Source organism: Callospermophilus lateralis, chromosome 10 (genome assembly GCF_048772815.1).
Source record: "Callospermophilus lateralis isolate mCalLat2 chromosome 10, mCalLat2.hap1, whole genome shotgun sequence".
NCBI classification, from domain to species: domain Eukaryota; kingdom Metazoa; phylum Chordata; class Mammalia; order Rodentia; family Sciuridae; genus Callospermophilus; species Callospermophilus lateralis.
In genome coordinates, this window is record NC_135314.1 from 64,380,670 (window position 1) to 64,669,027 (window position 288,358).

General features: G+C 39.9%; 2 protein-coding genes across 7 annotated transcripts; one reads left to right on the forward strand and one right to left on the reverse strand.

The window, feature by feature from the left end:
* Nucleotides 1–8,292: 8,292 nt before the first annotated feature.
* On the forward strand, nt 8,293–101,746 carry Cfap44 (cilia and flagella associated protein 44). The gene is made up of 34 exons (XM_076867016.2): nt 8,293–8,383; nt 11,480–11,617; nt 12,155–12,308; nt 16,824–16,986; nt 20,430–20,532; nt 21,430–21,646; nt 23,796–23,910; nt 26,981–27,145; nt 33,014–33,169; nt 33,483–33,530; nt 34,214–34,313; nt 34,875–34,969; nt 40,564–40,773; nt 41,474–41,584; nt 49,630–49,791; nt 50,825–51,055; nt 56,354–56,499; nt 57,418–57,688; nt 60,327–60,382; nt 60,575–60,737; nt 62,405–62,535; nt 70,687–70,883; nt 72,974–73,148; nt 75,298–75,475; nt 79,514–80,011; nt 82,405–82,608; nt 83,546–83,741; nt 87,002–87,112; nt 89,769–89,899; nt 91,139–91,255; nt 92,211–92,412; nt 95,358–95,518; nt 98,080–98,214; nt 101,573–101,746. Exons 1-34 carry the CDS (start codon nt 8,293–8,295, stop codon nt 101,744–101,746), a joined length of 5,505 nt encoding a protein of 1,834 aa, XP_076723131.2.
* A 4,736-nt stretch (nt 101,747–106,482) lies between these two features.
* On the reverse strand, nt 106,483–185,019 carry Boc (BOC cell adhesion associated, oncogene regulated). Of its 6 annotated transcripts, none has more exons than XM_076868219.2 (20): nt 184,570–185,019; nt 180,333–180,420; nt 143,324–143,497; nt 142,218–142,496; nt 124,829–124,975; nt 123,018–123,161; nt 121,181–121,474; nt 120,555–120,827; nt 118,853–119,160; nt 115,419–115,581; nt 114,916–115,026; nt 114,235–114,441; nt 113,706–113,887; nt 112,978–113,083; nt 112,512–112,634; nt 110,188–110,409; nt 109,226–109,461; nt 108,959–109,035; nt 108,264–108,457; nt 106,483–107,205 (listed from the first exon to the last, which is right to left on the reverse strand). In XM_076868219.2, the coding sequence occupies exons 3-20, from the start codon at nt 143,418–143,420 to the stop codon at nt 107,018–107,020; spliced, it is 3,351 nt and encodes a 1,116-aa protein (XP_076724334.1). In that variant the 5' UTR covers nt 143,421–143,497; nt 180,333–180,420; nt 184,570–185,019; the 3' UTR covers nt 106,483–107,017. The 6 variants fall into 6 exon arrangements, with proteins under 6 accessions (XP_076724334.1, XP_076724338.1, XP_076724337.1 ...); XM_076868223.2 differs by having other exon boundaries at nt 108,264–108,454; nt 115,419–115,578; nt 180,329–180,420; XM_076868222.2 differs by having other exon boundaries at nt 115,419–115,578; nt 180,329–180,420.
* Between the last annotated feature and the right edge of the window lie 103,339 nt (nt 185,020–288,358).

Sequence of the window (288,358 nt, forward strand, 5' to 3'; positions counted from 1 at the left end):
AATAATTGTCTAGGACCCTTAAATTCGAAATTAAAACTTACCAACAGAGACCGCTGTTCAATCGAGGCCCCTTTAGGCCAATTTGGAATAGGGGGCAGTTATTTTCGAACGTTTCAAAAGTCATTGGTCAACATGATACCCTTTAGGAGTTAATTGGTAGAATGCCGGGCTTATCTGTCTTGCTTTGAGCCAACCTGCGGCGAAAACACTTTCCTTCACTGAACTGGGCTGCCTACAGCAGCGCGCGGAAACTCGCCCTAAGCCTGTCACTGGACAGCGCATGCACCTTTAGGTCGGCCGGGGGGCGGGGCGGGGGCATTGCCATAGTAACCACAGTAAACGAAGGCCTTGTGTGGGTCCTAGGGAGAAAACAGCGGCAGCGGTGGGGACCTCGGGTGGTAAGTTTGTACGACAGCAGCCTGGCTGCTCCCAGGACTTTTCCCTAAAATTATTTAGCGACCTGCAATGCAGAAGTCCAAGCCCCACTTGGACTTCTTTTACGCTGAACAAGTGTTTTCCAGGTTTTGCTGAAACACGTTCCTTCGTTCTTCCTGCGGTAGGTCAACAAACATTTGACTCCCCGTGGGCACCTATCCTGCCAGGAAGGAGCTCGCAATCTGGCCATGAGGAAGCCTAGCAGGCTACAGCAGTAAGGGTTAGACTAGGCTAAGCCAGAAGCATGGAATCTGGTGAAATGTAAGGACTCTGGGATCCAAGCAAAGTCATCTCTCCCCATACACATCTGTGTGTGATACTTGGCAAATTGACCCCTCTGCCCTTCACTTTTCTCCTCTGTATAGAGAAAGATGGTAATGCTTACCTCATGGGCTTCTTGTTATAAATAGGATAATGCAGGCTAAGTGCTTAGCACCAGCCCAGTACATAGTGGGTGCACCACAGACACTTGCTGAATAAATACAAAAAGACATAGTAGCAGTGTGTTCAGTCATGAGTTGTTCTGGATGCTTACTGACTGAAACTTTATGTTTAACCATATTTTATTCTTTCTATTCTCCCTTCTTGCTTTTTTCGTTCTTATTAAAACACCTACTCAATTTGAGTGCATAAATATTTAAGCCATGGTGACATCTACTAAATACTGGAATTTATATATGTAGTCTATAGGACTATTTTGCCATATTTCCTTTATGCACTAGCATTTTTCACTTCATATTTTATTTTATTTATTCTTTTGCAGTACTGGGGGATCAAACTACATCCCCATTCTTTTATTTTTTTCAAATTTTAATACAGGATTCCACTGAATTGCTGAGGCTATCCTCAACTTGCAAATCCTCCTGCCTCAGCCTCCCAATTAGTTGTGATTACAGGTGTGCATCAGTGGCTCATTTTTTAAAACCTTTGAGAAGCCAGCAAGAGATGAGGGAAAGAGAAAGCAAGGGGAGAGGAACCACCTATAGACCCTATGTGGAAGGACGTTTAAGTCATGCCAAGTAATCTGAATTCTTATTTTATGACAATGAAGAGCCATTAAAGATTTTAAACAAGAAGAGTGGCACATTAAAAGCTGTGTGTCAGAAATTCAAGAGGCAGTATAGAAAGTGGATTAGAGAACAGAGAGTCAAAGAGATGTAGCGGTGATAAATGGTAATGGTCAGACACAATGCATATCAACTGTAGCAGTGACAGTGGGACTAGAAGGGAGTGGATGAATTCAAAGGACTTACCAACCAGACCCTTGGTAAATCAACTGCATAAGTTGGGCAAAAGGCAAGGGTAACTACTCTGAAATCAGAGTGATGTCACCTTGTGGAGCACTTAGCAACACACTTCTCTGCACCATTGAGTATTGTTATTTCTTTTTTTTTCTTTACTCTTTCTTGGGTTGACTCAAAACTGGGTGGTCTAATGAGGTGGTAATAAGAATGGTCTGTGGGCTGAAAACCAATAAACCTGAATCTAATGAAAAAAATTGATGGTCGTTCTGCAAATAGACTCTCAAACCTTGCTAGTAGAGTTGAATAAGATAGGACATAGTGTAGAACACACAAATAAAGTTTTATTTATTCTAGTTACAAACTGATTTTGATGAGTTAGTATATGATAATCCTGTCTCCTGTCCCCATCCGCGATTAATATAATTTTAGATGCCTTGAAGTAATACAATCGGCGTTCTTAGCAGATGAGATGATTAGATAAGGGATAGTTCCTCTCTTCTGGAAAGTGTCCAGAATTTATAAAAGTAAGATACAAAATTGGGGGGGGGGGATATATATGCATCGGGAATGTACTTGAGATTATATAGTGAGAAAAGTTAGAATCATGTCATCGAGGAATAATTGAAAGAATTGGGATGTTCAGCTGAGAAAGGGGATCTAGGGAGAAATGAGATCACCTAGAATTATTTGAATGGCTCTAGCATCTACAAAGACTTGTTTTTTTATATTTACAGAAAAAAAACAAGGTCCAAATGGATCCAAGCTGTAGGGAGGCAGATTTCAGCTTAATTTAAAATTAAAAAAAAAATTGGTACCAGGGATCGAATCCAGGGTCACTCTACCACTGAGCAACATCCCTAGCCCTTTTTATTTTTTATTTTGAGGCACAGGTTCTTGCTAAGTTGTCAAAACTGGCCTCGAACTTGTGATCCTCTTTCCTCAGTCTCCTGAATAACTGGAATTACAGACATGCACCATTGTGCCAGGAAAATTTTAGCTTAATTTAAAATATACTAGGAACTAGAGCTGAGTGTCAATAGAATGTGCTCACCCTCTTACCTGAAATATTTAAATATTAAATATTTAAATTGAAGCCAACTGACTGCTGCTTAAAATGTTCCTTCATTTGTTCATTTATTCAGGAAGATATTAATACATTCATTCCCTCAACCATTTTACATATGAGTGCTTATGTGCCACTTAAAGTTTCACTCTGTTGACAACCTGAGATGTCAAAACAGTCTTATGAAGTAGGTACTGCATTTTATGAAATTCTGAGACAAAGAGAGGTTAAATATTTGTTTAACAACCAGGATTTAAACTTAACCAGGATTTAAACTTCACCAGACTGATTGTAGCCAATATTCCCAACCTGCTGCTTAAAATGTTCCTTCATTTGTTCATTTATTCAGGAAGATATTAATACATTCATTCCCTCAACAATTTTATATACTGAGTGCTTATGTGCCACTTAAAGTTTTACTCTGTTGACAACCTGAGATGTCAAAACAGTCTTATGAAGTAGATACTGCTTTATATAAAAGGAGCCTAAAGTGTTGGCTCCTTTTATAATGGTGCTGGGCTAGATTTTTTAATGGTGTTGTGAACATGTGGCCTGCATTGGATGGGAGGCTGGCCTAGATATAACTTCTTTTGACTCTGAAGATTATATGACACATAGATTGAGTTTGATTGATTGATTGATTCATTCATTCAAGACAGTGTCTCACTATTTGCCCAGGCTAGTCTCTCACTCCTGCCTTAGCCTCCCAAGTAGCTGGGACTTCAGGTGCCCAACTTATGTTCATATTTAATTAAAGCCCACTTGAATTAAATAGACTATATAGTAGTAACAGTAAAAATACCTTTCATTTCTGGGCACCTAGTAGGTGTTTTATATAAACCCATAGTTCTTAAGATTGGTTCTTATCTCTGGCTGCATGAAAGAATTGCCATGGGGAGTAAGATCCTGTTAATGGTATTTTGCTTTTAATGTTTTTTCACGTGATTCTGAACTGTAGTCAGAGTTGGGAATTACAGATACAAAATCTCATTTAATTTTTTTTAAAAAATATATAGGTTTATTTTGTTTGTTTGTTTATTTATTTGTTCATTTATTTTTATGTGGTGCTGGGGATCTAACTCAGTACCTCATGCCTGCTAGGCAAGCCCTCTACCACCCATTGCAACAACTCTACTAGACCACAGTATTAACCCCACTTTACATAAAAAAGGACTAAGACAAAGAGAGGTTAAATATTTGTTTAACAACCAGGATTTAAACTTAACCAGGATTTAAACTTCACCAGACTGATTGTAGCCAATATTCCCAATCTGCGTGGTTAGTGTTAGTTAGGAATAAGTTAAGGAACTTATTCCTTGGCCAACCTGGAATGTGAACCCACATCTCTTTGGCACTAAAGCATCAAATTCCCGATCTTTTTGATCTAAAAACAAAGAAACATTTTATTTCATCTCACCAATTATGCTGCTAATCTCCAGGAGTCCAGTAGCCTTTGGTACATGACTTGCTCAACTGCTTTATTTTTTAAAATTGTAGTTGCACACAGTACCTTTATTATTTATTTATTTATTTATTTATTTTAATGTGGTGCTGAGGATGGAACCCAGAGCCTTGCACGTGCTAGGCAAGCACTCTACTGCTGAGCTACAACCCCAGCCCTCAACTGCTTTTTACAGATTATTTTGTCACCCTGTAGAGCCTAGAAAAAAACTAAGAATAGATCACAATATTTATCATCCAGTATTGCAAATTAAGAACAGTGGGTCCAGTATTTTCTTTCACACTATATACAACCTTTTTTGTGATATTAAAAAGTACTGCATGGTAGTGTTAGCCATTTGACAAACTTATTGTTTATGTTAGCATAGAATAAAGTGTAGTGCTTTTGTCTTGACACCAAGTTATCTTTTGTTGTAGTTCAGCATCTTTGTTTACTGTAATTGTTCATTACCCACTTTACAAATAAATTAATTAGATCTTACAGCCTATTTTTATTAGAATCTATATCCAGGATATAGTCAGTTACAGTATGTTAAAAATAAATGTGTTCAGGGAAAAAAAGGCTAAAAGGTAGAAGATGATCTCAAGATGATGTTGATTGGTGGGAAGCAGGAAAGAAAACTATGAGATGCAAATCATTGAAATGTATTTGGTGAATCCCATTTCTGGCTTTAAAGGGGACCAAAAACCAGTGAACACAGGTGGCCTCTGAAGGCTTAGAATGACTGTTAGATGACAACCAGGCAAGATGAAAACAGGGGTCTAGGTCCTACAACCACATGGAATGAAATTTTGCTGGCAACCTAAATGAACCCAGAAATAGATTCCTCCTCAGAGCCTCCAGAAATGAAGATAGCACTGTCAACACCTTGATTCTAATCTTGTGAGACGAGGCAGAGGGCAGCTGAGTGACATTAGACCTGGCTGGACTTTTGATCTACAAAACTATAAGATAACCCATGAATGTCACTTCAACTGCTGAACATAATTTTTATGACAGCAATAGAAAAATTAAAACAATGGGGAACTCTCAGACTAAAAGCTTTCATTTATTTCTCAATTGATCAGCAGCAATAGAATATCAGTTCAGTTTTGTGGGCAAACCCAGCAGCCACCTTGCCTTTACTTACTGGGGCCTGCATCATGTAGTTTAGTTTCTTTCCAGTATTTTAAATGTTGATTTTTATCAAATAAATGATTGCCTATTAATGTTTCATGACAGCTAGATTGTTATTATCCTCAAATAAGAAGTGCTGTCAAGGATTCAGGGGGAAAGAAACTCTTAACACTGGAGTGGGAATGTAAATTAGAATAGCCATTATGAAGAGCAGTATGGAGATTCCTCAAAAAAAACTAAAACTAGAACTACCACATGATCTAACTATTCCACTCCTGGGTAGATATCCAGGAGCAATTAAATCAGCATACCAAAGAGATACCTGCACACCCATGTTTACTGTGTCACTGTTCACATTATTCAGAAAGCTAAGATATAGAATCTGCATAGGTGCTTACCAACAGATGAATAGATAAAGAAACTATAGTATTATTTTCTTATATTATTATTCAGTCATAAAGAAGAATGAAATCCTGTCATTTGCAACAAAATGAATGGTACTGTTAAACGAAATAAGCCAGACACAGAAAGACAAGTACTGCTTATTTTCTCTCATATGTAGAAGCTAAAAATAAATAAATAAATAAATAAATAGAAAAATGTCGAATATAGAATAGTGGTTAAAGAGTTTTGGAAAGGTGGGATGTGGAAAGGGAAAGTTGGATTTGATCAGTGCTATATGTACATGTTGAAACATCATACTTAATTCCATTAATATGTACAACTTATAAATAAAAAATAAAATGATTTAAAAAATCATTATAACCACCACTTTCATCTTGACTATCAAACCACACAGTTCTCCTCAAATTCAGATGGATCTGAATCAGTTACTTAGAAGAGAAGTTTATTCTCAGAGTATATTGAAAGAAAATTGTTGATTTCTTCTTCTTGAATTATAAATTAAGGCTAGGGGATATAGATTGCTCATTGTTGTGTCTTCTGCTGTGCCAAGCATAATACAGTTTATAAACATGTTTAATAGTTTTAATAATTGAATTCACTTGAATTATGAAGAATCTTGAAAGCAAGGGAGAAAATAGCACTTAGATATTTTTATAGCCTATCTGAACAGTTTTATGTACTGTATGTGGTAATTTGCAACCAAGCTCTGCAAAAATTGGCATTGCCTTGCACAGTTCTTTTTTTAGTCAGTTACTTGCTATAAGCATAAAAAAACTATGTGTCTAAAAATACACTGAATGATAGAATGTGGATTTTCAAGGATCTTGCTACTTAAAAATTTTCTATCATTCAGTTCCTACCCCAACTCCTAAACCCCAAGGGGCATATATCCTACAACGAGATGGAAGGAAGGAAGGTAGTAGGTAGGTAGGTAGGAATGGAGGGAGAGAAGAAAGGAAGAAAGGATTAAGAAAAGAAAAGTAAAACCACACAAATGTTTTTTAAAAGTAAAGCATTATCTTAGACATGAGTATCATGCTAAGGCCTATCATTTTTGCTAAAAGTTATAGCAAAAACATTTGGTTAAGGCACTATTGTCCCCCAAATAAAGAGAGGACATCATTATAATGCAAGAAAACAAGGAAAGAGCCCTAACGGCCAGTTGATGAGAAATAGTCATACACTATTCATTAATCAGTGATCATATAGTTCACATCATATCTGCTTATGGCACACTAGTCTATCTTCAGACACCAGGAAAGTATAATAATGTAATAGTTCAATTAATCCTCATTTCAGCCTTGTGAGTAGTTTCTCTTCATTCTCATTACAGTTGAGGAATTGATGTAAATTGATTTAATTTATTGCTTGTTACGTGGCAATTCTGAGATTCAAACCTGAATATAACCACAAATCTGGTCCCAATAGAACTCTTATTCTATTATGTGTTCCAGTTAGGCCATGAAATAATGTGGAGGAAACATGGGATGTTTAATGTAGAGAAGTGAAGACTTGGAGGTACCAGAGTTCTTTTCAAAGAGCTGCAAGAAGACAGAGAAAGCTGTTATGTCACTCCCTCTTTAAAACCATTCAGTGGCTTTTAATTGTCATAGAAACAAGACCTAAACTTCTTAGGGAAGTTTAGAGACTATTTCTAAATTTGCCACCTGCCGTCTCTTCACATTCCTTTGTCTCCCACTCTAGGGCACAGGCTGCCTTCTGCCTTTCTCTGAAGTTCCCTGTGTCTAACGTACTTTTCCCTATTCTATGGCTGGCCAGCTCTTCATCATCACTTGGGTCTCAAACACCTCTTCTTTAAACCCCAAGCATGGTTTAAGCTTCTTGCTGTTTATGTTTACAGCATCCCATTGCTTCATTTTTGTAGCACTCATTATATTTCAGTTGCTTGTTTAACATCTATATTTTTAAACAAGTTCTATAAAGTTAGGTACCATGTTTCTCTTGCACAGTATAGTAATGTAGTGCCTAATGTAAGACTTGGTGCATACTAGGTGTGCTTGACAAATATATTTAAATGGAGTTTGATTAGTAACACCAGGGGAATTTGATAATGGATAAAGAAAGAGGGAGAGACAATTAAAGGAAGGATGGTGAAGGGATAATTTTAGTGGTGAATCACTACTTAAAAGATGGACTTTGGTGTCAAGATTCACTGTGGACCTTTGGAAATTCACAGTGCTAAGTTAGCATGGAGAAAGGGAATCTGTGATTATAATTTGCTGTTTTGTTGAGTTGTGTGATGGTGACCACACCCCGCTGGTGTGTCATATTGGATACCCTGCAAACATGACATGTTTTTAAAAAAAATTTTTTAGTTGTAGATGAACCCAATACCTTTATTTTATGTTTTTTATTTTTATGTGGTGCTGAGGATTGAATCCAGTGCTTCACACATGCTAGGCAAGTGCTCTACCAATGAAACACAACCCTATCCGAAACATGGAATTTTCAACACATGGGAAAATTCATCAGGGGAAAAAAATCTATTAATTTCTATTTTATAGCATTGTCCTTTTATCTATCTCAATTTTGCATTTACAGGAGACATGAAGGAACCAAATGATCAGGATACTGATGGGGGGAAATCAGATAGATCAAAAAGTAGTGATAAACGGTCTAGTAAATCAGAATCAAAATGTAAGTAAAGATAATATACATGCTTTTATTATTAAATTTAGGTAAAATAACTTTAATATTAGTAAATAAATAATAAATTTTAAATTAAAAATTTAAAAAATTTTAAATAGTACATATCTATATTTATAGAATAGAAATTGTTTACTTGGTTAATTTCCTTACAAACTTTAAGTTCTTTAAGGGCAGAATACGTGTTTTAATCCTTTATCTTCTGCTTCTGGCACAAAGAAGTTACTGTCATCTCATTACAAACAACCTGTCCTATACATCTGGTCTGGAATTCACCTGTGAGTTCCAATTAAATCTTTAATGACTTCTCTGATATAGTGTAGTGGAAAGGGCTAGACTTTGGTTTTGAGCCCTGGGTCTACCACTTAAAGATGTTTGATCTTGGAGGAATTACTGTAGCTTTCTGAACCTCAATTTTCTTGCCCAGTTAACTAATAATTGTTATCTTTCATTTCTACTTTTCTCCCTAGTTTTCTGACCCAAATTGTCTACTTTTTGGCAGAGATTTCCTAGATGTTACTTTCAGCTTTTCATGGATGGATTTAATGATAATGATCCTGTGTCTATCACTGCCTCAGGACCTTGCTTTCTTATGTCTGACCCTCTTAGGGGAAGGCTTTATCAAGTGGGGCCTAGCCCTATGCTTAGCACATTAATTAGCACATCCATCATGAGTAGTAGAGCCCCAAATGATAATGTGAAATAATTTTCCTCAACATCCTCTAATGCAGTGTGAAGAGATTTGCCATGCAGACAGTAAGCGTAAGAAGACTGCAGTGGCTATATTAAAGGATCAATTTATTAGGAAGACATAACAGTCATAAATATATGTATGCACCTAATAACAACATAAAAATACATGGAGCAAAAATAGAATTGAGGAGAAAATAAATTCCACAATCATAGTAGAGAGTGATCAAGTACCTGCTACCTCATAATGGCCAAAGGGGAAGTTTCTACTATAATCATTTCTTTTTTCTTTCTTTCTTTCTTTCTCTTTGTTTCTTTCTTTCTCTCTCTTTCTTTCTTTCTTTTCTTTCTTTTTTTTGTAAAATGAAATAATATACTTTTTAAAATTATAATAAATTGTGGATAGTTCACATGGATTTTCTATGGGCACAATCATATCACTTATAGTCTTCCTCATTGTATCCCCAATATCGTAGAGAACATAGAAGAAAACCAAGAAATCGTAGAGGTAAACTATTTATAGAAAGTAGTATATCTCTGTGGTAGCCCCTGAAAAAAAGTCGTACGGCTTCCTGTTTTCATTGGCTAAAGAGAAGAAAAATATTGAAGAAAATTACACATAAAATCCTGAGCCATATAAAACAAAAATTCCAGCCAGTCCTTTTTATATCTATTGTTGTGGAATGCTTTCTCCTTCATCACCTCTCTCTCCTTCCTCCTGTGCCTGTTCTTCTTCAGTATGCATTAATTTTACCAGCTTTCTTTTTTTTTTTTTTTTTTGCTTTCCCCAATATCCACTTTTGACTTGGAGTGTAAAGTGCTTCTAGTTCCAACAACAACAACAAAAAATGGAGTTTGTGTTTTTTCCTTCTTGATGTTGATTTAGATTATTTCCAAGACTAGAAAGGCAAATACTTATTGATTTATACTTAAAATCTGAGAGTCATTCACCAGTCTATTTGGGAATTATCAAAAATTATAAGATATTTCTAGGAATTACCAAATTGCTTAGATCTGCTGCTTTGCTAATTTTTGCAAATTTAGTGTTGTTTCCAAACTTTACTTTTTCTTCAGTGACAGCATCCTTTCCTTAGCCTTGAACTGTCTATTATGATTATTATTGTTATTATTATCTGCTCTCCACCTATATTTACTCCTTCTTCCTATACCAGTAATTACCTCATTACTTACATGGCAGCTTTAAGTCACCTACTGGCAGTTGGAACTCCTTTAGTTGGGGTGATTCTGAGTATTGATTTTTCCAGGCATGGTGGTGCATGTTTGTAATCACAGCTACTTGGGAGGCTGAGGCAGGAGGATCACAACTTTGTGGTCAGCCTGGTTGAGACTATGTTTTAAAATATAGTAAAATAAGATAAAATAAAATAAAATGGGCTGGGGAGGTAGTTCAGATACTCCTGGGCTCAGTCCCCAATTCCACCACCACCACCGGAAAAAAAAAAAGAGTGTTACACTTCTTTTAACACCCTAATCTTAAAATGAAGAAATAGTATTTGGTTGCTATAGTCCCCCCCAAAAGAGGTCAGGTAATCTTTGGAGAGTAGTTTCCCAGGGCCCACTTTTGGGGAAGCCATTCGGTGCTTAGCCTATTCAGGTACCCAGGACTACTTTCTTTCCATCCAAATGTACATTCCTCCAGATGGTGTCCTATTATCTAACTAATTAGCTTGACCCAGCTTTTCTGTCTCATTCATATTAGTTTCAGGCCTTGTCCTTAGTCTCTTAGCCTCATCTTAGATAGATCTACTAGGAAATTCTGGTGAACTTACCATTTCTTATTCTGAAAGTACCCCTAGTCCTACCTTTCAAGTTGTGAAAGTATCTAAAAGATATACATTGTATATTTTAACCATGCCCATGGTTGGACTTGATCTGAATGTTGGTTTATCTCTGGGACCATTTCTACTCCCATTCCAATTCTCTTTCCCTATTAGCTTGTCCTGAAGCCAATATTCTTAGTCCTGGTATATAATTTCCAAGATAAATAATCAAACTCAGATAGGTCATTCTTGAATAGCATTGTCTTTGTCTTAACAGATCCTTCATAAATGTTGGTAAAATCCAATTGAATTGAAATTATGGTAACAGTATATTAATCTCTTTTTTCTCTATCATTTACTTTTTTGGTAAATATACAGTGATAGAAAATATACTGGAAATAAAGTGAAAATGGAAATGAACTTACAGAAAAGAGCTTCATATTTTTTTAAAGTTAAAAGACTGATCAAATGAAACGATTCTTCTAGGAATTTTTGAATATGAAAACTACTTATACTTAGAGCATGAGCAAATTGGAAGTTTTAGCTACCTTTGAAATAAGAGAGTATTTAATTCGAAATTTAGAAATTATCAAAACATTATTTTTAATACCTCCAGCAAAAGATGGTTTTGAAGAAACCACAGATGACACATTGACTGAAGGGGAAGAATCATATTTTGAGGAAGATTCAGATTTGGAAGACTTGGAAGGAAGTTCAAGTTCATTTCCATATGATGATACAGAAAGTGGCCCAGGTAAATATTTTTAGTTTTCTATTGGTAATTGCTACTGTTTTAAGGATAAATTTCTGAGTCACATTGCACAGTTATAAATCCAGAGAAAGAAAAATTTGCAGGTAGGGATATGTGTGCAGATAATAAAAGGAAAAGTATTGTGTACGGTCAGGTAAGGTAGTTTTAAGAGCTTGGAGTTGAATATTCCATTTCTGAGGCTCACAAATAGAGCTCTCATATTTAGTCTTCTGGGAATTGAGGTGATCTAAGGAGTGTTCTACTCTAGATCAGAGTTCACCAACTTTCCCTTGAAATTGATGGGAAATCATTCTTTGAAACTGTTGAAACTATGACCAGAGCTCAACATCCACCCCTAATTCCCATAAGCATGTTCACTCTTCCTCCATTGCTCAGTAGTAGGTAGTATCTTGTGTTCAGGCCAGTGTGGGACTTACTGCCAGTATACTGCCAGTATATGTATGTTCCTCCTGTGTTTAGGAAATGTAATTTTAGGATTCACCAGACACCTTTCTTAGTTAAAATATTTTAATGTTTTAGCATCTCGGGAACCCCCTGGTCAACCTGCAGAAGAAGCAGAGGAAGAGCCTAAGAAGAAAATATCAGAGAGCTTCTTTTATGATTACAATGAACTTGCCTCAATGCCTTTTGTGACTCCAAATTCGAACATACCACTGGATTTTCTTGTACTTGTGTATCCACTCTAGCTACATATGCATAATTTGGGGATTTAATTTTTTGAGTCAGGGGTTGGCAAACTTATAGCCTGTGGAGCAAATTTAGCCTCTACCCTGATTTAGTAAATAAAATTTTATTGCAGCATAGTCACACTCATACATTTACATCTTATCTATAACTGTCATAATAGTATAGGAGTTAAGTTGTTGTAACAGAGACCATCTGGCCCCTACAACCTAAAATGCATACTATCTTCCCCTTTATAGAAACAATTTACTAACTTCTTCTTCTTCTTTTTTTTTTAAAGAGAAAAAGAGAGAGAGAATTTTTTAATATTTATTTTTTAGTTTCTGGTGGACACAACATCTTTATTTTATTTGTATGTGGTGCTGAGGATCGAACCCAGCACCTTGCGAGTGTGCTACCACCTGAGCTACATCCCCAACTCCCAATTTACTAACTTCTGTCTTAGATAATTCTAAGAATCTTGGCCCTTAGAGCATTTGATCTTAATTTGAACTAAACTTTTATTTGATGCCAGATAACTATAAAGAGAAATGATGTTTTTCTTTGTACAGGTGAAAAAGACTGGAGTTCGTGAGATGTGATTTGAAGGAGAGCAGGGGGCCTCTTATTCTCACTTCCCTCTTCTACCAGCCTGGCCTGCCTTTGCTAAAACCTTTCAAGCTAAATCTTTGATCTCTCTTCTTAAAACACTGATGTGGCCATCTTCAAGCTTTAATACTTTATTAGGTATCAGATGAGTCACTGGAGAAGATGATCCCGAGGAAATAGGGAACAAAATAGCAAGTTTTCATTGGTCTGAAGAATAAGAGTCTGTGAAAGTGGGGATAACTGACTGGAAGATTTAATGTTTGTCATTTATGATATTAGTTTATGAGGCAGATGGTTAAAAGATAATTTCAACTGTGGTCCTCAGCTAGCAATTGAGTATGCTTCCAACTTCAGATAGGCAGTGGTTATTGCCACATGGCCTGACCACCTTCTTATTAAAGGTGTGCTTTCAGAAAGGGGGTATATTCCCTGATTCAGTTGTGCCTTTGCATAAAAATAGAATACATTGTTAATGTAGCTTCTAACTCTGGTTCAATTCCAGACATGACTAAATTCACTCATTCCAAATCATCTTGTAGCTGTAATTTTCTTTCTTTAGGGTTGTTCTTTTTTGTCTTTGGACAAGTTTATGACAGCAGTCAGGCTGTTTGCTTTCCTCTAGCCTGATATTTTAAAATGGAATAGGACTGATATATCATAGTTCTCCAGAAGCTTTTCCTGAAGTACACAATGATCTGATGACTTCGTAGATTTAGTGTGCTATTTCTGTGTGGAGAAGTTGGGCATTTGTATGCTGAAAAAGCCTCCCAGGTGGTTTTTCACATGTGCCTTCTCCGGGGCCCCAATACTGGGAACTCACAACAAGGATAAGTGAGTCTTAATTAGAGAATGTGTTCATATTCTACATATTAGTAAGAAGGACCTCAACTTTTTCTTGGAGCAGGATATTGGGGATTGAACTCAGGAGCACTTGATACTAAGCCACATCCCCAGCCCTATTTTGTATTTTATTTATAGACAGGGTCTCACTGAGTTGCTCAGCACCTCACTTTTGATGAGGCTGGCTTTGAATTCATGATCCTCCTGCTTCAGCCTCCTGAGCTGCTGGGATTACAGGCAAGAGGGAGTTTTGAAGGTGCAGCAATATTAAAATACATTTAATATTTTCAAAACTCTGATGAGGGACTGCCAATTACCTCTGGGTTAAAAAGAAAAGATCAGGCTCTAGTTATGCATTCATTAATTTGGCAAATATGAAATAGCTAATTGGCTCAAGACACTGTGCTAGGCATTCTGGGAAATAGAGATGATGAGAAGCAGTTTCTGGTCTTAATATAATTTAGAGGAGGAGAATTTGGGGAGGTATAATCCCATGCATTCTGGCCTTTTGGATTTTTTAAAATTTATTTTTAACTGATACATAAAAACCCAAACCATACAGATTTATGGGGTAGCATGCAATGTTTTGATACATGTATACATCATGAAATGCTTAAATCAGGTTAAGCATGTCTATCTTCTCAAACATATATCATTTCTTTATGGTGAAAGTATTAAAAGTCTTTCCTTCTAGCTTTTAAAATGCAGTGTATTATCATTACCTATAGTCACCCTGCTATGCAATAGCACACCAAAATTTCTCGCTCCTTTATAACTATAACTTAGTGCTCATTGGTTACCTTTCCACATTTCTCTTTCCCTCCTTTCCCCAGTGTTTGGTAACCACCATTCTACTCTTTCTGTGAGAATTTTTAGATTCTACGTATGAGTGAGATCATGCAGTATTTGACTTTCTGTGCCTGGTTTATTTCACCTAACATCATGATCTTCTGTTTCATCCATGCTGTTGCAAATGACAGAATCTCATTCTTTTTTATAGCTCAATAATATTCCATTGTGCTTATGTTTCTCATTTTCTTGATTTGTCCCTCAGTTGGTAGATTATTGCTTCCATTACTTGGTCATTATGAATAGTACTACAATTAAATGAGAATGTAGATGTCTCTTTGACATAGTAATTTAGTTTCTTTGGTTTCATAGTAGTGCCAATCTGGAATTGAAAAATCCTTTGATCAGAGGAGCAACATGAAAGAAGGAGTCTTCCCACCATCCCCTGTGAAATTAAAGATTTAAATAAATGATAATATCTTTGCTAATATTGACTCAAGTTAGTGAAGAGATGGTAATCCACTTCTAATCTCATGTATTGACATGTTTAGCCCTCTACAGTATTATATTGGCACCTGGAAAGAGAAAAAGAAAGGAAAAAAAAAAGAAGGAAGTAGGAATGGTGAGAGCAGTAGTTCAGGGAAATGCAAGAAGACAGTAGGCAAAACTTACTGCCCTATACCAAGTTCTATAAAGGTCAGAAAATCTTAATTTAGCTCCAACTCTCTATTTGCACTATGGCTAATGAGGTCCCAGGTTTTGAGGTCTGAATAGCGTCCTTCAGATCTCTGAATCACATATTCATTCACATTTCTATATAAGATTAAATTTTAGGCATTTATGTCTTCAATAAATTTATATAATTCTTTATTCTTGAATAGAGCAAACGTTCTGAAATGTTTTATCCTCTCTTTCTATGTATCTATTAGATGATAAGTAACAAAATTGGTTATAAATTGTTTATACATCATTATTCAAATTATATTAAACAATTCTTTATTACAATGTATATTTTCTTCTCTTGTTAAAGGTTTCACATAATTTCTTTCTCTGAATTTTTTTCTAAGAAAAACTCCTGTAATCCTCTAAAATCATAATTTGTTTTTAAGCAAGAGCTCAAGAACTATTCTTTCATTGATCTTTCAACTTTGGTATTCAGAAATGAATTCTTATAAATTAGGAATCTATCTACTTAGCATATGTTGTATAATATTTCTTCTGCTAACTCTAATTTTTTCATAGATCCATCTCATTTAGTTTACTTATTATATTTATATCTTGGGTTATTTTAATTTGACTTGTGTATTAACAATGTACCCTAAAGGATATTTATGTAACTCAGATTTTTTAAAATTCATTTTTTGAAGTATAGTATAATTTTACTCTATAATATAAACATGTATATAATTGCCCCCACACCAATGCACATACTAACAAGGGTGGAAAGAAGGAGTTAACTTATTAATTATATATTTATATACTATTAGTGATTTTCATTATTTAAATGAATTAAATTTCAATTACATTTATGTTAGTTTATTACAGCACTTGTGTTCTAAAATATTGTATTAGAATTTTATAGAACTGTGAGAATTTTAAATATCTTGTCTTTCAACATCAGGGAAAAAGGCCTATATGTTATTTTTTACTATGATTAGTCAATACATCTGTCAGACATCAAGTACAAAGATTTTGAAGACATGGACTATGTCCCATGTTATATGGCGAGATTTAGTTTTAATGAGAGAAGGGAAAATGAAATGATTTAGGTGACAGTTTTCCCTGTGTATGATACCTAAGCAGAAGGTTCAACATCTTTTTGGGTGTGTGTGGTACTGGGGATTGAACCCAGGAATACTTTATCACTGAGCTACAGTTCTACCTTTTTTATTTTTTAATTTTGAGACACGGTCATGCTAAATTTTCCAGGCTGACCTTGAACTTATGATCCTCCTGCTTCAGATTCCCAAATCACTGGGATTATAGGCAGATGCCACCATTCCTGGCTTGGTTTAACATCTACTATTACAAAAAAAATTAATGTGCTTTTAGTATTCCTTTAGGAAAATTAAAATAGTAACTAAATCAGTGTATGAGAATTTTTACTAAATTTAAAAATAGAATTGCGTTAGTAATACATAAAAAAATTATGAGTTTCAGGGAAAAAAATCAATTACTTTAGCCTTGAATCTTTACTTAAGACTATGGATTTTTAAAATATTTCATCAATCTTCTATCTTAGGATGGTCATTTGTTTCACTTTTTTTCCTTAGCAACTTTCTCTCAGACATTCTTTTGGTTATGACTGCAGAAAGCGAGCCAACCTACAGCTTCTAGACAGCGATACCATGTTGTACATCGCTGGGAACCAACTGATTCTTCTTAATTTTAAAACCAAAGAACAGATCTACCTGAGAAGTAGCAGTGGTCAAGGAATTGGTGTCATTGGGGTATGCCTTTAGTATCTTAGAAGAAAACAACATATTTCCTTGTTCTGTGGACCCACTAACAGAAGCTGTTGGGTGCCAACACTATGCATGGTATTGAGGGATCACACAAGAGGCACGGCCATCTTTATTCTAAGGTGCTTTCAAGTTGATTACAATTACTATATTCACTGACCCTGCCTCCACCAATATGATAATAATAATTTCATTATATTCTTATTCCATTTTGTGGAGAAACTGTGGCTTTAGAGGTTAAGTGACTTTCACACAGCTGTGCAGGTTTTTTCCACACTTAGATTTGAAGTGGAATTGAGTGAGGAGGTGTTTGAGCTTCTTGATCTGGGTTCCAAAGCAGGAAATGAAGAACAGGAAGAGAATGTGAGACCCACAGATATGATATATAGATTGACTATGGAAATAGGATATCGTGAGATGTTCGAAGTGAAAGAATTTCATGTTTCTTTTTTTCCTTGATCATCATCTATTATATATGGCATATGCAGATGATAAAAGTCCCTGTCTTCAGGGACTTTAAGACTAGTTAATAATAAATTCAGTAAGAATTTATTATATAGTACCAAGTATCCAATTCTACATATAACATACAGTGAAAGATTTAAAGAAAGAAAAATCTATGCCTCTATGAATTCAAAGGGTTTAAAAGTTATCTAACAAAGTACATGATAGTGTGACTATAGTTCTGTGCAAATAATATGAACCCAATGTGAAGGTCATAGGTTTTGTGGAGGGAGATCTATCAAAACCATAAAGTAAAAAAAAAATAAATAAAAAACCAAAACAAAACAAAACAAAAAAACCATAAAGTATCATGAGCCTGAGACACTATTTGCAGAGGACTAAAAAACTTCTAATTATTATGAATTTATTTATCATTTTATGGTCATTAGTCATCTTTATATTTTCTATTTTGTTATTAAATAATTTGATTTGAGGACAAGTAGTCAGAGATGTGGTGTGGGCAGTGATGCTAATTTTAATTTTCATCTACCTGGATGTGAGCAGTTTTATGTCCACAAGGTTTTCATAATGTGTACAAGAGCTAGATAGCGATGGAGGCCTTTCCTCCACTATATGTCACCTGGTATGTCCTATTCAGTTGAGGATGAGAAATACTTTGGCAAGGCTATGAGAAACCTGTGAGAAATGTGTTTAGTGCCTATAAATGACCTTCCAGAAAAGGCAGAGTGAATTCATATGTTGAGTGTTAATTTACTAATTCCAGGTCTCTGCTGAAAGCAAAACGCCCAAAACTCAAACCCACAGCAGCTTCCAATCTAAGGGGTAAAAACGTTTTTACTTACTTTGGACAAGATCTAAACAGGTGAAGGAATCTCCATTCAGGTATCTGAATCTCCAGGTGTCTGTGGTCACATATCCTACATACAATTTCCTTGTCACTGAGTATTTAGACAGGTGTAGTGCTACTGCTTATCCCTGCCTCCTGGGATCTTTGATTTCTTAGTCCCATTCCCTTTTTCATTTGTTTCTTGGGTCAGTGAGCAGCAAGTCCCAAAGAATAACACATTAGTAGGAGAGTTAAATTATCAATTATTTCTAGAATAAAGGACAATCTAGATTCAAGTCTAGGTTCGACCTTTTAAAAAAGCTTCTAGAAATAGGTCTGGAAAGGTTCAATTGTTTCTCCTGTAACTTAGTTGAATTCACAATATGGGGTTGAATCCTCTCACATTTACCACACTGCAGCCTGGATGACTGCAGACAATTACTTAATTTTTCTGATCCTCAATTTGCTTATCAATAAGATGGGAATGATAATACTGTGATTGATGTGAAATTTATAGAATTAATGCATGTTAAACTTAGACCAGTGTCTGGTACATAGTAAGCACTCAATAAATGCTGGTTGTATTCGGTGTTACCATTATCTCATTGAGTGTCCCTCCTCTCAACCTGAGCCTATTTTTAGATAAAGTGAGAAGTATTTACTTCAGTCACAGGATAAGAGCTTGCCAGTAGGAAATTGACTGATCATAGATCTTATCCTGAGAGTGGAAGAAAAAAAGCTACTACATTGTTTTGGGTAACAGGACTTGCCATCTGTGTCTGAGAACCAAGCTCCTTGTCTTTAGATATGTAATCAGGAGTTGCAAAACAGTAATTGAAGATAGAATTTTATAAATACAATACATTTAAAATAGCTTATTCTTATAACACCCTACTTTTATTTCTATTTTTTACTATTTTGTTCTTCCTGCATTTTGACTGATCAGTGAACAAAAATAACAAAATGAATATATAATTCTATCTAATTAATATGTGTTTATTATTTAAAACATTGAAGCAAATAGTTTATCCAGGCTGTTTATTATGTTTTCCTGTGTCTGGCTTATAAATATTGTATCTTTCTCACTTCTGTTACGTTTACAGTCATTTTAGGTAAGTTTGTCCAAGGTAAATATTTAAAAATTGGGATATAATCTACTCTGGAAACAATGAGTTTCATACTGCTAACCTTTGAATGTGTCCTCCGAAGTTCATGCATTAGAAACTTAATTTCCAATGCAACAGTGTTGAGAAATATGCCTAATAAGGAATGAGTAGGGCTTGAATGGATTATTTAATTAATTAATTTATTTTTTTGGCCTGGAGAATTTGTTACAACCCAGAATTCTGGGTTTTTTTTTTTTTTTTTAAAGATAGAGGGTTATTATAGAAGTGAATCTGGCCTGCTCTTGCTTTCTTGCTCTTACCCTCTCTTGCCCTCTGACCTTTTACCATGGGATGATGCTACCTGAAAGACTAGATGTAGTTCCTTAATCTTGGATTTTTTTACTCTCCAGAACAAATTTCCATTCGTTATTCAGCCTCAGGTATTTTGCCATAGTAGCAGAAAACAGACCCAGACATATACATTCCATGAAATTTCCTATACAAAATTTAGATTGGCATGTATCTAAATTTTGTGTAGAAAATTTGCAAGGAAAACAATTTATCCAATTTAGTGGTTCTTAAGGCATAGTCCCCAGATCAGCAGCATAGACATCACACTTGAACTTGTTAGAAATGTGAATATAAATTCTCAAGTTTCAGCCCTGACCCATTGAATCAGAAACACTAGTGTAAGGGCTTCCAGACTGTGTTTTAATAAGCTTTTCAAATGATTTTGATGTACGTTAAGGATTGAGAGCCATTGTTCTAGTTTCTTTAATGACAGTTAAAAAATTATAAAGTTAAAAATGACTGTCTTAATGAAAGTAAAACTTAAAGTTTCATCTTTACTTTCTTCTGATTTTCAATTCAAATTCTATCCCTCTGGTGATTATCAGATGCCCAGTTTTAGTTTTCTATGGGAGTAGATCCTAATTAATAAGTTATAAAAGAATGGTCACTGAGTACTATATTAATAGAATTATGTATATGAAAATCTTCCTTTTAATATTTTAGTAAGATTCTCTTTTTCATAGGTTCATCCACATAAAACTTACTTCACAGTAGCTGAAAAAGGGAGTTTTCCAAAGATTATCATCTATGAATATCCTTCTCTGAGGCCCTACAGAATCCTTCAAGGTAAGTCTAGTAAAATCTTTTAAATATTCCATGTTCAAGGTTAACAACATTCTGCATATATGAGATTATTGAATTAATCAGGGTGTTCCAGAGAAATCAAATTAGTAGGAAATGGAAAAGAGATGTATTAATGGAATTGGCTTACACAATTGTGGAGGGTAGTAAGTATGAAATTTGTAGATCAAGCCTGCTGGCTGAAAACTCTGGGGAAGGAATTAATGGTAGCAGTCAGCTAGAATTTCTTCTTCGGGGAATTCTCAGTTTTAATTCCAGGGCTTTTCAACTTGTTGGCCAGGGGCCCAATGAGATTATCAAGGACAATCATTACTTAGAGTCAACTAATGATGGTTATTAGCTACATGTGCAAGATCCCTTTACAGTAACATCTAGATTATTATTTAATTGAATAACTAGAACATTGATGAATAACTAGAGGATTGAATTTTCTCTGTGGCCATACTTATAACTTGTTAATTAGGTTCTACTCCAGTAGAAAATTAATCATCAAATTATTTTATACTTACCTTTTTCATATAATTCATTTCAGCAGCCAATTTTTGTTTTTGGTGTTGTTGTTTGACAAATTTTAAATCATAGATTGATTTTTCTCTATTATGTAATATACTTTTGTGTTTCCCTTCCTCCAGAAGATGAACATGCTCACAAAATTTTTCTCATACAAAATATGAATATGACTTCTCCACCCTCCCCTTTGTATTATGTAATCTATTCTAAAAACCCAGGGTGATAGATGATTTTGGAATTGCTCCTTCAAGGGAATTCTTGGCATTCTTACATTAATATATATCACAAGATCTCTCTTTCTCTCTTTAATACACTTTTTGATGATGAAATAATTATTGCCCTTATTTACTAGATTCCTATTCATCTTTCCAGATGGAACTGAAAAGGCATATGCCTATGTGGACTTTAACTACAATGGTACCTTGTTGGCCTCTGTTGGTAGCTCCCCTGATTACACACTGACCATTTGGGATTGGAAAGAAGAACAACCCATACTGCGGAAAAAAGCTTTTTCTCTGGACGTTTTTAAGGTTACTTTCAATCCTGAAGATGATGAGCAGCTTACTACAGCAGGATCAGGCCACATCAAGTAGGTCGGGGGATGAATAGAAATGCTGACACATATTACAAAGGTATTTTCTAAGGAGATCTAAGGCCCTGAGACATTTTTTATATTGTTAAGAAAGTTAGGATAATTTCCAAATGTATATTTTTAAAATTAACTAGTGGTGTACCTTTTCTAATTAGATGTGTGGAATTTTACTTCTGAGGAGAGCAGAGATGAAAGGAAGGCTTTAACGTTAGCCTATTGTCTTCTCATAGCATCACCTCCTAAAAATTTGAATAGCACTTTTTAAAGTTGTTGATGAACATTTATTTCATCCATATATTTACACGCAGTGCTGAGATTTGAACCTAGTACCTCACATATGTGAGGCAAGTACTCTACCACTGAGCCACACCCCCATCCCTGAATAGAGTTTTAATAACTAAATTTGGTATGATGTTTTTAACTTCACATTGAGTTCTCACAACACTATTAAATTTCTTATTTGGAGCAACTCAGTTTTCACAATTTCTATTATTCCTGACGGGGGACCCTCAGTACTGAATGTAGCAGAACCTAATTTTTTTTTGTGTGTGTGTGTGTGTGTGTTTTATTTGTAGATAGACACAATGCCTTTATTTATTTATTTTTATGTGGTGCTGAGGATTGAACCCAGTGCCTTACATGTGCTAGTCAAGCGCTCTACCACTGAGCCACAACCCCAGCCCAGAACCTTATCTTGATCTCAGGTTACTGGCTCCAATTCCATGCTCGTTTCACTGTGTCATGCCCTTGTCTGTTTCCAGGATGGAATGATTTTATCCTTCTCTATTTTTTTCCCATCCTGTCCCATGCATTTATTTAACACCCTTCTATCATTACCCCAGAGCTGCCCATAATCTGATTCTCAGTGTCTCTTTTTTGGGAGGTGGGTAACCAGGAATTTAACCCAGAGGTGCTTAACCACTGAGCCATATCCCCAGTCCTTTTTTTTTGTGTGTGTGTGTGTGTGGGGGGGGTATTTTATTTAGAGACAGGGTCTTGCTGGGTTGCTGAGGCTGGCTTTGAACTCATATTCCTCCTTTCTCAGCTTCCCGAACCCCTGGGATTGCAGTGTGCCACTGCGACCCACCCCAGTGTCTCTTTAAGAGAAAGACATTTTTCTATCTCAAATTCCTCTTGTCCCAATTTATATTTGGTCTTATATTATTAACCAGTTAGAAATACAGAAAAACCAAACAGATTTTTAAATGTAATCTTGGAGGAAATTCTAAAGAAACTCTCTGCTAGCTATAGGCTAAATTTTTCTTCTCATTTTATATTTTGTGTGCATTGAATCTTTTGGGAAAGACAAACATTGAATAATTAACTTCATATGTGAAGTGATATGAAAGAAAGAGAATACATGGAATTATATGATTGGGGATCTACAATACCTTTGGAGATGTTGGTAATCTGGACTTTTGGCTTTGTATTACTGGCTTATTGATGCTTTCCATTTTCTGTTTTATATCTAGTTGGTTAGCCAGATTATTTTTGCTAATCTTTAGCATTCTGATTGTCTATGTGTTTAAATTATTAATAAGAAAATGTTAGTATTAACTAACATGTACTGATTGCACTAAGAGTTTTTCAATAGTTTTATAAGATAGATATTACTAATATTCTCATTTTATATATGAGAAAATAAAAGCATGCTATCTTCAATAAAATCACTCAGAGGCACACAGCTAGTAAGTTAAAACGTTGGGGGTAAACTTTTATATCCCCTAGCACAGTACAGTCCACTAGAACTTTCTTCCAGGCCTAAATGTTCTTTGTTGTCTCATATAGGAGTCACCAGCCATATGCAGTTATTGAGCACTTAAAATTGACTGAACTGGCTGAAACACGAATTCTTAATTTTATTTGATGCTGATTACTTTAAATTCAAATGGTTAGTTGTGGCTGGTGGCTGCTGAATCAAACAGCACAATAATACAAAATATTTTTTTCTCTGTTTTTCTTATTGCTAAATTCATATTGCATAGAGCTTTGCCTGACAGGTAGTAGATACTTCCTACATATTGATCAGATGAATAAATGAAATAATGTATGTGATCATGAAATATGTAAGTATTTGGATCATACAAAATAAAAATGAGTAAAACTTACTCAAAGTAGATTTGATCTCTTTCTTGTTTGTGTGCAGGTTCTGGGAAATGGCTTATACATTCACTGGGCTCAAGTTGCAGGGATCACTAGGTCGATTTGGCAAAACAACTACTACTGATATTGAAGGCTACATGGAACTCCCAGATGGGAAGGTCAGTATAGCCGCTGTTGTACAATAATAAAATTATTTTCAAGTACACATAGGAAAGCACACATATATAAAAACACATAATATATTCTAAGAAGTTCTGCCAATAAGAACAACAGATATTATACTTGTCAATGTAATGAACATTTAGTGTTACTTTTTCAGGTTATCTGTCGTAATTAAAATATATTCTGAAAATATCATAATCCAAATTATGATAGATATTTGCTAAATATTATATATAAAGTAACTAAGCATTTTCATGTATTAATACAGTGCCATAATTATATCACAGAATAGCAGAATTACTTAACCTTTTTCCTGTTTTTTCTTTCCTATAATGCTCTAAGAGGAAATACTGGGTCAGAGATTATGTACACTCTTATGACTTTTGTTTTTATTGTCAGATTATTAATCAGGAAGATCAAGCTGCTTTGTAGGGACATCTGTAGTGCTGTAATTAAATCTGTTATTTTATTCTTTAATATTGTTAGTTCATTTCCTCTCTTCCTTTTATAAAACTTATGGGCTTATTTCATGAAATGATAGCTAATTAGGACCAGTTCTCCATTAATATTTTATTTGATTTCTGAGTAGAATGAGTTATATAGTACTACTGTGATTATTTCAGTTATAATATTACTGTAACCTCAAGAAACCAAATGGTCTAGGTATCTACCAAATGGAATAGTCTCAATTCAAAACACATTGTGTATAAAATAAAATAAAATTCTTGGATGCCAATTGAAGTGTATATCCAAACTTATAAGATGATCTTAAATCATTCTAGCTTCAAATTGTAAATATTTTAAGAATTAAGATTAGTACAACCCTTGTAAAGAACATCGTACAAAATACATTTTGGAAAAGGTTCGGTAGAGTTTGTGTAGATGTAAGGGAGAAAGAAATTATTTTGAATGATAAAGTCACAAAACGAAATATTTAGGGCTAGGAATAAATGTTGGATATTTATAGAGCAGAAAGGAATAAGACATTAATACTGGGAAAGAGTGCAAATGCTGAGTTGAGAAGTATGATTGGATCTTAATGCACTGGGAGTTTAACAGCAAGGCAGAATTTCATACATTGGCAAAGTAGTGTTACAAATGAAAGAAGAAGTGGACAAATTTGTTAATAAAATGCCAGATGGATTAGAGGAAGGGAAATTGTGAGTCAAAGAGTTAAGCTAGGAAGGGAGATGTTACCATCATCTGAAAAGAGATGATGAAGGCCTTAACTTCTCAGGACCAATAGAAAGGGAAGCTGGGTAGAGTGACACTTCTGAAACAAATGCCTCATAGGTTTTGGTCACCTCTGGTGGCTTTAGATATGGAGCAGTTAATTTAAGTAAATGGAAGTAAAATAGTGGTCACTAGAGGCTAGGAAAAAGAAGGGGAGCAGGGAGTAGAGAGTAGTTGGACAATGGGCAACAAAACACAATTATAAAAAAGAAATAAGTTCTAAGTCCTATGGCACAAGAAATTATTATGTGTTTTATAAAGAACTAAAAAAGAAGAGTTCAAAGCTTCCCAGCACAGAGAAAGGACAAATTATTTAGGATAATGAAATGCTAAATACCCTGATATGCTCATTACTCATCATGTGTGTATCATGTACATATATTGAATTATCACCCTGTACCCGATAAATATGTAGAATTATTTTGTGGCAATTTAAAAATACTGTAGAAAAAAAAAAGAAGAAAACAAGTCTAAAGATACCACTACAAGTGACCAAGGCTTAATAATTAATAGGCAATAGAGGCAGGGTAGGTAAAAATCCTTTGTACAGTCATCAGTTCCTCCAGTGGAGGGGTGGTGGGAGTAGAGAACCCTTGAGCTGGCAGGCAAAAATAAGGCCAAAGCCTCCTCCACCAGAGGGCATCATGGGGAACATCAGTCTTCACACAAGCTCTATGAAAATATGACCTTTCTAGTCAAAGTTCTCTGCATCCAGAAATTCTTCGGGGTGATTCTCAACAAATACTTTTGGATTAAAAGTTGCCAGGGGTCCTAGAGAAAAGCAAACTCATATGACACTTTACTATAGGATTTCCCTTCTGACGCAGTGTAGTTAGGAGGGTTGAGTCATGTGCTTAGACCGGGATCCTAACTCCTCTGAGTAATTTTGGGCAAGTTACTTAACTGTTTTGTGCTTCAGGTCTCTCCTCTGTAAAATAGGGATAATAATGGGTTAGCATTGGCCCATATCATTCTTTTGGTGGGTATAAAAAAGAGTTGTTTCTTTTGAGAAAAATAAAGTATCCACCATGCACAACTGTATATGGTATAGATTATAAATGTACCTAATTCATGCTTTTTTAAAAATATTTTTTAGTTATCAATGGACATTTATTTTATTTATTTATATATGGTGCTGAGAACTGAACCCAATGCCTCATACATGCTAGGCAAGCGCTCTACCACTGAGCCACAATCCCAACCCCTAGTTCATGTTTTTTAGCATTAAATAACTTAATAAATGTTAAGTGTACAAGCAGTGGGAATGCTGATTTAATAAATTAATTTGAAGTGGTTCCAGATATTATCCTTATTTGAAATCAGATACTGTTATGCTATAATCTTCTCAGTTCAGTAACAGCCTCACAACTTATCTAACATCTTATAAAATTTGATAGTATTGTACTTAAAATGCAGAATCTCACCTATCAAGGACTTTAACCACATCTCTAATTTTTGATCAAGTAATTTTACTCTTGGATTAGACCTTTAAGAAATGTACAAAGAAATCTACATATATACATATTGAAAAATTGCCAATAACATGTATCCTAATCACAGTGATGCAAAACTATTCGTAATGCTAGAAAGATATACATCAAAATGGGTTTTTCTGGAGTTATGAGGTTATGTCTGGGGTAGTGGGTTTTTATTTCTGCATTTTCTTATTTTCCCATATTCAAACATTTTACATAATCAAAGCAAATCACCTGTAAAAGTAACTCTCACCTACTATTTGAGACAAATATCACCTACTATTTGAGACATAAATATATATATATGTATATAGTCATCTGCTTTAGTGACGTCTCTTTCCTTCTGCACACTTGCCAGGTGCTCTCAGGGTCAGAATGGGGCAACCTACTGCTTTGGGAAGCCAGTCTCATCAAAGTGGAGCTCTGTAGATCTGGAATGAAGCCTTGTCACCATGGTCCCATTAACCAGATAATGCTGGATGAGGGAGAAGTTATCACTGCTGGGTCAGATGGGTGTATTAGGGTAAGTTTTCTTGATGCTTGGACAGTTACACCCATGTGTAAGACTTGCAGATCATTCAAATAATTTCTTCAGGGTGGTGTTGAAGGCATAGTAGCACAGCTGCCTTTTCAGGTGGTTTCGTCAGATTTTCATTTCTCATAAAGTTCACGTGGTAAAGGAAATCAGTTGTCATTTATTCCCAAGATCAGCCCTTTCTAAACAATGCTTCTCATGTGGGGAACATTTGCATTCTTGTCAAGATTAATTTCTGTGTCTTAGCACTGAAACTTTCTGAGGGGACCTCTTGTTCTTTTGGGGTTCAGTTGATGAAATAATAGTTTCAGAAAAGGAAAGGCTGTGTTATTCCAAAATGCCCAGTATGAATGGGTCATTTTCTGAAAACAAAAGTGATAAAATTTTGCTATCTCTTACTGAGAATAACAATTAGAAATATATTTGGTGAGCTGATACAAATATATTTGGTGGGTCTGCCCTTGGGTGCTTATTCTCCTTGCTCCTAACACCAAAGGAACTAGCCTGCTTTCACTTGTGGATGCTATTCTGCTTAAAGCCTGTGTTAAGCTGATACATTGTTTCTGCATCTAAGTCCCATGGTTGCTGTTCTGTTGCAGATCTCCTACCCACCCAGCACCTTCTGTGAATATGTACCTCCCTCTTGATAGCCAATGTGTACTTTTGTGATTTGCATTTGTTACATGTTCTTTCTGGGACCTTTCATAAGAAAATGATAATATTCTCTTGACATCCTTTAAGAAATATTATCAGAAATAATATTACAATTTAAGAAATAGTACTGGGAAGCAGTGTGGAAATTTCTCAAAAAACTATGAATGGAGCCACCACATGACCCAGCTATTCTACTCCTCAGTCTTTATCCAAAAAACAAAAATAAGCATTCTACAGTGATAAAGCCACCTCAGTGTTTATAGCAGCATAATTCACAACAGCCAAATTATGGAATCAACTGGATGCTCATAAGTAGATGCATGGATTAAGAAAATGTGGTATGTATATATGTATAATAGAGTTTTACTCAGCCACAAAGAAAAATGAAATATGGCATTCGCTGGTAAATAGAAAGAAATGGAGAAAATCATGCTAAGTGACATAAGCCAGACTCAGAAAATCAAAGTCCAAATGTTTTCTCTCATATATGGAAGCTAGAGCAGAATAAGGGAAAGAACACAGTGGGGGAAGGGATCAAATATCATAAAGATACAGGAAATATGAGTGGAGTAGATGTGGGAGAATGAGAGGGAGGAAAGAAAGGAAAGGGGAAAATAAATGGAATGAATTTAGCAAAATCATGCTATATTCATACATAAAGATGCAAAAAGGAATTTCACTTTTATGTTTATATAGAAGAAAGGAAGATTAATAGAATAGAGGAAAGAGAATAGTGGGATAAAAGAGGGGAGGAAAAGGTGATAAATGGGCTTGCAATCAAATTCCTTCCATGTATGATTTTGATTTTGTCAAAATGAACCCAAGTCCTACATAGAATTATAATGCTCTAATAATTTTTTTTAAATACAATCATCTGATCCTTGATAAAGGCACCAAAAGCATAGAGGAAAGACTGTCTTTTTCACAAATGGTGCTGGGAAAACTGGATATTCATATGTGAAAGAATGAAACTAGCTCTCTATATTTCATCCTGCAAAAAAATCAACTCAAAATGGATCAAGGACCTAAGAATTAGACCAGAGACCCTGCACCTAATAGAAAAAAAAAAGTACTCCAAATCTTCGTCATGTTGGATTAGGCCTCTACTTCCTTAATAAGACCTCTAAAACTTAAGAAATAAAATCAAGAATCAATAAGTGGGATGATTTCAAACTGAAAATCTTCTTCTCAGTGAAATAAACAATCAGTGAGGTGAACAGAGAGCCTACAGAATGGGAGCAAATTTTTAATTGCTAGGATATATAAAGAGCTCAAAAATTTAACACCAAAAAAAACCCAAATAACCCAATCAACAAATGGGCCAAGGAATTGAATACTTCTCAGATATATAATCCATCAACAAATATATAAAAAATGTTCAATATCTCTAGTAATTAGACAAATGCAAATCAAAACTACACTAAGATTTCATCTCACTCCAGTCAGAATGGCAGTTATCAAAAATACAAGCAAAAAGTAAGTGTTGGTGAGGATGTGGGGATATAAGCATACTCTTATATTTCTTGTGGGACTGAAAAGTGGTGCAGCCAATCTGGAAAGCAGTATGCAGATTTATTAGAAAACTTGGAATGGAAACACCATTTGACCTAGCTATCCCATTTCTTGGTTTATACCCAAAGGACTTAAAAACAGCATACTACAGGGACATAGCCACATCAATGTTTATAATAGCACAATTCACAATAGCTAAATTGTGGAACCAATAGATGTATGGATAAAGAAACTGTGGTATATATACATAATGGAATATTACTCAGCATTAAAAGAAAATAAAATCATGGCATTTGTAGGTAAATGGATGGAGTTGGAGAATATCATGCTAAGTGAAGTAAGCTAATCTCAAAAAACTAAAGGCTGAATGTTTTCTCTGAGAAGTTGGTGCTAATCCATAATGGGGGTGGAGGTGGGGCCGGGGAGCATGGGCAGAATGGAGGAACTTTGGATAGGGCAAAAGGGAGGCAGGGTAGAGAGCGGGCATGGGGGTAGGAAAGATGGTGGGATGAGATGGACATCATCACCCTAGATACCTGTATGAAGACATGAATGGTGTGAGTCTATTTTGTGTACAACCAGAGAAATAAAAAATTGTGTTCCGTTTGTGTACTATGAACTGAAATGAATTTTCCTGTCATGTGTAACAAATTAGAATAAATAAATAAATTTTTTAAAATGCTAGAAATGAGGAAAGAAATAAAAACACATTTAAATATGTATAAATGTCCATGAACCATTAAGGTCACAATTAAACAGAGAAAAGAACAAAGAAAAAAAAAAAAGGTCTCCATGAAAAGTGAAAGAATTGTTTCCATTTGTTCAAAAGATGCTCAGTTTTCCTTCTTGGCTGTTAGATGGGGTTGTCTGAAGTATGATGCTTCCCCTCCGGGCAGGGTTGCTAGGGTGAGAGAAGTAATTCCAGTAGGTGGAACTCCTGGAGGGAGGGTTAGGCTTTAGGTAGGCTCTTCACTGGATGTCAAATGGTTTTGAGATTTTAAGTCAGAGCGCCTCTAGGATCCAGCAATTACCAATCCACTCTGGAACACTGCACCCCAGGCTCTCCCCTGGATTCCACTTGCATAGTGGAGGAGCCAATTCTTAGTCCATGTTATCAGCTGCAGACCCCAAGTTTCCTGGTCTGAGGTTCAGTCTCCACCCTTACCCTTTTGAATTCTCAGCCAAGCATGTCTCTCCCAGAGGGTCCTGTAAGCAGCTGGATTAGAGGGATGAGAAGAGAGCCAGGGGGGTTTCCATGACCAGTTGTCCCTTGTGTAAACTTCTCTCCACATTTGATAATCTCCTAGTCACTTAGGCACATTCTATATAGTAAAGGGTGGGTTTGCCAGGCCTGTATTTTGGCTAGATTCAGGTTTGCCTGGTCTCAACTCCCTCAGCTGCTGGTCTCTGTACTGTGATTACAAAATGGTTTCTTCCTCTGTCCTTTGCACACCACTGGGGGAGATGCGGTTTCTTTTCTGTTTAAGGCTAGTGTGCCATGTGTTTTTCAGTTTAGTAGGTCAATGTCTTTGATCTCTAAACTCTCTGTACCCAGACATGCCTCAGTCCTCTTAAAAATGTCAGTTTCTTTAATTTCCTCATCCCTCCACTGTGCTCATATAGGGACTTGCATTGGCTGGTGCCCCCAGCTGTAGGAACAGCTGTAGTGCTGGAGATTTTGTGGTTATCTTATTATTAATATCTAACCTCTTGAGTTCCTGATTTACTTTTGAATGTCCAGTATTAAATTTCAGAAGTCCCTCCCCACCATTTTTTGTTACCAGAGATTAAAACCAGGAACAATTACCACTGAGCCACATCCCCTGCCCTTTTAAAATATTTTATTTGAGACAGGGTCTTGCTGAGTTGCTAAGTGCCTCGCTAAGTTGCTGAGGCTGGCTTTGAACTCGAAATTCTCCTGCTTCAATCCTCACCCTCCTCCCATTTTGCTGAGAAGCTGCCTGTCTGCTTTCTTATTTTCACTCCATGGAATGGCCAGAAAAGCAACCTGCTCTATTCCACCATCTTGAAAACCCTCATTTCTAAATTTGTTTCACTTTTCAAAGCCTACCCTCATGTCTTCATTCCTCAGACTGTAAATCTCTACCCTTTACCTTCAAGGGAAAACCTACCCCAATTGCCATGGATTTGTCTGCTCCTAGAATCTGGCCTTTTCCACCCAACCAGGCTAATCCATGGGACAATAACAATCTTCCAGAAGTTACTTGCTTATAGTTTGGGTCTAGGATAACATGGCAGGCAGGGTATGTGAACAGATCTATCTGGGGCAAGAGTTGGCATTTAACGGAAGTCCTTCTGAGTCTCTGCCATCCATGGTGAAGTGAGACAGTGCTCCTTCAGCCTCCTATGGTATTCTGGACTCTCCTCCCAAGGAGCAACTATCCTTATCTGAGATAGTAGAGTATAAATTGGTATTAAGGAAGAGAAGCATTTTCTTTAAATAATTTTTTTATTGGCTCATAATAATTTTAGAGAATAATGGATTTCATTGTGGCATATTCTTACATGCACATCACATAATTTGATCAATTTCATTCCCCAGTACCTCCTATTGGCCTTTTATCCTTCATCCCCTTGATCACATTCATCTACCCTACTGGTCTCACTTGTATTTTCATGAGACTTTCCCCTCTCCTTTCCCCCCGCCACCCCCGTCTTCTCTTTAGCATTCACATGTGAGAGAAAATATGTGACCCTTGACTTTCTGAGTCTAACTTATTTCATTTATCATGATGCTTTCCAGTTCCATTATTTTCCTGCTGATAGCATAATTTTGTTCTTTTTTATGTTTGAATGAAACTCTATTGTGTATACGTACACCACATTTTCTTTAAGGAACAGAAACTTTTATTTTTTTATGAAGCCATCATCTACATGTGTTTTCTCAACTTACAATTAAGATAATACTTGAATCACTACACAAGAGTATATTTCCCCTTCCAGAGGCATTCTGGTGTATGTAAAACAAGGCTCACTATAATGTCTTGCTGAACAACTGAATTATTTACTTTTTATGGACACTTTTTATAAACAAAAAACCTTCCAATAAAGCTCCTTTCAGGCAAATTAAAATTATTATGTAAGATAGTACTTTCTCACTGAGCTTGGTGGTGCATGCCTTTAATCCCAGCGGCTTGGGAGGCTGAGATAGGAGGATCGCAAATTCCAAGCCGGCCTTCAGCGAAGGTGAGGTGCAAAGCAACTTAGTGAGACCCTCTCTCTAAATAAAACAAAATAGGCCTGGGGATGTGGCTCGTGGTCAAGTGCCCCTAAGATCAATCCCTGGTACCATCCCACCCAAAATATAGTACTTTATCATTAATCTCTTCACATATAAAGGATACTAAAATGATTTTTTAAAAAATATTTATTTTGTTGTCAACAGATCTTTGTTATTTATTTATTTGTATGTGGTTTTGAGAATCGAATCCAATACTTCACACGTGCTAAGCAAGTGCTCTGCCACTGAGCCACACCCCCAGCCCTTAGAATGATTTTTTATACCTCAGTTCAGAATAAGATTTCAGAGGTCAGGTTTAGTGGTATTGTAATTACTCCTACTCATTGTTAATTTTCATGTAACAAGTATGACTTTTGCAAAAAGTTGTAACTTCTGGCTTAGAAATAAATGAAACTACTGATTGACTATTTTCTTATTAATTTTACAAGATATGGGACTTTGAGACAATAGACACTGCTGATACTGTAGATGATACTGGATTATTGGAGATTGAGCCTATTAATGAACTTCAAGTAGATAAGAATGTCAAACTATTTTCTCTGATAAAAATAAATGCACCTGGATATAACTTGTGGTTGGCTCAGGTAAGTTGCATTGTTCTCTCTGGGCTTTTGAAAATCAACAAGATATAAAATTAAAAGAGTAGTATAATTGATTGTCTGGATTGGATGTCCTTTTAACTATAAGTATTATAAGATTGCTTTGCTTATTGGGTGGTTGTATTCTAAAGTATATACAAGTTGCTTTTATTAAATGCCAATTACACTTTATAATATATGTAAGCTTTTGATATTATTGTTTGTTTTTACTTTAACTAAAAAATAGAAGGAAATATTTTTAATTTGATGAAAATTCAAAATGAAAAAATTTAACACATTTAAGTGTTTAATTTTTTAGGATGCCAATGGAGCCATATGGAAGCTTGACCTTAGTTTTTCAAATATCGTAAGTTATCCTTTTCCCTTACCTTATATAGTAAAAAATTCATTGAAAGATACTTTATATTTCTTCAATTTGGTCATTATTCCAATAAAAAATCTACTAAACATGCAATACTCTTGGACTCTCTTGTTATGATTTTTACATAAAAAGTATGTCTCATAGCCAAATTTGTCCAGAAAGTAGCAATGGCAAAGCCTAGCATTACACAATGCACTTTTTGTAAATATGTGGGATTTTCATTTATATTATGTCATGAGATGCTCAAGCTATCTTCTTTAGTAGGCAGGTAGTGGTCATCATTTTATTTTATGGCATTTGAAATAACTTGCATAAAATCACACAGTCATTTGTACAAAACCAACACTCCATCTGGTTTTCTTAATTTCAAAGTACAGTGCTTTTTCTAACTGGTTATTCTTTTTCTTATTTCTTTTTTTTTAATTTATTTTAGTTGTCAATGGACCTTATTTTTATGTATTTATATGTGATACTGAGAATCGAACCCAGTGCCTCATATACACTAGACAAGCATTCCACCACTGAGCCACAACCCCAGCCCGCTTCTTATTATTTCTATTCAAATACAAATCAGATGTGGGTAAAAGGGTTCTCTTTGTACTGCTATAAACTTGACCTTAATTATACATCACCTTGTCTTTGGCATTAACTAAGTTGTTTGTTCTCAGACCCAGGATCCAGAATGTCTCTTTTCCTTTCATTCTGAAGCTATTGAAGCCATGGCTACTTCTCCTCTCACTTATCTCATGGCCACAACTGCCCTGGACTGTAAGTGGGAACTCCTAGTGAAAATATATCTGGCCTTATTTTGTTTTCAATGTAACTTTTTATATGTGTTAATTAAAAACATATGAGAATTTGCCTTTGGGAAAAAAATTTTCCCTTTGGGAGTGCAGGTGAGGTAGGTTGCTGTGGAGTGGAGAGGGTGGAAAAGCATCAAGGTTATTGTGAGAAATTAAAATGAAGACTCAAGCTCTTTAAGTTGCTCATGAAAATTCATTTTGATATTATCTATGTTCATGCTCTTCCTAGTTTTTCCATCATCTTTTTTCTTTTTTGATTTATGGCAAATCAGTGTAGCTTGTCCAAGGTGAAACCAATCTACCAGAGAGTCATCAGTTGTCTTCTTCATTATTCATTTTTATGAATTATCTGTATGAGGATGGACTAGGAAAATTTTTAATAATGAATGAAGGGTTGTTGAATTGCCAGCTGATTTGGTTATTTATGAAATCTCTTTTTTATAATACTCAACATAAAAGTGAGTCAAGATCATTTAAAGAAATATTATGTATATAATTTGTTTTTTTTTAAACCATCTCTCTGTAGGTTCTGTTCGAATCTATGATTTTGCTAGCAAAAATCCTTTGACTCAGATGAAATTCAAACAAGGAGGTACTGCCCTCACCTGGGTACCCCGAATAGTAAGTTTTATATTATAATGAACTTCTACCAGATTCTGTTTACTACTAAATATATCATTGCTATTTTATGGGAAGACAGATATTTCTGACTCAGAATTTTAGAAAAGAATAAAAATTTTGTTAGTTTATTTCACTCAGAACATAATAGAAATAATATAATGATTTCACTAATGTTGTGGGGTTGGTCCTATTTTGAATGAAAATGGTATTTTTTAATGCCAACTACAGACTAGTAATAGTTCAATGTGGCAAAGTCATTACCCAGGAGGTCTTTGTGTATCTACCTGCTTCTGATTTCATTCATCCTGTTAATATTTCTAGAGTGTCTATGGTGTGCTGGGTTTTGTTCTAGGTTCTAGGAATACAGCAGTGAACCAAAAGGTAGAAATACTTGCCTTCCTGGACTTTAGTCTTTAGTGGGAGGGAGGCAGAGACAGATGATACACCAAATAAATAAATTTAGTACATGCTCTGATATATATTGACAATAACTATTGTGAAAACATCGCCAGGGATAGGGAGTTTTTAATGGTTTTCTACTACTGTGGGATATACTACCCCAAAATGTGGGGTTATAAAATGATAGTTATTTAGTTTGCTCACATGCTGTTTGGATTGGAAATTCACACAGGTGATAGCAGGGATGTATTGTCTTTGGTTCAGAGTCTGAGGCCTCATCTGGGAAGACTTGAATGGGGCCTGGAATAATCCACAGGCTTCTTGATCACAAGGCTGGCACCTGGGTTGGATGACTTGAAGGCTGGACTAAGCTGGGATTATCACAGGAGGATTTCCCTAATGGCTTCTCCATGTGACTTATACTTCATCACAGCATGCAAGCCTCAGGGGAGGCTTTTATTTATTTATTCATTGGCATGGGGATTAACTTGGGGCACTTTACACTGAGCTATATCCCTAGCCCTTTTTATCTTCTATTTTAAGAAAGGTCTTTCTAAATTGACAAGGTATCACCCACATCCCGAGTGGGTGATGGAATCAGGGTCACTCCACATGGATTGGTCTGGCAACAAAAACACCACACAAACACACAAATACCTTTTGTGGGGTCAGGAATGGCTCTGAGACCTCGGGTGTCAGCTCCCATGCTGGAGGGCAAGAGGAGCAAGGGAGGCAAGAGAGAGAGTGAGCACCTCGAACCCCTATATTTATTAGGGAAAAAACATTCATAGAATATTCCACCCAAACAAGGCAAGGGATTGTGTTACCAGAAACAGGGGTGGATGCACAAAAGTTAACTCAAAATGGATCAAGGAGTTTGATATCAAATCCGAGACACTGCGTCTGATAGAAGAAAAAGTTGGCTCCGATCTACATATTGTGGGGTTGGGCTCCAAATTCCTCAATAGGACACCCATAGCACAAGAGTTAATAACTAGAATCAACAAATGGGACTTACTCAAACTAAAAAGTTTTTTCTCAGCAAGAGAAACAATAAGAGAGGTAAATAGGGAGCCTACATCATGGGAACAAATCTTTACTCCTCACACTTCAGATAGAGCCCTAATAACCAGAGTATACAAAGAACTCAAAAAATTAGACAATAAGAAAACAAATAACCCAATCAACAAATGGGCCAAGGATCTGAACAGACATTTCTCAGAGAAGGACATACAATCAATCAACAAGTACATGAAAAAATGCTCACCATCTCTAGCAGTCAGAGAAATGCAAATCAAAACCACCCTAAGATACCATCTCACTCCAGTAAGATTGGCAGCCATTATGAAGTCAAACAACAAGTGCTGGCGAGGATGTGGGGAAAAGGGTACACTCTACATTGCTGGTGGGACTGCAAATTGGTGCGGCCAATTTGGAAAGCAGTATGGAGATTTCTTGGAAAGCTGGGAATGGAACCACCATTTGACCCAGCTATTCCCCTTCTCGGTCTATTCCCTAAAGACCTAAAAAGAGCATACTACAGGGACACTGCTACATGCATGTTCATAGCAGCACAATTCACAATAGCTAGACTGTGGAACCAACCTAGATGCCCTTCAATAGATGAATGGATAAAAAAAAAATGTGGCATTTATACACAATGGAGTATTACTCTGCATTAAAAAATGATGAAATCATGGAATTTGCAGGGAAATGGATGGCATTAGAGCAGATTATGCTAAGTGAAGCTAGCCAATCCCTAAAAAACAAATGCCAAATGTCTTCTTTGATATAAGGAGAGCAACTAAGAACAGAGTAGGGAGGAAGAGCATGAGAAGAAGATTAACATTAAACAGGGACGAGAGGTGGGAGGGAAAGGGAGAGAAAAGGGAAATTGCATGGAAATGGAAGGAGACCCTCATTGTTATACAAAATTACATACAAGAGGAAGTGAGGGGAAAGGGAAAAAAACAAGGAGGAGAAATGAATTACATTAGATGGGGTAGAGAGAGAAGATGGGAGGGGAGGGGAGGGGAGGGAAGGGGGTATAGTAGAGGATAGGAAAGGCAGCAGAATACAACAGACACTAGTATGGCAATATGTAAAACAGTGGATGTGTAACCGATGTGATTCTGCAATCTGTATACCGGGTAAAAATGGGAGTTCATAACCCACTTGAATCAAAGTGTGAAATATGATATGTCAAGAACTATGTAATGTTTTGAACAACCAACAGTAAAAATTAAAAAAAAAAAAAAAGAAAAAAGAAACAGGGGCGGGAGTAGCCCAGTCCCATTGAGTGACACCCAAGCCCAGAGCTGCACTTCCTTGCCTAGTAAAGGTAAGGCCCACTTGCTTTGCACAACGTGCCATGCCAGTTCAATACCCTCATTACTCATTACTCAAGGCTGAGGGGGTGTGCTTATCTCTTGTGCAGGGTGGCCCCCTGACAACAAAGGTCTTACTAATTTTCTGAAACTGTTCTCAAACTTGTAATCTTCTGTCTCAACCTCCCAAATTAAAGGGATTATAAGTATGCACCACCACACCCACCGTAACACACCCTTCTTACACGGTGACTCAGGGCTCCAAGAGATAGTTTTCCAACAAACAAGGCAGAAACTGATGGTCTTTTATGATCTAGTCTCAGAAGTCAAATTATTTCTACTATGCTCACTTGGCTAAGTGGTCACATAGTCACAAACCCCATCCAGATTAAAGAGAGGGGGGCTTTCAACCTCATCTCTCCATAGGAGGCATGTCAGAGTATTCTCAGCCTTGCTTTAAAATGCCATGAAAATATTTTGGGGAGCTGGGCATGGTGGTGCATGTCTGTAATTCCTGTGACTTGGGAGACTAAGGTAGGAGGATCACAATTTTGAGGCCAGCCTCAGCAACTTAGTGAGGTCTTAAGCAATTTACCAAGACCCTTCTTCGGCAATAAAAATTAAAAAGGGCTGGGGATGTGGCTCAGTGTTACAGCACCCCTGAGTTAAATCCCTGTTGTGTGTGTGTATATGTATGTGTATGTGTATATATATATATATATATATATGTATATACACATACACATACATATATATGTGTATATATATATATATATGGGGAGTGTTTAATCCTTACTCTTTTGGGTTAAAATCAAAGAGAAAATGTTCAATCCCAAAAATAGATAGGGAGACTGGACTGGAATGGAGGAGAATGTTATAATTGGATCAACACCAGAAAAAGAACTTAGACCATAAAAAGAACTTATGAATTTCATCTTGAACATTTTGAATTTGAGGTCTCCTTAAGACCTTATAACGGTGAGGTTAGAATAAGTACAAGTGACAAAGCACTTGGATTGGTAGGCCTAGTCTTTAAATATAGCCTATGCCCTTTATTAATTTATTCAGAGAGTTGTGTGATGTTCATACAATGTTTCCTTTTTAACTTTATATACAAGTAATGATCATATAGATGTTATGCTTGAACTGAAATATCTTTTCTGCATACCCAACTCCTTGCCTTCTGGAAGACTCCACATTATTCTTGATGACTTGGCTCAGGTCAAACATCATCTCCTCATGGCTTTCTGTGAACACATCTTCAAGTAGACTTAGGTCTTCCTTCCTCAGTGTGTTCTCCTCTAAAGATTATGTGCATTTCTCTGACAGCATTTATTACAACATACTAAAATTGTTTGCTTTATTGTCTATCTTTTCTATTAGACTTTTACTGTGACAGCCATATCTTATTCTTCTTTATCTCCTGTGCGTCTACAATTACTAGTACATTTAGACACTTAGTAAATCTTTGTTGAATGGAGTGCAATTTTCTTATTCCTAATATTCTTATAATTGCCTGGCCTCAGGGATGGTCATTCTTCTTTAAAGGATGCCTGGGCTTTTGCACTTCTCCCCACTGCCCTCCAAGACAGGATATTTAGTGCATACAGACATTACTGGATTTATATCTCTTGCTCAAAATTTTCTTCTAAGCTGCAGATTAAATGTCCTCTCCATTTTGAGATTTTAAGAGGACCTCAATTTCAAAATGTTCAAGATGAAATTTATGATCATCTGCTCAATCCCAGTCATCCCTCCCTCTAAAACAACAATGGGAAAAACAACCCCCAACACACACACCTAGCTCTCTTCCAATATTTTCTGTTTCAATAAATTCTACTATCAGTCATCCCTGACACATTCCTCTACCTTATTCCCCATATCCAGTCATCACAAATAGGGCTATCGTACTGCTTTCTAAAATATATCCACATCCCTCTTCTCTACTACAATACCTCAGACCAAGTGGCCACCACTGATCTCCTGCAGTACAGTAGCCATCTCTTAGAATGCCTTCCAAAAGGTTTCCTTACACCCTATCTAGACCAACTTACATCTGTTTTGCATACTGCAACTTGGATGAAAGTTTTGAAACAGTCTGACCAATGTCACCTCCCTTTCTCCTATAATCCCTAACTACAAACTTTTTGACAATTTCCTATTACTATTTAGACATAGGCTACCTATGTGTCATGTAAAGCAATTTCACAACCATGTGCCTGCCTAACTTCCACTCCAGCCTCTTGTGGAAGCTCGGCTTCCTCACTCTAGTCTGCTATAGTGGAACTATGACTTCCCTGAGTTATGTTCTTTTTTGACCAGAACGTTTGCACAAATTATATCCTCTTTCAGGAGTTCATGTCCCACCTCCCTGTATCTAGTTAATCTCTTGAGTATCCTTCTAATCTCAGATCTACTATCTCTTCCTTATGGAAGCCTTCAATCTAGGTCAGTTTTCTTTTTTGTATGTTCTCAGAGAATATGTTTCTCTTGTTCATCACTTGCTTCAGTTCATATTTCACACAAATTTGTGTGATGATAGGGGACTTTAAATTCTGAAACCAAGGATTGAGTCTATTTATGTTCACTGTTGATTCACTGGTGATAGTATCCTAGGATGCTGCAGCAGCCACTCTGCTATGTTTGCTCATTAAAGCTTGCATTGCCATTGTTTGCCCTTCTTGTAGCCCTTAGTGATTAAAAAACATTGTCCTAGAATGATAGAGGTTACCTGAAAATGGTATGAGAAATTACCAGTGGGCAGCCAATGTAAATTACCCAAATTGAGATAAAACAACTTATTTGTCCTGTAGTACACATTTCTTAACTAAATTTAGGTCCTGCACATTCAATTTTTTTTTTTTTCAGGTGAGCTACTCTGGAGCACAAATTGCTGTAGGATTTGAAGATGGGGTTGTTCGAATTCTTGAACTTTATGATCCGAAAGGGCTCACAATTTTTGCAGGACGGAAAAAAGTTCCCGATGTCGATGTATTTTTGAAACACGTTTTCAAACCCCATACTGCTCAAGTCACTGCTTTAGCATATGAACGTGATGCAGAAGTTCTAGCCACAGGGGTAAGCTGAAGATTCCCCTCCTGGTTCCTATTGCAATATGATGGTTAACCTTACCTTATAAGTCCACCTACTTAATTGTGCTTTACTGAAATTAATTATCTAAGAATATATTAATATTTTGCTTTCACTGTATTCATATTCTTTCAGTGTACTCTGTTCACAACATTTAAGATATTCTTACCAATTTGTAAACATTACTCAATTTAGTTTTTATTTATTTTAAATACATAGAAAATTTCAACTGCTAGATATATTATTTATAAATCAGCATTTTATAGTGTGGGTACATTCTTAAGTAGAATTACCATAGCTGAGTGTGTAGCTTAGTGGTAGAACACTTGCCTAATATTCACAAGGCCCTAGGTTGAATCTCCAGGACTGCAATAGCAACAAAGTTGAACTGGCATAAATGAAGAGAATAACTGAAAAATTTTCATGCATTAAGATGTGAGCATATGCATCATAGAACTTTTTGTGAATTGATTTATGTATAAGAATGATAATCAAAATTTCAGAACCACATACTAGAACACATGGGGAGATAAAGCAAATATTTGAAGAATTACTTCAGAATAATCTGAGATATATGACCATTGTATGTATAAGTATTCAGTGTATATGTTATATACCATTAAATGTTATTCATGTTCTAAAACTAGATTTCATAGTAATGTAAATTTGTTGGGTGTACCTCTTTTAGAGTAAAGATCAAACCGTCTTTTTCTTTGAAGTGGAAAAGAATTATAAGCCAATTGGTTACATTAACACTCCTGGACCTGTTTGCCAACTAATATGGTCTTCAATCTTACATGTGAGTCATTATTACTTTTCCTCAAGCTTCAATCTCAATTACTATGTATGTTTTAGTCAGCTTTTTTGTTGCCGTGACCAAAAGAACTGACAAGAACAATTTGAGGAGGAAAAGTTCATTTTGGGGCCCATACTTTCAGAGGTCTCAGTTCATAGAAGGCTGGCTCCATTCCTCAGGGCTCAAGGTGAGGCAGAACATCATGGTAGAAAGGTGTGGCAGAGGAAAGCAGCTGGGAACATTGCACCAGGAAGCAGAGAGAGCCTAAGATCAGCTCACAACATATACACCAAATGAACATATATACATATATACAACATATATACAACATATACCCCAATGACCCACCTCCTCCAGTCATACCCTACCTGCCCACAGTCACCACTCAGTTAATCCCACCTACTCAGTTCATCAGTTAACATACTGATTAGGTTAAGGTTTTCATAACCCAATCATTTCACCTCTAAACTTTCTTGTCTTGTCTTGCACATGAGCTTTTGGCATACATCTCACATCTAAACCCTAGCAACATGGTGAAGTGATCCTGTGGCTAGAGAATAGTGGGTGGAATTATTAGCCCCAACCTTTGGTTATCAGGTGGCTTGGTCAGTTGAGCATCATTCAGGACCTCTCTGCTCTCCTCACCACCTTCCTTCTCTTCTATACTCTTAATTAGGTGGCCATGAACATCTCTCAAAAAACAGGGTTGTATCAGGCTTTTCTTCAACAATGATGACTTGGGCCATTGTCAGAGTACACACAGAATACAGTTGTTGGGTACACATGTCAGATTGCTCTGACTTGGATCAGTCAATTGGTCTCTCTGACAATCAGAAGTTCATTTCTAAGATCTAAGTGTACTTGTCCTTATCTTTACATGTAGACAATGTATGTTGTGAATTTAGAGCAGGGAACTATGAGGAGAAAAGTTACAAATTATTATTATTAATATTTTCTATTATTGTACCTTAATTTTGAGGACTCATGACATGTGGAGAGGTGACAGGTGCAGGGGGTTCAAAAGAAGGGAGTGATAATTGCACAGGAATCTCTGTATGAAACGTGTAAATGTTACGTCGCAGCATACAACATAAATGCATCCTTTAGTCATTTCCCTTGGCACAAAGTTAAAAATCAAAGCAATATTTGCCAGTGGTTAGGAATGGTGAGCAGGAAGGGAGTGGGTATTCCTACAAAGGGGCATCTTAAGGGAGATTTTTGTGGTAATGAGAGAGTTTGTATCTTGATTTCCATGATGATTACATGAATCCGCACATGTGATAAAATGACATAGACTTATACCTGTTCTATACTGATGTTGATTTCCTGCTTTTGGTAGTGAAGGGTACATGATACCCTTCTGTACTAATTTTTCAATGTCCTTTGAATCTATTCTTGTTTCCAAAAAAAGTTAATTTTTAAAAAATAGACATAAAAGATTTTTAAAACAGCACAATTTTAAAGTCATTTCAAGAAGTGTTGTCTGTCAAGTGTTTGTGTTTCTAATATTATTTGAGGATTACTAATGTCAAAGTAAATTATCTATGTACTCTACATATACTGAACACCTCATTTTTTCAAAAGCAATAGGTCTTTGCTTCTAATACCTTGTCATATCTTGTACCTGCCTGAAAATATTAAGTTTCTGCCTGTTGTTTCTGGGTATTTCTAATGAAGTTACATTACGTATGCAGACACAAGCATTTGCCAGTGGGGTGATAACATTACAAGGGAGACAGTTCATAGGCAGTGTGTCTATTGAACAGCTGTGTTCCAGACAAGCTGTGACCAGGACATGAAAGACTGGACAGAGATATGTAGAAAACAGAATTTGGTGATCTTTAGATTTTTCTGAGGATTATTTGAAGTGTTTAAATAGAATTCATTCCTGTTTCTCTAAGACATGTTCTTTCTCCTGTATTTCTCTGGGTCTACCATTCACCAAAGTCAGAATCTTAAAAGTGATTCTAGTTTATATCTCTTCAGTGTTTTACCAAGTGCTATTGATTACACATCTGAAACATCTCTTGAATCTCTCCCCTCCTCTATCTCATTTTTGTTTCTTACTGTTTAATGTTTCATGCTTTGGATCTTGATCTTTTCCACCTACAATGGCCTACCTCCTTGTCATATTGGCACACATAAACTAGCTTTTAACACACATACACAGACTCCATTTGCTAATATTTTATTCAGGATTTTTGCATCCATATTCACGAAAGTGTGGTAGATCATTTCCACCTTTTAAAATGGCCTTGCCAGGTTTTGAATCAAGGTATTTTTGGCTCCTATAAAGAGAATAGACCCAAGTTATTTTTTTGTAGGAGGATTTTTTAAAAATATATTCAGTTTCTTTAGTAGATATAGGACTATAAAGAGCTAAAAGAAAATAATTTTTGAACCACACTTTTATACCCAGGAGTAGCATCTTTCATAATTGATTGTGGAATAAAAGATAATGTAAACATTGGGATGAAATGAACAAATCATGTTCCCATATGGCATAGGGCTATGTAAGTACTTCAAATGCCAAGGCCCAGCAGAGTATCAGGCTCACTTTTCTGCATTTTCTTTCTTTCTGGGATCTTGTTGCCTTACTTTCTTATAGTTTTGGCCTTCCAACTTTTTCTCCTCATTTCTGAGATAATGCCTAAAGCTCTAGGACACAGCATTCTACTTGGCTTCTAGGTTCTGTGCTGTAATTGACAAATGTACTCAGGAGAAAAATGTACAGAGAATGTCCAGCTCACCTCACTGTGTTTCTCTTCCCTCTGGCTTCTTGACCCCTGAGCCCTGGCTTTGCTGCTTCTTCTCTGATTAGCTGTTGTAGAAAACTTTTTTATGCTATTGAATTCAGGTTGTTAATATTAGAATTTTTCATCTATGTTCATAAGCAACATTGCATTATTTTCTGTCCTCATATTTCATTATCAGACTTGTTATTAAGACTATTCTACACCCTGAGAAAAATTGAGAACTAATTCCTCTTTTTCTGTTCTCTTGAAGATTTTTTATTATATTAGAATTTTGAATGTTTGACAGATTTGGTACCAGAGTCATCTTAGCTGGGTTTTTTTTTTTCCTGTATGATATAATTTTAAAGTTTGAATTCAGTGTCTTCAATGATTATAGTGATATTAAGATTAACTATTCTTGACTCAATTTTGGGAAGTACATGTTTTTTCCTAGGAAACTGTCTTTTGAATTTTAAAATGTATTACTTGTAATTTTGATAATATCCTTAATATCACAGAATCTGTAGTGATATGCCTTTTTCATATTTTATAGTGGTTATTTATATTCTCTGTCTTCCTCCCACCCTTTCCTTAATTAGTCTTGGTAGAAGTTGATCAATTTTATTAGTGTTTTCAAGAAGCATTTGGCTTTATGATTTTTTATTTCATTAAATTATGCTCTTTTATCATTTGTGTACATTTACTTTCTTATGGTTTATTTTATTATATGTTGCCCTACTTTCATGAAATGGCTATTTATACTTTATTATTCGTCTTCTTTATAGGCATCATTCTGAAACTATGTAGGTTTTTGCTATATCCCACAAGTTTTGATGACATAGTATTTTCTTTTTTTTAGAATTTTTTTTTAATATTTATTTATTTTTTTTTAGTTTTCGGCGGACACAACATCTTTGTATGTGGTGCTGAGGATCAAACCCAGGCCACACGCATGCCAGGCGAGCGCGCTACCGCTTGAGCCACATCCCCAGCTCAACATAGTATTTTCATTATCATTCAGTACAAAATATTTTCTCAGTTTCCTTTTGATTTTTTTTTGACATACTGGCTATTTAGAAGAATGTTCTTAATTTCCAAACATAAGGAATTTCTAATTATCTTTTTATTATTGATATCTACAGCAATTGCATTTTAGCAAAAGAATAAATCCTATATTATTTTAATACTCTGAAATTTATTGATGAGAAGTTTATAAATGCTCATCTTATGCTTGAAAAGAATATATATTCTTAAAACTATGTGCATTCTACTTTGTATTTTTATAGCTCAAGTTTTAAAATTGTATAGTTAAATTATCCATATTATTTGAATTTTTCACTTGGTTGTTGCTGCTAGAGATATTTTATAAATCTTTTTGTTTCATTGAATATTCTCCCTTCTGAGTTTGATGCTTTTTAAAAAATATTGTGAAGCCATACTATTATTGTTTGTAATTATAAATTAGTAATTTTCTGGTGAATTGAGCCTTTTATTATTATGAAATAACCTTTTATATTTAGTGATGTATATCTTTTACATAATATAGTTTAATCTTAAAAAGTATCCAAATTGATAATCTTTGTATATTAATTTGAGCACTTATTTTAAAGTAATGTTATTACTGTTATATTTTAGATTAAATCAGGTATCTTATTTTGTTTACTCTTTGTCCCATACTTTCTTATTTTAAATGAAGAATTTTTCTTCCTTTATGTGCCTTCTTTTGCACTGACTTAAAATCATTCCAATTTCCCTTCTATCCGTTTGGAAGTTTTACATCTATTTCTATTCTTTTAATGATTATCTTTCATTTTAATATGTATTTTTAACTCATGGAAGTTTAATATTATATCAGTACTTTCCTGCTGGAAAATACAGATATCTTAGTAGCATCTCTCTACCTTCCTTCTGGAATGTTATCCAATTGTTGTGTGTTTTAAAATTTAAACTATCTGTGACATTTAAAAAATAGAAATGGGGCTGGGGCTATAGCTCAGTTGGTAGTGTGCTTGCCTTGCAGGCACAAAGCCCTTGGGTTCAATCCCCAGCACCACGCACACACAAAAAAATCAGTTAGGGTTCACTAAGAATTTCCTATGTGTTTACCATTTTATTTGCTCCTCATTTTTTTCTGTTCTTGCTACCTGAATTACTTTCTTCAGATCAGGTCAACTGTTAACAAACTCTCTTAGTTCTTATTTTTCTTTAATTTTTTCTTTCATTATTGAAGCTTTTTCATTTATTTATTTATTTTTGGCATACAATTCTAGATAGTAGTCCATCTGCCTAACAAAATAGAAATGGTGCTTTGAATGGGTAGATGCCAGAACTTTTACCCCAGGTTCAGCACAGAGATATCATACAAAAATGAGAACTTCCTGCTTTTCCCTGGGAGGGAAAGAGTTGATAGAGGTTCTAAGGATCTCTGGCTATGTCCATTGGTGGAGGTATTCTCCTATATAAGGCCCATATATGAAGACTGAGAGAAGTATCTGCTTTGTCTAATGCACAGACAGTAACACCAGAGACTCACAGAAAGTGAAGAATGAGATAAGATGTTCCAAACAAAGGAACAAGAGAAGTCCCCTAAGACTGACTTTAATGAAATGGAAACATGATTAATTTGATAGGGAATTCAGAATAAGAGTCATAAAGATGCTCACTGAAGTGAACTAAGTGAACATTTCAACAAAGTTATAGAAAACATTTAAAAGTACCAACTAGAAATCATGGAGTTGAAGAAAATACCAACTAAATTAAAAATTTGACTAGAGGGGTTCAACAGCATACTAACACTAGATCAAACAGAAGAAAAGATAAGTGACCTGAAGACAAATATCTAGATCCAAAATAGATATCCAGATCCAAGAAGTCCAAAGAACACCAAATAAGATGAACCCAAGGAAATACACACTGAGAAACATTCTATTTACCTCTGTATCTACTAGTTCTTCTTCCAGCTTTCACAAAAGAAGAGTTCTCTCTATTCCTAAGTATTGGCAATTCTGTCTCTTGTCCTTTGGATTCTACTCCCTCCCACTTTTTTTCAGTTTTTTACTTTATTTTTTTTCTAATCATATAAATCTTACCTCACCTATTTACTGGATAATTTCCATCAATACTTAAAGACGTTTTAGCATCTCCCACTTACAAACAATAAATTCCTTTGTCTTGTATTGTCCTCCAGCTACTGCCCATCTCTCTTCTTAGCCAACTCTCTCAAAAGGATTGATCTAGATATTCAATTTCCTTACTTACCATTCCCTCCTTATGTGTTCTTACCTGGCTTCTAGTTTTATCATTTCACCAATCAACTCTTCTACAGCCACCACCAATAGCCATTTAATATTTAATTCTTACCTACCTTGACTTCTTAGCATCATTTGACCTTGTTGACATTTTCTTCCTCTTTAAAGTAACTTTTTCTTTGATTTTTATGATGGTTTTCTTCCTTGGTTTCCTCTCTCACATCTTGCCATTCCTTCTCGGTCTCCTTCAACCAGTCAGTGAATGTTAAGTTTTCCTAATGCTCCATCCCAGTCTCTTTTCTCTTCTGTTCCATTGCTCTTGGTGTTGCCATCCAACCCCACGTTTTTCTTATAAGCCCAAATGTGCCAAAAGCCTCTTTCACATAGTGCTTTCTTTATATAGCATGCTCCTTAAAACCTTCCCCTAATTCATTATGTTTTATTCAACCTTTACCTTGAAGCTTTGGTACCACATTCTCAGGAAGCTTTGCATAGTCTATTTGTTCTGTGTTACCTATGCACGCTTTTACAATTATGGTTTACATTAATATTTTTGAATTTCCAAATGTCAGACTGTCCCTTTGGAGGTAAGATCTATAATGGTAGGAACTATACCTATTTTCTTTTTATTATTTTAATTCTAGTATTTAACAAAATGCTGAGTTCATGGTAGATACACAATAAGTATAGAACGGAATTACTGAATGAATAAACATTTCAAATAATGTGTCTACGTAATATCAAGATGAGGATTTCTCAAACATAGTTTTGGAACAAGAAATAAATCTGTGCTAGTGGGATTAATTTGGAATATGTTTACATACTAGTGAAAATCAGGGAATAAGATTTCTCAGAGAATACTTTTGGAGAGGGATGAGAAGAGGGAAGACGACAAAACCCTGGAAACATCCTCATTTAAATAAACTCAGGCAGATAGAGGAAGAGCTGTCAAAGTAGTCTAAGATTTAATATGCCATCTACATACTGCAGATTATTTTTGGTACTTCTAATTATAATATTCTTCCCTTTGGGCTAATAGGTAATTTACTTAGAAAATATGTTATGGCCTCTGTACCAAATCTAAATCTAATTTTAACTATTAGTTTACTATTTAGTAATCACATAATAGTTAATAATTAGCTATTACATAATAATTAATAATTAGTTACATAATAAGTATTAAGAACTAGACTTATTACCAATAACTACAAAAGGAAGGAATAAAGAATATTTTAAGTGTTGTTTATATAAGTATGAATTATATTTTTTGGTGTATAATATTTTTTGAATGATGTTTTAAGAAATTTGCCTAAATGCACAATAAAATTTATTAAAATTTCCATTTTACTAAAATTCTAGGAAAAGCAAAGTAATCTACTGACAAAAAAAGATCAGTTGTTTTCTGAAGAAGTTCAAAGTAGGAGTCTGGGAGGGCAGGAAAGACAGGGTGGGATACCAAATGGAAACAAAGAAACATTTGGAGGTAATGGATGGTCTTGTGATATACGCTTATGTTAAAGCTGATCAAATTGTACGCCTTAAACATGTGTAATTTATTAAATGTTATGAGATGTCCCCAAGAGCTCATGTGTGAGATAATGTAAGCATGGTCAGTGGTGAAATGATTAGATTAGGAGAGTTGTAACCTAAGATTGATCCACTGATATGGATTAGCTGGGTGTTAATTGTAGGCGGGTAGGTTGTGGCTAGAGGAGATAGGTCACTGGGGTGCTTTTGGGGTGTATATTTTGTCCCCAATAAGTGGATCTCTCTGCTTCTTGATTGCTTCATCCTGAGCTGCTTCCCTCTGCCACACCCTTCTGTCATGATTGATGTTTTGCCTCACTTGGACCCAGAGCTATGGAATCTGCAGACCAGGGACTGAACCTCAGAAACCATGAGCCAAAACTAAACTTTTCCTCTTCTAATTTTTCTTGTAGTCTTTTGGTCACAGGGACAAAAATCTGATTAAAATATTGTATGTCAATCATACTTATATAAAGCTGCTTTAAAAAGAAAAGAAATTTCCTAAATGTAAATGGCATGTTTAATCTTTCTTTTTTAGCCTGACAGTACTTTATTGATTTTCTGTGAGAATGGTTATGTTCTTGAAGCTCCATGTCCAACCATTAAGGAAGAAGAGAAAGATCGTGATGTAGTTTCCTATGAAATCCATGACATGTGCTTAAAATGTTTCCATTTCACAAGTGTCAAATCTAAGATTCTGGTATGTGATATTGTTAAGGCATTATCTCCTAATATTTTTTCTCTCTCTTTAGGATATAAACTATCCTGTAAGAAATGCTGGGGGGAATACCAAGAAAAACAATAAACAAAAAACAAAAAACAACAGAAACACCCTGACCTTAAGGAGCTTATAATCTGGTAGGAAAGCAGCTATTAGAATGTAGTAGTGAATAAACACTAAAATTCAAGTAGTGTCTTCTAGAAGGATCAAGGAAGAAGTTTTAAGGATAGAAGATGCTGATGTCAGAGTGGGAGGAATGGGAGGAGGTCAAAGATGGTTGCATGGAAGTGACCTTTAATACTTAGAAGATTGGAAGGATTCTGAAAAATTGAAATGGAGAGAATGACATTCAAGATTTAGTGGTCGAAAATCTTGATGGAAGGCACAGTTGTGAGTGTTTTCAGGAGATGAAGAAAGGACTGGTAAAATGGAGGAATGCAGTTTGTGGAAGGATATAGTAGAAGTCTGTGACCAGAAAGCCTGGAGCCCGTTAAATGCCAGCCAAGACATTTCAATTTAGACCACTGGGATCGTTGGGAGTGTTTGAGGAGAATATTGAAGTGATGAGATCCTATGAATTAGGAAGGTAATACAGCAGAATGAACAAAAGAAAGAGGTAAAAGACAGGAAAAGGAGGGACAGTAGTGTTGGGGTATTTTTCAATGACTAGTTGATAGACAACGAGAACCTAAATCACAGAGTTATTAAAGCTGGAAACCAACTTTCCCCAGGGACTGTTTCAATCCATCTAGGTCCTGCATAGATAGTAACAGGCTCTGAGAGAAAACTATGTTTGAACCCTCAGTTAGGAGGAAATTACAAAATAATTTCTATAAACCAACAATAGGGGTTAAAACAGAAATCCCACAATGATTATTATTTTTAAATGTTATTGTTTGTTACATCAGAGCCATGGGTTTTTCTAGAACCCTATCTTCCTTCTACTTTCTTCTCAATAGTATAAAGGAATGTTATAGTTGTTTTGATATCTACTTCATGTCTCTTTTAAAAGAGATTAATAGAAATTGAAAAGAGAGAAAAGCAAAAGGAGTTGAAGGCAAAGGAAAGGGAAGAAAGGATAAAGAAGCTAATAGAAGAGATGGGAGAAGATGCAGAAAAAGAATTCCAGGAAGAGGAGGAAGAAGAGGAAGAGGAGCCACTGCCTGAAATCTTCATTCCACCCAACCCCTCTCCCATCCTTTGTGGCTTCTACTCTGGGCCAGGGAAGTTCTGGGTTTCCTTGGTGAGTAACAATGTAATAATTTTTACCCCCGCCATACTCCAATCTAGTTTATAGTTAATATCACCAAAATTCTTACTTTCTTTTTCATATGTTAAGGTTTTATTTATTAATTGCTATTCAAGTTGTGAGATTTGACAAATGGATGTTAGCTACTTTTTAAATATCATCTTAACATCTCTTTTGTATGTCTGCTTTTAATATCTGCTATTTTCTGTGACAGGCATACATGTTTAAAGCAGGTCAAAGGGAAGAAGGATCAAGGATAGAAGGGCAAAGGGTTAAGGGGTTTTCTAGCTGAGTCTGTTGTTTCTTAGTTTTGCAAATAATAGGTTTCATGGCAGCACCAGCCAAGACTTTTGTTGACATCATATCACTTAGAAATATAGCTGTATGGCATATGGAACTGTAGGAATATGAACTTTTTCTATCTTTTTAAAATTTGTTGTAATCAGTTATACAGCACTTTGACAAATCATACATAAATGGAGTATAATTTCTCATTTTTTCTGGTTGTACAAGATATAGAATCATACCAGTTTTGTAGTCATATGTGCACAGAGGGTAGTAATATCCATTTCATTCTATTGTTCTTCCTACTTCTATACCTACTCCCCTCCTTTCACTCCCCTCTACCTAATCCAAAGTAACTGTTTTTCTCTAAACCATACCCCCCTCCATTGTGAATTAGCATTCACATGTCAGAGAAAATATTGGGCCTTTGTTTTTTGGATTGGATTATTTCACTTTGCATGATATTCTCCAGCTCCATCCATTTATCTGAAAATGCCATAATTTCATTCTTCTTTAAGGCTGAGTAATATTCCATTGTGTATATAAAGAAAACATGCCACATTTTCTTTATCCATTTATCTGTTGAAGGGCACCTAAGATGGTTCCATAATTTAGCTTTTGTTAGTAAAGCTGCTATAAACACTGATGTGGCTGTACTGTAGTATGCTGATTTTAAGTCCAATGGGTATAAACCGAGGAGTGGGATAATGGAGTCAAATGGTGGTTCCATTTCAAGTTTTCTGAGGAATCCATACTGCTTTCCATATAGGCTGCGCCAATTTGCAGATCCTCCAGCAATGTATGAGTGTGCTTTTTTCTCCCACATCCTTGCCAACATTTATTGTTGCTTGTATTCTTGATAATTGCCATTCTGACTGGAGTAAGATGAAATTTTAGAGTAGTTTTGATTTACATTTCTCTAATTACTAGAGATGTTGAACATTTTTTTATATATTTTTTGATCGAATGTATTTCTTCTTCTGTGAGGTGTCTGATCAGTTCCTTAGCCCATTTATTGATTGGGTTATTTGTTTTTTCAGTGTTCAGTTTTTTGAGTTCTTTATATATCCTGAAGACTAATGTTCTGTCTGAGGTGAGTGTGGTGACCAGTGGGCCGCAGGTTAGCAGTGGATGGTTGCCTCGCAGAGAAATAGTATTTCCACTGCTTGAATGCCCAGTCATGGAGTGACAGGGAATGCATCCTCTCTCTAGTCCACCGTCTTCTATCAGATCTTTCTATCATGCCCAGTCTTTTGAGGAAACTCGATATTGATTTCCATAGTGGTCGTACTAATTTACAATCCCACTAACGGTGTAAAAATGTTCCTTTTTCTCTATATCCTCTCCAGTGTTTATTATTGTTTGTGTTCTTGATGGCTGCCTTTTTGACTGATATGAGATTGATTTACATTTCCTTAATTGCTAATGATGTTGAACATTTTTTTCATATGTTTATTGACCATTTATATTTCTCCTTTGAGAAGTATCTGTTTAATTCATTTGCATATTTATTAATTGAGTTTTCTTTCTTTGGGGGGGTGTTTTTTGATTTCTTTATATATTCTAGATATTAATCCTCTGTCAGAAGAATAACTAGCAAAGATTTTCTCCCATTTTGTAGGTCCTTTCTTTACATTCTCAATTGTTTCCTTTGCTATGCAGAAGCTTTTTAATTTGATGACATCCCACTTTATTAACTTGACATTATTTCCTGAGTTTTAGGGGTCCTATTAAGAAAGTCATTGCCTGTGTCTCTACTCTGGGGTATTTGGACTATACATTTTCTTTTAGGAGTTGCCTAGTTTCTGGTCTAATTCCTGGGTCTTTGCTCCTTTTTGAGTTGATTTTTATATAGGATGAGAGATAAGGGTCTAGTTTTATTCTTCTACAGATGAATAACCAGTTTTTTCAGTACCATTTGTTTAAAAGACAGTCTATTCTTCAATGTACATTTATAGCACCTTTGTCAAGGATCAGATGACTGTAGATGCATGGGTTTGTCTCTGTGTCTCCTATTCTGTACTAAGACTATTAGTCTTAGTTTTCTTCTTTAAGGCTATTTTAAATGGAATTGTTTTTCTGATTTATTTTCAGTAGATTCATTGTTGGTACATAGGAAAAGCTATTGATTTTTGTATGTTGATTTTGTAACCTACCACTTTGCTGAATTTGTTTATTAGCTCTGTCTCTTGATAGAGGTTTTTGTGTCTTTTATGTGTAGGATCATATCATCTGCAGTGATAATCTGATGTCTTTTCTATTTTATCTCTTTTAATTTTCTTCTCTTCCCTAGGTACTCTGGCTAGAATTTCTGGTACTATATTAAATGTGGGTGGTAAGAGTGAACATCCTTGTCTTGTTCCAGATTTTTAAAAGAAATGTTTTCAGGTTTTCTCCATTTACTGTATGGTTGGTTTTGGATTTTTCATATATAGTTTTTATGATTTTGAGGTATATTCCTTCTATCCCTATTTTAATTTTTAGTGTTTTCATCATGAATGGGTGCTGAATTTTGTCAAATGCTTTCTCTGCATCTATTGAGATGACTAAGTGATTTTTGTCCTTTATTCTATTTATATGATGAATTACATTTATTGATTTACATATGTTAAACCATACTTGCATCCCTGGGATAAAACTACCTTGGTCGTCATGATGTAAAATCTTCTTAGTATGCTATTGTGTATCATTTGCTAATGTTTTATTAAGGATTTTTATATCTAAGTTCGTCAGGGATATTGTTCTGTAGTTGTCTTTCCTTAATGTGTCCTTATCTTATTTTAATACGATTGTGATACTAGCTTCATAAAATGAATTTGGAAGTGTTCTGTCCATTTTTATTTCATGAAATAATTTGAGGAGCATTGGGATTATTTCTTCTTTAAGGATCTGGTAGAATTCAGTGGAGAATCCATCTGATCCTGGGTTTTCCTTTATTGGAAGACTTTTTATTACTGCTTCTATCTCATTGCTAGTTATTGGTCTCTTTAGGTTTTCTATGTCCTCTTGCTTCAATTTTGCAGGTCATATGTGTCTAGAAATGTATTCATTTCTTCCAGGTTTTCCAATTTATTGGAGTATAAGTTTTCTAAATAGCCTCTAAAGATCCTCTGGATTTCCATGATGTCTGTGCTGATTTCTCATTTTTTCATTTCTAATTTTATTAATTTGTCTTCTCTCTTTTTCTATGGGTTAGTTTGGCTAAGGGCTCATCAATTTTGTTTATGTTTTCAAAGAACCAACTCATTTATTTCATTGATTCTTTGTATTGATTTTTATTTCTCAATTTTATTGATTTCAGCTCTGATCTTAATTATTTCCTTCCTTTTACTGGGTTTGAAGTTGGTTTGTTCTTTTGCAAGGACATTGAAATGCATCATTAGGTTGTTTATTTGGGATATTTCTGATTTTCTTACATAAGCACCCATAACTATAAACCTTCTTCTTGGAACTGCGTCATAGTGTCCCAGAGGTTCTAATATGTCGAATCACTATTTGCTTTGACCTGCACGTCTGAACTTGGGAAACCAGCAAGGGGTGATGGGGGATTGAAGAAATCACACACACGCAGATATTGAGAAGACAGCTAGGATCAGGTAGAAGCCTGCACTCGTTGGGGAAACAGTGATTAAAGTGCTGTTCCAGCAAGTATATTTATATGTGGTCTCATAATCAAGACTATAGAGGAATTATAATCATGACTAGAGAGGCATTATTCTTTGTGCACACGAAAGTTACAGGACTAGAACATTTATGCAGCTTTTCCACTGTTGCAATGTGCTATGCTGGGAGCTTTGTCCAGTACTCAGGAAGCCCATTGTCTCAAATTCAGTGGCAGGCCCAGGAGCAGCAGCACTGGTGAAACATTGTAATTATTTTGCTATGTTCAGAATCCTCTGTTCTTGATTCTGTCCCTGGGAGCTGGTCTTTGAATTCAAAGCTATGAACTAAAGAATTCCATGGCAGGCACAGAATTCTCCCTATTCCAGATGCCACCATCAACTGGGCAGTTTTCAATTGGAGGATTCCACTGAGAAATTTCTAGGAGCAGCGTCAAGTCTGTCCAGGGATCAGTTAAAGCAATGATTCATTCTCTGCTCCTGACAACTATTCTCATTTGAATCTAAAAATTTTGTAAATTTCTCTCCTGATTTCTTCTATCACCTTATTTGTCATTCAAAAGTATATTGTTCAGTCTCCATGTGTATACATATTTTCTGTGTGGTTTTGTCATGTTGATTTCTAATTTCATTCCATTATGGTCTGATAAAATGTAAGGAATTACATTATTTTTAAAAATATTACTAAGAGTTGTTTTGTGGTCTAAAATAGAGTCCCTTTTGGAGAATTTTTGTTGTTGTTGTTTTTGTTTTTATTATTCTTGGCTGAAGCAATCCAATCTGCCATTGCAAAAGTGAAAACTTAATTTGATTTTTAGTGGTCATATTTTGTTACCATTTATTTCTCATGCATTTATTTTTTATAAAGATTTTCTGGCCATTAATTTACTTCTTTTGGTATGGAATCTTTGGTTCATATAGAAAAAGAAAGCAAATTAGAGTCAGAGCAATATAATCCTATGTCCAGATGATCACTTGTCTTTTTATTATATGGATAGATTTTTCCTAAATAGCCCTTCCTGAAAAAATAAATGTTTGAAATCACCCCAGACTGAATGCTAGCTATGAAAACAATGACCTGCAAAACCTGTTACAAAATATTACCTATTCCAAATAACACTTGAAGAAATAAAATGGAATTTAGTAGCTAGTCAGAGGTGAAATCTCTCTTGTATTGACTTCTAAGTGGGAATACATTACCATAAAGTATTTATTATTATAATTATATAGTTATATATAAATGGACAATAAAGACATTTTATAGTAAATAAAACTACTCTGTAATCAAATATAGAAGTAGATGTTTAAAAATATCTATATTGCTTTTTAAATTTTGAAATATCTGTTGTATCCAAATACCACCATCTATGTTATTTACCTTTCCCAGGGTGGCTATGATGCTGGTTTTCTATATCACTGTGAATTTCCCTTATGTGACAAAAGCAGCAATTTTGAAGAACAGAGAGATGAACCTTTTGATTTCCGTTTTCTTGAGGATACAGAAGAAAATCCCATCCAAACTATCATTTTCAGGTGAATAGAATGTCAAAAAGCTTTGAAAAATAATATCCTATTAGGGGGTCTATATTTTTGTATATCATGGATATTGTCAATTTTAAATATCCATCCAAATAAAGAGATGCTCAAACAATGTGCAGTTAAATAAATCAAGTGAATCAAAGCTAGTCCTGAAATTATATTAAAATTTTCCCTGTAGATATTCTGTCAGAATTTCTACTTATGACAATTAAGTGCATGACAATTGAGTTACTTAGGAGAATGCTATAAACTGCATGGTCAGATAATTAAGGGTCAGAGTTTCAGTGATTCTGGAGAAATTACAAAATGAATCATTAGCTCTTTAGTAATTTAGAACTGAGGATATATCCCTATCATTTTTCTGAAAAACAGATGGACTAGCTCCAATTTTCAATTGACCTTTCCCCACTTTCTCTTTGTATTAATTTATTAGGGCTCTGTAACAAAATGTCACATACTTGGTAGCCTGAACAACAGAAATTTATTTTTTTCATAGTCTGGATACTAGAGTTCTAAGATCAAAGTATTAGCTGATTTGTTGGTTTCTCTTGAAGTCTCTTTTCTTGGTTTGCAAATATCTGCCTTTTGCTGTGTCTTCACTTGATATTGTGCACAATATCTCTAGTCTCTCTGTCTTAACCTTTTTTTCTTATAAGTTTATCAGTCAGACTGGAATAGGATCCATCCAAATGTTCTCATTTAACTTAATTACCTCTTTAAATGCCCCATCTCACAATATAGTTACATTCTGAGGTATCTGGGGCTGGGGCTTAAATATATGAATTTTAGTGATACACAATTCAGTTCATAACACCTTTGTTATTCAAATATAGACATTTGTCAATTAATTTAAAATTAAATATTACTTTTAGACTAATAGGAAAAACAATTTACTTTCCTTTTGACTCATAGCTTTAGCCAAACAATGATGTTTTGTGGAATGAGAAATGGAGCCATTAGAGTGTATATCCTAAATCAGAATGAGCCTTTACTAAGCAGTTTGGAAGACTACTGGCACTTCAATATTCATGACAATGATTATGGATGTGTTAAAAGCATGGTAACTAGCTTTGATGATCGTTTCTTGATAACTGCTGGAGCAGATAATAATATCTTTGTTTTCACTATTTTTTCTGAACTTGAATTCCTGAAAATTGTCAAGGCCAAAGTGCCATCTCCCAAGGTATGTAACTAATTAAACAATGAACTAATTAATAACAACAAACTTTATTCTAAGATAGTGATGTGAAATTGCTCATGTGCTTAAAAAATGAGAACAATTTAGACATATTAACTTTATTATCTAAACTTCCTACCATATTATAATTTTGACTTTCTGATGCTTCTATATTTACATTAATGGTGTTGAATTCCCCTTATTATAAAGTTATGTAGTGCTCAAAATTTAAAAAGAATATGTTGATTTTTCTGTATCAATGACTTTTAAAATCACAGCTTCTTCTTTTTCAAAAATACACAATATTTTTCAGATATATATTTTGTTTTTCATTTATTCATTCACTCATCACATGGGTCTGTACAGGATGTACCCCATAAAGTACGTTTTTTAAAGAGGTTGAAAAATATTAATATCTTTCATTTTGGAATGTAATAATGTAGGTCTTGTTCAAAGATTCGCAACAAATTATTCTGTTCATAGGCAAAATAGATTGTTTGCTTTGTGATGAATTTTGAGGGTACACATCTCCAAATTATATCCTTTGTCATGTCACAGAACCAGAATCTTTTGTTGTCAAAGTGGTGCCTTTGGATAAAGTCATTTAGGGACCATTAGAATTGTTCCTAAAGACTAAGGAGTTTGGCTGGGGATGTGGCTCAAGCGGTAGCACGCTCGCCTGGCATGCGTGTGGCCTGGGTTCGATCCTCAGCACCACATGCAAACAAAGATGTTGTGTCCGCCGAAAACTAAAAAAAATAATAATAATAAAATAAATATTAAAAAAAAGACTAAGGAGTTGTATCAGAAACACCACAGTTAAAATTCTTAAGAAAATGTTAACTTTCCATTTAACAGCCTATTTCAAAACAACACACAAAGAATGTAGGGAAGATAAGAGCAGTTAATTTTCATTTCTTTTAATAGCAGCAAAATTTGGAGTATGGGCCAATGTTTAAATAGGGTCCAGCTTCGAAAGAGGAATTACGCAGGGAAAGCATATAAACAAGAAGAAACATTTTTATTTTTGTACCTAATGTGAGCTCTCTCTATAGAAACCTATATTTTTTGGATAGAAATAAAAATTATTCCACAATTTAATAATAGTGTCCTCTTATTTGTGGATACAGTCAATATTTTTTACATCATTGAAGTTGACTCTGCTTTTAAGAAGGCAAAAATCAGGAAAAAATTGAAATAATTTTTTAAAAACCCACAATAACCAATTAAGCTCTGCAGAAGTTCTGAGGTTCTTACTTCAGGGCACTGAGAGTCCTTAAAAGTACAGATGCCTGAACCCCACCCAAGAAAAATTAAATTAACATCTCTGAAGGTGACCTAGGCATCAGTGTTTTATAAAATATCCTCCACTTCATTCGAATGTGCAGTCGAGTTTGAGAGCCTGTGGCATATATTTTGTAACTCTTGGAAACATCTTTGTTTAACTCAACTGTATTGTAAACTACTGTGACTAGGATACAGTTATTTGGCTGAGCATCAGGGTTAAATCTTGGCACATGGATGTTAGAGAACCAAGGGACTTAGCTCTTGGAGATAAAAAAATAAAAAATAAATTCAATATATTTATGTTATTTTTAAATGAGTAAGTAATGATTGATTTGCCACCACTGGCTCTTATATTAGTCAAGTATATAACTTCACTTTTACTAAAGTCATAAACCTTGACTTCCATAGAAATATATAGGTGTATGTTTCGTATATATAACTATTTTATGTTTACGTTTCATATATATGAAGATTATAATAAAACAATTTGATCAAAATTTATTTCTTTACAAAGAGCAACAGGAAAACAGACCATCTTCTATAAAAGAGAATAGAGAAAAAGTTCAGCTTTACTGAAGAACTGATAGCAAATTAAGACTCTGTTTTGTTTGCTGGGTTGTAATTCTTCTTTCTTAACATCGCAGACATTTTACAACACAGCACCTGAATACACAAATTTTAAGTAATTTACTTCTCGGTTCCTCTTAAATCAATTTCCTTTCTAAACAGAGATTTGTATTTCTTTTTTCATATCTTTTTCTTTGAAGAAGGGGGATTATGTTTGCATTTTCCACCTTATATCTTCTTTTGATTAGGGTCACATCAAATTTTACTTAAAACTAAAATATATATATATATATATATATATATATATATATATATATATATATACGCACACATATATATATTTAAAATATATATTTAAAAATCTAGGGTATCATGAAGTATTTTGGGGAATTATGCATATAATAAAGTGATATACAGGAAAATAATGTTTTGAAATATATTACCTAGAAACTTTTAGTGTGTATTTTCTATTTTGCTATTAATAACATGTATTAATAGCTCACATGAATCAGTAATTGACATTTTGGAGGAGGCAACTGTGATGATATTAACATTTTGTAAAAATATGATTGTATCTCAACCTTTTAATCTTTTTCTACCTACCCCTATAAATGATGCAGAAACAAATAAATTTAGTCAACACAATTTTTTCCATAGTTTGTTCTGTGTAAAACTACTTTTCAGACCTATACTTGTTAAAAATTAGCAGGTAAAAGACCTTCAATTTTCTTAGATATTTTGAGGGAAATATACAATTTTAAAGGACTAACTTTTCCTCTTTTGCCAACAGTTTGGAATTGAAACACAGCCACCCACAGAAGATATTGAAGATCCCAAAGCCTACAGGTATGGGAATTTTTAATAAGTATTGCTTAGATAAGTGGTTTTTCTTTCTTTCTTTCTTTCTTTTTTACAAAACAGACCAAGATTGTACAGAAGTTGAGCAAGCTGAGTAAATTTCCAAATTACTGAATACTGATTTTCTCTTCTGCTGTTTCTGTAGCCTAACATGCTATCTTTTTAAATTTCTATTCTCAGTATTGAGAATGCTAGGAAGAAAAGAGAACATGACAAGTTAATGAAAGAAATGGAAGAATTAAAAGCTGGGAAGAGAGAACAAATCCAAGCTTTGAGGAATACATTTTGGAAGTTAATAGAAATGAACAAAGAATTACCAGAGCATATGCAATTTAAAAGGACAGTAAGTCTAAGTAAAATTTTAATAACATGCAATTTCTGAATCGAGATTACTATTTTGCCAACCAGCTGGAACATAAAAATAATCATTATGCTTTCCTTTATCTGGCTGGTCAGTGTATTTGCAGCAACTCAACTATTGTAAAACTTGTTTGGTTTGGAAGCAGATAAGTCTCTTTATGTAATGCAAAGTTTCTACTGAATATAGGTTCCTCACACATGTTTTATTTGTTTATTGATGGGTAACAAAATAAAATATAAATTCGGGTTTTGATTTGGCTATCAACCCTTATTGTACTTAGTCAAAATCTGTTGGGTAGGTACATGCATATTTTGACTCTTTGTTGTTCCATTTCTATATATTTATCAGATATGTTGAGAAGATAGTACCTAGTTGACCCACAAAATTTCTAAAAGTTGTCTTAGTATAGTTGTAGCTTAGTATAGTTGTAGCTATTAGTGTTTATTTTTCCTTTTGTGACTTACTGCAAGCCCCATGTGCCTGTTAGTGATTAAGTATTTTTTTTTTTTTTTGAGAGAGAGAGAGAGAGAGAGAGAGAGAGAGAGAGAGAGATTGAGATTTAATATTATTTTTTTCAGTTTTCGGTTGACACAACATCTTTATTTTTTTATTTTTATGTGGTGCTGAGGATCAAACCCAGGGCCCCCACGCATGCCAGGCGAGCGCATTACTGCTTGAGCCACATCCCTAGCCTGATTAAGTATTTTTTAAAAATATCTATTTTGTATTTCTTCCTAAACAGAATTACCGTTAAGAGTCTATTCAAGTTAAAAGCCAGAATTTATCTTCTTGAATATATCTGTGGATTATCCAATTCTGTAATTCTAGAAGTACTTTGTGTATTTCACATGAAAAATGCTGTGATGTCATGATGATTAGCTCATTATATTGACTAAAAAAAGCCAATTCATAATAGTCAAAAGACCTTTATACTGTTTTATTAAGAAAGAGGCTGATACTCCAGAGTGTGAGCAATAAAGACAAAAAAATAATTGAGGCAAGATATAAAAATAAAGAACAACTGTACCAAGTACTGTGGCAAAGCATTTTACAATTATCACTACTGAAAACACAAACACCTCTGGAAAGAATAATTACTACTCACAGTTTAGTGTGAATGCAGGCTCTGATATTTTTCTGGGAGTGAAGGTAAGAAACATGATGCCCATAGGTATCCTTATGGGAGAAAGGCAACCGCTCAGTGAGCAACATCCAACAAGAATGTCAAGAAGACATCCATATGTGAGGGAATATTCAGCTGCCACCAGCTTCTACCCTGTGCAAAGCAGGTTATGCAACAGTACTTTCTTTGGGATGGTGAGAGTATTGTTTTAAACTTTGTATACTCTCCAAATATTATTAGCATTTATCACTTTTATTGTGGGGAAATATTTTAAGTATGTAATGTTGTTTCCATATTATTAATGATTTCTTCATACATTATGAAATCTACGCCCCACCAAGAACAAAAGATCAAAAATAAACTATTTCTGTTCTGGAATAAGAGTTTAGGATATTCTGGAGTTATGATGCAGTGTGAAATTGAAGACAAGACTAAAAATACGTAATTGTATAAAAGACAGAGGACTGATAAAATACATTGATTTAAAAAAAAAAACCTTTGTATAAACAAATCTACGTATTTGCAGGACTTTGATCTTGATTCCAAAATTCGGGCTGAAATTGACAGAAAAACTGTTCATAAAATTCACCAACTAGAAAAGGAATTAGCTTGGGAAAAGGAGAAGTATTATCTTGGCCTGAAGAAGGTACAGAATAGGTAAGATCCATATTTCCTATAAATTAAGATGTTTTAGTGCATAAGTTTGAATAGTTTACAGTAGTGTTAGTGAAGTAGCAAGATAAAAGGTTTTCTGAAGTACCCGCTGAGTTCAATCTTAAGGACTACTCTTGTCACTAATATTGATAATCTCCCTGAGCTTTCTGCTTACTCCTTTCTAGTTAAATATGAGTTATTTGGTTAACAGTTGTACTTTAAAAAATTATATAAATACATATTTACTTTCGGTTTGTGATAAATTATTTATTTTATGCCACATTAGCATAAGAGCACATATGCATTAAAAATTTTAAAATCAAATAGAATCAAAGGACTTTTAATAAAAGACAACAACCTCCTGCATAGTCTCATGCATCAATTCAACTTTCCAGAGGAAATTACTTTTTTGCCTTTTATTTTGATGTAATTTATACAAAGTATATAAATCTTAATCAAGTGGCTTAATATTTTTTTAAAAAATATGAACACATGTATCCACTACTCAGATTAAGAAATAGAACATTTATACCAGTTTAGGAAGTTTCCTGGTGGCATACTCTTTATAAATACCTACTTTCCAAATTTAAATTTTTATTGCCATAGATTAGTTTTATCTGAGAACTTTATATAAATTAAATGTTGAACATGAACTCTTTTGCATCGGGTTTCTTTTATTCATATACTAAGATTATTCATATGTCTAAGATTATCCATGTTGTTGCATGTCACCATAGTTTATTCTTTTTCATTTTCTTGCAATATTCCATTATTTCAATTAATTCAAATAATTGAGGCTATGCCACAATTTAACCATTTATCATTGATAGCTTTTGGCTACTATAAATAATGCTGCTAAGAACATTTTGATGCATGTTTTTTGGTGGACATGAGCACTTACTACTGTTGGTAATATATCCAGTTATAGAACTGCTAGGCCATGGTTTTTATGAATATTGAGTTTTTATTAAATACTGCCAATTTCCCAATATAATTGAATCACTTTATACCTCCCAAGTGTAAAATATTCCAATTGATCCTCATTGTGTCAGTTTCTTAGAGCTTCCAAAAAAGTATCATAAAATGGTTGCTTTAAATAAGTAACATTTATTGTTATGGTTCTGGAGGCCAGAAGTTGAAAATCAAGGTGTCTAGCAAGTTAGTTCTTTTTGAGGACAGGAAAGGAGGATCTGTTCCATGACTCTCTTTGAGGGTCTGGTGGTTTGCCAGCAGTTTTTGTTGTTCTTGACTTGAGGTACATCACTCCAAGTCCTCTTCTTTCACATAATGTTATCTCTTTGTCTTGTAATATAGCCTTACCTCTACACATGTCTCTGTGTCCAAATTTCCCTTTCTAATAAGGACATCAGTCATGCTGAAATAAGGTCCATGCTAATGGTCTCATTTTAAATGAATAACCTCTGTTAAGACCTTATTTTCAGATAAGGTAACATTCTCAGGTACTAGGAGTTAGGACTTGAGCTTACCTTTTTAGGGATTCAGTTAAATTTCTAACATGCATGCTTGTCATCAGTGGGGATTGTCAGATGTTTAAATTCCAGCCATTCTTTAGTAGTATCTCATGTGATTTAAGTTTGCATTTATTTCCCGGGTAAATGATAATTTTCACCCTCTTTTCATATATTTACTAATCATTGGTATATTCTGTATGTTAGGTTTTTGTTCAAGTCTTTCGTTCATTTTAAAAATTAGATGTAGGAGCTATTTATATATTATGGATTTGGTCTCTGGTTATCTCTATCTATTTGTATTTATATATGAGCAATAAGTATGTGTATGTATGTATATATATATTTATATACTTATATAATTATATATGTAATACATATGATACATATGTGTGTGCTTATGTAAAATATTTTGATCTAGTCTGTGGCATGTTTCTTTACTCCTAATGGAGTCTTTTGTTGAATGAAAGTTTTTAAATTAAGTTTAGTTTATTGGTCTTTTTCTTTCTTTTTGTTTCAAGGTTAATGCTTTTGCGTTGTGTATAAGAAAACTTTGCCTATTCCCAATTCATGAAATAATGCTCCTGTGTTTTCTGCTATAAGCTCTATTGTTTGACATTACTCATCTTGAATAATTTTTGTAGGTATTATGAGATATGATCCAATGTTGTTTGTTTCTCTGTCAATGTCCAATTAACTTAGTATTATTTGCTGAAAGACCACACTTTCCTCACAGGATTGTGGTGATGCTTTTTCATAAACATGGGTCTGTTTCTGCATTCTTCATTATATTTCACTGGCCTCTCTATCTTTGTGCTGGTATTACCCTGTTTTAAATCTTCATGTCTAGTATGGTGAATCTTTCAGCCTTGCTCTTCATCTCCAAGATTGTTTACATTCATTGCTTGTTAATAACTTGCCAACTTTCACAAAAACCCTTCTAAGATTTTGATTGGAATTACATGAAATCTACAGATGTATGTAGGAATAACAGACATTTAAAAACAAATATTGATAGAGGACACAGAGACAAACCCACACAACTACAGTTATCTTATATTAGACAAAGGCACCAAAAACATACAATGGGGAAAAGATAGTCTCTTCAACAAATGGTGCTAGGAAAACCCGAGATCCATATGCAACAAAATGAAATTAAATCCCTATCTCTCACCATGCACAAAACTCAACTCAAAAGGGATCAAGGACCTAGGCATTAAGCCAGAGACCCTGCGCCTAATAGAAGAAAAAGTAGGCCCAAATCTCTGACATGCTGAATTAGGCCCCAACTTTCTTAATAAGACTCCTTTAGCACAAGAATTAAAATCAAGAATCAATAAATGAAATGTATTCAAACCAAAAAGCTTCTTCTCAGCAAAAGAAACAATCAGTGAAGTGAATAGAGAGCCTACATTTTGGGAGCAAATCTTTACCACACGCACATTAGATAGAGCACTAATCTCTAGGATATATAAAGAACTCAAAAATATTAACACCAAAAAAACAAATAACCCAATCAATAAATGGGCCAAGGAAATGAATAGACACTTCTCAGAAGAGGATATACAATCAATCAACAAATATATGAAAAACGTCGCTAGCTATTAGAGAAATGCAAATCAAAACTACTCTAAGATTTCATCTCACTCCAGTCAGAATGGCAGCTATCGAGAATACAAACAACAATAAGTGCCGGCGAGGATGTAGGGGAAAAGGCACACTCATACACTGCTGGTGGGACTGCAAATTGGTGCAGCCAATATGGAAAGCAGTATCGAGATTCCTTGGAAAACTTGGAATGGAACCACCACTTGACCCAGCTATCCCATTCCTTGGTTTATATCCCAAAGACTTAAAAACAGCATACTGCAATGACACAGCCATATCAATGTTTATAGCTTCACAATTCGCAATAGCTAAACTATGGAACCAACCTAGATGCTCTTCAGTGGATTAATGGATAAAGAAAATGTGATATATATAGGAAAGATGGTGGAATGAGATGGAAATTATTACCCTAAGTACATGGTGTGACTCTATTTTGTGTATAACCAGAGATATGAAAATTTGTGCTCTATAGGTGTAATATGAATTGTAATGTATTCTGCTGGTATACATAACAAATTAGAATAAAAAAAGAAAAAAAAACAAAATATTGATTTTTTTCAGCTCATAAACATGATATATCTTGAAAAGAGCCACTTTTAATATTTCCTCTAGTTCTTCTATTTCATCTTTTATATAATTTCTTACATCAATTATATCATTATGACTATCTTATAGTCATTCTTATTGATTTCCTGGTATAATAAGTGAAATTTTTGTTCACTTTAACATCTCCATTCTTTTTTCTGCCTTCATGATTATATAGAGTATATCATAATAATTGATTCAGTGTCCTAATCTGTTAGATCATTGGTGTCATTACTGGGGCTATTTCTGCTAACTAATACATTTCTGTTCATTTTGAGTCAGTTTTTTCTGCTTTTTTGCTTGCCTGATAAGTTTTGGTTAGATGCTAGACACTGTGAATTGTACTTTGTGGGTGCTAGATATTTTTACATAATTTTAAGTATTCTTGAGCTTAATTCTAGGACTCAGTTAAATTACTTGAAAATAGCTGGATTTTTAAAAAAGCCTTCTTTTAATCTTGATTTGGTGGGATCAGGGCAGTGGGCTAATTCTTCCCGACTACTCTTCTGAGTACTCCACCCTAGGACCCATGTAGTATCAAGATTGTGAGGACCCAAGCTGTTTCAACCTGTGTGGAGTCTGGGGATTATTCTGCCTGTTCCTTTTTTGGTGTTTCTCTCGCTGGCTTCAGGTAGATGCCTTCTCATCTTTAGGTAAATACTCACCAGCACTTACCTAAAGAGGGGAAGGGAGTCCTCAGATCTTCAGAGCTCTCTCAGATGTGCATCTATTTCCTTTCTGGTACATTGTCCAGTGAATTATAACACTCATTGCCTGACATTAAATCCTTGAATATTTGAATTTCTGGATAATATTTGAATCCCCAAATTATAATCAGATTGCTGTCTGCTTAGAAATGAATATGGATAAAAAGTTTCTCTCAGAAAGAACCTCAACATTGTAGCATGTTTATTCTTAGTAAATATTTACCATATATTTATAAAAATGTGTATGGGGGTGGGTAAGTATGAATCTTAACCCACAATTTAGGTATGTAAGTAGTGGAGCTATTCTTTATTTTATTTATATTAATTTAAATTTGACTCTGGGCTCTTATTCTACCAAGAAGGCAGGAAAGTCAGTCTTGATACTCCTGAGGGTCCTGTACCAGCCTGCTTACTTCTTTGTGTTCTTTGATTCTATGTCGGCTGGAGCGGACTATCTTTGTTGGGGCCAGAATCCCCCCAGCTTGCATCAAACACACATACAGCACATACAGCCACCATTGTGAGGCCTTGGCATCTCTCCAGATGCTGTCTGAAGGAGGGCACAAGTATCCACAGTGCCAAGATACAAGTTGCCCATTCTCCTAATCAGAAGGAGCCTCGTCCTCTTTGCCATACTTGTTCTCAAATACTTTTTTAGCTATTTTCCCTCCCTGGTCTATGTACTCTCCATTCACCATAGCATCATGTTTTTGGTGGACATATGGAAGGAAGGAAATAATAAATACCTAACTCTTTAATTAGAATGTGGGGAGGGGATAAAATTTGCCACCACATAACTCTGGGTATTATCAGTGTTTTTACCTTTACCAATCTAATAGGCCAAACATGGTAACTCTTGTTTGAATAACTTGAAGTTGTTTTTTTTTTTTATTATTGGTAATGCTCACATTTCTTTTCATGTTTATAGTTCATTTATACTTATTCCTTTGAGAATTAACTGCTTAGATTCCTTGTTCATTTTTCTTTGGGTTCTGTTTATTTTCTATACTGTATTGTAGGTATTTGACTTTTATCATTCATATGGTAAATGCTTTCTCCTACTCTGCCGTTTGCTTTGAAATTTGTCCATATTTTTCTGTGAAGAAGTTTTCATTTTGATATATTCAAAATTATATATATTTTCCTTCATGTTATCTGAGTCTCATAGGAAAGCCAAATTTAAAAAGTAAAACTCCAATAGGTGAAAGTTAAAGGGAATATGTCTTAAAGAGATGAGAAAGATACTATGCTATGAAAAGAGAGAGAATTAAAGAGAAAAGAAAGTAGTTTAAAAGGGAGAAATAGAATTAAAAGGATTGAGTCATAAAAATAGTTAAGAAAAGCAAACAAACTAAGACTAATAAATTCTAAAATTAAAAATGTGTGAGGGTACAGGGGTGATAGTGAACCAGTGCCCCAAAATAATTTAACTGATGAGAAATTATTTGAAATTTTTTTTAAAAAAATTGACAGTTGAAGGATAAATCTCAAATCTCTGTGGGCTATAAGAGAAGGGTGAACTAGAAAGTAGTATGAATTTCTAAGTGTGATTTTTTTTTTGGTGGGGAGAAAATAGGGATTGAACCCAGGGTCACTTATAACCACTGAGCCACATCCCCACCCTTTTTAATTTTTTATTTTGAAACAGGGTCTTGCTAAGTTGCTTAAGGCCTGGCTAAGTTGCTGAGCCTGGCTTTGAACTTGTGGTCCTTCTGACTTAGCCTTCTAAGTTGCTGGGATTACAGGTGTACACCACCTCACCCAGCACTTGATGATTTTTATAGAGGCAAGAGTGGAATCTGATAGTTTGGGGGTTTCATGAAACGCCCTTGAAATGGAAAGCTGATGGACAAAGTAAGAGTGGGGAGGCTTACCCTTGTATTCGGTTTCCTAAAATCTGCTCCCCTCATAGTTAGTACATACAAATAAATTACATTATCACAAGTATATGAACATATACATATCCATATATCATATAATTTAAGACAACAAAATATGTTTAGATGCCTTAGTAAGGTGGACTTTCTTAACTCTCTTGAAAATGAGTGTTAAAAAATTATTTGGATTCAGGAGCCCCCCCACATATTTGTATATTTTATATAACTTACATATTTATATTTATTTATATATCCATATAAATACATATGAAAACAACATGTATCTATTATATTTAATAACCTATTTTATGTAATACATAGGGAGGTAGATTACATTTCCTCAGAGTTTGATATGATCTATTATCCATTAAACTGCAGTCTGCTTACAAAATTTTCATTTTTCCACATATTAGCAAAACAGCGACATTATATTAATAATGACTTGTTTAATATTTTCATTAGAAATAATTCCCCCTTCCTTCCCTTCCTTTATTCCCTCCTTTTTTGGCAGGGAGTGGGGGTGATGGGGATTGAGGCCAGGATCTTACTTAGGCTAAGTAAATACTCTATTACTGAGCTATACTCCTAGTTCTCTACTTGCTCTTTATGAAGTCCAATCCAATTTCCATTACATCTTGATAGTAAATGCATGGTTAAAGTTTGAGTCTAACCCAGATAGTTTGCAACTGCTAAAAGAAAACAAGGTTAACACTCTAATATATAATTGGAGGTGACGACTTTCTTAGTAGGACTCCTAAAGTTCAGGAACTAAAACCAATAATTAATAAGTGAGAAGGTATCAAATTAAAATGCTTCTGCACAACAAAGGAAATAATAGTATGAAGATAAAGTACAGATTAGCAGCTATATTCTGACAGAGGACTAATATCCAGAACACATGAAGAAATTAAAACAACTTACCACTAAAAATCCAAATAACCCAGTCAATAAATGGGAAAATGGACTAACCAAACACTTCTCAAAAGAAATACAAATGCCCCCCCCCAAAAAAAAAGAAAAAAGAAAAGGAAAAAATGTTCACTATCTTACCAATGAAGGAAATGCAAATCAAAACTACCCTGAGATTTTTATCTCATTGCAGTTAGAATGGTAGTCATCAAGAATACAAATAAGAAATTTAGTGAGGATGTGGGGAAAAAAATGGAACTTACATTCTATTGTTGGAATTGTAAATTGGTACAACCATTATGGAAATCAATATGGAGATTCCTCAAAAGACTAGGAATGGAACCTATTGGATCCAGCTAGCTGCCACTCTTTGGTATTTATCCAAAAGAATTAAAGTCAGCATACCAGGAGGATGCATGCATACCTATGTTTACAGAGGCATAATTTAAAATAGTCAAGTTATAGAACCAGCCTAGGTCCTCATCAACAGATGGATCAATAAAGAAAATGTGGTATATATACACAATAGAGTTTTATGCAGCTACAAAGAAAAATGAAAGTCATTTGGAGAAAAAGGGATGGAACTTGAAAGCATTATGTTAAGTGAAGTAAGCCAGACTCCGAAAGATTATATGCTTCTCCCGTATGTGGAAAGTAGAGAAAATAAAGGAAAAGATAAAGCGGGGGAGGTCTCATGAAAATAGAAGAGAGACCAGTAGAGTAGAAGAAGGATCCAGGAAGAGAGGGTGGATGTTGAGGAAAAGGAAGGTATTGGAGAATGAAATCGACCAAGTTATGTTATATGCATGTACAAATATGTCACAGTGAATTCCACTATTATGTATAATTATAATGTACCAATAAAATTCATTAAAATTTTTTTAGTCCAGCACAATACAATGGATTATAAGAATAGTATTTTGTGATCTTCTTTTATTACTTAATCATGCAGAATGATTAAAATGGTCTCTGTTGCAAACACTTGTTTTGTTCTTTCAGATTTCGTGATCCACTGGAAAATGACACTATTGTGGTTTATGCTATACAAACTGACCACAAGATATCCTCCTATAGGCTGGTAAAGCCCTCTAAGTATTCCAAACACAAACGAGCAAGTCAATCAGACAGAAGAATGAGTAAACTGGACAGATTTGAAAAAGAGGGATCTGGAAAAAGGGATAGCCAGAGAGATACAGGTAGCCTAAATGACAAGAAGGCTTTTAAATCATTATTTATTAAAATTTGAAAAGTGAATTATCTTTTCATGAGAAGAAACTTTAAACCTTCTTTGGTGGCTTGAACTCAATTTGTTATCCGCCCCCTTCTCTCAGGATAATTTCTTTAGGAATAAGTTGTCAAGGGAGAGAGAGTTGTGTGGTATGATTGAGAATGAGATGTCATAGTTTTCCAACAATGCTCCATGCTTACCTTCTTTTTTGATGCAGTCTCTAAAGAAAACTCACCCTGATCATGTGACTGACAGGGTGTGAGACTACTGGATGCTACAGAACTATTCTCCAATCTAGAATTTTCCCAGATGGCTAGTTTTTAGACAGTGTCTTTTTCCGTATTCCTTGGCCCCATTTTTCTTCACTGAATAATCTATAATCTTCTTTCTTGCCCAGGATGAATTCTGAAACCATTATCCTGGTATTTTAATCTTTTTTTTTTTCTATTACTATATAGTTTCCCATAGTACCTTATCATGCTGTTCAACTTACCTGTTTAACTCCGACCCCTCTTCTGTCTGAATTCTACCAGTTCTTGGGGATCTAGCTAGACTTAACATATTTGTTATAAAGCCTTTCCACAATCACCCAGGCCACATTAAACCTTTCTTTTTCCCTATTACCATATATTTGAGATATGAAATATAAAGTAGTAACTAATCATATTTTTTATTTTTGTATAAAGCATATTTTTATCTAACTTAAACACAATAATTTTCAAGAAACATTTGTTAAAGTTGATCATGTTTAACTTCCAGATTTGGTTCTCTTTTCTGACTAGTTTTTAAATTGACTTTCCCAGCCCCCACCATTATATCACCAACACTCCTTCCAAGCTTCTAAACATCTGTCAGTGGCCCATCATTACTCATTTTTCTAATTGCTTGATTTGTGTTTTATCTTGCCAAATTTTAAATAAAGTCCTTAAGAGCAATAATTGTGTCTTTTATCTCTTTACATCAGTATTTCACAGTAAAGACAGTATCTAACTTATGATGGTTCCACTTCTAATTTTTCAACTCTATGATTGTGTGAAAGTGTACCTATACAACCATTTTTTTTTTCACCTTCAGTGTAGTGGTTAATAAATTACAAAAGATATTCAACACCTTATTATAAGATAGACTTTTTGTTGGGTAATTTGTGTCTGACTGCATGCTAATATAAGTGTTCTCAGTCTGTTGAATGTAGGTAGACTTGTCTAAGTTGTGATGTTGTGTAAGAAAGGTGTATTAAATGTATTTTTGACTTAACAATTTTCAGTTTACAGTTGGATAATCAGGATATATATCATCATAGGTCAAAGAGCATTTGTGCTTATGGAGTTAAATTCATGGTATTTGCTCAATAAATATTTTGATTTAAAAAGTCAGTATATTCTCTAAATTTTTAATTTTTTTGGTACTTATAAATGTTTATTTGATGAATGAATAGAAAGATAGATGACTCCTATCAAGTCAGCTTGAAGAGACATTTATTGCAACTGCTTATGCACATATCAGTGGTTTGCTGATGTCTCACTCTAGCTGAAATCACCTAGACCAGGTGTGAAGGAACTCACACACAGCAATGGCTACCATAGTGGCTAATAATGGCAGGCCATTGGAAGACCAGGAAAACAGTAAAGCTCATGTACTTCACCAGCTGAAATATTCAGAGTGAAAGTCAACAGGCTCTGTCTTCAGGAGATTGCTTGACTTTCAAAGCATGATGCTTATACTACCTTATACACTACCAACAGCTCTGATGTGGGAAAGAAAGGAACCTGAACTAGAATTCTTTAGGGTTCCTCTGCTATTCTGAATTGTTCCTTTCATCTTGGGAAAGAGAAAACTGTACCTGAAGACCACAATAGGGATGAAATGTGCCTTCCTATATTGAAGTAGTAGTTTTAGTCTTTAGACAGAAATTTTATTTTTGTTTATGTACCAGGAGAAAAACTAAAGAAGCAGGAAACAGAAGCCACTTCCCTCACTAAACATATATAAAGGTCTATCTTTGAAAGTTTCGTTTTTCTGTTTCAAAAAGACTGAAAAAAATGTTGATTATTTGTATAGGTGGAAGTATTAGCATGCAAGAAGAATCAATGATAGAAAAAGGGAAGAAATTTCGACCTAAAACCCTAAGTGAAATTATGATACAAAATCAAATTGAGAAAACTAGAAAACTCATACAACAAGCAGAAAGAGCCCAACAAAAGATCCAACAGCGGAAAAAAGAATGGGAGGAACTGTGAGTTTTTACCTAAGCTCTTATCCTTTTAATATGTAAGCCCCAAAATATAGCTTAAAAGATCTTTATACTTATTGACATTGCCATTATTTAAATTAAGAAATGAAAAAAATAAAACTAGAGGAGATAGTAAAGACAGGTCAACTAGATCTTTTAAAGTAGTGATACTTCTTGTTGGAACTTCCATGATCCTTAGAGTTTCAGTCCCAGGGATTCCATTTTGCTGATATAGTGATTGATTTGAATATTTGTGATCTTCTATAGTTACATATGAAACAGGAAATTTTTTTCTATTTCAGTAAAAAAAAATGCCATCAAAGGAATTATATTGAATATAATATATATTGAATTATATTGAATCTGTAAATCACTTTTGGTAATAAGGATTTTTAATTTTTGGTAACAAGGACATTTATTAAGTTTTCTGATTTGTGAACACAGGATATCTTTCCATTTGTATTTGTTTTATAGCTTCCCAATAATTTTACATTTCCAACTACCTGTTCCGTGCCCAGCTACATGGTGTTTCACATTACCCATGTACTATGTAGATAAATATCCATCCAAAAACTTAAGGGAGCCTTGTATTGATTTCTGAAGATATTCCTTTATATAACTCTGATACTCTTTTCCATGAGTTCTAATCCTTGGGTCTTTTGATCTCTGTCTCCTCAATTAGTGAGGTCAATAGGTTATATTTGGGTCAGTAGGATCCTGACCCTACTCCACAGTCTAGTAATTTCCTCCATGCAGAAAAAAAAAAAAAGTGATAGTATTACTTCACTTCTCCTCTCTAGGAATTGTAGTTTTATATTATCTGTATTCAATGTCTCCTGCCTATGTTGAACATAGTTGTTCCATGTATTTTTTTGTTCAATTCTCTAATTTTTTTAGATCATGAAGATAATTATGGGCCTGTTTTCTAACATAGCTAGAAGCAGAAGTACCTCTTTTTTTCCTCTTCTCTCCTTCCCTCTATTTCTTTATCCTTTCCTTCATTACAAATAATAATTCTTCCTTTTATTTCAGATATACACAATGAATGATTGTCGATTGATACAAAAGGCAGTATAGATTTCCTTTGCTATTTTTTGTTTTTGTTTTCCTAAAAGGCTTTCTCCTAAAGCAAATTTCTGACTACAAACTGTACATTTTTGTGTTAACTGATACACTTCAATTTAAAGAATTGGAGTCTCCTAATTAAGGGTCTTCCAAGGGAATGTTACCTGTACCCATAGATGTCTTAAAACTTCCCTGAGAGTTTGATTCCTATAGGGAGCAATTCTTCAATTTTTGTGTTGGTATAAATGTTGCTTGTATGTGGGAAAGTTGGGAGGGCCCAGCTGGTTCAGGAACCCCTTTTCAAATCTTTAATTGATTTTGCTAAATATATCTACCATTCCATTCTACTCTTCACACCTGCTTTCTTTGTTCTTGGGGTCTCTTAGGTACTCTACAAAGAAAATCATATTCAATTATTTTATAGCCTTCTCCTGCAGGTATTCTGAGCTATATTTTGTGCTGGTCTGATTTATTCACTAATACAATTTCATCTTCTTTCTGTCTTACAGAAATATATCAATATCACTGATTTGTCCATTTTTTTCTAAATCCCATTCTCAGCTTTCATAATGATTCACTACTTTTTATACTGTCATTTCCATGGGATTTGGGGAGAGAAGAAGAGGCAAATATATATGCTCATGTTATCATCTTGAACTAGATGACTTTTGTTGAAATTTTTGTGACAATCATTTGTGTAATAAAAAAATTTCATTGACTTTTTTGGTGATTTAAAAAAACTACCCAATTTCCAAAGCTTAATTTATATTAAGAGAATATATGGCAATTTTAAGTGTGAATTACTTAGAAGTGAACCAAAGCCTGATGGTGATTTGTATTATTTCAATACACTGTAGTGATTGGTTTTTATTTATTTAATTGTGTATTATTTTTTTCTTGGAGTTCTTAAAAAATAGTCATTAGTTTAAAAATATACTTGGGACCTATACACAAATGTGACAATACAGGCTCAAATTTGTTCTTTTGTTTCATGATTGACTTTAAAAATGTACTTTGTTAAAAGTAGATAAATTAGAGTTTACTATTGTATTTGTGTCTGGGTTTGGGTTACCTTTTTTCCTAATAGATATAAGAGTAAACCTGATGATGACTATGAAGATCCCAAAGATGTTCAAGCCATTAAAGAAGCCCAAGTGTATATGGGAGATTTCAATCTGAAGACAGCTGCAGACTACAAGATACCTGAACACATGAGAATAAATGCTGCCAAAAAGGAAGAGGAATTGGGACAACTTGTTTCTATGGTACTTACCCACAAATAAAGCACTCTGTGTTTTTAATTGAATTCTGATAAAAACCACCCATTTTTTTCACATGGTCCATAAGGAAATATAACCATAGAAATTTAAAACTAGAAAATACTTTCATGGATATCTAGAATGCCCTCTTTTCATAAATGAGTCCCAGAGAGGACAACAGATTTTGGCTATCATCATTATTGTCAGTTAATATGGCAGAACCAGTCTTCACATCAATTATATATCTCAATACCAGTTTCATGGGTGAAAGCACTTTACTACTTTGTAGACTTTGAACTTCCAACATTCAAACAAATCTTTATTGGATTTAGTTTTTGACTGCCATAGAACTACAAAGGACTTGGGGAAAAAGTCATTGTTCAGTCTTTCTCTACATGACTTCCACCCTTTTATAGGCAACTCAAACTAACCAATGAATGTATTTCTTTCTTTGTCTGCATTCTTCTGAACCTCTTCTAATCATCCTTCATAGTTTAGATCTGAAATGTCCCCCTAAAGCTCATATGCTGAAGGCTTAATCTTCAAATGGTGATACTACTGGGAAGTGAAGCTGGTCACTGGAGGGATGCCTTCAAAGGGTGTATTTTGTCTCTGTCCTTTACTTCTCTCTGCCATGAGGTGAGCACCTTTGCTCTATCACATTGTAATGCCAGATTCGTGGCACCCCAATAGACCTCCAGGAGCTGAATCCGATGCAATCACACAAGAGTCTTTATTGCAAGCTTGAGCCTGGACTCACAACGGTTTCTGACGCAGCGGTCCCAGGGAGTGAGTCCTGGTTCTTTGTTCAGTGAGATTTTATAGGTTTTTTGGGGGATACTCTATGCATCACAACATCACACAGCAAATCATTTCACACTGCAGGAAAATCAAACAACTTAACAACTCTTAACATTGATTAATACATTTACTGGCGGGAACAAGTTGGGTAGGAGTGATTGGTTAGAACAAGAGTGGGATTTGTTTGAAATGATTGGTTTAATCCATGAGGGGTGTATGTGCTATACTATGGTTTCCTAACATGTTATCAACCCCTGAGACTACTGGGGGGTCTTCTGGCATCCCAGGTATTTTCCCTGTCTCATGCTGATTTGGGTCCTCACCTAGCCTGACTGAGTCAGGGACACCTGGCACAGCAGATCTCTCCTGTTATTTGCAGACAAATAACTCAGCAGGGAGGGATTGTGCCTAGGCTTGCTCTGTGGGTTTTTTCAAGGACAAGGGTCATGCCCCTTCCCTCTGGACAGGCCTTGAGGTAGAAGCTATTTTCAAAAATGGAGTCACAACAGTTTCTCAACATGCTCCCTGTCATGATGTTTTACCTCATCATAGGCTTAGAAACAATGGATCCAGCCAACCAGCTGACCTTGTACTGAAACCTCTAAAACTGTAAGCAAAAATAAATATTTGGGGCTGGGGATGTGGCTCAAGAGGTAACGGGCTCACCTGGCATGCGCGGGGTGCTGGGTTCGATCCTCAGCACCACATAAAATAAAATAAAGATGTTGTGTCTGCCAAAAACTGAAAAATAAATATTAAAAAGTTCTCTCTCTCCTTTAAAATAAATAAATAGATAGATAGATAGATAGATAGATAAATAAATATTTATCCTTTAAGTTGTTTTTATCAGGCATTTTGTCACAGCAACATTCCTGATTCTTGTTTTTCTTACTAAAGTTTCCTCTTCCTGGAAAACCACATAGTTATACGAAATCACATATATGAGGTTGTGAGGGGAAAGGGTGGGGGGAGGGAGAGAATGGAACAACAACAGATGAGGTAGAGAGGGAAGATGGGAGGGGAGAGGAGGGGGGATAGTAGGGGATAGGAAAGACAGCAGAATACAACAGTCACTAATATGGCATTATGTAAACATTGTGAATGTATAACTGATGTGATTCTGCAATTTGTATTTGGGGTAAAAATGGAAAAGCATAACTCACATGAATCAAATGTATGAAAGATGAAAAAAATAAAAAAAAATTAAAAAAAAAATTAAAAAAAAAAAGTTTCCTCTTCCTGAAGTATTTATTCCCCACTCACTATTCAAACTGATAAGTGACTTTTCACTTTTAGAGATTTAGAAAGTGTCCAAGCTATCATTTATAGGAGAAATTGATACTTGGCCACCTGATGTGATTGTGTAGTTTTCACAGATCAAAGCATCACATCAGAGAGAATATTGATAGTCATATCACATAAACAGTATCTTTGAATATTTTATAATTGTCTGACAAATGGGAATGAAGTATCCATCTGTTTAGAGTTGCTAACTAGCTAACTGCCTATATATGTGTATCTCAAATTACAGATTTCATGTGACCATAATTTATCAGTCATTCAGCCTGAAATTTCCTTCTCTCCTTCCCTTCCTCTCTTCTTCTTCCCCACCCCTTTTTTCCCTTCTTTCCTCTCACCTTCCGTTCCCCTCTCTTCCTTCCTTCCTGGTGCTGGGGATCAAACCCAGGGCTTCAGGCAAATAAAGAAACACTCCACTACTGAGCTGCATGCACCCTCAGCCCATGCAACTTGAAATTTCATAGTCTTGCTAGAGGAGATGGGCAGATGTAGTGTTTTGAATGAACTTAAATGCATTACATGGAAATCTACTTCAGTAAATGGTAGTGTAAAATATTATAGAACATATTATTCTATTCTACAGGTCAGAAAACTTCTCTTTCCATCTCTGGCACTAGCCATGTGAACTTTGCCAACTCATGTAAATCTCCCTAACCTTCAATTATCTTATCTGTGAAAAGATATTAATGCCAATTAATACAATAAGGCATGTTCACCTCATAAGGTTAATGTAATGGTCAAAATCAATAAATGGTAATCATTGTTATGATCAAATTCAAAAATATTTGAAAAGTATTAAGAATTTAAAAAATACTATATTATCCTGTTTTCCATTGGCCAGTGTTTAGGCTCATGTGTCATTTGTAAAACTAGAAAGAAAGAGTTGGTATGTAAGGAATGTTTCTCAAAGAAGTGGGCTATGTAGCCACTAGAGTGGTTTGGGTTTTTTTCTTATATATGTAATCCTCAATCCTTCAGGTACTTTAAAGGTGGTTCCCCATTCACCCAAGTGCTAGCTTAATGCTTTAAAAGCTTATTATCAGTTATGTAAAACATCTCCTCTATCTTTGTTACAGTATTTTTGCTTCATAGAAAATGTATAGATAAAGTTTGAAATGCATGAAGAAGTGCCTTTTGATCTTTTTAATTGTATTTTATTTTATTTTTTGCAAAATAACTCTTAATCTAGTAGTAGCTTAATTGTATACAGGAGGAAGGATTGTATCTGCCCTTAGGCTGTGATAAGAGTATTTAGGAAACTCAGACCAGAGAGAGAGCTGGTAGTGAGGGATGTGTACAGACCCTTTGCTGAAGGCAGAGGCACACTTTGGCTTAGATAAATGGAGAAGGAACCAAGGAAAAGAAGTTCCCTTGTTGTGATGTGATACTACTGAAATTCAGGATCATGACTTTGCTTACATGAGAAATAAGTAACAGTACCATGTGGCCAAAATACAGAATGAAACAGGTAAACTTTTGCTGGTCTCTAAGTGGGCCACTGAGGTAAGTCTAAGCTAAAGTGATTCAAGATCCAAAGCAGGGAAAGGCACAGGTGCCCATTTTATCAGTTATCCAACCTGAATTTTTATAATGGATAATTGGTTTTTCCCTTCCCTGGTCAGGTATCCCCAGATGAGCACAGGATTCAGGAAGAACTTTCATGGGGAGGTGAAGGAGCACAGGGGAACCCAGCCCTACAAACCAACTAAAAGAAAACAGGGCTACCGTAGGTCACATTCAAATTGTCTTCCCATCTTACAGGGGCTAAATAGGAAAAGCCTAAAAACAAGAGAAAAGAGTAATTTAATGCTGAACAGAGATGCTCAGATACATTTTTATCTTAAATAGGCCTACTAGTCAAAGGATAAGAGTAAATGCTGTTTCAAATTGTCATTTGTGAGAAGGTTGTTCTTTTCCTTTCTTTTCTTCTTCTATTTTTTTCAGGTCCATGGGAAAAAAATGCACATGAACAAGTGTATCCTCTCTCTTCGAGACCTTAAGGTAGCTGTTATTGAGGAAATACAGTGCCTGGTACAAGAACTGAAGAACATTCAATCGACCCTCGACATATCCAAACACATTCCTATTCCCCAAGTCCCTCAGATACACCCAGAAGAAGTTCCAGAAAAGAGATTTCACTACGATGAGGAAACTCTCAGAAAGTTTAAGCGACGTCACATGAAAATTCAGGAGAAAAAGCTCAGCCATGTAGAACATGGGTCTATTGGCTCAGGCAGAGGATTCCTCAAACTCTCTTCTGGAAAGGATGGAGATGTGACAACACGAGACTCGTTGTCTAGGTCATCCAGGGCATCGACCTTCAGCCTGGATCTTCCAAAGCTGGTTGAGTTTGAAAAAGCAGAGCCAACTGAGGTGGAGTTGGAGATCATGAAGAGGGACGAGATCAAACACTTGTACATGCAAGAGTACTTGACCAACAGGGTATGGGTTGAAACTGTCCCTATTTAGAGCTCAAATAAAGGAGAGCATTTGAAGAATTAGATTTAGTGTACTATTTATCTATTTTAAATTTCTCTACATTAAACTTTCTCTATCTTGGCCCAGCTCATCTTTCTCTAATGGCTTTGGCTCCCTCCCTATCCCTGGCCCTTCACAAATCTTTGTGCACTGCCCAGAACTTTTGTGCTGTGTAATTATTTATTTTTTCTTTTTGGAAAACTGAATTAGAATGAAGGACATACCCACCATGTTTCAGTTAGTTGCAATCTAAGTGAAATGTTGGTAAAGTACTGGACATAGAGAGCAGCTCTCAAATGATAGATTGAACATAATTAAAAATCTTCTGAGAAATGGGGCACCTGTGCTTTTTACACATCCTCTTTCTCTAACAAGTGATTTGCTCCAGCAGGTGGGAGTGTTTATGGTGATGACTCAATTCAAAATTGTTCTGGAGCTATAATGGCAAATATTGTTTTTTTCTAGGAAAATAAGGACCAGTTTGGGGCCAGATGTGTAGGATATGTTCTAAATATGAAAGGAAAGGAAGCTTTCTTAGATAACTAGCTCCCTGCTCCCAGCTATATAGAAAGAGCCCTATTCCTTATTGTCTTTTCAACTTCACCCTTTCCTGGTACACCTGTAGCTTCCCAATATTATTCTTCTTCCATCATCTCTGCTTTATCCACCCTGTTTCGGGATGTCCCTACCTCCCCCATTCTCCCTTTACCTCCATCTTATTATGTATGCTTTCCCCTTTGTTATTTTCTACTACGTACAATAACTTCCTTCTAGAGTTGAACCATCATTCAAAGCACAACTTAGTTCCAAACCTTCTTGTCAGCTTCTGCCCACAAATGTGCTCTTTCCTTATTCCTAAACTCTAAGTGTGCTTTATGTTTCACACTGGTTTTTCTTACTGTTCCATGTGTGTTATAGTTCATTAGATTATACAATTCATGAGGGAAGGGCCACATGTACTTCCAATTCTCCTACATTGTTTAGGACAATGACAGATATAAAGTGATATTCAGTCATAAGCTTGAGTTCTATTATAGCTAAATTATTAATGTAAGGAGTATTTATTGGACATTCTCTGTGCAGAAACAGTTCTAGCAAAGTGTAGGGATACAATATTCAAGAAAGACACCTTCTGTATCCTTACAAAACTTTCAGGCACTTGGATTAGAGAGGAAAAAAAAAAAAAAAAATATATATATATATATATATATATATATATATATATATGTGTGTGTGTGTGTGTGTGTGTGTGTGTGTGTGTGTGTGTGTATATATATATATATATATATATATATATATATATATATCCTTTACAAACTTGGAGACCTGTGTAGTTTAGTTTCAGAATGGCCTTGCATTGAAGAAAATGTAGTCCTGTCTCCAAAGAAATGTAGTAAAGATTTGTGTTTGTTGAACAAGTGTTAAAAAGGAGCCCAAACACACAATCTGTAACCATACTTATGGAAAAGCTTTTCTTTTTCTTCTCCTTGGGCTTTTGTTTGTTTGCTTCTTTTAGCTCTCTAAAATTCTCTAGTAATTTCTCTGCTCCAAATCCAGAGATCTCTTCCTCTTCCTCAGCCCCTAGTCTGGGACCTCATATACGACAGGTGTTTGTCAGTTGAGGCTCCCTATCATGTATATGTGCAACCTAATGAAAAACAGAATGCTTTGCCTCTTCCTGTTTTACTGGTTTCCTCAGGAGAATCAGCCCTGGGGCTTTCTCTTGATCTCTTAATGTACTTTGGGATGAGGGGAAGAAAGCTATGCCAAAATCAGAGCAAGACTGAGAACTTACAGTCACCTGGACCACAATGGAATAAGGTCCCTATCAGGACTTAGAATACTTGAGTTCTTCTCCCATCTCTGAAATATAGTAACTTTGATCTCAGGAAAGTCACCTTTGGTCTCATTTGTAAAATAAGAAGATTAAATTGTTTATTATGGCTCTGTGATTCTAGTACCTATTTAAAAATATTTACCATTGTATGTAGAGTAAAAATTTTTCAAAATAGGAAGTTGGGGAAATGTTTATGTTTCCTATAAGAAATGCAGTTCAGTGATGTTGTAGGGGAACAAAGAGGAGAGAAATATAGATACCTTATAAAGAGCTCATTTTCCACACAGTGTAGCAAGAAGGGGATTGTTGATCCACAGCTTAATCAATGTGAAGAAATAGCTTTATGCAAATATATGCAAATTTAATGCCATTAATGAACTAATTTATATGCCCATACATATAAAAGGAGCCTAATGAAAAAAATACTTTTAGATAAATCAGAGCTACTCAACAGTGTAAAAAATACATCTCCTCATTCCTTTTAATTTCTAATATATCTTCACATCTTTTTCTACCTCAGATCAAAGAACTGATTGTCACTTTTGATGCAGAACTTCGTCTCCTGAGACATCAGAAACTGAAATTAGACACTCAGATGAAATTATCTGACCTACACCATGTCACATTATTTCAAGAAATTCTTCTTCTCAAGAATTTTGAAAAACAGGAGAACATACTTCAAGAACGAGTTAATGAATGTGACAAAGAGGAACAGGATATGCAGGTGACAGCAGCAAGAACCCTGGCTGTCTGCTCTGTTAGTTATGGAGGAAGCTTGGTTCCTTTTTTTCCTTTCATTTTCTTCTTAAATTTCCCTTCTTGTTCTAGCCCTCATCTCTTTCTTGTCTTCTCCCCCCTCCTCCTTTTTTCCTGTCTTTATTATTTTGGGTGAGAAATAATTCAGTATTTTTAGTGAATTTGATCCAATATTTTATAAGATAGGAGAATGAATTTTTTAAAAATGAGCCTTTTCTTTTAGTTCATATATGGATTTTAAATGTCTGTATTTTTGTAACCAGCTACTAAAAGGAAATTGGTTTTCGATTATGGAATCCTTATGAACATAAGTGGAAAAGAACTTGGTGAATTTCTTAAGTATGATACCTAATTTCAATGTGGTGTAAAATTGAATGCCATAGGAAACAGTTTATTTCTGATATGTTCAATTCAAAGAAGTAAATTATACAGTTATTAAATTGATATTATATACTGAATAGTGAGATCAGTTTTGAGGAATATCAGTTTCACAAATGTGTCTTGTTTTAATTATCATATGTCATTACAGAAAAGTCTTTATTTTTGAGACTTGCAAAAACATTAACTGACATCAAGATATCAGTACAAATTCCAATTTACTTAATTTAGAAATTTTTTTGAGAAAGCTAAACATTAGAAAACAGATCTTCCTGTTTCTTTTTTTTTTTAATATTTTTTTTATTGGTTGTTCAAAACATTACAAAGCTCATGGCATATCATCTTCCATACATTTCCTGTTTCTTAATGCAAATTATTTTTACAAAAGAAATTATAAAATTTTAACCAAATAAATGGATGGCTCTGCAAATATCAGACAGTGAACCTCTATGAAGCACATTGCCTTCTAAACTTGGTTTATTAGAAACATTTCATTTACCATTTTTCTCTTCCTTTTGTTCATTTAGTGGAAAATAAATGAGCTTCTTAAAGAGATGGAAGAGAGAAAAAATGAAATCAACAAGCTCCAAGAACAAGAAAAGTCACTCTATTCTGGTTTCCAGACAGCCCTTGGAGAAAACAATAAGTTTGCAAACTTCCTCATGAAGGTCCTAAAGAAGAAAATTAAGCGTGTAAAGAAAAAGGAGGTTGAAGGAGACGCTGGTTTGTATTGCTTTGTCACATATTATTCCATTTTCTCTCCTTAACATGAAATAGAGAAGTAACTAAGGTTTTTATTAGTTGCCACTATGTAGAGGCACTGTGGAGGGTTAAAGAGGAAGGGATACAAAACTTTGGGGCATGTGGAATTAATCCTGTGTGCGTGTGTGTGTGTGTGTGTGTGTGTTATGAGCTAACATAGGGTAGTTAATTTAACAAGAACATCTTTTCATATGTTTACCTTCTATCTGTGTATCCTTGGTGCAATGTATCTTCATGTCCTTTGCCCATGTTTGAATAGAATTATTTGCTTTTTTACAATTGAGGTTTTTAAAAATATTTCTTAGTTGTCAATGGACTTTTTATTTTATTTATTTATATATAGTGCTAAGAATCAAACCCAGTGCCTCATATATGCCAGGCAAGTGCTCTACCACTGAGCCACTACTCCAGCCCCTACAATTTTGAGTTTTTTAGGAGTTCTTTGTATCTTCTTTGTTTGTTTGTGGTGATAGGGATTGAACCCAGGGCCTTGTGCATGCGAAGCAAGCACTCTACAAACTGAGCTATATCCCCAGCCCAGTTCTTTGTATCTTTTAGGTGCTAGGCCTATGTCTGACATGTGGTGCACAAATATTTTTTTCCTGATTTTTGTTATGATGAGTGACTGTCAACTGAAATCTAGTATCACATTATGAGTCTGTATTTTATTTTTACTTGGTTCTCCAAAAATGCTCTGACAAGGAAGGGGTAAGAAGTACACATTCCCATTCAGCCTTCATTGTCACCTAATGGAAGGGGACCTTTTTGCTGACGTGCATGAATTCTAGCTGCACATGTAGTCTCTGCTGACAACATGCTGTGGATGGCCTTGGTATGTCTGGGCAACGGTGAAAGTCCTCTCTTCTAGGGATCTCCTGAAAATACCCTGAGGCGAGAAGAACATTTGCCACTGCTATAGGTTGTAGAAATCCAAGAGACCCATGTGTTTGTTTGTTCATTTGTTTGTTTTGGTGGAGGGGGTATCAGGGATTGAACTCAGGAGCACTTGACCCCTGAGTCACATCCCCAGTCCTATTTTATATTTTATTTAGAGACAGGGTCTCACTGAGCTGCTTAGTGCTTCGATTTTGCTGAGGCTGGCTTTAAACTGATGATCCTCCTGCCTCAGTCTCCAGAGCTGCTGGGATTATAGGCATGCACCCCTGTGTCCAGCTCCCATGTGGTTTTTACAGACATCTTGATGGTAGTGGGAAAGCTGGTTACTAGCCAGCAGGGATATATGTCCTGGTTCCCTACTTGACGTTCCCTGACATCGTCCTGGTTGGAGTGTTGGGGTACCTTATGATAGCCCTGTGGATATAGATTCTTCACTTGGCCTTTGCTGATGTGGGTGGAGTGGAGACCATAGATTTTCTGTAGTATTTGGTTTAAGTAAATAGATAATATGTAAAATTTTTATTATTTTACTAGGTTATCCCTTTCCTGATTGTTTGGCTAGAGATAGTAAGTTTTTGTTGAATCTTTATGTATCTGAACCTGTTGAGGGCCAACTTATTTATCTCCAAGTCTGAAATATATGAGGCAAAAATAAGACCCAAGGAACTCTCTACAGCATTGTTTTTCAGGTTTTGAGGTACATTACTAGTTTGCTTTCTTTTGCCCACATTTCAGAGTCTTCTCATTTTGTTTTACACATAATATTTAGCTATATTTTGTAGGGAAAATAAGGAAAAGTGGGTCTGCTTCCTCTTCAGGAAGCAGATATCTATGTAAAGAATTCTAAGAAATTTTAAACTTTTCTGGTTCATTTTATATAGTTGCACAGATTACTTTAAATGATTTTAAGATTACATCTTTAAGAATTGAGAACATGTGAGGTCCTTCTCTTATTTTTAATTTGAAGTTCCATAAAACAGGAATTCAAAGTTAGTGATATATAGTTCATAGATATATCCAAGGTGTGTTTAAAAGAAAATGGGGCAAGGTGGAGCAAAGAGGTCTACAACTCTTTGTCCAAAACCCTTGGGGGTGGATGTGTTTTAGTATTCAGACATTTTAATATTTTATAAAGATAATATACATGATATTATAATGAAAAATTATCCATGATACTAGTTAAAGAACAAAAAGGCAGACTTGACTTGGGGGACTACTACAATGGGGTTTTGTAGGAAAGAGAGACCAAGCTCCACTTTGAATACCACGAGGACAGTAGAGATTTGTAACAGAGGAGTAGAAAATAAGTAGCATCATTCTTTGCTCAGCTGTCCTAACAGAATTTTTGCTGAAGGCAGGCCAGAATGACATGATATCAAGGGTGTGAACATGAGGAATTTGATCAGATATCAAGGGTTCAGGAGGTTTGCTAAACAGACTCAGCAGAATTCTTCCTACCACTAAACTAAATGGGTTAAGGTTAGAAACTAAGGTTAGTTTTAGAAAGAGGACTCAGAGAAGCCTGTCAAGTTTGGTGAAAAGAGAAAGAGTCTATGAACAGAACAATCTCAGTAGGATCTGGTTCTAGAGTCAAATGCTTAATACCTCTGCAACAAAACATGAATATTCACACTAAGTGTAAAGCAGAAAAGGGGCCACAAGGCCAGGAACTGCAGAACAAGAATAAGGCACCAAATGGAATTTTATTGGGCGTGGGGGTGCTCCTGGGCGAGGTTCACCTTCTGAAAAAGGGTGAGGGCCAGGGGGGTCGCTAGAGGTAGGAGAGCCTAGGCCAACTAAATTGTTACTACCATTAGTGGGTTGACCAAGTGGAGTTTAGGGGCCAGATCTCTTCAGCCAGGTGAAAAGTCCCTGCTATGGGATGGGGAGGGGTAAGGGGAAGGGAAAGGGAAGAGAAAGCTGCCGGCCTGACACTAAGTAGATTCAATGAAAGCTGATGTTTACTCCAGTTCAGGTAAGTATGAAAGTTTCTTCTGTTTTTAGAGCTTTTTGTGATTTAGGAATTGTAGGCCTGTTTCACCAAGTGTGTGTATGTTAGGTGGTCACCCCACAAGCAGCTTCGCAAGTGGGCCCCGACACCACCTGTATTTATGTGTTAATAATAACTATAACCTTCTGCAAGCATTTGAGTTTGTGATCTCTGTGTCCTTAACCATTTTAACTCTTCTAAAAACATTGAGTCATTTCCTACTCTGTGTCTCATTACTTTTCCAGTGACTGACTCATTGAAAAATATTTTGAAAATCTAGAATTTTGTTTATCATAGGAACTTCTCTCCTAACCAAGTCCTCCTCTTCCCTCAGATGAAGATGAGGAGAGTGAAGAGTCAAGTGAAGATGAATCCAGCTTGGAGAGCGACGAGGAGGAGTCTGGATCCGAAGATGAGGTTTTTGATGATTCTATCTGCCCAACAAGTAAGTCAGATAAAAGCACGTGTTCTCTGAAGTGTGAACATGGATGGACAGGACTGAGAAGATCGCTATTTTTTTATTTCTCAATTCTGTTAATAAAATTTAAGGAAAGGGTGGTTTAAAATGTATGAAGTAGAATCTAATGAAACTTTGGGGGGGCTCTCTGAATAATTTATTATCTGTTCCTTTAGGCAGCCTTTTATAAATGGCAAATTAAATAATCTGAAACTGATGGTTATAGAATCAGTTACTATGAATTATGTAATAAGTTTGATTTTCTAGAGAAACACTCGATAGTAACTTCTATAGTTTTTTTTAAACAATATTTTCCTTTTTTTGGAAAAATCCACTCAAATTTTTCTGTTTCAAATCTGTTTTGTAAGAATAGTTTTGTTTTGTTGTTTGTTTCTAAAGTGTGGTGATATTTTATTTAACAGTCTCATTACAAAAGTAGCAGAATGAACATGGAAGCAGGATTTAGGAAGAAGCCCCAGCAGGCTGCATGTGAATGGGTCACCCTCTCCCACAGGCTTCCCAAGGCAGCCAATCTGTAACAGGGACTTCTGTGCAAGGAGATGGGTAGTGTGTAGGGAGGCTATGCCCAAGATTCATGGCCTGAGGGCTTAGCTAACACTACAGACCCTGGATCATCCCTGCCTTTTTTTTTTTTTTTTTTTTTTTGTACTGGGAATTGAACCCAGGGGTGCTTTAACACTGAGCTACATCCCTAGCCTTTTTTATTTTGTATTTTGACACTAAGTTGCTAAGGCTGTTCACAAACTTGGCATCTTCATGCTTCAGCCTCTAAAAAGTTGGGATTACAGATCTGCATCAATGTGTCAGGCATTTTTTGGGGAGGGTTGGGTGGGGGGTACTGGGCACTGAACCCCTTGGGCACTTTATTACTGAGCTGAGCTACATCTCTGGTCCTTTTTGAAAAAAGTTATTATTATTAATGTGCTAACTTGAGTTTTGCTAAGTAACTGTGGGTCTCACTAAATTGCTGAAGCTGGCCTTGAACTTGTGATCCTCCTGCCCTAGTTGCCCAAGTTGCTGGGATTACCATGCTAAGATCCCCTCCGATTTTAAACAGCAGTCTAAGGTTGTCTTCCCAATATCAGCCACCATCCCTGCCACACAGTTGAATTCCCCTCAACAGGATACGCTTCCACCTAGCCAGCCAGGAAGGCAGCAGCTAAACATGGTGATGGGTGACCCTGAAAGTGTTTAGAACAACTTTTCCCAACTGTCCTGGGGGCCTGAACCCTGGCTTTGCCATGTTCCCAAGGAGGCCGCAGCAACTCTTGGGTCCTAGAGTACCCAAGTAGGAGCCAAGGTTGAAAGAAGAAGAAGGCTGTGGCGAGCATCCAAAGGGGAGCCCTGGACTTTGTTCCTGATAAACCAGGGGCCTAGGAAGGGCTGCCCCAGGAGGCTCAAGTTTGCTCTGTTGGGAAGGCCACCAGTGGGCAGGGGTTGGCCCCTATCTCTGGGGAAGCCAGCAGAGGGCCTGAGAGGCCATCCATGGAGTTTGTGTTGAGGTCCAGTCTCCGGTAAGCTTCTCACAGAGGCAATTCATTAGCTTTGCAAAGACTCAAGCTTTTCCACCACCAGAAACCTCAGGGAAGAACAGGAGCAGGCAAAGAGGAAAGCCAGGGAGGAGGTAAAGCAATATAGAAGCAGAGTTAAGAAAACATGACTAATACTCGACCTGCCTTCCCTTCATCTGTCTGCGCTCACCCTTCCACCAAGGAAGCCTGGCTGGGAGAGGGGCCATGGGAGCCTCTATGGAAAGGTACTTGGTATTGGCTTCCTGGAAATGGTTGGCCATTTATATTTACTGTTTCCATGGTGAAACAAATTTGGGACAGCTGGATCAACCTTCTTATAGTCTAGATGAATGGCTCTGCAGAGTAAATAATTTTCTTTGGTTTATAATTTGACTTTCTAGATATTTAAAATAAAGTTTTAATAAAATTTCAAAAGTTTAATTTCAAACAAATTATAAATCTTGTTTCACTTTTGAAAACCATAGTCTTATTAAGATTATAATAATATTAAGATTATAATAATATATATTAAGATTATTATAATAGAGGAGAGCACAGAATGGCAACCATTTTCCAGCAGGATTAGAGCTTGGACAATATCATGCGGCCAGCATAGTGGTGAAGCTAGGGCCAGAAACATGGTTTCCAGATACCATTTATTATTATGTTTTACATTCCTGATCTATTACTTGGTGGATCCATGTGGCCCTTGGTGTGATGGTGGAAGTAATACAGAGATAATGCACTTGAAACCCATTTAGTCACATTGTAGTTATATCAGCTGAGACTTAGGGTTTTCGTGTACAGGATAAGGAAATAGTTCCCGCCTTGCAGGGTCCAGCCTGGAGTGAGACAATGTGCATAAAGGGCCGAGCATAAAGTCTGGTTCAGAGTGCTGTTCAGAATATCAGTGCTAGTGTCATTATTACTGTCTTAATTATTAATACTATTGGTCATTTTTTCCTGGGACAATGGAACCATAAGTGTAGGGGATATGTGTTACCATGGATCTACACACAGATTTTAATTACCAAGTCCCAAAGTTCACATTTCTAGTTCTACTGCATTCCCTAACAAATGGGGCTACTTTTTTATTTTATCTTTCTTTTCAGATTGTGATAAGGGTCTTTTTGAACTTGCCATTCAACTTCGAGAAAAAAGACTGGACATTGAGGAGGCCTTAGTTGAAGAAAAGAAAACTGTTGATAATCTCAAAAAGGAATATGATACATTGTCCAAAAAAGTATGGTGGTCTGCCTTTTTATTTGTTCTCTCCCAACTATGATATTACAACTTCATAGCAGTAGCATTGTTAAGAATTCTCAGAGACAAACATTTCAAATGTTATGAACAGGTTTTTTTTCTTCTTAAGGAAGTGGTGTTGGTTTTTTTTTTTTTTTAATAATTGGACTTTACCTTAATCATTGGTCTCCAATTATTTTTTTCTTTATTGGTACCAGGGATTAAATTTAGGGGCACTTTATCACTGAGCCACATCCCCAGCTCTATTTTGTATTTTATTTATAGACAGACTCTCACTGAGTTGCTTAGCACCTCACTTTTGCTGAGGCTGCCTTTGAACTTGTGATTTCCTGCCTCCTGAGCCTCTGGGATTAGATGTACCCTTACACTCAGCTTCCAAACTTTTTAGATTATGTAATTCTATATGTAAAAAAAAGTAGCACCCCCACAATAAATTGGTAAGTATTTACAAATTGTATTTAGGAAATATTGTTTTAGTAGAGTTTATATGTTATAAAGCATTAATTCACAAGAATAAAATAAAAATAAATCAAAATAGAAACTGATATTTTCTATTTGTACTATAACAGATCATTTTGTTGATCCTCTGGGGTGCATGAATTTCATGTTGGAGATCACAAAGCTAAACTTCTGGTATAATATTGATTACTTTCTGCCTTTTCTGTTCCCTTTCCCTCTGAGGTGTTCTTGTTTAGTAGAATATCATTCAACTTGATTCCTATTTAGAAATATTAAAAAAATAGAAATATTTTTGATAGATTGGTCTCCTCTTGCAAATAGAAAACGATCTGGAAAACTTCCAGGCTTCTTAGAGATAAGGCATATGCTTTAGAAATACTGAAGTTAGTAGTTTAATTATTTAAAGCACTTTTTCCATTAATTTATTGAGGTTATTATGAACAAACAAGAATTCTTATCATTTTAACAAAGATTCCATGCCAAGGGCTGCTTTTCATGTAGAAAATGAAAGTTAGCCAAGGATGTGTCTTCTAAGCTCTTATTCACAAAAAGTATACAGTTCTGGGAACACAGGAATGATTGAAAAAGTAATATGGATTCTAACTTGGTGGGAAGAGAATAATATAGACTCCTGGAATGGTGCCCTTAACCACAGCCTGGCCAAAGACACCCTTCTGGCCCTGTACTTCCTCCCTCATTTACCACTTAGGTTTCCATTCACTGAGTCTTGTCAGCATCTCTCACATGGGACTTTCTGCAGGTAAAAATCGTGGCAATGAATCTGAATGCAGCAGAGGAGGCCCTGGAGGCTTATCAGAGAGAGAAGCAGCAGCAGCTGAATGAACTGCTGGTTGTGTTACCACTCAAACTCCACCAGGTGATGTGTCTGAGAGGCCGCCCCACCCTGCATGAGCAGAAGAGTCATCATACCCAGGCTTCTCTAGAAAACATCTGTGGGTCACCAACGGGGGAAACTATGGTCCTTGGACTGTAGAATGACACCGGATTTTTCTTATCTATTAACAGACTGTTTTTAAAGCATAACATCAAAAAACACACAGATTTTCTTGTGGCTCATTATCCCCTTAAAAGTTGAATCATTTCAGCTCTAGAGAAATGATATAAGGATAAAATGGCCTGGAGGTTGAAGTGTTGTACACATGTCGCTTATCACACCACCTGAAACATCAGACATGAACTGAAGAATTATCTTCATTTAATCTCTACTCAGACCCAAGGAAAACATTTTTTCTTTATTCCCTCTCTTTGTTCATTTACACTTTAATTTATTGAGGTTATTATGTTGTACTGTAATATATTAAATTGTAGGAATATAGATCAGTGAGGAAAAGAGGTTCATTGTATCCTCTTTTCTCAGGTTAAGAGAAAAAGCTGTATTTTAGGAGAGAAAAGAACAAACAAACAAACCCCCCGCCCCCAGGATCAGCCTTCTATATATTCTGTGTAACCTGTTCCAAACTGATGAGCCCTCTCTAGCAGTTTGCCTACAGCACCAAGCAGGAAGTGTTAATTCCATCGTTACACAGTAGACAGTAGGCAACATATGTGTGGGAAGATGTGCTGTCCTTAGAGAAGCATAATATGGCTTGCTATTTGCCAACTTTCTGTTTACCTGGTCATTGTCACTCATGGTGAGAGAGAGAGAGAGGCCCAAGGGCATTGTGGTGAATTTGATCTATATTTTAATGACTTGTGATTATTTTAAGAAACCATCTCTCACCCCAGGGTGAGAGAAGGCAGCTCTCTCCCTGGGCTTTCTCCACTTTATACTTTGTACCTTTGTCTATTTCATTTATTTTTATTTTTTACAGATAGAGTACATGCAATCTGGGGAAATACCCCATGATCTTTCGGGCACTTTGGTCTTCTCTAATCAATCCTTGGGACGGCTGCAAGCACGAATCATACAGCTCCATGAAGAGAACTCCAGGCAGCAAAAACTGAACAAAGAATGCCGGGAGAGACGGAAACGGCTCATCCGAGAAAAGAGAGAGATGGTAAAAACCATCCGCAGTGAGTATCTGGGCCCAAGGATTGCTAGGATTAGTTATGGACCCATAGGGGAACCATCAAGCAATAGTCTCCAACTTAGAAAATAGTGATCATAGAGTCAGAACCACTGAGAGAGGAGACAAATTCACCTTCTCATTTTCCTACCTCACCAACCAGCTCTCCTGATACTTTGAAAAGATCACTGTCCTATTTGAAATGAAATCCTTTATCACAGGACTGTTTTACTTTGTGTATGATAAAATATAGAATAGCATCATAATCCACATACCCACTACCACACTCAAGAAATAAAACATCGTGTTGTATTAGAAGCTCCTTTTCTTTCTAATGCCATCTGCTGCTCCTTCCAGGGTTAAAGCAGGGTGTGCACCTACACATATGTATATGTTCTCGCACAGCACGTAGAACCACTTTACACATTTCTGCAATGATGTTTTTATTTTGTGGTTCACTTATTAAGCTGACTTTTTAGTTATTTGTCTTTTTTTTTAAGAGAGAGAGAGAATTTTTTTAATATTTATTTTTTAGTTTTTGGTGGACACAACATCTTTATTTTATTTTTATGTGGTGCTGAGGATCGAACCCAGTGCCCCGCGAATGCCAGGCGAGCACGTTACCGCTTGAGCCACATCCCCAGCCCAGTTATTCATCTTACTACAGCTAATTTATTCACTTTAGTACTCTAGTATTCCATTGTATGCATATAAAAAGATTTTCTTCTTCAGTCTCCTCTTGATGGGTATTTAGATATTTCTCATTTTTCATTATTACAATGTCACAGTAAATCTTATACACTTCTCCTGTGCACACACATGAGGAGGTGAATCCCTAGTACTGGGATTCCTGGGTTATGGATGGTTTTGTACACTTCCTGCTTTCCTAGGTATTGCCAAGTTGCCTCCTCATAGTGAACCAACATATCCTCCCCTGGGAGTGTAGAAGAAGTGGCCCAGCTCCACCTTGTTGTCAACCCTTCACACTATCAGACTATAGTGTTTTTGTCAGTCTGGTGAATATTATATTTCATTGTGATTCTTATTCATATTTCCTCGATTACTAGTGAATTGAACATTTTTATACACAGTTATTTGCCATTTATTTGTCTTCTTTCTCTAACTAATCTATCATAGCTTTGGCCCATTTTTCATTTCTATTTTATATATTTTTTTATTAATTTTAAGGAATTTTAAATTTTTGTCCATTAAATCTACTTTGAATCTTTTTTAGTTTGTTGCATGCTTTTTTACCATCTCTGCAGATGTTTGAAATCTTAATAGTGGTGAATTTGATCTATATTTTAATGACTTGTGATTATTTTAAGAAACCATCTCCTATTTCAAGATCATAAAGTTAATTTTCAGTTCATCAATCCCACTACTAGGTGTATATCTAAAGGAAATGAAATCAGTATGTCCAAGAGATGCATGCGCACCCATGTTTATTACAACACTTTTCATAATAGCCAAGATATAAAATCAGCCTAAGTGTCCATCAACAGATGAATGGATGAAGAAAATGTAATGTCTATACACAAGGGAATATTATTCAACCTAAAAAAGAAGGAAATACTGACATTTTAGACAATATGAATAAACCAGGAGGACATTATATTAAGTGAAATAAATCAGGCACAGAATGACAAATACCACAAGATCTCACTAATATGTATAGTGTTAAAAAGTTAGACTCGTAGAAACAGTAGAGTTTGTGAAGTAGGGTTTGGAGGTTGGGAAGATATTGACTTGAATATAATATTCAGTGGAACAGGAAGAAGAGGTTCAGGTGTGCTGTTGCACAACAACATGACTGTAGTTACACCAACATATTATCTTCTTAGAAATGGCTGAGAGAATAAGTTTAAAGTGTTCTTACCACATACAAAAAATTGGGTATGTGAAGTAGTATGTTAATTAGCTCAATTTGGCCATTCCGCAAAGTATACCTATTTCAAAAGAACTTTTTGCATACAATAAAGATATATAATTTTTGTCAATTAAAAAAAAGATAGGTTTTAATAGGTTTCTTTACTAATAATGTTCTTCACATTGTCTTTAGTCTTCCTGGAATTGAGATAAGTGTGTGAGATGCATAGTATAAAGAGAATTCTCTTTTAGAATACTTTTTGTAATATTTGGTATATGGGATGTATGTAGAAGTTATCAAGTATTATAACAAAATGAATCCTGTGAACTCACCACCAAACTTAATGACAACAGTGTTACCAATATTGTAGCTCCTGCCTACGGGCATTGTCTCTATTCCATTTGTCTTCCTATTCCCAGAGATAACCACTATTTCCATTTTTATGTTTAGCATTCCTTTCTTTTTAAAAAATGTTTTTGCACAATTATATGTATTCCTAACCAACATGTTGCCTTAAGACTTTATATAAAAAAACATTATATGTATCTCTTTGAAGCATATTATTTCATTTACTATTATTTTTCTAAGATTAGGAGTGGAGTGAATAAGGAGAGGCCCAGGAAAGGAAGAGGGAGAGACAATGGGCAGGGTAGGGCAGACCATGAAGGGCCTTGGGCACCACAGCAAGGATTTTAATTTTTACTTGGACATGATGGACTTCATAAAGTGCCTTCTCTCGACCTAATGCTAGATGCTGTAGAGATCAATAATTTAAAAAATGGAAAGGGTCATAAACCAATTGGAGCCTGTTAATAGTCTGAGGAGGGGCAGATGGAAATGTATTTGCCATTTGGGAAAAATAAGTCCATTTCACATAGGATTTTGAAGATGAAAAGACAATACAGAAATAGACATTTTAAGTGAGAAAATTAGCAGGTGAAAAAAATGCAGAAGAAAAATCAACAGGTAACGTAAATATCATCTTGCAAAAAATGTTCCATAGAATTTTATTGTTATTGGTGTCCATTTAATAATAATGGGCACCATTGAACAGCCTGAGACAGTGACTGTCTTTTTTTTAGAAATGGAAGAAACCGTCCGTCAACTAATGATTGACAAGTTTGGCCGGGTGATAGATCTAGAAGCCCTTCAGACACTTTCTGTTAATTCAACACTTGAAGAACTAAAGATCAGAAAACTTCGAAAAGAGCTGAATAATGCAAAGGAAATGAAGATATGGGAGGTGAGGAGAAGGGTCAGGTAGTTTTCTTTCATTGGATCTGGGTGGCGAGTGGGAGCTCTGAAAAACTGTGGTTCCTGGGAAGTATCTGTGCAGCTGGAGATGGGTCTGTGAGTCCTGCTTGGCTCTAGCAGGATCTTTGGCCTGCTCACTTGGAGGAGTTTGTCTATTTTGAAGTGATAGCTGCAGCACTGAATTTTGTTATCAGAGGTTGAGAGTCTACTGTGGAGTGATCCATCCTTGGTCCTTGGGAATAAGGCCTAAGATTAAGGCAGTGACCCTGCACAGAAACAGAAGGACAGCAAACAGGAATGTTTTATTAGAGCAGGTTCATTGTAAGGGAAGGGAAGGGCAAGAAAAGAGATATACCCCAGGGAGAGGGGCAAGCATATCAGCTAGGGACCAAAAATGTGACAAAAATGATTAGGCTTCCAGTTTTTGTTCAGGCAGGAGGTAAGAATTTGCAGTGGACCAAAACCTTGGAGTGGCAGGTAGCCATGCGTCTTTGGGCCTGTGCTTACACAGCTGCTGCCCATTTGGGGGAGGTCATATACCTCCACTGTGTGAAAATTGAGGTCATGTGTCTGTGTATTTGGGTCATTTTGCACTTTCTGGCCTAATGCCCCCAATGACATATCATATAATAGTCAACTGACCCTAAGAGCAGCTTTTGGGGGCATGCATGACCTAGAGAGAGAGAGATGTCCTCAATGGGAGAGAATGCGAAGCCTCTTTCTGAAATGTGGAAGACTGGTAGTGTCATTCAGTGAGTCTCAGTAGTCTGCCTACATTTCTAAGATATTTTTCTTTCATAGTCCTACCCATACAAGGGGAAGGGGGAATTTATGTCCTGTGGCATGGCACAATGGATATGGAGTCCTCTGAGTGAGTTGCCAGTCAGGGGACCATTTACAGCCTCTGCCCCATTCTAACTCCTTCTATTCCCTTCTAGTATCTATGCTAATGGTTTCAGGGTACAAGTGAATATAAATATGATGCAAACTGGCGTAAAAGACCATGGACAAGCCAGGCATGGTGGTACATGCCTGTAATCCCAGCTACCTGAGTGGATGAAGCAGGAGTATTACAAATTTGAGGTCAGCCTTAGCAATTTAGCAAGACCCTATCTCAAAATAAAATGAAGTAAAATAAAATAAAATAAAATAGATTGAGTATTCTACTACTCAGTGGTAGAGTGCTTACCTCATGTGTGAGCCCCTGGGTTTGATCCCCAGCAAAACACACACACACACACACACACACACACACACACACACACACATACACACACACACATACAATCACAGGGCCTACTTTGGGGCCTATTTTAAAGTGTAAATGCCCTGAAGGTGTTAAAAATGGAACTGCTATCTTCTGATGATCCTCATTGTATTATTGCATAGTTTGGGTATGCTGTTCTAATTTGGAAATTAGAAAACACATCTAAATAATAAGTTTTGTAAAAGGCATCAACTGTGTAGCTATAGGGTCTTAGAAGATATTAATATCTACATATCATTCCCTGATCCATGAGATGAAATGGTACCCCACTTCCAGCTTGATTCAGGACAGGACTTTTAATGAAGTTTTTATAAGCCCTCAAATCATTTTTGAGGGCTTATAAATTTCCAGTCTCATCTTATCAGCAGATAGGCTAGAAGGAAAGGTTCCTAGGGCTGTCTTGTCCAATGACCCTGACTTATCTTTGACAATCTGAGGTTGATCACAGTACTTTGAAGAGGCAAGTTGTTTAGGTGTTCATGTCAATTGAACTGGTCCCTATCAGGGGAACATTGGAGATAATATGTGCAATGTAAAATAATTTTTTGAAGCAACTCAAGAACAGAAGAGAGCCATTACACACATAGATATGTGTCTATTCAAACCACCTACCTGAGATAGACTAGGAAAGGGCACTAAATGGGAGTTTTTCTGCTTAAATTGTCATCCTTTTTTGTAGTAAGTACCAGTATCCACACTAATATTATTATTCAATGATACAGGGATATCTATCTGTATCTTTTTTTACTTACTTTTATCTTTGAGCATTCTTACATTCTTCTTATGTTTAATAAGTACCAGTATCCACACTAATATTATTATTCAATGATACAGGGATATCTATCTGTATCTTTTTTTACTTACTTTTATCTTTGAGCATTCTTACATTCTTCTTATGTTTAATAAGAACAGACTCACCACCATTACTGCAGATTACATCTTTATATTGACTTCTGATTACATTTTTTTGTGTGTGGGGGGGGGTACTAGGGATTGAACTCAGGGGCACTTAACCACTGAGCCACATCCCTGGCCCTATTTTGTCTTTTATTTGTCTCACTGAATTGCTTAGTGCCTTGCTGTTGCTGAGGCTCGCTTTGAATTCCTGATCCTCCTGCCTCAGCCTCCAGAGCCGCTGGGATTACAGGCATGTGCCATCACACCCAGTTCTGATTACATTTTCATATGTACATATCACTCCTTTTGCCTGATGATTTTGACCAAATCTGGACATTTTTTTCTCTTATTCTCTTAATTTATTTTGTTTCTTCCTGCCCTGGTAGGAAAAGATTGCTCAACTGCGATGGGAAATAATGATGAAGACAAAAGAACACACCAAAAAGCTTCATCAGATGAATGACTTATGCATTGAAAAGAAGAAGCTTGATACTCGGCTGAATACACTACAGAACCAGCAGGTATGTTCCTTCTCTTCATAGCCTTTTTCAGAATTGAGGGAGCTCTGCCAAGGTGACTATTCACAAGAATGTCGCATGCTGGAATTGAAACAGACCTTGATCTTGGACCATTTCCAGGCCCCCTGCATCCCTGAGGATGCTGAGTTCATATTAGCCACCTTAGAGTGGGGCTCTCGAAGGACTCATTTTATTGGATGTCTCCTGGGTGCCATGAACTTCTGTAAGCACTAATCTATAGGGTTTGCCTTGCTCCTAGAAAGGTGAGGTAACTTAGGAATAAATGAGGATACCAATACACTCCCTGAGTTTAATGGTAAACATTCACTTCCAATATCGTTATTTCATTTGACCTAAAGCAGGCATCTTAAATTGTGAGAACTTGCATGTTCCTTTGCTAAAATGCTTGCTATTTTTTTGTGTGTATTTCAACTTGCTATTTTATAATATTTATTGAGCCTAACATAGTATTTAAACAGAATGAAGTAAATGATTTTTAATGAAAGTTTACCCAATTCAAGCCTTGCCCTCTAGAAACCTGATACCATAGAGCTACTGAGTCAGGAGTGTAGAAAGGAGTGGAATGGGAGGCCTGCCAATCTGCACATTAACAAACTTTATAGGTGATTCTGATGCATGCCAGAGTTTAAGAATCATTAGTCTAAACATAAGTTCCAACGTAGGAAGATTTCTTCCTGTGGAGAATGAATAAGGATTTGGAGATATAATATAATTGGAAATTAGAACTGGAAGAAAGACTAGAATTTGGATATTAAGGGCCCTTTATCCAAATTGAAGAATTTTTGAGTGAAGTATCAAGGGAGTGTTTGAGAAAATCAATGCCTAAACAAAATCTTCATGGACTAAACAGCCAATAAAATTGGTTGACTTGGTGTGTTTTTTAAAGTCCATATGCATTGAAAAGGAAAGCTCAGAGGCAGGAGATCAGTTGAATGTGAAACAAAATTACCAATCTATATATTTTTTACTTCATATGTCTTTACATGTAAGGCATCTTTACATTGGATATCTCATTTAATCCTCAAAACACTACTTTTCAAAGCTTAGAGAAGTTAAATAACTTTCTCAGGCTCTCAAAGGTAATGCATAGTTAAGTTAGTTTTTAAACCCAAGTGTATCTGCCTCCAAAGCTGACTCCATTGCTTCTTACAATAATGATCTAGGAATAAAGTGTGGAGGTATTTGGTAATGAAAAAAGTAAACGTCAAAAAACATATCAAAGTAAGAAAAGCCAAAATTTGATTGAATATGGTAAGAAAAATGGGGGTAAAGTTACCAATTGGAATGATAGGGCATGAGTTGGCATATCAGTCATGCTTTTAGCACAAGTAATCAAAAGTTTCATTGAGAGTGACTTAAACACTTGGCAGATATATATATTCTCATTTGACAAGAAGTCTGGAAGGAGATGACTGTATTTTGGCTTAGTGAGTCTGTGATGTCAAGGTCAGTATCTCAGTGATTCTGTCAGTGTTTTTTTTTTTTTTTTAAGTCACAAGATGGCTTCTAAGCTCTGCTCCATATCTATGTGCCAGTCTCTTTTGTCTCTTTTAAAAAGAAAGCAAAGATTTTTCTGGATACAGTGGCATATGACCTGGAATTCCTGCTATTTGGGAGGCTAAGGCAGGAGGATCAGCCTGGGCAACTTAGTGACATCCTGTCTCAAAATTAAATTTTAAAAAGTAGGGATAAGAATGTAACTTAATGGTAGAGTGCTTGACTAGCAGGAGTAAGACCCTGGGTTTAATCCCTAGTTATCACCAGGAAAAGAAAAAAAGCAAAGAAAGAAAGCAAAACTTTTTCTGCTTACATCCACTTAGCCACCCTTAACTGAAAGAAAAACTAGGTGAGATTGGTGTTTAGCTTTCACAGTCTCTAAAATAAAAGTGAGCAAGAGAGAAGAGGCAGAAGGGTATTAGGCAGCCCCTTCCTGTGAAGGTCTGCCATAGTGTTACCGGACTTGAGTCTGACAGCTCCTGCTCAAAAGCCGATATACGGGAGATGAAAGTTGGTGGGGAGAGAAATAAGTTTTTTCAAGGGTCAGGGGTGCAAAGGGTTTTTGTAGGGGAAAGGAAGAGCAGGGGCACTGAGCAGGAAGACTGCATGGAGTCACGCATCCAGGCTCACCATCCACCTCCGTCACTCAGAGGGTGTTTTTCTCTTTATTTTCTGCTGATACATCCTTGCGATGATAATCAAACTTCATCTCCCTATATTTTTTTTTGGATAAACATTATTTCCCTGCAAGTTAAACATTATTCAATTTTTAATTAAAGAATAAGGTTAGCAAGTCCTTGGTCTACATTTTGATGTTATCTGAGGACCCTCTGATGTCCTGGGTTCTGTAAATCTAGAAAAAGGTTACTTATTAGTAAGTTTTATGACAAAAGTGTTTTCAGTTCATTTCCCAGGAATAAGGAATCTCAGAGTTAATTATAAAGACACAAAACGCCTCTTTTGATGGAGAACAGGAGACAGAGAAAGGCAACGGTTTCAAGTCATTAGTGGGCTTCAGTCAGAGGAGTTATGTGCAGTCAAACTATTAGGAAACTAATAATGTAATGCTCAGCTACATGACCTCCAAAATTAGTGGTTTCTAAAGTAATCTAACAGCGAGGGAAGGAAGAGGATTTATTTCGATTTCCCCTTGGTTACAGTGGTATATAGTGGTAATGGAAAAACCATGGACTTTTGGTTTCAGGCAACTTATTTCTACCCTGCTTCAAGCCCTTAAAAACACAGAACCGGGCTGGGGATGTGGCTCAAGCGGTAGCGCGCTCGCCTGGCATGCGTGTGGCCCGGGTTCGATCCTCAGCACCACATACAAAGATGTTGTGTCCGCCGATAACTAAAGAATAAAAATAATAAAATTCTCTCTCTCTCTCTCTCTCTTTAAAACAAACAAACAAACAACAACAACAACAAAAAAAAAACACAGAACCTGGGGCCAGTTAGCAAATCTGTCTCTCTGAGTCTCAGTTTCCTTATCTGTAAATCTGTAGCTACAATTGCTATGATGATTAGATGAGGAGACACATTTTTATTGAGCATCTACTTAGTAACAAGCATAAGAGCAGGTAATGAGTAGAATGGGGAGACTCAGTCATACTGGATCCTATCTCTAAGAGGCATAAGACCCAGAAAGAGAGATGATACCATAGGTGGAACCATGTGAAATTGCTATATTTTAGGTTAAAAATCTGTTGAATGTCATGGTTTCCTATGGTTCAACTTGGTAATGAGCAGTGACTGTTTAAACTGACTGTGAGATCTGCCTTTCTAACAGATAGTTTTACATTTCAAATGATGCTTAAAGCAGAGAGGTGTTTTCTCCCAACAGGGCAATGCCTTCCAGAGCCTTCGGAAAGCAGATATTGTGGCAAGAGAGAAGATGGCTGAATTGGTCGAAGCCCAGGCAGAAAGGATTTTAGCCTTAAAGGAAGAGATTGCTCTTTTGCGCAAGAAAGGAGGTCTTATCCTCCCACCCATTCTGGCTACACAAAAGAATGAATGAAATGAGCCCCATGAATCTTTAGGTCTGCTGTTTTCTCAAATCTGTCCAAGATCTCTGACATGATTCACCAGAACTTTTGTTTCCTTGTCACCTGCAACAATCCTATTATGTTAAAGTCAACTTACCTAAAAATCAAAAACCAGATCCTGTTATGTAGTTTTAATAATTTTTCTCCAACTTGGTTATCTTAGAACTGTCTGCTGCACCCGACATCTAATCATTACTGCACTGAACCATTTGAGACATTTAGATCCTGCTGGATTGAATATGAAATCTCAGAAAGCCATATATCAGAGTTGCCAGAAAGTATCTGTAATGTATTTTGTTTCAGGAAAATGTGTTTTTCCAGTATTCTAAATATTTAACCATTGGCAAGAAAAACTATCATTTAACAATTTGTGAGAAAACTTCCCTTTCTTGGTTCTTGAATCCTTAGAAAATAAACTTTGTTTGTATTAGAGATTCTTTGAGAGAACACAAGAGAAAAAGAAACTATTTGCAAACAACATCTTAGAATAAGAAATATAAATTGGAATTTTGGCATTATTGACTTCAGAAAGCAGTGCTTTGAGGGCTGGGATTCAGAAAGTGCAGACAGACACAGCAAAGTAGCTCTCTTTAGTTTGCTTTGGGTTGGCAGAAAGCAGAAAAGTCACCAGCTTCCTGAATCAAACTCCCCAGTTCTGAGCAGAGCAGAGGAGCAGATTTTACAAAATGGTTAATCAGGGGATTTTCTTTGTAGATTTTTTTTTTTTCCAGCTCCATCAGTAGCCTAAGTATCCCTGTACTTACTTATGTCCTATGCCATCATCTTATAGGTTTGACTTGTCATTTGCTGATTTTGATACAGATCAGGAAGAAATTAAATAGATTTACATCTCTCCAGAAGTCCTCAGTAACCCTCACTTTCAATTATGCATAACATTTCTAATTTAAGAGTATCTTTTGGTTGAAATTTGTGACTGCAACCATTGAAGAATGATCTCCCCAACACTTGATTCTAATTAGTAACAGAACATGGCACTTTGAACTCAGAGCTCTGTGACTCTGTACTAATGAGCTTAGTTGAGGCTGTCCCAAGGTATAAGTTGGTCACTAAGAAGGAAAAGTGAAGGAGGCAATACTTGTATTGCATAAATGTGGAAGGCAACTCTGCAAAGCCATGACTTCCTAGCCTGTGATTAGACTGCTAACCTGCCCCACAAGAATATATAGACTGGATTTGCTTTCTTTGTAAGAGTATTTTTAGAGGGTGGTCATTTGGCCTATTGTCTAAGATCCTTTTACATTCCCATTTAAGAGGACAGAATCATTTATTATTTGTACCTATCACTATAAATCTGTAATATAGTAGCTTCTCTACTGGAGAATATCTTGTCATTGCTTTCTCTGTGTACCCTGAACTATCTGTGCCTTTCAAGCATTTAAAAAAAAATGTTCTAGTTATGACTCTGAGTGTTTTTATTTATTATTGTATTAAAAATAACTCTAAAACTTAGTTAAAAAAACATTATCTTACCCAGAGGATTTCTGAGGCTCAAGTATCTGGGAACCAGCTGTGCTGTGCTGCATACCTATATCCCAGAGGCTTTGGAGGTTGAGGCAGGAGGATCACGAGTTCAAAGTCAGCCTCAGCAAAAGCAAGTCACTAAGCAACTCAGTGAGACCCCGTCTCTAAATAAAATACAAAATAGGGCTGGGGATGTGGCTCAGTGGTCAAGTGCCCCTGAGTTCAATCTCCAGTACCCTCCCCTCCAAAAAAGGAATGTGGGAACAGCTTAGCTGGGTGTCTCTAGCAGATGTGATATACCATCACCATTGCCAAATGGTTCCCACAGGCCTGCCCAAGTAAGATGTGGAGTAGATTGTGAATACCAGGCAGTGATCCCTGGGGGTTATCATGGGGCTGGTTATGAGAACCAGCACCCAACTGGATAAAGTTGGTCTCTGAATACACTCTTCAGGAGATACTATTCCATTTGCATCATAGGAACCATAAATTATATAATCTTCCTGGGCCTCATTTTATTATCTGACAAGTGAGGAATTTGGATAAACTCACTGCCTCTTTCCCACTCTGAAATTCAATGATTCTAATTGTAGCAAGAGTGAATTTAGAATATATGGAAGAGCAGTGTCAAGAATTCTATGCACATTTCATCTTAAGAGTAAAATCAATCAAGATTGTTCTTATCCCACCTTGAGCTAGACTAAATATCAGCAACGCGACCAGCACGCTAGCTTCATATTAGAGGTTCGAAACATAGAAATTAACTAGTGAGTTCAAATAAAAGACACGTAACTCTCAATTTACCTTTTTCTTGCCCAGCTCAGCGACGGCTTCTCCCAGCTCTTGCCTCCAGCCACCTGATGCGCTAGTGAGGTTTACACAAGAGACCAGCAAGAGAGAGAGAAGCATGCCAGAGAGTGAGCTTTTATTGGGGAACAAAAAATTCAGGGGAAAATTCCATCCAATGAAGGTAGAGGGGGGCAGCATTCCCAAGGTCAGGGCCAGTGATTGGTTTTTTAGGTCAGTGGTCAGTCACACCCCCACACGGACAAGCCCTCGCAACTGGGGCAGGGTGGGGAAGGCTCTGACACCGTGTGTCTAAGCGCCTCACACCCAGCCAGAGAGGTAGCTCAAATCACGTGCAAGAACGGCTTCCCACATAAATCTACAATACAATAATGAGCAACAATATTCAGGGCTTTGCCCAGTGTGTTTGGGATTTGACAATTTAGATAACACTCCATTATTTGATCTTGAGTTGGACACGATGTCTAATTTACTTTAATTTCTGCTCAATTCCAGTTGATGTCTTGAATCTGTAATTAAGTATTAGCTCTGACTATTTGGAAATTTAAGCTTCAAACAAAACCATCAAGGTGCAGCCTGGGCAGAGGTGGCTGGAAAGCTACCCTGCCCCCTCCCCTGTCACACTATTCTCTGCCTCCTCCAGTCAGGGAGCAGCCTCACCCCTGAGGGCTAAGCCAGATGTCACCCTGAGTTACTTGTGGATCAGTCATTAATATGACTTGGCCATTTTGAAGTGTCATCTATAATATCATTGAATTGAGGCACTGAAAAAAAAAAAAAAAAAAAAGAAAGAAAGAAAAACAGTGGATGAGTCCCGCTCCTGGGTCACCACTTCACAGAAGGAGTTCCTCCTTCTTATGAGTCAGCCTATCCCATTAGAGAAGGTTCTGGACCTCAAAGGTCTGTGGTCCTCAGCTGACCTTTGTCCCCCACCATCTCCCACCCAGCAGGTCTTCCTTTTCCCATCAGCAATTTATGTAGCCATGGAAGACTAAATCAAAACTTTCAGAAAGTATAGTAATTAATTGACCTGAATCTCAAGAAATACAAAATACAATGAAGTTGAATATCTGAACCGTTTAATTTCCTGGACTTAACATTCAAAAGCCTGATATCCTAACTTTTTTATTTTGCCAGGAATTGGCTTAGTATTTATCTTATTTAACCTGCTTCAGAAGTACTGATTGATTGATTAGTAGATTGATTGATACCAGGACTATATATATATATATTTTAATTTGAGAGCTAAAATCTTTCAGTTTGCTCAAGGCTGGGCAAAAAGTAGGTATTTTATATATCACTTCAATAAAGTTCACCACAATCAACTTTAACAATAAACTTAGATCCTCTATGAGAAGAAACAAAGGAAAATTTTAAAAAACCTTCCATAGTAAGTGATTTAAAGCTCAGACTTGAGGTTACCTGGATTAATTAACAAAGGTGAGATTGGAAACATTAGTCCCACCCCCTCCTAGAAGTAGCCCTCAAAGTCAGATTGTGTCTGAAATCATGATCTCTTTTTCTTTCCTTCCCAAATCTACTTCTACTTCCCCCCCTTTTTTATGTTCCTTACAGTAATGTCAATAAATACACTAAAATGCTGTTTAGAGTTCTTTTTCAGATTAGCTGTTTGATGGGGGAAAAGATGCAAGACTAAGGAAGAGAAGGTGCAGTACTACTTCTTGCCAGCAGAGGGTGCACTCACTCTGACAGTCAGAGTGCACCAGCTCCCCCGGATTCCTCTATCAAATTCTGGCACAATTTTAGGGAGATTAAGTGTCTCAAATAGCATTTCATCTGTAACTCAGTTTTTCTTAAATATAGAAAACACCCTCCCACCCACCAAAAACTTAGTTAAAGCGTGTTAAGACATTGCAAGCTTCAGCCTCCACTTAGTTCTAGTTCCCTATATAAACGTTTAAAATTTTCAGTTTCAAGAGAATCTATGATACTTGGACAACAGTAAGTAAATGTTGATTTTAAATGAGTGAGTCAACTCCCCCAGCAATGCTGGTTCATCTTCAGAATTTGTCAGGCACCACATGTAAGATGGCACTTAACTAAATGGTATTTTGGAAGAAACATTTGGTCTTCAATCTACATAAAAAGGATGTTTCATTCGTCTGGTATGACCAAAGCTTTACCTCAAGCCCAGGCAGTAAGAGAACTACAAATCTACTTCTCCTAGGCTATTGCACAATGTCTCCCTCTTGGAGTAAACAGTTATTGATGCATTCTGCATTCAATGAAACACAACTAATGTTCGGTGCTTAAAAAGAGAAAAAAGAAAAAACATCTGCTATCAATTCCAGACTTCATTGCTTGATGCATCTGAAACATCACAAGTGGATATTTTCTCCAGTGATTCAAAGACCAAACCCTACCGTCTAGAGAAAATGCTGACTCATTCATGACTCAGTTGAAGGTTACAGGGAAGACTAAACATTTATTTAGAAGTTACAGTGTTTGTTTTTACAGAGATATGTTGCCACAGATTATTGACTCTGGAACGTTTGTTAATGCTTATAGTGCTGTACACGTCTCAGTCTGTTCTCAGGGCATCTTAGGAAGTGTTTCCTGTGCCACCAGATCCAGCCACCTTCAGGGGTGTCTCCACTCTGCCATACTGTGGCCCTCGCTTTTCCCTCATAGTGTTCATGAACAATGTGCCTAGGACCCTGCCTTCTACAGCTGCAGGTCCTGTAGGAGTCCGTACCCTGGCCAGTCTGCCTTCCTCTCTCCTGGCTGACACCTGGTATGTTGTGGCTTGTTATCCCTCTCACACCTCAATGGGGGAGGATTTCGTCTCTCCAGAATTATAAAAACACATATACATTTATTTACAAGTGCATAAATATATAAATATGGCTATAATAGAAAAATAAATACCAATTTTCTCTGTCTCTTTTAAAAAACAAACAATATATAGTCTGTCTGGGAATATTGGCTTCTGCCTAAACTGTAGGAGGTGGCGTTTCAAAAGACACATGCACCGGTGGACCAGGGGAGAGCTGCATCCCGGGTTCCCGTCCTGTGTAGGCCCCCGAAGGGTGCTGGGGGCACCAGTCTCCTCCACCCACTTGGCAGGAGTCAGGACTGTCCACCTCTTCAACTGGCACAAGGCCCAAGCAGCACGGGGTCCCTGGCAAGGAAAGAAAGTGGGAAACATTAAAATGCAGACTAACCAAGTGGTCCTGGGCCAGTCTACCTGTGGAGGGAGCTGGTCACACTGGCCCTAAAGGAGGGACAGAAAACTACAACCAAGACAAGGAATTTGTGTGCCCTCCAAGAACTCTCACTCATGTGGGGAGGGCCCCTTAAGCTATTCATGTGCCACCTGGCCTGGGACCTGGCAGTGTGGAGACTCTCAAGCTCTCAGCTCGCATACTGATCAAATCAGAGGAGCCCATGGAAGAGAGCCCTGATCTTTCCTGATTCAGGCTGTTGGCCCACCTTTCGGTATGGTGCAAACCTCCCCCTCACAATGCATTCCCCTCAGACTAACCTAACACAGTTTTCATGGCACTTTGTCCGGCTCTGGGAGGTTACTTTCAAAATGTCTCAGAGACAGGGTCTAGGATCTGTGTCTGAAGGGACATGCACACCATGGAGGCTAAGAAAAAGTAGGCAATCCTCTAACTAGCCTGTGCCCTAACCAAGCACCCAAGGACTTCCAAGAAGGCGGCACAGAGGGAGAGTGGGACAGGGTGGCATGAGTGGCCCCAAGCCCCATGGAGAGAAAGTTCTGTAGAAGCACAAAGAGTCAGGATGATGATGTTGGTAAGAAGTTGGCTTGGTAATGATGCAGGCAGCTTATTCCTTAATTAAGAGACAAGACCCAACAAAGCAAGTGATTAGAGGTTCTTATGTGATGAGAGGCAAAAAGAATTTGTGAATGGCCTTGAAACGCAGAGAAAAAATAGCTTCTTCCTCTGAACTGGAACAGTGTCTTTCCTCTCAGCCCTGAGGACCACCGATGGCAAGACGGGCATCAGGCTGGCCTGGTGTGCCCCACAGACCTCCCAGGCCTTCAGCAGGGAAGCACAGAGTCCACCAGCCCCACTCCCTGGCCTTCCCTTCCAGAACCTGAGGAGAGCTCCTACCTAACTCCATTTTTAAGATCGTTGTCTCCCCTCCTCCAAGTCACTACGGGACAGGTCATCCCCAGCGTCTTCAGTTTCTCTACCCTGCCCAGCTAACCTGAGTGAAATGGAGGGTCCCACGCAGCGTCCAGGCCAGGACTCTCGGGTGCTCTCCTCGTTCCTGCCTGGCCCGCAGTGGCAGGCTGCTTTTGGAGGTGGCAGCAGTCTTGGGGCTGGAGCAGCTGGTGAGTGGAGTCATCAGGCAGTGTGTACAGGAAAGAGCCCTCATCTGGGCTAGACTTGGGACCCCTGCTGTGCCCAAAACAGATGGGGGCAGTGAAGCAGGGGCAGAGTGGGCCTGGACCCTCCCCCATCCTCTGGCGACTTCGTGTCTGAGGGGGTCAGAGCTGGTCAGCGCTCCAGTGGGTAAGGACAATGCTCTTTTGAGCATCACAAGGCGTCACACTCTTATCCCACCGTTAGTTCTAATCCTGTTCCATTTTATCTCATGGGGGGCATGTGAATCAGGTGTTTAGAGGACTGTGGGCAAATCTAGTTGTTTCTGGTCTACCCAGTAAGGATTCTGAGAAGATGCAACCTATGCCCCCCCCCCAAAAAAAATGAAGGGATCATACCCACAAACACAAAACCAGCCAATAGGGCAAGGGCCCTGCAGAGCAAAGCCGGCAGATTTGAGGAACCCTGAGTGAAGCACTTCGGGGCTCTGTGAGTCTGACACTGGATTTGAGGAGCTAAAGAGAGAGGCTCTGGGGCTTGGAAATTAAAGAAAGGGCCAGGAGGGGTTCTGGCTACCTGGTAATCTGGTGGCTCTGGGGGTCATATCCATTGCCAAGAAGGGTCTGCCTCCGCAGGCTGTTGGTGTCATCCTGCTGCTCAAAGGAAAGAATAAGGAAGAGGTCAGGTCAAAGGGTCCAGGAAACCCACTGCCCACTTTTCAGGAGGATGAACTCTTGCTGATGAAAGGAAGCCTGGCCCAGCCGCCTGGCGTGAGAAGCCCCCAAAGGCAGCTCAGCCACGCCCTCCTACCTGGGGCCGCCCACCCGCCCAGGGCTATGTTACCTGCTGAAGCTCCCCTGGGCAGTGCTGCTGAGGTTTCATGCCTGCGTAGCCCACGGCAGCTGCAGGGCAGCCCCGATTCACATGTGTCCCATTGGTGCAGGCCCGTCCACTGATGCCACCTAGGTACGGCTGTCCACTGACTCGGTGCCCGGGGAGTCCTCCCAATGGCACCATAGTGTACTGGCAGGAGGAGGACAGAAGGGCACTTCGAGGAAAACCCAGGTCTGCTGTGTGTTCTGGAGAACAGAAGGACAGGTGTGCTTAGGCCAGGGAAGCCTCGGGCAGCCTGAGAAAGCCCCACTCGCCTGAGCACACAGGGTCCAGTGACGCAGGCGGGGAGGTGACACCATCCAAGGCGAGGAGAATGTTTTCCCTCAGAACCTTCTTCCTGACTCCTATTTCTTCTTAACTTTGAGTTCCGTTTTTTTTTTTTTTTTTCTTACGCAGTGAGGAGAGGAGTGGGGAGAACAGGGGTAAAGTGTGGGGGGAAAGCAGGTGAAAAGAGCATGAAGTGAGGGTGGGCAGCCACATGTGTCGCCATTTGAGACACATTAGAAGGTGGTGGCAGGGGAAAGGGGAACACTCAAGGCAGCTCCAGGCCCAGAACAGAGGCAGCAAATGGCTGCTGGGAAGAGGCAGGGGCAGTTGGCCAACGTGAAATGAGGTCAGAGAGGCAGCTTCGGTATCAAAGAGGATGGAACCAGGTAAGCACTGAGCTGGAGACACCAAGAGGGCAGACCAATGTCTGCCTCTTCACATTCCCTCAGCCCAGGGACAGGAGCTAGGGGGCATGTGCCCAGTCTGGGGGTATTCTCTGGCTCTGGGAGACCTCCAGGGGCCCCCTGGAGCTCGAGCTGCCCGTGGATGTGGAGTGGGGCACTGCTGGCCTTGAACTGGGCAGAGGCCCTCTGGGAGGACTGGGGGTGCCCAGGCTCCCTCTCCAGGCTCCCGATGTTACTCACTTTGCTTAGACCAGGCTCTCCACAGGCAGAAGGGGATGAAGGTGACGATGATGAGGACGATGGAGCCCAGGACGACCCCGACAATCAGATAGGGCAGATCGCTGGCCCGTGCCACCATAGCCCCGGTGCCCACTGGCCGCTCTATGGTTTCCAGGGGTGGTGGCTGTGGTGCGGCCAGAGTTGGGGGTGGGAGTCTACCAGGCAGACCCGAGGACTTCCGAGCTGCAATGGTGGACAAAACTCACGTCAGCATCTACTTCTTTGACATCTCCCTCCCAAGTCATTGAAAAAGAAAACACCCTAATTCCACGGGTATAGGAAACGGGATGAAACTCAACACAGGGCCTCACAATTCCTTATTTTGAATTCCTTATCTGAATCATGTCCATACTCTGCGTGAAATTGGTATCCAGTGTGAAATCTGGTGGTGCTGAGGAGACCTGAGCCTGGTATTTCAAAATACATTTGTGAGACTGGCACTGGGTCCCACTGAGCAGAAGTGGCTTTGTTTTTTTAAAAGAATAACTGGAGACCTTTGGGGAGAAAATATTAAAAACTCACAAAACCAGCAAAAGAACTGGGAGTGGAAGAATTTAGACACAAATTTACTGGGTGGATGAAGGAATGTGACATAGGAGGCTTTCACTGAGGTGGCAGAGCATTTGGGGACTTGATGAGACAAAGAGTAACTGGGAAATGCCAATTCAAAGGTGGAGAGTCAAGGTCATAAGTTTCCCATCTGGGTTTTGCTATTATATAGTGTTTCTGACATGATTCACTCTTTCACAAATCTCTCCTCTCTCGACTTCCTGGGGCCTCTAGCAAGTGATATTCCACCATTTTCCTGCCTCTTCCTTCTGCTTCCTCAGATCTGGGGAACTCTCCCTGGCTCCTCTTGGTCCACTGCCTCTGTGTGTTCTCTCCTAGTCCCACCATTTCCACCTACATCCTAAACCTTCCCATATCAATGTCCCCATGGGACCCCTGCCCCAGGCAGTAGCCTTTCCATTTGAGAATCAGAAATTCAATTCCAAGAGGTTTTGCATTGTCCTATCTCATGAAAACGGTTTCTCTGTTTGCCTCCCTCATTTCAATAAAGGGCCACAACACCTGATAGCACTTTTGAGTTAAAATCTCAAAGTTTACTTTTGGCTCTTTTCTGTCTCCCATCCCAACATGCAATCAGTCCTGGTCCTCCCCACACCTCAGAAAAGTGGTCAAGCGATTCTCATGCCCTTCACTTCCAGGCCCCAGTTCTCTCTCAGCAGTCTACCCCTTGCAGGTGGCCCTTCTCGGCAAACAGATCCAACAATGACCCTCCTTCACTCCAGAGCCTCAAGAGGTTTCCATTGCTGACCAGGAGCTCAGCCTCAGGTCCTCAGGACCTGCTGCCTGCCATTGTCTCTGGCCTCTTCTCTGAGCTTCTCTCTCTCATCCTCCCACTGGACGCTGCAGCCATCTGTGATACTTTCAGGCTTGACCTATCCCCAGGTTACTCTCTTCTTATTTCAGCCCGCAGTCACACCTTCCAGAGGACCAGCATGAAGGCTTGGTGAGCCTCTGTTCTTTCCCTGGGGGCCTCTCTGTGCCACCTGATGCAGGATTTGGGACTTTGCATGTATCTGCCACTCCCGTCCCTGGACCTGGGGGAAGAGGGCGACTCTGCAGGTCCTCAGCAGGTGTTTGAAAGCAATACAAAGTAGGAAAAAGAATGTTGTCTCAAAGACTGAAAAACATGTTTTTATCTCCATTTCTATTCCTTTGAGATCTTATCCTGATTATGTCTTTTGCAATATAACTGCTTAATCTCACCTTCAGTATTAAAAAAATGGAGATAATGTTATATACCCACCTGACCAATGTGCAGATATTAACAAGTTGCTATTTGAATATGTTTAACATGTTTTATGGTGAGAAAGAACCCAGGCTGGTAGTTAGATGGACCTGTTCCAGAGTCACTGACTGGCCACATGGTCTTGGCCAATGTATGCAGTTTCCTGAGGCTCAGTTTCTTCCTCATCTCATGAGGTTTTAGTTTCTCAATTAAATAAATCAACCAATATAAGTACCATATATCATGGCAGGAATCAAGTAATTATAAAAAGTTCCCAACTTAACAATGAGTTTATGGATAATTCCAAAGTGCTCTGAAATCATCCTGAGGGTGACTCACTCATCCTTAACACGAGGCTCAAGCAAACAAGCAGAAGGGTGAAAATAAGGAGTCTTCTTGAGAAAGAGACACCCAGCATGGTGTGGACAGTGACTGTGCCCTACCCTGCTGGAAGTAGCACAGAGGGAGAGGAGAACCCAAGGAGAATCACCTTTGGTCTCACAGATCATCACGTTGCTGAACTCACTCTCCCCGCCTTCATTGAAGCACTGCATCTTAATGTCGTAGGAGGTCTCTGGCTGCAGGTGGCTGATAGAGTGCCAGTACCTATCCCCTGGGGAAGACAGGGAGAGTTGTGCAGGGTGATGTGACTGAAGATCTGACTTTGCCCAGATCTCATGGTTGGACTCAAGGCTGAACGTCTGGGCCGGTGCCACTGAGATGGTAGAGACACACAGGAGGGAATGTCCTAGGGGTCCGCCTGCATTCCCATTGTCTATCATTATGGGAAGGGAGCGTGTGGGCTTTTTAACTGAACAGATCTGTGTGTATCCTAACTCTGTGGCATGGAGCCCAGATGTTTTGTACTATGCCAGACCCAGGTTTCATGCTTTACCACGTGTCACCAACACCCAGACCCCTTGCTGGTAGACGAAACCACACCAAGTGCTTCTCACCTTCCACCATGTCCTTCTTGTAGTCACTGTCATTGTCACTGTCTGTGGGTCGATAGTAGATATAAAAGCCATGGATTGGGGTGTTGTTGTTACTTGCTGGGATATACTACAGGAAATGGAGAAGAGACATGTTGACAGTGGAGCAGAGACCTCGTCATCAGAGCAAAACGGCTGGGGTGTGGAAGTGCTACCCCAGTCTAGGGTGTGAACTGCACTGGGGGCCCCTGGCGAACATTCCTGATGAAGTCCCTGGGGTTCTCTGAAGAAGGCTGTGGAGATCACATATTATTTTATTTTGCCTAGAGGTCCCCAACCTTCTGGAAACAGATTTCTTCAAAGACTTTAGTCCCTCCTGAGCCTCCCTGGGCAGACAAGGGTCATTATCTCTGGTTAAAAAGAGAGCCTAATAATTGTGCTGGGGTTCTCTGTGTTGTCAGAAAAAGGGCAGGAAGGAGGGTGGGTGGGACCAGCTTGGGGTATCTACTGGATCGAGGCACCAGACCCAACAGGAGACCCCTAATAGCAGCTCCAAGAGCCTCCCAAATTCCACCAATCAGGCTTTCTGGTGCACTGTGGGGGAGCCAGTTCTCATGCACGTAGGTGGAGGGACATAGAGGGAAGGTGTCTTAGACAGGGGTTAAGGCCGCAGAGGGACCATCTACCAAGTTCCTACCCGACAGTAGCTCCTGCCCCTTCTTTCCATGGCGGTCCATGGCAAGGTCACTTACCATCCACTTGAGCATGATGGTGGTCTCATTGACAGCGTCCGTGAAGGTGATGTAAGGACCTGCCACTGGCCTCTCATACACGCGGCCACCATAGCCTGACACCATGTAGGGCCGGGAGGGGGCACTGGGCTCGCTCTCCCCCAGCATGTTCAGAGCTCGGACTCGGAACTTGTAAGAGGTGCCTGGTGAGAGAGACCCATGGGAACTCAGGAAAGGCCTTTTCATTCCCCCACAGCCCAACAGGGCCCAGCCTCGAGGGATGTTTTGGGCAGCCCACCCCAACAGCAAGTCCCCAAAGGACTCACAAGAATGCCCAATCTCATCAGAGAGGAATCACACAGGAAATGGCTCTGGACTCTTGCAGAGAGAGAGAAGGAGGGTCTTTTAGGACCCAGGCAGAACCATGAACTATCTATATGGGCATGCTGGTGGCTGGAGGACCGAGCAGCAAGCCTCCCAGGCTCATTTTCTCCTTCAGTGTGGCCCGGGGCAGCCCAGGGATTGGGCAGGAGAGTGGCCAGGCCCCTACCTTTCTCTAAGCCTGTGATTTCCACCGAGAGCCGTGAGGGAGGGATGGCATTAGTGGCCAGGATCCAGTCTCCCACTTTCTTTAGCTTCTTGTATTCCACACGGAAGGACTGGATTGGGAAGCCACCATTCCCACGGGGAATCCAGGTCACATACACGGAGGTCTCAGAGGCCATGGAGATAGTGGGCCTGTCTGGAGCTTCTGGGGCTATGAAGATCATGCCCAGGGAGGGAGGGAGGAAGGAAAAGGAGGGGGCACTGTGAGACAACCTTGTTTTCTGATTGGACTGGCCTGCCCCAACAGGACCTGCACCTCCCCTCAGCATTCCACCCACCATCAGGTCCTCCCACGCAGGAGAAGCCTCACACCAAGACCCCTTCAGCTACTCATGCCAGAGTGCGAAGGGCCAAGGGCCAGTTACTGTCCTCCGCACCCCCACACACACCCCGCTGTTCTCTGGACCCACAGGGTAATTGTGACTCCAGCTTTTAATTTGAAAAGCTTCAATCTGTATTTTCTCATTATGGTCAATGGGGAAATGCCAAGAAAATGTCTTAAAGACTTCTGGATCTTCAGAACCAAAACCTCATTCGACCTGCAGCAACAGGCACAACAGGGTGGTCCAGTTTTCACTACTCCTCACCCCTCCCCACCCGCTGATCCCAACTGCTGGGGGCTTACGGGAAAGGCGACCATGATCTGGCTGGCTGCTGCTCTGGGGACCGGCTCCAGGGTCATCTCTCTGGATCTGTTGCTCCTTACTGGCTATGATCTCAGGTTTGGGACGCCGCCCTGGGTGGAAATAGGTTGAGATCAGCAAGGGGCACAGCATGCATTAGACCTTCCCACAGAGTCCTTTTTGTCTGAGACTCTGGTAAGGGCTGCGACAAGGTGAGGCAAGTAAGAACCACAGGACGCTGACAGTGAGGTCAGATGGCAGTGCTGCCTGATACTGTCATGGTGTGCCACCAACTCCATGACAAAGAGGGCCAAGAGATGCCAAAGAGGCCAGCTGGTCATTCTGATGAGACGAGAAACCTCAGCCTGGGCACCCAAGCCACAGGGGAGAAGAAGGACAGTGCACTCAGGGACTGGGTGGGGCAAGGTGGGCAGGATTTCCCACCCAGGCCTGGAACAACTTGCTTGGCTGTGGAAACCCCAAGCTGTGCCCATGTTGACCTTACCAGTTCGGAAGGTGACCATTGCCGTCTGGCCCTCGCCAGCACAGTTGTAAGCTGCCATCTCCACTTCGTACAAGCTCCCTGGGTCGAGCCTGGTGAGGGTCAGGCGGTGCTGGCTGGCTGGAATGCCAGAGATGGTCCAGTCATCAGAGGAGTTGGTGACCTGCTGGAGAAGGTGGTGGTGTAAGGACCAGCATCTCCCCCTGGTGCTACAGGTGGCTGTGTCTTGTAAGCACAGTAGTCTAACAGGTGTAGGTCAGGAGGAGGGGATGGAGGACCAATTTAGGGGCAGGTGGCACTGCAGAGCTCAGAACTGGCCATCAACCTCACTGGGGTGCTCAGGTTGGGCTTCCTGGTCTCCCCATCTAATGATACCACCAAGAGAAGCTCAGTGCAGCAGATATGGAGGCTGTACTGAAACTACGGAGGGTCCTTCCAAAGACCTCCCAGATATACTTCCCAAACCCCCATGGCTGACTTTCCCTGGCTGTGTCTGAATCAAACCTCGCTCCTCCAGCCTCTACTCTAGTGAGACAGTGGTGAGAATAATGACAAGAGCAGTGGCAGTGGTCGAGACAGCAGCATGTCCTGGGCACTCACTATGAGCAAAGCACAGACTAAGGGGTTATACATGCTACCTCATCTGCCCTCACAAGGCCCAAGTGATGGCATCGACACTGCTCCCAGTCACAAGAGGAAAGACCAAGCTCAAAGAGGAGGGATTTGCTCAAGGCTGCATGGCTGATGAGCAGAGAAATCCTGATCTGATTCCAAACGTTAGCCCATAGTGACCTGTCCTAGAATGAGGAGCCTGGGAGCACAGAGCTATGAGTTCAAGTCTGGATAGCTCTGAGCAAGCTCCCTGGCTCTCTGAGCTTTAAACCTTCGACTTCTGAAATGAGGCAAAGAAAATCTCTCAGGTGACTCTGGCGATGACTTACGTAAAGCTCCTAGCATTGAGGCTGACACTGAGCCTCCCAGCAAGTGTGGGCCCCCGCCCCTCTCCTCATCTTTGGCCAGGTGAGGGTTCTAACATTATAATCTTTTCCTCTCCTCAGTCCTTGCTTAGAACGTAAAAGCTACAGATAAATTGCAAATATTATCCGTGAATTTTTAGTGAGTAACTCTCTAAAGCTAAAGAAAAAAATAAGAGGGATCCAGGCCCCCAACAGCTGACTATGAGAAACTACTTCATGTCATCTGCCAACTTCAAGGACAAGCACTTAAGGGCCAGTTTTGCATCTCTGTTGGAACCTGAAGTCGAGGTTTGCTGAAGGCAGAGAACAGCTGGTGAGGAAAACTCCTATTCCCAAGCAGAATATTCCAAAGCTGAACAAAACCGACCATTCAAGGGACAGGGATGGTCTAGGCTCATTAATGTCAGGCTTCCAGGATTCGTTCCAAAGGGAGAAGATTTTACAAACTGAGAATCCCCAGTGATGCTGGAAACCCAAACACAGTAGCCCGGGGTCTGCAGATGTACCAGGAAGGAAAACTTGCTTTGTGCAAGTGAAAAAGTGAAACTTAACTGAATGATTCCCAATCCCCCGCAAGAGCTGGGACAAGAAAACCATAACTTAAACTCTGACTTTTGATTTCAAATTTCTTTCTTGAGTGATGATGTTTAAGATATGCGAGTTCCACAAGCAGGATTGGCTTTCAAGGCATAATTTCTGCCTTGGCAACGTCCACCTAACAGCTCCAAGCGCCCCACAGGCCGGAGCCTAATAGAAGCCAGACCCAGCAGGAGCCCTGTCCGGACTCTCGCTTCCCTGCCTCCCCCACTCTCCCCTGCCCTCCCGGCGCTGGCCTTGCACTTCCACTGGGCATAGAAATGAAAATAAGAAATGCTAGGGTAATTAGTCACTGTCACACACGCTGAGAGGGTGAATGCGGCCTCAGCCTGGCATTTCCGGATGGCCACGGCTCGGCCTTTGCCAGTCTGCCTCCTGTGGGAGGCAGTTTCGTGGCCACCTATTGGCCTAAAAAATATTATTCTTGCTCTCATGCTGGTTTTTGTCTCTTGGGGGCCGTGGGCATTTGGCCTGCCCTGATCTTTGTCTACAACTCAGATGGAGGTGTCCAGTTACAGGGGGAAGTGAGGATGGAGACCAGCCCTGCCCTGGAACATGTGCCAAACAAGGCTGCTTCTTGTTCCAAGCTCATTCACCCCCCCTTTGCTGGCTGAGGGTTGATGAGGGTCCGCCCCGCCCAGACCCCTGCACAGGAGGCAGCACAGGGACAACAGGGGCCACTGGGCCGTATGAGGGTTTCTGACCCCTGTCTCTGTGGACGTAAAGCTGCTAGCATTGAGCCTGACGCTGAGCCTCCCAGCAAGTGTGGGCCCCCGCCCCTCCCCAGGTCTTCCAGGAGTACGTGAAGGAAAAGAAAAGGACAAACTGCAAGGGCCAGTGGGGTTCGCAGCAGGGAAATGGCTTCTGGAGGGTCACTGCCTTCTGCCATGCAGGGTGGAGTTTATTTTCTTGTTTGCTTTTTGAAAAGGAAGAAGTGGATTGAGACCTTCAGGTCCACGTTATGGATTCCTATGTTTTCTACCAAGTGCACACAGCACTTTTATAAGCAAACACAACATACATGTATAATAAGATTCAGCAGTTATAATGCCAATAAAAACTTTTAAAAATCCATTTAAGAACAATCAATTTCTATCACATGGACTTAGAAAAATCACACATACATGGGGGGAACAGAAACATCTCCAGGATGTTTTCTTATAGGGTACCGCATGTCCTCTTCCCTGCTTAGCCATGAAGTGTGGCAGCCTGAAAGGCCTGTCCTGCCTCACAGGACAGCATCCAGGAGCATGGGGTTGGCCCAGTTCTGTCACGCAGCCTGTCACAGACCAAGACTCCCTCCCTGACAGCTCCCCAGCATCCCCCAGACAGACTTCCTCTGTCAAGGAGAAATGGCTGAGGTCTGAACAACACCATGTGCTTGGAGCTCAAATGCCTGTTTGTCAGCCAGAGCCGCGATGAATTCTGAGAACTGAGGGGTGTTTTCAGGCCCAGAGAAAATATCAGTTCGCAAATATTTGTTTTCCTGGCTTTAGAGCTAGCTTGCCATGCTAGAGTTCCTGTAGGTATGTGCCTAGCGGAGCTTACTTTGGTTAAAAAACAAAACAAAATCAATAGCAAATGACAGCGGAAGGAGGGGAGGATGGTGATGGTAACTAGGAGCCTGCTAACAGTCACCTCCAGGACTGGAAGCTGGCATTAGTTTCTGGGAAATAAACACAGAGCTCAGACAGAAGGGCCTACGCATGGCCCCTTCCTGGGCATCTCAGGGTGCCACCTGCCTGTATCACGGCCAGCTCTCTTGGCAGCAGAAGGGATGGGCAAACGAGGAGACAGAGGACATGATCAACCGTGGGGAGTAGGGGACCCAGGGGAGACGGAGGCACGAGGCCAGGGACATACCTTGCGGTGTTTCACCACATAGTAGAGGATGGGTGCCCGGCTGCTGCCCTCGTGCCGAGGTCGCCACACCAGCTCGTATGAGTCTGTCTTGGAGGTCCGGGGCGAGCTCAGGATGATGGGGGCCTCGGCAGGAACCACTGACCCCTTCTCTCCTGGGCACTGCAGAGAGGCAGGCTGCACTGATGTTGGGGGTCTGAGGAGACCCGGTAGTCCCCTCAGCATCTGGTCAGGGCTGCCAGGTCTGGAGGGTAGTGCAGGGGGTGTGGCAGTGGCTGGTTTATCATCCTTCCAGGGTCTCAGGGTCGTGCCTGGGGACCAAGCAGGAAAAAGGAACAAAGAGAGAGACAGTGTGTGTGTTAGTGCCCCTGGTTACCTTCCAGGGAGAAAACTGAGAACAAATAAAAAAGACCTGAGGCCACCATCAGCCCACTATGTGACATACAGACAGGCTCTGTGGAAGAGAGGGCCAGAGTCCCTGCCCTGCCATGTCCCACTACCTGGCCCAGGCCTCTTGCTGCAGCTTGGGGCTACAGACAAGCATCTCTGCAACCTGCTAACTCCCAGGGTCCTCAGGAGGTGCGTCTTGAGAGAACGATCTCAATTTGCTCCTGAGACATGGAAACCCTGCACCTTTCTTCTCTGGTCTATCAGGGGGGTGGGGACATGTCCCTTCCCTGTGGGATTATTATTATTATTATTTGTGTGTGTGTGTGTGTGTTTCTGGTGATGGAACTCAGGGCCTCATACTTGACAGGCAAGTGCTCTACCACTGAGCTACACCCCAACCCTTCACCATAGGATCCTAACACCAACACAGAGTGGGCCTTTTCTTTCTCTACTGAGGTGACCTGGAGACTACAGACATGAAGGAAAAGGAATGCCCTCTGAGAATCTGGGAGCCATGAGCCACAACAATACCTTCCAGAAACTTCCACAGACTCTGCCAGTGCTAGCCTTCATTGCACCTGATCTTTACCACCATGGGAAAGTGGCACTTTATAATGTTCACAAAGGATTGTTTTATTTATTTATTTTAATTTAACTTTTTTTAATTTTAGTGCATTATAGTATACATAATATATATACATGATAGTGAGATTCATTTTGACTTATTCATAAATGCATACACTACAATTTTTTTCCATTTCAGTCCCCAGTAACATCTTCTTTCCTCTTTTCCTCCCTTTTCTGATCCCCTTCCTCTACTCTATTGGCCTTTTATTTATTTATTTATTGGTGCATTATAGTTATGTATAAAATTAGAATGGAATGTGATTCATTCATACACAGATATAGCAAAGTTTGGTCAATTTTATTTTGTTTTTTAAATTGTTTCCTTGGTAAGTTTCATCTCTTTCATAGGAATGTTTTTGAAGGTGGGTGTTTGTCATGTTGCTCCGAGTCCCCCATGTTATCTAGCCAATGCTGACATAGTAACTGCCCAGCCACTAGAGTCATCAGTTGGTAGGAATGAAGCTGAGGAGAGACCTGCTTTTCTTTATTTCCATGGAACCTTAAGATCCCACAGATTCTGCAAGCTGATAAATGCACTTTGACTTATTAATAAGTTAAAGTAAATTTGAATTGACAACTGAAAGCCTTCTTCATTTAGTTTAAATACTGGCTTTCTAAGTTGAACTTCATTTGAGAAAATGGTGTGAGTGCGTTCAGCTGGAATCTCAGAGCCTCGGGTTGCACTCACCTGGCCTGGAGGTCCTCAGCTGGACCACAGCATGGGCACTCCCAACTTCATTCTCAGCCATGCACTGGTAGACACCTTCGTCCTCAGGCCCCACACTGACCACACGCAGGGCCTTGCGGGACAACCGAAGGCGCTGGCTGGAGGTGAGGGGGACGGCGTTCCTCAGCCACAGCACGGAGGGTGGGGGGTTCCCGCGCACCTCACAGGTGAGCTTAGCACTCTGGCCCCATGGGATGACCAGCTGGGACAGCTCCACAGTGACCTCAGGTGGTTCTGCAGGAAAATAAGAGCAGGTGTGGGTAGGGTTGCATCTTCTTTAGGGCCAGACAGCCTGGAAGAGGATGTGGCCGAGGGGCTACCTTCTTCCCCAGGACTTTGATTTTTCCTAATGGGTAGGAGTAAAGGGAAGGAAAGATCCACTTCTCCTCCATCAAGTCACAACAGAAAAGGGACTAAAGAAGGCCCAGATCAGTGGGCCCTTGCCCTAGCACGGAGAATCTCCAGCTGTGGTACACCTCCACCACTCACTGTGGCCTTCCAAAGACTAACTCTCTGACCTGGAGTCATCTGCTTCTAGAAAGACCACACAGACCAGAGAGAAGGTCAAGGCCTAATGAGGCACTTACCAAATACCTGGACGTTGTAGAGAATGACGGCTGCGCCCGGCTCCCCCACCCCATTGCTGGCCATGCAGCGGTAGGTGCCCGAGTCCTCCTCACTGGTGGTATCGATGAGCAGGTTACCCAGCAGGAAGCGCGTCTTGTTGTAACCAGCGACACTGGACCCGTCCTTGGCCCAGGTGACTCGAGGGGGTGGGATCCCGCTAGCCACACACTCCAGAATGAGGCTCTGGCCTTTAGTGACAATGACAGTCTGGGCCTCCAGGGGGTAGATAATGCGGGCAGCCTCAGCAGTGGAGCCTGGAGGAGCAAGGAGGGGAAGAATGCAGAATGTGTGGGACCTGCACTTGCTGCAGACAGTCACCTCCAGCCTGCCTCTGGGGAGCCTGGCCCCAGGAAAGCCCCAGGGAGCATGGATTTGGATCAAATGGCCCTTCAGAGACTTATGACCTATAACCTATCTATGTAAGGCAGGGCAGACTATGTAATTCCTTATCAGAAACAAGGACTTCCTTCTGCAGAGAACACAACTGATATGGTACCACTAGGTGTTGACAAAGACAACGGCGAGGAGAGTGAAATGATTTAAATAGTGGGAGAAATTTTTCCTGCTTGACCTCAGTCAGCGCACCCGGAGTCTCTTCCTCAAGTGCCCTTGCAGTGTGAGCATCCCACTGAGCCCAAGGGGACCCACTGTTTAAGAATACACATTTTTCATACAGCAAGGTCCCCAAGTGCAAATCAACAACTTTGTCCAGTGCTCAGTGAAGAAGCAGTGATTTTTTCAGTACCTGGGGAGAAGCTGCCCAGAACTTACTGGAAGACATGTTGCTTTCCAATGCCCTGCCTTCCTGGGGGATCTGGAGCTTATGGACTCTGTGATTTTGCTTTATTGTCAATCAGGGGCAGATCTAGGTTTCAGAAACCTAAAACTTCTGCAGTTTGGGAGACCCTTTTTTAAGAAAAAAAAAATATAAAATTACAGATAAAAAATTAGGATAAAATGTAGCTTCAATAGCTTCAGGGAAAATCCTTCCTTCTCAGGTGCTGACCCTACGGACTAGCTCTAGCTGGGTGTGGTGGAGCACTCCAGTAATCCCAGTGGCTTGGGAGGCTGAGGCAGGAGGATGGAGAGTTCAAAGCCAGTCTCAGCAACTGACGGAGGTCCTAAGCAACTCAGCGAGACCCTGTCTCTGAATAAAATATAAAAAAGGGCTGGGGATGTGGCTCAGTGGTTAAGTGCCCCTGGGTTCAATCCCTGGTTCCAAAAAAAAAGCTACCTCCATGTGTGATGTTACTTCACTGAGTCTCTGAAACCCTAGAGAAGCACTCAGAAGAGGTAGCTGTTTTTTCACTTTAATGGAGGTACTGGGCAGACGGAGGTGCTGGGCACAACCCAGCATTGCAGAGCAGAAGGACAGGCCTGGGAGAACACTAGGTGGGCAAAGCTGGTGTGCAAACACTGTGTCAGCTGCTGAGCACCACCACCTTCCTGGCACACACATCCTAGTTGATCCCACTTGCGTAGCAACAGTGAAGGAAACTTGTCAATAGATGGCAGGAAGGAGATGTCCCCCACAGTGTTCCAAAGTGACCAACAAGCCCTCCACCTGCCTGAGCAAGAGCCCTGGGTAGGGAGGGAAAGGCACTGGGGCTGGCCAGAGACAAAAGGACCCTCGTTGGGTGCTGGGTGTCCCACTGGCCTTGTGGCCACCCCTCCACCCACAAGCACACAAAACTGGACCTTGACTGTGATGCCCCCAATTTCTGACATCCCTTCCCAGCTTTGCCGGTCCCTCCATCAGTGATACTCCCCACCCCAGTAGGTGAGCCTGGCCCTTACGGCGCACACGCAGCCTGTCGCTGGAGCCAGAGGTTTTCACTTCCTGGGTCACGGGGTTGTAGGCAGCGCACTTGTACATGCCCTCATCCTCCTGGCTGGCGTTGACAATCTGGAGGTTCCCTGATGGCATGATCAGGTAGTTGTCTGTAGAAATGGCAAGGGAAGGGGGAGATGGGATGAGTTTGGGCCCAGAAGATGACAATCTGCAGCTCCTGAAGAGTAAGGAATACAGGGTGGAGGACACAAGACCAAGCCTAAGATGCATGCACCATAAGACCTTGCACCAAGAGGGACAGAAGTGCCAGGGTGAGAAGCTCACTGACCAGCTAATGGCTGGTTGGCTGCCTTCCAGTTAGGGAGCATCTGTGGAAGAGTGTTCAAGGGAACTGGGGGAGGGTAGGAAGAATACAGGGGTCAGACCCAGGCTCAAGCTCTGATCTGCTGGATACTAACCATATGATCTTGAACAAGTTAATCACCCTCTTGGATCCTGTTTGCTCTTTCGTAAAAAGACTTAATGCACACTGCCTCAGAGCCACTGTTAAGAATTAAAGGGCCCATGTGCACATGGGAGAGACATGGTAATTTCTGCAAGCCACCAAGAAGGAGGGAATTGACTTTGGAACTTCGCAGGAGTCTCTGTCATGGTCACTGCTCTGAGCTACCTCACTATCGAATTTCTGCTGTTGGAGAGGAATATGCAAACTCTCAACCACTGCCCTCCCCATTGCTGCACATTGCTAGTTGTCTGCTCCTGTTCCTGAGGTGCCATGGGGTGGGCCTGGCCATGTGTTCAGGTTCTTTAGGCAGGAAGCAGATTCACAGCTTCTGGTCAGCTCAGGAACTGGGTGCCATTCATCTTCCTGGCAGGCAGAGCACTGGCCACCATCTCTGATCTTTGTCTTGGTGGCCTCTCTGGGGAGTCATGGTGTCACCAAGCCTGCTGCCTGCCTGCTGCTGGGCCACCCAGGTGTGAGCTTAGGCAAGTGCCAGATGGAGTGGCACCTCCCCTAGGACTGTTGCCAAGCCTCAGCTGGGGACATAGGGATTAATACTCTTCTCCTCTCAGTCTCCAGTTACTTGTAAGTAGTAGGATTAGGGTTTCTAACCTATTTCAAAAATAGCTTTCTACGTTTTCTATAATGAACATATATTCCTTTTATAACCAGAAAATCTATAGAGCACTATAAAAGGTGCATACTTTGAGCAGGGTCACATCATGGGGTTGACTTGGCCTCCAGGGCAGAGATGTTGTAGGAAGAAATGACCTTGTCTCGCCTCTCTGCTGGCACTTTCTGAGCATCTTGTCTATTAGGGTTTATGAGGTTGAACTGTGTGGCCCTCATCACTGCATGGGTGTTCAATGTGGACCAAAGGGTCGCCTGCCCTGGACCTGCTGTCACGCCCACTGTGGCCTGAGGTGTGGCTGCCAGGACAGCACAGTACTGGGTAAATGGGAGAGGAATGCCCATTCCACTGAGGAGGTTGCTGTATGGGGAACACTCGGTTTGTTAGGTGGCCTTTCTCTGTGTGTCCAGTGGCAAGGGGCTCACACAGCAGGCGTCTGGAACAATGTGCTAAGCGTCCTGATCAAATGACAGCAGCTCAGCAAAATCTTCCAGGACCTCAAAGGTTGAAGAAATTCTCCATGACAGGAAGAGGCCTTCCATAAGGAAAGCTACCCCTGTGGGGCCCCACAGGGCTAAACGTCGAGACAGAAGACAGCTGGCCAGCCTGGTCATGGGCCTTGGGAGGTGGCAGCAGCTGACACAGTTTGGTTGGGTAGGGAGGGTTCTGGCTCATTTGCTCACCTCTGGAGGCCTCTAGCCACTCTTGCTTGACACTGTACCGGACCTGGGCTTTTGGGTGGCTCTCAGGCAGGTGGCAGGCAATGACTGCGGTGTTCCCCTCATCCACTTCAATCACATGCTGCACATCTAACTTGAAGTCCTGGAGATCTGTGGAGAGAAGGGAAGGTGCTGGTTAGACCTCAACAGAGGAAAACGATAGGGTGGCTGGTGTTAGTCATAACCAACAGTGCAGAACTGCACGCTGGGTCTTGGGGGCAGGGTGCTGAATCCTGTCTGAGCATCTTTTCTATCGGGAGTTATAAAGATGGACGGTGTGGCCCTCATCACAATGGGCATTCAACTTGGTACACATATAAGACAATATACTGGGGAAGTACAAGGAATTATATCAGGAAGTGTCTCCAACAGACCGGGCTCTTCTGTGACACTGGGACTTGGTGGTGAGTTGGCCCTGTTCTTCTGCACTGGACATGGGTCATAGTCAAGGCATAAATAAATGTCTGAGCACAGATGTCAGGAGGCTCAGCCAACGGCGATGGAAGAACATGATGAAAGAGAATGTTGAAGCCTTTTCTCCAGTTCAGTTGAGAGCAGCTTTCCAGGTTCTTCCTCTCAGATATCCATAGTGAAGAGCGACAGGCCCAAGATTTCCACTTGACTGCCAACCATGGTTACAACCAGAAGGCCGATTCCTGCTCACAGGAGCTACACTCCATGTCATGACTAATCCATCCTGGGGCTGTGGCTGGGACTCTGTGGATGCCCTAGGATTCCCCTCGGCACAAAAAGGGATCTCTCAGGACAATAGGCAACACCCCAGCATGGCTTAAAGGCAGTGGCATGTGGGGGAACCCAGGGTCCTGACAGGAGGCTGCTGTCTCTGGCAGCCCCCTGGCCATCTCTTCTATCTTGGCTCTGTGGTGGGAGGAAGACTAAGAGCTAAACTGGGAAAGGATGGAGATTCATCTGGAACAAGGGCAGGATGTTTCCCAAACAATCTGAGAGTCCAAAAAACAGTTCTCTCTTTGTATGAGCCAAATGACTGATGTTGCTGGACAAAACAGGGGCCATTTGTACCACAAAACCACACTCCAAATTGGAAATTTGGTTTTCAGGAATGGAGCTGAATTTGTTTTAAGAGAGGAAACAAAATTAATGGAGTATAAAGTAGGAGAGATGAAAATCGTTTATCTAGACTTTCTTCATCATGGTCCTCAGAGAGCCCTGGAAGTATCTCTCAGAATGCTGACCACACCAAATTCTGCTCAGCCTGGAGGACTGATAGCATCAGCATCAGGGCTTACTGCAATTTCACTGCAAGACTCCACCTGCCTATTTGTTGTTTCCACCAGAGATCAGGAAAAGGCAACAGGAGCAGGCGGGAATCGGGTTTCTCACAGAAGATAATTACCAAAAACAAACAACTGTCACCACAGGTGAGCTGTGTTCAAGGTATTCAGCGAGGTCAAAGAGGCTTGTGACTTGATGGAACTTTCCAGAAGCTCTCAGTCAAGCCAAGCCAGCACAGGTTAGATCCTCCTTTTTCCCTGAAAGGATTATTGTCATTTTGATTACAATGTTGACTGTGAACTCCTTAGGGGCTGGGGACCAAGCCTTGTTCACATGTGCGTCTTCTGAGCCTGAAACTCAGCATGACCCAAGTAGACAATAAATGTTCACACTTGGAGACGGAGCCCCACCAGTTAGGTACGAGATGCCCATTTAAGCAGCCTATGAATCCAAATTTCCTATTTGAGTTTGGTCTATGTCGTGAGCTCAGGGACGAAAGCCTAGTACAACAAATACAAATGTTTCAGGAACAGTTTATCAAAGTGTGGCCAATAGAAGGAACAGTTTATCAAAGTGTGGCCAATAGAAGCTATTTCGAAAACAGAATGTTTCTTGAGAGGTCACTCCTACAGTCACAGGAAAGAGGTGAAATTGTACACCAAGAATATATGCTATTCATAAACAGGGTAGATGACGGACAGCCTGGCTTTCTTCTGTTGCCCCATTTCGCCCTGCAGGCAGAAAGAGTGCCACCTATAGGCCAAGGTGAGCTGTCTTAGATTCCTTCCTGTGGATGTAGGGCCTCCTGGGCTTTGAAATAATTATCTCATCATTATTTAATTTTGTGTGTGTGATGTCTGACCCTGTTATAAGTGCCTCGTGGGAAGCCTATTACTTTTGGACTGCACACCCCAACCCTAAGCAGCTATGTGGGACACACAGCAAATGCTCTTCAGATCCTTCTGGAATGGAGACATAGTTCAGAAGGCTAAGCCGAAGGCCAGCTTCATGGGCATTCAAGCCTTTGGAAAGGGTCAGGGCTTGATTTAATACTCTGCTGTCTCCATTTTAACATTCTTCATCAGGTTTGAACAAGGGGCCCTGCATTTTATTTTTGCACTGGGCCCTGAAAATTATGTAGCCCAATTCTGATGGAGTGAGTCTCTCAGCCAAGACAGCCAAGGAGATTTCTCTCTGAGAAGATGAAGATTTGGACTACGGGAAGCGGGCTGGAGAATCAATGCCTTCTAGCTAAATGTCAGTAACTTTGCTTTTTTAAAGCAATTAACTTAAAAAAGAAATGCTGAGGTCTTAAACCTCTTTTAGGCCAGTGTGTCCTGTACCTGCTAAGTCAAAAGGCTTCTCACAAAGCAAGCTATGAGTGACTGACTGTGAGCTCAAGGTATCTGGAAAATTCCTCAAGCACTGAGAAACACTCTCTTCCACGGTCTAATAAATTCAAAGCTACTCCACCAAGGGTTGTTGTTCTTTTTATCCCCTCTTTTTCTTTACCTCATTCCAAGGAAATTTGCCTCTAGCAAGAATGTGCTTAAACCTAACAGATTATTTTGCAAGATGTGAGCAACTGAAAGGAGTTTGGCATCAGAATGCCATCTCCATTTTAATGGCCCCAGGCTCCTGCCTACTATACTTGAGGGCTAATCCAGGCACGGATCATGCACTCCTCTAGGGGCCCACCTCACAGACCCCATGCTAAAAACACTGGGCCTCCTTAAGCCCCTCTTGGCTCTTGTTGCCTCCTCTGACAACTGCTAGGGTGGAGACAGAAGGCTGTGCAGTGGGGGAGGTACAAAGCTGGGCACCGGTCAGCTATTCTCCCCGACAGCCCCTCTGTTCTGATGCCAACATGTGTGCAACAGCCCATGCAGACAGGACCCAGGACACCCCAGCTGGGCGTATAGATCCCCACAAGCGCCCACTGGCAGGCAAACTTTCCTGGCTTCGAAACAAATAAGCGGCAGTTTGGTCCTTGGCTGTGTCCCCTCCCTGTGCCTCCTAAGCTTAAGCCTTAGCTGTTGCTTAACTAGACAAACACTCCCAATTTGGCTGCTGGAGTAAAACTTGAGTTTCACTAAAAGGATCAAAGACAAGAGTAATGAAGTGATGTATGTTCTAAAAATCAGAGAGCTCCTTTCCTAGTGTTTTTGGACAGGAAGGAGGCCAGAGAGGGGTGGAGACTTCATGATCAATAATGGCCTAATCAGCCATCAGATGGGCAGATGCAGAGAGATCCAACTGGCTGCATATGAAGGAAAACAGCCTGTTCCCAGGCCCTTGGCTCTGCAAAGTCAGTTTCCTGGCCGAGTCCTGGCTGCACAGCAAATGGGCCCTTTAATTACTGATGGGGTTAGCTGGCCTCCGGGCAGCAGAGAATGGATCAATTTTCCTAGGAAGTGGTTTGAAAGGACACCTGTTCCTTGCCTATTGGCTGGGGTATTTGAGAAATTTGTTAGAAGAAAGTTTTTGCAATTTTAAGCCTCTCACCTTTCCTCATACCCCTCTTGCATCTTGCCTCTGTGCATTCTCCCTGCTACTTCATTAACTTGTCCACATTAATCAAATGCCATTGGCCACTCTTGTTGTTTCTCAGTTCCCACGGGCCAAAAGTTCTGGTCTTCAGAGCCACCTCTGGGTTCACAGGCCCTCTTGTCACAGAACTTGGTGCTTTCGGAGAAAGGCCATAATATTTTAGGCTCTGTACAGAACCCTGGCTGGGTTCCTTCTCAAAGCTCAAATTCTAAAGGGAAAATGTATCTTCTGATGTCTCATTGGCACGTACTCCAATGCCAAATGCACGATACAGGGATTTATTCAAACACACATCATATAATGTGCTTCCTGTCACATTTAAAGGGTGCAAAGGACATACATATTCTTGGCTATAGGGGAAAAAAGAGAGCAAATAAAAGACTTATAGATCCATGTGGTATGGTGGTCCGTACCAGGATCATACATGAAACTACAAATGGACAAATTTTATCTTGTGTCCCCTTGAACTTCTTTCTCGCCACCTTCTGGTCTCCATCCTTCCTTTATTAATAAGAAGCGAAAGAAGAAGAAGAAGAAGAGGAGGAAGAGGAGGAGGAGGAGGAGGAGGAGGAGGAGGAGGAGGAGGGAATAGAAGCAGCTCAATAGATCTACGAATTAAGTTACATATTTAATAGAAGATCATGCATTCTCAGCACAAATTGTCAAATCTTAATTGTAGGCTTATCTCCCAATTTTAGTTCTTACATGTTCAGTTATAGGGTATATTGGATATTGGTTCAATGTCCCCAGTGTCATCCATAAACCTAACAATCACTTTCAAGATATTTCCTCATTCAGTCTTCTCCCTGTGTCCTCTCTTAGGCTGCAAATCAAAACTCTATTTTGTTGAGGCAAAAAGTCAAATAATATGGCATCTTTGGCTGCATGTTGTAGGGACCCTCAATATTTCCATCTTGACAATTCTGGTCTTTTGGCCAAGCAGGTGTTCTTGCATATAGTCCTGTCTTACCCTCCTTCCATGTTCTCAAGGATTGTGAGAAAAGCCTGCACTCATCTGCTGAAGTTTGAATGGGACCCACCAGATTATGGGCACTGCATGGGGCTCATTTGTTAATGCTGCCAGGATGGCTCAGCAGCCTCAAGGCCATGGGCAGGTTTCTGTGCTGATGGATAATTCTATTCCCCAGCCCTCATGGCCTCCAAGCCTTGAATTGTTCCTGTGGCAGCTTGCTATATCTATGCTGATGTTACAAAGCTCAGAAAAATTTGGCCTTAGTGGAGTGCAACCCGGTAGCATGCTGATCCTCTGGTTCTTCTCTGCACCTCAGGCTCTTTTGGAGAGATGGACCACATGCAGGGGAAGTCAAGCTTCTGAGAGATTTCTCAGGGTGAGCCCTGGCTGAAATTGGCAGGCATTGGCACTACCTCACTGTGTGGCTTCTGGCAAAGCAGGGCTTCCCTTATGCCCTGAATGGACAGACAAAGAATTATAAGCTGTTATCAAACCCTAAGTCACCTGAGGAATCATGGCTTGGCATGACCCTATAGCTAGTCCTTGAAGAAAAGTACTCTAAAAATGGAAAGCCACTGAGGATGTGGGGCAACTATAGAAGCAGAGTAGATATACAGCTGATGGAGCTCAAGAAATCAAAGATCCTGGCACCTGAAGAGTGGACAGGGTTCCTACATCCTGGGCAAGCTTGTCAGAAGCTGCCCACTTGGGAAAGTGACTAAGGCTTTTACTTTAGGGGAATTGAGCAGCTCTGGCTAAAGTTAAACCTAATTGCCCCTTCACAAAGCTGGGCCAAACCAATATATTGTGTAGTCAGCATTTGGTACAGTGTAATCCTCTAAGCATCATTGATGCCTTCATTCAGCCAACCAAGCACTCAGAACTGTCGATTGCACCAGGCACTGCAGAAAATATAAAGGAGAAATACCTCTCAACCTCAGGGAGCTTTTAATCTAATGCGAGACAGACAAAGAAAACACAAGACAGGATGCAATCATTCACCAGAGCTGTGCCCACCAGCATGGTCCCCATCTCCTTCACCAGCATAGCTGCCTAAGCCAGTCCACTATGATCAGCAGAGAACTTAGAGAAGAAGTTGGCAGAGTGAGTACTGCTCCTCACTTCGCAGATGGGACAGTGGATAAATTCATTTACTGTCTTTGAGATTTTTTTTTTTTTCCTGCTGGTCCAATTGCACAAATAATTTTGGCTCCAAACAAAGCTCTCGCCTGACAGTCATGGAAACATGACATGAAATTTCTCAAACACACTTTCTGATGAAAGCAAGACATACTATACTCTCTTTTATTTAAATAAAACAGTTTCCATGGGGAGGGTAAAAAATAAAACAACTTTGCAGATGCCAAACATATTGGTTGTCAAATCTTGTATTTTTCCTTGCTGTTGAGGTGAGGTGTCCACCCAAATTTGAATGGTGGGAGCAAGCTGAGAATGGAGAAGAGATGAAAGAGTCAATGTGGGGATGGGATAAAGGCAAAAAATTGTCAAGACAGGAGACAGGAAACTGGGTGGGCAGGGGAGGAGACCATAAAGGGAGAAGTGTGTGAGGAAGAAGAGAGAATAAAAAGAATATATTTTGCAATGTCATTAAATGATTTGCAATAAGCTGGCCTAAGGTTTCAGGAATTTCTTGGCTTGAACCAATTAAAAATATTTAAAAAAAAAAAAGACATAAGAGAACAAGAAATGTGATTAATCCTCAAAGACAAGTCAAAGATGGAGCCCTGTCTCCACTGAGTCTGGCAGCCAGATGAACAGTGATGATGGCTGTAGACCATCTTAGACTTCAGTGCTGCTGTGAGGTAGGGCTGGTTCACAGAGCTGGGAGTTTCTTTTGGACTTAAGGAATGAAATGGTTTGAAAAAAAAAAATACACTGAAGAAAGAGAGAAGGAAAAAAAAAAGATTTACTTGCCAACAACCCACATCACACATATTTCTCTGATCATCTAAATATAAACTATAAACTTTGCAATGGGAAAATTAATGTGAATCCCGGTGGTCCGGACTCATCGGAGCCAGAGCTGGATCCTGGCACAGCCTTCGGCAGGGCTGGCGGCCTGCACAGGAAGAGAGACAGGAGAGAAATGGAGGCCATGGAGCTGGGGAATGGGGATCTTTGGTATATCCTTTATAAACAATTCCAGGTGGGAGAGGCAGGGCCACCGTCCTGGGGACAGGGGGACCCATTGGTGCCCACTTTTTCTTCCCACACACCTGGGAACTGTGACTTCCAGTAGCAGCAGCAGTGTGCCAATTCTGTCCGCCATGATCTTGTCATGGTATCTGCCCTGTGATCATGTGGCAGGACATACAGCCAGTCATGGACCTCTCTTCAAGGTTCCAGAGGTTCCTCTGAATTTAATTTCTTTTTGATACCTTTGACGCTTTTCTAACATCCATCAATTTTTACAAACCCATCTTCAATCTATTTGTATTTTCAACCTGTTTACAGGCTGAGTTACTGCTTCTTCCTTTCTTATTTACTTCTTAAAAACCTTTACTACATCAGAACTTGGTGAAGAAATCTTGACATTTCTTTTCACTACCTGCATGCCCTTCTTGATTTTGCAGATTTCAAACACATTGTATCAGGGAGCTTTCCTCTTCCTTAACATATATCCAAGGCCTACCATGTGCCAGGCGCTGTGTAAAGCCCCATGGACAGATGGGTAACAGTGGCTCCTGTCCTGGGGCAGAGACACCCCGGCAAGGGAAGGCACTAGAAGTAAACCCAGGACATGAAGGAAACCAAGAAGAGACCATAGTCCAGACTTGTGAAGGTGAGGGGATTAAGATAAGGTTCCTGGAGAGAATTAGTAATTCAAGGGAGGTGGGAAGGAATGGAAAGAGGAAGGTGCCATTCCCAAAACAAAGGGAAAGAGCAGGTGGGAGGGGGGCTGAAAGCATCCTGCCTAGGCTTGAGTTTGCCTCTAAGATTCCTGGCGTTCACCAAATGTTTTAACTGGAAAAAAAAAGAACAGATGCTCACAATTAAGCACAAGTCTCCCTATAGAAAAATATGAGGGTTGAGGCAGGAAGATGGCAAGTTCAAGGTCAGCCTTAGCACCTCAGCAAGATCATCTCTCAAATGATAAATAGGGCTGGGGATGTAGCTCAGTTGTAAAGTGTCCCTAGGCTCAATCCACAGTATCAAACAAAAGAAAAGAAAAATAGGCTATTTTTGCCTCAGCATTTTTTTTTTTTTGTGTGCTTTGACTTACTTCATTTTCTCACTGTTACGTGTTCCCCTTTAATTTAAATGTGAACAGTTTTTCCATTTTTCAGGGTAGACATGCTTCTCTATATTTGGGGGGATTATTACCAGATTTCAAAAATGGCTGAAAGTCTAAGAACAAGATCAACGTAGAAACTAAACTTTTCCACACAAAATGAGCCAAGGGACTCATTTCTTCTCTGGATTTTTTTTCTTTTCATTATAAAGGAACTGTGTTACATCGTTTTCCATAATGGGGTTTCAGTGATTTTAACCCAACTAATCAATTCGTTCCTCAGTCCCTCATCATTGGTTGGTGCAAGAGGTTCTTCTAAGTCTGTCTAGGCTCATTGAATCAACACACTACGTGGCCCTTCCTTACTGTCTTAGCTTAGAAAACGAACCTAAGATTTTATTTAAGCATGTGGCTGTGTGTACAAAGGATGGATTGGGGGAAGAGGGAGGCAAGTGTGTCCTCGGTAAACGGCAACCTTTGCTACATACAGAATCGGGCCCCTAGCTGTTAGGGGCAGGCATTTGCCCTAACAGAGTTCATACCATGGATCTGTCAGGGTGCTTGCTTGTACCTGGTCTGACAGGATTAGGTGGTGTTGATGTCAGAGTATCAGGGAAAGTTCTTGTGACATGTGAATTTCCACTGAAAGACCCCAGCCCAGAAACCCCAGGCCCCATTGTGAAACCATTAGGGCGTGTTGCTAACCCACTAAACACCGGAGAGGTCTATCTATTAATCAGTTAAGGGTAGTCTATTGTGAAAGGACAGGATGGTTGGAAAAGAACAAAAAAAAAAAAAACCAGGTCCCAGGGCATTCTTAGGCAAATAGGAACTGATAACATAAAGTGAAGAACAACTTTGCCCTTTAGGTAATCTATATGCTGGGTTCAAAATAACCAATAAGAAACCTGTTGCTTACCGCGCGCGCGAAACCTGCCCCTTTATCCTATAAAAGACCTGTACCCCAAAGCCCAGTGTGCCAGTTCACCAAAGCTCCGGCTGAGGTTTTGCTGAGCACCCACAGGCGCCTGTGTATCAATAAATTGCCTCATGTTTTTTGCAGCCAGTGTCTCGTGCGTTCTTCCTTGGACAGGGACTCGGAGGGTCTTTCACCACCTATGTCCCATACAAGTCTGAGAGAGTTAATGTGACTTTGACCTAAGGCTAAGAGGTATTTCTTACTCATTTTCTATTAAGATATGCAAACTGCCTAATACCTTTTGGGGTCTAAACTGTCTTACAACAATTGTCTTGCCCAAATGGCAAAGTAAAATACACATAACTTGAATAGCTAAATTTCAACCTAAGAGAGTTCTCCTTTTCTCTGGACCCGCGTGCAGCTGTCTGTGTCTCTCCCAGCAGAGGCTGACTTGCTCTCAGCCCTGGCTTTCAGCCAGAGACTCCCTGCCCCTCCTGGGGTGGCTCAGGAAGCCACCTGTGTTTTCTTTCCTCCCCCAACTCTTCTTCCGGCTGCCATCCCTTCATCACAAAGCAAAGGGCTTACACAGGATTCCTTGGGACACCCAAGCCAACACACAAATGTTTTTCCAATTGGGAGCGAATGGTTCCTTCTTGTTTGGTCAGGGAGTCAGGGTGGGGGTGGGGGAGAGTGTTGGCTAGAGAAAACACGCAGGTCTCCTTTCTTATCTGAACACGTACATCCCTACAGGTAAAAGAGATGAGAAACAGGAGGAAGTGGGAAATGAGACGGAATAGCAAGAGACAAGACATTGCTACTGGTGGTTCTCCATGGAACATCTCACTACGGAAATGAAACACACTGTGGAAATATCTGTACCATCCCAGTAATGTCCTGGGTCTAGGTGTGAGTGCACAATGTTGAGCTAAATTTAGTTGTTAAAGGTCTGAGAAAAGTATGTAAGGATTTACATACTTTAAAAATTAAAACTAGAGTGGCCCCATACAGTCTTCAAGGCTCGTCTCTTGAGTTTTCCTCAGTTCCCTGAAACTGAAATAAATCATTACTAGTCTCTGAGCGTCCACTGAAATCTGTTCACAAGTCAGGCAACTAATGGGACTGACTTGCTTTATGGCTTATGAGTTACCAAAGTCCGCCTTAGACCATTAGACTGAGAGGTTCTCAAGGGCGGGGACTAGGTCTTAGTTAGCACCGAATCTTAGGACACCAGCCTCCAAAATATCCAAATAGAGAAGTCAGCACTGGGAAATGGATAGTTTTCATTTATTTAAGACTCACAAACTTAGATTTTTGTCTTACTTAATAAAAAAATAAATAAATGAAAGATTCGTGGATAGAGTACATTATTTGGAGGTAAAGTACTGGGAAAGAAACTAAATGCCAGAAGTTAGATTTTGAAGAGAGAATTTATTCCTCTATTCATATTTTCATATACTCTGGGAGAACACTAGAGAAGTTGCTATAAATGAAAGAGACATTTTTTGGACTGACTGACATTAGTCCTTGCATGCTGCCTATTTCTCCTCCCATCCTCTTGTCCACAAAGCATTTGAAGTGCCTTATAAGAATATATACTGTGAGTGGGCTGGGGATATAGCTCAGTTGGTAGCTTACTTGCCTCATGTGTGCAAGGCCCTGGGTTCAATACCCACCACACACACACACACACACACACACACACACACACACATAAGAATCATCAAGTGTGTTGGTGATGTTCTCCTTACTAAGTGGAGTCATTCATAGATGGGTATTCATTAAAGTATTTTTTTAAAAAAAGAATATATACTGTGAAACAGAAGCTAAATTTTACAGTAAAAAAAAAAAATCAAAGAGCCGGGTACGGGGGTGTATGCCTGTAATCCCAGCAGCTCAAGAGGCTGAGACAGGAGAATTGTGAGTTCAAAGCCAGCCTCAGCAATGGTGAGGTGCTAAGCAACTCAGTTGAGACCCTGTCTCTAAATAAAATACAAAAATATTGCTGGAGATGTCACTCAGTAGTTGAGTGCCCCTGAATTCAACCCCTGGTACTAAAAAAAAAAAATGATACAGATATATATATATGTGTGTATGTGTGTGTGTGTGTGTGTGTGTGTGTGTGTGTATATATATATATATATATATATATATATATATATATATATATTTTCTATATATATGTTAATATATATTTTTTTAAAAAAAAAATCAAGGTAGGGGAAAATTAAAATCCAGAACTGAAATCCTTCATGAAATCGGTGCTACCTGTGTCCAAAGCAATTCCTAACAATACCCATGTTCCAAGGCAAGAGACTCTATGAAGCTGTTCCTGCAACTCTGCCAGCATCTGTCAGATGGGACCAGAAAACAGAACCTCTGAGTCTGTATTTTCAATCACACAACTTCATCTAAGGTGGAAATGTCAAACATCCAGAGGGCTGAATCAAGTCCAGAAACGTTGAGAAATAACCATTGCACTGACAGTGGGCAAACATCTATGTTTAAAGAGACCATTAATGGCTCTAGGGGCTGGACTTAACAGGGAATCTAATTTCTTCACAGTAGCTCTAAAGAGATATGCTCCTAAATTACCCCAGCACATGGTATATTTGAGGTGGACATCCAAGGGGTTGTGATAGTTAATTTTATGTGCCAACTCTGTTAGACAATGATGACCAATTGTTTGGTCCAACACTAGTCTAGAGGGTGCTGTCAAGGTATTTTGGAGAGTTTTATTATCACTGACAATCAGTAGACTTTGAGAAAAAAAAGATTGCCCTCTATAACAGGGGTGGGTCTCATCCAATCAGTCAAAGGCATTAGGAGCAAAGACTGAGGTTTCCCAGAGAAGAATAACATTGAAAATCTGCCTGAGATCCCAGTCTTTAGACTCAGGAATGAAACATCGACTTTTATCTGACTCCAGGTTGCATGAGTTGCATGAGCCAATTCTTTAAAATAAACCCCTTTCTTGGTATAACATATAATTATACATGTATTATGTCATACATACATAATTTGATTTATCATATATATGTGAGTGGGTATATATATATATATGTGTGTGTGTGTGTGTGTGTGTGTGTGTATATATATATATATATATATAGAGAGAGAGAGAGAGAGAGAGTGTGTGTGTGTGTGTGTGTGTGTGTGTTGGTTCTGGTTCTGGTTTTCAGGATAACGTTAACTTCCTTGATAAAGGAAGCTAGAAATATTTTAAGGAACAATGTCCACAATGGTGCTTAATGGCCTACTCTAGCTCAAAGCCAGAATATAGGTGTGTAGGTGATTTTAATGAAGTCTCTCGTAGGAATCAGAAGTGAGGAGAGCTGAGCAAGAGGAGGCATGGCCGGTTTGAAGATTTTGCCATGTTGAGGGCCCAGGTCAGCATAGCTTGTCAGCCCAAGCCAACCTCTGTCTGAAGGAACAGTGAGCAGCACTGAGTCCACAGAAACAGATGGGCAGCTCTGTGGGCTACAGTGACAAACACAGTGACACCCCTGTCTCTAAATGAAACACAAAATAGGGCTGGGGGTGTGGCTCCGTGGCTGAGTGCCCCTTAAAAATATAGACATCTATATGTCATTTCACCCTGTGTCTGGTGATGAGATGGTTATCATGTTCATTCCACACAATTGGCAATCTGAGCAATTAAATGATTTATCTAAATTCATTCCACACAATTGGCAATCTGAGAAATTAAATGATTTACCCAAATTCAGAGCAAAGACTTAAACCTAGGATTTTTAAATTTTATTGTTTTCCCATTATACTAGTGTGGCTGTTCATTGTATTGACGGGGTAAATTAAATTATGATCACAAAGGGCACCTCGTCCCTTTCTGACGTTTCCTCAGAGTCATGAAGGTGGCTCCTCAGAGGGAACACTTTCTTTCCTGTCAGTCTCTCTACCTGCTGATCTCTGAGACGTGAGAAAGGATCAGTAGGAGTACATGCCTGATCTCCAGGCTCAAAGGTCTTATAGAGAGTTCCAGAACTCCTCTCAATCATACCAGCATCAACTGAAGACTTCACATTATCCGGAAGACTAAAATTTCCACATATAAAACTATAGGTAGGTAACTTCCCTGTTACCGTCTATTTTATTTCCAACTACAACTGGGACCGTGGATGCTTGGACAATTGGGAGAATTGCTTAAAGAATAGAAAACATTAAAAGTAAAAAGTTAGGTAGGAGTTATCTGAATGGTGGGTTGTTAGAGGTAGGGGACAAAGAACAGCCTCCCTGTGGCATGGTGGCTCTGAGGAACCCTTGGGCCTCCTTGCTAAGCTGTGGTATCTGGTGTTCCCTTGGTAGTGTCTGCTATTGGTTCAGGAGCACAGTAGGAATATTTGAGCCATGTAAAGTGGTTCACCACCTGGTATAAAGCTTCTGACCAGAAAGAGGAAAAAAGGCAATCAATGTCAAAAGCATTTTAAAAATAGGAATTAGACAAGATGATCGGAAATGAGGCACTAGCAGCAAGAGCGATTTCTCAAAAATGAAGTTTAAATAGGAAAGAAAAACATTCTCCACAGGGGAGTGTGAGATGCCCTGTCCTCAGAGTGAGGGTGACTCTATCTGATGGCCAGGATAGCCTGGGTGGAGGGGGAGAATGCCCAGGTGAGACTTTTTGGGGGGTCTCGACTTCTGGCTCCATTTTACCTGAAACCTGGAAGTAACACTGGTGTAAGAGAGGCCTGGGCCAGTAGAGTTCTCCAGAAGCCTCCTGAATCCTCAAAGCAGGTCCTCAGCCCCATCATCTAAAGCTCTAAGTGATGGCTAAGAGTTAGGCCAGGCGGTGGCATTTTGCCAGTAGGCCCAACAGCACCCACTTTGTGTGAGGATGAACACGGGAAGGGAGGCAGGCTCAAGAGGCCAGAGGAAGAGAAGGCAAATGCTGAGAGTGTGTGGGTGCACAAGCCTGTGCCCAGCCTTTCCTGGAGACACAGAATCCCGTCTACCCTGCAGCCTCCTTGTCCACCAGCCAACCAGCAAAACACAGCCCCCATTCTGCTCAGGAATGTGCTTTCAGAAACTTAATCTAACTGCTAAATCCAGGCCAAATCCCTCAGTGGCATTAACCCAAAGACAGCACCCCTTTCTCTCTCCCCCACTTGCCTTCACGCCACTGCTGTCTCCCCCAAGCTTGGGAGGCTGCGGTTCCATTCCACCAGCTCCACCTTCTGCGAGACACTGACCCCCAGTCTGCTCACCCCATTTCCAGTGCTTTCCTTCCCTCCACTCAGGCCCACCCATTTCACTTGTGATTCATGTCTAAATGACAAGCCAATAGTTCTTGGCTTTCAAACAAGACCGCTCCGCTCTCGCACATGCCCCTTCTTCTCTTGCTGTGTCTTCTTGGGCTGCAACCAAACCCTTCCCTTTGTCCTCTCTGCCAACCACACATCCCTGCAAGCACCAGAGAGAGCAGCAGCCAGGAATTTTTTTTTTTTTTAAATAAATTGTCTATAAATTGTCTCTCTTCACCCAGATACACCTTGAAGCAAGAGGAGGAGTCCAAAATCAATCTTCTCCTTTCCAACCTTCCCTTTGCCAAACAATAAAAGGTTCAGCCTGATTCCTAATTAGCCTGAATGAATGGTTATGGAATTTCTGGAGCCTCCACAGACACGTGCAGACCATTTGTAGATGAAATCTCCCTCCCAGATACCCTCTAAAGGCATAAAGTTGCTAAAAGGCATGTCTTATTTATAATAATGAACAGCTGGAAGTGAACTAATTGCCCAGCAATAGGAAGAATTCAGTTCCTTATGAAGGAGCCACTGGGGGAAGTGCTAGGGCCATCTATAGTTAGGAGCATGCTTTGCTGGGGCTGGAGGATGGACCAACCAGGAAGGGGCATGACAGGATGTGTCAGAGTGATGGTTACACAGCACACTGGATGGCTCACTAAAGATCAATACACTTTGTATATTTTACTGTAAGCATTTTATACTTGTTTATAAAGAAAAAATTATAAATTATTTTATGGTCAATGGCAAATGCATACAATGTCAAGGGAAGAAAATAAGTAGACACTGGAATTTAGTATCATCATTACAATAATGTAAAAATAGGGTTCTGGATAAAGATTTGAAAGAGTATGTGCCCAAAGGACAGTAGTTGGTTTGTAGAGATGGCAGGCTTGAGAGAGACATTGTTTTTATATATTCTAAAATTTCTATACGCAATCACAATTTCCAAATATGAAAGCCAGCCTCAGCAAAAGAGAAGCACTAAGCAACTCAGCAAGACCTTGACTGTAAATAAAATACAAAATAAGGCTGGGGATGCGGCTCAGTGGTCAATGACCCTAAGTTCAATCCTGGTACCCTGCCCCCCACAAAAAAACAGAAGTGGAAATTGTAAAAAGAAGTATAGTTATGACCTCAGCCCTTCCATTTAAAAACTTTATGTTGGTGGTACTGGGGACAAAAGCCAGTGCCTTGTGTACACTAGGCAAGTGCTGTACCCCTGAGCTACACAACCCCAGCCCGAGTCCGCCCTTATTGATGTGGTGAGATGTCCCTTCCCCACCTCCACCCTCTTCACCTAAACCTCCAAGCACCCTCCCTTACACAGAACCAGCTGGCGACAGCCTGCTGGTACTCAGACTTAATGGTGCTTCCTCTGCCACAAAGGAAAATGGCTCCCACCGTGTGGGGGCTTCCGGGGGCAGCCTGACCCCTCGAGGAGATAGCTAAGGACACGCTCTGCCTCCTCCCCTTAGAAAATGGCTGGGTTGCTCAACTATTTCCCAAGGAAACGGTGGTACAGCCAGCAGCAGCCTGTGTTCCACTCTCCCACGGAGCAGAGTCTCTCCAGGAAATCTGGGGACCAAAGGGCAGGGAGGGGCACTTCTCCCTCGCTTTTCTACTTCCCCATCTCTTAGCATTTTCCTGCCAGAGCTCGTGCCTCACACACCCCAAGGGCCCCAGCTGGCCACGACGGAGGCGCATTTCAGAAGCTGGCTGTCTTAGGAATGAGCCATGACATGGGACTATGACCTTCCTGGAACTTCTTCATTCACGAGGGTGGTGATAGCAACATGGAAGCCCAAAGCAGGGGTGTCAGGGATAATGGGATACTGCTAAATCATGAGGGAATAAGCTCTGGAAATCTCAAAGTGGAAATCCAAATGCCATTTAACAAATTTCCCTATTTTCTACATCTCAGGCTCCAGAAAAGGGCCAAGATGGAGGCTATTCTTTATCCTTCTAGGTTCAACGTATTATAATGAGTGTTGGGACTGCTGTGCAGCCTTCTGTAATTAATCTGCCAAAAGTCAGGTTGCCTTATTATAATGGGTGGAAAATTAGGTAACACAGGTACAGTGCCCAGGACGTAGCACACACAAATGGTGAAGCCCATGGTGTGTCAGATGGCCAACCCTGGTCACTCCCACCTGGCACAACATGACAGGGTCCAGTAGGGTGGGCCCATGATGGTGGCGACTGGAATACCTGTCCTGCATAAGGCTCCTCTTCCTGCTGTGACTACGTCAAATCACTCGGCCCTCACTTTGTTCTGTGGAACCCTCTTAATATATCTTATGTAATTTTGTAAAAACCATGTCTCACTTTCACAAACATGAAAGAAATAAAAGCAGTCATGAGACAATCTGGCAGGAAGTGCCTGGAAATAGAATCCACCAGATTTTATCAGGTTGGGAGCAACCTTAGAAGCCATTTGGCCCTTGGATTCCATATGTGGCCTGAGGATCTATGTTCATGGTCATGTAATAATCAGAGAAAATAGAGATCACAGATAACACTGATTCTATAACAAGCAGAATGTCTGCAGACAATGACTTTAATAAACTACCTTATGCTGAGTGTAACAATATGAAAGGAAGAAAGGAAGGAGGGAGGGAGGGAGGGAGGGAAGGAAAGAAAAAAAATAAACCTTGGACCAAATTGCCACTGAAGGTCTTGGTGGTTTCTGTTTTCTTCATCTTTTTCACTATGCTCTACAATTTATATTTCAGGCATCTGAAATATGCCCGCCACTCACAGAGGCCAAGTCCTGAAAGGACAGGCTCTGTTACCCAGCCTCCTACATGCTCTGACTATAAAGGTTAAGAGAATGGGGTGATGGTGATGGAGGTGCAGGGTGACAGCAGCTGGTCCATTACAGGGTGACGAAGTGGGGACACAGGACATGGCTCAGCTCTGGGATCCCCAGAACTGTTCACCCCCTGCAGATGTTTGCTCCAGATACTGTCTTGCTCAGAGATTCCCCAGGCCATGATGGTACCCCCAACATTGCCTCTGATTGAAAATTTCAACAATTAAGCACCCTTTTATGGCATGATTAATGACAGGAGGTACAAATGGTAGGGGGAAAGAGAGTGGGAGAGAGGAGATGGGAACACACTACAGCAAAGGAGCAGACTCACTGGCTAGTGTCACCGTGGCTGGCACACTGGCCACAGCCCCTGCAGGCATCCGGGCCACGCACTGGTAGCGTCCCACGGTGTGGTTGTTGAGGGCAGTGATGACCAAGGTCCCTCGGGTGAGGAGGACACCCAGAGCATCATCTGAGCCATTCAGCTCCTTCCCGTTCAGGCGCCAGGTTACGTTCACCCATGGGGGTTCCACCACACAGCCCAGGATCACAGTTCCTCCCAGCTTCTGGACAGTGGACATAGGCTGGACAGTGACCCGAGGGACCTCATCTGGAAAAAGAACAGGCATACAGCAATGACATCAAGCCCCCAACAAACCAACCTTTTTTAGAACCACTGCACCCTGGTACCCTTCCAGAATTAAGCACCCAGGACTTGATCTTTCTCTGAGTAACATGACCACCACTGCCCAGCCTGTCTTTGCTCCCAGCAAACAGATCCGAAGTGGCAATGTGTCATAGAGACAAGAGCTCAGGCTCCAGAGTTGGAGACAAGACCTGGGCTGAATCCCAGTGTCACCACTTCTGATCCATGTGATTTGCCTTTTTCAGATTCATTTTTTTTTAAAGACAGAGAGAGAGAGAGAGAGAGAGAGAGAGAGAGAGAGAGAGAGAGAGAGAAAGAATTTTTTAATATTTATTTTTTAGTTCTCGGCAGACACAACATCTTTGTTTGTATGTGGTGCTGAGGATTGAACCTGGGCCACAGGCATGCCAGGCGAGCGCGCTACCACTTGAGCCACATCCCCAGCCCTTTCAGTTTCATTTGTAAAGCGAGGCCAATCATATTCATCTCCCAGGGCTGGTAGGAGGCTTACCAACCATGCATGTCCTGCCATGGTCTTATACGATAAATGAACAGTTATCATTTCCTCCTCCTCCTTGGGTACATCTTTGAAATCAATAAAATACCAACATGTAACCAATATGGTATCACGATAGTTCTCATTTTGTGTTCTGGAATGTGCCCTTGATCGGTGGGAGCAAAGTATTTTTGTTTTTGTTTTTAAGAATTATGATAAGATGCTTTATGCATCCACCCAGCTCCAGGACAGAGTCCTTCCAGGGGAAACGGGCTGAGGGCAGGTGGGAACTCACTCAAGTCAGCAAAGCAGCCCACTGTGGCCAAGATGAGCCAGGCGAGGGTGACCTCCGGCCTTTTTCCTTTCTGCGTTGTCATCGTCCCATGCAGCATGGTGTGTCAGAGGATCCCAAGGCAACGTTCCATAGGTCACCAGGTCACTCACAGAGCTGTTGCAGTCCCCTGCACCACTATTGTAAGAGAGAGAAAGAATGGGGGTGGTAAGAACACCTGTGTGTGTTGATGGCAGCCGCAGGCCGGGCTTTACCCCACAGACAGGGCTTCACCCCACAGGCAGGGCTTCACCCCACAGGCCGGCTTCCCTTGCGCTTGCTGGCAGCATTCCAAGTGGGGACCTGCCAGGCTGTGGGAAGACCAAAGAACCCCCTCGTGCCACTTCTCATGTAAAAGAAGCCTCTTGTCAGGTGTCCCCTTGAGCTAGAAGGTGATGTTATTGTGGTAAGGATGCTAGAGCTTTTCCCAAGGGACAACAAGAGGTACTCAGGACATGGAGCCAAGGATACGGACAGGCTGAGACCTACAGCCCCGTCCAGGGCACAGGGCAGGGAGTGTCCAGTGCAGAAGCTGGAACAGATGAGATTATTCTTAGCATTTGCTTGTCAAAGGCCAGGTGGCATGCCATGCTGCTAGTGAGGAACACTGTGGGACAGCACTGTCACTTGTGCAGGCACCTGTGTGCGGAATCCTCCTTTTAGGTGAGGTTCCTGATTAAAAAATCCTACAGTCTCAGTATCTCAAGAAACTGCTTTGACTCTTCTCACCTGGATTCCATGCCTAATAGATCCCTGTGAATGCTCTTTATTCCTGGAATCAGCCTGCGCTCATGGGGGTCATCTGGCTCATCTGTAACCTCTACTGCCAGCACAAACACAGGCACAAGTCACACATCAACCAAGGCCCCTTACCTTCTCAGAGCATGGGTGGTTGCCACTTCTCTACCCCTAGTGCTGAAATTCTGGAATTTTCCATCTCTACAACATCTGTGCTCTTGACAACTACCTAGGTTGCATTTCTACCCATAAAATAGTCCCCTGAGAATTTGCACGGCTCCTCCAGCTACCTGGTGACACATCTCAGTCATCAGCCACCCCTTCACATCCACCTAGAACATTAAATTCTCCCCTTCCACAGTATTATTCCTTACTCTCCTGTAAATTATGACCATTAAAAGATCATGGAAATCACATAGCAAGTATATATATATATATATATATTTTTTTTTTTTTTTCTCTCTCTCCTCTTTTTTCTCTCTCCCTTTCTGCCACAGCCCAAACCAAGGTTTTGCTCCTATGCTTCTCACTGGTGTATTTTTAAAATATTAGCAAATAAGGAAGGTGGATCACCACCCTATTGGACAGGGAGGGTTCAGAATGAGTTCCTATAACACGGAGGGCATCATTCCAATGACAGCACAGTAGTGAATCTTCTTGAATCCTGTGCATATGGCAATATCATTATTATCTTTCTAGGAAAGTGACCTACATTCAACCTGTTGATTCTTCTAGACCAACTGACCTAGTCAGAGATTTTTGAAAAATCTGGGAAAGTAATCAAGCTTCCTAGCAGACAGCAGGGTGGACCTCACTAGTTGGTGGAGCTCTGGAAACCTGCACGGTCTGCTGCAAGAGGAGGTCCCTAACCTCCAGCCCAACATGCCTGACATGGGGACTGCAGTCTGGGCTCGAGGTGCTTGCTCTGTTCTTGGAGGTGCTTGGGATTTGCTTAGATCTTTTGCTTCTCCAAAGCCTCTTCAGAGGGAGTGAAGGGGACACATCCACTCTATCGAGAAGCACCCTCCAAACCAGACCTAGGGCCTGTCCCCACACCAATGCTCACAGTGTTTTCCAAGAAAGAGTCATTTCTCCTTGATTTTTATTCTCTCCCTCTGCCTTGTGCCTTCAACATCAGAGGACCCATATGACTTCTCAACTACTCTGGGAAAGGACAAGGACACATTCTCTAAAAGGGTTTTAGAAGAAAGATTTTACTTTTCAGAAGTTTTTTTTTTTTTTTTTCCTGACAATTAAAATAATTTCCTGTTAGGGGAAAGAGTGCTTTTGTCTTTTTTTCCAAACAATTCAGTGAATCAAAAGACCATATTACTAGCAAAGTGAGATCATGCAGCTGCAGAGGATGTGAGTTGGGCCTGGCAGGGCAGCCAGGGCCGAGAGGTAGAGTACCCTCTGCTGCCCCAGGGACCAGCTGAGCTCTGTGCACCAACTGTCTTCTTACATCTACACACCAGCCCTTCAAGGTGGGAGCCATCATTCCCATTTTACAGGTGAGGAAACTGAGCTTCAGAGATGAAGTAACTTGCCTGGGATCACACAATTGTCGGCTTGGGCTGAAACACAGGTCAGGTGGATACCAAAGGTCTATACTTTTTAGCCACAATAGTAGCTTTTTCCCTTTTTTTTTTTTTTTTTTTTTTGCACTGGGGCTATGAACCCAGTGGGTGTTTAAATAGTTGAAACAAGAGTGATATAAAATAGTGATCTCTTTATAAAGGAAAAGTTCCTACTGAAAAAGCAAGCTTTTGGTGTCCTCTCAATTTTCCAGACACTGGAATTAATTCTCTAAACTACTATTGCCCTATTAGATGGCATATTAATATAGAACACCGCACGAGATCCCAGTCGTGGGATTTTAAGGATCTAGATTATTCACGACATGCCCCAGATTCCCGGAGTCCTTAAGGAGACTGATGTCAAGCATTCCTTTTCCTGCCCCAAGGAAGGAGAGAGGAAGGGAGTGGAGGAAGAGAGGAAGGGAAGGGAAGACGGGAGGGAAGGAGACTGAAAGTGTATATGAACCACTAAAGGGCAAAGAGGAGAAGTCCACAAAGAGGGACAGGGGGCTGTTTCTTATCTGAGCTCAGGGCGGCTACAAAGGTGTTTGGGTTGTAAAATCAACAAAGGTTTTACTGAGGAAATTCAGCCCAGACACCCTCCTGATTAACGAGGGCAAGGCAAACAGTGCCTGTTACTTCTGCACCCTTGGTAATTTATAAGGTTCAAAATGGAAACAAACCCCACTTCTGCAGCCACCCACCAACCAGCTTTTAAAAAACAACAAGGAGAAAAGAATGCAGCGGAGAAGTGAGAGGGAGTGCCAAGAAGCAGGTATTCTGAGTCAGAGAAGAGGGTTCATCCTCATGATCCTCATGACGGAATGGAAGCAGATGCTGTTTTAATGACCCCAAAGCAGGACAATGGGGTCTCAATGTAAAGGCAGAACCATGACCAAAAATTAGGTGTGTATTGTGAGGGGTATCACTGAAGGTATGATGCTGTAGTTACTTCTTGGACCAAGCTACCTTGTGAATTTGTTCCAGAAAAAAGAAAAATTCCAAAGATTTAGGTGACAGACAATTTTACTGTAATTTTTTTTTTTTTTTTTTTTTAAGGAAAGCAAGGCTTAAATTGGAGAGTCTAATTGCAGTATAACTTTGTCTCATTGTGAAATAAGCGAGGTACAATTTCAGAGTAAAGGCAAGAGTAAGGTCTGTTGTTTTTCTTGGCAATGCAAAATATGTCTGGATCCTTCTATTTTCTTATGCGTTTTCTCAGAAAAAGAGGAGAAATCAAGGGGAAAAAATCAAAAGCAGAGGGAAAAGGAAAAATCAATTCTTGCCATGAATTCCTCATTGAGGTCTAGGTACTTGCCATTTTTAAGGGTAATTTGGACACGAAAAAGAAAATAGGTCTGAGAAGTTTCACTGCTGATATAACTTGTTTCCCACTGAAATAATCACCTCCAAACAGACGTTTCTGAAACTTTCCAAAAACAACAACAACAAAACATACTTCTGGGTTTGAGACCAAGCATGAGAAATTGTAGCCTTGGAATATTTATTTTTTTGAGAAAATTACAAACAACTGAGAGTGGATCTGGAGAAGGCCATCCCCCTCCCCCGTAGAGGGCGGCTGATGACATGGACTAAGAGTGAGACAACGCCACAAAGGTCACAGTCTCATCCCCTGGACACCCATGCCACAGCAGCTGCTACGGAAAGGGAAGCCTGTAGGAGCTAAACCACAAAACACGCCCTTTGGATGTCTTGAGACCAAAAACCAAGATGAGTGCAAACCGAGAGTAGGATGTAGCAGACAGTATGCAGAGACCTTCTCAAAAACATCCTTTAAGGGCAAGAAGGAGGTCAGACAAAGTCCTTTGCTCCATTGGTTGAGAAGGGCTATCTACAAGAAAAAAAATAATCTCTGCCCCAAGGTCCACTTTTTGCGTGTTCCCAATTTTGTAGAGTAAGATTCCTATTTCTGATGAGCTTTGCTCCTAGATGGGATGCTGAGTGGCTGGGTTCAAGTGTCAGCAGTTCCTGGTCTCAAGAAAGAGGACGGAACTCCTGCCTGGAAGAGTGGCATGGGGGTGATGCCAGGGAAATAAGTGAATTTAATTCTCAGAGGGCTGAAAATGTGAATTTTGATAGCCTTAGGAGGAATTAAGAAAGAAAGGTTACTAAAATACCATATTGGACACCTTTAAAAATATACAGTAAAAAGTTCATTTTTACTTAAGAAGTGTACTTTACCCACAGACTTAATTAAAAGGAAACATTTTAAAATGGGAGGGACCTCAAGAAAATACAATTATAGCCTAGACTAATACATGTGTTTCTAGTCCGCGTGAGTCTGTAACTCACAGACGATCTCCCAACCAGTTAGAAAGGATGGGTTCAGGACGCAAGTCAGGTCTCCTGCTCCTAGACTAGGATGCTCCTCACTAGTTCAACATTGCTTCCAGCAAGTTGTTTCTGAGGCCACATTAACTGACTGCTTAGAATTGGCTTTACCACTAATTTTGCAATGTTTCTGATTTTACTTCTTTATGCATGAAAATAACATTACCTGGATTATCATCTCTAATTGTAACTTTTTTTTTTGAGGAGGTTGTACAATCTTTTTTTCTAATCTTTTATTGATTTTATTTTTTTAAAATACACAACAGCAGTGGAATGCATTACAATTCTTATTACACATATAGAGCACAGTTTTTCATATTTCTGTATATAAAGTATGTTCACACCAATTCATGCCTTTATACATATATTTTTTGCATTACAATTCTTGATACACATATATACCACAATTTTTCATATCTCTATTTGTATATAAAGTATGTTGACACCCAATTCAAGTCTTCATATATGTACTTTGTATAATGATATCCATCACATTCCATCATCCTTGCTAATCCCCTGCCCCCTCCATTTCCCTCCCACCCCACTTCCCTATCTAAAATTCATCTAATCCTCTAAGAAGGAAATGAGGAAAACTACCCCATTCACAAAATCCTCAAAAAAAAAAAAAAGATACTTGGGAATCAACTTAATGAAAGAGGTGAAAGATCTATACAATGACAAGTACAGAACCCTAAAGAGAAAAATCAAAGAAGACCTTAGAAGATGAAAAGATCTACCTTGCTCTTGGATAGGCAGAATTAATATTATCAAAATGACCATACTACCAAAAGCACTATACAGATTTAATGCAATTCCAATCAAAATCCTAATGGCATTTCTCATAGAAAAAGCAATAGAAAAAGCAATCATGAAATTCATCTGGAAAAATAAGAGACCCAGAATAGCTAAAGCAATCCTTAGCAGGAAGAGTGAAGCAGGTGGTATCACTATACCAGACCTTAAACTATACTACAGAGTTATAGTAACAAAAGCAGCATGGTATTGGCACCAAAGCAGGCTGGTAGACCAATGGTACAGAATGGAGGATACAAAATTACAATTATCTTATATTAGACAAAGGTGCCAAAAGAGAAAAGAGCATCTTCAACAAATGGAGAAAAGAGCATCCTCAACAAATGGTGCTGGGAAAACTGGAAATCCATATGCAACAAAATGAAATTAAACCCCTATCTCTCACCATGCAAAAACTTAATTCAAAATGGATCAAGGATCTAGAAATTAAACTAGAGACTCTGCATCTAATAGAAGAAAAAAATAGGTCCTAATCTTCATCATGTGGGATTAGACCCCAACTTCCTTAATAAGACTGCTATAGCACAAGAATTAAAACCAAGAATTAATAAATGGGATGGAATCAAACTAAAAAGTTTCTTTTCAGCAAAAGAAATAATCTGTGAGGTAAATAGAGATCCTACATCCTGGGAGCAAATTTTTACCCCTCACACATCAATAGAGCACTAATCTCTAGGGTATATAAAGAACTCAAAAAGCTAAACACTGAAAAAACAAATAACCCAATCAACAAATGGGCCAAGGACCTGAACAAACACTTCTCAGAAAAGGATCTACAATCAATCAACAAATATATGAAAAAAATGCTCATCATATCTAGCAATCAGAGAAATGCAAATCAAAACTACCCTAAGATATCATCTCACTCCAGTCAGAACGGCAGCTGTTATGAAGACAAACAATAATAAGTGTTGTCTAACAGTAACTTTCTATGTGATCATATTCATCTGCCTACCTTTTATATTCTAATCTAGAACACTCTCCTACTGTTTACTGCACAAATCCCTTCAAGAGAATTTTCTTTGGTGATGGAGACATTCTGTATTTGTGCTCTCTAAATACTTGATATGTGGCCAACGTGACTAAGGATCTGAATTTTAAATTTTCTTTAAGTGGCTCTATAGGGCTAGTGGTTGCCACATTCCATAGCATAGGTCTAGATGAAAATATAGATTACTGGCATCTACCCAACCACGTTGATGTCAAATGTGGACAATAGCCATGGTTTAATGTTCTTAAATAGGAGTCCCACTCTAGCCAGTCTCTAAATATATTTGTCCTTTAGTCCTTATCCAAATTCTGTGTATGAGTCTTTTATTAAAAACCTATATGTATTGTGATTTTTAAAATTATTGGGAAGAAAAATATTACTAATCTACCACATTCAAGAGAGAATGCAAGTAACTGAGAGTATTCAAAGATGAATTCAGTCCCTAGGAATTTAAAGTCAAATTGTGGACACAAATCCACTAGCACTGGGCAAGTATCAGTAACGTCTTCATCACTCCCCAGCCTTCTCCGTAGTTTGCTCAAGACCATGTGACTAGTGTGTGCCAATGAGGTGTGAGTGTGTCACGTGTCACTCCTGGAGCAGGGCACTCAGGAACTGGAGATGCTTCCATCTCTCCCTCACCTGGTCTGGCAGCCACATGCCACATGTTTAACAAAGCACAGCTACAAGACTGAAGGGAGCAGCTTGAGATGGGAAATGAGAAAAAAATAAATAAATAAATAAACCTTTGTTGTCCAGAACAACTGAAGTGTAGGGATTACTCTCTCATAGCAACTGTAGCACGCTTCCCTCCAACAGTTTAAAGTGACCACCAAGGCAGTCACAGATGCCATGTGGTAAATGAGAGCACTTTCATGAAGGTGCTCTGGAAGTGGTGTTTGAAATTTGGGACTTCTGGGGTATGACTATGTAAGGAGAAGGAGGGCACAAGAAGGTAAAGAGGGGACACTGGCCAGGTGGGGGCATATCTCCTGTGTGCAGGGCAGCCAGTAATCAGACGGGCAGAAAGTTCTGGAACAGGGCTCTTTACATATTACCTTACGTCCCAGGAGTAACATATTCTGGGCAACCATCCCTAATACATGCCCATGTATTTATTTAAAAAATTAAATGCTTATGCTGCAGAACCAAAATCTATAAAGAACACTGGGTAAAAGTGAAACCATATTTTAATGACCCCCTTAATCATGATTGTTTTTCATCAGTTAATGCCTTAAGACAGAATGCCTATTTAGGATTAGGATCATTACTAATGGCATGGGTGTAATCTCTTTTAAATAGTCTGCTCAGATGTTAATTGTGTTGTTGACTTCTCATCAGATGTGATTTCATTATCAATTTTTTTTTTTTTAGCTTCTTAATGTGGCTTGAAAAGGGTCAACTCTGCCTTTTTCTTTCTGTTTGCATGTGCTTAGATTATCAGCATTCTCAATCCAGTTTCTTTGCAGCAATCTCTTTAAGCCACTTGTCCTTTTGTGAGAGTTAATTTAGTTAAAACTAAATAATATAATCTGTAAATCCACTTAACAGAGAAAACAGGAAAACGGGAGTGAATGAGCAAGTGAGATCCCTACTGTCAAACCCTCCACACAGGGGAGATCTCTTGGATACTGTTGTGACACACAGTTAACAACTTCTAGTTTCTATACTAAATATTAGGAAAGCTGGACTGCTTTACTATTTCTCTTTTTTTAAATTATTTTGTTTTATTTTGAAGTGCTGGGGATTAAACCCAGGGTTTCACCCATGTGCTCCACCACTGAGCTCCATTCCCAGACATGCTTCCTTTTTTAGATAGAAATAAACATTAAGGGAATCTCTACTGTTTTCTTCCAGCACCTAATAGAACCATGTGTGTTTCCCTTTGGGAACTTGCACCCTATTTTGTAGACTACTATATTAGAATTAAAAGAGTCAGGCAGGACATTGTGACCGAGTGGAAGAAGAAGGAAAAGAGTTTGAAATTAACCCCATGGACAGAGTGAAGGTATTGGGTTTTAAGCAAGGGAACGTCTACTCCAAATGACACTTTGAGAGATTAGCAAACGCAGGCTTCTCTCATTGAACATGATTTATAACAAGCTGCTATCAGCTTATTTCAGGTGGGTGGGATGTCAAAACAAGCAGAAAGAAAAGAAGCCTGGGTAGGCTCTGGGGAGGAACCCCCATAAAAAGAGCCACCTCTGCTATCTAAGCAAAGGTCTCATCTCTTGATTTGCCCAATAAGCATTTGGTAAAATGCATCTCATCCTCTCCCACCTCCTGCACTGGGGGAAAAAATTACTAGGGAATCACATTGTCACCCCTTCCTGTAAATGGCCTTATTTCTGTAAAGAGATTTTAAAAAATATCTATCCATGGGGGTGGAGAATGGTTTATTGCTAAGCTGGAAAAAGAGAGAACACTTTTTCTTCTACACTCTCTTCTCAATTCCCCCACCCCTCTTCCATATAAATTCAATTTGACAACCCTGCTAATTGGATAAACGCAGCTCATACACTCCTAGAAGGCTATTCCCTTTTCTTTCTTTTTCTTTTCTTTCTTTCTTTATTTTTTTCTTCTTGTTTTGTTTTTGGAGAGCTCAAAACAGGGTGATTGTGCTGTTCTTCAACACGAATTCCATCTGCTTTATTTCTCTCTCTCCATTCAGAGCTGCTCCTGAATATTTATGAAGACTTCCCTCCTCGCCTCTCCCCTTTCTACCCCACCTCCACCCTCCTTCCTCCCTCAACTTCCCTCTCCCCATCGGGCCTCCAGCCTCCTCTCCCATCTCAGAACTGGGACAAAAAACTTCCAGATGCCCCCCCTCCCTTTAGATAAACACAGGCCGTGTCAAGTGTGAGGAGAGGGGGCGGTGGGGAGGGGGTTCAACTGCCAGTCAAGCCCCTGGCCTTCAATGCGGCTGGGGGCCTACCCTAATCTGCTGCATGCTTGCCATATGGGGGCTGTGTTGCCCCGGGAGACACTAACAGGCAGAACGGAGCTTAATAGAGTCCATATTCATTGTGATGCAGTGAGATAGCTCCAGGCACCACTGCCCTTCGGGCTGGTTTCATTCTTATGTTGCCCACTTTCTGTTTTTCCTCCCTTTTCCTTTCTGTCTTCCTTTTAAAAGGGCCTGGTCTCCAGAGAGTTCTAATCTGGAGAGATCTGAGCAGCTGGAAAGGGTGGACTTTGGGGTTAGGAGTGAGGAAGGTGATGGTGGTGTTGGGAGGTGCTGAGGTGATGAGAAGTGAGAGGTAGAAACCCCCTGTGGGCCAGGGGTGCAGCCACCACACAGCCAGGGAGCACGTGGTGTTGTGTGCGCAGATGTGGGCAGGCTGGGGTCCCTGCACGGGGGCAAGGTTGGGTGGGTGGGAGGGTTGGTGCATCTCCTGGCTGTGCCTTCAGGGACAGCAACCTTCACATTTACTCAGCAGTCTATGGCCTCCTTTGGCCCATGTCCTTCTCTGGCAGGTCTGGCACCAAGGAGGAGGTGACAGTTGTGTCTGCACAATCAAGCTAAAGGCATAAGAAACCTCTGCACTGTGGGAGTGGGCCGTCCAGCAGGTTAGACCTTGTCACAAGTATATGTGTGACAAGAGACTTGGGGTTCTGTGAGGTCAGCGGTGGTCTCCCTCCGCCCAAGGACTGTGGGAGAGAACAAACATGCATTTCCCAACAGGTCAAGAGACTAAAAATTATAACCAAGATATGGTAGAATTCCCCAGAGAATAGTTTCATAAGTTGTAAAACAAAACTACTTGTTTTGTGATTGTGGGGGGCAGAAGGAACAACGCAAAATTAAGTCAAAACATAAAATAAAGCAAAGGAAAACTGGAAGAACTGACAACCACAATCAGGATTGGGGGTGGGGGGAAGGGGTGTTGGGGGTGTGCAGTAGAAGCAAAAATGCTTGTACTATTGGTGAAACAATACCCCCACCACAGTGATGTGACCCCCTCTTCCAGTACCAAAGCAGCTTAAGTCAGATGAAATTGTTAAAACCAAGGTAGATACTAGTAGTGTTGATATATATATATTTTTTAACCTTCCAAATTTTCTATGCTCTACATTCACTGCACTTACTTTCCACTGAGTTACATCACAAATCTGCGCTTCTTAGATCAACCCAAGGCTGTATATCCCAACAATCCTTCAGGGATTGGTGCACTGGGTAGTTTAGGGGCCAAGTACAATTTCACTTCCTGGTTCTAAAGCCTAAAATGCATTTGGTTATCAGAAGTCTATCCAGAAGCCAGCCACATCTCCCTACTCCTCAGTATCTACTCCTTGAAGACTCGTAGAATCATTGAGAAGTCAGAATAGAAGATGCACAAGCCAGCAGGGTCTTACAGGACGTGGAGAGCACTTACCCTCCCTGCAGGAGAAGCCTTCCCTCCCAGCTTTTCTCTACACAGTGCTCCTGCAGGCTCTTTAGGTTCAGCATGTTGCATGCACTAGAGGACAGCTCAGCAAGGGGCGGTGGGGCTACCTGGAGCTCTGGGGTGAGCCAGCCTTGGAGCTCCAGGCTCTTCCCAGCCTTCCCTGCAATGAACACACTAGTCAGTAATCTTCCACTCTGGAAGACCCTGAGCACCAAGTGCGTTCTGAATCTGATGACAAGAACATGCCAGCCATATGGACCATGAGAATATAAATGGTGGCAGAAGTGTCCCTAACAAGTCTTCAGGAGTAAAGGGAAGGATATGAACTAGTGGGAGCCAGAATGGCCAACTTATAAGAAAAACAGAGCCACTTACTCTAGTCTAGGCCAAGTTCTTGCCTTTTATGTCACTGCTAAGAGGACCCTCCAAAGATAATCTGTCTATACCAATATACACTCAAACTCATCCACTCTTCCCTGACTTTCCTAAAGCCATGAAAAGATGCACCACCCACTCTGCTGCCCAGCCTTGTACTCTTCCTCTCTTGCCTCCCTCTAGTTCTCCATAACAGTTTCTGATCAGTCACATGGGCTATAATTCTGGAAAAAGCAGTGTTGCCCAATAAAAATGCAATTCCCGTCACGTATATAACTTATAATTTTTCTGATAGCCACATTGAAAACATAGGTGAAAATAATTTTAATAATATCTTAACAAAATATATCTAAAATTTATCATTTCAGTAAATAATCAAGATAAAATTAATGGCCACATGGGCTTAGTGGTTACTGTATTGGGCAGCACAGGTCTAGGGCCCTAGCTCTCTTCTCTGCATTTAGTCAGCCTCTGCATTATCATCTACCTTCTTTCTAAAATGTCAAACACAACCAAACAGTGAAAGATGATAAATGGGCAGCTCCTATTCCTTGAGCAAGCACCTCCTATTAGTCAAAATCATAATTCATTTAATTTGATATTTTCACAATGTTCCTATAAGGTAGGTGTACGATCAACCCAGTTTAGAGACGGGGAAACTGAAGCTAAGGGTGATTAAATATCTTGTACAGGATCACATGTGTTACCAAGGAGAAAACTAAATAAAATCCCTAGCTTCACTCCTCTAGTTGACTTAATAATTTTGGAGGTCACACAGCTGGGCAATATATTATTAGCGTCCCAGTAGCTTTTCTGTAGATGACACCTGTGACTTGTGGGTTATGATGATAACAATTGCCTAGATTACTTCTCAGGGACATGAAGGCAACTGTGACTGAAAATACTGTCTCTTTCTGTGGGCCTAGAGACATCCCATAGGTGACCACAATGGGGCGAAAAGGCTCAGCATCTCTGTCTTCATAGTATGGCTGTCTCTTTTGTGGGCTAGATTTTTCTCAGCTCTGCATGTAGATCTGTTCAACATTTGAGAGATGTTTTTTCCAAACTATAACATAGGGCTAACTTGACCTAGACTTGCCTAGTCTCTCTCCCTTCCCCGACCCGCTTTCAGGGATAAACACGTGTACCGGATCAGACCATGAAAGAGTGAAGAGAGGTGCCACCCAGTTCCTAAATCTCTACCTATTTTCAGAAAAGATGGGAATATTCCTCTCATTTGTTAGCCTCTCCCTCTCCCTACCATTCGTATCTATAACTCCTCCAGCCCCTGGAGTTGAGAAGCTGATTTATAAGCAAAGCTCCCTCTTCTTCATACTTTGGCTACCAAATCAAGCCTTTCTTTTCCCCAATGCTCTCTGACATTGCTTTTCCATGGGATGAGCCTTTGAACCTGGGTTCAGTAATATGTAGATGGTAAATCTGAGTCAGGATTTGAACCAGGTCTTCTGATTCTAAAACCCTTTCACTTTACCACGATGCTTTACATAAATGAAGGCATAATAACAATGGATTATAATGCAACCATTAAAAATAATAATTAGAAAGATCAAGTAGCAACATGAAAATAAATGTTTAGAAGATGTAAAAATAATAGATTCCATTTTATAAAAGGCAAGTGGATGAGGTCTGAAAGATACATGAAAAAAAAAATAAAAATGCAGTTGGTTTGAAAACTGGAATTATGAGTGATGTTTTAACACTTTTTGAATTCAGTTTAAAAAAAATAATGAAATAAGTGTACAGACCCACCTTTGATGGTTCCCTGGCTGAGAATGATTAAAGTTCAAAGGCTGCCATACAACCTTTCTTTATTCATGGCCTCCAGTGAACCTTTGGCGTGTCTTCCTCCCACGTTCCTAAGATGTTGACAAGCTGCATCTTCACACACTCAAACCACCTTCTTTTCTCCCTTCATTCCAGAGAAACTCACAACTATCTTCCAAAGCTTACCTCAAACATCACCTACTTGTGAAGCCTCCTGTGACCGGGCCTCGTTCCAGTTCCCAGAGCACTTGCACGCCTGATACAACATTTCCACAAGGATGTGTGGGTTTTGATCATGTGTCTGTGAGAGGCCTCCTATCTCTTCCCACAACCCAAGACTATAAACTGCTTGAAGACCAGGATGTAACAAATGTACCTTGGTAACTTAACACCTAGAAAAGCCTTGGCACAAGGAGCTTATTCAATGTTTGCTGAAGGGAAGGGTTTGGTCCAATCAGAAATCTAAGCTTCAAAGGGATGTTAATCTGGTGCAGGGACAGGTAGGAGGGACACATAAAGAGAGAGATACTGAAAACCCTAGTGGAAAGGCTGTGGCCTTTATTTTTTAAAACCCACGGGCCCTCAGTCAGTGTGGCAGTGCTGGAAGGAGCAGGGTGCAAAGGAGGTCCTAAGCTCTTCTAGGCCAGAGGCTGTGCCCCTGCCCATGCTCCGATGGCTGGCTCCCTTCAAGGTGCAATGGTTTTCCTTCCCATCTCTTCTCCCAAAATAAATATCAACTAAGCTTGCAGCAGTCCTGGGGATGCAGGAAGATCCAATCTAGGATGACACCGTGACCATGCCACTATCACCATGCCCTGAGCCTCAGGCTAGGCAGAAGGAGGTTGGCAAAGACGGATGGAGAGGGAGAAATCAGAAAGCTGTTGAGTCAGAAAGAGAAGAGCAGGTTCAGGCCTGAGGAGTTCAAGTTCAAGAAAAGAGCAAGGGGAGGGGAGGAGGGATGAGAATGGAAAGGTGGGAGAGCCAATTAATTATGCTAAGCTCCCAGGATATGCTGAGTCCAGGGCGGGTGCTTTGTGTCCAGGATCATTTTTCATCATCACTACCCAGGCAGTGTGACTGTCCCCACTTGATACATGATCAAAAACCCTTCTTGATGCTTTGTCACTTAGGGACTTTAGGGTTCCTCTCTAGTTTGTACTGTAGACAAAGTTTCTCTACTAGGGGACAAGGTTGGAACTCAGCTGGACTGTGGAATCATCCTCCCCAAGGAGCTACAGTATGAGCTTTGTAGCTTCTATCCTCAATAGAAGGTGACTTTGGGTGAGTTATTAAATGTCTTTGAGCCTCAGTTAACTCTTTGTGAAAATGAGAATGAGTACTTGGATGAGCTTATGAAAAGAGTTAATGAGATAATGTGCAAAAGCAGCCTGGTATGTAGCAATCATGCAGTCATTTTGGAGAGTGGGGGTCATGAACTTTTCTACGGAAAGCTGTTCACTGGAGCTTTAATTTCATGCAGTGGCATTGCCACCTGGTGGGCTTTTCAATTAATGTTCTTTAAGACCAAAAGAAGCGTTGCATTTCAACAACTCTAGAGACACATCATATCATTTCTGCTCTCTCCTCATAGGCTGTATAAAATTATGAAATAGACTGACTTTGCTACCCTACACACATGCATCTGAAGGTCAAGAAATAGTCTTTTTTGGAAGGAAAAAAAAGCAATATATTCTACAGGATTTTACAGAACCTCACAATAACCCTATGGAAGGGGACTACATGGAGAGCACCATAGTGTTCTCAAGTCTGTGGCCAGATTCAATTTCTAAAGTCTTGATCTGCACCCAACACTATTCAACATTTAATATCACTTCCGCTAATAGCCTCCTCCTTTCACATATGCTTTTCCGCACTCTTGATGATGATAATGACAGTAATGATCGTAATTTCTCCATAGTGCCTCTACTTGTTCAGAGAGAAAGAGCAAAATATCCCCAACAGTAGGTCATTTGGGAGCAGGAGTTCCGGAGAGGTGTTTACACAAAAGAAAACATAACCCCTGGCTGCTCTAGTCCCTATTCCCACCTCCAGAAAGGAGCTAACCTTTGACCTCATCCAGCAAACACACATGGCCACCACAAAACCACCTGCTCTTTTTCCATCTACCTGCTTCTAATTACAACTTATGACCAGGGCTATACCCACATGCATCTTGCAGATAATGAACCAAAATGCTAATATAGTGACTGGAAAGAAAACAGGAACATCTACTAAAACCTGGTGCTTGGAACTGAGAAAAAGACCAACTCAAAAGGAAAGACTTGAGAGGCTGTGTAGATGGCCCAAAAAGTATTTTAACAGACCCACTTAAGGAAGACCTTAAAATCTTAGTCCTGTCTCCCAGGACAAAGGGGAAAGGGTCTCACTTGCAGGTAGTGTGTGAGCACAAACCTCACCATTCCACAGTCTGGGAAGGTAAGAACACCCTTTCCACCTAACAGGGCCCACTGAAGGCAACTGGCTGAGAACAGCTTGGTACTGCTCCAGGGCACTCTCCAGGGAGCAGGCCAACCTGCACCGGGCATAGAACCGAAGAAAAGATTTTTCCCTCACATGCAGAAGGCTAAGGGCATCCTGCTTAGTGTTCATGCTGTAGAGAGGAGAAGATCAGTTGCTGGCAACTCAAAGACACTCCTGATGAGAGGCACAGGGCCCTGGGATGGGCACTGGGTAGAATTCAGTGCAGTACAGCAAACTCTAGTTACTGTGTATTGTACAAAGGGTTGAGGGGGATGTGGAGAAAACGAGGCCGCCTGCAATCCTCAAAGAGCGTAGAACTGTTTGACTCTGACAATATCTTTCTGTTATACCAAAATTAAATTGCAGCATGGCCTCAAGAAAAAATGAGTCAGAAGATAAACTGTGGATTTCACTAATCATTAAGTAAAGGAACCAGAACCACTAGCAAAGGCATCAGAGGAATGATAGAAGTGTGGACGCATGTCCCTACATGTTTAGGTGCATACGCACAAGCACTCATGCCCTGTTCCGCATGGAAGGCCAGTTCTCCAATGTAGCTCCGTTCATAAATCCTAAAAGAATCCCTCTGTCTCCCATCCAAATCCATTGCTCACACAGTGCTGAAAGTCATCAAAGTCTGTCAGTTTAGGCAGGACAAGGGCTTAGACCTAACAGAAGTCCATGTGACAGGATCTTTTAGGCCTCAAGTTTTATTACCTACACTGGCACTTGTCATTGTAACTTATTAGTTTATAGTCTCCTCCTTGACGAACAGTAGATACTCTACAAATGTTTGCTAAGCTGTGGAGACCTCCTACCTCCAAGGTCTTCCCCGGCCTAGCCATGGTCCATGGAGTTTGGATCTGATGAATCCGAAGTGGGGGTTCCACGGCAAAAGCCAGAGCTTGTGCAGGTGAAAGTGACATAAGAATGCTCCTGTCCTTGTCTCCCTTAGGGATTTGGTTTGGGAACCCACTGGGGTTCTTATTCAGTGGAGAAGACAGGCAGGACACAGGCCATGTCCCAAGGAAGCATAGCAAGTGTGAAGTGGGTTTGCCAAAAAGGAGGTGGAGGACAGGAATGTGGAGGACGAGAATGTAAAGAGAAATGGGTTCCTGAGGAAGCCTGTTTCCATTGGCCGACTATGTTCCTAATGCCCATTGTTAGAGTCTGTAAACAAGTCTGGATGGCGCCTGGCAAAATGCCAGAGGGAGTGGTTTGTGAAGTAACGCCAGCGAGCCATTAAGTGTGGAGATTTCTTATTGGTTGACTGCTGTATCTATTTTATGCTAATTAAGATCAGCTGTGTGGAATGTATAAATACCACTCTTGTCCTACAATAAACGGCTCCCACTCCTGCTGTATCAATGTGCGCAAGTTGTTCGTCACCCCTCGGTTATTTTGCTGCAGCCGGACTGCAGCAGCCCATCCCGTCAGGGGCCCACCAGGCAGGGGTGAGGCACCCTGCTCTTCATTCACTTCATTAATTATTTGCCTCTGCCTTCCCACTAGACCAAAGGCTCAGGAATGGTGATCTTATTTGCAAGAGTATCTGCAGCACTAGCACAGCTCTAGGTACTCAGCAAATACCTGCTGAATGAACAAATAACGACCCCAGACACAAAGGTGAAAGGTTATGGCAGAGGAGAAAGAACTGTGGTCATAAGCCAGGGGGGAGCCGTGTTGTTAGCAGAAGAAGAGGGGCACTTTAGGGAGCTTTGGGGAGTGAAAACACTTTGACTTAATTAGGCAACATAATTACCACCCATTGGAGGTAAGCTGTCACTTCCAGTCACTTTCCGTGTTCCTTCCTCACAGTGATTAAGCACCACCAGGCAGACCCACATCTCCACCCGCCACATGACTCAAAAAAGGTCTCAGGTGCTGTGACCCGGACTGAAAGAGGATCAGTTTGATTCTTGATCTGTCTGGTTTTGAGGCTGATTTGGGTAAATAGCAGGCAAAACCGGCCCTAGCTACCCCCTTACACACACACACACACACACACACACACACACACACACCTCTAGCACACTCATGCAGGCTCTCAGGAAATCAGAAGCATTCAAATATAGAGTTAAGCCTTGGGACAAAATGGCCAAACTGCTGAAGTCAAGGCCAAGTCAAGAGATGACAGGGTTCCACTCTTGGGTTCACATCTGACTGTACTGTGACAGTGAACTTGAACTGAACTTACAGATGAACCACTTACCCATGGATGCTGAAGGAAACACAGGTTACACTAGTAAAGCAGCTAGAGTCAAGAGTGGTACAAAGTCCATGGTCAATTCATAACAGTGACTTATTCAATCTGAATAACTCCTTTTAGGATCATTTTTAGGAATATTTTCAGTACACTGATCTCTGCTGCAGATGCATCCCTGGCATTTTGGACAATATCTCAGGGACTTTATAATCCTATTCTGGCTCCTCCAGCGCCTTATACTGGTTGTACTGGTCATGTGCACCCTCCACCTCTAAGATATTCTCTCTCTCTCTCTCTCTCTCTCTCTCTCTCTCTCTCTCTCTCACACACACACACACACACACAGCAAACATCTGCAGCTCCAGCTGGTAAGCATGCTTTAGAATCCTGACAGTTTACTTTCTTTCCCAACTAACCTCATGCAAATCCACTTTCTTCACCACCTTTCTGACCCCCAACTGTACACATTTAATGCATCACCCAACCCCCAATCTTTCCTTTCTCAATCACACAGTTCTTTTAAACCACCTAAAACTTAAATAAATACCTATCTGGAAATCCAAAGCATGCTGCAGTCCATCAGTCAGTCAGTCTCTGCCTTCTGCTAGAAGCACCCCCCATTCCCTGCCAGCTCTCCCCAACTTGTGAAGCCCAGTGGCCCTGGTGCAAGGCTGGCACATGCAGAGAAAACAAACACATGGAGTCCTGCCAGCTGGATCAGCCACTGCTGTTTACAGCAGGAGCAAAGTGTGGAGAATTAGAGAAACATGGTGTGGGGAAGGAGCAGAGGGGGCTGGGGAATTCTAGCCTCCTGCTCCTAGGTTCACCACCTGCAAAGAGGATCCCCTGCAGATGTTCTGCCATTCCTAGGTGTAGAATAGGACAGCAATCCATCAGAGGTGGGACTCATGCCATCATGGTGCTGCAAGCAAAGTGAAAGTCCTTGCCAGTGGAGAGCCTATTATTTGCTTATTATTCTGTCCCCAGAACCAATAATAGTGCTAGGCACATAGTGGAAATGCAGTGAGCATTTTATTGATTATATGAATAAATGAGCTGTTTTCCTGCTTGGCCCACAGGGTGGGCAGTAGGAGGATCGTGGTGGAGGGGTGGTTAGCAAGGAATGCCTAAGACCATACTTCTAAAACCCTACCACATGTTAAAATATGCTACAGAGCTATCCTGAAAGTAATTAAGGAAATGTGGTACTGTGAAATCTTACCAGGTTTCTTCTTTTTGGAGCCTTTAATGTGCTATTATACAGCACGAATCACCAAGAAGGGCATAGACCTGGGTGCAATGGAGCACGCCTGCAATCCCAGCAGCTCAGGAGGCTGAGGCAGGAGGCTTGCAATTTCAAAGCCAGACTCAGCAACTTAGTGAGACCCTAAGCAACTTAGTGAGACCCTGTTTCAAAATGAAATACATAAAGAGTTTGGTATGTGGCTCAGTGGTTAAAAGCCCTTCAGTTTAAACCCAGGTACAGGAAAAAAAAAAAAAATAGAACAGGATAGAGTATGCACTGAAATCTATAACCACAAGTATGGATTTATTTGACTATGAGACTGGAATTATTTGAGAGCCCCATTATTTTTTCCCTCAGAGTACCATTGGCAATGAGAATTTCACCAAATATACTTTTGGAAATTCTGGCCTAAGAAGTTCCTGCAGAATGTTCCAGCAACTTGCAAAACAACATGATTCTATTTTTGTAATTAAAAACAGTTACATATGACTAAACAGTGTGTAGTTATTTAGATTGTCATCAAAAAAGGTAAGGAGACATGTAAACTTTAACATCAGTTGTCTCTGAAGATTAAGGGATTTGCACCTTTTACATTAAAAGCTTCAGAAATATTCAAAGTAGGGCTGGGGTGTAGCTTAGTGGCAGAAAGCCCTGGGTTAGATCTTAGCACCAAAACCACAATAAGCAAACAACAACAACAACAAAAGAAATATCGAAACAGGTATAAAGTATCACTTTTATAATTAAAAAGACAAATTGGAAAAAAATAAAAGCTAATCCAAAATATTAACATGTCATCACTGATAATTTATCCTTCCATAGGCCTAGGGCCTCATTTCCCAATAACCCCTTGGAACATAAAACGTTGCTGCCCATTATCACATCTAAAGAGTTTGCTTTGTCTGATTGCAACATTACATTCTTTTGGCTTATAAGGAACATCTCCCCTAATTCCAGAATTTCGTTGCAAAAAAAAGTGGAAACAAATTCAATACTTTATTAACAACCTTTAGAGATCTTTTACTTTTACTTTTAACAACCTTTACTCTGTTTAGTAAGTTGTAAAAAATATACCATGTAAAATTCAGTTTGATGAAATTATCATGTTGAGCATATTAACATTTAAAGACAGCCTTTTTTCTGCTCAATTACCAATTTCCTACCAACTTGTAAACACAATTAAAAGTCATTGAAATTTATTGAATGTAGTAAGCCAGGTTTTGTCACAACATATGATTGAGGCACATATATTAGAATGAGACCATCAACCTTAACATAAAACAAAGAAAACTATGACCATTTGCTGAATAAATATATGCAAAATAATGAGCTAATACACAAATATCATCTTGCCTAACCTGTAAACCACTCTAGGACATAGGCAGTATTCTCATCCCCATTTTACAGATACAACAAGTAAGGCTTGGAGAAATCAAGCAACTTGCTCAGATAAAGGATTCAAAACCAGGGCCCTCTGCCTCCTCTGTCTGCTGGTCCTAGTGCCTGGTAGCTACAAGCAGATATATAACAAAACTGTGTTCAAAGAAACAACTGAGAAATGCAGAAAAAACGAAAATTTGAGTTGGAGTCACAAATTAGTCACTGCGCTGCAGGATGGATTGTTTTGGCACACTCCCACAAAGTACACTGCCTCCAAACTCCTCAAGGTGCATGGAACCTGTACTTCTGAAAGTTCCCTGAGCCTACCCCAGTTCAGTCCCCAGTGTCTTGAGTGCCAAACACAACCCTGAAACTGATGGTAGCACTTTGAGTTTGGAATCCAAGTTATAAGCCCCAGCAAGCACAGAGAGACAATAAAAAACTTCTAGTTTCCTCATCTAGTCTCTTGTGGTGTTTTGTTTGTTTGTATTTGTTTTTTAGCACAGCATCTCACTAAGTTGCGGAGACTGGTCTTGAACTTGCAATCCTCCTGCCTCAGCCTCCTGAGTTGTTGGGATTACAGGGGTGCGCCATGATGTCCAGCTCTTCTTCTGTTCTTATACTGTATTAGTCCTCACATAGCAGCTCTGGTGGCACAGAGAATCATCACAGAAATGCCAGGAGTGAGGGGCGGGGGGATGACACCTCAGGCAAATAAAGTTAGAGCCTCAGTCTAGGCATCAGTATTTTTAAAACTCCTCCTGCAAATTGTAACATGCAACCAGTTGAGAACCCTGTGAGGGTGTCTTTGCCATGGATTCTGGGGCAATTTCAGAAAAAAAATATCTGCCAGGAAAGCTTTGGTTGTACTGGATTCCATGGTTAGAATTGAGAGTTTTGCATAAAGATGGTATATATTATATATTATTTTAAAGAAATTCTTATAGTTTTAAAGCAAAGATAAATATTTCTTACCCTACAAATTAAATATTAACCCATTTAAAGGAAGAAAATTTTTTTCTCCAAAAAGCTTCTCTCAGTTTTCCCAAGTTTTATTTATTTATTTGTTTGTTTGTTTATTTTTGCATTTTCAGATTCCTGACTGTCTATTCTTACACAGAAATAAAAATCTTAAAAGAGGTCACCATGGTAACAGCCTCCACAGTGCAAAGACAACACTCAAACAGGTCTCTGAGCCACTGTCACCTCTGCCTACTGGGACCAGGATCATGTACTTGGAGGTGTGGGAGGGATGTTTTCCACAGATGCAAATTTGAATGTTTGCCCTTCAAAGTTTGAGAAACTAGCCAGGGTTCCCTTGCCAAAGCCAGACCAGTCTCCAGGGGCTCACAGAATACTAAGGAATTCCTCAGGTGTTGGCCTTCTGTGGTTTTGGCTCCACTGGAACCTGCTGTTGACAATCCAAAGGGTTAACAGCTCAGCTTTGCCTTCCTGGTCCCCACACAAGGGGAGGAGACAACCCACCTTGGAACCCCAGCCCTGGCCCCTCCAGGGCCCTCCCACTTCAGGAATGAAGCTGCCTGCTGCCCAACACATACCCAGACTGGTTTCATCTCCTTCCAAATCCATTTTATGTCTTAACTTCTGCCAAGAATAAAAATTAACACACACACACACACACACACACACACACACACCCCATACATGCATGGGAGGAGAAGATTTGGTTGGAAATTTAAACTGAAAAGACCAGGCAGAGAGGAAAGGGACAGATCAGCTGCTGAAAGTCAGGGCTTGGTGACTTCTCCCAGGGCTGGCACACCCTGCCTGAGGACTCTCCGGCTATGTAGACCTGAGGTTCAGATCTGAAGGGAAATGTTTGAAATGCATCCCCTTCTGGCCCCCCAACACCCCATTTCCTATACTTTAACCATCCTTCCTACCCAGACCTGTCACCAGAGTGGCTCAGAGCAGCCTCACTGCAGTGTCCAGAGGCAGGGAGCAGATCCGTGGGCCTGTGCATGAACACCTGAATCTACAGGCAGGCAAAGGCCACATCTCCAAGAACCCATGAGGCTCTGTCCTTCCTGCTCAGTGTCCCCCAGGATTGGCCTTCCCTCAGCTCTGTATATCATCATCCCCAACACTGCAGATGGTGGGTCCAGCCCTCGTACTCACAGTACTCACACCGCTCCGGGTGGAAACCCACCGTCTCATGGAATCACTTGCCTCTCAAGTCCATAAATGTTTATTGAACACTTGTTAAACACTAGGTCCCAGGAATCCAAAGGAAAAGTTCTCCACAAGAGGTTAAGCTCTGGTGAAGAGACACAGAAAGATCTCAGAGCACCACAGAACAGTTTTATGAATCAAACCCTAGGACTCCAAGCACATGTTCTTTCCCACTCCACTGTCAGAGGTGGGAAGCCTGGATCACATACTTTTGTGGAAGGAGTAACTTTGTGGCATCCAATTTTGACCCATCTAGCACACAGAGCACTGTATTAGAGTAATATTTTTTTTTTAAAAAAAAGACACAAAACTTTTGTTGTCTTGCTACTTGTTGAATCTACCAATCCCAAATAGATGTCACTGGCATATTCTGGTTATTCAGAGTAACCACAGACTTCTACAGACACAGGGATGGCTCTGAAAAGCTGCCCTTTTATAAAAAAAGAAATGTACATGAATAAATAGTGGATGCAGGCCCAGGCTTTTCTGTTCCTCCTAACCAGGGTCTTTCCACAGAAGGAGGAGACAGGGGTCTGACAACTGGCCCAGACAGAGGGGTCCACAGGTGGCTGTTACCAGGGAGACTTCATCTACGTAAGACAACCCTGCTCACCACACATTCTCCCTCTCCAGAGTGCCCCTGCCAAGCCAAGCCCCTACCCACCCCTTTTTTTTTAGCTCTCTCTAAGGTTCAGCCATTTGCCCTGAGTCTCATCCTCCTATGCTCTTAAGTATGTGATAAAATTTGTATGTTCTTTTTCATAAAGTCTTTTTTCTACTTTCGGTTTGTTTCATAGACTAATAATATCAAGCATTCAATTAGAAAAGAATAAATTTAAAATGTCCATACAGACTCATAGGGTTCATGATATTAATCTTTCTGCTTTTATGCTGTTTGAGTTTTTAAGTTAGAAAATAATAATATTTTTAAAAAAAAATAAATCAAAAGGATAATTAGAATGAGACCTCTCAAATCTTCCCAAACTTTACATTGACTTTCAGGAACCCCCACCCCATCCCAGTGTCTTCTAAGTTAAGACAAATGGCACAGTCAGGGGGCATTGAGGGAATTCCCAGGTTCTGATGGAAGAGGGGCATGCTCCCTTTATGATCTTCTGGATGCATCAGACCCCAGAGGCAGCCCCAGCCCTGACAAGAGGACTGCTGGTGGCAGCTGGAACAGCCAGTCCTTGAGCAGCCTATCTCCCTCACTCTTGGGACCCAATGATCCCAGCTATCTGGCTTCCCCCCCATGCTCTCTGTTTCCTTTTGGGGACGGGACCTGCCTGTTCAGGAAGGGCCTTCCCCAGACCTGCCCATATCTCACTAATGACACATCCCCAGCACTGGTTGACTTTAACCTGGTTGCAGAAACCACCAAAGACGGAGGCCTCAAGGTCCAAGACAAAGACCATCAGGGTTCAAACCTACTGACTCAGACTTCTGAACCTATGACTTTTCCACTTTTCTACCTATCAAATTCTGAACCATACCATGACAAAATGATTTGTTTTTATTGCTACATATTGACTATACATATTAATGACATTCAGTGTGTTATTTCCAAACAGGCAAACAGTGTGTGTTTATCATGTGCACCCATATTACTTCCACCTTCACCTCTTCCCCTCTGGAACCTTCCAATTCCTCAGGTGGGATATTTTTTTTTTTTTTTTTTTTTTTAGCTTTTGCATATGAGAGAGAGCATGCTGTCCTTGACTGTTCTGTATCTGGCTTATTTTATTTAACATGATGTCCTCCAATTTCATCTATTTTCCTGTAAGTGACAGAATTTCATTTTTCTTTATGGTTAAATAATACTCCATTGTGTATACATGACACATTTTTTTTTGAGGTGCTGGGAATTGAATCCAGGGCCTTGGGCATTCGAGGCTAGCACTCCACCAGCTGAGCTGTATCCCCAGCCCTCCACATTTTCTTTATTCATTTATCTGTTAATGGGCATCTAAGCTGATTTCATATGCAAGCTATGTTAACAGTGCCATAGCACACAAAGGTGTGCAGGTGTTACTTTTGTATGCTGACTTCCTTTCCTTTCGCTGTATACACAGGAGTGGTATAGTTGTATCATATAGTAGGTCTATTTTTAGTTTTTTGAGGAATCTCCATACTGTTTCCTATAATGGCTATACTAATTTACATTCCCATCAATATACACGATTTTCTTTCTCTCTTCATCTGTACCACCATGGTATTTTTTGTTTTGTTCTTTTTTAAAATTTTCTTTATAACAACCATTCCAACTGGGGTGAAATGGTATCTCACTATAGTTTTGATTTGAATTTCCCTGATGGCTAATAATATTGAGCATAACAATATTGAGCCATTGGCCTTTGTTTTTTTTTTTTTTTTTTTGGTGTTATTGTTTTTTAGTACTGGGGATTGAACTCAGGGCACTCAACCACTGAGCCACATCCCCAGCCTCATTTTGTATTTTATCTAGATACAGGGCCTCACTGAATTGCTTAGTGTCTTGCCACTGCTGAAGCTGGCTTTGATCCTCCTGCCTCATTTCCTCGTGATCCTCCTGCATCAGCCTCCAGAGCCAATGGGATTACAGGCATGTGCCACCACACCCAGCTTGTTAAGCTTTTTTAGTTCTTTATAGATTCTGGATATTAATCCTGTCCCATGAATAGCTGGCTTATATGTTCTCCCATTCTGTAGGTTGTCTTTTCACTGTGTTGTTCCTTTCTTATGTAAAACCTTTCTAAGTTTGATGTAATCCATTTGACAAGTGTCAAAACTTTTTAAATAACCAAATTCTCCAAGAATTTGGGCTCTTGGGAGAGAAATCGGCAGCTTGTCTCGGGTCAAAGTAGTGATGATATGGCAATGATGGCAACAGTGACCATCTATTATGGTTTAGATCTTAAAAGTTCCCCCAAAGGCCCAGGTGCTAAAGGCCTATGGTACTATTGAGAGATGGTGGAATATTTAGGTGGATAGAAGGAAGTTAGGTCATTGGGGGTACACCCTGGAAGAGGATACTGAGATCCTGACCTCTTCTGCTCTCTCCTTTTGCTTCCCAATTGCCATGAGGTAAGAAGCTTTGCTTTACCATGTGCTCCCCACCATGCTATTCTGCCTTACCACACGACCAAAGTGATAGGGCCAAACACCTACAGACTGAAACCTTAAGCCAAAATACATCGTTCCTTCTTTCAAGTTGATTATCTCAGGTGTTTTGTAACAGCAACAGAAAGCTGAATAACACAGCACTCACTCCAGACCAAGCACTCTTCTGTGAATAATGCAATTCAATGTTTTGATTTGGGAAATCTTCAGAAACCAGGACACAAGCACCTTAAGGACAGTAGACACACCACTTGATAAACATCTATTGACTGACCAATTGAAAGGCCACTCTTTGATGGCTACCAATGTCTTTAGGCTCCTGTGGCAGATGTCAACAGAGGGCAAATATGCTGTGCTCAGGCAAGATTTGCTGCTGGATATTGGGATCAGCATCCAAAACTCGGCATGAAACCTCAAGTGACTGCTGAGAGGCAGCAGCAGTGAGCATCCTGAGTTTTAGTGGGTGACATTCTTCACACAAGGGAGCCTGGTCCCAAGCCCCTGGCCTGGGGCAAGGAAACATGCCTCATCTTGGCTAAGATGCAAAGAACAAGGTCTCAGTGCCTTTTCCCCACCCAGACCACGGACATTAGCACTGGCATTTGGGTTAATTTCACGTGTGGGAAAAATTAGATCTGCTTGCCTAAGATCCCATCTCAATCGGACACATGATTCCTTTTTACTTCCTGACTTTCAAAGCATGTAAAACTTAGTTAGGGAGGATCCTCCCACTGCTTTGGAGCCTAGCTTTTTCTGGAGAGGGGTGGAGGGTGGTGGGTAAAATTGGGATCCTGCCCCATTTCTACAGATGGCTCTGGTGAAAAAGTACTAAAGAAGAGCCAGACCACACCAGAGACTTTCCTCCATCAACACTCGCCCCACGTGGACAGAGGCCGGCACTGTGCCTCCAGGCACCTCTGGCAACAACAGGAGATGGTGCCATCAGGAGGTGCTGGGATGGCCCCACTGTACCTTATACTGAAGGCAAGATTCTTTAAATGTATCACAAAATATTTATATAATCAGCTTTTCTGAAATCCCCACCCGCCCTCCCCCAACATCAGAGAAAAATGCTTTGATAAGTCATGGATTTGTCTGTTGGTTCAGAAAATGTGGCACCTGCTTGTACACATGCATTACCTGGCATGCACCTACAGAAGCCAGCCTGGGATTCTTTCTCAGGGCTCTCATGGTCCCTCCTTGAGAGTGAGGGGACAGAATGTAGGGTGGGTAGCTTAGGGGTGAAGCCTGAATTTGGTAAAGAACATGGGTCCCACACTCACACGGCTCATCAGTTCTCTATCTTCTGCCTCCCCAGGCAAACTGAGGCAAGGGCCAAGACTTCCAGATGGTCAGTAATCACTGGGATAGCCACAGGGATGCTGGAGTAAGACCTGAGAAGCCAGGCCAGCAGGCTCCACCCTGGAGCTATAATTAACAACAAAAGCCAGAGGACAGCTTGCCTGCAGAGTGCAGTTCTGTGAAGTTGAAAGACTTTAAAGATTGCACTGCATTAGTGCTCACAGTCTGAGGGATAAGCCTGGGATGGGTATCATTAGTGCACCTACACGGGAGACAGCTAGGTAAAGCACTGAGTGGCATTCCAGAGCCATTACTGAGACACTGCCCAGGTTAGGAGAAGAAAAGAAAACCAGGGGAGGGGGTGGTGTGAATTTGGATCTTCGGCATAGAATCTCCATAGTCCAACGGCACCTGATGAGTCTTATTCCTCTGTACTGAACTCTGACACATGTGGCTTGCACCTTGCAACGTGAGAAAGTACCAACAGATTTCAGCTCTCTTTTCAAGCAGGAATGGGAGCCAGGCTCTAAATGTAAGTCCCTGTTTCCCAGGGTTAGAACTCCCTCTGCTCAGTATTCCTCCCTTTCTCAATTCCTGGAACTTTTTAGTCTGTGGTTCAGATGATCCACAGGATTCCACAGTCACACCCGCTAACATTTCCCCTAGATGTGGTCCCGAGCTGGAGCAGGGTTGGAGGACCTCTCTCCTTCTGCTCCCATTATCAAATCCGTCATCATAACCTGTCCCCCAGAGAGCCACACTGTTTAAAGTGACTGCTAAGTGCTCTGAATACTGGGCTCCTACTCCCAAACTCCCAGGGAATCAAGTTTTCAATGCTGACTCAAGAAAGAAATACTTTTGGCAGGAGAAACACTCTCAATCTCTTTGTGCCTGATTGATAAGTCTGCCCCTTTAATGACCACAAAACCAAGCTCCCCTGTTCTCCATTGCTATCTGGGCTCAACAAGAACACCACCGGAACCTGGGCTGAAAGCAGTGATTTCAGAGACTGAGGGACCTGTGGCCCACCACCGGATATGAGCGCACAGTATCACGGCCTGCCCAGGGGACACACACTTCCCCACGCTTCCCTAGCCTGCAGCTCCAAAGTAAGCAAAACAAACTCCCAAGGAGGAAGACAAACAGCCCCATGTGCTCTTCCCGGCTGTCTGTTTAGGGGTGGGAGGGAGGGCCTGCACAGCTGATACTTCCAGATGTGGAACCCAAACACAGGCAGCTCCTGACAGTTTACCAGCCTGGTTAAACTCCAGTAGCACCAGAGCCAGGCTGCTCCGCAGAAGATGGCAATGGAGCTGCACAGTAGACCCACAGCTCTTGTCAGGAAGGTTTCAGCACTCGGCTCTGAGCCCCTCCTTTTCCAGTTCCTTGCTCATCAGCAAGAGAGAAAACTAGAGAGGTTGCCAAGTGAAAGAAGCCAGTCTGCCAGTCTTATAGGGGTATATACTTCATGATTCCAACTATGTGACATTCTGGAAACGTCAAAACTATAGCATATATATATATATATATATATATATATATAACACATATATACACATATATGCAGCAAAAATATATATAGTAAATATATATACTTACTACAGTAAGATGATAGTGGTTGCAAAAGTCTTGGGGGCAGGAGGAGAAGGTGACTAGGTGGAGAATGGGAGACTTTTAGGCAGCAGAATATTACAATCCTATCATAGTAGGTACATGCCATCATCATATATCTGCCAATACCCAGAAAATGTACCACACAAAAAGTGGACCCTAATGTAAACTATGAACTTTAGTTAATAATGAAATGTCAATTTTGGTTCACCAATCATAACAAATACATCACACCAGCAGAAGATGTTAATTATAGGGGAAAGGGGTAGGGGTTAGGTGATAGAGGTGATTTGGATGGCAACTCTGTTTTGCTTCACTTTTCTGTAAACCTAAGACTGCTCAAAAAGAAAATTACTCATTTAAAATAATAATAGCAATAATAAAAAAAGAGGCATGGGCTATTGCCCAGCTCCATGACATGCTTGCTGGGTTGGGTTTGGGCATCTGGTTGTACTATTGCTGAGGCACATTTTTCTACTTTTATTGTCACCACAAGACCTCCTGGGATCTTCCTCACTATTTTTATTCTTCCTCTGCTTCTAAATCTTGAACCAAGTCAGAAATGTCTAAGATGCAATTTGAAGTCAGATCTATGTCCCTCTGAGGTGGACCCAACACACTCTTCCTTACTTCCAACAGCTGGTACCATCTCTGAAACTGGTGTGCCTAGCACAGGGGCTGGCCCCACCAAGACCCCTGAGTATGAAAACTGAGCTATTGTCAAATCCATCCCATGCCCACCAGATCTGAAAGACCTTCAGTTGGACTCAGGTGATTGGAAGAGGGCAGCATCAAATGGTGGCCCAGGCCCACTTAGGAAAGCCCAGATGGACAACCAGACTATAAACAGTGGTGGGACAGAGGAAGAGCTGGGCTTCTCTGCACCTCCCTAGCCGGGTCATGCACAGTGCTGGGCATAAAGTGGATGCACAATAAATTCTTCTAAAGTGTGTGATAAGGACTGGGGCTGGGGCTCAGTGGTGAAGCGCTTGCTTAGCATGTATGAGGCCCTGGGTTTGATCCTCAGCACCACATGTAAATACATAAAATAAAGGTCCATGTACAACTAAGAAATATTTTTAAAAAAACAGTGCCATAGTTAAAATAATAATAATAATAATAAATAAAGTGTATGATAAGGGAGGGCAGAGAGGATATGCATTGCTTTTTTTCTTCTTGTTTATAGTACTAGGGATTGAACCCAGGGCTACTCTACTACTGAGCTACACTCCCAGCCCTTTTTCATTTTCATTTTGAGTCAGAGTCTCACTAAGTGGCCAAGGCTGGCCTTGAACTTGTGATCCTCCTGCCTCAGCCTCCCAAGCCACTGGGATTACTTTGCATGCACCACCACATGCCTGGATTCATTCTTGTATCTCTCTTACAGATGGAACCACCTGCCTAGCCATGGACAATTGCTCAAGTCTGTTACCTTGGGGAAGAGTGAAGGAACTGGGCTATCTCTGCCGAGGTCCTGCACACGTCTACTACCTGACTTTTCTAAAAGACTCTCATCGTTAGTACTCTTAGCACCTTCCCTCGAGGTTCCCCATATACATACACCCCTGAATACATTTTCTTGTATAAATCCATGCGTAATTATAGTTGCCCCTTGGTATTTGTGAAGAATTGGTTCTAGGACACTGCACCCCCCCAGGATACCAAAATTCATGGATGCTCAAATCCGTCATAAAAATCGTGTAGATAGTATTTGCATGTACCTAAGCTACACTTTAAATTATCTCTAGGTTACTTAAAGCAGTGCATACAGTGTAAATGCTATGTAAGTTGCTGTTATACCATGACAAGAAAAAAGTCTGCACATGTTCAGTACAGACATGATATTTTTTTAAAAAAAATATTTTCTATTCATGGTTGATCCATGGTTGGCTGCATCCACAGGTGTGGAACCTGTGAATACTGAGAACTGACCGTATTTCATCTTGTTTGAAATTCTTACGCATTAATTTTGCAATTCAGGAGAGTACTGCAAATTAGAAAGGAAAGAGAAAAGGAAAGAAGAGAGAGAGAGAGAGAGAGAGAGAGAGAGAGAGAGAGAGAGAAACCAATTCTCTTCTAGTCCCTGGGAGAAACAAGGTCCCTGGATCTGTCTTCCTTCTACAGGGGAAGCAGGTAATATGCAAATGAACAAATAGATACATATCAGAAGGTGACAATGCTAAGGAATAATAAATTAGGTTGAAAGGAGAGAGAATAGTGGTGGGTGAGCAGGGCAGCAGAGAACCCACTGAAATGGGGGAGGAAGCTATACAGGAATATGGGGTGAGAGCCTTTCAGACAGCTGGCAGAAAACCTCTGAGGAGGAGAAGGCTAGTTGGAGGAGTCCTGGGGAGGCCCATGTGGCTGTGAGGTGAGCAAGGCAGGCAGAAGTGAGGCAGAGAGGATGGGGTGGGTCCAGGGTACTTGATTTTTCCAAATTAAGGCATTTTGATTTTTCATGGATGTTTGAAGCCATGGAGAGTTTTGAGCAGAGAAATCACCTCCACAGTCCTGGTCAGAAAAGTTAACAGAAGACTAGAGTGGTAGGAGATCATAGGATTCTACAAACACTTGAAGGTAAAGCCAGTATTGTTTGCCAACTTAAAGTGGAGTATGAGGACCCAGGCTGTATCTCAGTGTAAGAGTGCTTGCGCTACCACTTTCGAACAAGATGCAATATGTGTGAGGCCCTGAGTTCCACCTCCAGCACCACAATAAATTAATTATGAAAATAAAAGCAAAAATAAAATGGAGTATGAGAGAAAGAGCAGAGTCAAGGATGACCTCAAGATTTTGGGTAGGATGGGATATGCTGAGTTGGGGGAAAGGCAGAGGGGAAGGCTGCAGGGGCAGGGTGGGGTTGGGGGTCATGCTCTACCCAGGGACCAGGCCTGGCCCAACCTTGTGCTCCTCTTTCTCCCCATCCTCATTCCTTTCTCTCTGTAGACCTTGAGTTAGTTGGGGCTCCATCAGCAGGGCCTTCTGCTGGCTCATTCTCCTCTCTGCCCTACCCTATTAAGAAGGCCCCTTTCACTCTGTTCCTCCTTCTTTTCCTAAATAACAACAGCTATTATCCACTGATGGTTCCCAATGCATTTCCTGAGTTTTACATACATGACCTTGTTTCCCCTTTGCAACAACCTTAAGAAACTGGCATGGCAGAGTTTATGTAACTTGCCCAGGATCACACACCTAGCTATCGGCAAAGCCAGTATTGAAACCCAGGCTGGTCTATTTACAAAGCCTCCCATTAACCAAGATACTATACAAATCCCAAATCTGGAAGGGGTTCCAGAAACATGCTTTTCTCCTAAAAACCTTCTTTCCTAGCACTTCATCTGCCTTTTCATAAGATGCACTCCAGACTTCTGTCCTCTAAGATAGGACCTCCTAGAAATGCTCTGGACTCCTTCTGTACCTTCCTCTCTCAAGGAAGGATGTTACCCTAAATCCAGTTGCCAGAAGTTCTTTTCCTTCCCAACTTCTTCCAGACCCTGAGACTCTAAGTTGTCTTTTCCCACTAGTGAGGAAAAGAAAGCTGATCTGGAGGGATCCAGGGGTGTTTTCTGACAGTATGTCCAAAGAGAATCCGATTCAGGCTCCTGCACTTAGAAAACAAAAACACACTGCAGAGTTGACTGCTTTCCTGGGTCCAAACTGACTTCTCCCCGGTTCCCTAGAATTTCTTATCTCTTTAGAGTGGGTGAGTACAGATGCCAGGCACCTGGGGCTTTTGAGGTGAGTAAGAAATTTTCAATCAAAAGTGTTCACTCAGGCCATGTCACAGCATCCTCATGGCCCTTTAAAAGACAGCATAAGTACAGACCGAGGAGAGGGACAGCTGGGTCAAGTGGTGGTTCCATTCCCAATTTTCAAAGAAATCTCCATACTGCTTTCCATATTGGCTACACCAATTTGCAGACCCACCAGCAATGTATGAGTGTGCCTTTTCCCCCAAGTCCTCACCAACACTTACTGTTGTTTGTAGTGTTAATAGCTGCCATTCTGGAGTTACCCAAAGGGCTTAAAAACATCATACTACAGGGACAAGCCACATCAATGGTTATAGCAGCACAATTCACAATAGCTAAACTGTGGAACCAACCCAGATAGATGCTCTTCAATAGATGAATGAATAAAAAAAATTTGGCATATATATACAATGGAATATTACTCAGCATTAAAAGAGAATAAAATCATGGCATTTGCAGGTAAATAGTTGGAGTTGGAGAAAATAATGCTAAATGAAGTTAGCCAATTCCCAAAAAAACCAAATGCCGAATGTTTTCTCTGATAAAGGAGGCTGATTCATAGTGGGGTAGGGAGGGGGAACATGGGAGGAATAGATGAACTCTAGATAGGAAAGAGGGGTGGGAGGGGAAGGGAAGGGGCATGGGGTTAAAAATGATGGTGGAATGTGATGGACATTATTATCCAAAGTGCATATATGAGGACACGAATTGGTGTGACTCTACTTTGTATACAACCAGAGATATGAAAAATTGTGCTCTATATGTGTAATAAGAATTGTAATGCATTCTGCTGTCACATATAAATAAAAAAAATAATTTTAAAAAAGACAGCTTGAAATGAGAGGGGATGAAAGGCACAGTTTCTCTGACTATCTCCTCATTACCCTAGTCACATCATTATATTTAAAACCTGTGTCTTCCCATACCCAGAGCATCTTGGCTTCAAGTTTCCCGTGTTTGCTAAAGAAAAACAAGGAACAAGGGTAACTACATGTCCTCCGCCGCCAAACCTCACCACCCTCCTAAGCCAGCAGGGAGTGGGGTGCTTTGCTCTTCTGCAGGTACCTGCCTGTCGAATTCTTTCTGCTGGCTGCCCTGTGAGTATTTGCCTGGAAGGCAGCATCTCCTGTCAGTTACCTGTCTGTCAAATCTGCTACTTCCTTCCCCAGGGTATTTTTCTGTACAAGCTGCCACGTTTCCTGACCAGTAAAAGTATCTGCTGGGCCAAACACTTTCTCCCCCTCAGCTCATTGTAAGCACGGAGGACCTGCTTGATCAGACTTGCAGAAAGCCTAGGCACAGATGGATTCATCTGGCAGCTATAGCAGGAGCAGAGATTTGGGACAGTCGATTCAGACAATGTCCCGGAGGAGGAGAAAAATATCAAGAGACAAGTTCAGAAATGAAACCCAAGATGGAGGTGGCTTTCACCAAGGCCTGCAAAGTCTGACACCGCTGGACCACAAGGCCTGGCTTCCCTGGTGCTGCTGCTTCTGAGCCATTCAACACCTTCCACTTGTGGTCCCAGTTCTATATTCATGTGGTTTAAGGCAAGTCTCATAAAGGTCCCCACATGCCCCTTACGTGTAGTTAGCTGCAAAAGAAAGTTTTCCCAAACTGAAGGGAGTCTGCTTTGGGAAGAGAACCTATCTGGGTTGCCTCCTCCACACACACATTAAGTTTGGGAGTCAGCAGACCTGCAATGAAATCTTGGCTTTGCCACTTCCAGTTGTGAGACCAGGGAAAGTCAGTACAATTATTTAAGCTTTAGCTTCTTATCTGAAGAATAGGATAATAATGCCCAGATTCACAGGACCACTGGGTGATCAAAGGGATAATGCCAGTAATTCTTAGCACAGGGCCTGGCACCCAGTAGGTATACACTAGATGGCTGCTATCAATCTCCCTATCACTGGGAGGAAGTGGAGGCAGGCAGTGCTGCCTACTTGTAACTGAAATTAGCATGCCTGGGCCTGTGCTGCTGGTCCACGGCTGATTTCCCTGATCTGTGGGGTGAGAAGCTGCACTAAGAGCTTTGCTTTTCTGTCTGGCAAGTGAGAATCATCAATGTTCCTTCCTCAGTAATCATAAGGAAAGGTACCTGCATACTGGCCCCCTTGGAGGGAAGGCTCGCCACCTAAACACAAGGCTTCATTTGTAAAGTCGGGGGAACAAAAGTTAACTTCATCCATCACCGTGACCTTCAGGCAACCTGTTCAGTTCTTTTCACCCACACTCAGGACACGTATGGTATGTCAGTGACAAGGGGATTGGCCGCCAATGTGAAACCCACCTATAGAAAGCCACCTTGTTGTTCCCCTTTGGGGAGGAGAGCTAAGTTCCCCGCCCCCACCCTCTTCTTTCATTGTCAAAGACCACCCACTGAAACTTGCTGGCAAATTGCCATAGTCCAGACGGGCTAAAGCCAGCCGCCCCGCAGCAGCCTCCACCTCTGCTACAGAAGCCTACAGAATGGAAAGCACCTGACTGGGGCCTGTCACCTGGAACTGACTCAGAGCCTGCACAGATGACAGACCACCAAAGGACTCAAGGAAGGGGTGCAGGTGATTATTTCAGAGGCCTGTCATAGAATGATTCTGAGAATCTAACTCTTGTCTGTAACTTGGCAGGTTTTTATACAATTTGTTCACTACCAAAAATTCATTCATAATGACAGGAGTAAACATCTCCGCCTTTATGTGATCTCACTTGCAAAAGAAGATATTTTGCTGACTGCCAGCATTATTAAATCCCCCTGACTTGGGCACAACTAGGTAAGAAGGAAAAGCTACAGTAACTCCACTATAGTGTGATAGTCATGAGGCAGAAAACAGAGAGACAGAGAGTGGAAGAGATGATCTGTGAAATAATTAAGAGCAGTCTCTGCTTTCATAGAAAACCAGTAAACCCAGAACCCCCCAATTTTCCTCTCCAATTAACTATGACCCATACTAATAAACCTACTGGGATTGTAATGTTAGGTAAGTAAAGACTAGTAAAGGCACTTGGCTTTGACTAATCTGGAAAAATATTGGCAGAACCAGGGAAGGTGGGGGAGGTTTTCTTTGAGAGTAAAGTTGCAGCCCAGGCTGGATGGGGGCCTCTGAGGCCAGGCAAGTCCACATACTTTCCTCCCCTACCTGGGGCTCCCAGCCCTTGTGATATTCACCTCTCAGCAACCCAGGAGGTTTCTGAGCAAATGAAAAGCCCAGTGATTTTTTATACCTCTAAAATAAATTTCCCCTCACCTGCTACTCTGGGAATAATGTCAGAGTCAAGCAAATCTAATGGGGCCAATGGAATTCAAAGGTAAAAGGATGAATTCAGACATGTTTCTAAGATTCTCAGTTAAAATCTGATATAAATGAGAAAGAAAGGAAAAATCACTAATTTTTTTCTTTTCCTCCTGAAAACTACTGAGTAACTGATTTTGGAAACAAGGCCAAAACCCAGATTTCTGAGATTCTGTATTTGATGCAGAGATTCTAAGTCTTAAGTTTCCTAAAATTAAACAAGTAACAACAACAAAGACATGACTTTGAAATCTCCTGTGTCTACCATACTTAAAGCTATCATCCACCAAGGAAAAATGAATTTTCTGGAACAAAACAATGAACAATTCATACAAGCAGAGTAAAAAAACATTCGGTACTACCTGTCTGTCTCTAATTTTAAGATTTCCTGAGGTATTCTCTCCCCTCCCTCAAAAAGTCTTTCTTAACTGACCCACTGCAAGTATCATCGTAACACTAGAATTTGCATTTCACTTCCCACGAGCAATGGAATTCTGGATGCCCGTGGGCTTTGGTATTGATTCCTGCCAGTCTAAGCCATGATGCCAGGCACACAGCAGGTACTCAATAAAAGCCTGTTGAAAGAATGAAGGCTCCAACCTACACACACTTCATCGCCCTCATCGTGTCCCATGTTGTCCAAACTCATTTTGGCAAAGAATAACATGCCTTTGCCCTACTTTCCACTGCTCAGCTCCTTTTGGGTTGTTTTTCTTCAACCCTACTTACCCTATCCACATTGGCATTTTCCTGTTACTCACCAGGAGAACCAGTTGAGACTTTCTCAACATTTTCTCTGGCAACCAAATTAAGTTGACTACATATTACTGACTATAGTCTTTCTGCTATGATTTCCTCGTATTGCCCAATAATCCTGTCTCAAACATCAAAGGCCTTCTTTGAAAATAAGGCCAAATTTACCATGAGGAAAAGAGAAATTATTTCCTGGTTTCATTTCAGAAGACGCAAAGAATGGAATCCTTCTGGTTTTTGTGAGATAAACAATGCCCAGTACATGAGACCACAAGGCATTTGCTGTAAGACCACTGACAGAGACGTAAACACTTGGCTTTCCTCACCCAGACCTGAGCAGGACTTTTCCACAGTGAGCTTAGATCCTGAATCTCACAGTTAGTGGTTTGTATCCAACAAGTCTGACAGAGTTTGCCTCAGGGCAAGGGGGGGTTCATGGAGCCAACATAGGCTTCGACTAAGAGTGTACTAGCCACTAGAACCAACCTGAAGGTTAGTCCAGATTCCACTCAAAGCTGGATTTTTCCAATATTAAAGGATGAGAAACACAATCTTCAAGTGATAACACAAAACAAGTGAAAAAATAGTTGATCTAATAGGATAGAGATTTCAGACTGTGAGCAGAAAACCTCACCTACTTCTTCTACTCCTTTGCTGCTACCCTCAGATGGCATGAATGTTGACAAAACTTCATGGGTCATGGGTTCCAGGAAGCCTGAAACAGGACTGAGGAAAAAGAGAATTGTTTCATCTTTTGAACAATAAAATAAACAGTTCTGAAGTATTTGCTTTTTGTAAGGTGCAGTGCTATAAACCATAGTAATTCCACATTAACCCCTTTTATGAATAAGAAAACAGAGGAAAAGCAATTCTTCTAAGATCATAGGCCTCCATCAATATCCAGTTACCTGGCTCCTTGCTAAAAGTGAAAATAGTGGATTAAGAACAATACTACATTTTACAAAACCATGAACTTTTCATCCAATAGTGCATTTTCATCAACACTCACCAAATATTTCTTCAAAACACATTATAAACAGGCCTCATACATAAGTAGGCTTGTGTGGAAGGATTTAAGGTGCTGGGCAGCAGGCTCCTACTGAGGAAGAACTATCATGAAGGAGGATGGAGTCTCATATAACAGGTTGAGAAATTTGGATTTTAAAGCTGAGTAGTGACTTGATTGTGGGACTGATGGAGAATAGTGGACTGATGGAGAATAGTGGAGTGGTGTTAGGTGGACAGTGGGAGCCCAACCACGTGTCAGCAGCAACTGTCAAGGGTATCAATAAGCAGAGTGGAAGCAGGTCTGGAAAAGATGGTACAGATGGTGGAATTACAAAAGGAAGAACAGAAAAGACTGTGCCAGGTTGGGGAAGGAGTCTTAACTCTGCAGCAGATGAGATGTAGGAACAGATTAATGTTTTGATTTGAGGTGGTGTAAACAGAGGTCAGAGGCAGAGCTTGGGCTTCAGAGGGATCCTATAAACCTCTTTCCTACATTCTACCTCCCCTTTTCTATCCATGACCAACCCGAAGGCTCCAAGGTGGCAAAAATCTTCTTTAGGAAGGTTTATGGTAAACATAGACTTCTAGATTAAAACTAAACACACTCTCCCATACCACTCTTCAATCCCAAATACTTGATTCAGGCTCATAAATTATGAAAATATTGCAAGTTGAAGTTCCTGTGGGAGCATACTTAGGACTTGGCTCATTCCCACCAAAAGCAAATTGGTTGGATATATGTGTTCTCTGTGAGTCTTTGGTTCAAATGTAGATATTTTAGGGCTGTCTGATGACAAGAATCTACTTTTTATCATAACTATATAGAAGGTATATATGCACATGGATGAACAAAAACAAGTCATGCTATAGCATGGGGAGATTGTGGGTAGCTCTCTCTCTCTCTTTCTCTCTCTCTCTCTCTCTGTGTGTGTGTGTGTGTGTGTGTGTGTGTGTTGCAGGAGATTGAACCTAGGGCCTTGTGCATGCTAGGCAAGTGCTTGAACAAAGCTACAGCCCCAGCCTGTACATAACTGTGAATAACTTTAAAAACACTTTTATAATTAGTAGTAGATGTTTGTGCAATGAATAAAATTTGAAGGTAATCACTCTTTGATTAAGAAAACTTACTTTGTTGGGACAAGGAAGCTCCCAATTGGGTGTCTGATGCACGATAAATATTTGTTAAACTGAAGTATGGAGGTAACAAGAAATTATTTATGTTAAAGTAGATAAATTTTTTTAAATGGAAAAATCACTATCTTTCCTCTCCCTCCCTAATTTCCATTCTAGTCCCAGATTGCAAGGAGGTTTAAAGTTTGGAGGGAAGAAAGCAAACTGCAGTGTATAATATCTTTTGGAGCCAGGTTAATACTTCTTTATTCAGGGGTCACAAAGTACTGGACAGAAATTATCCAGCACACATGGGTCTTCAGTTAAGTTTTGAAAGGCAGAGAGAGAAACCTTTAATTCATTAAGCATGTCAGTGACAGCTGAAATTTGAACCTAGACCCCCTAGGGCCCTTGGAACACTGATCATCAGGCTCACTTCTTGCCCTCCTTTCTTAAACCCCAGGGGTCTTTGGGGAAGTCAACTGAATTATTTCATGAGTAAAATCTCCTATTCATCCTTAGGCTATGGAAACCACAAACAGTTGTTGAAGAGAGAGGGGATCCCAAGCACTTGAAAAAGTACTTCAAAAAAAGTAAAATATCTGGGTCCATTTGGAGGATGGCATTGGAGTATGGAAAGAAACATAAATCACACTCCTTATCGTGATTGACTGATAATTAGCACCTAAGCAGGTTTTTCCCCCCTCACACCCGTCTCCTCATTTGCTGTCAAAGGACCTATTATACTAGCCTCTACCAATTAACCCTCCCAAGTAAAGCCAGCTCCCAGGAGCTTGGGCAATATCTCTTGAGTGAACTTCTCCTGCAATGTTGCTCTGCTGAGAAACCTTGAAAGAGAATAAAAGGGGACGTCTGTACTGCTTCTGGCCTCCTGAGGGCCAAATTCTGAGTAATATATTTCCATGAGGGAGGATGGTATCAGCAAAGAGGCCTAAGGAGGGAATTCTGGCTTCTTTCATTTTTTGTATAAACTTATTCCAAAAACTCATCTGGAAGGAAAATCTTAACCCCACTGCTGTTTCTACCTGCCTCTGTCCCTCTGACCCCAAGGTGCTTCAAGAGTACCATGGGAACCCTCTGGGTCTCAATTATGGGGCCATTAAAAAGTGCCAATTATAAGACCTCAGAAATGTCCCTGGGAAACCTGTTACACACCTCAAAATGGCCAACCTCTTGCCTCAGATTCACTTTAAGTTCAGAAAACAGGTCATCCAGATGTATGGGTGTCCCAGCCCCCACCTGGGTCCAACAAGACTGTGGGTTAGTATTTTCCATGTTGCCCTTGAGAACATGGAGATAGATTTATTAGCTGTAACCAAAGGGCTAAAAAAGCCATCACAGAGTGGTGCTGCCTGTTCAGAACCCAGTAGTGGCATAAATTAGAAATGTTTACACATTCAAGAATTTTAAAAACCACGTTCATTTAAGGGTCTATGCTTGCAGAGTTCTGGGCAAAAAGAGCTAAGTGACAAATGTGGGCTGGGCACAGGGCATTTGGAGGTGGGACAAGGGCCTGCAACCAAGTATACTTTTCACTTATTCTACTCATAGAGGTAACTCTGAGTCAAAAACTTATGTGAACCCATTTGAGTTTGCAGGGAAGAGATGGGGGGAGCTGCAGAACACCCACCACACCCAGAAAGTGCCTGTTTGGGATTGCTGGTGTGTGGTTTGGGTATTCTTAGCTCTAACTGCCACATCTCTGGAGGAACACAACTCGTGTTTCAAGGGACTCTGCCTCTGCCACCCCAAAACACAACTAAACAAAACCATCTCTAAGACATCTCTAATCCTTCCAGGTCTGCCTGACTCGCACCTCTCAAAGTTCTTCTATTGCCTGGAAAAGCAAACTAAACTGAGTATCTGAAAGTCAAGCAGGCCCTTCAAGAATCCAGCAGAAGATTCTTCCTGGGTTCCTGGCCTTCCTCGCAGCCCTTTCCCACTTGTCCTAGAGATTCATGCCCCCACCTTCTCGCAGTTACATAAACAAAAACCCGAAGAGTACAACCCCAGGAGTACGCTGTGGGCGCCAACACACACGCGCACTCACATACAGGCGCGCGCGGACACACACTCACACACACACACACACACACACACTCTTACAGATGCCTCAGTCTCACAGACACTTCTGGACACCCCTTCAGCCTCTCCCCTTCTAACTCTCCTGTTAGGGGATCTTTTCTGAGGCTCTTTAGGTTCGCTCAGTCCATCATTTTAGTATTTTCCTTTTAAAATGTCAAGGGTGATAACCTCGCCCCCGGAGTCCAAGCGCGAATTGCGTGGTTCTGTGCATCTGCTGACACGGTGAGGGATTCTCCCCCACGGCCCGGCCGGGGACCCGGGACGCTGGGTGTCAGCCTTCGGGGCAAGTCTGGGAGGCGGTCTGGGCCCTCCTTTTACCCCAGAAGCTTCCGGGAACCACGACCCGGCCAAGGAACCTGAAAGCACCGGCCGGGGAACCCGAGGCGGCGTCCTGGCCCCGGCTGCCCTCCGGGCCCAGCTTGTGGGTCCTGCGCCTGGCGCGCCCCGCCGGCCGAGTCCCCAGCCCCAACCCTAGCCCGCAGCCGAGCGCTCAGAGCCGGCTCCAGCCGCCGCGCATCCACCGCAGCCACTCTCCCGCGCTCGCTGGGCGTCCGCCGGCCTGCGGCAGCCTCCCGCCCCCTCCTGTCCCCAAACCAACAAACAGATACAACTTTTTATGAAAAGAAAACAAACTTCAGAGACGTGACTCACCTCTGGTGCAGCCGCAGCCTGGGAAGGGTGAGCCGAAGCCCCGGTGTCAGCGTGGTGGGCGCGGAGAGAGCCACACAGCGCCGGGCTGCCCAGACACACAACACGCACTGTGACACCCGGGGACACACAACACGGGAGAACGGCCGCAGCCGGAGCAACAAAGGAGCCTCGGACCGAGAAGCTGCCGGCCGGGGAGGGAAGCGCGTGTGGCTGAGGGTGTGTGCGCCGTGTGTGTGCGTGTGTGCGTGTGTGTGTGTGTGTGTGTCTGTCTGTCTGTGCGGTGCGTACGCGGCGGCTGACACTAGCTAGCCGGGGCTCAGGGTCCCTGCTGCAGGAAGCCGGGGCCGCGGCGGAGGCAGCAGCAGCAGCAGGAGGACGAGGCAGGGGACGCCGCGCCCAGCGCACCCGATCCCTCCATATGGAAGAAGCTTTTTTGGATGACTGAACTCGCAAACAATTCCTTCTTTTGCTTCTCCTGCCTAGGAGCCTCCCATTACCGCGGGAGGAGGGGAGGGGGGAGCAGAGGAGGCGGGGAGGAGGGGGAGGAGCGAAACGAAGCAAAGAAAAAGTCTTGGAAAGGAAGCTGGGAAAAAAAAAATCCACACAGTCCCCCAAACTCCAGTGCCCCCGCCAACACCCACTCTCCGTTGTTCGTTGGACCCGCGCTCATTTCTAGCTTCTTTTTTTTTTCCCATGCAAAAAGCAATGCCCTGTGCTCCAGGGGCTCTCTTGACCCTCTTTAGCTTCACCTCGGACCCTTCCTCTCTGGACACTATACTTCCCTCCTGTAGCCCAGTCTGTTCTCCCCTAGCCCTTTTCTGCCACCCACTTCTCAATTGCCTCCTTCGTTCTGCAAACTATTAAATAAACCAGTAAAAGCAAACTTCATATTATTAAAGGAGCTACCTCCCCACCTCTCAAAAAAGTGGGTCAGGGGCAGTCGAAAAGATGATAAGGGAAGCCCCAAGGCGGCCTCCCCAACCCACTCGGTGGGCTCGGGAGGGTTTGCCGCGTCCTCAGTTGACAGCTCCCTGACCTCCATTCATCATCCCAGATGTAGGAGCCAGGACAAGCGGTGGGGGCTGGTTAGTAGCCACAGAGAGAAGTTTGTTGCCTCTGTGTGTGTATTGGGTAGAAAACAGCATAAGTTCTTAAACTTGGGCTGCAACAGAACTCCTTGGAATGTTTTTATTGTTGTTGGGGTTTTGTTTGTTTGTTTGTTTTGTTTCACAATGCAGCTTGATGTTGTTGTTATTTTACAGTGCAGATTGCTGGGGCCCTCCTCCAGTTTCTGATTTAGTACCCCTCTCCGCCAGAATTTACCTTTCTAATAAATTCTCAGGTGATGCTGATGCCGCAGGTCCATGGCCACACATTAAAAGCCACTCTTCCAGATTATTCAGAAGTCAAACAAATGCTGAGTTGATGGCAAATTGGATATTCTAATTTAGAGATGAAGCTGTTTCATAGACAGTGAAGAATCATTACTCCAACACCCTCACGTTGCCACTGAGAAAACCAAGACCTGGAAGTTAAGCCATTTGTTCAAAACAACCCAGAGTGCAGTGCCAAGGTGAAGGAGGTGCTGCCTCTCTTCTGTGGCAGATAGCAGCATTGGGATTCAAGGAACCACTGGGTGACTTTGAGAAAGTCACTTAACCTTTCTGGATCATGGGTTTGTTTACCATTGTTTTGACTTTCATCAGTAAAAATAAATATTTTATACTGATTATTTGATTCTGTTTGAATCGGAACCAAAAGATGTCTAAAAAGGCAACTAAAATGTTTTCTATTCCATATTTTGCATATTTTTTCCTCCTACATTTCAGTTAGGCAGGAGCTCATTTTCCTCTTGACTTATTTGGTACTTTCAGCTCTGTGTGGCTGGATTCTTGGGCATGTTCTGGGAGCAAAATGGATCAAGTGCATGACCCATTTTCAATAAGGTGAGAAGGTTCTAAATTCCCTCTTTGAAACTTCCATCTACACTCCCCCCTTTTCTTTTTTAATTTTTAGAACTCTCCCCAGAACATTCTTAAAACCCATTTATCTCCTTGTTCAATGGCAATGTTAGCTTTCACCTTCTCATTGCCCTCCTTCTGAGCTACAATTCAGGACTAAGAAGTCTGGGGACCATCCTGGGTACACGACTCTTAATTCCCCCAAGGAATCAAGTTAGCTAATCTACCACTGTAGTGAAACTGCCTCTCCACAGACCCACAGGCAGGATACCCAGCTTTGTATTTCAACGATGGTTTCCAAGTACGACTCATGTTGGTGATGGTGAGATTCCAATGAGAACAAGATGTGTGAGGTTCTCAAATTGATTTTTCTGTATTCCTATTATTCCTACCCTTTCATGTTGTCTTTCTCCTAGGACTCTCCATACCCAACAGTCCAGTCTTTGGGTTCACACAGCCCTGGGTTCTAAACCAAAGCTTCAGTCTTTATCAACACTATTTAGCAAAAAGAATGACTGTGACCTTATATCTCCCTTAGCCAGGCTGATCACTGTAGCTATTATTGGCCATCAGAATGGTTTAGATAGAATGCATATATCACAGCTTAATGGAGAAGAGTTAATTCTGCTGTAGCATCAAGTACACTGTTGGCATGTTGGTGATGTTTATTACTTTTTAATATGCATTATTTATGATTATGTTTATTATTAATTATTATTAATATTTCCACAGATGCAGTGTGTCTTTGAACTCTCTCCCCATTTTCCTCTGCCTGGACCCTGTTCCTTGCCTAATTCTCCCTTCCTCTTTAGACGAGTTTCCCTATCCTAGTCCACCCTGCTCCACTCCAGTGTCCCAACCATCTTAAAACATTTAGATGGATTGAGTGAGGTGCTTTTTGCATTTCTTCATTATGTTAATGGTGATTCACCACTGGTATCTTGCTTGGGGTGGGGGGCGGTGCTTTATGGGCGTCCACCAAGAAGAAAGTGTTTAGTTTAGAAATGATCACACTGATTTATTAAGGTAGAAGGGTGAGTGAGGAGAAGAATGTGTAGGGACTGTAAATCTACACAAGTCACCATGTCATTAGGCTATGCAAAATGAACTGGAAGGTATTCAGTGAGGAACATTAAAAGATATTACTCCCTCCTCAGTGTGCTGTACCCTCCCCACCACCATATCATATAAACAGCTCCTTGGATGGGAAGAGTATCTGGAGAAGATAGTGCTGACAAAATTACTAAGGTCAAAGACAAAGTGGCATAGGGAATTGGTTTTCTATATGTTTTAATATAAATCAATTTTCCTGAATATAAAATGTATTCACTGAAGAATAAAGAAAAACACACAAAAAGGGGAAATCACATTAGGCCTACTACCCAGGGATAATTCTGTTAACATAGTAGAGTGCTTTTTTCTAATCATTTTTCTTGCTTTTGTTTCTCCTGGATACAAATACATGCTTTTTGTACACTGAGTATATGATTGTAATAGAATCAGAATTGGAAGACACTTATGGACATCACAAACGAGGCATGCTTATTCAATATTTGTACTATTTTCTGCTCTTATGCTTTTAGTAATTCAGGCAGAAGCCAGTTTCTTCATTGATTTATCTGACACTTTCATATTTTGCAAATTTAGGTTCATCGTACACATAGGTTGTTTTTTAACATTATAAAATCTAAAGATATATCCCTTGTTAGATTCTAATGTGATTATTTTCCTTGTCACTGAATATTCTTCAAAGTTCAGCTTTAACAGTTGTGTACTATTTCATCAAAGAGAGATGTTTACTCAATCATTCTTCTATTGCCATATATTTGGATTGTTTTTATTTTTATTATTATCTTGCATTGCAGTCAGCTAAACATCTTATCATAAATATTATTTCCTAAGGGTGAATTCCTATGAGTCAGAGTCTTGGATCAATGAATAGGATATAACATTTTAAATTTTAAAGGCTTTTGGTTGGTAATATAAAACTGTCCTCCTAGGGTTCCAACGGACATTTTCATCTCTTGGATTATTTTAATCAAAAGCAACAATGAGATCATCAAACACAAGGAACCAAGTGGAGACTTGATTGAGTTAACCAGTTTGGATGATTACACTTACCAGTTCAAGAATACAACTGCCAGATATTCATTAGAGTGGAGATAGTACTTAAGTGGGAAGAGTGGAACAAAAGGTGCTTACCATGTGAACTCAGTTATATTTATGATATTATTTAATCTATCCAACAATCCTTTGAGAAATAAGCTAAGATGTTTGAGCACTTTCCTCTCCCAGCCTCTTTGCTGGGTTCTGTGTGTACTTTTAGTTTTGAATTCCCACAACAACCCTTTGATGTAGATTCAATTATCTCCATCTTATAGATAAGGAAAATTATGTAATTTGCCTAAGATCCCTGACAACTAAGTGATGTTACTAATTCCAAACAGTGCACCACACTATTTTCTCATAACTATTTCATGAGTTATAGGCGACCCCTTGGAATAAGAAAGGCACATTTTAGAAGATGACTGAATTTGGCAAGCCTTTAAGAAATCTTTTAAGTGTTTTCCAAAGAGTGTTTTTTTTTTTTAATTTTTTTTAAAGGAGCATCCAAGTGCAGTCAAAGAGCTAAGGTAACTTACTAATTGTAACTAATGTAAGAGTCTAAGGATTGTATACCATAAGAGAATAGAGTTCTAATGTACGAGTTAAGATTAAAGACTAGATACTAAAATTCACAGTACTAACAGTAATTAGTAAATTGGCTTTTGTATACATTCCTATTCTCAAAGCTAATGTTTGAGTAAAGATGTTTCATCTTGATAAGAGGTACTAGAAATAAAATATTCATGAACCCAACATCCTTACTTAAAATTTTGGCTGTTGACTATAAAAAAAAATTATTTTGAATTTATCAATTCATTTTTGAAATGAATGCACAACTTAATTCATTAATTTAGAGTTAGTAAAGTCAGCCCCCATTTGCTCTTTAGCAGGTCATTAACTAGTTATGTGAGCTGGCCTATTTCTCCATGCTGGGAACCACAAAGGCTACTGGACAAACTATGTGCCAGTCATTCTAAAATATTTCTTGTCTGAATGAAAGTCTAAGATTGACCGATGCAAAACAATTAGTAACCAATGCAAGAGAGCATATAATTAAAGCTTAAATTGCAGGGTTCGGGCAGAATTACACGTGAGCCTGGCCCAATGCCATCTATTCCTCATACAAGCTGAGCTGCCTGGGACTGAATTCTGTAGCCCTGGGTTGCTAACTCAGGGTTCCTTTTGGCCATGTGCTCTGTTGACCTTGAAAGATTATTCTTCAGATCTCCACAAGGCTGCCTATGGACAGGCGTACCAAGAGGGAGGGTGACAAGTAACCAAAAGGAGACACTGACTCAAGACAAATCTGAGTTTGAATTCAGTGTTAAATAACCTGTGCAAGTTTGGATGGATTTACTAACCTCTTGGAAGCCAGTTTCTTCATCTGTGAAAATTAGAGTTAGTATATACGAAGTATCTCTATATGACTGTAAATGGGTTATCTGGTACACCATACCAGCTATTTGTGGCTAGTGGTTATTCTGACTGTTCAGTTCCCACACCATGCACTGTGTGTGTGTGTATATACACATATATACACACACATATATACCACATATGTGCCATATATATGATACATTTTTGTGTGTGTATATATACATATACATATATGTATATGTGTGCGTATTTTTTTCCCCAAACCCTTGATAGGCATTCAGTAAAGAGTTATATTAGTACACGTTTGAGTCAGAGATAAAGAAATGAAAAACAGGGAGTTCAAAGTCATTTCTGTTTCCCATTCTGCATGCTTGATTTTACATAGTCCTTAAGCCCCAGACAAATAAAATCTGTCTGTTGAAAATGAGTTCCACTTGAGACCACTTTTCAAGATATCAGATTCTCTGAAGCAGGCGCAGCCCCCATTTAGTGGCATATGACACCCCCACCTTCCACAACTCCTCCATCTGTTCTCCCCCTGCTCGCCTCACGTGTTAGGCTGAGAAACGGATTCTGGAGCTGCCCAGACTCCAGCTGCTTGATATTGTGTGGCAACTACAGCAAAGAAGGCAGGGGCGAGGGATTCCAGATGAAAGCAAAAACTCAAAGAGAATTGGACCTCAGAGCTTTGATACCAAACTCAGTGGGTAACAACCTCCGTTAAATTTGTTCAGTCAGCCATTTAAGAGGGAAGAAGTTTCTCACACATCCTATAAGGGTTTTTAGCAAGGGATGCTTCACCAAGGCAATCAATGTTCCAGGGAACTGAACAGAGCAAAATTGAATACCAAACCTATGGTTGCAAGCTTAGAGACAGATAGTGTGCTGGCTTGGTTTTTGTTCCAAATATATAATTTTGTTTCTTCTTCATAAGTTACTAAGGATTCATTAAGAATCTGGGCCATAGCAATAGCACACCAACAATGCCTCACCCCACTCCACCCTATCCCACTTTTCAGCCCTGCACCCATAGGCAAAATTTAACAAGGAGATTCAAGCTATGTCACTCTCTGGTCATAGAGGAAAGGCTGATCACTGTCTCTGGACAGTGGTTGGAAGATCTCTTTGGACCTCCAGGTAAAACCATGAGGGAGGGAGGGGAATTGAGAGAAAGACTCTGGGGTTGTAGAATCCTCCCTCCCACCTCTTCTACGCCTATTCAGCGACCAGTCCTGTCTTCTTTGCCTTTTACTGGTCGGATTCACCAAGTAGGAATTGGAATTGTTTGAGGCATCATGGGCCCAATTTAAGAAGGGATTTGCTTATGAACCTCTGCCTGGGATAAGGAAGGGTTAAGAAAACTAATCACACAGTTCACTGATTTCTAATTCTTTTTTGGGGGAAAAATCCCTCCATAAACCTTGTCCTTATTTATGTAGGAGAGATGAAGATGGAATCAGTCATGCCCCTGCCCTTCTTTGGTGGTTCCCCTGATATAAGGAGCAAGTGCTCCTTGAGCTGGTCCAGCTCAGTCCTCCAGACTGGCTTCTGTGTGGCTCACCTGCCTGTATCTTTTGGCCCTTCCTCAAAGCACCACACTTTCTTATGCTTCCCGGCCTACCCACCTTCTGTCCTTTTGACTTAAACCCTTTTTCCTCTTCTCTCCACACCTAACTCTCAAACCTTCCCTCTAACATCATCTTTTTTAAGAAGACTTAACCTGAGCCTCCTCCCCCAGCTCCCCAATTCCAGCTATGCTCCCATGAAGCCCAGTTCTTGCCTTTACCTTGAATCTGTCATGAGCATTGTAATTGTAACGGTAAAGAAAATTGTGGGTCTGTGTTTTTCCTCGGCTGGACAATCCTCAATCCCTGTTTGTTTCATCTTTGCACAACCAGTGTTCAGCGCAAAACCTGGCACATGGTGGGTTCCCTATATAAAAATATATCAAATGAATAAGGTAACAAAAAAAAATTAATAAAAACTGGGAGCAGTGGCACATGCCTGTAATCTCAGTGGCTCAGGAGGATGAGGCGGGATGATCACGAGTTCAAATCCAGCCTTAGCAAAGGTGAGGCACTAAGCAACTCAGTGAGATCCTGCCTCTAACTAAAATACAAAATAGGGCTGGGGATGTGGCTCAGTGGTTGAGTGCCCTGAGTTCAATCCCCAGTACCAAAACCAAACCAAAACAAAAATTAATAGAAAATAATTATCCCTGTTATAGCTGTTGGAGCCCACTGGATCTCTGTGGCCTACAATGTTGAACGCATCCCAATAACTTGGGCCCAAGGTAGAATCATAGTTTTAAAACCAAAAACCAGGTTCTTGCCTAAAGCAAGTTAAGACTGGTTTGTCTTAGATATAAAGGTGCATGACTATTATATAGTATTTTGTGTTTAACACTAATAGTATGTTTGAGAAGATAGTTTGTGACTGACTTTTAGCTGAATTGTTTTCCTTTTTATTTTGAGATAATTATAACATGCTATATAAGAAATAATAATAGAGAGATCATGTATACCTTTCACCTTACTCTCCTTTAACTACAATATGACATCTACTCTAACTATAGTATAATATCTTAATTAATTGACATTGATATATCAACTTTATTCAGATTCTCCCAGGTTTACAAGCATACTCGTTTGTAAGTAGTTGCACATTTTAAAACATGGTTTGTGGATCCAAATCAATTTATGGATTCAGCATATTCTGTATCAAAATCCCAATAACATTTTTTATAGAAGTAGCAAAAAAAAAAAAATTAAAAGTCATATGGATTCTCAAGGGACCGTGAAGAGCTAAAAAGAATCTTGAAAAAGAACAAAGTTGGAGGCCTCTTACTCTCTGATTTCAAAACACATTACAAAATAGTAATTACTATGGTGTTGGTGACATAATGATAGACAGGCAGATCAGTAGAACCAAGTAGAAAGCCCAGAAATAAAGCCTTGCATATATGGCCAAATGATTTTTGACAAGGATGTGAAGATTACACAATGGAGAAAGGGCTCTTTGACAAATGGTGATGAGAAAATTGAATATCCACATGTGAAAGAACAAAGGTGAACCCAAATCTTACACCATACACAAAAATAAACTCAAAATGATTAAAGACTAAAGACAAGATCTAAAGCTATTAAGGTCCTATAAGGAACCATAGATAATAAAGCTTCAGGATGTTAGACCTAGCAATGACTTCTGGATATGACATCCAATGCACAGACAATGAAATAAAAAAGAGACAAGCAGGACTATATCAAACTTAGAACCTTCTGTTGAGACAAGGAAACAATCATCAGAGTGAAAAGATAGCTTACAGAAAATAACTGAAAATCATAAACTGATATGGGATTAATATCAAGAACATATACAGAACTTCTATAACTCAAAAACAAAACAAAACAAAACAAAAACCAACTAAATAACTTGACTAGAACATGGACCTGCACATGGTAGCACACACCTGAATACCAGTGACTTGGGAGGCTGAGGCAGAAGGATCGAAAGTTCAAAGCCAGCCTCAGCAGCTTAGTGAGGCCCTAAGCAACTTGGTAAATCCTATCTCAAAAATAAAAAATAAAAAGGTCTGGGGATGTGGCTCAGTGGTTAAGTGCCGCTGTCTGGCTGGGCACAAGATCACGAGCCACTCAAACAGGAACAAACTTTATTTTTGAAACAACCGCCAAATACCACGTTTGTGTCCAGGAAGAATCCTGATCCACCCACGCGGCGTTCCGCCGGTTCCTTCCCGGACCCCCAGCGCCAAAACTTCCCCCGGAATTCCCTCCTACTGCACTTTCCCAACCAATGGGAACTCTCCAGGAGTCCCGCAGCAGGCCCAGGTAAACAGCAGGAGTCCGGTATCCATATGAATGTAATTTTTAACATAATCATATCATCTCAATGGCTAGCTGGCGTCACCTTTCAATCAAAAATGCCATGCATCATATTAATTGGCTGTGGCTCCCAGCAGTTAAGCACCCCTAGGTTCAATCCCAACCCCGCACTATACCAAAAAGAAAAATAAACAAACCAACAAACACAATATAACTAGTGATAGTAAGGATTTGGAGAAATAGGCACCTTTGTACATTGTTGGTAAGACTGTAAAATGGTAGAGCCATTAGAGAAAACAGTCCTTCAGTAAATTAAAAACAAATTATTATAAGATCTAGCAATCCTATTTCCAGGTCATGGTCAGTCACATAATCACTTGCAACACTTCCACCAACCGTTTTGTGTCATTTTGTCAACATACCCATTTGGGTTCCTGGTTTTCGAGGTTTCAGTCCATGGTCTCTCAGCTCTGTTGTTTCTGGGCCTAGAGCGAGGCAGAACCTCATGGCAGAGAGCATGGGAGCTCAGCTGCTCACCAGATGGCATCTGGGAAACAAAAAAAAGAGAGAAGAGAGGAGCTAGGACAAAACACACCCTTCAAAGGTATGCCCTCCGAGACTACCTCCCCAAATCAGGCCCTACCCCTGGAAGTTTCCACCACCTCCCAACAGTGCAACCCTCTGGGGACTAAACCTTCAACACAAGAGCCTTTGGGGGTGACATTCCAGATCCAAACTATAACGTAGATCTATATCCAAAAGAATTGACATCAGGAGCTCAAAGAGATAGATACCTACATTTCTATGTTTATTGAAGCACCATTCACAATAGCTAAGAGGTGGAAGCAGCCCATACATCCGTTGACAGATATATGAATGAAGAAAGTGTGGCATAGACATACAATGTAATGTTAGGCAGCCTTTAAAAAGAAGGAAATCCTGTCACATGCTTCACTATGAATAAATCTCAAGAACTTTGTGCTAAGTAAAATAAGCCACTTACAAAAGGAAAAATACTGCACGATTCCACTCATATGAAGTATCTAAAGGAGGCAAAATCAGAGAAACAAAAAGTTGAAAGATGATTACCAAGGACTTGGGGAAAGGGTGTGGGGAAATTAGTGTTTGGTGAGCAATAGAGTTTTGGTGTCACAAGAGGGAAAAATTCTTGAATTCTATTACACATCATAACGCTACTGAACTGTATGCCTAAAAATAGTTTGGATGGAGAATTTAATGTTGTGTTCTTTTTATTATGATAAAAAAAAGTATCTGTAACTCATTGTGTCTGTACAGCCCAGCTCGGCATGTAGCTCAGAGGCAGAGCACTTGTCTAGCAAGCACAAAGCCCTGAGTTTAATCCCAGCATACAAAACAAAAACACAAAAACAGCAAAAAACATAACTCCTACTTGCCTGCAAAACTCTGCTTTTTTAGACCTTCTTCTCCCAGCACACCCTCCCTCCAGCATGTGGTAGGTGCCTATTATCTGAGGAGTCTTATCACTTGGTGTTTATTCTTATCAAAGCACTTACTGCACTGTTCTATAATTATTTCAGGCTGCCATATTTCTCATTGGAGGGAATACATTCACATGTGGTCCCTCTTCCGTTTTCTCTACCTCCTATGAAACTTCTGAAGCCTGGGTGTGGCCTTAATCCAAATTTCAGTCCTAATGCCTTGTACAACTTCTGGAGCAGGGTGAACAATGTACAGATGTTTGCTGAAGAAAGGAAGGAAACCTGAGAGGGAGGGAGGAAGAGCTAACCAGTGGCCAGCCTCTAATAATTCTTTTCTCCCAGCTGCCTGGTGTTTTAAGAGGCCTTATAGATAGGCAGCACAGTCAACCTAATCGATTATGCAGGCACAAGTTGCTTGGATAATGGAAAATGATGTTTTGACCAGATGCCAGTAGTGGCTTGTACAAACACAGCAGACTCCCTATTTTTGGAGTTCTTCATGTGAGACCTGACACCTGTCATGTGGAGATGCTGACATCTTTCTCCCACAGGAATGGCCAGGTTGCAATGTTATTGTAAAGCACTTTAAAAAGTAAACACAAATATCTAAAGATATACAATAAGAAAAAAATTTCCAGTGTTATAGACACAGAAAAACAACTAAAAATTTTGTATCACAGTTGGGCGCAGTGGTGCATGCCTGCAATCCCAGCAATTTGGGAGGCTGAGGCAGGTGGATCTCAAGTTAGAGGCCTGTCTCAGCAACTAAGCAAGGCCTTAAGCAACTTAGAGAGAACCTGTCTTAAAATAAAAAATAAAATAAAACTAGTAAGTTAATATCACACCTTTGTCAAAAATTCATAAAACTATAGTCCACAAAGAGAAAATCTTACTGTAGTATGTAAATTTTAAAAAATCAAAGAGGATGATAGGGAAGATCCCCAAATGGAGTAAAAACTGAAAAAATTAAATCTAACTAAAATGCAAAGGAGTAACAACCATAAAAGAGAGGCAGGGAAGGTAAGACCCAATCTAAGTTGCTTTGGAAAATTGTTGGGATGGATACTGTGAGGCTAAATAAGAACTGTACACAAATACTGTGTTAGTTAGTAAATCTATTTCTCACATGGGTATGTTGTGTATATTAGGGTTGAATAAATAATTAAACTTTGCTGTTGGATTAGAGTCAGAAGTATCAATGTTCTAATAAATATTTTCCATTTCCCTAACTCCACCTTTGTTTATTATTTAGTTATTATTATCATTCATTCATTCATTCATTTATAACAGGATGCATTCATAAATATATTTAGTGTGTTCTATAGTTATAATCCAACACAATTGCTACTTGTTTTGCTGTGGTTTCATCTTTGGCTACAGGCTACTCCTTTACTTTTTCAACACCCTCCCACACTTCTTTTATTGAGCACTGACTTATCTTTTTGTCAACAGGAGATACTTCTGATTCATTGTGAATTTTTATTGCCTCCTTGACATCAAATGCTTTTCTAAGAAGCTGTACTTCTTTTATTGAAGAATGGTCCACAGAAATAGATTCACTCCTGGGCACAGTGGTACATGCCTATAATCCCAGTAGCTCAGGAGGCTGAGACAGGAGGCTCACGAGTTCAAAGTCAGTCTCAGCAATTTAGCGAGGCACTTAGCAACTTAGCAAGACCCTGTCTTCAATAAAATATTTTTTAAAAGGGCTGGGGATATGGCTCAGGGGTTAAGCATTCCTGGATTCAATCCCCAGTACCAAAAAAAAAAAAAAAAAAAAATTACTAACTAGAGTACAGTATTTGTGCAAAATTCTTTTTTATCTTCACAATACCCATAGAACAGCTTTCCAGTGAACTTAGATCAGTTTTTATTCTCCCTACCAGCATAATTATATTATCTTTTTGTAATATGGTTAAATTTAATTTTTACAGTTTTTATTCGAGTCCTTCCTATCATCCAATTGATTTTTTAAATTTACACCCAGTAAGATTTTTCTCTTTATGGAGCAATTTTATGGTTTTTGTCAAATGTGTTATGAAATTGGTTACAACACACTTTTTTTTTTTTTTTTTTGGTCACCTATTGAGAAGACCAACCAGACATAACAACAAAATATAATGTTGGAACTTGGATTTAATCCTCAAATGGAAGAAGGGCATTAAGAAAGAAACTGGGGAAATCCAAAGTTTCTAGTTTAGTTGGCAGTATTATAATGTTGTTGATGTCATAGTTTCAATCATTGAACTCGGTTGTTGAAGATGATAACAAAAGGGGAAACTGAATGAGGAATGTATAGGAACTCACTATATGACACTGAAACTTTTCTGTAAGTCTAAAATTATTGAAATACTGATTGAAAAACTGAGAGGGATCGTGCAGGTAAAACAAGGATAAGAAAGAAGGATGAAATTCTCTGAGAATAAAATGCACTGTGAGAGTAGAAGAGAGTTCAGAAGCACTCAACATAACAAGGAGGTGGCTTTTTTTTTTTTTTAATTTTTTTAAATCACTCATTTAAAACACTAGTTACTAGGCTGGGGATATAGCTCAGTTGATAGAGTGCTTCCCTTGAATGCATAAGGCCTATGGGTTCAATCCCCAGCACCACACACACACACACACACACACACACACACACACACACAAATAATAATAATAATAATAATAATTTTTTTTTTAAAAAAGAGTTACTTTGGTGAGCATGGACATAACACAAGGGTTAGTTTTGTGATCCAAATATGAAATAGTATCCATCACCATGATGATCAAAGTGTCTATGCCACTGGGCTTGCCAGGGTCAAGTTGTTGAGCCATAGCACATCCCTCCCCACAAGGGCTCACGTGGGTCTGGGCTCACGTGGGTCTGGTCACATTTGTGTCTGGGATGATGACCAACTCCCCCTCTGCCTGTCACATTAATCCTTAGACACATTAAGACATACATTCAGATAATCATAAGTTTGGGAGTCATTCTACCTCGTAGGTGACTTGGAATGTCTTTTACTGTCTGTTAGAGTTACCATTATAGTGAATTCTCCTAGGTAATCTTATTTCCAGGTTTTTGAGAGCTAATTAAGTATGAAGGGTTGAACTGGCAGCCCCCCAGAATGAACATTCTTACCATCTTTTTAACTTTTTAAATGCCCCCCTGACTCTCTCTCTCTCTCTCTCTGTCAGGGACATCTGAAATGAACAAAACGTGAAGGTGATCAGCTCTGAAACAGAACTACAGCATCCTAGTGAGGACAACAGATGTCCCCATTCTCCCTGATTGCCAGAGTTCTGGTAACAACTTTTAGCACTGTGATAGCCAGGTGGCTTTAAACGAGTCACTAAGCTTGCAGTTTATCTTCTCATCTATCAAATGAAGATAATAATAGTAACACCTAGCTCACAAGATTATTTTGAGAATGAAAGGAGATATTTCATGTGAAAATACTTTTTAAAAAGTGAAACACGATATGAATGTTAATTGGTGTCCCAAGACAAACATATGGCATTTTTTCAATACACACACACACACACACACACACACACACACACACAGTAACTCACAAGGAGGCATAAGTTTCTAGAAACAAATAATTTCTGTACAACAATGCTTCTTTAAAATCTTTAAAAATCTAAAACGTATATTCGTATATTTTAGGATGAGGCTATGAAATCAGAAGTTCGATGCAGCCATTCTTTTCTATAGTGTCCTTAGCAATGTGAGCCCAGTCTGGTTGCCAGGCTCATAAAAACAAGGAGCCTGTTGATCATTAGTCTGTGTAAAACATAGCACTTGGGCATCTCACTTGGAACTCGCTTTTTAACTTGTTTCAAGAGGTGGCGCATAGAACTGAAGAGAGTATTGTATGCCTGAATGAGTGCACCAAAACACCAGGCCAGACCGGGGTGTGGGCACCCACTTATGTGCGCAACTGCCTTTTTACCTAATTAATCCTCTCCTTGCAAGCCTGAACGCAGCCTGTGAACTTCACATGCCGATGGTAACTGGAACTCTGGATCCTACAAAATTGGACGCTTTATTGGAACGTTATTTGTTCAGAGCCCTTGAAGCAATGATATCTAATGGAGCAGAAGCAAAGAGAAAATGACCTGAGCTCTAGTGAGAACAGTTGATTTCCATCACAGATGTGGCCTTGTCACTCCCCTGCTTAGAAACCTTGGAGGGCCCCTTTCCTGGATGGACTCCAAACTCTTCTTAACCAAGTCTGGTCTCTTTTTCCACATACTAATACCACTTGACACCCCCTCCTCATCCCTCTTCCCAAACCTCTGAGCCTGTGTTTCCTACAGCATGATTTGCAGACTACCTGTAACAAAATGATTTGGCAGTGCTTGTTTAAAATACAGGTGCCCTTCAGGGAAAATGATTCAGAATCTCTGTGAGACCTCAGGAATATGCATGTCAAAACACCTCTAGCAACTTTTAGGAGACACTGATCTAACCACACTCTGTTTCTTGAGTGCAGCAAGCTTTTATTTCCCGATTCCTCTGCCCCTTCTTTTACCCTGCACCTTCTGAAGATTCCTTTATTGAGTCCGTCCTGTATGCCAAATGCAGGCAATGCATTAAGGCTTCGAGACCCAGCTCTTGTCTGATCTTTCTCAAGCAATGAAATTAGCTGGGCACCTACTAAGTATCAGGAATGGGTGCTGAGAGGACACAGACATAGTTTGGTTTTTGACCCAGGATGCTCATGGAGAGTGGCAGAGACCTCCTGTGTCTGTACCTCTCCTTTCTCCAAAGACAGACTAGACTCCTGGAACCACGGCACTGGATGAGGCTGTAGAGGTGGCACAAAGAGACTCTGTGGCACTGAGATGCAAAGGCACTTTATACCTAGACATTACTGCCAGCACCATCTTTCCAAAATGTTTTTCACGAAACAAATTCCACAGTGCTTTTCTGGTAGGTTTGATTTGTATCAAGATTTACGAAGGGCCAACCTGAAGGTTTGATGTATTCCAACATCCTTCTCCAGAACTAAGAAGCAGAACTGAGTATACGAGAACATTTCTAGTGCGTCCCTAGCACGGCTGCAACAGAATAGGCCCTCAATACATGTGTGCTCTGAGAAAGAATGCATCGGTGAGTGATCAATTTGCTTTATAAACTTTTTAAAATATTAAGGTCCCTCTGATAATGCTAGCCTGGATACTGAATGCCTCTTGCATTCTGGGACTTTGGGATTACTGGATCATTCTTTTGCTTTTCATTTTTCATTTTCATTTTTTTTTTTTTTTAGCTTTAATATATCCAAACTGTACCTTCCCCTAGTTTTGCAAATCAGTTTGCTTATATTGTTTTGTTCCTAGGCAGGCCTGCCATTTGGTCCTTTTGATGTTCTTTTTTCTCTTCCCCACTTATTTTCCTGCTCTCCCTACCCCCTCCCTTTCAGTCCCTCTCCCTGGCTCCTCCCTGCCCCCTCCCTCCCTGTAGTCCACATCCTGAGTATGAATGCAGGCAGGATTAATCCAGCAGGGAACACAGTGTCTGCCAGCCAGGACAGATGCACTAAAGCATGCAGGGTGATAAAAGGCAGCTCTGATGGGCTCTGTCAGGAATCCTCAGAAACACTAAGGGGAAACATTTACTAACAACCCTATTCTGGATTCAGGCCCTCTGGGCCCCAGGATGGAAACATACTTAGAAAAGTCCAGGGGAAAAAGTGGGGAAACTAGAAAGTCTCCTTCCCCTCCTAGCACTCCATGCAAGAGACTTCTCCAGAACCCATATTCTCTGGCATTTTTCTTGAAAGACCCTATGTTAAAACCACCGTGAGTGGGCACAAATGGATTTAAGCCTGAAGTTGTTGAAGGAATGCTGTAGAGTACTGTGGAAGAGAAGACTGCATCACCTACTTCTGACTTGCAAAGGGAAAGATGAGTGAAAGGAGAAAGGATCTCTTGAGTTCTGCGCCTAATATAATACCTAAGGTGTGTGCGCACACATGTGTATGAACGTAAAAATATCCATAGGCATTTAGCACTATTTCCAAGTAGGTTCAAGTAACAAAGATTGGCCTCACCCACTCATTCCATAGATATGTAGGACAAGAAATGGTAACTTAGTTTATTGCCTAGTCAATTACAAATTTGAAACTAGATTGAACAAATTACCAAATAAATAACAATTGCTGCACGGTTTGTAGAAGAGCTACAAAGGTCAAGATGATTCTCATTATTGATTCACATTTACTTTTGTCTGGTTGCTTTAGATTTACTCTATTCCCTAGACCCATCCCCATCCTGAATGTCTCCAAGTGAAGGTCCTACTTGGCTGTTTGGACCACAATCACCACCCTGTGGCCCTCGGCTGCAGGCTAGTTATTTAAAAGTAGTTCCACGTGTGCTGTCATCTCTGTCCCTTTCTCTCTTCTTGAGTTTTGGTTTTCCATCACTACTCTCCAGGTAAGTAGGGGCCCCAGTCTGGCTAATGGCTGGCTGTTGAATGTTTAGAGATAATAAAGGTCAGGTTTCTAAACAGCCTCAGTCCAAATGCTAACCACTTTCTGAGAACCTGATTCTCAGCTCTTTTCCATTAGCATTTTAGCATGAATTAGTTTATCAGATTTAGCTGGCTGATACTAAGGTGATAAAATACTCTACTTAAAAGTTTCCCCAAGAAGAAGCAAGTAACAATAAAATCCATTCATTTTTGCAGTGGGCAGAGGTCACAAGGCTATCATAGTAGGGCTACTTCTTATTGATAGGAAAGCAAACCCATTATGTTGCTTGAACAAATATTTCCCAAATTCCCACTGTGTGCTAGACACATTGTGGTGACAGACACTTGGAGTGAATAGACAGGTCTGTACCCTCAGAAGCTCATATGGGCTTTCAGTGACAGATGCTTTGAGAGAGGCTCAGTCAGTGTCTGGAGAGAGCCCATAGTTCGAAGGACTCTGGAAGAGGCATGCAGAAGGGGTGAAAAAAAAATCGATGAAGCCTTCCAGGTCGAGGCCCTATAGCTGCGGTGAAGGAAGTAAGAAGAATCCAAGCTGAGGTCTGGTGTCAGCGGCAGAGCGCTTGTCTAGCATGTGTGAGGCACTGGGTTTGATCCACACACAAATAAATGAGTGAAATAAAGGTCCCTCAACAACTAAAGGTTAAGAAAATGATAATAAAAAGAATTCAAGGTGAAAAATGGAAAATAGAGACATTCTAGGGGGAAGAAACAGTGTACGAATCACATGTGGCGGAAATAGATGCTTGAGAACTTTGAGTACCTGTCCAATTTTAGGTTTTCTTTCATATTCATTGGGAAGCAGAAAAGTGCTCTGACTTATGTTTTATGAAAGGTGGTAGGGACACTGAGCTAGGGTGTTATTGTAATAACCTGGGTAAGAGGTAGAAAGAGTCCAAACTGGAAGTAAGAATGAAAGAATAGGTGAATATGAGAGAGAGAGAGAGAGAGAGAGAGAGAGAGAGAGAGGTTTTAATCAAGTGTGTCAGGGTAGTAGTAAAACATAATTGAGGCTTTAGAAAATAATGATGCTAAGATAGAAAGGAGGGCATCTTTCAAAGTATCAAAGATTTCAACATATTTATGGAAGACTGAAAAGAGATGAAAGAGTAATGAATGATGATGCAGAATTTAGAGCACATGCAGAGGTGTCTGCAGCCAAGGAGGAAGTCAGCCTGTCTGCAGAGCCCCACCAGAAGAAGCTCATGACCTACGAAGAGAAGCCAGGCCCAAAATACAGGAAGAATACTCAAACATCTGTAAATATAACAGTCAACTTTCCATATATCCTCACCAATGTGGCAAAACACCAGGCAGTCAGGTGGTATCCAGTAATGGGAAGAAAGGAGGAATCTTGTCTCAAGAAACAGAGTGAGGGGTACCAGAATTTGCCTCCCCCAAATATGTACATATTAGTCTACTTTCTGTTGCTATAACACAATATGTGAGGCTGGATGCTTTATAAAGAAAGAAGGCTTATTTAGATCATAGTTTGGGAGACTAAAAGTCTAAGATCAGGCAGTCCCATCTTTTTGGTCTCAGATGAGGGCTTCATGGCAGATGGTATCACAGTAGTGGTAACAGATGTCTCACATGGTGAGACAGGAAGTCAGAGGGATGCAGGGGCCAGGTTTGTTCTTTTTATCATAGCTCATTCTTTTAAGAACTAACGAGGGTCCCATGAGATGACCACATAAGTCCTTTTCAAGGGCAGTGTTCTCAATGACCTAATCACCTCCTACTAAGCCCCAGCTCTTAAAGGTTCCACCACGTCTCATCATTGTCCCATTGTTCACCCAGCTTCCAGAGCAAGAACCTTTCCGAGAAAAATCTCAAGTCATATCTGAGCCATGGCATGCCTCCTTGGCGTTTGGATCATTTTGAGCCAAAGGCAACTGACAAAGAGAAAAAATGTTTACGTCCCCCAGCTTCCTACAAATACAGGACCTAAATGTATTTGTAAAGATGTCTCCACACCAGGAAGAGAGCTGCCAACTGGAGACACGGATCACTCGAGGGACTCACTCTTACCTGTGTAACAAGATGATCCCATTTACCATATATTTCCTCCCCCCACTTTCCCATAACTTGCTCTCCCATCCAGAAGCCCAACGCCCTTTTCCTTTTGATTAGTCTAAGATGACACATAAGCCCCAATCATTAGGCTGCTTTTTGAATCACATTTTTTTCCTGATCTCCTGTGCCTACGTACATGATCATAAGTACTTTTTCTCTTTTTATTTTGTCTTTTACTAATTTGATTTGAATGCCACAACCACTGAACCTAGAATGGTAGAAGTAAAAATAGTTTTCCTCCCCCTCCAGGGCAAAAAATATCCAGGTAAAACCAAGGCATCTATTGGGGATGCACTAATGCCCTTTTGACATTTAGGCATCTAAGCACAATGGCTTGTTCGCTGTTCACTAGCCCATGGAGCGGACACTCCCTGTTGAACTGCTCCATCGATACATCCAGAACCCCTAATTATCCACCTGCTTCCTTATATTGAAAAATGAATGAGGAATCACAGATCTTAAGTCTACACTATGGAAGAGAAACATGAGGATAAATTAACACAAAAAGACTAGAAGAAGAAGAAAATTTAGAGAAGCAAAATGGAGCTATAAAAGAGAAACTAAAACCTTGTTCATGGTGCCATAATTTCTCAGATCTCTATGGAAATATAATTTGTCATGACTTAAGCAAAACAAGAACAGCATAATATTTTGAAGACACTTAAAACTATGGCTGCTTGAAAAAGGACAACAGTAAATTTCTCTTTCTGAATTAGAAAGTAAAAGAGAGGAAGTCTCCCAGAAAGTAGAATTAAAAAGACAAAAGGGTATAAAAGATGAGAAAAAAGATTTAAAATATCTCCCCAAGTTTTCTAACATCAGATTAATAAAAATGTCTGTATAAGAAAACTGAGGAAAAGAAATAAAATTATAAAAAAAGTCAGAGAATTTCACATTAATTTGAGACAGGGTCTCATTGGGCTACCCAGGCTGACCCCTAACTTGTGATCCTCCTGCCTCTATCTCCTAGATCACTGGGATTATAGGGGTGTGCCACTGTGCCCAGCAAGTTCTCATATACAATGTAGCACTGAGTATCTAGAATGGTGAAGGGAAAAGGTGATTACCCAGAAACCTATTGTGAAATTTTAGAACATCAAAATGAAGTAGAAGCTGGGGGTGGTGGCATACACCTGTAATCCCAGCGTTTCAGGAGGCTGAGGCAGAGGATCATGAATTCAAAGCCAGCCTCGGCAATTTAGCGAGGCCCTAAGTAATTCAGTGAGACCCTGTCTCAGAATAAAATACAAAAAAGGGCTGGGGATGTAGCTCAGTGGTTAAGTGCCCCTGGATTCACTTCCTAGTACCAAAAAGAAAATCCCCAAAGCTTCCAAGAAACAAAAACTGAACACTTAACAAAAACCGAGGCTCAGATTAGCATCATCTCTCACGATGGGAATAAGTAAATATAGATAGCAATGGAGCAACACCTTTGGATTATGATTTTCAATTCAATCTATATCTTATAAAACTATCAATGAAATACGAGGTCTGATGAAGTGCCTTGCACTGCAGAGGATGAGTGTTGTGACAAAGAGGAAGCGAGGGTGCTGCCCTCAATAATCAGGAGGTCAGGACCTTTGTTCTCTGAGACCAAGGGCCTGGTCAACTGCCTGTGCTCTCACACCAGTGCCAGGACTGAAGGCAGGTGCTCATGTGGTTCCTGTTGCCCCTCTGCCCTGCGTAGCACTCAGGTGCTGGTTACTCATGGAGCAGGGTGGAACATCATGGCTCCTTCTGCTTCCCTACCCATAAGCTGAGCTCAGGGGGCTTGGAACAACTCTGTGACTCCAGCTGTTGCCTCACCCCTGGGTGAGCACAAGGGCTGAAGGGGTGGGGAAGAAAGAGCAAGAGAAAAGCCCTAACTCCAGCCATTGCCCTGGCCCCAAGTGCACACAACCAGAGGACTCAGAGGAACTTTCCTTGGTGTTAGTTAGTCCCAGTCCTGCTCCTGGACATGCACTGTCACCAGCAAAGAGGAACACACATATGTGGTTCATGCCTGCCATCCACTGACAAAATCATTAATCATAGCCACAGTAACTACAGGGAGTCTTCTGGTAAATAAAGCCACCATTGCATAACAAACCAATACCCCAGGACACAGCTTCAGGAAAAAATGCTTATTAAGTAGGAAAAATAAAAGTGGTAGAGATAATTGATACCCAAGATGTGCATATCTTAAGGTAGGAGCACAAGAAATATGAAAAAACAAGGTAATATGATGTCTCCAAAAACATTTCAAAGAATGATTACAAAAAAATCTCAATGAGTTCCAAGAGACTATAGATAGACAGTAAATAAAATTTGGGAAGATAATGCAGAACATGAATGAGAAACTCAGCAAAGAGAGAGATATTTTGAAAAAGAACCAAATAGAAATCTTGGAAATTAAGAGCTCAATAAGTAAAAACAGATAAACAAACAAACAAAAAAATCAGTTGAAGCCTGAACAGCAAATGAGAAGAAAGAATATCTGAAAGCAGGTTTGAAAATAGGTCTTTTGAAATATCTTCATCAGAAAACAACCCCCCACACACACACACATTTTTAGAGTATCTGAAGATGAGGGGAAATGTTAATAGCCTAGAAAACTAATTCAATGAAATAATAATAGAAAACTTCCTCAATCTTGGGAAAGATAAGGACATCACGTATAGGAAGACCCTAAGTAGATATGACCAGAAACAATTTCCACAGTATATTTCAGTTAAACTGTCAAAAGTGCAAGACAAAGAAAAATTTTAAAATCTGCAAGAGCAAAATGTCAAATTGTATTTAAGGATATCCCCATTAGACCAACAGAAGATTTAACAGAAGAATCCCTACAGCTCAAGAGGGACTAAAATGGTGTATTGCAAGTCTTGAAACAATATAACTGCTAACTAAGAATAATATACCAAATTAAGACTATCCTTCAGAAGTGAAGAATAAAGTCCTTCCAAGACAAGCAAAAAATGACTGCCAGATTAGCCTTATAAATGGACTCCTAACAGAGTCCTACATCCAGAAATGAAAGAAAGATAACCACTATCATGAAAGCATGTGGAAGTATAAGCCTCACTAGAAGAGTATACACAAAGAGAAACAGAAAAGAATCAAACTTAATCGATAAACCACTAAACCACCTAGATGAACAAGAGAGGAAGAAAAGAACAAATAATATTCAAAACAGTGAAAAGAAAATCAACAAAATGACAGGAGTACATTAATATTAGCCTTGAATGTAAATATGTGTAATGTAAATTCTTCAATTATAAAATACAGGCTGGATAAATGGATAAAATAAAGAAACAAACAAAACCCCCAGCAATATGCTGCCTACAAGAGAATCATCTTATAAGACTGAAAGTGAAAGGAGGAAAGGTTATTTTGTTAGCAAATGAAAACCTATAGTGAGCAGGAGTAGTTATATTTATTTCTGACAAAATAGACTTTAAGACAAAAACTGTAAGAGAAAAAGAACGTCACTCTATAATTAATAAGGGATCAATTCAACAAGAATGAATATATGTATATATATATAGTGATTATAAATCTCTATGTGCTTAATGTCATAACACCCACTTTTATAAAACAAACATTAGACCAAAAGGGAGAGAGAGACTCTAATACAATAATGGTGGGAGACTTCAACATTCCACTTTCATCAGTAGACAGATCATCTAGAAAAAAAATTAACAAACAAAAAATAATCAGAATTAAGCTATACTATCGATCAAATGGACTTAACAGACATTTACAGAGCATTTCATTCAACAGCTGCAGAATCCACATTCTTTTTATTAGCTCATGGTACTTTCTCTAGAATAAATCATAAATTTGTCCACAAAACAAGTCTTAATAAATTATAGTAATTAAAAGGATATGCTTTATCTTTTATCACAATAGAATAAAACTAGAAGTCAAGAGCAAGAGAGATTTCGGAAAACATAAAGTACAAGGAGATTTAATCAAGGAAAATTTAAAAATTTCTCAAAACAAACAAAACCAGAAATACAACATACTCGAATGCCTGGAATATAGCAAAAGTAGTACTCACAGGGAAGTTTCTACCAAAGTGTCTACATAAAATAAGAAAGCTTTCAAATAAACAACCTAGCTATGCATCTCAGCGATTTAGAAAATCACGAACAAACTAAGCTCAAAGCTAGTAGAATGATAAAAGTAATAAAGACCAGAGCAGAAACATGAAATACAGACTGAAACGATAACATCATAGATCAATGAAACCAAAAGTTCGCTTTTTTGAAAAGATTAATAAAATCAACAGAACTTTAGATGAAACAAGGAAAAGAGAAAACTCACATAAGTAAAATCAGAGATGAAAAAGGAGACATTAAAACCAATACCCTAGAAATTCAAAGGATTATTAGTATCATTATGAAAATAATGTATGCTGTCGGGGGCTGCCCTGAGCAGGAGCTGAGCACACCCCCTTAGCCTTGAGTAATGTGGCTGTGGAACGGGGCATCTCTTGCAGAGCAAAGCAAATGGGTCTTACCTTCCCTGGGCAAGGAAGTGCAGCTCTGGGCTAGGGCTTCCCCAATGGGACTGGGCTGACCCCTGAGGCCCAGGAGCCATCCCTGACCCTGACCCTGTGTTTGTGTGGTCTTTTCCTTGGCAGCCCAATTCACCCCAAGTGACCCTGAATCCGTCACCCACGCGGACCGTAGGTGACAGCTAACAAATTGTAAAATCTAGAAAAAAATAGACTTGTTTCTGGGCACGTATGATCTACCGAAAGTGAACCAAGAGGCCATAAAAAACCTGAATAGACCAATAACAAGTAATGAGCTTGAAACAGTAAAAAGTTTTCCAACAAACAAAAGTCTTGGGCTGGGGTTGTGGCTCAGTGGTGGAGCGCTTGCCTTGTATATGTGAGGCACTGGGTTCGAGCCTCAGCACCACATAAAAAATAAAATTTAAAAAAGTCCAGGGTGGAATGGTCAATTGATGAATTTGACCAAAAATTTAAAGAAGAATTAATGCCGAATTTTAAACTATTCCAGAAAATCGAAAGGGGGGAACACTTCCAAACTCATTCTGAGGCCAGTATTAACCTATTAACCAAACCAGGAAGGTTTGGTAGGAGAATATTGGAAGAGGTTCCTTCCACAGCAGTTTTAGCAAAGCTAATGGGCAGCTCTGGAGACATGGTTGCTTTTCACCTCCTGGCAATGGACTGACTGCCTTAGTATCCCAGACACCCTTGAATTATGACCTCTGTATGAGGATGGATTTCAGTACATAGCAGCAGGGGCCTGTGGTCTAACTAAGAGACCTAAAAGAAATATTCATACTAATGACAGATACTTCTTTTTGCACTTTTGAATTTTTTTTGTGTGTGTGATTTTTCTCTAAAAAAAAAAAAAAAAACATAAATAAGTGATATTATTGAAAATATGGGAGAACTACCAGAAGAAAGTGTTAAAAACAATTATTTCCATCCAGTAAGTCCAAGCTTGGAAAGGGTGAGAAGTGACTGTAATTTTTTACACTGGAACTTCAGTACTACTTTTTTCTTTAATTTTTAAAAAATTTTTAGGTGGTGCTGAGGATCGAACCCAGGGCCTCACACCTGCGAGGCAAGCGCTCTACCACTGATCTACCACCCCAGCCCCACTACAGTACTACTTTTAAAAAAAGAAATCCATGTGCATTTATTACTTTGATGATTTTTTTTTTTTTTTTAATTAAGTAAAAGAGCTAGGCATGGTGACACATGCCTATAATCCCAGAGACTTGGGAGGCTGAGGCAGGAGGATTGCCAGTTCAAAGCCAGCCTGGGCAACTTAGTGAGACCTGTGTGAGAATAAAAAATAAATAGAACTGGGAATGTAGCTTAGTAATAAAGTACCACTGTGTTTAATCCTTAGTACAGAAAAAGGAAGGAAGAAAGGATGGGAGGGAGGGAGGGAAAGAAAGAAAGAAAGAAAGAAAGAAAGAAAGAAAGAAAGAAAGAAAGAAAGAAAGGAAGAAAGAAAGAAAGAAAGGGAAGTCAGGATAAAACAGTAGGCATGGGGAAATAAGTTTAATTTTGATAAGAAATCAATAACATTTATTGTACCTTATTATTACTAGTTACCAAAATACTTCTAAAAGCAGGAAATATTATCCTCCTTTATCGTAATGAAAGTAGAGTTTAGGTATAAGTCTTAAGGATTTTGCTAACAATTACACACACAAGTGGTGGAGACAGGATTTGAACTCAGATCCAGGTCTGTAATCTTTCCCTAAGCAAATAGGGAAGAAGCATTGGACTCATGAAGGCCACATGGAAATGAGCCATCTGACCCTTGGCCTGAGCCAGCCTAAACAATGCCATGGCCCAAGGGAATTGCCAAGTCACCAAAGAGGCCAGTTTTTGTCATTGTTTAACTATGTTATACATATTCAGTCTTTTATATCTTTGCTGAGGAATCATTTCTTTCTACTCCCTTAACCATCCCTGAATATCCTCTTATAATAAAAAGTACATGGAGGAAGACGCCTGTGGCTGAGAGCTGGGACCTGTCTGGGGGAGGGCTGGAAGCTGAATGAAGTCAGCAGCCTGCTTTTTCTGGAGACACAATGTGTCCTATCCAGTCCTGTTCAGGCTCCCTGCTCAGGGACCAGCCCAGAGGACAAGCTGGCAGATCCCTCTGTTTATCCCACAGCCTGAAAAGACTCTTTGCCGACAAGTGTTATCTCTTTTGATAAACATATCAATTTCCTTAGTTCAGTGGAGACAACCACTGGATTTGTAATACAAGTGCTAATAATATTTTCTGTTTGTGTGATGGCTTCTCCTTTGTTGGTTTAGACAGTAGAGGAGAAAGTTGGAGGGAAACTTCATCTTGGGCCTCAGGATGCATGAGATCATGAGTGACACATGCTATTCCACTGCTGTGGAGGAGCAAATGATTGTCAAGTAGGCCAGGTTTATGCCCAAGAAAGCCCTGCAAAGGGAGTATGAGAAGTCATCGACCTGGGTAATTTGACAGGTGCTTGAAGAGACCACCCCTATCCAACTCAGTTCTAGTACTTACAACTATGACTCTACGCACCTCTGTATTAGGGGTTGATAGAAACAATGTTTAATTAGATTAAGTTTGGCCTAAAGCTGACTCCATACGTATTTTAAGTTTGGTGTAAAGATTGCTCCATATATAGTGAACAGTAACCTAACCTGATGCGTAAATAACCTACCCTTGTAACAGGTGACTGAGTCTCAGCCAATCACAACAGCTTAGCTTCAGTCAACCACAGGCAGCTAACCATTCAAACAACGTTCAAACAAGACACATGCTAAGCTTTAACCAGTACAGCCATTTCTGTACCTCATTTCTGCTTTCTGTGGTTCACTTACTTTTATTTGGCTATAAATATATCCTACGTATGTGGTGGAGAGGAGCATTTTGAACCATTTTTGGTCTGGACTGCTGCCTGATTCTGGGATCACAAATTAAAGCCAATTAAGATGTGCTAAACTAAGCTGGGTGTGGTGGCATACTCCTGTAGTGCCATCGACTCTGGAAGCAAAGAGACCAGGATTGCAAGTTTGATGCCAGCCTCAGCAACTTAGCAAGACCCCCCAATAACTTAGCAAGACCCTGATCAATTTGGTTCCACCAAATAGTAGCTCTATTCCTAGAAATTCTTCCTGAAAGAAATTAAGAAAAATTTATGTCTATGCATAAAATTTCAGAAAAATTATGTATATGCAAATTTTTATATAGTCATGTGCAAAGTTGTGCTGCCATTGTTTGTAAAAGCAAAAATCAAGAAACTGTTTTGAAGGGTATTGTTATGCAAATTATATCAGATAATGGAATACTAGATAGTCAAACTATTTTGAAAAATTAATACCCCAGGAAATGCATTTTTATTATTAAGTAAAATACGACATATAAACTTATATGTGTAATGTTATATCAGTTATTACTATTTTTTAAAAATCTCCTTGAACATGTTCTTTCCAGCTTCCAGGACTTTGCATATTCTGATTGATTTCCCTGCAAAAAACTTCACATGTTTTTTGTAAGGCTGGTTCTTTTTTATACTTCTTGGCTTAAATATATCATTTCTGACAAGCTTTCCCTAACTGTCCTTAAGTGAGAGTAAATTCAGATCCCCTGCACCACTAATCTTAGTAGTGAAACATCTAATTATCCTTTAGGTGAGTTGTATCTTTCCATTTGGAAGGTGTCTTAGTAGATTTTGTGATGTTGTAACAGAATACCTGAGACTGGCTAATTTATAAAAACAGAAATTTATTTCTCATGGTTTCAAAGCCTGGCAAGACCAAGACAAAGATGCGGGCAGGCGTATTGTCTAGTGAGGGCTTCTTTCTGTGCTTTCAATATGGTGCCTCCAATACTACCTCCTCCAGAAGGAGGAGCACTTTTACTTAGGTGGTGGAAAAGCAGAGTAGCAAACCCACTCCTTCTTGCCATTTCACAGTGGCATTAATCCATTTATGAGGGCAAAGCCCTGATGACTAAACATCTCCCATTAGGCATCATGTCCCAACACTGTTACACTGGGGATAAAGTTTTAACATCGAAGAGAGCAAAAACATTCAAACCAAACAGTAGACATACTCCTACATACTCCTAGAGGTCTAGGACCTTTTTTTTTTTTTTCCTTCTTCTTTCTCTTTTTTTTTTTTCGAAGTATTCATTTCTGTGATCTGAATGCAAAGGAATACACACCGAATATTGCTAACTATGTTACTTGAATCACCTTTCCATTTATAATAAGGATTTGATTTGGTTTTTATTTTTACTTTTGGTGCTGAGGATTGAAACTGGCACCTGACTCGTGCCCAGCACTAACTCTGCCACTCTAGCAGTACATTCCAGGCCTATCTAAGGATTTTAAAACTCCTGATTTGTTCGTTATTAAAATAAGCATCTCAGGGTGTGAACATTGTTGCTAGGACAAACTTCCCAGAGGAGTAAGTTAGTTGCTGCTGATGAAACTTAAGGAAGATGTAAAATACAGAACGGTGATCTATTCCCTGAGGGTTGGGTCAGCAGTCAGGGGCCCCTCTTCCACCTGGTTCCTTTAAATTCACTTCAGAGGGTGGATGAGCATCTGTAGAGGGTGAGGTCAGGCTGGGAATCAGAACCAGATGCAGTTTCTCTTCTAGGTAGAAGGGATAATTGCATTCAGGTGTCTGGGGGAGGGGACCAAGAGCTTCAAGGTGTAATTGAGCCTACTTTGCATAAGATTATAAATAGGTGTGTCCTTTGCCTGTTAAGATACCTTCTGATCTGACAGGAATCTCCAGTTCTCTCCTTCAAAGAAATACCTCTCAATCCCCTGCTATTTCCCACAGCCCATTCCACATTTCCCATGAAGGGGGCTGTTCCAATTCTTTTCTCCACTCCAGAATCAATCACTGGAACCTCCAGCAGTGAAACCAGTTTCCAGGATTCTCAAGGTGATGCTCCAAATGGGCAAAGAGATGGAGCCCAGCTTATCTGCAGGATGGGATGGCTCTGTGGCAGTCAACTCCTGGCAAACTGCAGTGATTGCCATGCTCCTGGCACAAGGCCTGGCTTTATGCAGTTCATGAAAAACACACCAAGGACAGGAGTTCCACATTCACACGTGAAACACTTGCAGGTTTGACAATTTTTGACAAAACTTCTGGATTCATGAAAATCTTTCATTTTCTTATGGACCATATCTGAGTTTCCTGTGTTTGAGGATCTAAGATGTGAGGACTCATGTGGTTGTGCTGAATCAGTGAACTTAGCACTGACATTTTAAAACAACTTTGTGTCTTTTCTAATACCATACAGGTGGACGTTCTCCCTAAGAGGACAGAAGAGACTCCTTTGCTTTCACTTACATCCTGCTGCAATTTGTGGTTGCAAACTATATGCTTCAGAGGTAGACACAAACTTGGAGATCCAGGAGGGACAAATACTTGTTGCTTTAGTGGGTCTGTTGCAGTCTTTGCTTTCTAACTCCTCTCCCAGGATTCTAAGACAGAGCAAGATAAATTCCATGTCCACAGCGGACTCGGTTTACTTAGTATCTTCAGACTGTTAGAGGTAGAGCATCAACAAATGGGATCAGCACCAGGACAGTGTCCACTTCACAGACCTTAACCACTGAGATGGGCAAACCTGTGACATGCCCTCAAACTGTCCCCAAGGTCACTTTCTCTAATGCAAAGGGAAGGAAGTTCCTGCTGTAGCTTGCTCTGGGGTCAGTTGCAGGCTGTCCAGGGAGGCCTCCAGAGGCCCTCCCTGTCCCCTCCCCTTCCCCCTTCACAGGCAGGATGGGGGGGGGTGCTCTGTGGGGTGCTTAGTGCAGGGCAGCCTCCCTGTGGAGAGTTAATTGGAAATGTTACACTTCAAGAAGAAAAACAAGAGTAATGGAAAAGGCATCTGTGTGTGACCAAAGTTCTAACTGAAAACAGGCTTTCTCTTCTCCCAGTCTGGGAAACCAAGGAGGAGAAGCAGCAGGGGGAGAGCAAACACAGATGCTCACGTGGGGATGGAATGATGCAGTGAGTGTGCTTGTGTGTGCCCACGTGTGCATGCGAGTGCACGTGTGTAAGGGTTTAAGGGAACTGGAAGATTTGGAGGTTTGGGGTTGAGAGGGAAGATTGGGGAAGAATGGGGAGGGAGGGAGTTGTTAAGGGTTAAGGGGTGAGTTCCAAGACTCCCCTCTCCTTTTTGATCTGGGGTTGAGGCTCAGTGAGCAATGGAGGTAGGATTTCTTTCTAGGCAACTAGGGTTTTATCTAATGGCCTCCTAGGAAGCTGGAGCTCTTGATTAATCCATGACTTAAGCAATTTAATAAATATGAAACCAGTTTTGCCATCTAGCACAAACTCCTTCTCTACTTTTCTCTGAACTCATTACTAGTTAGATAAATGCACCCCTTTCAGGAACCTCTCATTGCTTTTTCTGGCTATTCTTCTACACTGACTTTATTTATGTATATTTTAAAATGACTGTCTCTCCCCCCACCCCCGCCCCCCGAACTGAACATATAAGCACTGTAAGTTCAAATGTCACAAATGAAGGCTCCTTGTTTGGCACTCTCTGGGCCCAGTCTGTTGTTTTCAAACAAACCCATTTCATATACTTTTGCTACTGAGCCCATTCTGGCTCTGAAATGGTGCCAGACACTGGAAATAAATACTACGCACTTTTCTTTAGACTATGAAAGACAAATAAGTAGGCAACTGGAACCCAAGGTGACATAAGGGATCATGAAGTCCCACAAGAAGAGCCTGCAGCCCAGTCTTGAGAGAGGTGAAAGCTTCTCCGAAATGGTGATTGAACCGGTTCTTGAAAGGTGAGTGGGAGCCACAGGCTGAGAAGAGGACAGGGGAACTCTCTGAACATGTCCCACTGCTACTGCTGCCAAACCAGAGGAGCTCAGTGTGGCTGGGCTCCTCTGTGTTGTCCCTGGGAACACCTACTCCACTGGGTCCTTATGAAGACTAGAAGAGTCATCGCACTGCAGACTGCTGGGCACTCAGCTGCTCAGCCTCTGCCATCCCTGGTCACTATGGTCTGCTGTGCCTTCAGCTCTCACCTGTCCACCTCTCCTACTCATACCAAAGGGCGCTGCACCCCTTTGTGATGTTTACTCCCTCACTCTCCCACTCCATCTTAGTCCATCTGCCCCTGTTACCTTATTTGCCTTCCCTACACATGGGTCCTCCAGGGCAGCCAGGAAGTGATCTCTCGGCTCCCGTCACATCCTTGTCTCTTGGTTCCCAATATTCACATCTCCAACCTGTGTTCAATTGTATGTCTTCTCCCGATTCCTGCTCCTGGTATGAAGTTCAGAGAAAGCACAGAACATAGTTCCATTGCTCTGTTGCTTTTCAATTGTCTCTAAGCCCTTGCTACTTCTTAGTCATCTTTTAAAAATTATTAATATCTCTATTGAAATAAGTCAATATATGTAAAGGGCCTAACCTGAAACATCGTAGGAGCCAAGTTAAGTTCTATTTCTTTTCCTTTTCTCCTGATTTGCCATCACATTGCTGAGTGTCTCATGTAAGCCTTTTCCATTCTTCTGATGTTTCTGATTTCTTTTAGCTCTGAGCTTTTGCCATCTAGCACAAACTCATTCTGTTTTCCCTCTTTCTCAGCTTAGATGTAATGATTACAAGCACATACTCTCAGACAGACAGCTGGGTCTAGTCATATGTTACCGCTGTTGACCGGTGATGAGTCTTTGCTTCCCCAATGTTGAAGAATAACACCAGAGAAGCACGCCAAGGCAAAGTCAGAGTAGAAATTAGAAGTTTATTAAAGGACAGCAGAAAAGACTTCTCCCTGAGGAAGAAGGGGACCCAAGAGGTGGAATCCATGGAAGTGCAGTTGTCTCCCCTTTTTATAGTTTTGGTGATGGAATGTAAGGGGGAAGAGTTGGGACACAGGTGGGCGGAACAAGTAATCTGGGCAGGAAGGACTTCATTATCACTTCTTTGGGATGGGCTATCTCCAAATCTGTTGGGGGCTGTTATTAACATTCCTTTGGGATGGACTTTGGGCCTCAGGACTTCATTAACATTCCATGAGTTGTCCTGCATTTCCAGAATCATTGTCAGCATGGCCTCCATTTTAGATTTCACTTGGTATTAGACCCGATTTACCTAACTACACTGACTACCTAACTTTAAATCTGGCTTCAATATCACTGAGCTTCAATTTCCTCTTCTGTAAAGTAGAAATTGTAACAGAGCTATTCAGGGGAGTAAATAAGAAGATAAGTGTTCAGCACTTAATTTAGTATCTTTCACATGATACCCTCAAGTGTTGGTTGAGACCCTCCCTAAGTGTGAGCAGCACTGCCAGTAAGTTGGAGGCCTGGAAGGAATAAAAGTTAGAAGAACAAGGAAACAGCAGCAGATTGTTCTTGAAGGGGTTCTAGGTTGCTGCTGTGGTCACCTGAGGACATCAGACTCTAGCTCCTTCATTATTCCAAAGTGGATTCTGCCGAGTGATTCTCCAGGGAGTTTTCAGAAACCTTCAGTCTTGGACTAGCGTAGCATTATTGATCTGTCTTGTTCTGAGACTTCAGTGTCTTGGACTTTACAGCTACTAGTTCCTCTAGGCATCTGCAGAGGGCCATTGTGGGACTATCCAGCTTATGACTGTATAAACCAATCTAATAAATCCCCTTCTTATACCTCCTGTTGGTTCTGTTCCTCTAGACAACTCTGAATAATACAGTGTGTGTGAGTGTGTGTGTGTGTGTATATATATAAAAAATATTATAATCTATACTATATTTATATAGCATATACATATAATGCTATATATAAATATATATGTATAATATAGTATAGATTATAAATAGATAAATATATATTTATAATCTATACTATATTATATGTAAAATATATAATATGTACTATATTATATATTATATACATATATGTAATATATAATAAAACAAAATAAGGCAAAGGAATTACAGTATTCTAGATCATGGTGTTTCTAGAGGGGATAATGGATGGTCACTTGGCTTTTTAATGATTAGTTCTTGTGTTGGGTTCTAGGTTCACAGTGTTCATTATAGTATTAAAGAGAAAAATGAACTAAAATAAAATAGGGTCATAGATGAAGAAATCTAATTCTAACCTCTCTCGGGACTCCATTCCTGTTTTTCTAACTACATACATTTTCACTTGAGTATTTTGATTGCTCTTCACTCTCAAAATATGTAAAATTTGCTTTGCATTATCTTTGCTCAGTCTCCTTAATCCCAAATACTTATAAATAGCCCTCACATCCTCCACACTAGTTTGGCCTATTCCTAGATTTCTTTTTATTTTTAATTAATTAATTTATTTCTTCTGATTAGTTATACATGAGAACAGAAAGCATTTCAATTCATAGTATACAAATAGAGCACAATTTTTTCATGGTGGTACACAAAGTAGAGTCATACCATTTGTATCATCATACTTGTACCTAGGGTAATGATGCCCTTCTCATTCTACCATCTTTCCTACCCCCATGCCCCATTCTTCCCTTTCCTTCCCTTTGCCCTATCCAAAGTTCCTCCATTCTTCCCATGGCCCCCACCCCCAATTATGAATCAGTATCCACTTATCAGAGACAACATTTGGTCTTTGGTTTTTTTGGGATTGGCTTATTTCACATAGCATACTATTCTCCAACTCTATTCATTTACGTGCAAATGCCATGATTTTATTCTCTTTTAATGTTGAGTAGTGTTCCATTGTATGTGTATACCACAGTTTCTTTATCCATTCACTTATTGAAGGGCATCTAGGTTGGTTCCACAGTTTAGGTATTGTGAATTGGGCTGCTATAAACATTGTTGTGACTGCATCACTATAGTGTGCTATTTTTAAGTCTTTTGGGTATAGATCAAGAAGTGAGATAGCTTGGTCAAATGGTAGATCCATTCCAAGTTTTCTAAGGAATTTCCATACTGCTTTTCAGAGTGGTTGTACCAATTTGCAGTCCCACCAGCAATGTAAGAGCGTGCCTGTCCCCCCACATCCTTGCCAACACTTATTGTTGCTTGTATTCTTAATAGTTGCCATTCTGACTGGAGTGAGATGAAGTCTTGGAGTAGTTTTGATTTGCATCTCTCTAATTACTAGAGATATTAAACATTTTTCATATATTTTTGATCAATTATATATCATCTGAGAAAATGTCTGTTCAGTTCCTCTACCCACTTATTTTTTTTTTAATATTTTATTTTTTATAGTTAGGCACAATGCCTTTATTTTATCTATTTACTTTTATGTGGTGCTGAGGAACGAACCCAGGGTCTCACTTGTGTTAGGCAAGTGCTCTACCACTGAGCCACAACCCCAGCCCCCTCAGCCCACTTATTGATGTTTTTTTTTTTTTATGTTAAGTTTTTTGATTTCTTTATATATCCTGAAGATTAGTGCTCTATCTGAAGTGTGTGTGTGTGTGTGTGTGTGTGATAAGAATTTGCTCCCATTCAGTAGGCTCTCTCTTCGCCTCATTGATTGTTTCTTTTGCCAAGAAGAAGCTTTTTAGTTTGAATCTGTCCCATTTTTGGATTCTTGATTTGATTTGGCCTATGCCTAGATTTCTGAGAGACTCTTGGTTTCTCTTACATTCAACTGCATCACAATAGAGCTAAAAAATTTCTGTTGTCTCATAACATTGAAGCTGTCATAACATCACAGTGCAAAACATCACTCAGGTGTTTGTGGTGATGCTTATGTAGACAACCTACCATGCTGTCATACTTGCATAGCACATATAGGTATGAACAGTGCATAATAGTCAATGATGATGATAATAAAGGACTGAGGTACTGGTTTACATATTTAATGTGCTTTTAATCATTATTTTAGAATAATAATACCTGCTAAAAAGAAAAGTGAACTAGAAGAATAGCCGTGTAATGCAGGCATGCAGGCAACAGTCTCATACATCCTGTGTTTATTACATCTCTTGAGTGTACTATTTTCTCTTGTTGCTTGATTTCAACTGATGTTGTTCTATTCATGATAGCCCTAGGAGCAATAAGCTATGCTATGTATTTGTCACATAGCTTAGGTCTATAGTAGGTTACACCATTTCTCTTGTGGTTGTACAGTTTATGATGTTCAAACAATAATAAAATCACCTAGCCACACTGTCCTGTTGTTAAGTGAGCAACACTGTACTTAGTGAATCTTACTTCAACCCCCAATAAGATCATATAGGAAGAGGCAGAGCACAACCTATACTTTTAATCATCTCTATGTTAGTAACACAGGATCACAGTGGCCCCTGGGCACTGATCTTAGGCATCAAAGCCTTAGGGTTCACTTGCTCTTCCCTTCAGGGAAGCTGAGGCACAAATCTGCTTTTTCCATAGCTCCCACTTTCTGTTGAGGGCTGCTAAGCACCCATCCCCACACCATGAATTCCTGCCCAGTGTTCTGGCTTTGGCAAAAATTTGCCATCCCTGCTGGACAGCTCTTAAGGCCACCCTGGAGGAAGAAGGGCTACAGTGGGCTCAGTGTTGGGGAATAAACAGCTCTTGTGAGCAGCTGGGATCAAGGCAGATCCAGCCAGATGGAATCCCTGGGTTTTTCTTTTCTTAAACCCTGCCAAGCAGCAATCTCAAAGAAGGACCATAGAATACAGCCTCAATGAGTTCCTATGAGAGGAATGGGGAGGATAGGCAGGGATTTGGAGGAGAAAGGAATTCTCGTGCACAGAATGTGTTTAAATGCCTCAACAGTCCCTTCTTTGCCTGGAGAAGTGATTACTCCTAATAAGGACAGAGCAGTTCCTGTTTACAGTTGCTCCAAACATCCCTCACACCACAACCCATTGCAAAATACATGCCAAGGCCCAGCAGCCTCTTCTGTTTAAAGACTCCTCTGGCTTTACAGCTGGATAAGTCTACAACCTGCTGGTTTCTGTTCCCTCATAGAATAGGCACATTCTGTTCATGTCCCAGACTAGATTCTCTGCTGCATGCAGAAAGCATCTTGTGAGCAGCAGTGCCCTCTTTTCCTTCTTTTGTGTCTACACACATGGCTCCCATTGTAGGCTTAAGCCTGTGAGCAAGGAACACCTACAGCGTGACTGAGACAATGGCACGCATTCAGCTGTAAGGTTACCAAAGATAGGAATTCCTCAAAATGCAAAGTAGACAATTCTGAAAGACTGCCTGGAAAGCGAAATTATGCAACTCAAATCTGGATGCTGCATGTTGTGAAAGATGCTTCCTGGTTGGTTCTGTCATGAGTCATGACAGAGGGTCAGCACAGAAAAAGAAAGATCTCAGAATATTGAAAGGAAAAAAAGTTTTCCTTCCCTAGTTTGAGGAAGCTTAATTTTTTTCTCAATCATTAAACAAACATTTATTAAGGATCGAAGGGTCAAAAGGAGTGCTATTTCCAGGAATGTTGTCTTCAGGTTTTTAAAGAACTGGGTTCTTGACCATATAAGGAAGTTTCAAATTTACTGTGTTCCCCCTGAAGGGTCGATAGTTTTATCATATGAACTTAACCTGCAATGTACACATTAAAAGGGATTTAAAAATACAAATTTATTAATATGCATATGCATGTAAGCCATATGCAAAGCTTGAGACTCAGAGGGGCAAGAGGGCTGAATCTTACAAAGGTCTTAAAGTAGGGGCTCGGCTTCTGGGGAAAAGGGAGGAGGAGGCTATAAAAGGCTGGGGTAAGATGTGCACATGGAGCTGGGTTGTCTTATGCAGATGAAATTTCCCAGGTAAAAGCTACCTGTGGACCTCTAGGGGCCAGGTGTCAATCTCTTCTTCCTGTGGAAAGACCCTGGTGGTGTGTGTATGGGGTCGGGGTGGGGAATAGAAAATCCTGGGCTGTTTACTAATGTAGACAGATGTACATTTCTTTTAATAAAAGGATAGCTTTTCAGAGCCATTCTGTGTCTGTGTAAGTCTGTGGTTTCTCTGAATAACCAACTCAGAATATGCCAGTGACATCTATTGGGGCTAGATATTTTGATCTTCCTCAACCATTACTTTCTTTTCCTCCCTTTCCTTTCTTCTTATCCTCTCTTTGCCTCCTTCATCAAAAGGACCTACCTCCTGTCCCAAAGTCTGAGTGTCTAAAAGCACTTTGGAATAATAGGAAGCTGACATAGAATTACGTGTGATAGAAGCTCAGGCTCTGGAGTCAGCCAGGCCTAGTGGTGCATGCTGTACCAACTGCTCGAGGACCTTGGACAGGCAATGAAATTTCTTAATGTCAGTGTAGAGACTAAAATAGTTATCCTCCTGTAAAGTGAGGATTGAAAAAGGTAGCACAGTTAGCCTTGCAATGATCAATAGATGATGGCTAATTTTTATTAATATCTTTGCCTCATCTAATAGATTCATCCATTTGAGACTTAGCCAAAAACTAATGTAAATCCAAAAAGGTCTCCAAGCAGCTAGTGTCTGTAGGCTAAAACAAAAATAGTTTATTTTTTACAGATTCTATCCTCCTTTGGAGCCTAATAATATGGTATGTGGAACTCTGATAAGCTCAGAGCAACGCAACAAGGAAGCTGCTGATAACACATGAGTGCCAGAGCTGAATCCTGATCAGTAACCAGAACTTCAAAAATAAGACACATGAACGATACCACACACCATTCAAAGGCATGTAGAATGGAGCAGTTCATGGAATGCCTACTGGGTAACGGAGACTTTATTTGGTACATGGGGTCTATTGCTCCTTCCCTTCCCATCCCTTTCCTTTCCTGGATTAAATCTGTTACCGAGTAAGATAAACCTGCAAAGTTAAAGTGACTGCAGGATGTCTACAACCACAGGTTCTTGCAGTCTTCCCTGAAGAATGTCAAGTGAGTTGCACATTGCAGCAGGTAGGATTTTATTAGAAGGGTTAAGAAAAGAGAAAGGGGACACTCTCAAGGGAGAAAGGTAGAGAGTAGATCCTCTCAGAGTGGAGAGGAATGGTGTGCCTCTCCTGCACTCCAGTTTTATTGGGGATCCCAGAGAAGTTTCCAGAGAGCCCTGCCCAGGTCTACCTCTTGACTTTTGACTGACAACAGGATGACATCAGACATTCAAGTCCCAAATGCCATGATAACTCTAGGTCACTTTGGTCCAAGCTGACACATTCTAATTGGATTTTTTTTTGGGGGGGGCAGGCAGGAAGAGTCTACTGGGGATTAAAATGAGAGGGGCTTAACCACTGAGCCATATCCCCTGCCATTTTTATTTTTTGAGACGAGGTCTTGCTAAGTTGCTTAGGACCTACACATGGCCAGCGAAGTTGCTGATGCTGGCTTTGAACTTGTTATCCCCCTATGAGCTTCCCAAATTGCTGGAATTACAAGCATGCACCACCATGCCAGGCACTAGTGGGATTCTTAACCATAAATTCTTTCTGAATTCATGCTTGGGAAGAATTATTCTTATCTCCCTGAGTTCCAGGATCTGGTCTGTTAAAAGGATCACAAAACTCTCCCCCTTCAGGATAACTTGGGTTTCTCTTATCAACATTATTTCGGGCCTGCGTTTCTCCTAAAGATAACAGGTAGTTTATTAAGGAATGTAACATCCCCTGTCCATTTGAGCTAGGCAGGGCTGCAGGTAAATTTGCTTCTTGGGAAAGAAGGGGGTCAGTACAGTGGGTCCCTTGTATAGAATTATTCCTTTAATCTTGTGTTTCCACCATTCGCAGCTGTCTGTCCCCTATCACTTTATCCACTTGATGACTGAAACAGAGTTCCTGACCTCGGAGTATTTTCCCTAACTTTTTATTTTGCATAATTTTAGACCCACAAGAAACTATCAAAATAATTTCTATGTATCTTTCTCTCAGCTTTCCCAATGACATCGTCTTACACAGTTAAATCCATGACCAAAGCAAAGAAATATACATCATTCCAAGGCTGCTAATAGGTCGCACACCTTATATGGATTTCACCAGTTTTTGCATGTACTCATTCCTTGTGGCATTTGTATTCTAGTATTCGTCTTATTATAGCACAGTTTGTAGTTGGTGGTCTGTTGAAATTAAGTCCACCTTTAAGAAGCTTGAGAAAGACTTCAAAATTATTGAAATAATTTTGTCACTGAAAGGGTAAACATTTTGCTCTCTGGAAGATTTAGCCCCTCAAAATCATGAATATTCCAAAACATTCTAGATGGCCAGAGGTAATAGCCTAAGACCTCTCTAGAACATGACAGAAGGGGTCAAGTCATCAGTGATCTAAAAATCTCATAAAGCTCCCAGTCCATGCTCAAGGCAGCTGTGATTGACCATGGAGAGGTTTTCCCTTCATGGCCCTCTTCAGTTTCCCAAGCACATCAGGACACCATATTACACAGTGTGGGTGGAATATTTTTAAGTTTGGTGATCTCCTCAATTCCTTCCATGTGTGCCCATGGAATTTCAGTGCTGAAGTCAGGCAATTTTTAATATAATTTTCCATGTGTGGATTCAGTACTACCGCGGAAGCCACACATCTGATCTGGTTTATAGGAGCATTGTTACAGAGCAGGGTCCCTCCAGGAAACTGAGGCAGCATGAAGAACCCCCTTAAAAAAAGATTTCAGAAGTGTTGCTCAGAGTAACATATATGAGTTTATTGAAGGGATAGGAAAAGGGAAAGGGAAAGGGAACACGTTCAAGGGAGAGAGTGGGGCCTGAGTGGAGAGAGATAGTGTGTCTCTCCCACACTCCAGGTTTTTGGGGAATCCCAGAGAAGTTTCCAGAGAGTCCTGCCTAGGTCCACCTCTTAACTTTTGACTGACAGCACAATGACATCAGACTTTCAAGTTCCCACTGGCATGACAATGGGATAATGTCAATTATTCTAGGTCACTTTGGCTCATGCTGACCTATTCTAATTGGATTTTTTGTTTTGTTTTGTTTTGGTACCAGGGCACTTACCCACTGAACCACATTGCCAACCCATTTTTATATTTTATTTTGAGACAGGGTCTCATAAAATTGCTGTGGCTGGCTTTGAACTCCTGCCTCAGCCTCCCAAGCTGCTGGGATAATAAGCATGCATTATCACATCCTTGTTGGATTCTTAACCATAAATTCTTTCAGATTTTATGGTTAGGAGAAATCATCCTTATCTCCCTGAGTTTCAGGATCTGGTTTATGAAGAGGGTTACAAAAGTCTCCCCATTCAGGGTAACTTGAGTTCCTCTTATTGACATTATCTCAGGCCTGCATTTCTCTTGAAAATAACAGGTAGTTTTCTGAGGGATGTGACATCTCCTTTCCATTTAAGCCAGGCAAGGCTGCAGGTAAATTGCTTCTTAGAAAAGAAAGCATGTGGGCTCAGCACAGTGGGCCCATTTTATATGATTATTTCCTCAAGCTCATGTTCCCACCATTTGCATCTGTCTGTCGTCTCAGTATGAGATGACTCTTTAATGTTGACAATGATTACAGTGATCAGAAGTGAGATGGAGTGATGTGGCTCATTCTGACCGAGGTCTCCACAAGCCCAGATAGCCAATGGTTTCTACTGGCTCTGGCTGGCACACAGTCCAGAAAATAACCCCCCTTTAAGAAGGGCTCTTGTGATTTCTTATTTTGTTCTCGATTTGCTTTTGCTGCTGGTATATGAAGTTTCTAGGCAGCCATTTTTTTCCTCCAAAAAAGTTTCTAAAAACAGCCCCAGCAGATTTAGCAGGTGAGCCTCATACTAACTCTGGTACCATCACACTTCACTCTTTTCTTTTTGCACTTCCTGTTCTGCTAGTATCATCAGTAGCTTTCCTTTGTGGTTCACATGTGCTCAGGGCTCAATCTGTCTGTTCCATCTCACCTTCATCTGTCCTTCTGCCCCTAGTTTCCATTCACACTATAGCAGGCAGAATGGAAAGTGGTCTCTTTGCCAGAGCAGGAACCCTCTAAGGGTATGGACTGATATTGCAGCCATCATTGTGCTTGGAGATGACAGATGGCAGGCCCTCGGTGACTGTCTGCTGAGTTTCCTTCCTGGGGGACCCACTCTCCCCGGAGGGCCCTGCTCCTTTTAGGCTGAGCTCCAAGAAGGCTGAGTAGGGAGGACAATGGGATGCAGACTGATGGCCTCAGAGCATGGACCTGCCTATGTCTCTGCTTCTCACCACCTGCTAAGGCCACTGCTTCCTTCTCTGGCCCATCTTCTTCTCTAATCCCGAATTTCCACATTCCCATGTTTGGAACTGGTGAGCCTATTGTCTGGCACTTAGGAAGTCATGGATCCAAATTTTTTATTACCTGTTTTCAGCAACATGCAGTCCTTTTTTGTTAATAAATATGCATTGAATTTCTTTGTGTTGGAAACACTATAGTTTTCCTTTCATTGGAATCTCTTCTATTCTTTCTCGTTCACTCACTTTGTCCTCACTGCGTTAACAGGACATTTATGTGTGTGTGTGTGTGTGTGTGTGTGTGTACATCAAAATTGCTTTGAAACCCACTCACCCCTCATTTTCTGATTTCACTTAAATGTGGATCAGAATTCAGAGACCAAGTTGTGGCTCTTAGTTTCCAGTATGGATTTTGGACAGGCCTGAATAGACATGGACATCTCACATTTCCTGATACTTGCCCCACCCTGAGATCAATCAGATCATTGCAAATATGTTCCACAGATCTACATCTTTGCACTATGTTCTGATGGAATTTTTTTTTCCAGATTCTTCTTTCAAACTCTAAAGTTTATCTGAACACCCTGGGATTTATTTCTCAACTGCTTCAGAAGATAATCAGGTCATAGTCAGGCATTTTTGCAGAACTACACATTGAACATGCTTCTGGAATACTGGTTGTAAAATATTATCATGAGTCTACAGAAAGAGTAAGCTTTCTCATTGTCATGTGTGAAAGGGTCACAGATTCAAATAAGGCACAGCTGCTTGAGATTGCCATGTCTGGGACCTCCATCTATGCGTCACTGAAGAGACAAGGGGTGTGAACTTGGGCTGTGCTGGCTCTGAACCCCTGAAGCCCTGCACAATTAAGATTCTAGAAAGACTCTCAATTCTTTTTGTTTTAAAGGCAATGTGTTTTGGAAAATTCCAATTTCCTGTATTTTTTTTTTTTCCTGAAGCAAGGTTTTTCAACTTCCAAATTAATGCTCATAAAGTTTCTTAAACATCAAACAGGTCTTGCATAACAATATTTTGGTGACTTAAGTGTAAGCAAATAAAAAACATATGGATTAAATGTCCCTTAAAATATGCATGTGTTTTGAGATTATGGGGGGAAATGCTTGACAAAAGACACACTGGGTTTCATGCAGCCCCGGATGTTTGAGAAATAGTTGAGGCATTTGATGAATTCCAAACAAGATCAGGTTCTTCTATCTTTGGCAGGACACTGTGAGCCAGATTTCTATATCTCCAAGAGAAATAGTCTGCCTAAGCCTGGGGAACAAGAGTCCCCCTCCTTTGCAAGGAAAGCTGAGAAAAGCAAGTGAGGTAATGGCCACCTCCTGCAGCTAGCTCTTGGGAGTGGCCTGATTTACAGCTGCTTTGGGAGTCTCATAATATTACATCTCTTGATTTTGTACCCACGTAACATCTCAGTCTTCCTACCCGGCAAATATGTTAGGTGGTATTAAAGGTTTTCCACTGGGGCATGTAAAACTCTGGCTTTTATCCAAGCCCAAATTCAGCCACCCCTTGAGCATTATAATTGAGTTCTAAGTAGAACTTGGCATCATCCTAGGGTCTCTCAATCAGCTAACATTAAATACCTACTAGAACAAGATTTTATTAAAATGGGGAGTGGGAAGCAGGGAGAAGAAAGGGCATAATGAAATTTCAGAAACTCAGAAGAGAAACTTAGACACATGGGAAATTATCAAATTCCACCAGACAGGCATAGGTAAGGAGTGTTGAACTAGAAAGGCTCTTTGGAAAAAGAATGACTCAATTTTTTAAAAATGTTTATAGTTAAACATAGCAGTTGGGTTAATTTTGAAAAAATCATAATGCAAGGAATGTGATTTCAATCCACAACTCCCCCCTCACTGCTTTCCTCCCCTCCTCCCATCTCTCTTCTCCTTCCTCCATTCTACTGAAGAAGAGTGACTTTTGATAGGCCTTGAGGACTGAGCTGGTTGATTCACTTATGAAGTGTTTACTAATCAACTGCTATGAACAACACACAAGGCTAGTACTGAGGATTCAGAGAACAGGTAGGTCTGGCCCTTGCCCTAGGGCAGTTTGCCTTTGAGCTGGGAAGATAGTCAACCAGCAGCTTATTGCATTGTTCATCCTTACTAGTAGCTATGAGTGCTAAAAAGAAAATGGACAAAGTACTGGGAGAAGATGTAGCAGGGAACTTGACCAAATTATACGGAGTTGAATTGTCCTAGACCCTTAAGAGTATGGTCCACCCATCAGCTTGAAATAAATGCAGAATCTCAGTCTTTTCCCAGTCCTGGTGAATCAGAATCTGCATTTTTAGCTCAATGCCAAGAGATTCTTGTGAACATTAAATTTCTAGAAGCAGAGCCAAGATAACAGTATGCTGCAAGAGAGCAAAGGGATTCCTGAATCATACAAGTGTATCTGGATTAAGTGCAACTGACACCCATTTTCCTGGATGACATTTAGACACCCAGACTGAGTGTGGAGGACCTGTGTCTCTTGCATAGATACTCAAGGATACCCGAGATAAGATGACAGGACTCTGCACTTGGCATTGTCTATTCATATCTCATTGTCGGTTTTATGTCTACTGGGTCAGATTTCTTTCATGTTACAAAATAAGAAATCTATTCTGTTTGGCACTAATATTTCCCCATGTCTCCCCTCTCTCAGGGCTGGCTAATGCTTTCCAGATGAGGTGCGAGCAGCTGCTAATTGTACCCGGATCAGTCTTGATTTGTGTTTCAGTCAGCAAGGCACCTCACTAATGGGTCTGAAACTTGGCAGCAGGCCTGGGACCAGTGTCAAAGGAAACAGATCCGAAAGGCACACCGAGAAAGGCAAGGAGACAGGGAGTTGATAGAAAAAGGTTTGAAGGATGAAAGGAGGGGGAGGGAATCAAAAGGACAGACAAGAACTAGAGAACCTTTGGGGCTGTAGAGAAGCAGACCTGGAGAGCAGGGGCTGGGGAGAAAAACGGGGAGAGGCTGGGAAAAGAGCAATTGCTTCTGCACCCCTGAGAGGAGGCAAGGTGATCTGAGTGCTTTGTGACGTTATCCCCATCACTGTCACCAACAATGCTGCGATTGCTACAGGGCAACCATCGTGGGGATTGTCCAGTAGGCCAGTCCTTGTCCTCTCCACAGGCAGAAATCTGACATTTTTGTTTGTCTTTCTGTCTCTGTCTCTCCCCAGGCTTTCCCAGGGCTTGGCAGGAAGCACTGAACCCTGAGAGCACCCAGTGAGTAAAGGATCGAATTCCAAGCCTGACAGAGTCCAGGGGCTCAGACACACCTTGCCTTTATAAGCTGAGGCCCAAAGTGGCCTCTCCTGGCTTGAGTTCCTGGAGCTGGCTTTCCTGGAATCTGCGTTGGAAAGGGGCCTTGTTAGGGGAAGCTGAGAATTAAGGCCCAAGGCTTTTCTGAATTGGACACATTCACTGTACTTATTTAAATTAAAAAAAAAAAAAATCACCTCTATAAGAAGGAAGAAATCCACTTGCCAATATGAATTCCAAATTGCTCAAGGTGGGGGAGAATCCACACACGTAACATTTGTGCAGGAAGCAGAGGGTGAAAGAAACAGGAAAAACGGATTGAGGTTATTACCAGTGGACAGGCTAAGCAATGCTGAGGACATCAGCAAAACAGTGGCACACCCATCCCTACCCCCAGAAAGAAACAAATAAACAAGCCTGTGTTTTGGAGGAAAAATAAATACTTCAAAAAAAGCATTCATGTTCAAACAAAAACTTTTATGAGTGTTCATAGCAGCACTATTCATTAATAGCCAAAGGATGGAAACAACCCAAATGCCCATCAAGTGATGAAGAAACAAAATGTATTATAACCATCTCCATATAAATGTTATCTAGCTATAAAAAGGAATAAAGTTCTGATACATGCAATGGCAGAGAGGAACCTCAAAAACATTATGCCTAGTGAAAGAAGCCAGATGCAAAATGCTACCCATTGTATGATTGCATTCATTTGAAATATCCAGAAATGGCAAATCCACAATGACAGAACACAGTTTAGTTGTTACCAAGGATTGAGAAAGATCATATGATACTTTTCAGGGGAAAAAAGGGAGGTATGAGCTTAGTGGGTATGAGCTTTCCTTTCTGGAACTAGTTAGTAGTGATGGTGGTACCACATTATGAATGTATATAATGCCACTGAATGACTCACTTTACAATGGTAAATTTTGTGATGTGAATTTACCAAAATAAAAACATGCCAAAAAAAAAAAAAAAGTATTGAAATAATCATCACATTGACTGTCTAAGCAACAACAAAAATCATCTTGGTGTCCTGTACTTGTGTTTTATAATTAGGTACTGCTTTTATTTTTGCTTTATATTTGAAGAGATGTTATAGCATTAAAATGTCTCTAGCTATGACCCTGATAGAGAAAGAGGAAGAATATTTGAAGAAGAAAGGAAAAAAAAGAAGAATGAGATATGGAGATAGAGAGGGAAGAAATCTATGGAGTAGGATATACAAGGTCAGAAATGGCCTGCTGAAGACAGGTGGTCGGGATGAAGTGAGGAGAAATAAGTTTTGCCTTGGAGAGAAAGAAACCTCAGGCATGGAAAGAGAGAAACAAAAAAACAAGGCTAGTCTTTCAAACAAGAGGGAAAAGAAACTAGGATGAACTAAAAGAGATTCTTCAAACAAAACAAAACAGAAATCCCAAACCCTATACACTTGCATTCTTCTCATTCCTCCTTTTGTATCCTCTGAGATGGGTCCTTAAAGCCAAGGAAGGACCTTATATCCTGGGGCTGGGATCTCTGGGTGGGAGCTATGAAGATTGGTACTTTCAGTTTACAAGGTGGATCTTCTCACTACCTGCCCCCCCCCCCCCCCCCCCAGTGAGATTGGCTGGTCTCCCTCCCCTGGTTTCTCCATCCTGGGGCTATGCAGAGGCCAGATGGGCCCTAGTTAAGGTAGAACAAGGAGAGCTGAGCATTGAACTGGCAGCTGGGCAAGATCATTTCTGAAATTTCTTCCAATTCTGTGTTCCTGTGGATAAGTACCTCTAAGCCATATGCAGGTGCCTAAAACAGGAGGATTGGGCAGCAGGTCAGGGGATTAGTGCATGAATGTTTACTACACACATGTGTTCTATTTCAAAAAAGATTTGTTGGAAGAACACATGAGGTCCCATCTTGTAGGGAGTATGGCTAGATAGAAGGACTGAGGGGAGATTGTAATTTTTTGACATTATGTCCAATTGGTTGAGATATAATGTTTTCAAATTTTTGAAAATACACATAAAAAAGAAGAAAATAAAAATCACTCTTAATCCTACCACCATGGTGGTTATACTGATGCTTATTTGCCCACTTAGAACACACACACACACACACACACACACACACACACACAGATGTTCATGTGATACTTTTCAGGGTATTAAATAGTGTGCAGTGACATGATTTTGTTGTGTGCATGTTCAAGAACTTTATGATAAAAACAAAATAAAATATACAAGCAACAGTAAAGCTGCCTGCTTTTTTTTTTTTTTTTTTTTAATACCAGGAATTGAGCTCAGGGGTACTTGACCAGTAAGCCGCATCCCCAGCTCTATTTTGCATTTTATTTAAAGACAGGGTGGGCTGGGGATGTGGCTCAGTGGTAGAGAGCTTGCCTAGCATGTGTGAGGCACTGGGTTTGATTCTCAGCACTGTATATTAATAAATAAAGCAAAGGTCCATTGATGACTAAAAGAAAAAAAAAAAAAAAGACAGGGGCTCACTGACTTGCTTAGCACCTTGCTTTTGCTAAGGCTGGCTTTGAATTCGAGACCCTTCTGCCTCAGCCTCCCAAATGGCTGGAATTACAGGCACCTGGGTTTTTTTGTTTTGTTTTGTTTTTGTTTTCAGTACTGGGATTGAACCTAGGGGTGCTTTACCACTGACCTACACTCCTACCCCTTTTTATTTTTATTTAGAGACAAGATTTTGCTAAGTTGCTGAGGGTCTTGTTGAGTTGCTGAGGCTGGCTTTTAGCCTACCAAATTGCTGGGATTGCTGGTGCGGGCAACTAGGCTCAGATACCAACTCTATTTTCTAAAGTTTCCGGGAAGCAGACTTGTGAAAGAAATCAGCTTCTGGGTCTTAATTCCTTCTGTGCACATATCTGCTACTGTATTCAAGCCTTATGAGAAGGGCAGGGTTTGATTTTGTCCCTTCAGTGCAAAGTGGTTAAGCACTCTTTTATTCAATCCCTGGCACCAAAACCCAAACCAACCAAACAAAAAACAAACCAAGCCTGTGGAAGAAAGATACTTACTAGTGGACATTTAAGAGAAAAGAATATAATAATGTTACCAGGCACAGTAGCACATACCTGTAATTCTAATTACTCTGGAAGCTATGGCAGGAGGGTCACAACCCTGTCTCAAATTAAAAATTATGGGGCTTGGGATGTAGCTGGGTGAAAGAGTGTTCCTTGATCCAAGCCCCACTATCACAAAATAGGAAGAAAAAAATATAATAATGACATGAAATGTGAGAGATGAACAGCCTCATTCATGATAAGTAAAATTAATTTATAATACATTGGCAAAAGAATACACGGACAGACCATTTTTCATTTATAAAATTGGTGAAGTCCAAAAAGTTTGATAAACTATCGGTCAGGTTTAGGGAAATAGGTCCCTTCATACATTATGAGTGGTAGTGCAAAATAGTACATTTCATGAAAGGTATTTAGCAAAATTTATCATAATCACAAGTGCTTATATCATTTGACGTGCTTCTAGGCACTTATCATGAAATATACTCCTATCTGTTAAATGATATATGAAGCTATTCATTTCAATTTTTTTTTTAATAATAAAAGGTTGGAAACAACCTAAATGTCTATCAAGGCTTCGTTTAACTATAATAACATTTATACTAGGGACCACTTTTCAGCTTAAAAGAATGAGAGTGCTTTTTATGTATAGATATAGAATGATTTTGAAGATATGTTAAGGGCCAAAAAGCAAGGTACAAAATAAGGTGTATAGTATGCCATCATTTTGTGGAAATAGTTGTCTGTATTTACTTGTATATAAAATAGTTCTATAAGCATGCACAAAATCCTGGCATTGTTGGTTGTCCTGAGCATGAGAGCTAGGTGGCTGAGGGACAGAGCTATGCAGGAGATATTTTAAGTATGTCCTTTCATATTTCTGAACTTCTGAACCAGGTGAATGTATTACTTTAAAAAAATAAGCAATTTGTTCTTGTTTTTGAGAACTAGGAATTAATCCAATCATCATCCTGAAAAATTTTAGGTTTTTGTTAAAAATCTCAATAAAAGTAGCAAATAACCTTGTAAATATTCTTCATTCTTATTTCATGATTGGATAAGGGAGAGAGAGATGGAGTGTGAGAAAGTGGGAATGTCAGATGCCACCGAGGAGACTAGTGGTGATGGGGCCCCAGGAACGAGATGAAGAGGGACAGAGTCACAGAAAAGGCAGGAGCCAGGCTGGACCTTGGTTGCAGACCTGGGTATTGCTGTTGAATTAAAATGCAGCTACTATACTTTGGCTTTCACTTCAGGGTATGCCTCAGACCAGACTGTCCTTTGTTTCTTCTGCTCTTTGAGATTGGGTTTATTTTTCCATGGACTTCTTGGGGTTTCTCCTGTGTAAAAGAAATTGGCAAAGGTTTGAAAAATTTACTTAGCGAACATGAGGGTCCTCTGACCCCATCAGAAAAAATAAACAAGTGTAAAGTAGTACTTACAGGAGGATAAAATAACTGTGACTTCATGATTTGGCAGCTTTTGTCAATAATATTAATTGTGGCTATTCAGTACTCTAATAGAACTTACCCACATGTGTACAGTGTGAGGACATAGTATGGAGATAAATTCCACATGATTTGCCCCAGTGTATTTTGCTTCCTTTTAATACTAATTATGACTTTCCAATACAAAAACCTCCACTTTGGAAGACATGAAGATAATGATTTAATTATTTATCTTTTTTAATGCACTTGATTGTGAAGTTTTTTAGAATAATGAGCTAAATCTTTTTCACCTTTGTCTTCTCAAACCTAGCACAGTACTAATTCATGGTATGTGTTCACTGCTGAATTTAACTTGGTACGGGTTGCTCTTGGTTAAGGGCTACGCTTGACTGCATACAATGAAGACTCAACAAACCACGGGCTTATGCAAGAGAAGAGGACAAGGGGTGGTATAGCTCAGTGATAGAATGGTTGCCTAATATTCCTGAAGCCTTAGGTTTGATCCCCAGCACAAGGATCAGGGCCAACAAACCAATATATAGATCACAAAATAAAAAGTCTAGAGATTGCAACCAGAGTTAGTACAGTGCAGTATTTACTGGGATCCATCAGGCTCTTTCCATATTTCCCTTTGCCAGACTAGCATTCCTCATTGTTCTCAAGGTCCACACCCATTTGGAAGAGAAGTTGGGGGCAAAGAAAAAAGTCTAAGTTAATAAACCCCAAACCAAGAAAGTCCACTTACCCCTCGTTGGCTAAAAGTGGATCTCTGGGCTTTGCCTAAGGTACAATGGCTTCTGGGAAACTGAGCATTTTAACTGAATGCACAGCTGCAGTCATAATAAAATGAAGGTTCTTTTAGTAAAGTAGAAGGCGATAATGAAATAATGAGTACTAGTATTGATCACAGGTATGAAAGGCACAAAAAAACATTTCCAATTCTGAAGCTTCTCTTCTATTCCCCATATTTCTTCTGCCTTTATTATTATTATTATTTTATTTTTATATTTTTGCAGTACTGGGAATTGAACATAGAGTCTAACCAAGCACTCTACCACTGAGCTACATCCCCCACCTCTCTTCTGTCCTTTAGACTGGAGATGGTGACATTCCTTTCTCTTGCAAATCCCAGTGGGTTCAGTTTGACTAAGGCCACGGGAAACCATTCATTACTTTTCTCCTCTTACCCTTTCATCCCCAACAAGGTAATGCTCTAACTAAACTAAGTAACCTGGCTGCATATTCTCTAAACCCATACTCAAGTCTTGGGGTGGGGGGGTGAGAGCTAGGATATTTTCTAGGGCAGAATTGGACCCTTCTCTCTCTCTTCTGCGATTCCAGCGCCCTCCCCTCTGAGCAGCAGGCCTCTGTGGATCCTGTCATGGGATTGTCTTCGTTAGTGGATTTCCTACAAACATCTGGCAGTACAGCCTGGCCCGTTTCAGTCCTCTGAGTCCTCCCAGACCACAGGCGTTCTCCGGGATGGTCAAGTGATCTTTCCCCAGAGTCTGTAGAGGAAATTTGTGCTGGTCTCCTGCGTTTCTCTCAGAGCAGGAGAAGGTTGTTTATTCCACATAATTAATGGACAGAGAAACTGGGCCTAATTTATTTTACTCATAGGAATGCAAGTCTGTTCTTTCAAGAGAATGTGTGTCTTTGCCTCACCCAAGCAGATTCATAATTTCCCATAAAGGATCAAGGATGAGGGGAAGGAGCAATTCTCAAAAAATCTGGAAAAGGAACTCAACCTGGTTTTTAAAGAAATCCTGTTTCTGTTTGGGTCATATCGCCTTAAGTGCCTTGTGTCATTGTTAAAAATCATTATCGAAAGGCATTTAATGAGGATTTTGGGTTTAGAGTTCTGTGCTACAGGCTGGATTTCGGTGACTTTTCAGATTTTTCTAACCCTTCGGGAAGTCACTGTCATTTAACTTCCCTGGAACCAGGAGTATTGGATTTTACTCACACATCCGACGTGATTTAAATAACCAGCTCATTTCAAATGCCCGCCTGCTACATAGAGCAGTGAGCAAGGGACAGTGATAAATTACAATGGCTGTGGCTCTGAGACCCTGTCAAATTACATTTACAAAATTCCTTGCAGAGGGTTTTATGAATTCTTTGGGGGTAGATTAGAAAAATCAGCATCATTTCCAGAAGAAGACATTAGTTAATTAATTAATTCTACATCCCATAATAGTCATGTGTCTGTGTAGTGGTAAAAGCTGATAATGGGATGGAAAAAGCATGGATTTCAGGCTCAGGGCTTTGTCTGAATTCCAGCCCTGTAGTTTCATACTGGAAACGTGATCCTGAGCCAGTAATGAAGCTTCTCTTTGCCTTGGTTTCTTCGTCTGTAATTCTGTCCTGCAGGATTATTGCTATGAATGTGAAGTTCTTGACTCATGGCAAAATGCTTGATAGGGGTGACTGTAAGTAATATGCAAAGTGTTTTCCAGTGTTTTACATCCTCTGAAACCTGCAAATGGAGATGGGCATTGGCCTCAGCGCTACCTCCTATGACATAAATACTGTCACTGAGTTAAGGTGGGACTGTCCTACTCTCTCCCTTCCCAGTTCCTCTGCCTAGTTTGTCATCTTCTTTGGGAAAAAGTCCCCTGGGCCTTGAGATTGGGTTAGGCATCTGGGTTCTCTCACACTCCCTGGGCTCGTCCTGTGGCAGCCCTTCATGGTGTTCTAAATGTCTGCCTGCTCTGGAGTCCGTGTTTTGCTTTGTTTCAAGAATGCACAGGTCATGGTAGCCACTTAGTAAAATAATTTTTAAAAACTGAACAGTTTTATTAAAGTATAATTTACATAACATAAAATCTGTTTTATGTACTTAATCCAGTGGTTTTTCAATCAAATTACAGAATTGCACACACTTTACCAAAGTCCGGCGTTGAAATGATCCCATTCCCCACAGAGATCCATCATGGCTGTTGCAGTCACCCCTTTTCTGCCTCCAGCCCCAGGCAACCACTGATCTTTCTATCTCTTTAGCTCTGTCCAGACATTTCATATAAATCTGCAGGGATATTTTCCTTTGATTTGTCTCAACATTTTATGTAAGTGAATCATACCATATATATTCTTTTGTATCTTGCTTCATTCACATTGCATGAAGTTTTTGAGGTTTATTCGTGTTACAGTGTATACCAGTAGTTTGTTCCCTTTTTCTTTCTTTCTTCTTTTTCTTTTTTTGATGCTGGGAATCGAACCCAGGGTCTTGTGCATGCAAGGCAAAATGAACACTCTATCAACTGAGCTATATCCCCAGTCCTGATCCCTGTTTCTTGATGAATAATAGTCCATTGTATGAACACTACAGGAGCATGGTCTATACATTAATGTGCATGCTGTGACTAGTGCAGTGCCAGAATACAATAATAAGAGCTAATTAAAATGTTTCTTGCTTGGGCTGCGGATGTAGCTGGATAGTAGAATATTTGCTTAACATGTTCAAGGTCTTGGGTATAATCCTCAGTGCTGCCTGCTCTCCCTCACCCCAAAAATGTATGTTGCTTGAATTAAATTCACATTGTGAGCCGAGTGCTATGATACTCACCTGTAATTCCAGCAACTTGAGAGGGTGGGGCAGGAGGATCATAAGTTTGAGGACAGCCTGGGCAAATTAGTAAGACCCTTCGCAACTCAGTGAGGCCTTGTCTCAAAACAAAAAATAAAAGGGACTGGGCATATACCTCAGTGAATATATTTCAACATCTCTAGGTTTAATCTGTAATACAAAAATTCACACAGTGATAATATTGAAATTGGTCTGATATTAATTCACATGGTAAAGGGCAGGGTGGGGAGAGACAAGAATACAGAGTCAAACTTGCATGTTGCGTATGGTTGTGTCCAGTCATTTTACCTGAAGGGACACCTCAGTAGCCTTCTTACCTTGCCATTTCATCTTGAATGGATTTTGTAAATTATGAAATGAAAAACAAGTCCTTCCCACTGCTGTTTTCGCCTTCCTTCCTTCTCTTTCTCTATTTCAAATTTGAACCATTCATATTTGTCCCAAATATAGTCAGTTCTCAAAAATATGAAGTGACTATTTATTTATTCATTCAGCAATCACATATTGAGCACCTACTGTCTACTTGTCATTATTTTAGTTTCCTGATGTAAATGTATTTACACTTGGAAATCCCTTAACTATCAGTATTACTTAAAAATTTGGCCCACAAAAGCCCAACATATTTTTCAAAGGCTCATGAAACATGACATCAAAAGATGTGAAGAAATTATTCATGTGGAGGGAAATATAGAAAATGGCCCAAGACACAGATTAGCCCAATAATGATAAAAGAAATGAAAATATAAACAAATTTACAGTAGTGTAAAAATCATATAATTTTTAAGTTATCCAAAAGAAATAAAAAATTATTACATGCAAGGTAAAAGAGATTAAGGGAGAACAGAAATGCTCATAAACTGCTTATAACATTAATAAATTGGTGAGTCTTTGGAAATGCAAACTGATGACATGAAGTGGGTGCTACACATATCACTATTTTTAGGTATCGTTTTTTTTTTTTCCATGACTGTCCAAAGGAAAAAATTTAGGGGAAAAGCTATACCAGTGCTATTAATAAAAAGATTGGATATACTCCAAAAGTCCCACCATTAGGCTGTAGATAAGAAAACTATGGTATGATGGGATGGAATGCTTTTATCCACTAAAAAAACGAGAAGGCTATGAACTATGTGTTACATAGACTGTCTATACAACACAGTGTTAGTTAAAAGAATGAAGGAAGTTATATATGAACTGAATATAGTTATATAAAATATATAAGACAAAAGCACAAAGTGATATACGTACTTGTATTTGACAAGTTTCTTGTGACATACAGAGTAGATTTTTAAAAACAGTATCTACTTTCCCCACTATATCACAAAGTCTTAAGTTCTTTCACATAGTCCCCACATCTACCCCCTACTTTTCTAGTTCTTTACACTAATAAATGAAAGGGACACCATTCCTCTCCTTAGATGCAGCACCCAGGCTGCTCCATCAATATAGATGCCCATTAATTGTAGAGTAGCAGGTTTGGAAAGGTTCTGGGAATTGATCAAGGCATGCTTCTATTCTATAGAGGCAGAAATTGGGGTCCACGGGGAAGGTCTTACTTGGGGTCTCCCTGCTAGTTAGTCACAAAGATAGTCTCAATCTTCTTCCCTACCTGACACAGTCACTGGTACAAAGCAGGAATTCATTTGTTAAATGACTGATGGACTTTTATAATAGAAGGTCATTGCCGAATTTCATTGGAAAGCCCACATCCTAGGGTCTAGTCTTTGGCTATTCAGCTGAGAGTCAACATCTGAGCATGAAAGATTTAGACTCATAGAGCAGAACCAAAACACATACACACACACACACACACACACAGAGAAAAGAAAAGTAAAAGCCGTGTGGAGAAGCAGGAGGATTGCAAGTTCAAGGCCAGGCTCAAAATTAGTGAGGCTCTAAATAATTTAGTGAGACCCTGTCTCAAAATAAAATATAAAAAGGGCTGGGGATGTGGCTCAGTGGTAAAATTTCCCTGGATATAATACCCAATACAGAAAAGAAAGAAAGAAAGAAAGAAAGAGAGAAACTGAAACTTGTTTAACCTAAAATTCTTGGAACAGACCTAATCTTCATAGATGTACCCAGTACTCTGCTGATCTCAGTCCTGGACCAGCTAAAAAAATATGGATTTTATTTTTGTTTTTGTTTTTTTCTTTGGTTTATTTTAGGCTGTTTGCTGTGGTATTTTCCTTTGTGTTTGATGATATTACGTGGATGGGTAAACCGGCTTTTATTTCTATTAGAGCATAAGGTTCATTATTTGTTTCAAAGGAAGCAGAGCTGGTATGGAAGTTCAGAGAGGGTCATGAAGGAAAAGAGGGCTATCTGTCTTACTGCCAAACTATGCAATATGAAGAAAACCAGCATGGAAGAAGACATCTGGCTACTCATGTTATTTTGGATGTAGTACAGGCTAAGGGCAAGGATCTGCATTCTAATTAGTAAAGTGATCTTGACTTCACTCTGGTCTTAGTTTCTTCAAGGGTTAACATCAATTTTGATTAAGAGGCTCATAGGAGGTACAGATATAAAAGATTTTTGAAAAATGCAACATTCTATACAAACTTGTATTGGTGATGGTTGAAACTGAATTCAGCATGGGGAATAATTTCTTAAAAAGGCAGTTGGTATGATGTCATTCCTTTTGACATGATGACAGGAGAGAGTGAGCAGAGGATGCTGTCTTGGTTCATTTTGTGTTGATGTAACAGAATTCCACAGACTGAGTAATTTATAAACAAAGGAAGCTTATGTGTCTCATGTTTCTGGAGGCTGGGAAGTCCAGGGCTTGGTAGTGACATCTGCAAGAGTCATCCCATGGTGGAAGGCAGAAGGGCAAGCAAACATATGAGATAGGGAGAGGAAAATCAGGTTTCGGCTCATCCTTTTTTTCAAGAGCCCACTCCTTCAGTAACTCACTCACTTCCCCATCACAGTATCAATCCATTCATGGGATTAGAGCCTTCGGAACCTAATCACTTCTTTAAAAAGACACTACCTCTTGATATGGTCACAATTTGCAATTAAATATTAGCATGATTTTTGGAGGGGACAGACGATACTACACTTACAAAGAGGGAAGTATCATAGACAGTGGTGAAAAATCTTTGGTCATGATTTCTTTTTGTCCACACATCTACCTCCTAGCTGCCACTAAACACTAAACAGTAATGGCTTTTGGTCAAAAGATATCCTTCCCATTATCTGCATCTTAACACTATTAGCCTATTGCTAACTACAGAACCCTGTCAAGGAGCTGTGTTTGAATAGAAGAACAACAGTTAGATTCAAGAGCTTGAGTATAGACCTGAGTTCTTGTTCATATTGTTTGTGTGACCTGGAAGTTTTTGTTTCTATTTATCTTTCTCATCTTGAGTTTCCTCATCCATAGCAAAGGAAGTATAATCTGTTTAACTACCTCCAGGCAGTATCCAAACAAATAATATTTGCAAAAACACTTTACAAAGTATAGTATAAAGTGCATTAGAAATGCTCATTCATTGTTCTTTCTTTCTTTCTTTTTTTTTTTTTTAGAGAGAGAGAGAGAGAATTTTAATATTTATTTTTTAGTTTTCGGTGGACACAACACCTTTGCTTGTATGTGGTGCTGAGGATTGAACCCGGGCCGCATGCATGCTACCACTTGAGCCACATCCCCAGCCATCATTCATTGTTATTTCTTTCTTTCTTTTTTTTTTTTTTTTAATTTTTTTGTAGTTGTAAATGGACAGAATGCCTTTATTTTATTTGTTTATTTTTATGTGGTGCTAAGGATCGAACCCAGTGCCTCACATGTGCTAGGTAAGTGTTTTGCCACTGAGCTACAGCCCCAGTTCTCATTGTTATTTCTTAAACTATTTTTGCCTGGGTTTCTTAATTTGTAAGTAGGGACAGTGACACCTGTCTCACCAGGCTATCATGACTCCATATAGAACCTTGTGTATATAATTGTGTCTCACGTTGCAGCTTACCCTAGATTAGGCTCCTGGTTCTCTGCCACCAATGGCATTCTTCGTGTCCTATTGATAAATTTCACCTTCAGAGAGCTTGCACTTGACTTTGTGAGCTAAGCCATTCCCATGATTGACGTGGTCACCTGGGTCTTTTCTTAGGCTCTGCCACTTGAGGAAGCTGGGACCCTCATTTGACAAGAGGTCCTTGGTGCTCTTCCCAAAGGGAATTTAGATATTCACTCTGCTCCAGACATTCTGGCCACCATATTTAGAGGGAGACCCGGGAAGAGGTGGAAAAGCAGAGGGTGGTGACACTGAAGAACACTAAGTCAGAAGACTGTGCCACAAAAAGCCCCAGGACTCTGGGCAAGAGGAGGGGCCTTGGGCAAGGAGCCGGCAGCCTCCTGTCTCCCATCACAAACGGACAGCCCTTCCATTCACATCCACAGGCGTCTGTTCTCTGCCTCTTGAGTGGGTCTGAGACTGGAAAACATCTGCACTGGTTTGGTCTGGGTGTGATTTATAAGGACTCCCTGCTGTAACCTCTCTCCCTTCTCCTCTTCACCTCTGGGGCTTGAAGGTTTCTTTTTCTTTTTTCCTTTAAACAGGCTTGTGTTTCTTGAGAGTGGGTCACCTTGATTTATTATGCCCTGGACTCATTAACAAAGACTCTGGGACAGGTCATTTATTTTCGGAGTGGTGATTTCCTGTCCCACCCCAGCCCTGCTCAGCAGGGGCCTAGTAGGGTGCAGATTCTATTAGCTGCACTGTCACCTGGGAGGGGGCAGGAAGCCAGGGGGACTCAGAGGGCAGAAAACATCCCTTCAGCACGTCTCTCCTCCCTCCAAGGATTTCCTTCAAAGTCCCTTTTGGTTCTTTCTTTTCTCCTACTACAGAAAATGGGACAAAGTTTAAACAACAAAGTTGCCTAGCTGCCTTCTTAAAGGAGCAAGCACCGGCCTTCCTTCTCTATTTATTTGAATTATCTAACATTTAAAGGCAAACCCCAGCAAGATAAAAAGCAAAGTAGAGCAGGTAATTGTAGACACATGGGGCTGAGCATGAATTAGATAAGTGAAATGGTCAAAATTTCTGTCTGGCCCTTATTAAAACATTATATTCATGTTTGGCATTCAAACCTGAGGTGTTCCTTTTTTATAAAGAGTAGAAGACAAAAATGAAACTGTTCAAGACTTTTAGAGAGGATCTCAGGGGGAAGATGAAAGAAATCGACATTATTTAGCCTCAAGTTAAGTTAAGGCTGAAGAAAGATTTATTAACTGTTTTCAGGTTTCTGGAAGGTACTTAAACATAGGAATGATGGTGACCAGCTGTTTTTTGACTGCACTGAAGATAGAATAAAAGTAAATGAAGTTGTTGCGAAATGATGGAGTAAGTAAGTGTCATAAAAGTGAGTAGCCACAGCTAAGGTCTATTGAGAAAGCTGTGATAAATATATACAAGGTTGTAAAGTTGTTAGCCCCATTTTATAGACTACTGAATGGAGGTTCAGAGAGGTTAAGAAACTTGCCCAATGTCACAGTTCTAGGAAATGACCAAATGCTCACTTATTCCATAGCATGCAAAAATGCTGGCTTTGGGGCAAAGATATGCACAATTAATACAGAAAGAAAAATCATCTCATGAAGTGCAGTTAACCTAGATGGTTTTATGTCCAGAGTTCAGGGGATTTGATTCTGTGGACTTTGGGTCTTGGGATTCTATGCTATACCTGTCTCTGTGCTGCAAGAACCATACTCCAGGAGACCAGCCGAGCACCACCATCTCCCTGAAACACTTGAAGGGCTTTTGGCTCTGTTTTGGCTGGTCATCTCTGTTGCTTGTGGTGGGCTGCACTCTCAAACATAGGCTCTGGTCTCAGGAAGGCCATGGGGTTGATGCTCCTGGATGGCTGAGGCTCAGGAAGCTCCTCTCTGCTACTCACAGTGCATATTCTGTCTCAGGTCTGTCCCTCCATGGGAAGGCCAGTCCAGGAGTTTCTGTTTTTCCATCCTGAGGACCAGAATTAACCCAGAATCACCAAAGTGGCTGGACTTTTTTTTTTTTTTTTTTTTTTTTTTGTGATACTAGGGATTAAACCTAGAGATGCTCTACTGGTGTGTTACATTCCCATCTTTTCAACCTTTTCTCTTTCTTCCTTCCTTCCTCTCTCTCTCTCTCTCTCTCTCTCTCTCTCTCTCTCTCTCTCTCTCTCTCTCTTTCACTTTTAGACAGGGTCTTGCTAAGTTGCTGAGACTGGCCTCAAACTTTTAATCCTCTTGCCTGAGCCTCTAGAGTCTTTGGGATTACAGGCATGTGTCATGGTCCCCAGCGGTGCCTGAATATTTTTTGAGGAACATGCAGGGGTGGGAGGAGCACATCCTAGCTGGATCATTGTCTATGCACTTGAGTCAATTTAGGAATGGCCATGATGGAGGAGCCAGGCTGTAGGACACCAGGGCTGATTTATGGAATGGGAAAGATGACTAACGTTGACTGCAGACTTACTCTGTTCAAAGGTCAGCAAACTATCTTAGCTCATTCAGTCTTCCCAACAATCCTACCAAAAAAGTACTATTATTACCCTTATTTATTTTTATAGAAGAGGAGAAGAAGTACAGTAAGGTCAATAACTTGTTCAACCCAGCAGCTAGGGAATGCAGAGTCTTGAAGGCCGAGCTCCAGACAGTGTGACCACAGCGGCTGCATCCTTAACACCCAGGTTTAGCATGAGGTGCTTGTTGCCACCCCCTCCAGAGGAACTCTAGTTCTGGGGTCGCTGGCTCAGCAATGACATAGCTTCTTGCTACCTGGTTTATAAGAAGTACTAACAATTGTAAATATTGCTCTAATTCCCTGCCTCTTTATCTTAAAATAGGCTAGAGGAGAGAAGAACAAGGAGTCAACATTTGTATGCTCCTTAACTCAAATCTTGGGTATTCAGGCCTTAATTCTCTGGTTGCTCAGTTAATTGCTGGGAAGGTGTCTTGAGCTGGTGGAGGATGAGGATGTGTTTTTTTCTGTGGTCAATCTCATAGAGAGGGGCAGGAGGAGAGACCCAATATGTTTCCTGCAGACCTTAAACTAAGTGTTTTCCCATTCCTTACCTCACTTTCATCCTCCAACAGTCGGTTAAGGTAGGTGTTGTTAACACAGTTTTACAAATGAGGGAGGTTATGTAACTTGCCCGAGGTCAAGTTGACTGTGTACCCATTCTACTATCTGAACTCCACAATATCACCCCCAGTTCCGTGCCCAAGACACTACTCACCATTCAGTACTAAGCACAGGACAGCCTTGATGGAAGGCCCACCAGACTTAGCCAGGAGTGTCACTGAGAGCACAGACTGGGGTGACCTGGGCAGTATCCTCCAACTCAGGCTGACCTCAGCCCTGCTGCTCCCCTGGGACGACCTCAGCCTTCTCTGTGTGGAGCAGCAAACTGGACAAATAAGAAGTCACCGTTCCTGGGTCCTGTTCTGCTGGAGGCCTGAGCCATGGCAGGATGCTTAATGCAAAGCTTGGCAGGCCTTCTCTTCTTCATTTAGGCCTCCTCCCAGGAGGGGATCCAGAGGCGGGAACATGAGAAAGGGAAAGGAAAAATAATAAGAGATAAGTGAGAAAAGAGAATATTTATAGGGCTTGTAACATCTAATGGAAACCAGCTGCCTGGTTGTGGGGTGGGGAGCTTTCTTTAGTTTCGCCTGCGGGGGATTTCTAGGTCTTCCTTTTCCATACCTGTAGGGGGGTGGTGGAGGGGGAGAGAGGCCCAGCTTGGAGACTTGGGGAGGGCTGTGCTCCCCGCACACTGGGCATTAGAGAACTGCTCTCCCCTCCGGGCCTCACTCCACCCCCACCTCCTGCCTTCATTTTAAGCTGGAGCTGATTCAAACCTGCTGCTTTTGGAAAGAGGCCATCAGTACAGGCTCCAACAGAAAGATGATCCGCGAGGGGATAGGAGTGTGAGAGAGTGGGGCAATCAGAAAGAATGAGAAAATGAGACAGGGGAATGGAAAAGGTGAATAAACAGGGGATGAGGAGGGAGGGAGAGAGATTGAAAGATTAAAATGTTGGCTGAGTGGAGAGCTTGCAAAGGGAGTGACTGAAAGCCTGGAATTGGAACAAATTCAGGGCTGATCCTTCTGGGCCCTTTCTGTCTCCCACAGATCTTTCGGCCTTAAAGATGTGTCTGCATGAAATTTTCCAGGGCTTTTTCCCATAAATCTGTAATTTCCTTTTTCTCAAGGTCTCCGGACCAAAAGCCTCATCCAAGAATTGTATAAAGAACACTGAAACTGGGAGGAGCTTTGTAAATGGGAAAAGTGTGATATTTTAGGGCTGGAATCTGGGGCAGACTTTTAGAAAGACAGCTGCCAAAAGCAAGGCACGTTACAGAGGCCGGTTTTTCCTGGGGCAGAAGCTCTGGGTGTTGGACTTCAGCTCTCTCTTAGGTCCTCAGGTGAGCTGCAGACGGCATGTCCACCACCCATGAATCAAGCCTGTGTGTATTCAATGATGTTTGTTACAGAAGTTAAAAAAAAGGGCGGGGGGGGGGAGGGTCATTTAAGTAGTGAGAATGATTTTTCCATCCTTCAGCTCGAAGAGCAATGGTATTAGGTGAGGTGAGCTGAGACATTTGAATCTACCCTTCCTTTGTCCCTTTTGGCCTTGGTTCCCAGATATGAGTGGAGTTGCATTTAAAGAAGCAATAACTTACTTCATAAAACATGTTCCTTTAAGTAAAAGTCCACTGTTTTATCTCCTACCCAACTGAAAGAAAATACCTCACAAACTATATTGCTTTTAATGAAAGAGGGTGTAGGGAAAATAATTTTTCTCCAGCTTTTATAGATTCTTAGTTGCAATAGACCTCTATAATAAAAGACAAATTAATCAGAGAAAAAACAAATGGGAATTTATTAACATGAATACTTCAAATATACATAGAGCCATTAGTCTCTCTGAAAGAGGTGACTTTGAATGTCAGCTTGTATAGATCATCCTCAACAAAGAACAGTATCTTTAAAGAAGTGACATAATGAAGAAAAAGGAGTTTAAGTCTTTAGGGCAGCAATTTAGGAGAAGCCAAATAGAATAGTCCTTTGTCTGTGGTTCCTCTTCCTATGGTTTCAGTTGCCTTCAAACAACTGCAATCTGAAAATATTAAACATAAAATTCCAGAAATAAACAAGTCACAAATTTGAAAGGCATGCTAACTCCCCTAATCTGTCCTGCCCAAGGCATGCATGGATTGCCCTTTTGTCCAGAGTATCCACGCTGTATATGCCACTAGCCCATTAGTTACTTAGTAGCCCTCTTTTAGATGAACTGTGGAGGTGTCAATAATACCTGTACTGAAGGAATCCTTAGATGGTAGCCTAACACAATGCCTACATCATTTGCCTCACTCTTTTCAGGCATAGGCATTAGATCATCTCATATTTTCATAACAAGGGTGAGAACTGTGAGAGAAAGACCACATTCACATTGACTTTGATTATAATGCAGTGCTATAATTGTTCTATTTTATTATTAATGTTGTTAATCTCTTACTGTGCCTACTTTATAAAGCAGTGTTTATTATAGGTGTATATGGATAAGAAAAAAAGTGTAGGGTTTGATACTATCTGAGGTTGCAGCATCCACTGGGGTCTGGGAGGATGTTTCTCTCTTGGCTAAGTGTGAATTACTATAATTGGTAGAGAAAGAGGTGTTAGTAAAGCTTTTTAATGTGATTCCTCTTGTACTGTCTCTGGGCACATTAACATCCAAAGTTATCTTCACTCATCACTTTTTTTTCTCCTCCCTGGTAGAAGGAGATGGGGCAGGATATCTTTGTTTATGAATCCATGCTCTACTTAGACCCCCCTCCCCACTTTTTTTTTTACCTTAAGTGTTACCTATGGACTTGTTGTCAGTTGGGGTTAGTGAGAATGGGAGAATGTTGAGTATTTGAACTTAGGGCTGGATTAATGGATGGCTTTCTTCAAACTATCTAGCAAATTCACTAGTATGTAATAAACAGAAGGTCCACAGACCCTTGACCCATAAAAGCTCCAAGAAGGGAACAGTATGTGCAGTGTGACAGAAACTGTCTTCTGCGTCCTTCCTTCTTATAGGGACACACTTCTATCCCTGCCTTGCTGTCTTCTCGTGGCACTCTATACAGGATAGCAGATCCTGGACACCATCAGAATCCAACACACCAAGAGAAGATTCCAGTCTCCTTTGTATCCTAGTGGGACCCTCTTTATCTTATTCAACAAGTTGACTCTCTTTATTAATTTAGCAACAAGTCTTCTGTGCCTGCAAGATTAGAAAGAAAGTCAGTTCAAAGCCTAGGCTAACAAAAATAGCAACTTTCCCTCAGCAGAGAATGATTATTACTACTTTAAGGACTGCAGGGGAAAACATACACACACACACACACACAACAAAAACAAAAACAAAAACAACAGACAAACTTCCAAACAAAAGGTGAAGATTTTCCCCTTTGGAAGAAATTTTGATTAAACTGTCAGATTTTTTTTTTTTTTTTTAATTGTTCCCCTTAAACTAGCAGATTATAGCTCTGGGCAGCTTCATCTTGCCCAAGGAAACATCAGTCTTTTGTAAATGAAGTCTCTTCTTGATCACTGCAAACACTCTTCATTGTGAGAACTTCTGATCTTATTAACCCAAGGGAAGGGATTAATTTAAGGGAAGGAATTCGAGAAAACTGCAATCTTCCCATTTTGACTTCCAGGTCAAAGGGCCCCAAGGTCCTTATACTAAGACCTGCCAAGAAAGCACTTTATAACCTTTCAAAGTTGTGCTAGAGAAAGAATTTGCATTTGGTGTGCTGAACCTTGCTGATTCAGTACTGATTCACGATTCATGATATTTCCAGGTCAAAAAAATTATATGGCCAGGTGCGGTTGCACACGCCTATAATTCCAGTGGCTCAGGAGGCTGAGACAGGAGAATTGTGAGTTCAAGCCAGACTCAGAATGGCGAGGTGCTAAGCAACTCAGTGATACCCTTCTCTAAATAAAATACAAAATAATAGGGCTGGTGATATGGCTCAGTGGTTGAATGCTATATATAGGTCAACTACTAAATTTGTGCTAATCAGTGAGTATTAATAGAAAAACACAGCATAACTCCTATTTTCTTTTTCTTTTTTTTTTTTAAAGAGAGAGAGAGATAGAGAGAAGAGAGAGAAAGAGAGAGAACTTTTTTAATATTTATTTTTCAGTTTTCAGTGGACACAACATCTTTATTTTTTATGTGGTGCTGAGGATCGAACCCAGCGCCCCGCGCATGCCAGGCGAGCACGTTATCACTTGAGCCACATCCCCAGTCTCCTATTTCCTTTTTTAAAAATATTTTTTAGTTGTTGATGTACCTTTAGTATTTATTTATTTATATTGGTGCTGAGGATCAAACTCAGTGCCTCACATATGCCAGGAAAGTGCTCTGCCACTGAGCTAGAACCCCAGCCCTCCAAACTCCTATTTTCAATGGCAAGAATATTACATGGGTACCAGTCTTTGAATTCCTTCTTCTCACCACATGAATTGGTCTAAGTGGAAACATTAACTTATCTAAGTGGTCTGGCATGCCGCATTGTCAATGTAAGTAAAAGGTGTGACTACTCTAGGATTGAAAAATATGAGGATCCAAAGTTCTATGTGAAACATTTGTAATCATGTTTTTTATGCTGTACATTTAAGTCCTGCAGGAAGTTGAATTCTTTTAAGGCTAACAACTGCTTCTATGAAGACGTCGTGGGATATTTCACCAGTGCTCTGATCTGCATATGAGGTGACATTTTTAGAAACCCACTACCAGTTCCACTATATAAATGGCCCATCATAGAGAAGTGCTGGACTTGGGGGCAAGATATGAGTACAATTTTGGTCCTGTGATTGAATGAGTTATAAATTTATACATTTATTTAACCATACTTTTCTCTATTTGGTTCTGAAAATTTCCTGAGAGCTTCCACCACATTCTTGACAGGTAAACTTTCTCCACGCATTCACCACTGGACCCCCCTCAATCATGAGATGGTCACTCCTGTCTGGAGACACAAGCAATCATGGATGGTGTTAGAATGGAGCCCGGAGCTGCCATGGCTGGCAGCTTGGTTGGTTCCCAAGTAAATGTATCCAGTCTAGTTCTTCACATTGGCTTCCAACAGACTCTTCTAATACTCCTTTCTCCCTCTGCAGGCCTTTCAGCCTGAAAGGCCCTCAACCTCTGTTTGCACACCTGAGTCCTGCCCATCCTTTATGACTCAGGTTCATTTCCTTTTCCTCTGTGAAGGCTTCCTCCCTGCAGTTCACCACAGTTCTCTCCCTCCACTTGCAGCTTGGAGTACCTACCCCGTCCTCCTTCTTGGGGTTCTGTACTCTTCTGTGCTCTTCATTAGGGTTCTGGGTATTTAAGAGTGGCCAGCTGGCAGTCTTTGCAGATTATTTCCAGGACGCCTCTGGCAGAGAAATGGTGGAGTCACAGTGGAATCAATCATATTGGACAAGGAGGGGGCATTAATTGGGAGCAAGGGCACAACTGGATTCACATGAGAATGGACAATTGATATATTCTTCCTTCAATGGGAAAATATTTGGTAGAGAGAGCTTTCTTCATTTCCTTCCCTCTTCTTTGTTCCGGAGAGAGGGATAAAGAGACCCAGACTTGAACCCGAGGAGACCAGACTGGCTTACACTGTGAGGCCTGGGTTAAGCTGCAGTAAACTGTTTGTAGTTTATAAACAAGTCCTGACATCCCAATTTGGGTGTTGGCAAACAATGTCTTCCAGCCCAGAGAAAGTTCTCAGAGTCATACCAAGGCCTTAGGCTAAATTGAAAAGTAGGCAAAACTCTTCCCCACCCTTTTTCCTGCTCTTTTAGTTCCCCAGCACCTCAGGCACCCTGGGCCTCACACTACCATCTTTGGGCTTCTCTTCCCTGGTGCCTAACTGGGCTTGATCTTCAGAAGAAACTCAGGTGGTAAAGTTAGCCTTTTTCCTTCTACCCAGTACTGAGCTCTTAAAACCAATAAGCTGTGGGTAATTGTATTCATTTTCTTTTCATCGCTATAACAAAATAACCCAAACCTGGGTAATTTACAAAGAGAAGAAATTTATCTGACTCCTATTTTTAGAGGCTTAAAGTCCAAGAGTGGGCAACTTCATTAATTAAGCCTTTCTAGGGCCTGATGGCAGGAGTGAGAGTCATCACACTGTAAGAAAGGAAGCCTCCCCAAGTCTTGGGGCAAGTCTTGCTCTTTTATGATGACTCTCTCTCTCTCACTCTCTCTTGCAAATGAATCAGGGTCTCATGAAAACTACATTAATATTTTTCTAGGGCAGGGCCCCCTATGACCTAATTGGATTGTCCAAGGATTACCTCTTAAAGGTCTATTACCTATCAATATGACAACACTAAAGACCAGTTTTCAGCATATGAACCTTGGCAGGAGAACTACATCCAAACCACTGCAGTAATCAAGTAGCTTAATCTTTCCAATAGGTATTCTGGGTTGAAATTTCCACTAAACTTGCCTACATTGATAAGAAGAATATTGGAAGCCTACGAACTTTGTCTGTCTCAAACAGCTGCCATCCCCTTTCCCAATTCTAGACTTTGTATAAAATACCCAGATCATGGATTCTTGGACTTAGTACTTGGTCCTTCTTCCCACACCTTCTGTACACCTGTGTCTTGCAACAAGCCAGTCATTGTTGTGGGGAAGACAAAGAGTTGGCACAGAGACAATTGAACTGTGATCCCAGAACAGAGCATCTCCTGGTCATCATCTTAGTGAAAGTTTCTTGGGGACTGTCGGGAACCTCCAGAAGGGGGCTCCACTAATTGTACACCCAGGTAATCACCTACAGAGCTCTCAACTGGCAGAAGCTGGCCTTGGAGGAGGGTCTTCCTCTGGGGGAAGTTTAGTTCTTTCCAAGGCAGCCTGGTCAGTTGTCTGCACTTGTTGGAAAGCCAGTTTTACCTCTTAAGGGATGCAGAAAGGGGTGCAGAATACATCTCCTCTTCCCCATGACAACTCTTCAAATTGTTGAAGGGAGGTTGTGGGTCTCATTACCCGCCTCCCTCCAGCCCTACTCCTCTACACATGCACACGTTTCTCATCTGACCTGATTTCAAGACCTTGCCAACCCCAATTCCCTTCTCTGTACATTTGACTTTGTTCCTGTCACTTAAAGTTTGATCCTTAGAATTGGCCATGTTCCATTTATATAAATGGACTGGAGTTGGGACTCTTACTTTCCTTAGTTTGAGTTACCAAATCCATTACCTCCCTTGATTTGATTTTTTATTGGGTATTTAATATGGGCCATGAATTAACAATGAATCTGTCCTTAAGGAATTCTTTTTCATTATTGAGATTCTTTTTCATCATGCTGATGCTGTTAGCAAAGCCCAGGACTTTGCTCTAAGTGTCTTCATCACACAGTTTGCCCATCCTAGTTTATATAACTAGAACTCACATTCAACTTTGGTCTTTTTCCTCCCTTTTGCTATTAGATAATATCCTTTCTTTTCCAATGTCCTGCTTCTCCGGAGTCAGGTAAGAGCTGAGTGATGGTTCTACCTGCTTTGTTCATTTGATGGATCTGTTAGTTATGGTAGCAGAATTGCCACCACAAATAATACACCCCAAATGTATAACAGCTTAAATTCAATAGAAACTTGCTTCCCATATGATCATTCAAGGCTGTCCTCTGGCTGGAGTATATCTCTCCTCCAGAAGGTGATTAAGGGACTTGATTGGACTTCCTAGACTTTCCAGCTTTGCCACATCATGAAACCCACAGAAAGAGTGTGAAAAAACACAAAGGAATTTTTTTATGGTTCTGGGGACATAACTCAGTGTACTGCATATGCTAGGCAAGTGGTTGACCACTGAGCTATCCCTGCAGCCCTCACAGAGGAATTTCTTTATTTTTTTCAGGAAGCATGGTTTTATTCTGCACATGCTTTGCCCACCTGACCCAGACATAAATCATTACCACTCAGGAATTGGCCAGCAATGCGGACCCCTGGCAGGGTTCTAAAGACAAACCAGAGCCAGAAAATTCTTTCTTCCCTTAAACACACCCATATCATTATTTACAGAATTCACTTTTATACCTGTATCAAATATTATACTAAAAATTTATCACTAAACTAACTTTATTATATTTTTTCCCTCTTAATTTCTTTGCTAAATATCTTCACTGTCCTGAAGACTTCTGCTTCTTATTTTCTTGGTGTATACTGTGTCCTTATCCTTCTTTAGATTTTCTGCACATCTCTTGGCACTTTGAGAGGAATTTTTATGGGGCAGACTTGTTAAGGATATATGATACTTTCACTCACAATTTTGGAAAGAATCTAGTTATATGGCTCCAAGGAAAATTGGGAATTATGGCCCAGCTACATGTGAGAGGAAGGACTTTCATAGATTACTTGCGGACTACTAGGATGGCATAACCCCATTTCTACTTTTTACCACTACTTTTCATGACTCTAATTTATATATAATTTCTATGATTTCTTAACTATGTTGTTGGATGACCACTGTTATATAAGAGTTGAAGGTGTGCTTTAGGGTCAAGGCCAGGCCTTAAGGGTAAATGAGCAGGCAGATCCAAGCAGTGGCATCACGGCAGCAGATATACTTAGAGGACTGGAGGCAGTGATAGGGCCACAGGCCAGAGGTGATTGGGAGGATGAGGCCAAAGGCGCTGTGTGAAAGTTAATCTGCTGAAAGGTGCAGAAGACTGAGGCAGAAAATGGTTTATTTAGTTTTAGAAAGGACTTTGTTTTTAACCCTTCAGCCTGGCCAAGAATATATGCCTAATACTACATGCTTTACAGGAAATTTCTAAATATGAAGATAATAGGCATCTGTGATAGTCTGAATATGAAGTATCTCCCAAGACTCATGTGTTGAAGGCTTGATACCCAAAGCAGCAGCCAAAATAAATCTTTCCTTCTCTAAGTTGATTTCCCCAAGTATTTTGTCACAGCAATTAAAATACAGTACCTTTTCTAGCCATGTGTTTAAAATTAACCAATCAGTGAGAAGGCACTTGTGAAATTCCCATTATCTGCTTGGTTCTATGCTTGGTACTCTTCTAAATAAAAACCTAATTCTTAAGGAATTTCCAATACAACTAGTCAAACATGACAGGCACATGCAATGACTAAATAACATAGGAGAAGAGGGAGTGCCAAACAGATGATGTCAACTCTCCAAGTTAAAGAAACTCAAAAGAAAATTGATCATTGACAGTCAAAATAGTTAAGAAAGACAAAGAATCCGGCCAGGTGGAAAAGACCAGAGTGAATAGTTAAGAGTGCCAGGACACAGAGAGAGTAATAGGGGCAAACGATCATAAAGGCAGATGTTCAACCTGACCATGGATGATTTTGAAAAATCAGGTCTAGGTATTTAAACCTTTAAGAAATAACAATTTTTTTTCTTTAATTATTACAGTGATGTTGGAAACATTAAATAACCTACTTGAAAGAATTTAGCCCTTAACTTGATAGATGCTTAGTAACCATTTACCTTAACTTGATAGATGCTTAGTAACCATTTATTTTCCCAAAAGAGGAAGTAATGATCTGGCAGGGAGGTGCAGAAAATACCGCATCCATTCATCTTCAAGCATTCACAGAGTACCTTCTTCTACAGAGGATGCAAAAATAATAAAATCAGGTTTTTCCTTAGTGTTAGATCTATCCATGTTCTAGTAGCGTGGAAAATTCCCTTGCCTGTGCTTTGTCTCCATGTGGCCCCCTGTCAAGGTAATGCTGTCGCACTTTGAGATATGACTTAGAAGTCACCTCCTCTGTTTGTATATAGAGCAGGGCTTCAGCTGGTTTCCTCACTCATTAAGGCAGATTCAGCTCACTCGACTTTTAAAAAACAAAACAAAAAATGTTACATTTTACAGTCTGGGAGGAACATCTGAGATAAATCACATAAAAGTGTTTCAAATACTGAGGAGGGCTGAACGAATGCAATGAATAATCATGCTGATGACCACCAAAGTTGATTGGTCCTTCGTTCCTTGAAGCATGGCCTCTCAAGGGCTGGTTCTCATGATGATGTATGTGCAAAAAGGCCCTGACTTTTGGACCCTTCTCTTATTGACCAAGTTTGGCAGCCACAAGTGGCTATTTTCAGGCACATTTATCTGGTTTAGTTGTTGGCTAGTTTGTCTTCAGGCAGTGTGGTCTGCACACAGGGCTGGGAATCAAGCTCTCCAAAGCTAATCCCTGCTCAGCTTTAGCTTGCTGTGTGGCCTTGGATGACCTGCTTAACTTCTCTGTGTCAATGGAGTCTTAACTGTCACCTCAGAGTCATGCTGATTTGTCTAAGAGATTTTTTTTTGTGAGGACAAAGTGATTATTACCTCTAAGCCGATTTTAAAATACGGACATAAGGACTTCTGGTTTCCAGCTTGATGCATAAGAAGCTTTGAAGTCACCACTCTAATCCTAAGAACAAGTTTTTAAAAAATTCAAGCACAGAAAGTAAAATAGTAGTTACTAGGACGGGAAGAGGAGACACATGGAAATAAGTCAGTTACAAATTCGCAATTACATAAGATTAACAAATAAATCTAGAGGTCTGATGTGTAGCATGATGAGTAGTTAACACTGAAAATTTGCTAAGAAGTAGATTTTAGGCACTTAGCTTTTGCATATATATACACAGACACACACAAGATGATAGGTAAATTAATTTGTTCAACTATAATAATTCGATCACTTCACTATGTATTTGTTTGTCTCAAAACATCATTTATATGCCCTAAATATGTGTATATGTATATACCTACATATAATATATATAATGTATGTAATATGTATGTAATATATATTATATATACATATTTACAAATATGTAAATACAAGTGTGTGTGCATGTACATGCATGTGTGTGTGTGTATGTGTATCCTCTATACATACCCTGAGTGAACTGGAAAATCAGCAACTCTTTCTAGTCTGTCAGAGAAGTGAGATGACAGGGCAACCACTGCTCTCAAAATTGGAGAGACCAGACAGGTGGATATAGTGAATCACCACTTAGCAGAGCAGAAAACCACCTATGTGGGAACCAGTGCTGGGGTAAGGAAATCTGACCTATAATTGCCAAATTGCTGGAGGCTTTGCATGGACAAGTCTGAGAGTTGAAAATTCTAGGGGGATCCCTGTCATATGGGAGTGGTGCTTATACTTTTGTCTTTGGTGAATTTTACCTTTAGGAATTCTACTAGGTTCCCACAGCAAAGATTGGAGAAAAATCCCCTTGTGCTTTTGGCAGGGGAAAGGGAAAAGTAATAATTTTGCAATATGTCAGAGCATTCTCTTCTTCTTAATAAGGCTGCTCTCAGAAGAAACTTTTTCTGCCAAAATCTAACCTGCCAAAGTTTTATCAGAGCCTAAAAAACCTAGTGGAAGGGAAAAACACCTAACTCTAGACTACTTTGGTTATCCTGTCCCATCTAAGGAGAAAAAACTGAGAATTGCTGGTGAAGTTCACAGTTGCACAGGCTCACCAAAAGAATGAAACCTAATCATAGGACTAGAGAATGCTTCTCCTGTCCCTACAGCTTATGACCACATAATAAAGACCTTTTCTTTTCTTTTTTTTTTTTAAATTGGAATTCCCTTTACACAGTACACACTGTCTATCTTTCAACAAAAAATTACAAGGCATACTAAAAGGCAAGAAACAAAGTTTGAATAGATAAAGCAAGCATTAGAATAAGATCCAGATGGGGCAAGGATATTGGAATTAGTAGACTGTGAATTTAACTCAACTCTAATTATATGATAAGGGTTCTAGTGGGAAAACACTGGAACAAAGGCAAGAACAGTTGGGCAACATAAGTAGAGGTGGAAATTCTAAGAAGGAATAAAAATAAAATGTTGGAGACCAAAAGGTCTGTAGCAGAAACAAAGAATGTCTGATGGGCTCGTTAGTGGATTGGATATAGCTGAGGGAAGAATCTCTGAGCTTGCAGATTCTCAATAGAAGCTCTGAAAAAGGAAAAGCTGAGAGGGGGGGGGGGGAAGACTAAAAATGAAAAACCTGCAAAAAGTCAGATTATTCCAGAAATGTGGGACAACTGCAAAGGATATAAATGCACAAAAAAGGGGATATCATAAGAAGAGAGAAGAAATATTTGAAGAAAAAAGACTGAGACCTTCCCCCAAATTAATGTCAATCATAGATCCAGGAAGTTCAGAGAATGCCAAAGAGAATGAATGTCAAAATAATTCCCCCAATGACTTTAGTTGAGTCAAAACTAAAAATAAATAAAACCCTACCAAACCTAGGCATATCAAGTTCAAACTGAAACAAAACAAACAAAACAAATACAAGGATAAAGAAAAAAATCTTGAAAGAAATTCTATAGAGGATTAAAATGTAAGAATTATATTTGATTTCTCAAAAACCATGCAAACTAGAATTCTGTACCCTGTGAAAATGTCCTTCCTAAGTGAAAAAGAAATAGTTTCTCAGACAAACAAAAATTGAGGAAAGTTGTTGCCAGTATACCTAACTTGAAAGAAATTTTTTTAAAATTCTGCAGGGAGTAGGAAAAGGAGTCAGAAACTCAGACCTATGTAAAGAAAGGAAGAGCAGTATAGAATGAATAAATGAAGGTAAAATGAAAACAGATGACAAGTGGTTCAAAATAATAATAGTAAAATGGTGTGAATGTGTGTGATTTGAAGTATAAATCCAACAAAATATGTACAAATTCATATGAGTAAAACTACAAAATTCTAAATGAAAAGATTCCCTTTTCATAGATAGGAAGACTCAAAATTGTCTAGATGTCAGTTATTCCCTACTTGATCTGTAGATTTACTAGAATCCCAATCAAATTCTAGCGAGCCATTTTGTAAATACTGACAAACTGATTCTAAAGTGTATATGATGAGGTAAAAAACTCAGAAGAGTCAACTCGATACAGAAGGAGAGCCACGCTGGAAGAATGACAATATTCAACTTCAAGACTTACTATAAAGCTATAAAGCTATGAAGACGTGATACTGGTCAAGGAATCAACAAATAAATAAATGGAACAGAATACAGAGCATCTGCTGCTCTTTGACAAAGGGGCAGATAATGCAGTGAAGCAAAGTAGTGGTTTCAACAAATGGAGTTGTAACAATTGAACAGTCACATGCAAAAAAAAATTAATCTAGATGAGGTCTGTACATCCTTTAGAAAAATTAACTCAAAATGGATAATAGACCTAAACCAAAAAATGCAAAACTATAAAATTCTTAGGAGATTATATAGGAGATAATGTCTAGATGAACTTGGACATGGCAATGACATTTTAGATACAACAGCAAAGGTAAATCTATGAAAGAGATATTTATAAATTCTTAATTAAAATTAATTAATCATATTAAACTTCTGCTGTTAAAGATAATGTCAGGAGAATGAGAAGACATGCCAAAGACTAGGAGAAAATATTTATAAAAGATACTCTGGATACATGACTACTGTCTGAAATGAACATTCAACAATAAGAAAATGAACAACCCAATTTTAAAAGTGGGCCTTAAGACCTGAACAGGTTTCCAAAGAAGGAAATACAGATAAAAAGCATATGGAAAACATTCAACACCTATTAGAATGGCCCAAATCCAACAGATGAATGGAGGCAAGGATGTACAACAGTAGGAATTCTCATTCATTGCTGGTGGGAATAGAAAATTACATAGCAACTTTAGAAGATAATTTGGCAGTTTCTTACAAAATCCAAAATTGTTTAACCGTCTGCTCCAATAATCATTCTCTGATATTTACTCAAATGAATGAAAAACTTATGTCTTCACAAAAGACTGCATATGGATATGTATGGTAGCTTTACTTATAATTTCCATAACTTGAAAGCATCCACTATAACCTTCAATAGGTGAATGGATAAATAAACTGGTATATGCTAGATAATGAAATATTATATAGCTCTAAAAAGAAATGAACTACCAAGACACAGAGGAACCGCTGAGCATGGTTGTGCACACCTATAATCCCAGTGGCTCTGGAGTTTGGGGTGGGAGGATCATGAGTTCAAAGCCAGCCTCAGCAGTGAGGCCCTAAGCAACTCATCAAGATCCTATCTCTAAACAAAATATTTAAAAAGGGCTGGGCATGAGGCTCAGTGGTTAAAGTGCCCTTGGGTTCAATCCCTGGTACCAAAAAAAAAAAAAAAAAAAAAAAAAAAAAGACACAGAGGAACCTTAAATGCATATTATTAAGTGCAAAGACAACCTGACAAGGGCATATATTGTATATGATTCCAACTATATGACATTCTAGAAAAGGCAAAATTGTGGAGTCAGCAAAAGCTCAGTTGTTTCAGGGATTGAGGAAAAGGGAGGGATGTGAATAGGAAGAGCATAAAGGATGCTTGGGGCAGTGAAAATACTGTATATTACAAAGGTGGATATATACCATTACATACTTGTCCAAATCCATAAAATATACAACAGCAAGAGTGAATCCTAATGTAAACTATGGACTATGGTATAATGGTGGGCCAGTGCAGGCTCACCCATTTTAACAAATGCACCAATATGGTGGATAGCATTGGTCGTCAGGGCAGTTACACATATGTGGAGGTAAGGAGTAGAACAGACCCTTTATATTTTCTGCTCTTTTGCTGTGACCCTAAAACTGCTGTTAAAAAAATAGAGTATTAAAAAATACTGACATAAGTAATTTCTTTGTTTATTTTTTCCTTTGATGTATATTTTTTCTTTCCAATTGTAAAGTTTATAACCAGTATGGTAAAACATTCTATTTTCTCCCTTGGAAGGCATAGTTTAGATAATATGGGTGTTTTGTATATTGGCACTGAGAAATTTTGAGCTCCTGTTTTCTCATTAACTTCCTCTCTTCTGATCGTGGCTATTCCTATCAGAGTTTGGTAACTACCCTAATTCTAAACTCTCTCTCACTGAGTGTCTTATTTTTGGTTAGAAAGCAATGCTATTGTTCATATTCCAAATTATATAAATGGTATTCTTCTCCATTGCGGCTGGGCTATGAGGGGAGGGGAGAAGCATAAGGGAAGGGAGGGGTGAATGTGTAAGGCCACTTTAGATCCTTGGGCCAATTCTCATAGACCAGCATCCAGGGCACCTATGTGGAGCAGCCATGAGTCCTTTGAAGAGACCACTGCTCTGCTGCATCTCCAGCTCCATGGAATTAATTGCAGTGACTATTGCTAAAAAAGGTTTGGAAAAAAAAAAAAAGCAAGAATCTGCTGGTTGACAGCATGAATAGTTAAACTACAACTCAGCACTTGAAAAGAGAATGATCTAGGATCTTGTCTAGTTAGAGCCCTTAGTCCCTTCATTTTCTTATTAGCCCCTTATAGCTAGGCAAGAGAGTTACCTTTACAGGAAGTAAAAGTTGCTGCATTTTTATAAATGATCAGGCAAAACCCAGCTTGGTATCTCTGGATTAGGTGACAGGGAGTCTACTTTTATTTTTATTTGGCTGGAGAGCCTATTATCAATTTCAACTCTTTGATTCACATAAATCATGCAATCCTAAAAAGAAAAGGAGATGTTGTGCTCAGCTAATTGGCCTTCAGCTAGCTTATTTGAGAGTTTTAGAGGATCTTAGGAGAGGTGTAGGCAGCTCTAGTTTTTCTTAGTGCTGCAGAGATTTAGAACATGTTGGGGTAATTTATAGGCCCTTTCAGCAGTTGCCATACCTTGTTCATAATTCCTCAGCAACTTACTATGGATTTATATTTATTCAAGACTAATAAAACATTAAAAATTAATATCTTAATATTAATTTAAGCCTCTGATAACATGAGAATCAATTGATATTTGCAGAAAAGTTGTATTAGTTTGCTAAGGCTGCCATTACAAAGTGTCACATATCCAGGGGTTTAAACAACAGAAATTGATTTTCTTATTGTTCTGAGGCTAGAAGTAAGAGATGGAGATGCTGTCAAGCCCATGCTCCCTTTGAAGGTGCTAGGGAAGGATCTGTTCCACACCTCCCTATAAACTTCTGCTATTTCTTTGACTTATACTAGCATAACTCCTATTTTCGATAGCTTTATTCCTGTGTCTAAACTTCTTCTTTTCCATAAGGCCTCACCTTCCAGTATGACTTCTTAACAACTGCAACATTGCAATGACTCTATTTCCAAACAAATCACAGTCTAAGATAGTGAAGATTAGGACCTACTTCATCACACTAATTTTCAGGGAACATAATTCAACAGATAAAGAGGTCAAAGATGAGGAAAAGATTCTCAAATTTTTGTCATAAAGCTAAAATCCAATTACAGACTATATAGAAGATTCTCACAAACAAAGAGATCAGAACATCTGAGAATAAATGGATAGGCAGACACCAGCAAATGCAATAGCCACAATCTTACTATCATGAAAATAAAATCTTAAGGAAGTCAAGAATCATGTTTTATAATGTTTTCATACTATTATTTTTTAAAAGTTGGAAGATCAACTAAGCACAGAATCAATAATCATGAAGCAAAACACATAAAGTGTTAAGAAAAGCAATAGTTTAGAAGGAGAAACTCTTAATTCAGCTTCCTCAGTCTGTGACAGACCACATAGAGGAAAACAGACAATAACTATGATATAAAAGACCTAAATAACATACTTAATGAGGGAGATCTCATGGGTATATATCAAACTCTGTACTAGGCACTACGCCATCTCTTCATGTGCAGCTGGCTATTAACAATTGATCATATTTTAAGCCAAAGGAAAACATCAATAAATTTCAAAATGTACAATTAGTGCAGAATATAATCTCTGTTCTTGATACAATAGAGCTGGTTTTAGTAATAAAGCAAAAAAGCAGTATAAATACAACACTCTAATACTTGAAAAACAAAGAGACAGCAAAATCTCTTTTAAAAGTGACTTTTAGGTCATAGAGGAAATCAAAATTATGGAAAATACAATAAAATAATAAAAAATTTTAATCTAACATAAAATATATTTTAAGGCTAGATAGGTGCTATAAAACTATATAAAAGGAGAGAAAGGGAATGAAAACAAATAATTCAACATGATGCCTTTCTCTGGTGGTGCAGAAAGAGCTCAGGAGGAAGCAGAGATAGAAAATAAGAAGGACCATTCAGGTAGATGGAGGTTATTGTCAAGATATGTTGAGTGATGGGCCCACACTTTTAAAAAGCACAATGTTTAATAAAATCAAAGAACTAAATAAATACAGTGGCGAGAACATGCCATGAATCAAGGATGAAGATTAATTTGATTTTGTGCCCAAACTAAATTTAGAAGTAACTGCATGCCAGAACCTATGGGGTGCAACTAAGCAGGGCTCAGGAAAATTTGTAGCTTCACATATGGAGAATAATAAGCAAAAAAGACTAAAAATAGACATTACATCCAGTTCAAGGCATTAATAAAAGAATTGAATAATAATAACCATAAAGTAGAAATTAAGATAAAAGCAGAAATCATTACCTAAAACAAATAAAAGTAGGGCATATAAATGCAAGAGCTACTTCCTAAAGGAAAAAAAAATATATTTAACTTAAAAAAATACCCACTAATACATAAAATAAGAAAATGAAAATTATACAGGGAAACAATAACTATAAATATAGAAGAAATCATGAGAAAAGGAGATTACCTTTTTCAAACTTTTGCAGTTTGAATTTCTAGTTTATCATTTTCTAAAAATAAAAGTTAATTAAAATTTATTCAGAAAACAATTTTTAAAACTATACATTAAATTATCTTATTTATTTATTCTGCAGTACTGGAGACTGAACCCAGGGGTACTCTATCACTGAACTACATTCCCAGCCCTTTTTAAATTTTGAGACAGGGATGCTAAGTTGCAAGACTAGCCTCAAACTTGTGATCTTCCTGCCTCAGTTTCCCATGTTGCTGGGATTATAAGTGTGCAACACTATACCTGGCTCAAATCATTATTTTTTAAAAAGAAGAGTTTCAAAATAAATAGTACCCTCCAAGCAACCAAACAGTGCTAACAAAGCACCAGGACCAGCTGAATTTGCAGAGAATTCTACTATATCATTAAGAAGCATAACTTGCAGGCTGGGCTGTAGCTCAGTGGTCAAGTGCTTGCCTTGCATGTGTGAAGCACTGGGTTAGATCCTCAGCACCACATAAAAATAAATAAAGATACTGTGTGTTCATCTACAACTAAATAAATATTTTCTTAAAAAAAGAAGCATAACTTGCAATGATTTTATTCTTTTTTTCCACAAATAATAAAAAAAGAAGAAAATCTCTTAAGATAACATTGATAACAAAATCCAACACAGAAACATACAATAGGCCAATCTTGTTTATTAATATCAATACACAAATCCTAAAGAAAATATTAGCAAACAGAATGTAGAATCTAAAAAGGTAATATACTATTATCAAATATATCCATTAGGAAAGCATACATGATTTAATATTGACATAAAATTCATTATGTCAATAGACATAAGGAGAAAAAGCATATGACTATTATCATAGATGCTAAAAAGCACTTGTTAATTTTTATCAAATTCCACAAAAACGAAACTAATTGAAAACAGAAGTATCTTTATTATCTTAATAAGATTATATATTTACCAACCTAAATCTGGCATTATGTTTAAACACTAGAAACATTACTTTTTAATTCTGAAACAAGAGAAAGATGTTAACGGTTATCACTATTATTTAACACTGTTCTGGTTCAGGCCAATAACATTTAAAAAATAAAAAATTAGAGATTGCATTCATTTGCTTGAGCTACAATAACAAAATGCCATAGACTGAATGGCTCAAACAACAAAAATGTATTTCTCACATTTCTGAAGTCCTAGTTCAAGGTCTGCCAGGATTGATTTCTGGCAAGAACTCCCTTCCTGTATTGCAAATGTCTGTCTTCTCACTATATAAGAATCTCTAGGACTCTAATCCTATTGAACCAGGGCCCTGTCCTTATGACCTCATTTAACATTAATTAATTTCTTACAGACTCCATCTCAAATATGTCCTTAGGTTAGGGCTTCAACATGAATTTTGAGGAACACAAACATTCAGTCTGAAACATATAGAAAATTATCATTATTGAGTCAGGTTATGATGGTATGCCTGGAAGACCTAAGTGACTCTATTGCAAATAATAAGAGAATTTAGTAAGACGGTGAGGTGCAACCTGGGCACAGAAATCAATCTTCTCACTTAGAAGAGATAGAAGGAAATATCCCTTTCATAATAGCAGCAATAATGATAAAAGTACTAAGGGATAAATTTAAGAAATGCACAAGGTCTATATGTAGAAAATATTCAATGACTACTGAGAAAAAGCACCTTAGCAAACAAAGGCTTATCACTCAAGATCACAGTGATCTATTCTCCTTAACTTAATTGATATACATTTAATGAAATTTCAATAAAATTTTCTACATGATGTCTTTTGGGATGAAAGCTAATTCAAAAGTTGACAGGAAAGAAAAATAAGTAAGAAGCCAGATAAGAAGGTGCATGCCTGCAATTCCAACGATGCCCAGAGTTCCTTCACCAGTTTGAGGCAAGCCTCAGCACCTTAGGGAGACCCTGTGTCAAGATAAAAAATAAAAAGGGCTGGAGATGTAGCTCAATGGTAGAGCACGCCTGGGTTCAATCCAGAGAGAGAGAGAGAGAGAGAGAGAGAGAGAGAGAGAGAGAGAGAGAGAGAGAAGAGAGAGAGAGAGAGAGAGAGAGAGAGAGAAGAAAAACAAACAAGAAGAGCCAGAAGAATTCTGAAAAGTAGGGTGTTAGAATGTTAGAATGCAAGGATACAGGCACTCTCTTCTATCCTGGGTTTACAACTCCTAAGGATAGTTTTGTAATATTCATTGAACTTTAAAGTGTACATATCCTTTGATCTACACTATGAATTTATCCTTTAGAGTATTGCCCCAAATGATGTCTTTGCAAGGCTATTCATGGTAGACAGAATTGTTTGTAATAGCATGCAATTAGAAGCATTTTTACTGCCTATCTGTACTGGTGTGATTAAATCAATTATGGACTGTCTATACAATGTAATACTCTGTGGTCATAAAAAAAAGGAAAATTTTCTTTCTGTACTCATATAGAATAATTGCCAAGAAATGTAACTGTTAAAAAAAAAAAGTATAAGGTGCTTTTGTAAAGTATGCTATCTTTTGTGTAAAAACAAGGAAAAACAAGGGCTATTAATCTATCTATCTACACATATTTAACTTCTAAATATATAAAGTATGTCTAGAAGCATTCATGAGAAATTAGGAGCTTTAGTTGCTACTGGCTGACAGAAGGAGTAAAAAAGATAATTTTAACCTCTTTTACCTTTTCTATTTTGAATCACATGAATGTGTATACTTGTTTTAAAATTAAGTTAAATAATTGAAAAAGCAATTTATTTTTTATTTCTAGAAATCTGAAATTGAATCAGTTTTTAAATTTAAGATCATGAAATACAACAGTAAATGATTTTTATTTTTCGAAGCTTGTATTTATTATTAATCTTTTAATTCCAAATTTCCATTCTGTTATTCCAAATAACTGAAGGAAGAGAGGGAGAGAGAGATTGTGAGAAATAAAAAGAGTGATGAGCCCCAGGAGAGGTAAGGAATCACGGAAAATGAGAACAGGAGTTGGGCAGGAGTCCTGGAACCCACCTGGGAGAGAGAACTAGAGAATTTGAATCTGGTGAGCAGAAGAAAGTGTGGGCATTCTGCAAGTTTTGGGGTGAGGATAATCGGATAAGTGGTTTTGCAATACTGTCACCTACTTGGTGTATGAGCTTCAGAGTAAACTATCCTGTTACACTGGTCTTTGAAATTCTTATTGAAAATGGAAAGTTTATGTTTCTCCACTGAAATCTGTGGGTTTCTCATGTGTGAAAGGAACTAACAAAAAGTTTGATGAATCCCCTTAGAAACCTAGAGAATTGACATCCAATAGTGGTCCATTTGCTTCATCTCTGTTCACATCAGAGTTTGGGCTCAGTTCATTAAATAATGCTGAGAGATTATTTTGAAAGCAGCATTTATTTCACTTTTGTAGATTCCCTTGACGGCAAATAAGCCTAATTTATGATACTATAAATATTTTCGTTATGATTTCCCATTTTTCAACCAAAAATAGCAAACTCCTAGAAGAGCCACTCATAAAAATGAAGCACAATAGCAAGAAACTCAGTAAAGAAAAATTTGTTTCTGGCTATAGTATTTTAGCTTTAAAATTTTCATCTCATAAAATGAGAGCAGGACAGAGTGATGTAGAAGTTGGGAGTTGATCTGTTCTGAAGGTTCCCATCTCTGGCTTATAAAATAATAGAAATCTAATGTTTTGGGAGACAAAATTACCTCTATTGCCACCTGCTGGTAAACATGTCTCATTTAATTCAGTTAGTGACTTTCCCACCCCTAATTAAACAGTTTGAAGGAGGAGAGATGTATAACAAAAGTTTGCAGATTCAGAGGTGGTCACTAGTTTCCAGACACAGTGGCTGGTGCTTTAGATGCATTCTGAGGGTGGGTCATGCTGAGCCATGTCTTTCAACAGGTAGCACAGAAAGAGACAACCTGCCCCAGTGTGCAGTTCACTAAGTGTATCTACTCTCCAGTCCATCCAAAGACAAGATTTTTTTTTTCCCCTAGAGGAGAACTGTTTTTAATAAACAATGAACAATTTTAAGTGTTAATTTTTAATAGTTTAATCAAAGCCTTTGAACCTTGCCAATAAATATTGCTCCCAACCCCCACACACATGTACATAGGCACCATGATTCTGATTCTGGCACTGAAGTTAGTTTAATGAACAGAGACTCATTTAGTCTGCATGCAGCCTGTTCTTGCTTCTCCATTCCGTTTACTCCTCTGCTTTATTAAATTGTACATTTTGTATTCAATACACTTAGACACAAACACTTATAAATGCACAGGGGGTGCTAAGGTAAGCGTCTGTTCTCTTCCTGGTAGCTTTTCTGTATTTTCTTGTTTATAATAGCATAAAATCCTCAAATGAGCTGGAATTTTATTAAGTAAAAGAAAAAATATAACCATTTTCCCCTTTGATGGCATCACCTCATAACACTAATTAGCCATAATGTATCCCCCTATTACTGTGAGATTCTGATACTGTAGCTTTTGTTTACTCATTTACCTTCAAAAGGACATTGGGTCCTTTCAAACTTTTGTTGCTTATGACTAGAGTGATTATAAACATGCACATACAGAGTTTTGAATGAATTTTCATTTCTTTAGAATAATACTCAAGTGGTAGAATCATTGGGTCTTAGGGTTTATGTACTTGTTAAGGAATGGCCAAACCATTCTCCAATGGCTTTTCAATTCTGCATTTACACTTGCCATGCATGAGAATTCCAGTTGCTCTGCACTCTTGTCAGCACCATTGGTATTTTAAAAATTTTAGCCATTATAGGAAGTAGTCGTAACTCCTCGTGGTCTTAATTGGCATTTCCCTAATGGCTAATGTTGCTGAACAACTTTTTGTGTGCATATTTATCATCTGGCTAACCTCTTTTGTGAAGTATGCATTCAATTATTTTGCCCATTTTTAAAAATATTGAGTTGTTTGTGTTCTGTTGTGTTTTGAGAGTGTTAATATATTCTGGATGTGTCTTTTGGTGACAAAGCTCTTGAATCATCAAAAAAAGTGTAAACATTCAGGATCTCTTTGTGTGAGCCTATTTAATTCAGTTTACTTCTTGGTGATTTACATATGCATTGCACATAAGTCTGTTAACTAAACTTTTCCATTACCTAGAATTGTGGGTATTTTGAATGATGAGGTTGCAGAGGGAGAGTGGTTGCAGAGGGAAAGCTGATGAGTTGCTCAGGCCCAACTCTGGAAGAGCCATTTGCCTTGGTGGATCCCCCAAAGTTCAGGGTTTAATCTTAAGCTTTGAAAGCAGAAATGTGATTCAGCCAGTGTCCCCAGAAGCTGTTCCCACTTGAGGACATTTATTCATATTAGCAAAGCTCTCAGGAACCACTGTGCAAGGCCAATCTGGTAGCTAATGTGCTGTGGGAGCCTCTGGTGTCTTCTCCCTTAGTCTTATGTGATATTCATAAGGTTCCTTGGTGAACTTGGAGTTGAAGCAAGGGGATCTTAGTTGTATCAGCGGTTGTGATGAACTTGTCACTGGGCCTTAGTGAAAAAAAAAAAAAAGTTTAACTTTCCCTAATTGTTTCAATTTTAAGGGCTATCTTTTATTCAGAGGTTTTATTCTTTCTACAATTTTGACAAATTCGATACAAGTCCTCACCCCCTCCCCATGGGGTTTAGTGATGACTTGCTTGCCTGGAAGATATTCTGAAATTGAAAGATCATTCTATACTCGAATTTCAGTTTTATCTCCTAAATTGCTGAGGCCTTGGAGGTACTACCCCTTTCTCCTCATCTATATAGGTTGATGTCAACTGAACTTCACATTTGAGGCCTTGTACAATCTGACTCCTAGTTTCTGATTTCATTTCAATCCACCTTCCCAAGTGAATCCTCTCTAGGTAAAAAGCCTGCTTGCAGTTTGCTGTGTTCTGTGCAGTTTCTTGCCTCTGGCTGTTTCCCATGGGATTCCAAACACACCTCTGTCCTCCACCTATCTTCTTGGATATTTTCTAAGTCAGAAGTGAATGCAGGGACTGTGCTTGTGGCTCAATGGTACAGCACTTCCTAGCATGTGTGAGGCACTGGGTTTGGATTTCAGCACCACATAATAAATGAATGAATAAAGTTATCTAAAAAAAAAGTGAATGTAGGACCTATCCTCAGGACCATTCTTAGGGCATCTATCCCACAATTATTTTCACTGTGAGTGGTTTGTGTATTCTTTGGTGAATGATCAGAGAGTACTTCCATTGGATGGGAAGCTTTTTGAAGTAGGAAGAACGGAGGACTCCTTCAGAAATCCTAACGTATCTCGTAGTAAATAGCACAGCGCTTCTCACGGTAGGTGCTCAGTAAAGGTTTGTGAAATGATTTGATGAAGAAATAAACAGAAATAAATGGTATATTTAAATTTTTGCCACAAAATTCCTCTTTCACCTGTGGTTACCAATGTATTTTGATCCTTGCACACTCTTATGCACATGTCCTACATAAATATACAGATCAAGGGCTCCCTTGGGCCGTGTCCTCAGATGTACAGGAGTGGGGCCTGCACACCAGCGTGCCCAGGCAGAAGAAAAAACAAGCAGGCACTCCCAACTGGGAAGCCATGTGCAGCTCCTCCCATTATTACTGGCTGAATCTCCTTATTTAAAACAAACAGAGAGGTGGAGGCAGCAACTCAAGTGGCTGGCTATTAGCAAGTTCCGTTATCAAAACACAGACCTGGTCTTTAAACATAAAAACCAGCAAATTCTGAAGGTCCACTCCTGACCTTTAGCATCTCTGCAGTGGAATCTCCCCTAGCATGGTTCTTTAGGACCCTTTATGTCTTCTTATCACATTGAGGCTATTTTTAGACTTGACTCTGCTGAGGATACTGGCATTCCTCTCAAAAAAGGCTTTTCTCCCCTTTCTTTGTCTTCTTATCTCACAGGGCAAGGACTGCATTCCAAAGGCAAGCCAACTACCATTTTCTACCTGGTCTGTGGTTAGTTAAAGAAGTCTCCGAGGACTACAGAGAAAGCAGGCCTGCTGTCCAGGTCCCAGAGACCAGAAGGGCTCCTCAAGAGTCAGCAAAGATGACCCAAGGAGGAAACTGGAATACAATCCAGACCACATTAGGGAGATGTGGTTCATTTCCGGTTTCTGATGTCCACTGAGTGGTCCCATAAGCTGCTTATGTGCAGACCTGTTCAAGCCAAGGGAGGGAAGTTCAGCGAAACTCCTCTAATGTGTGATGCTTGTGAATCATCATCATTATGGTCATTGGCACAGACAATAATCCTCATTGTGCCATCGATGGAAAAGGGGTGGAAATGGAAAGGAATTTATGTGACCACAGGCCAGATTCTGGCAATATTTTAAAATAAATTAGATCTCTCAGCTTACTTGTTGTGTTTTATCTTTTTGTCTTAAAAATTAGACGGCATTAAGATACTGGTTACATCAATATTCTGTTCATTTGATTATATAAACTACGTATAGAGTTGAATAAAAAGAGATACTTCAATTAAAAATACTTTGCATAGAACTGAGCTTATAAATATATTTAAGGAATGACAGCTATTTGGTCAGTTCCCAAATTGCTATTAGCAAAAAATTCATTATGTTAATTGGAAATGCCTACTGAATTCATTCTTGGTCTCCTAAAAGAACTGCATCGTGAGATTGTGATCTTAAGTATATACAAGGAAGAAGAGAGGTTAAAATAAATGGCTTAGCTGGATGTATTGGTGCACCTGGGAGGCTGAGGCAGGAGAATCAAAGTTTAAGGCCAGCCTGGGCCACTTAGTGAAACCCTGCCTCAAAATAAAAAGGGAGGGGATGTAGCTCCTTGGGAGTTAAGTACCACTGGGTTCAATTTCCAGAACCAAAAAAAAAAAAAAAAAAAAAAAAAAAAAAAAATCTTGAAGGAACTGTAATCAAATTAACAGTGGTTGACTCTTTGGGTGGTAGGGTCATGGATAACTTTTTCTCATAATCTGGACAAATACTGCCCCCTCCCCAGTTTTTCTTTCTTTCTTTGTCTTCTCCCCCTCCCCCACAAAGGTTACATTGTTGGATGCAGAAAGATTCTTCCCAACTCAATTTATCTTTGAAAGACTTTGCCATTTTCCAGTTATGTGATCTTGATCTATTTAACCCTTAGAGTCTTTGTTTTCTCCTCAGTAAAACTGGGATAATAAATGTGTCCTTCCCTCAGGTGTTGTGTGAAGATGAAATGAGAAAACAAACGAATCCCCTAGCTCAGAGCCAGAAAACCTGTGGAGGCGCATCTCTTGCTTCTCACAGGATAAGCCTTGGAAAGAGACCATTTGGACCAGTCTTGAAAATGGAGGGACTTCACTCCACTCACTGCCACTGTTACAGTCTGCCATTGCATGATTTCTTGCTATTCAATTATGCCTGAGAACTGCTTGACCCAAATTTCAGAAGATTAATGCAGTCCTAAGGGCAATCATACGAGTGTAAATAATGGAATGATGTGGTAAAACGCAGGCACATGTGCTTTGGATTTGGAAACACCAGAGTTTAGATTTTACTAATTACTAACCGTGTGATCTTGGGTAAGTAGACTTAAGTTTCTGGCGTCTTGCTTTCCTTACAGTTGATAATTCTAACTAACATCCATCAAGTCCTTATTTCACACCAGACACTAGGATAAGTGATTTATATGCATTATCTCATTTAATCAATATAGCAACCTCATGCTGTGTAGTTATTGCCCCCAATTTACAGATGAGGAAGTGGTAAAGAAAGCTGCCTGAAGTCACACAGTTGTGTGAAGCAGAACTTGGATTTTAACTTAGGGTCATTCAACACAGAAGTCTGTGCTCTTCTCCACTCTGCTATAGACTAGGCATTCCAAGCTCAGAAGGTATTTAGGAGTGCTTACAGAGGAACTGCATACACAATGTTTCCTTCCTTCCTTCTTTCTTTTCTTTTTCTCTTTTTTTCTTTTTTGCATATGCAATGTTTCTAAAGGTCAGAAGTGGGAAAACATGTTCCAGCTCTGTCACACCTTTGGCATCTCTCCTTACATTACTATATTCCTTTTTTTGACACTTAGTAGAGCACTTCAAGGAAAGGCAACAATTTTTTTAAAATCCTTTCTTTTGTCATACATTGTTATAAAATGTCTTTTAGATATTATAGGGTGATAGTTACCATTTACTGAGTACTTGTCAGTTACCTGATACTGGCTAAGGGATTTGCATGTTTTATCTCAGCTCTTAGTGTTTCCTAAAAATAAATGTATAAATTTAGCTTTATTAGCTCATTTTGCAGAGGAGAACGCTGAGACCAAAAAGAGTTAGGAAACTTGTCAAAGTTCACATGGGTAGTTGATGGTGGAATCAGAATCCAAGCCCAAATCTGTTTGGTTTTGAAATCTCTGCACTTAATTTCATTACACTAGCCCCCACTCTCCTCCCCCCACCTCTCCCTCCCTTCTTCTTTTTCTTCTGTTATATGGTTGGAGAATGGCATAAAGGGTCATTATGGGATCCAATTATTCTAGAGAGATATCTACCATTTTCTCTTTAATTTGAAGCTGGGGAGGCAGGATTCACTACACCAAGAGGCCAGGATGATCCATTGGTCTAGCATCCTAGGATTGAGATCAGCATCTGCCAAATCTACCATGGACCTCTGCAGTGGTCAATAGTGCTATCTTCCAAATATTTTATTTCCCTTACTTGTGGGCACAGGTTAGATTGAACTTCTTGGATTCCTATGATTAAGTGAAGTATTTTATCTAGCTATGCTCTTTAAAAAAAAATTTTTTTCCCCTTGCAGTGCTGAATTTCCCTTGCAATATTGAATCCAGGGCCTTGAACTTACTAGGTAGGTAGTCTATGACTGAGCTATACCCCCAGTTGTTGGCCTATGGGTTTTGTATAGAAGGGACCTGTGACACTTCTAGGCTTGACCCTGGGGCTTATTTGAGATTTTCTAGAACTCTCTTTTCCCTTTGGTACAAAAATCTGCAGCATTCAAAATAGTGGTTACTAAATCAGCCTGAGTCTCTCAGTGATTACAGTGAGTGACAAGCCTTGCTGACTTGCAATGAATATGTGGCATCAGTGAAAAATAAATCTTTGTTGTTTTAAGTCACTAAAATTTTGGAGTTCTTTGTTACTACAGCATAGTCTACTCTATCCTGACTGTTGTATTATAATCTACTCCATCCTGATAGTATCATACAAAGCAGTGCTTGGATGTTAGGTGCTAGTTCTAACATATTCTGCCTATGACAGGTATAGGGAAAGGGAGGGAGATGGAGGTAGAGATATAAGGGGAGAGGGAGAAAGAGAGAGGAGAGATTGATTTTCAATTATAGCAGAACTTTTAGGAGGCTGTGTCTTTTACTTTGAAGAAACATCAAAGAACCACAAGAGCTGAGACTGTCTTGCTCATTATTTCCAGTGCTCAGTAAAGTGACTGACACTTACTGAATATTGTTGAATTTCTAATATGTTGGATTATCATCTCATGAACAATAAAACCTTTAGGGATACATATTCCTGGAACATTTCATTTGGTTCTGGAATTTAATTTAGCCAAAATCAATACAACTTTCCTAGTTAGCTTTTAAAACTATGCTAGTTTAATTCTTTGCTTTTCTTACTAGTTCAAAGTTTCCATCCCTGGGGTCTCAGGATATGGGGATACACACACATTTTTTTTTCTTCGAATTAACACAATCATTATACTTTCAGAGGAGATGCTGAAGGATGTTCATCTTCAAATATGAGTTTTTCACTCCTTAAACTCTTTAAAATAAGTGAATATATCAATTCAAATAAAGCTTAGTTTGAAGACCCCGGTTCCTTGCCTGGAGCATGGAGTGCTGCTGTGTGTGGGAACTGGTAGAGGTGACTCATCCTGTAGAGCAGTGGCCACAGTCCTCAGAAGGGGCATTCCGCCAAGTTCCACAGGCTAAGAGGAAAGAGTGGGAGGGGAAGGAGAAGGAGGAAGAAGGGACAGTGCTGCCAGCACAGAAAACTGACCTGTGCATCCAGGAAAGACTGCAAGGTTGAATGCCTCTCCAGGTGATTCCAAATGTCCCTTCTCCTTCCTGCCAGTCATTATTCCATAACTTATTCCAGGAATCACTTTGCCAGCAAGCCAACGTTCCTGCCTACATTAGACTGTGATTCCGGGAGTGCAAGCACCGTGTCTTATTCATCTCCCATTCCTCCAAACCCACACTCTGTGCCTGGCGCATGAAAGTTTCTAGCCGACGCTAGCTGCAGTCAATAAGCTGGCCCAGAAAGGGGAGCCCCTGAACATTTGCCTCTGGACCCACCTGAGGCCCAGGATTGCTCACTTTTCAGTCCATACCTTCATTTGCAGCTGCTGCCATCTCTTATTTGATTCCTTTGCTGCTTGAAAAGCTGCTGTGTGGGGACTCAGTTGAGGGGCCACCCAGTTCCTTATGGGCAGCTTGGGAACAGTGCTTGAAACTGGCTTTACTGAAGGGATGAGGTTACTTTAAAAGCCAGAGGAGGGACAACGAGTGGAGTAGACAATTTGGTTTCTGTGACACCCAAAACTGGGACTTCTGATGGATTTGTTTCTACTGACAAGCCAGAGAATTAGAAGACACTGTAGGGACTAGAGGCCAAAAAAGATATGGCCTAAGTCTTTAGAAATAGTGTTTGTTCTAAGAGATAAAAGATGAAAAGCCATACACAAGGAGTGTGATTAGCCATCTGTGGAAGTAAACCAGATAATTACCCTTGAGTGTATGATATTTTGTTCAAGAAAAAAGACAACAAATTAATGAACAAAATATCAATATGTCAAAGCCAAATTGAACTGAAGCTGAATCTGATGATTTATGTTTAAAAACCAACTTTTTTTAAATACTTATATTTTAGTCATAGGTGCACACAATACCTTTATTTTATTTATACATGGTGCTGAGGATCAAACCCAGTGCCTCACATGTGCCAGCAAGCACTCTACCACTGAGCTACAGCCCCAGCCCTTGACTACAAAATTTTAAGTCACCCTTTACTGGTAGCAATAGATGGAATAACAAGGGGCCACCTAATTCATGGGTAAAAACAAATCACAAGTAGAGGAACTCAGAAAAGAAATAGAGCTGAACTCAAGAGAAAGAAATGGATTTCTGGGTTTGCCAATGTTCACTTGTGGTCATGGGTATTTTTAAAGGAAGGAGATGTGTCTGTTGTGTGTGACTATGTAACAGTAAGTTTTAATTCCATGGAGAGAAACACCTGAACACAATGAACTCTATGCTTTATTTGCAGGACTTTTCTTCTGATTTTCATAACAGATTTTTCTGCAAAAAAAAAAAAAAAAATTCTTATTCTTCAATAGTTAGAAAATGTCTTAATTATAAACCTCACAAACAACTTCCAGCAGCTCCAGCTCCTTTCTTAGAACTATGCTCATTTGTTGAAATGCTATAAATACAATGTTCATGTTTGTAAACTTACACAGACCTACTTTGGACCAATGCAACTGATAGTTTGGGGAGGCAGACAGTACAAGTCACATGATAAAACACATGAGTGCAAAAGAAAACATTTTAATTATCTAATTTTATGAGTCATGCTTATAATAATGTAATCTTCCAGATACTTTCAGCATTGGACCGAGTTTGGCATTTATATTAGAACAGAGAGGGGTAGAATCTTTTCCCTATTTCCAGTGGGGTTATTGGTTGTTTTGTGGCATTTTAGTTGCTCATCCTCCTTCTGGAACATTCCCTAGGAAAGAGTGGTAACAATCTCTCCATTCCAACCACCATCATTTCAGGGACATCAATCACAGAGGTGATGAAGTTGGCGCAGGTTATTATAGTGGTATACGGAAGACATAATAAACAGTCATAGGAAACATAAACTCGGTTTTCTCACTTATAAAATGGGACTATACATAATCTCTGTTTCTTCACCTGATGACTGCCACAACATTAAGATTAAAATGTCTGTCTAGGGCCTATATTTGGGAGCAAATTTTTGCCACACGCACATCAGATAAAGCACTAATCTCCAGGATATATTAAGAACCCAAAAAACTTAACACCAAAAAAACCAAATAACCCAATCAATAGATGGGCTAAGGAACTGAACAGAAACTTCTGGAAGAAAATATACAATCAATCAACAAATATTATGAAAAAATGTTTAACATCTCTAGTAATTAGGAAAAATGCAAATAAAAACTACTCTAAGATTTCATCTCATTCCAGTCAGAATGGCAGTTTTCAAGAATATAAATAACAATAACAATAAGCGTTGGCGAGACTGTAGGGGGAAATACACACTCATACATTGTTGGTGGGACTGCAAATTTATACAACAAATCTAGAGAGCAGTATGGAGATTCCTTAGAAAACTTGGAATGGAACCACCATTTGACCCAGCTATCCCACTCCTTGGTCTATACCTAAAGGACTTAAAATCAGCATACTGTAGTGACACAGCCACATCAATGTTTATAGCAGCTCAATTCACAATAGCTAAACTGTGGAACCAACCTAGATGACTTTCAATAGGTGAACAAATAAAGAAACTATGGTATATATACACAATGGATTATTACTCAGAATTAAAAGATAATAAAATTATGGCATTTGTAGGCAAATGAATGAAGTTGGAGAATATCATGCTAAGTGAAATAAGCCAATCCCCAAAAACTAAAGGCCGAATGTTCTTGGAACTTTGGGCAAAGGGGAGAGAGGAGAGGGGAGGGGTATGAGGGTAGAAAAGATGGTGGAATGTGATGGACATTATTACATGTATGACTGCACATGTGGTGTGATGCTACATTGTGTATAATCAGAGAAATGAAAAATTGTGCTGAAATTGTGTACAATGAATCAAAATGCACTCTGCTGTCATATGTACCTTATTAAAATAAATAAATAAAATTTTTTTAAAAAATAAAAAAGAATCCAACTATATAATATTTGTAAAAAAAAAAATACATCTAAACCAAAGTGATTTAGGATGGCTTAAAATAAAAAGTGATAATATGACTGATTTAAAAAAAAAAAAAGTTTGCCTAGCTAGACATTCTACAGAAGTGTTACAACTACTATATTTTTAAAAAAATTATTTTATTAGTATTGTTTTATTTGTGCATCATGTTTATACATAATAATGGTATTCATTGTGATGTATTCATACATGCACATAACATAATTTAGTCAATTCCATTCTCCTGTACTGCCCCTTGCCCTCCTCTTCTCCCTTCCCCTGGTCTCCTTTCATTTTCATGAGGTACATTTTAAAAGGTTTTATACAGAAGTCCATGCAAGAATTACATTTGTTGTTTTATTTTTCTTTTCTTTTTTAAAAATTGATTCTTTTTAGTTATATATAACAGCAGAATCCATTTTGATACACAAGCATGGAATATATCTTATTCCAGTTAGAGCCCGGTTCTTATGGGTGTATATGGTCACGGGATTCACTGTGTTGTTTTCACATACGTATGTGGGAAAACTGTGTCAGATTCATTCTACTGTCTTTCCTTTGCTTATCCCCACTTCCTTCCCCACTATCTAATCTACTGTACTTCTATTTTTTTCTTCAATCCCCACTCCCACCCCCCTATTATGGATTAGCTTCTATCTATCAGAGAAAAAAAATTGACCTTTGGCTTTTTAGGACTGGCTTACTTCACTTAGCATGACAGTCTCCAGATCCATTCATTTACTGGCAAATGTCATAAAGTCAAAGAATTCCATTTTGACTCTCAGCAAAGTATTCCTTGGTTATTAAATTTAAAAAAATCTTAATAGAAAAAAATTAAAGGATAAACATTCCTAAAGTATGGTGTAAAAGGTAATGCTAAAATGAGGATGTCTTTCAATTGTTTCAGCTATGCAGCTATCTGCAGCTACTATCTTTTTGCAGTTTCCTTCTGGAAACCTGCGACCTCCTTGTCTTCCTCAGTCTGTGTGTTTGGTGCATGTGTGTGTGTGTGTGTGTGTGTGTGTGTGTGTGTGAGCATGCACATGTGTGGGGGGATGGTGTGTGCATACTCCAACCCTCAGGCTCTTGTCTGCTGGGGACCCTGTAGGCTCAGGTCTCGGGAAGAACACAGAAGCTGTGCCTGCTCTGCCAAGTGAGGCTGTGATTTCCTTTGTTCCTGCTGCTGGAGCCTCCTTGGCTGATTAAGTCTGGGGCTTCCCCCAGGTTTTGTTGGCCCATGAATGGAGCCTCTTCAGTGCTCACTGGAGTGCAGTATCATTGATACTTCCTCCCCTGCCTCCCTCCCCCTCCCAGTACAGCTGAGCTGATGGATTAATCCTGTTGTATACTTGGAAAGCTCACAGGCAGAAGGGTAAACTGGGGTAGAAAAAGAGGGTTAGGGTTAGTGGGGGTGATGAGACCTCCTTCCTACAGTCTAATTTCCACATTTTGCCTAATTGGGATTAACTGAGACCTGGGACAGAATAGAAGAGTTAAAGAACCTGGCCTATGTCTCGAAAAGGGTTGAGGCAAGCCTTGACTTGCTGGGCTTTCTACTCTTATCACTGCAGGATCTTCTCAGAGGGAAGTCAACAAGAAATCTGTTACTATTGATATAGAACAATCACACTGTATCTAGACACAGAACAATGAGCCTGGGTCTAGATACAGAGCAATAACACTGCATCTGAACACAGAGCAACACCACATATCCAGACACATCTTTCACATTTTTACAGCAAAGCAAATGATCTGGTGACTAAGACCATGAATCTTTCTTGGGGAAAATGAAGATCTCAAGTTCTTTCTAGTAAGAGTCAGAAAACTGTATGCTAGTGATTGTTTTGCCTGTAATTTTTATTTTCCTTCCATATCTTTCAATCTCACACATGTGCTCCTGGAACCTTGAGTCTGCAGAGATCTGCCCTCAGTCCAGGAAGAGACTCTGGCTTCTGACAATTTTCCTCTTTAGAGACAACATTTTATAGCATTTATTTCTGCCCGATATCACATATGTTTATGTGTTTGTTGACTCTCAGTAAAACATAAGCCTAATTAGGAGAGGAATCTTGTTTTGTTCAGTGATGTATTCAGTGTTTATTTGAATGCTTACATTATGTTAAGTACTGAAATAAAATGTGGAGTGAATGAACTACCTTCTCATGCATTCGCACTGAAGAGGAAAAACAGTGCACTCTAGCTAGATGAGAGGGAAATGACTTGTACCTTTGGGGCTCTCACTCCCTCTCCGACAGCTTTTCCTCCTCCCTGTCTCTTTGGAACTCCAATCAGTCGTTTTCTTTATTTCTCAAAACAATCTGGTTCCTCATCTTCACAAGGGTGTATAAAGAGTTGATTGTCATTGAAAAGCATCACCTTCTAGAAAGTAAATATGTGTGTGAGTGTGTGTGTGTCTGTGTGTGTGTTGGTGTGTATGCACACATGTGTGTTATGGTGCTGGGGGGTCTCATGAAAGTAGAAGGGAGACCAGTAGAGAAGAGGAAGGAGACCAGGGGGAAGGAGCAGGGAACAAATAAAGGGACCAAATTGTGTTACATGTATGTATGGATATGTCACATTGAAACCTTCTATTAGTTATAACTATACTGCACCAATAAAATTTTTAAATGATTTTAAAAATGAAAAATAAAAGTATCACCTTCTAAGGGGCATTTCAGAAAAACTCTTAAGCCTTAAACCAAAACGATGAATCCCTAGTGGTAGAATTATAGGTGTTGTCCAACAGATGGAAGCTGGAGTATGAGGAAATGGACTTTTGGGAGCCCATTATAACCCAGCATGTTCATAGCCTTAGAATGCTACTGGCCATGGAAATGAAATTTCTAAAATCTTTTGCCCTTGACCCTGGAATGGTGAGAGAGAGCACCATCAGTAAATAGATGGTGTTTTAAAGGATGTGAGAAAAATAGGTCCCACTTATGTTGACATTCCCTATATAAATTAGCAAAGCATTTAAAAATGTAATTTAACAATATGTAGTAAGGGCCAAAAAAAAAAAAAAATCTAAATTATTTGGTCCAAACATTGTGTACTGCTACAAATTTATTCTAAGAAAAAAATCAAGGGACTGGGAATGTAGCTCAGTGCTTCAGCCTGAGGCCCTGAGATTAATTCCCAGTACAGGAGCAGGGTTGACCCCTGGAGAAAAATAATGAAATAAGCAAGAAAAACTTTCTACACAAAAAGTACATTGTCATATTATTTCTAGTAGTTAAATTTGGGGAAAAACACCTAAATCATGAATAATAAACAGAAAAAAGCCAATATGAACTACACAAAAATGTCATATCTGAACTACATTGAATCTGAATTACTAGCTGTAAGGACTTGGGTAAACTATGTAACAACTTCAAGATTTACTTTTCTTTATTTATTTATAAAATTTTATTTCCCTAAAAAAGAAAAATGAGAAAAACAGGTCTCACTATGTTAACATTCCCTACTTTATGAAGCTGTGAGGATTAAACAAGATCATCATAGAAAAAGTATTTGGCACAATGCCAGGCACAGTAGTTACTTATCATTTCAAAAGGTGGCATTACATCTTTGTGGAATGAATCAGTGGACCAAAGTATTTAAATCCCTCAACATTCTAGTTAAACGGATATCACAGGAGCCATATTGAGGCCAGGGCCCCCATTTTAAGTAGATATCTTTCTGTCGATATTGCTTTAAGATTTGATTCCAAACAGGCAGGACTCAAGAGTTCCTTTGTCCAGAAGTTGCCTTATATTTTAACCCCCAAACTAAAAAAAAAAAAAAAAAAAAAAAAATAACCTGGATTTGAGGACCAGGGAAAATAAACCATTTCTGTGCAGGAGGAATTATGGGTGAATAGAAAAGGAAGGAAGTTAAAAGAAGTCTCTGACTTCTCAGCTATTTCTGAACTTTTTTCCCCCTTTGGTACTGGGGATTGAATCTAGGGTGCTTAACCACTAAACCACATCCCAAGCCATTTTTTTTTTTTGTATTTTATTTAGAGACATGGTCTCACTGAGTTGCTTAGGACCTTGCTAAGTTGCTGAGGTCGGCTTTCAACTCGTGATCCTCCTGCCTCAGCCTCTGAGCTGCTGAGATTACATGCATACACCACTGCACTCAGCTCTGAACTTGTTTTTAACCAAGAAGCCTCTCATGATATTTTGACCTCCTCCCCTTCTCCCTTTAAACTCCCAGTTCAATCCTCTGGGCCACAATAGATCCAATCTAATGTCAAGTTGTGCTGACCTGGAACTCCTCAAAAACAGGGGACAAATGCCTCAAGGGGAACTCTGAGAGTCATCATTGATAAGCACCCGGGTCTTGAACCTTTAAAATGTACAGCCTCAATTTGCAAATTTTATCCTTTTTCTCACTTGCTCTTGCCTCTTTATTTATCTACTGAAGATGGGGCTCCAAATCTGGGAATTTTCTCTATTTAACTGCTTATGGGAAGGTAATTTGATATCCTTGGCTCCCTTGTCTATTTGTTTTATTGGTGTGTGTGTGTGTGTGTGTGTGTGTGTGTGTGTGTGTGTGTGTTTTGTGTCCTATGTTTGCAGTGGAGCTGCTTGGCTTGTACTCCCACTTTGACTTAATACCCATTGGCAAGATGAGGTATAAATTCTTGGGTATAGCCTGTATGTTTTCAGCTTTATATCTTTAAGTATTTGGACATATTTGTATCAACTTTTGTGTTCACCAAAAAGAATAGCCTGCCAAGTAAAGCATATGTTTTCTACTTAAGGGTTTCTAGAATGATATAATTCCCCAAGTGAATGACAGAGGAGGCTAAGCTGTGCAAAGATTGCAATTACGTACCATGCAATTACTGGATTATTTAGGAAAGCATGCAAAGCACATTATGATTTTCACAGGTCCTTGGTAATTTTGCCTTTGTACACCCCTTCTTCTATAAGAAAGTATTAAACATTATAAATTATATTCATTTTCCCTTTTGATTTCATAATGAGTTAAAATGTTTGTGAGCCCTTTTAAGGGTTGTGGCCTCCTGGCTCTGTGCCTGCTCTGCCATTGGATGTGTACTTGGAGCTGGGATGTGGCTAAGGGGAGTAACTGTGGTGAATGGGGCCCAGGACCCTTCCCACAATGCTCCATCATTGCAGTCTCCCATTTCCAATATCCAAGAGATTAGATGTTTTTCATATAAGACCTCTATTATGGTTTTAATAAGAAGTGTCCCCCCAAAGCTCCTGTGTTTATGCTGGAATGTTTGGAGGTAAAATGTTTGAATTATGAGAACTGTAACCTAATTAGTCTATCCTAGTTTGAATGGACTGGGTGATCACTTTAAGCAGGGGTGGCGTGACTGCAGGTGGTGGATCATTGGGAGCATGCCCTGGAAGTGTTCATCTTCCCTGGGCCCCCTTTTCCCTTCTCTCTTGGCTTTCTGATCACTATTAATGGAGCAGTGCTTCTCCACCATGCCCTCCCGCCATGATATTCTGCCTCCCTTGGACCCACAGCAATGGAGTTGGTCCACCATGGATGAACCTCTGAAACTGTGACCCAAAATAAACTTTTCTTCCTTTAAATTGTTCTTGTCAGGCATTTTGGTTACAGAAATGAAAAACTGGCTAATACAATGACTGACATTCTTGTTTATCAGCAGAAAGTAAGTATGTTGCAACGGTTAGGAATATAATTCCTGTAACCAAGCAGTCTTAAAGATGAATTTCAACTCTGATAGTTACCAGTTATGTGATCTTGGACAATCTCTCAAACTCTCTGAACCTCAGTTTCCTCACCTTTAGTAAAAGAGAAATATTGCATACCTCATAGTATTATAAGAATTTATGGAGCTGATGCATGTTAAATGCCTTAGCCCAGTGTGTGGCACTTTGGGTAAGCATACACTAAATAACAGCTATTATAATGTATTGCTCATTTCTGTTCTGGGGCTTTGGTGCAACATGAATTTGGTCACTTGGTTCAAATTGTAATTAAATCTTGAGGTAGAGATGTGTCCCTGTAAGAGTCAAATGTGCCTACCAGAAAAGCACACTTGCGCCTGGTGTGGTAGAGCATGTTTGTAATCACAGAAGCCAAGGAGGCTGATGCAGGAGGATTGTAAGTTCAATGCTAACCTCAGCAACTTAGAAAAGCTCTGAGCAAATTAGTGAGACTTTGTCTCAAAATTAAAAAAAAAAAAAATTGAAAAGGGCTGGAGATATGTCTCCGTGATTAAGTGTCCCTGGGTTTAATTTCTGGTACCAAAAAAAAAAAAAAAAAATGGTGGTGGGGAGGAAGCTCACACATCAATTGCTTTACAAACTCAACAGGCAGATCTACACACTGGATCCTATTCTAGCTGTAATTTCTAGATGCAGTGTGCTATTTTTTCACTGTAGCTCAAGACACCTAATTTAGATCCTCCAACTTCTTGGACCACTGTCAAGTTGCCATCCTCCTGACCCTTACTCCTTCCCATTCTCCAGTTGACTTTTCCATTATAGTTTGCTCCTCTCACACACAAATCTAAGTTTCTTCTTTCTTTCATTTTCCTAATTCATCCTTATATTCCTTCACGCATCCTAAATAGAACAGAAATCTTTCTTTTACGTTGTTTCAGGTGCTACTCATGCAATATTTCATTTAGTTTTCTAAATAATGCTGTACAGTAGCCACCATGACCTTCATTTTTGCAGATAAGGGAAACTGAACTTCAGAACAGTTGAGAAACTTTCCCAAAATCAAACTGATGAGATATTATTTCTTGTGCCATAGGCTTAGTATGTTTTTTCTATTAAATAGACCCAAAAGCTCTTTTCTGCAGTTTCCAAACCTAAAAAGAGCTCTGAATATTATAAAATATTTTTTTTCTAAAAACATTTTTGGTTAAAAGCCCCTGACCTAAACTGATATGTGTCTGATTATAATGTTCATTTATTTCATTATTGTTATCAATAAAGTTAGGGCTTCCTAGTACTCTGCTTTTTCTACTCTAATATGTTATTACTTAAAGTTTTAAAAAGAAGCAATAAGCTCCAGACCAGAGTATTCCCCTATAAGCTGAGTGGTGCAGGGTTGTGTGTGTCCTAGCAGTGACCCTGCAGAATAAGTGAAAACAGCAAGTTGGAATTCTGGACCACTACCCTGCAGCTCAGCTAAAGCCATATTCCGTGTGGGCGGATACTGGATTTCCCATCCAGGTCCCCTTAGGGCTGATGCGAACTGGCTCTGCAGCAATTTCTCAGTAAGCCTTAGTGAAGCAAAATAAATCTCCCTACTTGGCAATGGAGGAGAGAGAAGAATGAGTCCTGTTGCTCACAAAGGGGGCCTGTTGGGACAGCTTGTGCAAAAAAGCAAGAGCAAAACAGGAAAGAGAATGTCCTTTGTTTAGGTTACCAAGATTTCTGAGTTACAGGATTGTCTATGTGACTGTTCCTCAGTGACAATTCCTACCCTGCCCTTTAAAATGCTGAGATAGAGTGCCTGGGTGCTCAAAATGTAACAATATGAGCTCAGGAGACAGGTATATATGATACCCTGTGGACTTGAGGCTAGAACTGAAGATATCTTGCTCTGAAATTTCCCTCCAGTGGGTAGTATGCTTCATTCCTTCTTGCCCATGAGAAGAAGTTAAAGCTCAGGCATAAATACAGCCTTTACAGATGTCTGAGGTTTGTAACCCTGACAAGAGGGTGACATGGGAAGAGGCAAAGGGTCCATGAGTTTGTGTTTGTGAAGCTTGAGAAGGCTCATCTCTGTTAGGGAACTGCCAGAAGTGATCCTGTGAAGCAGTGTGCATAGCTCACACTGATGGTCCTGTCACATACTGACCCTAAACCAGTAGAGTGCAGAACCTCACCCAATAGAGAGAAAGGCAAGCTGTGTTGGGCCTTGTCTCTCAAAGCAACCTCCAACTTTAAATCTTAGCTCCCCATTCTTATTAGAGAATGCAAATAGATCCTTGGCTTCTCCTTTCTTGAATGGTGTCATTTCCATTTGTACCTTGCTTTAGTGAAATGATGTGATCCATCCCTCAGCAGAACAGGGGAAATAACACTTTTCCGTCTAGAGCAGAGTCTAATCTAGCACACTCTTGGCATTGCGAAGAGGGCCTAATACCTTGTCTTTAATTCCTGGGTGTTGTCTCAGTTGGGGGTGGGGAGGGTGGGAGAGGAGGCGCCAATGAAAGGGAGTATATGGGTGCTTGCTTATGTGTTAGGGTCTGTAAACAAGTCAAGATGGCGCCTGACATTTTGCCAGAGGGAGTGGTTTGTGAGGTGGCGCCAGCGAGCCATTAAGTGTGGAGATTCCTTATTGGTTGACTGCTGTATCTAGTTTATGTTAATTAAGATAAGCTGTGTGGAATGTATATATACCCCTTCTGTCCTACAACAAACGGCTCCCACTCCTGCTGTATCAATGTACACAAGTTGCTCGTCACCCCCTGGTTATTTTGCTGCAGTCGGACTGCAGCACTTATGTATTAGAGTCTCTCATCAGTTGGGAAAGGGATAAAGAATAGCTTTTCATTTTCACCATCTTGAGGCCCATGGAGGCACTTGGATGTCATCAGAAGCAATTGCTCTTGATAGACTAAAGAGTATTCAGAGCTGAAGAATTCTGGATTAGTAAAGATGCCTGGAGATCATCAAATACTACCCCTCTAATTAAGGGATAAAAATACTGATACTCAGAGAGGCTGTGGGATATTCTTAAATGACTGAAGAAATGTGGATTAATAAACTACAGAGTTTACTGTAGGACCAGAGGCAACTTGGCTTAGTCCAGGCTCTGGTACCACTAGCTCCATCTATTCCTTTCTGATAAAAAATTAAAAAGTTCACCCAGGCAAACTTGTCTTTTCTTATATGTAGAAAAGGAGAAGGGGAAGGGGAAGGGGAAGGGGAGAAGGAGAAGAAGAAGAAGAAGAAGAAAGAAAAGTTGGATGATGTTATGTGTTGGCAGGGATGGGGCACAAAAGACCCTCATGTACTATTGGTATGAACAGAAACAGTGGAGGTATTCTGGAAAAACAATCTGGTTCTACCTAGACAGTTAATATTTTAAAACCTTATGATTCATCAATTTTAGTCCTAGATGTACTATTCCATTGAAATGCTTACAATGTTCCATAGGAGATAATTCAAGAATGCTTATTTCAGCTGGGCATGGTGGTGCATGCCTGTAATCCCAGTGGCTGGGGAGGTTGAGGAAAGAGGTAAAGAGTTCGAAGCCAGCCTCAGCAACTTGGAAAGACACTGATTCTAAATAAAATATAAAAAGAGTTGGGGATGTGGCTCAATCCCCAGTAACAACAACAACAACAACAAAAAGTATTTCAGCACTGTGGTGTCAGGGAGCTGAGGCCAAACTAATAATTCTTGGGAGTGGATAAAGTTTGGTGAAGCTCATCTTGGAACAACAATTAGAAGTAACAGATTAGATGAGTCCAAAGCAATATGTGTGGTCTTAAACTGGCACTCCAGGGATAAAAATTAAGAAATAAGGGCTAGGGTTGTAGCTTAGTGGCAGAGCACTTGCCTAGCATGGTGAGGTACTGGGTCTGATTCTCAACATCTCATACAATAAATAAAATGAAGGTCTATTGACAACTAAAGTATTAAAAAAAAAGAAATAAGATGCAATATTTCATTAATATAAACACCATCTATTGTAGTATACACTATTATTTTATGTGCCACTAAAACAAAACAAAACAAAAAAACTCTGTCAATGAACCTATGACATGCCACTAATTATAAGATGAATCCTGATATCAGATCAAAATGTGAAAAAAATATTGTCTTAAAATCTAAGGACACAGAATAATATGTATTGCAAGAACATATTCCTACATATTTTAAATAAATTGCTTACCAAGTGTATGGGTGGGAAGGGAGTGGTATATGGTAATAAGAAGGAATAAACCAAACAAATGAAGGAGTTCTGTATGAACCAAAGATGATAAAAGTTCACATGGAGCAATTGTGGATAAAAATGTGAGAAGACAAATAATAACATCTGCTTCAGAATCTGTGGTGACAGTTAATCAAGAGGACCCAGACACAGTCCTCAGCATGAAACAAAGTTTACAGGTTGTTTCAACTCTCTTTCTTCTTCTTTGTATTTAAAGATGCTGCTGGGGTGGGTGTTTAAAAAACAAAACAAAACAAAAAAACCTTCAGCATTCTGACCTCGGTTTACTTCCTTCAAATGTGAGTAAATTTGAGTTTGCTTTGCATTTAAGTTCCGGAACACCGGAACACCGTTGAAAAGGGTGGGAAACAGCAAGCAGATTTTTGCAATTCTGACACCAGGAATCCATTTGATTGTTTGTGCAAAGACTTAAACAGCCAGAGCCAAAGAAAAATACGCAGTGAGGGTGTTGCTGCGATGGATGAAGCCAGTGTCTCAGGGATGCCTGATCTCTAGGAGAAGGTACAACACAAATGCAACCCAATAGCAAATAATGTGGAAGCCAAGACTCTGTTGGGGACCACGGGGAAGGGTGTTAGAAGCCTGGGAAGGAGGTCTTATATTGTTGGCCCAGTAACATGTTCCATCTGAAAACACAAAGCCTTTTGAAGGAACATTGAGGAAACAGAATGACACTTCTTACTGTGCCTTGGTAACGACAAATGATGTGCAATGGAAAAGTACACAGGTGATGGCTATCACAACGTCTTCACTTTAGAATCCAAAGTAAAAGTTTATCTTAGGGACTCATTAATGAAAATGCTAAGCTGTCCCCCATTCCAGAATGAATCAAGAATCCTGGATTTGAGGAGGGAAAAAAATCAATCTTGGTGGTTAAAAGTCAGGCAATAGTAAACATTTTCATCAAAATGGACAAGGCGATAGATACCCTCTGCAAACGTTCCAGAGCCAGCCCCATGACCACGCTGGCCACCGTGAGAAGAGCTGCTGACATCAGTGCCGTTTTCTTCTGGCAAAAAACACAACTCTGGATTTTCTGCACTAATGGAAGTTTGAATACAATGAATTTCCACCTACAACGTCTACAATATACACCATTATGAGGTATTAGATAGAGGAGATGAGTGTGAAGTCTAGTTCTCTGTCCCAGTACAAGGGGACAGTGACTGAGGAAAGCAGCTCCAGAATCCCCAAGTTTCTGGGTGTGTCTTCCTTTTTCTTTCCTCTCCTTTTTCTCAACTTTCATCCAAGTGGCTGTTTTCCATTGTGTAAGGATTCTCTGGGGTCTCTAAAGTTCAAGAGCTCTCTGATGTAATATGTGGGGCAGAGAGGAAAAGAATCTTTCTGTCCATCTCTTGTATTCACAAAGCATCATTGGAAGTGAGCAAGGAAAGCTGTTTTCCTTAAATTTATAGACCAAAGACACTGGGGAAAATTAAACAGTGCAAGGACTTAAACCTAAATAATGACTGTTTCTTCCATTCTGAAGGGTTTTTATTGTTTTCCCTTGTGAGGATAGAGCTAGCCTGCTCTGAGTGGGCAGTCTAGCCAGTGAGTGGCTCTGCTTTTCAGGGAGCATCAGCAGGGTCTCTGAAAGGAGGGGCACATCTGGGCAATCACAGCTTACTCATTTGCTCTTAGTTTCCCAAACTCAGAGAATCTCAGCATTGGGAAGTTCCTCATAGATGACCTGGTGGCCCACTCTAGAGTTTTAGTTTGACACCTGACCAACCCTGGTGTTCCTGTTCAGGTAGGGGATTCACAAAGGTAAAAATAAACAAACAAATAAACAAAACCCAAATTAAAATCTATCCAACAAACAACAACCAAAGTTTAAAAATTGTTTTTCAAACTTTAAAAGATTAAAAGGAATAATTCTTTTACTTTAAACAAACTCCCTAACCAACAATCATGCCTTAAAATTCAGTTGACAGCATGAGAATCTGAGGCCTTGGTTGGCTGGATGACATCATTGCAAAAAATACAGGGATGAGGGTCTTAGTGGTGAGAAAGCTGAAAACCTGAGATCTAGGTTGAGCCTTTCTTCCTAGGTTTGGAAACTGAGATTCTCAGTGGATTGTGGCAAGTTATGCAGAATAATCAGGTAGGCTTTTTTAGAAGCTCCCGCCACAATGAACTAATTTTCTGCCTCCAAGTTCAAACACAATCCCTGAATACATGAGGATTTTTTTTCTCAGATTCAAGATTAAATTTAAGTAGGTGGCATTCCACTTTTTCACAGTTTTATTCTGCTTGGAATAGGATGCTGAGGGTGGGAACGTGAACAGAAGTTTGCCTGTTTTTCCCAACTTTCCTTAGAGATGCAGTTGGCCCAAACCTTAGAAAGGGCTGCAGACACCATGTGTGAGCTCATTTCCTCTTCCTTTTATAGAACTGAGAAGACACCAGCTCCCAAACCTGAGATCCTGTTGGGCTCAACAGTCTGTTGCTAATGTCTTAAATGGTGCTTAGGACTCAAGATTTTCCTTTGCCAGTGCTAAACAAGCAACTGAAGTAAGTGTCACATGAAATTCTGTGGGAATTGTGTTGTGTAAAGTCAATCACATGACCTCACCAAACTGAAGTGTCCATGAAAAACTAGCACTTTCAACATTAGGACATTGTGTGCTGTATAGTTATCTGTAGGGAGCAGGTTCTGATTGAACAGGGAGGTTAATTCAACAGAAGGACTGATGGCTAGATTTTGTTCTTTATCATCATCCATATGGAAAATGATTTGGGTTCATTTAAATGCCCTGGACTCTAAGGGAAGGGAAAGTGTTCCATACAGGTACTACGAGGTTAACAGACATTGATTTAGGTGAACAGGTTTCCTGGAATTTTGTTAATGCGAACCTCAGGTACCTGGGACCAAGTGAAAGAGATTTATCTCCAGGACTTTTCACCCTTGAAAAGTTAACACTGGTCCTAGAGAAATATTCAAGAAGAAACTGAGCTTCTCTTATTTAGTCACCTTACTTGTATGAGATTTAACCATTCTTGGTTCCAGTAAGATTTTCAGAGCATTTGAAAATCCAGAAAAAACCTGGAAGAGACT

Coding starts and splice junctions, on each gene's coding strand:
- Boc (XM_076868220.2), bottom strand. CDS start 143,420: ATGCTGCATGGGACGATGACAACGCAGAAAGGAAAAAGGCCGGAGGTC. Junction 113,084..113,705: donor CCATCATGCTCAAGTGGATG/GTAAGTGACCTT, acceptor CATTTCCTGTAG/TATATCCCAGCAAGTAACAA. Junction 112,635..112,977: donor CAAGAAGGACATGGTGGAAG/GTGAGAAGCACT, acceptor TGTCTTCCCCAG/GGGATAGGTACTGGCACTCT.
- Cfap44 (XM_076867016.2), top strand. CDS start 8,293: ATGAAGGAACCAAATGATCAGGATACTGATGGGGGGAAATCAGATAGA. Junction 70,884..72,973: donor GGATAGCCAGAGAGATACAG/GTAGCCTAAATG, acceptor TTATTTGTATAG/GTGGAAGTATTAGCATGCAA. Junction 92,413..95,357: donor GATGGTAAAAACCATCCGCA/GTGAGTATCTGG, acceptor TCTTTTTTTTAG/AAATGGAAGAAACCGTCCGT.